The 246,851-nt window shown below is 46.8% G+C and overlaps 2 protein-coding genes and 1 long non-coding RNA gene across 7 annotated transcripts; 2 read left to right on the plus strand and 1 right to left on the minus strand.

The window, feature by feature from the left end:
• The first annotated feature begins 486 nt into the window (after nucleotides 1-486).
• MMP17 (matrix metallopeptidase 17) lies at nucleotides 487-123,874 on the plus strand. Of its 2 annotated transcripts, XM_014598423.3 has the most exons (10): nucleotides 508-700; nucleotides 81,823-81,955; nucleotides 85,777-85,903; nucleotides 96,128-96,411; nucleotides 101,650-101,826; nucleotides 101,980-102,079; nucleotides 107,662-107,744; nucleotides 114,059-114,211; nucleotides 117,335-117,592; nucleotides 121,304-123,874. In XM_014598423.3, exons 1-10 carry the CDS (start codon nucleotides 569-571, stop codon nucleotides 121,630-121,632), a joined length of 1,776 nt encoding a protein of 591 aa, XP_014453909.2. In that variant the 5' UTR covers nucleotides 508-568; the 3' UTR covers nucleotides 121,633-123,874. The 2 variants fall into 2 exon arrangements, with proteins under 2 accessions (XP_059569422.1, XP_014453909.2); XM_059713439.1 differs by lacking the exon at nucleotides 85,777-85,903 and having other exon boundaries at nucleotides 487-700.
• Nucleotides 123,875-144,477: 20,603 nt separating this feature from the next.
• On the minus strand, nucleotides 144,478-155,233 carry LOC109282965 (uncharacterized). The gene is made up of 2 exons (XR_002089985.2): nucleotides 155,156-155,233; nucleotides 144,478-148,944 (listed from the first exon to the last, which is right to left on the minus strand). It is a non-coding gene; the product is annotated as an uncharacterized LOC109282965 (long non-coding RNA).
• On the plus strand, nucleotides 154,579-244,818 carry ULK1 (unc-51 like autophagy activating kinase 1). Of its 4 annotated transcripts, none has more exons than XM_014598516.3 (28): nucleotides 154,583-155,206; nucleotides 155,768-155,860; nucleotides 155,967-156,008; nucleotides 173,651-173,683; nucleotides 174,290-174,326; nucleotides 181,347-181,520; nucleotides 183,244-183,317; nucleotides 186,753-186,854; nucleotides 195,493-195,551; nucleotides 199,823-199,905; nucleotides 204,578-204,628; nucleotides 212,494-212,582; nucleotides 214,581-214,743; nucleotides 216,058-216,118; nucleotides 217,566-217,655; nucleotides 222,242-222,367; nucleotides 225,558-225,709; nucleotides 226,174-226,257; nucleotides 226,890-227,152; nucleotides 227,611-227,795; nucleotides 228,510-228,625; nucleotides 229,175-229,318; nucleotides 232,476-232,663; nucleotides 235,938-236,116; nucleotides 236,329-236,447; nucleotides 239,357-239,514; nucleotides 239,944-240,079; nucleotides 241,616-244,818. In XM_014598516.3, the coding sequence occupies exons 1-28, from the start codon at nucleotides 155,117-155,119 to the stop codon at nucleotides 241,669-241,671; spliced, it is 3,147 nt and encodes a 1,048-aa protein (XP_014454002.1). In that variant the 5' UTR covers nucleotides 154,583-155,116; the 3' UTR covers nucleotides 241,672-244,818. The 4 variants fall into 4 exon arrangements, with proteins under 4 accessions (XP_014454004.1, XP_014454002.1, XP_014454003.1 ...); XM_014598517.3 differs by having other exon boundaries at nucleotides 154,584-155,206; nucleotides 214,584-214,743; XM_014598518.3 differs by lacking the exon at nucleotides 217,566-217,655 and having other exon boundaries at nucleotides 154,579-155,206.
• The last annotated feature ends 2,033 nt before the right edge of the window (nucleotides 244,819-246,851 follow it).

Below are 246,851 nucleotides of genomic sequence, written 5' to 3' on the forward strand. Positions count from 1 at the left end.
CTTATTTGCATGCTGGCCCCTCCCCTCTATTTTATGGGGGGTCATGGGAAGTGTCCCTTCCTAGCCCCGCCCCTCACCATCCTTATTTGCATGCTGGCCCCTCCCCTCTATTTTATGGGGGGTCATGGGAAGTGTCCCTTCCTAGCCCCGCCCCTCACCATCCTTATTTGCATGCCAGCCCCGCCCTCTGCACCTCAACCCTCGCTATCCCCGTCCCTCCCTTTCTCATTTGCATAACGGCTCCCCCCCTCCCCCTCATTGCAGGGTGTCCCTTCCTAGCCTCTCCCCTCACCCTCGTCATTTGCATGCTGGCCCCTCCCCTCCATTTTAGGGGTGGGGGTTAGCTTACTACCCCCGCCCCCTCCCTGCGTTATTTGCATGTCGGCCCCTCCCCTTCCCCTCATTGCAGGGTTTCCCCTCCTAGCCCCGCCCCTCCCTCCCTCATTTGCATGCCGGCCCCGCCCCGACGCGGTCCGTGCTGGCCGCGCGGGCTGGAGCAGGTCGTGGCGCGGTGCGGTGCGGTGCAGCGGGCGGGCGGGCGGGCGAGCGCGGATGCCGGCTCGGAGGGATGCTGCGGCCGGGCCCGCGGGAGATGCTGCCGCTGCTGCTGTGGCTGTGGCTGTGGCTGTCGGGGCGGGAAGCCGGCGCCGCTCCCGCCTCGCCGCATCCCCCTGCACCCGCAGACATCGCGCTTGGGGTGGTGAGTCGCGGGCCCCGGGGAGGGAGGGAGCCCCATCGGGTCGGGCTGGGCTGGGCTGGGCTGGGCTGGGGCTGCCCCGGGGGAGAGGGGGTGGGGCAGGGTCCCACCTGGCTGCTGAGCCCAGGCGCGCAGGTGTGGCAGCATCCCCGAGGTTGCCCAGGTGGCAGAGAGGACACGGCGGGGTCAGGCAGCGCCCTTGACCCCTGCACCCCCAGGCTCTGCGAGCGCCCGCTCCTGCCCCCGCGGCTGGATGTCACCCCGAGAGAGCGCCTGCGTCCGGCGGAGCGCACGGCCTGGGGTGATGGCTTGGAAACTTCTCTGAGGTCCCCACTTTGGCTGGTGCCAAGAGCCTCCGAAAGCGCCTCTGGGATCCCCAGTCTCCCCCCACACGGGACGTGGAAGCTCGACTCGGATGCCACCGCCTGACCTCGGGGACTGCCTGGTGGCACTGTCCTCGCCTGCACGGGGAGCCTACAAGTGACGCCAGCCTCCGCGCTTGGGACATAAAACCTTGAACGGGGCGCTTGGCGTAAAGAACAAGCTGTGTTTAAGGAGCATGGACGAGATGAGCTGCAATAAATCTCTCTCTCTCTGTGATTTCTCCCTTCCCGCGTGTGCACAGCTCCCTTAGTTGTGTGTGTGTGTGTGTGTGTGTGTGTGTGTGAACGTGTGAAGGGGGAGAGCAAAATAATTCCCTTTGGTTTTGACATCGCTGAGAGAATCGAAAAAGAATCTGAGTATAAAGGAGTCTTTGTTTGCTCCTCGTCATAAGCAGCAACAAGAGGCCAGTGCGAGGCATTTATTTCTACAGGGGTTTCTCAGGAAAATACCGGGGCGTGCAGCGGGTGCTTTGACATCCACTTCCTGAAGCAAATAAGAAATTAAAGATCTGTGATGCATTTCAATCAAGTATTTGAAAACTAGGAGGCTTGAAACCATGGTAATAGAAAGCTCTGCTAACCTTTGGAAAAATCAGATCCCTGCAACAATTCTCTGGAGTAAATGCAGCACGATGTCAACAGAGGTTTTGCATTCAAAAATGATTTTTACCCCTCTGTAAATTGTGGCTTTCCAAGTGGAAAAGGCAGGGAATTAAGGGTGCAGCGAGGTGGTACGCTCCTCTCCAGCACTGCTAGGGGGCTGTTTAAAATAAAACAGTGCTACCAGACCAAATTAAAGTTCAACAACACCAAAGAGGACTATAATTCAAAGGCAGGTTTTGGCAGAGTCCTGCCAGAGCAGTATAATATTGTACGATCCTCCAAATTTCATTACTGCTAAAATATCCTGCCCAGCTCATCAATCTAGGTTGATTACTAATGTTTTTATTATTCTCCATTAGCTCTCCTAGCAAAGGCAGCATAAAATACAGCAGATGGAATGAAATGTGACTTGAAATTGCCCTTGCGTGTGCATAGATTGTTGTTTGAAATTAACACTTATCATTTTGACCTGCCTCCCCCACACTTTTTTTTTTTTTTTTTAAGCTATAACATGCTAAAAGACTGTGTCGGATGTAGAGTCTAAAGCACCGTTTGTAGGCGTGTATAATAGTGTTTTCAAATTGCATCTTTTACGGTGGTGAGGCTCTGAGATTGTCTGGGAGCAGAAAAAAATAAAAAACTTTGTGTGATAGTAATAACCAGGGAGCAAGACTTCTGCTGGTTTCGACGAGCTTGAAATCAGGTTGCAAAGCAAGTCTGCCGTCCAGTCTTGTTGTCTGTGAAGGCCAGTTTGGTGGAATCTGTATGCCAAGGAAGTTGAGCTAGAGACTTTTTTGAAAACCTGCTGTTTTAAAAATTAGGAGCCTGCTGTTACAATCCAGCTACTGGTACTTGGGCTGTGTTATCATCTGCTACAGATGTAGGAAAGTCTTTGCTGAGGCTGTGCGCTGGGAAAAGCTGCGAGTTGAGTTAGGGCAAAAACACCCTTGCCTTTTCAGCCGCTTGGTGCCCAAAGGGTTCTCCTGTTGAGGGTATGCCATGCAGGGCAGCGCAGTGTCCAGACTGGCAGTGAGGGCTGCTGCAGCCACGCTGCTGTCACTGGTGTGCATGTAAGGGTTTTGCTCCAGGAAGTCAGAGAACGTGCGAGTCTTGGCAAAGTTTTGCACGAGGGTTGTGTCGGGAAAACAGCTCGGACTCTGGAGCCGTCTGATCACGTCCCAGAGGTTGCATCTAGGATGCTGGGTGCCTGCACCTGGGCCATTGTCCTAGGGAAAGAGTGTTCTCTCTTTGCTTTGTATTCACAGTGTCATCTCATGTTGTTTCCAGCGGATTTGTTCCAAGGGAACCAGAAGCATTTGCATTCATTGACCGAGGCTGTTGACCAAGCCTTTCTCCCCTTCTGCTCCCCCCTGCCCCAAAAGTGTCTTTGTTCCTATGGCAGGCAGGACCGCTACTGCCTTTGTCGCTGCTTCTCTGCTGAATGCAGGCAGCATTTGATAGAGCCCCTTAATGCTCTTCCATCCAGCCAGGCTCTAATGGGCAAATCGGGAGCAGACACGTAGGGCTTTCTTTGCTCGTGATCAAGCTGGTGGCGGGGAGGGGGGTAGGAGTTCCTATAGGGGAGAAGGCTAAGCAGCCTTCTGTGTGCTGCATTCTTCAGGCAGACAAGGTTCTTTGGGTAAATGCGATCTCTTTTATTAAACCGACTAAGTAGCTGGAAAAATGTGTTCTTTGCAAGCTTTCGGGTACAAACACCCTTTGCATTCCTCTGGCGCTCTCTCTTCAAAGTCAGGTGCACTTGAATGCCTGGGAAAGGGGCTGGAGGGTTTCGTCTCTGAAAGGACGACTGTCTGCGGAGCCGGTCAGGCAGACAGCACAGTGGCAGCGTTCCTGTTGCTGCCAATGTCAGACAGTCGCGTTCTGCCGCCGTACTCGTCCGCAGCCGCCGACGCTATTCAACCCTTCCTTTGCCGAGCTGCTCTGTCCCAGGCTGCCTCCCAGCCCAGACACGCTTTGCCATCCCGCTGCATTCAGATGCCTGTGATAGGCTGCCATGTCTCCATGGCACATTTGTTTTATGAGCCAAAGCTTGAGATAATTAGTCAATTCAAAGAGAAATCCAGCCCTGGATAGAAATAGGCTTTCGCTGCTATCAAAGGAACCCAGCATCCTCCTAACGTCTTGTTGCTGCTAATGGGGAAAGTAAAAATCAGTCACGTCAGCCAGAGCTCCGTTCTTGCAATGGCAAATCTTTGAGTCCTGAACAAACCCCAGAATAGATCCCAAGACAATAGTGCATTCAGCCTCACGGCACATAGATAAGGAGCTGAGCCCAGCCTCCCAACTATTCTAACTTCTGTTTCTCTTTTAATAAGGAATATTGGCTATTTTGGGTTTCAGGTATTTTTTCCAAGCGTGCTAAGTTCCTATGTAGAAATACATTGTTGGCTATATTTTAAGATACCTCTTGAAGACAAGGTACAATGCAACCTAAATTGCCTTGACAAGAGGCTGGCTGGAAGCCTTCAAACAGACAGGGCTCCTGTGAAAGCATTTAATCCGGTATTAAAACTCTGGCTGGTGAGAACTGCTACTTCCTTTTCAGATCTGAGAGCAGCAGGCCTCCTGATACAGTAATGCAATTTAGCCCTGTGCTCTGTTGCTATTGTGGGCCCAGGCATTTGAATTACTGGTGATAGTTAAGCTAAATTACTTGCTCTGATGAGACTCTGCTTTTAGGGATGGTTCTGAGCCAGGACATGAAGCTGTGATGATGGAAGTCTTCCAATATCTCTGGTGAAGGGATCCAAGGGGGTGTTTATTAGATGTAGCTTTCCCCTATCCTTGCCCTTCTTTATTGTTGGTGTTGAGCCAGGAGTGTGAAAGGCTAGGGGGCTACTTTTTCCAGGTGAGCAAGAAGTGGGATAAAGAGGGATAAACCCTTATAAAGCGGGGTTCAAGGCAGTCCCTGTTGGCATGACTTAAATGCAGAAGAGCAGTGGAAGAGGGCTGGATTAAGAAAAGGGGTAACCAGGAGGGTAAGAAGCTGTTTGCTAAAATAAGCCCATGACTCTTTTCAACCCACACTTTGCCATTAATTCATGCTCTGTTCTTCCCCTCTGTTCATCCCACGCTCATTTATGCGTGTGTCATTTGTACCGCTTTATGCCTCACTTCTGAATCTGTCCCTTGGGAGCCTTGGAACCACAGCTTTAACACCCTGACAGAGCTGATCTAGTGTTTTGTTTTGGGTTTTTATTTAACCGAGGCAGATAATTGAGCTCCATTCAGTTTTAAGTGCATGGCTCTTGGGTAAGCCTTTACAAAGCAACATGGGCTGGGATTTGTCTGGGCTTTGTTGGCCCAAAGTTTCCTTCCTTTTGCTGCTGCTGACTTCGTTATAGTTGGGCATAGATGGGTACTAACTTCTCCTCAAGAGAGTAGTGATAGTCCAGGATGGAAGTTGCTATACCCACATAGGCTGCTATTCTAATTAGAAAACCAGCTCCTTGTCATTTGCAGCCACTAAATTATACTTTCACTGGGGAGAGTGACTATATAAAATACAGCATCTTCTTACTCAGCAGATCCCCACCGCCTGTTGTCAGAGACAGATCTACTGACTTCGGTGCCCAGGATAAGATTTTACTGCAGAGCTATCGCAGCGCAGAGAGACTTCTGTAGCATCTTGCATAACATCCACAGAATGGCTCACATGGGTCCAGTTAATTACTGCTATACCAGCTCATTTAAGGACCCAAGTGTGACATGGGTGTCACTGAGGACAGTTGTAAAGCGATAGGGTTGTACAGGTGTGACTGATGCCCTAATTTGATATTCTGCAGATGTATTATTACAGGTGAAGATGCACAAGACATCGTGCATCATCAATAAGATTGCTTCCTCGTTCCCAACCCCTCTCACCAACCTGCTCCAGGGAATGGGGTTGCCCAGGTCTCATGAAGGGCAGAGTTGGACCCACAAAGCCTTCCCTACTTTTTGTGCTTTAAGAAATGGAAAAGACCCAGCATGGCTCTCAAATTCCCGATTGACTCCATAAGGCTGATTGTAGGGGGGTGGGAAATCTTCCTTGAAAATCAAGCACAGCTGGTGCATGAGACACAGCAAATCAGGGATGCCATGGTATCCTTTTTTTTTTTTTTTTTCAGATTAACATCCCTTTCTAGAGCAGATCTGTACTTGAGAGCAGAGGCATTGGAATAACAGAAAATAACCCGAGGTCTGACATGAGTTGTTTTCCTAGAAACACTTTCTTTAATCAAGATTACTTTAAATGGGTAGATTGCAGACTTTCAGCAGCTCTTCCTGACTTGCGCATGCGCATCTGCGAGCGTGTTCTTTGCCCCAGATTTTTATGAGGATTGTCTGTGATCTCTGGTTCCGAGAATTAAGAGATTTGATGTTACATAAAGAAAAACTCACATACAGGGCTGAGTAGAAGAAACCGTAGAGTCGAGCAGATTTGGAGAGTTGTAAAGGAAACCATGGGAAATTGCATGGGATGGCTTTCTGCTTAGGTAAAAGACCTCAGATGAAGCAAATACAGAGATTCACCAAAGAACAATGTCTTCATGTGAGACTCAGGCTGTTTGATTAGCCATCATGGTTTAGTGTAAAAGAACTGGATTGGATCTGAGGAATTCTCAAATTGGGATAAACTGAGTGTACAGAGAATAATTATTGTGGAAACTCCAGAGATGATCTATAGCTTGTGGTGAGAACAGCGGGTGGCAGTATATTTATTCCATGTTACTTTTAAGAGCGTTTCTGCTTGGTGGCTGCCCGTGGCAGGGCTGAGTACCTTAGATTGGATGACATACTATTTCATCCTGACAATATTGATCTTTCGGGTACACGAAAGCAATTTTGCGGATGTCACGGGCCTGCACTGGAAGGTGATGTACACGTTTGATTTGTATCATCTTGTCATGTAAACAAACCCAAAATGACATTTCCTTTTTGTATAACTCATCGCTGTTGGAGAACGCCCGACAGACCGCTCTGTCCATGACATTGCATGCTCAATTTTTTTACAGTTCAACAAGACCACCTACGTCTAGGAGTGAGAGAAACCAGTTGCCTTATGAAATGAGTTGTGGGTTGGGTTCATGTAGCTGGCTGGCAGTAGTAGCTTTCCTGGGAGGAGGTGAGTGAAGAGTTTCTGCTTTGTGGTCAGCAAAAAATCTCCTGGTTTTTACTGGTGGACAGAATCCTCTGCAGCTGGAATGAACTTCGTTCATGTGGGGGCCTGGCAAGCCAGAAAAGACTGGGCTGCCTGAGTGCCATTTGAACACCATTGCAGTGGTCTTCATTGCAAGAGAAATGAAGGGATACGCTTTCCTGCTCCATAAGAGTCGGGTACAAAGGAGCCAAAGCACACAACATAAGGAGGATAAAGGATCCTGGCTTGCCTCAATGTCAAGGGGAGTTGCATGTCCTGAGGCCCATCAGGATTTTCCCCATGCTGTGTTTGGAGTTGGGGGGCGAGTGGAGTTTAATCTCTCAAGGGCTGGCAGAGCACACCCTATGCGCAAATCGGGTAGCTGTGACTTCTTTCTATCAGTAAGAAGAGAAATGATTGCTTTCCAGCTAGTCTGTGTCAGGTGCTTGTATAGTGAGCCCTTGGGAAATTCGCTTATGTGGGGGAGAAGGCAGTATTCAGGACCTACTGCCAGCCTCTGAGATACTGACTGCATTTCGGGGAGGTTCAGGTCTGGTAGGAGAGCAGCATTTGGTCCAGATTGATCAGGTTCACTCGTTACTTGCTGGGCATTAAGTTGGGGACTCTGAATGGGATAAAGTGGGGGAGAAGAATTGGGGGGAGGAGGGGGGATGTGTAGGGTGCAGGGAACACATGAAACTTCTTTTAACAAAAGGTCCTACCTATTTTGATCTGATAAAGTTTGGCCCTGAATGGGCGGCTCCAGATCCCTCCAGACACCATCGCTCATAACGAATGGGGCTGTACCGCTTGCTCTCAGATTTGCAGGCAGGTCTGCCAGTGTACACATTTTTAAAGGCCTCTCTATCTAAGTGAGATACAAAACTGTGGCACTGCCTGTTTCTGGGGTTCCCTGATCTCTTTTAGTCTGGGCAGGGGTGTTGATGCCAGTGTCTTAGCTGGGCAACAATTTGGAAGATTCCAGTGTCACCCCAGAGCCTGGGACATTTGTCCTAAAGTGTTGCATGGGCTTCTGCACATGCTTAAACAGCTATCATCATGGATAGTGAGTTCCTGAACCTATCTAGTCATTGAGGAGCTTTGGGCTCCTTCAGGGGAAAGGAGTTATGGAGGTGTGTATTTTTGTTATGATTTGTTCCATTATCGCCCCTAGAAGCCCCAGTCGTGAGCCAGGATCCTACTGTACTAGGTCAAAGAGGTGATCAAAGATCATGATGAGGTATGGATCCCAGCCAAGATCTAAATACTGATGAGGCTTGGGGGCATTTGGATTATCATTTCATGGTTCAGGGCCATCTCTTGATTGTGACGTAACCATCAACCACAAATTGTAGCCCTTCCTGATGGCTGCAGCCCTAATGGTGTGTGTGACCCAACTTGAGTCCTTGAGTTGACTTCCTAGCACTTGTGGCAGCTGAGCACAATTTTTGGCTCTGCCCATGAGTGGCTCAGAAGTTGGTTGGACCCTGGTTTGAGCAGACTGGGGGTTGCTCCTGAGTGGTTAGTAAAGATAGTGATATGCTCCCCAGGGGCTGTGCCTTCTGTAAAGAGGCTGGGGCAAAGTTGCGTGCCCCTACTGCAGAGCAATAGGATTGTCATCCCCTTGTGATGTCTGTTTTTTTCCTTCTCCTTTCAGACTCTTTGCTTCCCTTCGGCACGGTAGCTTGCAGCATGGCATCCGACAGGGCCACCCAAGAAGCGCGCTTGCTTCTTTGATAAATTCCCGGCATTAAAATGGCTTTTATTTCATTTGTTTGTTCTCCGTTTTGCTGCCGTTCTGTGAATCCCCCGCTGCTCTGCATCATTCCGTACAGTCTAAACCATCGCAGCCTTCGTGTTGCTGATGCATTGGGCTTGTGAAAGGCAGCTCCCTAGTCAACTCGCAGATCTTTCTACAACTTGCTTTGTGTATAAACACAGCCAAAGAGGTTGGTGGGTTTGGCTTTTATTAATTGCCCAATATTCTCCTGTCAGGCCTCACTCTTGGTATTTCTAGAAAGCTAGAGGCTGACATCAGCCTAGCATTGCCATACCTGCACCAGAAGATGCAAGACCCCAGTTCTTCCTCTTGGTGTAGATGCATGTCACAGTTGTGCAGAAGAATGATTAACCTGGCTGCCAACATTTTTTCCCCCCAACTATTTAAGTTGGTCTAATAAAAGATATCAGATTCACCCAACGACCTTTGTCTGCCTGTGTCCTTAGACCGACACGGCTACAATCTACACCCCTGAAACACTGTTGAGGCATTTCTGGTATCGGTGTCACTTCCTTTGGCGTGTAAACTCCATTAATGTCCTACAGAGTCTAGGTGGTCTAAATAAACCGTATGGGAGTTCCCACACAATATTGGTAAAGAAGCGGCCTCATGGGAAGAACTGCTTTCTTTCCGACTGCCTCTGTTAAAGGAGTCCACACGTGGAAATCCAAAGCCTCATGCCTTTCCAAACCTGATATCCTGAGCAGCAAGATTGTGACCAACTAGGGTGCTCAAGAGAACAAGAAGAATGACTGAGTTGACAAATTGCACACCTCATTCGATATGAAGCCCAGGTTCTGAGTACATAACCGCATTTCCCAGCAGGTCTTAACGGCCTCGCAGTGAAGCGTGCCTGGTTCAGCGCACGGTTCATTTCGTCGTTAGACAGAAACGTCATCCCCAAAGCCCTAGCGTAACTGGACAGCATCACCAGCATTTGCACCCGTCAGCCACCCCCGTTTGGCTGGAAAGCTTTCAATATGCCTCATTCCCTTGACCCCAGTGAGAAGATCGTTACCGTTCATTGTGTATTTAGGCTATTAAAGGATCGCAACTAGGCAAAGTAAAGCCCCAGATGAGATGCTGTTACTGTACAAGCACTTTTCAGCATTATGTATCTGGGCAATTAAGACCCATTCTTGCCTGCCTTCAAAATCACAGCAGTGCCTAGCTTGCAGCTTGGAACAATGGTTTAGGTTTCTTTTTTTAAGTTGCTGTATAAGTGATACAAATCAGTGTGTGTTAGCTGGCTCCAGTTAAGAAGTCCATGCTTCTCTGAGGCAACCAGGCTGCCCTCGGTTCCTGAGTTTCTATGATTACAAGTGAAGTTAATGAGAATGATGGGCACTCAGTGTCTCTGGAAGTCAGGTCTCTTCCCCTCTTTACCTGTTAAGGAAAAATGTGCTCTGGGTTAGGACTTTATGCCAAGTTTATGTTGGGGGAGAACTTTCTTTTGCAGATGATTTCTAAACACCCAAGAAGAGGCATTAGAAATGGAAACAGTGACCTCACTGCAAAAGTGGTGGCAGGAATTATCCTGCTGCTGTGAGGAATATGCCACGGCCAATTCTTCTCACACAGCAACAAGGAAATGAGCAGGAAAAGAGGCTGCTTCAGCTGAACAGCTCCGGGTCCCTTCATCTCAAGTGAGCTCAAGAAACCAATATTATAAACGACATCACTTTTCACAGCACTGAGCCCTGCTCTCCATGGCGCCGTAACGGAGCAAAGCCGGTGATACGCTGTGAGCCGCGCGGGTCATTCCCACGGGAGGTTCCATCGTGTGTGTCGTCCCCTGGCTCCGTGTGTGTGTCGGTGTGTGTCCATGTGTGCCTTTCTGATAACTCCTGCCTTTTGTTGGCAGTGCCTTCAAGCTGAAGTGCTGGGAAACACTTGTCTACACCCTGGCATCTGTCACCTTTCGCACGTCGCACTGCAAGCGCTGTGCTTGAGCTGCCTGGCTTGGTGGCGGGGCTAGGAGGAGGGACCCCTTTGCGCTTTTGCCCTTCGGGCTGTGCAGAGGTGTGTGTCAAAGGTCAGTGGATTCGCATGTTCGTGAGTGAGGTGCCGTAGCTGGAAAGCTGAGCTTGCTGGCACACCCGGGCGGTGTGGGCTCTGCAGTAGGGCACTCTCCGAGGGCAGGGTAGGCCTTGTCTTTGAGAAGTTCACAGAAAGGGAGGCATGTAGCCTTGTGATATAGCAGCATCCCTATTGTATGGCACCGGTGAGCACCTGCATGCTATTGTCCAATTGATTATCGAGCGTGGACCAGGATTAAACCAGCTGTTTTTCCTCTCTGTGCATGAGAATGTGAGCCTTGTGTCAATCGGTGTGAGCCATTAGCATCCCTGTGGCACGTAAGCTGCCTCTGTCAGCAAGCCATCTCTTTTGTGCCCCCTCCACTGCTTGCCCATTATTTGTGGGCTGTGTCTCACCAGGCCCATATCTCTTCCTAGTCTCGCCTGCTCCAGAAGTCAGTGTTATAGTTATTGTCCCCTCTCGCCTTCCTCTTTCAGTGGCTGAGAATGCAGTAAATAAGCAGAGGCTGCGGGGCCACTTGTCTTCCCAGGCTTGGCCCGTCAACTTTGTCATAACTCTTTGCCAGGGGTGCAGAGGTTCTTCCTGGACCCGTCAGTCCATTGCAGAGGAAGCCGTTTCCCCAGAGGAGCCATTCTGCCTGCCTCTCTGCTTTGTATGGATGCTCTCGAAAATAGCATCTGGAACTGGCAAGAGTTTGTGCCTCGTGGCTGGACCACGCGCTGGGATTCTCTGCAAGGCGATATCGCAGAAGCTGCAATTTAACCTGGTAATCATGTTTTACACTTCTGCCTCTAATGCAGTAGCTCCCAGAGATTCAATCAAAGCTCAAGACTCCATTATACAAGGCCCTCTAAGTGCATACAAGGGAAAGGCTGTTCCTTTCTCAGAGAGCTTACCGTCTCTGCAGGGGAGAAACTGCCTGGCATACCTGTTCTGGAGTAAGGATTTAGTCTGGTTTAACTTCTCTGTACTGATACCCTTTTGCAGCATACAAGTTGTTTCCTGGTGGGATAATTAATGGCTTTGTGAGCAAAGTTAATTCTTTCAGAACAAAGTTTGTTTGTCCCCCCCTCCCCCCCCCACACACACACAATTGTGCCCACCCATTGAGTTGTTATGGAATAGCGATGCCAGGCAGTTTTTCTCTGTAGCTGAGGCCTTCACTTTAGGACCCTGTTTTAACCACAGCTTCTTCTTTCAAGCACATAAAGCCACAAATAGGAACCTGCTTATGTGCCTATTGCATTCATAACTCCAGGGCATTCCTTTCACTCACACACTGGTGCTGCTGTACCCTGCTACTCTATCATAGGTGTGCCTGGCTCTGTCTGTGATATTTTCATACCCAGGTTGTTCTCACTGCAGCTGTGTACACTTAGATTTCTCTTGGGGGAGCGAAGATTTGTCAAATAAGCAAAGCGACCACTCTAGCAGAGAATCCATTAAACTCCTCTGATGCCGTTTCATTTCTTTGTGCGCCTCTAAATTCCTGTGCACGTTTCTTGCGGAGATGGTGGAAGGATGGCCTGATGGGGTGGTGGTTGGGGACCGGGTGCAGTTCCCTGCTCTACCTCAAGTCTTGGGCCACTTAATTAGTACTTTTTTTTTTTTTTTTGTGCCTTTTGGTTCCCAAGTAGCAAAATGAGGACGATAGCATTTCCCTGCCTCGGAGGGGCTCGATGAGGCTGAACGCATCAGCGATTTGGAGGCACTGAGATGCAATGGTAGCAGGGCCAGACCTCCAGGGCTCGGCAATTGTTTTGTCCTCAGAGCTTGGTTCAGGCTGTGAGGAGAGACTTTCTGTTGATTCTCCTTTTTGGTCTTCCATTAGTGGGAGTTGCTGTGGGGAAGCATGCGTTCGTGCCTGGGGAGACAGAACGTGGTGTACCTTTTCCCGGGAGATAATTGCATTCTAATGCAGTGAATTGCTTTTAAAAGAAGCAGCACATTAACCCCCAAAATACAGGTATTAAGGAAGGAGGGTGATTTTTGATTCATTTAAAATGAATCTTGAATGGTTTTGCATCAGCCTCAAAGTATGTGTGTAAAGCAGGTGGGGGAGGGAACCTGATAATCTTCCTATCCTTAGGACCTGCGGATTGAATGTCTATTGATGTTATGATGGTGCCCTCTTGTGGAACTAGGACATCGGATAAGCTAATTCCTCATGTGTTGCTTCATTAATGATCTATAATCTCTGCCTCCAAGCCAGGAAGTTCGTTACTGTTTTATGTCGAAGAACCTGTCACTATAACTCAAGCGGGAGAAGCACTTTGGGTAATGAGAGTGCAGCCTCTGTTTACCGAATGCGAACAGTCTCCCCCTTTTGTTACTGGGCAGCCAGGGTGGGATGGGAAAATTGCATTCCTTCCCCTGCGCTCTGGTAGGTGTCCAGCGCTCCCATCTTGCAGCACCTCCAAATATAGCAAGACAATATTGTGTGTGCCGGTGGGAAGAACTGTCGGGGAGTGTAACGAGAGGCTGTGATGAGGACAGGGATGCTGCATTGTCCTTTTAAAGGCTAATTTTATCTACACCCTGGGAATGTTTTACCCAATTTGTTTTATGCAAGGTGAGAGAAAGGGGACGAGCAAGGATCTGGAGCTGGGGGGGGACGCTGTGTTCACATACCACCTCTGACACAGATGTTTTCTGTCACCTTGGGCAAGTCACTAAATCTCTCTTAAAAATGGATAGCAAACCTTAGCTGACGGGGGTTGTTCAGCCTAATTAGGTGATGTTTGTAAAAGGCTGGGTGAGGGCTAAGAATGGTTATTTATTGCTGTATGGTGATCCCAGAGGTAGCAAATCACTGCGGTAGCAGCAATCTTGGATCTGCTCTGTGGCTGTGTATCCTGGTGCCAGAGCTGCAGAGTTAGTAGCTCTACTCCACTGTCAGGGCTAATCATTTCCATGCAGACCCAATTATCTCTCCTCTGTAGTTCGGGGGCTCCGCCTGCCCTTCTGGGAAGTGCCAAGCCAACCTTTTGGCCTGCTCTTGAGAGCGCTGCCTGGAGTCATTGAGCCGGAGTAAGTGGTCAGCCCAGAGCAAGGTTCTTCCGATTCACCAGCATCTAGCCCCTGTTGTCACTCTGTGAAAGCTGCTGCAGTGCTTTTTGCAAGTGCAAAGCACTCTGATTAATAGCTGGTGTAGAAGGAAACCTTCTGGTGACAAGATAGCTTCTGACCCTGAAAACCAGCCGGCTTCAAATCCCAGGCAGATCTGGTGGGCAGAAATAGCGCAGTTCCTCAGGGGAAATGCTGCCCACGCTCCCAGCCACCCCCACAAGCCTCGTATCGTCTTTTTTCTTCCAAAGTCCCTCCTTCCCATTGGTACCTGAGGAAAACACCTCACCCTTAATCTGATCCTTTATCTCCCGCCTCTGCTTCAGCAGCATTCGGCTCCGGGAGTGTGCTAGCCTTGCTGTCTTCATAAACACCCATCCCCAGGAGTTGAATCCTGCCAGCATTAAAGGGCTGATGTCTCTTGTCTAGCAGGTCCCCTTGTACAGCTCCCATTTAATACGTGCATCTCTTCTTCCTAGAAAAAAATAGCACCGTGTTTCGGTCTTTATAGAGTTTTAGGTATTGGGTGAGTGTCTGCTTCTTCCTACAGATTCACCAGTGGCTCTTCCCAGTTCTCTTCTGGGAGGCGGGTATCATAAACCGAGGGTGAAGGGCTGTGTCCTTCTGGGTGGCAGCTTCGGGGACAACACAGCCATGTTGCTGAGAAGGAAAGGGTGGTTGGTGGGACTACAAAGTCCTGGCTTCAGTTTCTGGCACTGTGGGCTCCTATAGACGTGCAGCAAGGCTGCCCCAGCATGCTGTAAATCCAACGCGTTGGAGCAGACTCGGTTAATCACGGAAACGTGTATCAGCATCCCCCTGCTGAAAAATGGTGGCGGGGTGCTTTGAACTAAAGCTGGCTCGATGAGCTTTAGTTCAAAGCGGCGCGTCACTGGAAAATGCTGATACACTTGATGCTCAGGTGCTTTTAATTAGCTTGGCTCGCCAATTAAAGCACCACTGCCTCCCAGAGCATGTCTATAAATGCCCTGTGTGATTAGGGATGAGTTGCTGGCTCTCTTTCCATCTTAGATCTCCATCTCTAAAATGGGGCCTAATAGTATCTCCTGTATCCATGCTTTTCCATGGCAGGTCTGTAGTCTGTATGGCACTGTGCACCGTCAGGGTACCATCGGTACCCTGCTATCGCACTATCGGGCCGTTGGTACCAGGGCACCTCCTAATAACTCCGTGACATGGAAAAGAGCTGCTGTTGGTATCTGAAGCAGAGAACAATAAAGTGACTTGCCCAGTGTCACTCAGGGACTCTGTGTCGGAGCTGGGGTCTCCTGTGTCCCAGGGCCTAGCCACTAGGTCAACCTTCTTCCTTAAGAGGCCTGACCAGGGTTAAAGCTGTAGCAGAAACAATTTAATATTGTAAAGCCCTTTAAAATCCGGCTCGTGGTGAAATGACTCACTTGACTGCTCCAGCAGATAGGAGGTGGCACTCCATTGGGAGACTAAGCCTCATTGCACCAGCAGTTGCCAGGACAATAGGAAGAAATATATACTTAGTGCACTCTCCTCCAGTGGTAGCCTTGAAATCTTAAAGGAAAACTAATTTGCAGCGATGTCCTAGCAAATTGGGTGGGGAGGCAATGAGGAGCTGGAAGCAACTGGGCTGGCAGCTGGGGACAGGGAAGGAATGGTATACAATAGCCAGCAGGGAGTGCGAGGCTCAACCCTAGCCCATCTGTGTGACGGGAGGAGGTGCATCCATCGTGTGTGGGTGACACACCGGTCCCTTGGTCGGGACGTGAACTGAAGTGCAGGCAGAGAGTGGCACCGAGATGAGATCTGCTACGTTTGCAAAAAGTGGGCAACTTTATAATAAAGAAGAGTGACCAACTGCAGCCGTGCCTGTAAGACTGAAGTAATAATAACAGAGAGAGAGGCAGGTGGAGAGAAATGTGCCAGCAGTAGCACCTGGCCCTCCAAAGGGACAGGCAGGCAAAATGTAAGCAAGAGGATGGTACAGCTTGATTGAACTTAATGTAGCAATTGCAGTCCCTCAGCCTGTGGGCCACTTCTCCATGTCATCCTGAAGAAGGGACCTAATTCCCTGAAGATCACGTACACTTTAGGAACAAAATTGCTTCCTCTGTGACCTTATCATCAAGGATATGCTCCAGCTACCTGGAGAGGATGTTTTAAAAAAACAAAACAAAAAAATCCACAAAACAACCAAAAAAAACCCCTTTTCTGTTGGAACTGAGCAAAAGAGATGTCAGATTTATCGCTCCTTGCCCAGGCTTCATTTCCCTTGGGCTAGTGTTAGGCCAGGATCTGGCTGCTGGCTCCATATTTCACTAGCTACTTTCCAATGTGTAGTTTTTAGAGGGGCAGTGGAAAAACAGGACGATTGCCTTGGAGGTTGTTTCTTTCTGATCTTAGTGGGATCTCAAAGCAGTGCTTATTGTAGCTTGGCTCTGAGCCGCACCTCTTCAGGGGATGCCACGTGGTGGAAACAAAGGTGACTGTGATCTGTATCATTGGGGGCCAAGCTCTTTGGCAGGAGTACCATGAATTATCTCTGCACCCTCCCCAAGTGCCACTCCAATCTCCTTCTCTTACTCTGCTTTTTGTTTCCTGTCCTTGCTTCTACCCTGCTCTGCTTTCTGCTCCTTCCCCTCTGCCAGTGTGTTGCCTGTCCCCTCCCTGATCTGCCATGTGCCACACACAGAGGCTGCCCATGCTACTTGTGACACTTGTGCTGCAGGATGGTATCATGCAGAATCCCCCAGTGAGATCAGGAACTGGGTGTAGTGCAAACATAGCATGAGAGACGGCCCCTGACCCAAAGTGCTAACAGTCTAAACAGGTCAGATGGAGAAAGGTTGAGAGAAGCAACAGAGGCTACCTTTCAACTCCCTGGATCGCAGGAGTTCAAAGCAGCCCCAGGTACCATGCTTGTTTTACAGCAGCCTCCATAATTTCTCTGTGCAACCACCTCTGAACTGAACCTCAAAGGAAATGAGCTGGCTTATGTATCAAGTGGTAGATCATCGTCGGCTCCATGTACTCTTGGATCCACCATATAGTCTTGGATCCACCTGTGCTAGGGCACAGAGAATGGGTGGACCCAAGTGTCCGTAATGCCATAATGGTAAGACAAAAGGCAGTGCACAGGTGTGGACCAACTTTGGGCTCCAAATCCCTTATTAATGAGGAGGATGTAAGAGTCTTGAGGCAACCTCAACAGAAATGTGAATTCATTTTGTTAGAGAGTCTTCGGCATGGGCGACTGGAGGGAGTCTGGGGGGGCACCAGATTGCCAACAGGGGTCCCCCAGCGGCCGATCGCTGAGCCAGTGGCAAAACCAGAAGTGCAATTCTGGTTTCGCGGCTGGCGCTTCCAGGGGCTGCATGGCCGATCTTAGGGGATGCATGTGCACTCGTGTGCACCCCCTATGCATCGCCAATGGGCTTCGGGGACAGGAGAAGCTGATCTGCGGAGTTTTTTTTCTAGGTGTTAATAGTGGGTGGGATGGAGAGAAGTCAGCCTTGCATGTGCTCAAGTTTGTACAGCTGGCAGCCAGAAGAAAAAGCAGGGAGTTTTGCTTAGAAATGGAGCAGCTTTGATTTCAAGTTTTCTGCGAGCTGATACTTGCAGGATGCCTATAGCTGTTGTGTTGGAGTTGATACCTATGACTTGTATGATGGGCCAGGTCCAAAGTCTGTGGCAATTAAGAGAGACTCCCGTTGACTTTAGGGGCTTAGGTAGGAGTGCAAGTGTCAGTCTGAGTTCAAAGAACTAGGGTGAGGTGGAGGCTTGTCTAAAAATCACAGACTACATTCACCATTTCTGAGATCCAAGAGGCAAGAATAAGGGCTGTGCATCCAGGAGAAGGGAAATGCTGTTCTCTGCACATCCTTAGAGGCCACACAGCAAAGCCTGGCATAGTCTGCATGAATCCTCTTGGGTCACAAACCTACAGGGAAGGCTGGTCAGGAGTAAGAGGTATCTAGAAGAACAGAGACCGAGGCAGCTTCAAACAGCACCTTTAAGGGCTCCCCTGACATAAATAAACATGGAAAATAAATGATGTGCCAGGTACTCTGCCCTCGACTGATGAGAAACAAGCTACATTAACATTGTGGTTCAATAACCTGGAAGAACTTCAAAAGAGGATAGCTTGAAAGCCCCACAGAGCTAATGCATGCAGAGGAAAGAGGAAGCAACCGTCTGGAACAGCACAAAACAAGATTATAGAAGCTGACGGGGCACCAGAGTGGGAAAGTGCTCGAAAATCGAATTACGGCTCATCATATTTTTCGATCAGGAAGCACCAGGAGGAAAGGGAGGTCACTGTTTATTGTATAATGGATAGTGGATGTGCAGGCAGGGAGTACGAGTGGCTCGAGCAAGCAAACTTGGTGTTGCGGCTCCTCAGGTTTTGAAACGTTCCCTTTTTGAGAGGCCCTTCAAGCATCTATGTCTTCGAGCCCTCGGTTTTGCTGCTGACTTTACTCAGTGGCCTCGGGCAAGTCATTTAAACTCTATTCCTCCTTTACTCTGACACGAATAGTCCAAGAGCAGTAATACTTACCTGCTGTGGCCGTTCTTAGAGGATTACGACTGAGGGCCAACCAGGTACTTAAGCCCCCAAATGGCCTAAATGTCACCTGCAAAATAATTCCAGGTTGAAACCAAAAGGCCAGTATGTACAAAACCTGTGCTTTCTTCTTTGTATAGTACTCAAGTTTTCCAGCAAGCCTCAGTACCCTGCTGGGGCCAGATGGGTGAAATAAAAGTAAGTGCCCACAATAACCTGATTCAGGTTATTGTTGTAATATTTGGTGAGCTAAGGGAGGCGAATGGCTGAGGAACGGGTGCCCATTTGGGTGCAGATTCTCTCTAATACAGCTGTGGATCTTGGCAACAAGCTCTGCTTGTCCCCATCCTCTCTTCCCCAGTCAGAAAAGGTTAATTAAAGCCAAATTATTATTAGCGTCCCATGTGAGATGATCTCTGCTGTTGCAGAAGTGCAGGCGCTTTTACTGATTGGCACAAAAATTGTAGGTGTTTTATTTTTCAAAGCCAGAAATTTGCCCAGTGTTAGCACATAACTGGGCAAAATAAGGAATTTGCTTTTATTTTTAGAAAGTTTCTCAAGGTTTTGTCTCACTCCAGCTGTCCCCTGGAGCCACTGAGAGCAGAGAAGCCCCTTTTCATGCTGGCAAAAATGGGATCTGGCACTTATTGAGGGAAGAGGCATTTTTACTTGCAGGAAAAAAAAAAAACTCCCCGTCTCTCAGCATGCTAGAGACTGCGGAGGGGAAAAGCTGCAATTTAGCACGCACTGGCCACCCTGCCACGGGGGTGGTGGAAGGAGCACAGCATGGGACCAGCAGCCAGGAGACATAGTCTGCTGCTCTTAGCCATTCAGTCAGCCTCTTGCCTCCATTATCCCCTTTTACAGGTGCGGGGGAGAAATGCTACTTCTTTTCTGCTGGCAAGTCCTTTGAGCATTGTATTATTATTTATATTACAAGCTCCAAGAAGCGCCTCAGTTAAGATCAGGTGTCCACTGTGTTACACACAGTACAATAGAGGGAAGGCATGTTCTTTGTCCTATTCGGCTTTTCTTGCAGCAGACGTGTCCATCTGTTTATGTGACCTCTGTGCCGTGCTGAGAGAGGTCTTCCCACAGCTCCCCCGATGGAGCCCCCCTCCAGGGCCTGTCTCCTGACCTTGCATATTAGAGACAACCCTCAGCAGGTCGTCCTCTGGCTCCTGGAAGTGTTTTCCCTAACTCGGTCCCTCTTTCAGACACACATGTACTGCTAAAACTTTCTAGCTGGGAGGACAGGAAGGGAGAGTCCTTTGGAGAGAGAAACCTTGTTGGCGGATTCCCTTCTACAGCAAGCTTAGCCTAGAGCAGGAGACTGGCCAAGCTAGCAAAAAAAAAAAGAACAGAAAAGTAAAAGCAAAAAAAAGAAACGAAAAGTAAAGAAAGCATCTTTCTCTTGTGGTAGGAGAGAGCCCCAAGTTGCTATCAAACCAGCCTGCTCTTACTTTTTGCACCTTCCCCCATCTCTCCCTTTCTCTCTCAATTAAAGGGGCACCTGTGCCTTATGCAGGATGGTCTTACTCAGGCTTCTCGGTGGCAATGGATAGACTGTAGTTTCTCTGGATTGTTCCCCGTGACTTCCTCGGCTCCTCTAGAAAAATCTCTTTCTGCATGAAGTGACCTACCATTAAGTGACCTGGTCTCTTGCCAGCCCAGGCAGCCACCTTTGTTTAAAAACCACCTGCTATATTTCCCTGATGAATTGGCATCTAGGTGACCCTGACTGGACAGCTAGGACAAGAGAAAAAAAATCAGTCCAAGAGCTGAAAGGGTTTGCAGGGAAGCAAAGCAGTTCACAGGTTCTAGGAAGCAGTCGCAAGACTTTCTCAACAGCCTTAAGGCATCAAGTGTCTGCCCCCTTCTCTCTTACGGTTCATAGCAGTGCTGTCTCAGGCAGAGCCGGCCGTAGGGGTGGGTGATGTGGTCAGGGGGGTGCCACACACACGTGAGCAGCCCATGTGGGCAGCAGTGCTTTCCCCCTGCCCTGCTCCAGGCAGGAGGAACAGTGCCCATCCTAACCCAGCCCTGCCTCCAGACACTGCTCAGGAAGAGCTGGACTGGGCAGTGCAAGTGGCAGCAATGGTGCCCACCTGCCTGGCGCTCTGCTGCTCTGCTGCCCTTGCCTCTGCCCAGAGCAGTGCAGCTGACATTGGGAGGGGGCAAAATACAACTCCCAGGGTGTCATTTTCCCTAAGGCTGGCTGTGGTAGCATCTTAGCCAATTGTGCTGTGTAACTGTGAAGAAGAGATGAGGACTGACCACGCTTTGGGCCATGTCTGGCCAGGCTTGGGATGATGAGTGGCACTGAATATTCCCTATCCGTGGAGCACCTCAATTTCTTGGGGCATGTTTAAATGAAGGTTTGAGGGTCTCTCCTGGTCACTAGAGCACTGAGTGACTGAACCTGGGGTCTAAGGAGTGTGTTAACCCAGGGCACTCTTATCATCCTTGTCTCAGCATTTTACTGACCTGCTCTCCATCAGCAATCCGACGCTGCCTCTTAGGACTCCCCGCTGGACTCAGAACTACTCTGCATGCCTCGTTCACGAACGTGGCTGCCTTTGTCCTTACCTGCTGTGTCCTCCCACTACACTTAACCCCACTGTCATCTGCCTTCAAATCCTCCTTGCTTTTTGAAGACAGCAGCCTGGTCAGCTAGGAAGCTTCTGTTTGCAATAGCTTCTATTTGCTCTGCTGCTCACCTGCTTTCAGTGCCCTGAGGTCCCTTCACCCTGGGTCCCCTTTCATATGAGCACATTCCTTTCCCAACCTGTTGCCTGCAGTACCTCCTTTTCTGTAGACCTTCCTCCATATCTCACTCTCACTTTCTATGTAGGACAGGGCTCGGATGATGTGCAGCAATTAAGGTAGGTCTTTTTTCTGGTAAGACCTGTACTTACCAGCCTACTCAATGAGACTGTACACTCACCTATCTTTTTATTAGGCATTTGTATAGCAATTAGTACAATGGGGCCCTGGGCCCCACTTAAGAGCTGCAGGTACTCTGTAATTGAAATAATCCAAGTTTTGATTCCTTATAGCCCTCCTGGGCTATTTGCAGTCCCTTGTGTGGAAGGTTTTGCAGCACATATTTCAAAGCTGGGGTTTCACAGGTTGTTTCCAGTGTGAGAAGCTGGTGGTGGAGTCAGGTCTTTCCTGGTTGCAGTCTAATTCACAAACAAATGCCCTGTGTCCTGCTCTTGTGAGAGGGGAGGCATTCAACAGCTAGAGCCAGTTTCCAATCTCTTACTGCCAGCATTCCTGCCAGCATGGCGTGCTCTCTGTCTCTCTCTCCAGGCATTTTTTGGGATTACGCTGCTTGCTGCTTGTTCAAACCTAATCTTGCTTTCTGCTCTGTTTCTATGCATTTCTCTTCCGCCTGCTCCCCTACATCTCCCCTGGAAACAGCAGCTAGTAGGGCCTCCACTTGCATAGTCCTGATTTTTGTATGGCTTTGGATGCATCTTGGGTTTGGTCTGGATGCCCCTCTGACTTCAAATAGGAATTTAGAAAATGTTTTCTTACATCTGTTTGAAATGAAGGCCAATGGTTACACCCACTAGCTATCGTGAGCTCACAGCTCCTCTCTGTTTTCTGTTCCCTGCTACATGTGGAAAAGGCAGACCTCATTGAGGTTCCTGAGTTGCTATGAGCAAGTTATTCTAAAATGCAGAAGTAACTCAGTAGGAAGATTCAAAGGGACCACTCTGCAGGTCTGAGAGCTTGGCTGGTGAGTGTGTGGAGGATTCATTTTTCCTTAACTTTATTATGTGTTTCTTATATAAAACAACTAAGGTATTCTCCCCCACACCACACCATCATCCCATCTGTCCTCAGTATGTGAGCTGGCACAAAGCATAGAAGGAAGGGGGAGGCTTCAGGCTAAAGCCCCCAACAGTTTCTCTCTTTATTTATGATGATAAGAGAGTGCTATTTTCCTTTGGTGGATTTCTCTTCCCTTTTTCTCCCCCCTCCCTGTTTTTTTGAACCAAAAACTTCCAGATCAAAGAAATGCAATGAAATTGCTACAGACTCATCATAGTAATGGCCTGTGTTGACCTAGCAGCCACTAGCCCCAAAATTGTAATGTTCTGCCAGAAGGCACCGCTTTCACCCACCACTGAAATGCAACCTATTGGGTGCAGCTTTCCAGCCGAGCATAATCAGAGTCTAGGACAGGAAGCATCAGGCTGAAAAATAGGGAGGAATTTAAATTAGGGTGGTGGAGTCTTTATCCTCATTGGAATTTGACCAGAAAAGCAGGGCCATTACTCACAGTCTTGCTAGAGGATATTTATGACTGTAGATTCAAGGAGTCCGATTTAGGACTCACCTGCAAAACAGCTCCTTCAGTAGCCCTGTGCCCTCCGGCACCACACCGAGGTATTGATTGAGTACTGGCCTGGAATGAGCGTGCCACCTCAAGAATCGTCAGCACCACTCCAAGAAGTAGTCTCTTGATCAATCAAGCTCTAAATGTTTTTATATAGTGACTTTTAACATCCAGCTGCAGTTGAGAAAAAATTTTCTAGGCTGTTTGGAAGACAGGACTTTCCATTAAAGGAACACTCAATCAAGCCAGCTGACAGCCATTTGCTGTTGCAGAGGCAAAGCCCTTGTGCATTTGCTCACTCATGCACTTGGTGGAGGGCAGGTGCGGGGCTTTCTTCTATCCACTGAAAGCTCCTCTTGGAAGAGAGGCATGCATTGAGGCAGATGTTTCCTGCAACTCCATTGATATGTCTCGGCTGTAGGAGGCTCAGCCTATACCAAAAGAAATCACATTTTCATCTAATTACACCTTTTTATTCTTCTGTTGCTGGTCGGCCTCTTGCCTCCAGTATCCTCTTTTACAGGTGTGGGGGAGAAACGCTACTTCTTTTCTTCTGGAAAGTCCTGTGGGCCCTACAGCTAGAGAGCATTGTATTATTATTTATATTACAAGCTCCAAGAAGCGCCTCAGTTAAGATCAGGTGTCCACTGTGTTACACACAGTACAATAGAGGGAAGGCATGTTCTTTGTCCTATTCAGCTTTTCTTGCAGCAGACGTGTCCATCTGTTTATGTGACCACCGTGCCGTGCTGAGAGAGGTCTTCCCACAACTCCCCCGATGGAGCCCCCCTCCAGGGCCTGTCTCCTGACCTTGCATATTAGAGACAACCCTCAGCAGGTCGTCCTCTGGCTCCTGGAAGTGTTTTCCTAATTCAGTCCCTCTTTCAGACACGCATGTACTGCTAAAAATTTCTGGCTGGGAGGACGAGAAGGGAGAGTCCTCTGGAGACAGAGAGCTTGTTGCAAGCTTAGCCTAGAGCAGGAGTCTGGCCAAGCTAGCAAAAAAAGAGAAGAAAAGTAAAAGCAAAAAAAAAACAACAAAAAAAACAAAAGTAAAGAAAGTGTCTTTCTCTTGTGATAGGAGAGAGCCCCAAGTTGCTACCAAACCAGCCTGCTCTTACTTTTTGCACCTTCCCCCATCTCTCCCTTTCTCAATTAAAGGGGCACCTGTGCCTTATGCAGGATGGTCTTACTCAGGCTTCTCGGTGGCAATGGATAGACTGTAGTTTCTCTGGATTGTTCCCCGTGACTTCCTCGGCTCCTCTAGAAAAATCTCTTTCTGCATGAAGTGACCTACCATTAAGTGACCTGGTCTCTTGCCAGCCCAGGCAGCCACTTTTGTTTAAAAACCACCTGCTATATTTCCCTGATGAATTGTCAGCTAGGTGACCCCGACTGGACAGGTCGGACAAGAAAAAAGAAATTGGTTCAAGTGCTGGAAAGGCTTGCAGGGAAGCAAAGCAGTTCACAGGTTCTAGGTTGGTAGGAGAAGATGTCTTTTTAATGAGGAGGCAGGTGAGTCCTTTTATGGAACCATATATGAGCTCATCCTTCCTCTATCGGATTAAAGCATTGCTGTTGACAGATTAGGGACAGTAAGCAATTGTTTCCCTTTGCTGTTCTGTCAGCGATTCAGAGTAATGAGATGCTCCGTGTATGTTTCTGAGAGGCCTGTTGCTGACTCTCAGGAGCAAGGAATGCATTGTCCTGTGTGCGCCAGCTCCATATTGCCTGGATTAATTCAGAGGATCAATTGCTGAAGGCCAGGGAGGAAGTGACCAACTTGATGCTTGTGCTATGGAGGGATGAAGACCCCACAGTCCTTTCAGCTGGTTCTGAAAAAGACCATTTATGAGATCCAGATCTCATCGATGTTGGCTTCCTACCACACGAGTGGAAGACTGTAGCTATCTGGGGAATGTCTGTAGAGGTTACAAATTCCAGTTTGGGATTATGAGCTCTTTGTACATAGTTGGTAGGGTCGGAAGGGACCTGAGCAGATCATCAAGTCTGACCCCCTGCCATGGCAGGAAAAAGTACTGGGGTCAAACAACCCCAGCAAGGTGTTTGTCTAACCTCCTCTTAAAGACCCCCAGGGTAAGAGCCAGCACCACTTTGCTTGGAAGTTGGTTCCAGATCCTAGCCGCCCTGACTGTGAAGTAGTGCCTACGGATGTCTAATCTGAATCCACCCTCTGCTAGCTTGTGACCGTTATTTCTAGTCACTCCTGGTAGTGCTCGGGGGAACAGGGACTCCCCCAATGCCTGCTGGTCCCCTCTGACTAGTTTGTAACAGGCCACTAGATCCTCCCTCAGCCTTCTCTTGTGCAGGCTGAACATGTTCAGGTCCTGTAGCCTCTCCTTGTAGGGCCTGCCCTGCTGCCCCCAGATCATGTGGGTGGCCCTCCTCTGGATCCACTCCAAGTTGTCCACATCCCTCCTGACGTGCGGCGCCCAGAACTGGACTCAGTACTCCAATTGCGGCCTGACCAGTGTTGCATAGAGGGGGAGGATCACCTCCTTGGACCTGCTCGAGATGAATCTGTGGATGCATGACACGGTGTGGCTGACCTTCCTGACGGCATCCCCACACTGCCAGCCCATGTTCATTTTGGCATCAATAATGATTCCAAGATCCTTTTCTGCCTCTGCACCCACAAGAAGGGAGTTCCCCAGCCTGTATGTATGCTGCTAGTTCTTCCTCCCCAGGTGCAGTACCTTGCACTTGTCAGTGTTGAAACCCATCCTGTTCTCATCCACTTACCCCTGTAACCCGTCTAGGTCCGATTCCAGCCTATTCCTCCCTGGTTGAATGTAGTATCATGTAGAATGTAGTATCAAACATGGTTGAATGTAGTATCAAACATAACTGATTTAGGTCAAACTGGTTTATGAAAGTCTTGTCCCAAACTTCTTCCTGGTTCACGTTAAATCAGAGTGTCTGTATTTAGCCAGGGAGGCAAGAGTTGTACCAAGCAGGGCAAGCTTGGCCACAAAGGGTTGTGCACAGCTGCTTAAAGGCAGGTTGTGCTACAGTCTTCCTGAAGAACACAGACTGCAATGATCCAGGGTTGGAGGGATAAGCTATGGAAAAAGAATTAAAAAGGGAAACACGCACAAGTTTGCCAACTTACTGGGAGAAGTCTGTTAACTTTCTAGGAGTGATTAATTTTTTTTAATTGCCTGGTGGGAAATTAATTGCGTAGGGTGGTTGAGCTAGGAGTGATAACATTAAATTAACCAAATGATCACTTGTGCTTTGTGTTAGCAGAGTATGTGTAGGGGGTTGGGGGGGTGCTTTGTTTTGTTTTTAAGTAAATGGTATCAGGCTAGAATGGTCTTATAGAATCATAGAAAATTAGGGTTAGAAGGGACTTCAGGAGGTCATATAGTCCAACCTCCTGCTCAAAGCACAACCATCCCCAAGTAGATCATCGCAGGCAAAGCTTTGTCTAGCCAGGTTTTGAAAACCTCCGAGGGTGGAGCTTCCACCAACTCTCTGGGTAACCTGTTCCAGTGCACAGTACTCCAGATGTGGCCTCACCAGTGCTGAATTTAGGGGCATGATCGCTTCCCTAGATCTGCTGGCAACATACCTACCAATGCAGCCAAGTATGCCATTAACCTTCTCGGCACCAAGGGCACATGGCTGGCTCAAATTCAGCTTTTTGTCCACTGTAACCCCCAGGTCCTTTTCTGCAGAGCTGCTACCCAGCCACTGAGCCCCCAGCCTGTACTGGTGCATGGAATTATTCTGTCCTAAGTGCAGGACTTTGCCCTTGTCCTTGTTGAACCTCATGAGATTCCTTATGGCCCAATCCTCCAATTTATCTCTCTGAATCCTAGCCCTATGCTCCAGCATATCTACTACTCCCCGCAGCTTGGTGTCCTTTGCAAACTTGCTGAGGGTGCACTTCAAGCCATCTTCCAGGTCGTTGATGAATACAGTGAACAAAACTGGCCCCAGGACCAAGCCCTGGGGCACGCTATTTGATACCAGCAGCCAACTAGACATTGAGCCATTGATTACTACCCCATGAGCCCAATGCTCCAGCCAGTTTTCTATACACCTTACAGTTCATTCATCCAGCCCATACTTCCTTAGCTTGCCTGCGAGAATGTTGTTGGAGACCATATCAAAAGCCTTGATAAAATCAAGGTATACCACATCCACCCAATTCCTCGCATCCACAGAGCCAGTCACTTCATCATAGAAGGCAACCAGGTTGGTCAGGCATGACTTGCCCTTGGTGAAGCCATGCTGACTGTTCCTGATAGCTTCACAATTGGAGGAGAAAGTGATCTGCTGTCTCTTCCCCCCATCTTGGGGCGAAATGGAAGGTCACTGAGTATTGATAGTCTTCCATTCAAGCAGAAACACCCATGGACAAGGAAGGTGGCCAGATCAGAAAAAGCAGTCTGTCTAGATAGGTAAGTGACTGAACAGTGAATCACCTGAGGAGGCTGATCAGAAGGTCCCAAAATGGGCTGAGGCTTTGTAAAGGAAAGACAGTGGCCAGGTGCCGGTAGTATATTGCAAGGGCTGCGCGTTACAGACGTTCATTATTGTTTGTCGTAGAAGGGGTAACTGGTGCATTGGAGCTCCCGCAGGCTTAGAGTTCAAGGAAAGAGCATGCTTAAACTATTGGGGTGTCATGGGGGATATTCACAGGTCCCAGGCCCAGAGGCAGTGCATTGCTGGGTCTTTCTTCTCCAAAGGGATGACAGGCAGTGTGTCCACAGGAAGTGTGGCAGAGTGGCCAAACATGCTGGAGCCCACTAGGGCCAAGGGGAGCTTAGATGCACAGTATCATAGGTACTCTGAACCCCTAATGGCCTCTGTAGTGCACTGCCTCCAGCCTCAGACTTCCAGCTGTCACCTTGCTTGGGGCAAAATGTCCTGTGTGCCTCCCTCCAGACCAGGGTTTTAAGGCTGAGGTCTCCTTGGCTAGGGACAGAAATTGCACACAAACCAGTATAAGTGATCAGAAACTGGTTCAAATCTATAACACAACAGAAGTTCAGTGCACACAAACTGTTTTCAAAATGGCTTAAACCGGTTTAAGATAAACCTGGATGGATGTAGTATCAGACTTAACTGATTTAAGTTAAATCAGTTTATTGAACTTCTGTCCCAGATCCCCTCCAGATTCAAGTTAACTCACAGTCCCCCAGCTTCCCCAGATGCTTTGCACTACTCCCACCCCCTCACCCCCTCACAGGGTGGGTGGGCTAGCCTTGGCCCAACCTGTCTGCTCTGGTTGAGCAGGGAGGCATGCTGTAGCATCCCCTGGCTTCTGGTTTGGGCCACTGCAGGCATGTGGCTGCATTTCTGGAATCAAAAGTGGATGTCTGTTCACTTGCTTATCGGTTCAATCTACACAGCTTAGACAAACCTGAAAAGATTGAATCGATTCAGCCTCAGGCTTTTTGACTGTCTGTACTTAGCCCTTGTGTTTAATTGTGGGTATCCTCAGCAAGCCTGACCCTAGTTCATGACCTACTGTCCATTTTTGCTCGGAGACGGTGGAGTCAACCAGCGACCAGCGGGCTTTTGCAAAGTGCGGTACCTTAGCTATTCGGAGCATACAGCGAAAACGAATAAAGCAACAAATGCCTCACATGCAGACTAAACCTACCAGGTATCACACATTGTCTGTACGGGGCCTGGCAACTCCAGTTGCTTGTTGGTAATGTGTTGGTTCTGTATTCCTGTTGGTTCGGTACCAAGTGCATAAATCCCTTTAACCTAAGATCAGAGTTTTCTCTTCTGGCCTGTTACTGCTTCTTGTCAGGATGTGCTGACCAGGATATGCTGTTCCCTTTAGGGGAGGCAGAGCTTCTCAGACTTGTCTGTCTGCCTCCTGACTTGCATGAATTGCCCTTCAGTGAGCCATAAATACAGTGACTTATAACATGTCTAGCACGGATAAGTCTTTCTCAAAACTGCACGTGATCTTGTGTCTACTGTGTCTATCTGTCTCACTCTTGTAGCAGTGATTGAAGCATGGAGCTACCCTTAAGCTAGTATTGGTAGCAGGCTAGTCACACCAGCATGCTTTCTGGGTGGGTTTTGCAGCCTACGCTAATTGCTACTTGTACCTGGATCATGTAGTCGACAGCTAGCTCAGGTGTTTCCCATACACAGACAAAACTCATTGGGTAGAGGTGACATCTTTTATTACACCAACTAAATAGTTGCAAAAAAATTTTTCTTGCAAGATTCTGGGCCCGCATCCCTTTCATCAGGCAAATAAGAAAATGTAGCTGTTATGATTTCTCCAAGGCGGAAAAGAAGCCAGTTATTTAAAAAAAGCTGTTCTCTGAGAACGCAAATACCAAATCGTTTCGGAGACAAAAGCTGGTGACAAGCAGGCTGGTTACCTGGGGTTATCAGATGGCAAGCAGGATATAGAGTGCCATAAATCCGACGTTAATATTTTTAGTTCAGGCTTGTAAAATATATGTTGCTGTTGAGTTTGGTTTGCTAATTGTTCACGTTGTGAAGTTTGCATTTCAAATGGCAAAATACAATATCTTCCGTGTTTCAGGATTGTTGGTTGGTCTAAGGATGCATATGTCCTCTACTATACATGGCACTTGCTGAACAAGCATAGCCTAGGCTGGGTCTGTCGGCTGGGGACTGCTAAGGCCCCACCTTTAGGTTTGGGTCAGTGTCTGGCTTAGGCCTGTCTGTCATAGAGTCAGCTTTATCAGCTTTATTCAATTTACAGGACAAAATTGTATCTTCCTCCTCCTGCAGGTGAGTCTGGCCTCTTTGAACTGCTGCCTTTCCTTCTGTAGTACTCGAGCTCCCTTCTGGGGAGCCAGGGGGCAAATAACATTTTACTGCCGGGTGATGGGGTCACTTAATTTTAATTCTTTGTCTCCGTCATCCTAAGCCTGCTTTGGGTCAAAGACCTCTCATTACAGTTCCTGGCTGTACTGGGGTTAGATTTTGCTATGTCAGTCTCCCTGCTGCTGATCTGACTGCTTATTCTGAAACCTCCCAATACTCTTGGGGCTGCTTTCCAAAATAATTGCCAGGTTTTTTACTACTGACTTCCTAATGAGTTGTACCTCCTAATGCAAGTGTATTCAGCCAGCACTCAGTAATGTGCTCTGCCTTTCCATGGGGACCTCTAAGGTATTAATTGTGACCTGTAAGGTCCTAAATGCTTTACAGCGCACCTACCTAAGAGGCTGCTGCTTTCTGCAGGCCATAGCATCACAGTTCAAATCAACGTAAGAATAGGGGGTGATGGTCAGATCGGGCATTTACTGTGTAGGGTTAGGAATCCTCTCCCCATCGTAGCCACTGACTGAGTCTGCCTACCACTGAATTAATCTTGTTTCCCAGGCCTTTGAAAATGGGAGTGGGGGAAAGGGAAACAATGGTATGCAGTTGTTGAAGAGGGAGATGTTTTTCAGCTGCTAGTGGAGACTGTCCTGTTCCACTGAGTGATGTTGGGCTCTTATTTATGACGTATCAAATCATGTTAACAGTGCCTAAAGTGTAGTGATGGATGCTGGTTCTGAAATGTTTGTATGCATTTATCTATGTAACCATCTCATAGGGGTCAGGGGTCCTTCAGCCCCGCTGCTTCCATCCCATGAACCCGTGGCAGTGGGAATACTTTCCAGCTTTCAGACGTTCCTGGTTGTTTGGTGCTAACCTGGGTAATACGTGTCTGTGATGGGAAGCGACACGTTTTTGGAGCAGAAGGGTGGAAGCGAGTTTTCTACCTTGAAAAAAAAACCTCATAAAGATGTACCAGCCTGTAAACAAAATCTGTTGGCCTTCCCTTCTCCAGTGTGGTTGGTGACCAGCATTTTGCACATTTTGCATGGGAGGCAAATGAAATTTTTTTCAAGGCACTTCGTGACACGTCCCTGACTTGTCCTCTGACTTGCCTCATCTGTCACCCGCTAAAGTAATTTGCAGTGATTCTGCTAACTTGAATGGGCCCTGGAATAGGCCCTTCCCCGCTCACAGGTTTCGCCTCCCCATCATGACAAGGAAGCTGCGATGCTCTTCCATTCCTAATTAAAATGCTTGGAGATCCTCAGATGAAAGGGCCTATGAAAAAGTAGTCTTGATTATTTTTTGCCTCTACTGGATATTTGTCCAACATACTCCAGTGCTTTGCAATGAGCTTGTACTTCAGTAAATGAAGGAGTAAAGAGGACGTAAAAGCCATTAGTATTGTATGGTTTTGCTATGCCAGCATTTCTGGAGACCCTCCTTTTGCTAAAACAGTAGCCGTGTATGATGACGAACTACTCGTACGGTGATGTGGTGGCTGTGATGCCTCACTGGAGCTGTGCTGGATTGCCTGAGAGCTTCCCTTATGAGAAGCAATTATTTTTCCTTCGCTAAGACATAACCTTGGCACTGAGTTGCTATGGTGATGGGCACCGTATACCTACAGGGCCAGATTCTTTGTTGGTGTCAATGGAGATGACTCCTTTGAAGTCAAGGAAGTTGAACCTCTTTGCAAATGCTAAGAATGCAGCCGATAATTTTAGCAACTGCGTGCTTTAAATCTCCAGTGCTGCAAATTAGCATTTTTTTTATGGTATTTGTTCAGGAAGGCAAGATAATCCAGTACTTCATCCTGTAAGGTCACATGAGCCCGGAAGGTAAATAATAGCCTGCGTGAGGGCTGTAGAGGTGGTCAACTGGAGTGTGTTCGATGCAAGAATACTGCAGGAGAATGACTGCAAAATTAGGAGGCTCCTTGAAAAAAGGGAAACAGTCAAGGTGAAGCCGAGTTACCGAGGGGCTCACAATTTCTATTTCTGTTGAGTACCTAGGTGCTCGATAATGCCTCCCACAATGAGGGTTGTTATTGAGGAGAACGTGGCAACTGCTAACGTTTCTTTTGGCTTCTTAGCGTGGGCAGTAAGAATGTGTCTCTGTACCGATGATGAGGCATAGGTGGAGAAAATCTGACTCTTGCCATCCAAGGCTCTGTCTGTCTGCAGCACTTCCCAGTTGGGCAGTGGATTTTTCTTTCTGTTTGAGCCATGGTTTCCTAAAGCTGAGCCGACGCGGCGAAAGAAGCTAATTGATATGGATCTCCTGTCTTGGTCTGAGCCGCTGCAGGCCACAGGAAGGTGGGCATTATCCAGGAGATGCCTGGAAGAGGTCATGTTGTCACAAGCATGCTATTCTTTCCCCATTAAGTCCCTCTTTTTCTGCTTTTCCCTTTGATTGGGCCCATTTTGCACCTCTTGCATCCCAGGGAGCTTTCCTAACCAGCTGAATTTCAGCCCCAATGACATGAATCGTAGCACTAATGTACTGGTCCCTCATGCTTTTGCTTTTTGACTTCTTCCGCAGAAACCCCTCTCCAAGGGCAACAGTAGGCCTGAACTCGGCAGGCGTTACCTTCAAGGCCTTCACTATTTAAAGGCGAACTGTTGCCATTTATTGCAGGTTCTTGGCATGTAAAGCAGGTTTAGAGGTCTCTTTGATCTTTCTTGTTGTGTTTACCGTCAAAATCCATCTTGGCTTCTCTGGCCCTGCTAGAAGACAAGAGAGGCAGTAGGATCGCAGCTTCGTGTTAGCCTGATCTTTTTAGCTGTGGTGCATCTTTCCCAGGTTTCAGTTGCAAAGGGAATATTGAATCGGGCGCTTTGAACACTCGCTTTGTTTTCATCGTTGTTGAAATTCCTGTTTTAACACCAACAAGCAGCGGAGAGAGATGCTCCGCGGGAGTGATTCCACTCCCCAGCCTACTGCAGCTGATGGTTGGCATAACAATAACTCTGGGTTCAGCCTGTTGTTGGGTCCCTGTGCAACCATCCTTTTAAAGACTTCTCCACCAAAAATGGGTTGGCTATTTGTAGGATACGAAATGGGGGAAGCTTTGGGGCAACAATTTTGAGATTTGTTGTTGTAGGAGTAATGTCTCCCTTTCCACCCTTTGGAGTTCAGCTCTGGAAGGGGGCACCAAATCAGTGCCGACTGGCTGTAGTTTCTCACCAGCAGCCGTGATTCACCAGGATGAAGCTCTCTATCCCGGATCCACCTTGTCCAAGCACTCTTCACCCCTGCTTAGATCTCAGTGGCTTGGCACTAGCTGCCCGTGAGTGGTGCTAGGAGTGATGGGAAGGCAGCAAGGATCTGGTCCAGCCCCTTAAGCCCTTGTAGTGCTGGGGTGCAGCAGAGCTCCTCAGTAGCATAATTAGGGGTGACAAGCAGGGTAACCCACACCCCCTACATGCACACGCACACACACCTCTCCCTGCTTCTGCCCTGGCCAGGGAACCAGCACAGTTAGTTATGCCTCTGACAGCCCCTTCCCCATAGGGGTGCCAAGTTCCCCATCATGTCTAACTAGTTTGTGCCCTATGTTCTCCCCATCCCCTGGCAAGCACAGCTCTGAGGATCAAACAGGCCTCCGTTCCCTGTGCTGTCAATCCCGCACTTTCCACAACACACCTATGATTATTGTTTAGGCTCTTTGCCTTTTTTTCTTTCCCTTGTTGCTGTAAATTTGTGTGTTCCAATTTCCGCCATTGCTTTCCCGACTCCCATCAATCACCGCAGAGTTGAATTATTTACAAAATAGCTGCCTGTCTTCTTGTTGTCCCCGACGCACGCGGAGCTGCTCGCGCAGTCCGTGACGGGGGAGGGTGCCTGGGCACGGATTTATTTCTATGCTGGGCTGGCAGGAAATTGAACATCCTGGGAGACTGGTTACAGCAGCCCGTGGCAAAGAGAGATTGCGAGCTATTTGCCTGGTTCGATGCTTAAGGCAGGAAGGGAGGTAACATATTAGCAGCTCGTGGAGGGATTCAGCTTGCAGGATAAAAAGCACAAGATAGAAATAGCTCTTTGAAGAAAGAAAAAGGGAAACCCAGGATTTGCAATGGCCTAGCCCACTTATTCCCAACCAGGGTGCTAGGAGATGCTTTGAATGGTGTTGCAGGAAGTATAAGTTGATAAGCCCATAAGGGCAGGTGTATCCTCTGGTCCCTCTGCGGAGGGGAGCAGTATAATAAATGAGCTTTTGAAATTGGGGTGCTGCTCAGTGCACAAAATGATGCCTTCACTCTGCTATGGGGTGCCTCATGTCTAAAAAGTTGAGAATCGCTGGCCACTCTTGTAAGAGAAGCCCGGACTGCAGAGTCTGAGATTATAGTACTGGCACTGGAGTATCTCTTCAGCTAGCAGTTGTCTGGGGAGATCGGCACTCGTGTTAGCCAGGTCAGCCACAGGCAGTCCCATAGGAAAGCCCTATTTCAGTCATGTTAAGTCATACAGGGCTATGACAGTACCAGTAGTTTGTCATACAATACTGTAAAAAGCAGCGCTAGAGTGGAAAAGCAATGCAATGGGGTATGCAATGCAATGTTACATTCCTGACACAGGCTTTCACAAGTCTATGCAAATATTTCTACAACCCCAATCTTTTTGGAAGCTCAGATTGGCAGAAAAGTTTGAGCGCATTTGGGCGTGTGGTTGCAAATGTTGAGGTTTGGCACAAAGCAGATGACAGCAAAACTTGGAGTTTCAAACCAGCTGCCATTGTCACCCCTGCACTGCAGAAAGCAGAATACGCTTCCAACGTCACGGCTGGGTTTTCACCTGTGCTGTCTGTCCCATTGTGCCAGGCAGATGGGGAACAAAATATGTGCCTACATCTTGTTTAAAGCAGCCAGGCCTATTGCACGATGGTGTTTAAACAGAAAATTAGTTTTCCAAGCACTCCTGGTAAGAATAAATAGTCTGTCACTACGTATTTGCTGGTCGTTTGAACCTGATTGAATGCGACAGCTGAGCAATCTGTATGAACTGCAAATCCGGAGCCGGAGAGCAGCCCCCTTTCCAAAAACCACACAACAAAACTTTGTTTACTCTGCTGCTCATTCCCTTCCCGAGACAGCATTCCCACCGGGGCCAGCCGGGCCAGAGGAGAGCCGGAGCCGCAAGCTGGCTGGAAGAGGCGTTTGCTCCATAGTTATGTGTCTGCATATCTCAGAAATAACCCAGCACATGACATTGGAAGCACATTTAGTAACGGATTGAAACCCTGGCAAACTCAAGCCCGATTTTTGGCCTAATTCAATATCCATTTAAAATAATTCTAAATCATCACCTCTTTAAAAAAAACAAAACCAAACCCAGATAAAAACAAAATCTCGTGCTGTTTTTAATGAGGAATGATGTATTCCAGTCCCCTCTGGCCTTCTTTACAACCCTATTTTTTCCCCCTTTGCCTCACTTCCCACAAGGGAGGTCTTAACCTAGTTCCAGTGTCTCCTTGATACAAGTTAAGTTAGATTTATTAGGCAGCTGCGGATATCTTCTGTTTCCAAAATGATGTTTTTATTTAGAAAGATGCAAGGAAAAGAAATGAAGAATCAAAAGGCAGCCTGGACGTGTTGAAAGGAGCTTTGGAGGAAGATGAGGATCTGGGCAGGGATGGGAGGTATCGGCAAAGGTTTCGGGGAAGTAGTAGAGGTGCATAGTAAGATGGGGAAGGGCAGAGTCCTGGAGTCACAGCATAATAGAGCTGGAAGGGACCTCAGGAAGTCCCATGGCCAAAGCAGGAACATGCCTGTGTAAATGATCCTGGGTAAATGTTTGTCCCCCCTGCACTCAGAAACCTCCAGTGACAACCCCACTAGGTAGCCAAAGAGTCTGGGAGAGAAAGAGGGAAGCAGCAAAGAGCTCTTGAGAGGACATTTGGAAGTGATGGGGGACACGAGGGTCACAGATCCCAAAGTCCCCACACCTAGCAGAGTAGTCAGCAGCGGCTCTAAGCCTCATGATGACCTCAGGGGGATTGTTCTGATCTTCAGCATGAAGATCTCTTAAGTACCTAAGACATTCATCTTTTTGATCCTACTGCTCGGGGCAACATGGCACAATGGTGCCAGGAGCCATCAGAGAAAAGAAGGGCCCAGAAATGGGCCCTGTAAATAGCTGGCCAAACCAACTTCAGAGAGGTTTGGCAGGAGCAGAAAAACAGGCTTTTTTTTCCTTTTGGTGTTATCCGATTTTTGTACTTTTTTGTCTAGACAGATCCCAAGGGCTGGTCTGTGTTGCATGTTTCGTAAGCTTCATTTCAGATTAATCCAAACTGCATTTGCTTAGTTCAGCTGCATGTTAAAACTATATGAGATGGGCCAATTTTCTTGAGGTTTAAAGTAGATTGTGTCCAGCTCCTACCATCAGGCTTTCTCATAACCCCTTGGTGGATTCTGAAAATGTTTAAAGAAAGGGGATAACATGTTTACTGCCAAACAGAAAGTGTAGACAAGAAGCAGGTGCATCTTCAGTGTGACCTCAGATGAAGAAACAGGTGCTAAAAAAGAGCCAGTATTGAGAGAGATAAGAGCCAATTTGGTTTCTGTTCATATGCATAGCGAGATTGGACTTGCTTTTTAATCTCTGACTAGTTTTCACGGTGGAAGATCCTACATGTTGATAACTGCTGCAAAAGACGTATGCCAGTTCAAGGTTTAATGCTAAGTAGTGAGCATCTTTCCCAGTGAAGGAAACTTAAATGTTTTGCCTTTGACACCTCAGTCACCTCTCACCAGAATGATGAGAAAAGTGAAGAGCGGGTCAATGAGATGCTGGCATCAAAAAGGCATTGAACAATGCTCTCTCGCGCTGTCTCTCTCTCTCTATCCATCCTCTGTAAAGGCCAGCAGTTGTGTGTCTGAACACCCAAGTGTCTCTTTCTTTGACTTTCCATTCCTTTGGGGACTCCTGATAATTGGCATTTTCAGATTGGAGTGAAAAGTGTATTTCTCTCTCTCTCTGTTCATAATGTTAATAGTTTTAAAATCAACTTAAGGAAAGGCTACAAGACACAGGCAGGAAACAAGCTGAGCATAGGAGGGAAAGGCAGGCAAGGAGAGGCAAAGCAGGAGAGGTGCAAGAGCCATAGGGCAATATTGATACTCGTGGGTCTGCCATATACTACATGTTTGCAGCTACGTGCAACGCGGGCTGGCCCAACATGGATGCCCAAAGGCAGGGCTGGGGAGAAAGCACCAGGAGCAGCCTTAGTGGCCTTGCACTTTACTGCATCCAGCAGGTGTGGCTTATGTGGGCAGGGTTTTATTAGGCCCACCCTGTTCCCCTTGTAGAGGGCAGCTGAGCTTGACCTGAGGCTCACGCCAGTCTGATGCAGGCGCCAGGCTCCTTCTACCAACTCCAACTGGGGCCAGTGGAGCAGGACAGGTTTTAAAGGCATAAGCTGTCCCTTTTTCTTGAACAACAAGAGCATGCTCGTGTGTGTGTGTGTGTGTGTGTGTGTGTGTGTGTGTGTGTGTGTGTGTACAAGCATATGTTTATGTATGTGAGTATATGTATATACGCTTGTGTTATATGCTTAATGCATAAATAATATAAATTAAATATTATAATGTACATATATAAACAATGTCATACACACACATATATACACACACATATGTATACACAAACATATTTATATACACATACATACACACGTGTGTGTGTTTATGTGTATGTATATATATAGTGTGTGTATATAAATATATATTTGATACATAAATAAATTGTTTATATATGTACATTATATTACTTAATTATAACTGTACAAATTATATAAATAAATAATGCCCATTCCCCAGAGTCATCCTCTTCCTAAAGCCGTCACTGCACCGCCCTCATCGCAAAAAAGAAGGAAACCCCCCTGCTAATTGCTGCTGCTTTGATTTTGTTGGCAGCCTAGATTTTTTGCTTGTTGTTCCCTGAACTTTTAAGTTTCTGCAAGTAAAGATAAGTTCCTCTTTGCCAAGGCTGCTCATTCTCACGAGAGTTTAAGCTCTCCCCACTCCTCCTCCGCTCTGGGTCTCCTCGGTCCTCGCATGGGAGATGAAAGCAGTCAAGAGGAGTTAGAGGATAATGCTTGTCACTCCACCAGCACCTTTCATCCTGGGATCTCAAAGGGCTTTGTAAACATTAATTAATCTAGCCTGCCAACCACGGAGAGTTGGGTATTCCTCTAATCATAATACCTCTTAATGATGTGTAAAGTGTGTTGCCAAAATAATTAGTGGCTGCCAAAGCTCCCCCAGTGAGTCTGCCTGGGCCTGGGAGGAGGCAGGAACTTGGGTATGAGGCAGAGTAAAAAAGCCTAGAGAAGCAAGATTGGAAAGGAGTGTGGGCTTCCCACACTGTCCCAGGGCAGCTCAGCAAGCAGTAATCTAGTGCCACGGAGTGGTTTTTACTCTCTATTCTCTCCTGTCAGGTTGTTTTGTACCTCCAGGCTTTCATGTCACTCGCGTATCTCATATTTACTTTCCAAAGCAAATATATTTTCACTCCAGGATGATGTGTGCGAGTCGGTGCCGGTTCCTGATGGCGTAGTCAGGCGCGTTCTTAGGAAAGTGCTTCTTGTCTGTCTGGTTGCTTTAAATACCTTGTGGCTAAATGCTTTTAAAATTTCCAGCCCACCCAGCCCCTTTACCTCTGTATGAAATCCCCCGGGGCAACTTGGCCTTGGTCACTTCTAACACTGTGGTAGCTCCTCAGGCCACAGCTGGTCCACTTTGCGTTTGCATCCTGACCTCTCCATCCTTCTTGGCTAGATGGAGGGGAGCTGTAGCTATAATGAAGCAAGGCCCTTTTGTCCTTTTAAATATTTCATAAAGTAGAAGTTTATTAAAAAAAATTGAATCGAGCCCTTCAGGGAGCAATCAGTCTGCAAGCTGCCCAGTAAACTGGGAGCCGGACAGCATCTCGTTCAGAGGCTGCAGACAGCTGTCAGTGGAAGGGCAGTGCTGGCTTTTTCGGTCTGCTGCCACTCCACCCCCCCATCCCGGCCCCCGTGTGTTTGGGGAGACACTGAGCTCTGCCAGGCTGAGAGCGGACTGACTTCAGTCCATCCTCTCAGGCCTTCTGGCTGGGGGAATTTTGAAGGCATCATTGCCCTAGTTAGGCTTAAATTTCACAGCCCTTTTTTGGGTGGTTTTTTTTTTTTTTTAATAGATAAACTTTCATTTTAATGACTCCATAGATGAGGTTCTTGAAACAGAGGAGTCCAGGAGGCACTGTATCGAGCCCATTCTCTGGCTCAAGCACCGACCTCTTCCCATGAAATAGCATCCCCTTAGCTGGATGAGTCCCTGCGAGCTGGCCCACCACACACCTGTGCTTATAACCAAGGCTTTGTAGTTCCTTCCAATTGCACTGCTGGGATGATAGTTAAGGAATTGCTTCTTGGCTTGGGAAAGAGCTTGACCCTGATGAGAGAAGTCCTCAACACTGAAGGTTTCAGTAGAGGTGTCAAACACACAAGTTTCCTTGTTCTCCCCCATTAGCAGACATCCCCTTTTCCCTTGCAGGCCAAGGCTGTGTGCGCTGCCTATTGCTTTCACTTGGCTTGTCTACATTAACAAGCCTGTGCTGGCATCACCATGTGGAGAGGTGCCCTCTGCATGAAGCATTTTTTCCCCTCCAGTCTAGCTCTTCACCTGAAGGTACAAGCTAAGTTAGCAAAAGCCCTCTTCTGTCATTACAGCTGCCCCCGCAGCAAGGGAGTTGCCAGCTTAGCTGTGTTGGCTGTGGGGGCATGATCTTTCTGCAGCGCTTGGCCCTGGAGCTCTGCCAGCACGTCTCTTAGCTGCAGAGCAGACCAAAGACCCCACGTGAGGCATGGTGGCTGGGCCATCTCAGTGCACCTCTATGGAAGCTGCTGCCTGGGAGGTGAGCTGGGTTGCTAACTTCTGTTACCTAGCTCCTTGGCCCCTGTGGAGATGCTGTTTTGCAGAGGACAGGGCCTCTCCATACTCCCCAGTCCACCGATCTGAGACCAGCCTCTGACTGGGGAAGGAAATGTTGCTTTCCGAAGGCATGAGAAGGGTTGGTAGCCATCCCCCTACATGCCTGGCAGCTGCTGACTTGGCAGAACAAGAGGCTTATTTCAATGTGTAAGGAAAGCGGGTTATTGCTGAAGTGCTGCAATTCTGTCTTGCTTATTGCATTGGCTCTTCTGCGAGGAGCAAGCAGGGGTTCTGTTTATGTGAGATTTTCCTTCCCTCTATTAGAAATGTATTTGTGGTGTGGAAAGAAAGAGGCCCTTTGAAGGGGAAACTGGGATATATATGGGCATCTTTCCTTCCGGGCACACCAACCAATTAGAAGCACAAGTGCCTGGAAAAATATAATTGGGATGATAGACTGGATTTTAATGCATCGCGGAGTAAGCGAACTCTATCAGAGTGGCTGAGAGGTGACCCAGGGTCTCTTCTGCTTACTAACAGCTTGCAAAAGGGACGGATTGGCATGGGGCAGCTCATTCTGCCAAGCGTATAGATTATCTGACCAGTATTAAGTCCCCCCTTGAACTTGGTCTTGAAGCAGTCAGCTGTGAATAGATGCTTAGCCACTGTGTCACTGCGACAATTTAGATTGCTTTCGGCACTGGAAATCACTGCACATTTAATGCCAGCGATGATTTTAATGTATCTGTATCATAGGGCTGCTTATAAAAACAGAATGTATCTTGGCACCTGATATTATTTCATTCCCCACACCAGGTACAATAAAGATTATCCAGTAATTGCTGTGGCCAGCAGTGCAGCATAATCTGTTCTAGAGACAAGGAAGGAGTTGGGTCCCCTTTAAGTGTTATGCCATGTAGTGAGGCTGCTGTTCCATACTCTGAATTAGTGCATATAACCCTTTCCCTCAGCCTCCGCTTCTTGGCATGACTTTTTTCCATTTGCACATCCAGGTTTCTTGACCTTCTGGAGGTTTAAGTGACAAGGCCAGTGTGTTGGAGAGAAGTGTTTCAGGAACTGTATATTGCTGTGCTTTTGGAGATGCTGGACTAATTTTGTATGCAGTGAAAAGTCTTCAAGGCTGGTATTTTTTTTATTTTTTTTTTTTATGTGCTCTGTGCTGCAAGTCCTTCCACTTTCCAATTTCAGGTCAAAGTTCAGTTGTTTAAACAGAACTTTCCTAAATGAGTTGCAAGCCAATGGGTGAGGGATTCCGAGAGATTTTTCTTACAGGACAGTCTTCAGAAATGATCCCATTTGATAGCTTAAAGTCTCTGGTTCAGCCAAGTATGCATAACTTAAACTATCTGAACCAACCCATTTCAGTTCAGCCTTACACCCGTGCCCGGGTACTATCAACCCTCCACGGACTTAAGCACCAGTTTTAAGGGCCTATTGAATCAGAAACAAACTGGACGAGGAAGGAACACCCGTCTCACTGGGTGTATATAACTCATCACTTATTAATGCGGCCTCTTTTGATGCTGCGGGAACGGATGCACTAGATAAACAGCGAGTAAAATCCCTGCTGTTTCAACATCAGTGGTAAAACTCCCATTAATTTCATTAGAGTAAAGATTTTGCCCATGGATTTGCATTTAATTCAATTTTCTTGAAGAAAAAAAGGTGGACATGTACTTGAAAAATGAGGGTGCAGTGCTGCAGGCATTCAGGGTAATTAGGAAAACTGACAAACACCATTAGAAATCCTACTAATGAATTAAGCCTACATAGATCACAGGCTCGGAGGCCCATTGAGATTTTCTTCTTGGGATATCTGAGCCATGGGGATCACGCTTCAGATCATTTGGCAGCAAGTGCTCCCAGTTGGCTGGTACACTGTGCAGGTGGTGTCAGCCGGCACGGCTGTCCCTACTGCCCGTCTCCATCGTCCACTTGATCCCATCCGACAGAACCATTGTCCGTCAGTGCAGCAATGGCTCCGTTCCAAGTGGCAAGGGAAGGTGAGCTGCGGAGGGTCTTATTCTGACTAACTATGTCTACCATTAAAAGAGAGTGGGATGCATTTCCCTCTTGTGCTTGTTAAAAAAAAAAAAGTGCTACAACAACCACCTAAAATCCTGCAACTTCCACCCAGCCGCAGTAGTTTGTGAGGCTATTTTTGGAGGGTGCTGAGACACGTCAAGGAATAAAAAAAGGGGAGGGAGGTTGAACATTCATGCTGTTAGCCACGAGTGATGCACCAATTGCTGGAGCAGGAAGAGGGGTGGCTCCAGGCTTGTCTACGTGGGGCAGGTTGTCTGCCGTCAGTTGGGATGTGAATGTACAGCTCTTCTGTCCTGATTGCCCATGTGAACAGTCTTGGTGCCCACCATGAGAGCCTTTGTGCAAGGTGGGGCCAGCTGCCCCCTCCCTAGGGCTTGTCTGCATGGGGAGATTATTGTGCAGTAGAGCAGAGTGAAAATGTTATATTGTTCTGTCTACCTTCACTGATTCCTCACGGAGAAGCTCTTAAGCCTACAGCAGGCTCATCTACACAGGGAACTTACTGGGCAATTAGTCTGGGTGTAAATTAAAGCCCTGTTTGTGCACTTAGTGGTACATTTACATGTGCTATTACTACATAACAATAAATAAACTCTGGCATAGTCTGCACCAGAGTTTATTATTCCTAGGCATAGCATTTACACATGCGCCCAGGACAGCAGCATGTTGAGCCTGGCTCGATGAGGGCCCGGGGGATCAGTCTGCCAGCCCGGGACTGCTCTGCTCTCACTCAACATGCTGTGGAGCAGCATGAGGGTGCTACAGTGTGGGCTAGCAAGGAGGCAACCCTCACACTGTAATGCCCTCGTGCTCCAGCCAGCCCCGGTCACCATCTACGCGTGCGTTTTGGGGCACGTAACCACTCTGCTGTAGGATAGTATTTGTCCTGGACAGTACTACCCTACAGCGGAGTTAGTTAACTTACTGCTCCCTAATGCAGGTGCACATGCAGATGGTGACTTTTTACTGCAGAGCTAATTAGTCAGCGCCGCAGTAAAGCATATGTGTAGATGCACCCAGTGTCAGCAAGTTTGCTCTCCTTTCAAAGTGGAGCAAGCTCCCACATGCTATGAGTGTGCACATGGGGAGTTTATGAGGAACAGCTAGTGCACAGGAAGCTCACACCCTAACTTACCGCATGCCAAATTCCTTGTGTGGACAAGCCGTATAATGATTAGACTGCGCTTTTCCAGAAGAATAATGAGAGCAAACTAATCTTGTTAACCTGTCCCTCCCACGTGGGAGTCAGTTGACCAGTCCCTGGAGATTCCCAGACAAAATGCCACTGAAGCAGCTTGGCTAATGGCATAAATTAGTTCCTAATTTAATCAGAGACGCCCTCCAAATGTGTATTTCATCATTGCTTCTTCTAGCCCCAGCTGGAACCTGGAGACAAGGATTTGAGTGCATGAATAAAAATAAGTTTAATCTCCTGCAAACTTTTTGTTTCCCCTTGAAGCTACAAGCCCCTACAGTAGCCAGAGGCTCCATGGAGCCTTTGGTTCCAACTTCCATCGCCTTTAAGTGACATGAAAGATGTCACTTCTAAGCCTCCCAAGTTCTGAAGAAAATAAATTAAGCTTCTTTAACCTTTCCTCATAAGATCAGTTTCAAAAGGAAACCTTCCTGCCAAATCCATCCTTTAAAATATGCCTGCACACTTAGGGGTCTGGCTGTTGCTGATCAGAAGCCACCGGAGACCCATGCTTCAGATTGTCTGCTGTTATCCTGCTGCCTGCTTTTGCTCTCATTAGTCTTCGTTGTTTTTTTTTTTCCTTTCTATTGTGGCATTTCTTGCTTTCGCTCTGCCATGTCTGACTTTTCACAGGGGCCCGGAGTCATTAGAGTGACTGCGGTGGAGTGTGGACCTACCCAAAGTTTAAATTAGCTAACGTGGGTACTGTTAGAATGGGACTCAGCACGGGTTATAAACTTGCTTGGGAAGAAGGGTATATTGCCTTGAACTGAACTTTGTGCTGTTACAGCTAAGACTGGTACTGGTACTCGAGATAACTAGTTCAAGTAGTTAGTCATTGCAGACATATTGTAGAGTAACTTTGGGAACAGCAGAAACATGCTAAGGCAATTTCCCCTGCTGACTGCATATCTAACATGCAATTATATTTCTTCACAGTCTGTTAAAACTGCCTATATAAGTATCTTTTCTGTTTTGTTTTCTGTTAATTGCAGGGTAGCTGGTTTTTGTAAGTGGGACAGGTGGTTCGGTGGGAAGGATCTTATTGTTGGAAATGTGTCTGTGTCAAGTTGATCGGGATGGTGAAATTTGTGCTGTGCCCAGAGTTCAGCCCTGCTGTATAATGTGGTTGGAATCACTGCTATCATTTAGTAAGATGGGGTCTGAGGCCAGGCTAGATGTTTTCTATTATTTGGTGTTCGTGCTCTGGGAATTGGACATGTTACTTCAGCATTTCAAATGCATTGTGTTCTAACGAACCTCATTCCAATTAGCTTTGCTCCACCTCTTTTTTTTCTTTTCAATGTAAATAACTTCCCTAGTCTTGACTAGGTATTCCCAGTCCATCTGATCGGTAGTAACTGGCTTTGAGTAGGAGTGACTGGAGCTGTGTGGACTTCCACCAGAGCTAGGTGAGTTGTGTCTACAGTAGTTACAAACCCAAAGGTGAGCCCTTGTTCATCAAAACCTTTGTGAGCCTTCTGAGCTGGCCAGGACAGAGACTCGAGTGAAGGTCCAGTCGTTGTACCACAGGTTATGGGGTGGGATTTGTCGGGTTTAGTTGAAGCAGTGTCGAGCTCCGCATTTTTCCCTTCAATTATGACACTGCTTTTGCAGGGTACTCCCTCTGACTAAGCCTGACTTACCGTGAGACTGTCCTCAGGCTACAAGTATCTAGAAAATACTACCATTCTGGAGGCGAGGGGCAAGGGGGCAGAGATGTGCACTCTATTATTTATGGAGCACCCAAGGACTGGCTGTCCCACACAAGCCTTAAGCCCAGACTTTCTGTTGGTGACATCCTTTGGCTTCGGCAGAGTCTCATGAGCAGGGAATTCGGTCTCTGATTTCTCACGAGCCAGCATCCGTGTCTTTCATGACCTAGTGTCTTCATTCTAGTTCTAGGCATGTCCTAGTGAATTATGGAGCCAGACTTTCTCAAGAGTTCACTGCCAACACTCAGGGCTATATATACCTGGCTCTTTGCACTTTTTCTGGAAGGTTAGTTCTTTTCTTATAGTAGTTGCTTTTTTTTTTTTAACCTGTTTTTGCTTGAGAAATCCCAGGAATCCATCTCTCCATTTGCAATTTCCAATTTAGTGCATCATCCTTCGTCACGTTCTCTCACACCTCTTGCTTCTGCTCTCTGCTGCCACTCGGCCTCTCATAGATTTCATAGACATTAGGGCTGGAAGGGACCTCGGAAGATCATCGAGTCCAGCCCCCCGCCCAAAGGGCAGGACGTCAGCTGGGGTCATAGGATCCCAGCAAGATAAGCATCCAGTTTCATCTTGAAGGTGTTCAATGAAGGCGCTTGAACAACCTCCGGCGGCAGGCTGTTCCAGACCTTGGGGGCTCGGACAGTAAAGAAATTCTTCCTTATGTCCAGCCTGAAATGATCTTGTAGTAGTTTGTGACCATTCGTCCTCATCATCCCTTGGGGCGCTCTGGTGAACAAGTTCCCCTAGATACTGGTGATCACCCCTGATAAACTTGTAGGTGGCCATCAGATCACCCCTGAGCCTGCACTTTTCCAGGCTAAAGAGCCCCAGGGCTCTCAGCCTGTCATCGTAGGGTCTGCTTCCCTGACCTCTGATCATGCGCGTGGCTCTTCTCTGGACTCTCTCAAGCTTCTCCACATCCTTTTTGAATTGTGGAGCCCAAAACTGGATGCAGTACTCCAGCTGCGGCCTCACTAAGGCCGAGTACAGGGGGAGAATGACGTCCCGGGATTTGCTTGAGAAGCATCTATGGATGCAAGCCAGCGTTTTGGTCGCTTTACTAGCTGCAGCATCGCACTGCAGGCTCATGTTCATCTTGTGGTCAATGATGACCCCCAAGTCTCTTTCTTCCATAGTGCTAGCCAACAAAGCACTGCCGAGCCTATAAGGATGCTGCGGGTTTTTCTTCCCAAGGTGGAGAACCTTGCATTTATCAGCGTTGAACACCATCAGATTCTCATCCGCCCACTTGCTGAGCCTGTCCAGGTCAGCCTGGATCACCCGCCTGTCTTCTGGCGTGGATGCTTTGCCCCAAAATTTGGTGTCATCAGCGAACTTGGCCAGTCCGCTTCTGACTCCAGTGTCCACATCGTTAATGAAGATGTTGAACAGTATGGGTCCAAAGACAGAGCCCTGGGGGACCCCACTGGTCACCGGACACCACGATGAGTGACTTCCATCAATTACTACCCTCTGGGTCCGACCCCAGAGCCAATTTTCCAGCCAGTGGATCGTGGGGGACCCAAGGCGACAATTGGCCAGTTTCTCCAAGAGACGATCATGGGACACCAGATCGAAGGCTTTTTTGAAGTCAAGATATATGACATCAATCTCATCTCCCTTGTCCAGGTGATAGGTCACCTGGTCATAGAAGGAAATGAGATTGGTCAAGCAAGACCTACCTGCAACAAACCCGTGCTGGCTATCCCTTAAGATGTTGGCGTCAGCCAGTCCATTAAGGATGGCCTCCTTAATAAACTTTTCTAAGATCTTCCCCGGGATAGAAGTCAGGCTGATGGGCCTATAGTTAGCCGGATCCACTTTCCTCCCTTTCTTGAAGATAGGCACCACATTGGCCTTCTTCCAGTCTTCGGGCACTACACCAGAGCACCAAGAGTTTTCAAAGATCCGCGCTAGAGGCTGGGCTACGATGCTCGCCAGCTCCTTGAGTACCCTGGGGTGAAGATTGTCAGGGCCGGCTGACTTGAAGGTATCCAGCTTCTCAAGATGTTCCTTCACAAAGTCAGCATTAATGGAGGGCAGGGGATCACCCTCACCCGGACTTCCCGGCCCTGTAGCAGGCACGGGCGTCCCATGGGGCTGATGAAAGACCGATGCAAAGTACCCATTTAATAGGTTGGCTTTTTCCTGGGCGTCAGTTGTCAGTTGCCCCATCTGGTTCAGCAGGGGTCCAACGTTGCCCCTCCTTTTCCTCTGGCTCCCCACATATCTGAAAAAGGACTTTTTATTGTCCTTGATGCTCAAAGCTAGCTGGAGTTCAGCTGCAGCCTTGGCTTTCCTGGTCTGCTCCCTACAGGACCGGACCAGTGCAAAATAATCCTCCTTGGAGGTGACTCCCATCCTCCATCCTTTGTAGGCCTTTCTTTTTAGCCTCAGGAGGTCTGCTAGGTCCCTGGAGAGCCAGGGGAGCTGCTGTGCCCTCTTGCTGCCTTTCCTCCGAGATGGAATAGACTTAGTTTGTGCATTGAGGATCGCTCCCTTGAGGAGCAACCACTCTTCTTGAACTCCCCTCTCCCTGCGGTCACAGTCCCTTAGGGCCTCACTGGCAAGCCTCCTGAGCTTGTCAAAGTCGGCTTTCCTGAAGTCAAGGACTTGCGTGTTGCTGACCGACTTGCCAGCTTTTCGGAGGATGGTGAAGGTGATCAGCTCGTGGTCGCTGTCACCCAGCTTCCCATCGATCACTAGGTCGCCGACTAGGTCCTCCCCAGTAGCCAGCACCAGGTCGAGCAGCGCTTTGCCTCTCGTCGGCCCATAGACTTCTTGAGTCAGGTAGAGGTCATCCACGCACGAGAGGAAGCTCTGCGACCGCTCAGATTTTGCTGAGCGATCCTCCCACGAGATGTCTGGGTAATTGAAGTCACCCATGACAACCATGATCCTGGAGCAAGCTGCCTCAGCCAGTTCCTGGGCAAACTCCTGGTCTAGCTCAGGACTTTGGGTGGGAGGTCTGTAATAGACTCCCACCATTGTGTCCCCTGTGCCGTGTTCCCCATGGATTTTAACCCAGAGGGTCTCCAGCTGTCCACCCTGGTCGCCACCCTGGTCTCTTATCAAGCAGCCTGTCATGTGCCTTTTCAGTGCGTGGATGTTCACCCCTCTCTCTTCCTGTTCATCATCTTCCTTGCATGCAGCTTTCTGGCACATACCAGCTCTTTAAAGTTGCCTTCTGGAGCCTGCCCGCAGTAGCACCCCTGGTCCTGCGGGAACTTAGTTGTCACTCAAACTCTTTAAGCACCTACAAATGATTTAATCTCTCTCTACACTGAAACACGACTGTCTTCCATATAGTAACTTATCAGATAAAGTGAACAAAAGCCCATTAAAATAAGCCCTGCTGAGCTAGGTGGGCTGGTGTTACTGTGTGCCGCCAGCTGGTGCTTCCTTTTGTAGTTATTGCTTTTAGTCAGATTAAATCATGCCAAAACAACATGAATACATTTTGTTCTGTCCCTCCCTGTCTATCCATCCTTCAGAGAAGGATGAACCATTAGGTGATATGTTTATACTCCCAGCAAGCGCAAGTAGCTATGATTCAGCCCGTAGTTAGCTGCGTGCGGGCTGACGCGGAGCTGCAGAAACAGTTTGTCTCACTCTCTCTTCACTTGGAGCAGACTTTCTGGGAACAGAAGTCTGGTTCATTCAGATTCAAGGGGGGAAACCTAACCTCTGAGAGGTCTGCCGAGGTGTTGTTGGTGACTTTAGAGGTGCCACGGTGATGTACGTCATGTGTCTGCTTTGCAAGCAGATGGTTTGTTTGGGGTTTTTTACTCCAGTGTCTCCATAGAATCTGGAAATATCAGACGTATTCTTGGGGGAGAAAGGCACAGTTTACAGCCTCTGAAAAGAAAACAGAGCTATTCCTATGAGAACTCGGGGAAGGCTTATGCAGACAATACCCGGGGGTGCATGGGGGAGAAGCATACAGATGTCTGTAGAACAGCACTAAAACCATGGGCGTCTGTACAGGTGCTCCGGGGTGGAGGGAGGGACACTTTAATTAAGCACCCGCAGCGTCACGTGTTTTCAGCATCCCCCACTTCAAAATGGCAGTGGGGCGCTTTAACTAAAGCTTGTCCGACGGGCTTTATTTAAAGCACCCCTGCCACCATTTTGAAACGTGAGGACGCTGAATACACGTGACGTGGAGGCTGTTGAAGCACATTAATTAATGCGCTCTAGCACATAGTTTCTCAACCTGTGGTACGCGTACCCCTGGAGGTATGTGAGACACAGGGAGGGGGTACATGGGTACCCCAACACTCTCTCTCTCGCCCTCTTTTCCTCTTAAAACTATGGCAAAAAATTTGATGCACCGCGTATTGTGTGATGCTTTAAATTCCCCAGTAATAATTTGCCATGCTGCGCTTTGCATGGCAGTGGGTTCAGCCCTCCTAGCTTTGGCCTACATCACCTCTAGCCCAGGTACATACTTGAGTTGTGCACCCCTGGTGTAAAAGGTGGCAACCCTATCCACACCAGAGCAGACATCTGTCATATCACGGCCTTATATACACAGCCCTTCTTCCAGCATATGGTACACGTTAGTCTGTAAATGTAAAATCCCCTGGAAAATTGAGTGTTGAGGTACTTATTACAATTTTCAGAAGTTAGGGAGTACTTGCTACTTAAAAGGTTGAGAAACACTGCTCTAGCAGACTTGCAGCAGACTCGATTAATTGAGTCCACTCCGACGCATGCTAATAAGCACGTGTTAGAGCTTCGTCATGTGTATAAGTATGCATGAATCTGTTCCCTTGCCAAATTCGTCAGAGCCTCATTCCCTCTGGCCGCAGTAAATAGAAAAAAGGGAGTTTGTACTTTATACCCATCTTCCTTGGGCGGGCATGCACTTAACTGGGGCGGGACGTACATGGGTGCAGCTTCTGCATGTTAATAGAAGAAACGAAGGGATGTAGAACACCTCTGATGAATGGATGTTCAGAAATACAGTGCGCCAGGGGCCAGCAGTCTCTCTGCTCTCCAAATATTAATTGGTGTTAATTTGCGCTACCTCCGTTATTTAACTTGTCTGGAACAAGCAGTGCTGAGTCAGGGTCCCACAAGAAATGCTCTTCCCCTACGTGCTGTATTTAGAGTCTCACAAGGAGAAGTGGAGCTGCTTCTCTGCTTGCTTGGAAAGTCTTCAAAGGCACAGGGACAAGCCTCTTATTTTTGCCTGTGTTGTTGTGTTTATCTGGGAAGAACAAAATTTGATAGGATTTTGCCATAGAATATGTGCCAGTCTCCTCTTAGTCACAGTGAGGCAAATTCTGAGAAACTCCATTTGTAGCCGTGTAATTGAGAGCAAAATACAGTCTTTTAACTTTTACTTTCCTAACTGGTGCTGAAACGGTCTTTATCCTAGTTGTCAGCAGTAGTGAATATAATGGTGCTTCCTGCTCTGGGTTCTGAGATGCAGCCATTCTTATAATCTGATCTCTTTTCATTATATAACAGGTCCCCTGCTATAGTTGGCTGTAAATCACTTGGGATGGACCATTCCAGGAATGCAACAAGAGGGCACTTATTGCAGCCCTTTCAGGAAGCTCAATTAATCTAATATTTTTGACTCTGGCTTGAATCTTTAACCTCTCCACTCTATTACTTAACAATTTATTTTCTCTCTGTGGTGACTACACAGAACCTGTTTGCTTCCACATTTTTTTTTACTCGGTTCCTTTGCTGCTCTGACTTGGATCTCTACTGGAGCCAATCTACAGAGGAAGTAATCTCTGAGGAAGAGGAGGATCTCAAATGTGGATACCCTGCCTGCCTTACACCTGCTCAGGATGGGTATGCTGTGCAGCCTAGGCAGAAGTCCTGAATATGCTAATGCTTTAGAAGGGTCAGTTATAGGAAATAAGGACCTAATCATACCCTACAGATCCCAGGAGTGAAGGGACCATCATGGTGTCTGTGCTGAACTTTGTGCAATCCTGAAAGACCATGTGATGGGGAGAGAGCTGCATGCAACAACATTTGGGCATCAGCTTCCAAAGAACATGTACAGTGAGCCCTGAGCGCTCCTTCTCTTCCCAGAGTGTTGCTTTTCGTTTATCCTGCTTCATTGTATTTGAAAATTACAGCTGCATTACACTCAATGCTGCATAAATGTCCTCTTCCACCCAACATCCGTTGCTCAGCCAGGTGCCCCTGACTCACAGGCTTGGCATTGGAGAAAAGTGGCTTTCATTGGAAATATTCTCCCTCCTTCTGAGATTAAAGTTCATCTGTGGGTGAATTAAAATTCATCTCTCTGGAACCTGTTAAACTTGTGGTGTTGAGTCACTTTCAGCAGGTAAATCTTGCAGCTCCCACTTCAGATCTGTTACTAATCCTCCTTGTACTCAAAATGAGAAGAAATACAGCTGGATTGTCCTGTAGCAAAGCAGCCTGCCCTCTACTACTGTGTACACAGTGCCTAATTCTTTACCATTAAAATCAATAGCAGCATTATCACTGGGTTCCATAGATATTGGATCAACCACCAGAGAGAGCAGCCTGCACCCAGATAATTCAGCTTCTCACTCAGAAGGCCACTAGCAAGACCTACAGCCACATGCAGCCTTTGCAGCCAGTAAGAACAGAGTGGGCACGTCTACACATTCATTAATGTGCTTTAGGTAATGCGAATTAAACCTAGCATTGTGAGGTACTAGAAAAATGCACATTGGCCTATTTAAATACGCATCAACTAAAGAGCATTTTTTTTTGTGATGCTTTAATGTGCATTAAAATAAGCTAATGCACATTAAAGGGCACGTGTAGACGCGTCCACTGGACACATTTACTGTGCAGTAACCAAAATTACTGCATAGTATGGTCACATATCTGCACATGCATGCCCATACTGCACAGTAAATATGGTGACTTACACCAACTTGTGCATAAATTTGATACCTGCATCATGCAGGTATCAAATTTATGCCTGATTAGTTACTGTGCAGTAATGCACGTGTAGACACCTTGCTGTGCAGTAACACTGTGTGTGGGGACTGACTTGGGACTAGAGCACTCAGTGTTAATGTGCTTTAACGCCTGCGAGTGTAGATGCTGGCCTATTCCCGCTTACTGTGCAGTAATTTACTGCACAGTAAATTTAAGCTGGTGTAAATGCATGTGTAGGCATGTCCAGTGTGTACCAATTACCACAACTGCTGGCTCATTGATTCCAGTATCTTCCTCTGAAGTAGTCATGACCTGATGGTTCATATGGAAGTCAAACACATGTTTGTTTCCCCACATATAATGTATCTAGCTAATTATGAAAAGAAGTTTATAGAAGGGGAAATTCTTTCCTGGCCCCTCTCAGTGAGTAATTGCGGACTGATCTATGAAAGTTCATTTGATTTCTTTTTCTCTCATTCTATTTTCATGGTTTGTATAGGTTTAAATTGTCTTGATGGTCATAAAATTAGGCAGCCCTTTTAAAAAGTCAATACTGGCTGCTTAGTAAAACTATGAGCCTACAGGCAGGAAGAGAGATAATGCATTTTAGCTCAGGAGGGAAGCACTATCTCAGAGAACATACATAACTTTACTTTCCTGGCTTGCAAGATTTCTTCTTTCATCTATGAGAGAGAGTGTCTGGATTTAAAAAAAAAAAAAAAAAAAAAATTGACACATCATCTCTTATTGTTTCAAAGGCTCAGATTGATTTTTGGATTGTCCAAAACCCTTGCTTGGCCTTGACGTAAAGCAAAAAAAGGGAAATCAAAATTAAAAGGCTCTGCCTGTGAAAGATGACTGGCAATGTTATAGAGAGCTTTCCTCTACCAGGTTTTCTGTTCAAAGCCAGGCCAGCTCTGTAGTTCAGCAAATGGCTGTATGCAGGCTGTTTACTGGCCAGCGTGAAGTAGCTTTTGGTCTTGTTCCAACTCCAGTGGGTCAGTGTCCATCTCCTTATAAATTGTCACTACACCTGGCATTGATTAGCTGTCTCAGCAGAGCAGAGAGGGCTGCATGGCCCATGAAGCTTGACCTCCCTTCTCTTTACAGAACCAGGTCAAGGTTGCACTGTATCACGGGAAGGAAACTTGAACTGCCGCCACCGTGCCATACCTGCTCTGTGGCTAAATTAGAGGGTTTAATTCTCCCGGGTTGTCCATCTGGCTTCATTCATGAGCATTAAACCCACACATATGCTGCATTTAGGAACTCAATTAAGAAAAGATGAGCATGCACGCATACAAGGTCTGAGTTGGCAAGCCATCTTGGGAGCAGTGAAACGAACCGTCTGCCTGCAGCAGCAAAGCTGCTGAGCTGAGCTGGATTTTCCTGCTTCCTCATGTCCTGGGCAAGGCATTCAGCAGCAGGTGTTTCCTGAATCCTCCCCAAGTAGGTAAGAGTCTGCCGTCTGTCCCTGAGTTATCCAAAACGTGGGACTGGGATTTCGGCCATTTGGAAAATCAGCCCTGTCTGCCCCGTTCCCCGTCCCTGGAATTGGCTGAAGCCCTTTGGACTTTTTCCACTCTACTGAATTAGCACCGGGAACAGCGTCTATGCAACCAGCTATTGCATTACTGTGAGTGAAGAAGGAGAAGCCAGCAATCATAGGAGACGGATGTGTGTGGGGGTTTGCTTTTTTTTTTTATCTTAAGAGCAAAGGAGGAGAGCCATGAATTGCCTGACTTCCGGTGCGACAGCAAGTAATGCTCATCTTGCCAAGTGCCTATCACTAAGTGTCGTGCTACCATTCCGCATTAATTGTAACATGACTGAACACAATCAGTTCATGACACTGTCCCACGTACTTCCCCTCATGTTCCATTAGTGCAGTGGGAGGTAATGGATAGAGGGATACCCGATAAAATCATGGAAGTCACTGAGGGATTCATAACTGTAACTCCAAGCTTACTATTCCATCACGGCCATGCTTTTCCAACACAGCAGGGAGACTTTCTCCCTCCCCTTGCTGGAGGATAAAAAGTATGAAGGAGTAAGGAAATGAGAAGCATTAACGGTAAAGATAAAAGCTTTGAGTAAGTGCAGCCCTGCCTCAGGCTGTGACCATGCACCATGGTGCACAAATGAACCTGGGGTCACACCTGGCACGAGAGAGCCAAGATAAACTAAGGCGCTATTCAGAGTGGTAATTCAGTAGCTGGCACTGTTCCCTTAGTATGGTTATTGAGCCAAAGTCCTTCCTAGCAAAGGGGGTGCCAGGCTGCTCAAAGGTGCCGGTTTTTTTTAATGAAACTTGTAGGAAAGGGCCTGCCTTTTGACTATTAAAGAGCCCATGGCATGTTTTACAAGAATAAGGATGCTATGAGCGCTGATGTCCTGGCTGACTTCTATTTTGGCGAAGTAATGGAGCGAGTTGCAGAAATGGCAGAAGGCAGAAGTGGGGAGGGTATGAAAAAACATCATTTCTAGTTTTCAAGGAAACTTTGATTTTTTTTTTTGATTTTTTTTTTTTTTTTTGGTCAGAATTTTCCATCCAGTTTAATTGCATCCCCCCTGTCAAAACTCCTCTGCCGTTTCCACTGGCTGATTCATTCCCTTTCATGTCCTCTCTCTGTTTGCTTAGTAACATCGCTGTGAGTGAGTGAACCACATCCCACCCATTATTTTTTCCCTAAAAATTACCGTGAGGGGCATCTTAAAGCCAGCTCATAACAGGAAGGGGCAGCATGGTGAGAAGATGACAAAGGACATAAGAAGCACTTCAACTGTCGAGTAGCTGTGGAAAACCTGGGTGTCATCTGTATGCTGCCTCCCCAGAGGAGTGCAACGAGTATAGCACCAAGTAATGCTGGTGCATTGCAGAATATTGCAAGTCTTGTTGCATCAGGTATGACCGAGTGGGATTATTTAACCTGGATGAAAAATTGCCCTGCAAAATTTAAAGCATCCCTCGCTAAAGGAAACTACTAACATTTGAACCTTTCCGGACTGAGGCTGGGGTAGTGTGGGCTGTGCAAAGGTCAAGTGGGAAATGGGAAGATGGAGACCTTGGCTACCCAAGTTGATGACCCTAACTTTGTAATCTGTGAGAGGGAGGCCTCAGACTTCCTGGAGGCAAACAGATTTGCCTATTGCCAAGCTCCGTGGTGGTTTCACAGCAGAGGCAGGCAACAAAGTCACCCGTGACCCCTCCAGGCAAGACTAGAGCCTTTCCTTTCTCATCGGTTTGTTAAGTCTGTTGGACAGCGAAAAGGTTGGTATGTCAAACTCTTAATCCAGAAAGCAGCCAAGATGCCAGCTTGGGGAATGGCCTTGCCAGAGCTCATAAACGGCTCAGCCTCCAGCACCAGCCACTCTTTTTTGACTGCAAAATGTTATCACTGGGGGAGACTTATTGACGGTCCCTTTTTTCTCGCCATTGTCTATGTGAGCAAAGAGGAGACACTGTGAAGCTGGCCTCTGCACAGCCCTATCCCTTTCCTATTACGTGAGATTGATTATCTGGAGTTGAATTTTGTGTGCTCTCCTTGTTAAGCATCCCATTCATCACAAGTGGCAGGCAAACCTTGTTTCAGGTCCTAACTTAACCTGGTTCCTGTTAGAACCGATCCTCTGCAAGGCACTTGTATACAGAGGGGCTGTACACACAGTGGTGAAACCTAGGCCTCACAGAAGCAAAGTCGCACTGATTTCAGAAGCACCAGGATTTCGCCTCTGAGGTCTCCTTTTCTCAGAAGTACAAGCAAGAAAATATGTATTTGCCAATGTGTTTTCCAATGTTGGAAAGCAGACATGCATCAGTGGATTTTCTAAATATTAAGATTTTGATTTTATTTTTTTTTATCCAGACCTCTCAGAGGTGTGAGGAGTAAGCGTCATTATTCCCATTCTACTGATGTGGAAAACAGATGTGGGGAGGAGTGAAGTGAGCTCCCCAAGATGACCCAGCAGGTCAGTGGCAGAAAAGGAAGAGAAACCCCAGTGCCATGCTATCAGTCTGGCATATTTTTTTACTGGTGTGCATTTAAGAGGAGGAGGCAGCGTTTAAAGGGCACGCAGCAGAAATTGCAGTAATCCTTATGCAAGAACCAGAGCAAAGTGAGGGATCATCACTCCATTTCACGGAAGATGCCGAGATTTCCAGTTCTGGTTTCGGTCTGGGCTGGAATTCTCCGTGAAATACAAATCTGGGGGGAAGAAGTCTTCTTTCAGGTTGAGAACTGATTTCTTGAGAAATGTTTCCAATATTCCCTTAGGTACCTGGAGCTTCAGGTGCTCGTGGGGAGGGAATCGGGCTGCTTGGGGTGCCCGGAGAACCCCCCAGGACTTCTGGGCGTCTGAGGAGCTGGGAGCCTAGAAGCCCTGGTAGTCTGTCCTAGGCCCTAGAGCCAGGGGACTGAATTTTATCCAAATTGGCACCATCCTGCACAACACTTTGATTCTGAAACTGTTCCATCAACACTTCTCTGAACAGCTCTCAAGCGGATAGCACTTTGTCAAACAGTCTCATCTCACAGTTGCTCTGTGAGGCAAACCTGTGTTTCTCTGTCTACTGGTACCTGAGACCCCGAGAGTCGTTAATGTATTCGTCTTCATAGCACAGGAGGAAGTGCTATTTTCTCCTTTTACAGATAGGGGCCTGAGGCCCAGGGTGGCCAAGGGTCAGACTTTCAATGGTATTTAGGTACCCTAGGACGGTGATAGGGCTTTCAAAAGCACCTAATTGCCACAACAAATCAAAAGGATGCTATGCACCTTAGCGCTTTTGAAGATTCATTAAATCACCTGTCTATATCCCTAGGCTGCTCAAAAATCTTGCCCTCGGGACTGTATCCAGCAGCGGCTTATGTATCACAATAGGCTCCGAACGAGCATTTTAGGCACCTTGTAATTTCCAGCCCTGTGTAATTTATACTGAACGTTCGTTGGATAAAATACTGAGTCATTGGTGTAGGGACCGATGTCAGAATACTGATGTCACAATGAGATAATAGTTGGCATATTCTTTTTATTTGGAAGACCGCTTAATGGCAGCTGCGGTAGAGTACTGACTGAACCTCCTCCCTTCTTTTTGCAATCGGAGGGTCTCTCGTGCATTGTAATGGAACAGTTGAGCACTTCACACAACATGTTGCACCTCCCACGTGTCCCAGGCAGCTGTAAAACCCTCCCGTGCTGATTCAGAGGCATTTTGCACTCACTTTGCACCAAGGTGCCAGCGTCTGCTGGGTGCAACACTGCAGAGAATCGAGGCATCTAACAAGTTTTTCTCAAAGCAGAGGCAAGAATGGAAAGGTAATAAAAATCATTGAAAAAAATAGCCCTTTGCTAAATCCCTGCTGTCTTCCCACACAGCCAGCTTTGACAGCAACCTAATTAAATCCAGCGCTTCTCATGCATCTCTGCTCACAATTTAGCACACAAATGTACTTTCTTCCTAAAACTCACCGGACTCACACACACACAAGGCTGATGCTTCCAGTGGGTTTTTAAATGAAGATTTTAAATGTGAAAGGAAAGGGAAGCAAAACAAAACGATGTTCATTAAGGCAGCTTCATTAAACATCCACGCCCCATTCACTGCTGCGCTGACTCAGGTTGACGCCACTGTCGCTCCACTGGTTTCAGTGGTGATGCCCTGGTAACTGGACAGGGAATTGGGTTTCTCTTCTGTTTTTCGGTGTATACTGTACAGCATAAACTGCAACATAACTTTATCCGGAAAAAGAGTAGACAATAACGTGTAGCACATATTATTCTAAGATGCATTGAAATTTGGTGAGTGAGGGATGGGGCTAGGACTTGGGAGCATTCATTTCCCTGCTGTGTGATCAGTGATGCATCACTTCACCTTTCTGTTTCTCTTTTCTTCCCCCAACTTTTGCTTGTCCTGGTCTGCTTAGTGCCACCTTCCTGCAGCAGAGACTGTGCCTCACTGAACGCAGGGGAGCGCTTGAAGCACTAGGGTAATAGTCTGACTCGGGGCCTGCAGGTGCTCTCATTACTGAAAATGTATTGAAGATTACTTTTTAATATTTGAATTAAGTTGCTGTTAAATCCTTCGTTGGATCACTTCCAGCGCAAGTGATTTACCGAACAAGCAGGGCACAACACATGTGCAGGCTTCCAGTTGCATTTATGTAGGTTTCTAGGGCTTTGATTTCCTCCGTGTGTTTTAAAGAGACTAAAACATTTCCTGTGTTTAATAACTTGATCATTCAAATTGCCCTAATTATTGCACTTTGAAGTTGAGACCTCCTTGAGAAAAGGGAAATTTCCTACCTTTGCTTCTACCTAGTTTTGCTTGTGGGTAGCTGTCTGCAAAACTGGGTTAATTGTGCAGCCGTACATGTGTTTGCATTCTGACAAGGGCTGTCTTTGCTATATAAAATGAGGGGGTTGTCTACCCTGCCGAGTGCAGTGTCGTAGATAGATACCTAAGGGTACTGCAGTTAGCCTGCAGTCTGCGGTGTAGCTATGACCTAAAACTTATTTTTGAAAGGAAAAGCCTAGAATTTGCAGAAAATTGCCAGGTCTGACGCACACTGCAGAGAGGACGTGAAATGACAGGAGAGGCGTGTTTGTATTTGTTTTATGCCCCTCATTTTTGTCTTGCCTCTTTTATATTAAGACCTATTTTTTTTCATTGTATTGAGGTTTTTGTGGGTATTTAATATTCTCAACAGCAGCCTGAGACAGGACAGTAGCAGCCATATCCTTTCCGAGCAGGAAGAGTCTGAAATGAGGGAGCCTTGTTAAATTCTTCGTTAAAAAAAATCTCTGGTATCATAGGTGTAAGGTTGGCTCGGTGTATCTACTGTATTTCATGGTGTATAAGTCTACACTGTGTATAAGTCAGCCCCATATTTTTGATAAAAAGTTAGGATATTCGTAGATCCGGCGTATAAGTCAACCCACGTTTCATAACGACCCATCTGTAAAAAAATTGCATGTACGGTAAGTATTCTCTCATAGCGGGAAGAATTCAGAACAAGCAATCACCGCCATGATTGTTGCTGACGATGGCCAGGCTAACTACCACAAGCCATGGGTTACATACAATGAACAATTTCCCGAGCACAGTTTAAAATCCCTCAGTCGCCTTCATCATCAGATACGTCGGCCCCAAACAGCTCCATCTAATTATCCAAACGATGAATTTGATTGTCATAGGGATCCTCACCATCGGAAGTTTCAGTTGCAGTTCACATCAGGAGTTGCATGTCTTGCCTGCTTCAAAGACGAACGAACTTTGAAACGCAATATTTTTTTATTGCAAAGTATTGATACGCCTGATACGGTGTGCAAGTCGAGGTGGAAATTTACGGATAAATATTTTGGCTTCAAACTTCGACTTTATACACAGTCCTGACTGAGCCACAGTCGAGAGCTCCTGGCTCTCCTGCCCTCCAAGAACTTGCGTCTTTCTCGATTAATTCTCTGCTCACGTCCCAAACAGGCTCTGTTGGCTCTTCCCCCACAACAAGCTCAGTCTTAGCCTTGCGCTCTATACGTGCCCCTTTGTATTTCCGCAAGAGTGGGATTCTTCCAGTTTTTAGCAGGAAGCCACCTCTCCTCCTTCGTAGGAAGTGAGAGACTCCCATTTTTAGCATGCTGTGTCGGGCGAGATCTGGAAGCAGATTGCTGGCAGCTCACTGGGACCGGGTCAGCTGGCTTTCCTAGAGTTAACAAATTGGACATGATGTATATGCGTAGGGCTGAGGAGAATACCAGCTTGCTCAAAATACCGTGACGTGGCTCTGCTCCTGATTCAGAGCCTTTCCAGTGCTACAAGGAAAGTGACAGCTCGTCCTGACAAAATAGAGATGGTTACTTTGACATTTCCAATCAAAGGTGTTGGTAGTGCTTATGTCATGAAGCCAGGGGAGTAAAAATATATGGGCCTGTGTTTTTTGTTGCTGTTTTTTTTTAAGAACAACAGCAGCAGACATGATGTGAATTAAATGCATCCAATTTACCAGATGAATTTTCTTTTCCGCAGTCGAGGGTGGCCTGTTCTCAGCGTTCCTTGGCATTTTAAATCCTGTCCATTTAGGAATGTGAAATACCTCTCTGCTTAATGATAGTGATTTGTACGGCCAATTCCCATATAAATCTCAAACATGAGAGCAGCCTTCTTCAGTGGACACATGACCCCAGCTCTCAGTAATAGGAATTATTTTCCTTTTCCCCCTGCTGCCACTAAAATCCATAGTCCTTGCTGAGAAGGATACAGATGTTAAGATGATGATCGGAAGTGATAAAGATGTCCGTCTTTATTGCTTGCACTGTAAGGGTTGTAGACGGGGAAAAACAAATCGGAAGGGAATTGTGGCTGTGGGCTGGAGAAACCTTTGCAAGCTTAAATGATTAGAGTCATTCCTTTTAGCTCATTCGCAGTACGGGGCACTTGGATGGGAAACCGAAACTCCTTAATCTCAATATCTGCCTGTCACCGCAGAGATACTTAATAGGTATATAATGTCTGTCCACTTATGTGTGGAACGGTAAGGGAAGCTTCCCGCTGTGTCTCATTGTATCAACAGGGACTAGGTGCCAGGATCATTCCTCAGCAGAGCTTTTCAAATCTGTATTTCATAATCTCTTTATATCATCATTTGATAAGCAATGAGGGGGGGAAGGGAGGGAGATTACAGTCTCGCTGGTAAATTCTTAATCTCAGTCATGCGCTTAAATATACAGAATGGGCAGACTGCTGTGAAGGGTGGGGAAATGAGACGGTGTCCTCCAGATACAATAGCCCGACAGCCCTTCGCTCTGTAGAGTCGCACATGGGGATTAATTTTGATGTCACGCAAGCACCACTGATGAGCAGGACTGCAGTCAGTGGGGTGACACCGAGGTCAGGAAGATCAGAATCAGATTGAGGATTTCACAGGTGCGTGGCGATGGTGCAGACTGTAAAGACTTGATTTGTACTATTAGCCTCGCAGGTTTATTTTGCCGAAGGAATGGCCTGGTTTTTATGCATGGTACTGCATGCTGTACTGCTGCACAGGACAAGACGTTCCCTGCCGATCTGTAGTACCACGACAACAGACCTTTAGTCGTTTGGCCAATGTGGGCCCTCTTCATATAGATTATGTGACATTTCCTAATGCTTCCTAATTTGTACAGTAGCCTCATCAAGCGATGCCAAGCAGATCTAAAGGCTTTTTTTACTTCTTGCAGAAATGCTGTAGTGAACAAGCACCTACTCTGGACTCTTTTAAGAAACATTTGGACACGTATCTTGCTGGGATCCTTTGACCCTAGCTGACTTCCTGCCTCTGGGGCAGGGGGCTGGACTCGATGATCTTCCGAGGTCCCTTCCAGCCCTGATGTCTATGACATCTATGAGTCTACTTTTCATTTAGAGTTGCTGGACCTGCAGCAGAGTTCTCAAAAGCATGGAAAGGTCCCTTTCCTGTGATGGGACTCCAAAAACCCAGCACTGTGGGTGGACCAACATAGAAAGACACTCCAGTAAGTGCAGTATACATGCTCCCCTCTCCACCAGGTATCCCCTAGAAAATCTATGAGCGAGTTCATGAAGTCAAAACCATTCCCTGTTAGCCTGATCCCATCTCTGACTGTGACTTGGCGGTGCGTCGCTCCCACGGGTGAGACGCACAGCCCTTGTACAGAGCTGCACTTTTGGGAAGGGCCTCATCAAATAGGTATTTGAAGGACAGCTAGTACTTCAGCACCCAGATGCCGCTTCTGCCTGTAAGTTCAGAGACGTGAACCGCAACAGTATTTTGTACCCATGTTCTTCAAGGCAACGTTAAAACCCACCGAGATATAATTTATTATTTGCAGCCCAAGGCAGGCCGTGCATAAACCATTGCCGCCTCCTGGCTGAGTGACACCCTGCCTGAGCGAATGCCATTAGTCATTCTAGAAATTTAGTAGAATCCTTCCGAATTCTTTTCCGAGTGAGGAGCAAGGACGCCTTAATTAAGAATGCTGCCATTCACTTCTTGTAGTCAATCAAGCCCAGATGCAGCCTGCCCTTCCACAGATAGTCAGGACCACCTCTCTGTGCCAATATTACTTTATCTGGACATCTTGCTCAGCTGCTCTGCACACTTAAAGTGAAAAGAAATGTACTGTCACTGAATTTCCTACGTGCTCACAGGTGACAATGGTTCACTTCAAACTCTTATAAAAGCAAGGGCAGATTTGTCCTCACCCGGCCTTGTGTTCTCTTCAAATTGCCCTACTCCTACTATTTTCTTCAGGAATTTTGTCCCACCCCTGTAATAAATTCTGTCTCAAACTTTCCTCCTGGCTGCATAAGTTTTGCAAAATTGTGCTTCTTGGGGAAAGTCATTTTTCATAGTTCTTTTTTTATGATGAACCAGCAAAATATCATTTTTCATTTTTTTTTTTTTCAGTCAAGCTTTCCAATCCGTAGTCGGAAATAGGCCAGATTTGTTTATTTGCTGAGAATGCTGCAGAAGCCATCTGTCTGATGGGGGTTTTGGACAGCAATGAAGGTATACGCCTAGGTGATGATGACAAGGTGAGCAGGAACTCAGTAGGGTGGCTGGCTGGCTGGCTAAGTTCCTGCTGAATTACTCATCTAAATGTTGCTGAGATTTAACTCTAATTTCAATTTTCTATTAAAGTCCTTGGAGTCTTGAATAGGTGTCATTTTTAGTTGCTATTTCAATAAATACATATGTATTTTTTAAATCCAGTCACAGCCCAAATGGGGAATTCCTTGTGTGTCATAGATCCCAAGCAAGGGGCAGAGCAAGGGACTGTGAAATAGTGCAGGATCAATTTTGTTTTGTGCCGATAGCTCCAGGTTGCAATTCTCTAATGTGAACTTCCATGATTAGGAGTGAAGGAGGTGCCAAACTGGTGTGAAATTTAAAACAAGGGAACAAGCTGCAGCCAGATGAGAGACCAGTTGTGGTAGGCTGTACAGATGTTCATGTGTGCTCTTTGCATTTCTTGGGCTTGGATACCACCTCAGTGGGTGCATTGACACGTGCGCATTTACTGCACATTCACCAATATTACTGTGTAATACAGGTGTGTGTCTACATATGCATACCCATGCTGCGCAATAAATGTGGCAGCTTACGCCAACTTGAATGTAAATTTGATACCTGCATCATGCAGGTATCAAATTTATGCCTGATGACGTACTGCGCAGTAATGCACATGTAGATGCCTTATTGCGCAGTAACACCGTGTGTGTAGACTGACTTGGGACTAACTTTAGTCCCAAGTCAATCCACATACAGAGTTAATGCGCTTTAACACCTGCGCATGTAGCCTTCAGCCTATTCCCACTTACTGTGCAGTAAGCTTAAGCCAGCATAAATGCACGTGTAGACACACCCAGTGAAACCTAAGTATATCCTTGATTCTGCTGGAGCCCTCATGTTTTAGTTCCCCATGGTGAAGTTCATATAACTCACTGGGCTTTCTGAGCCTCGCTCCCATTTTTGGCCTCAGCTGTCCCTCTGGACTCTGCTTCTTCAGTTCAAAGCCCACTTGCTCAGAATGCCAAAGGAGCTGTCAGTCTCAGTAGACTGCAGACCTTCATTTATTGCCCTGTCTTTTCTCTTGGGTGAGATCTATGGTGTCGGAGCACAGCTGTTGGCTTCTCTGCACCAGCATTCGGTACCCACAAAGTAGTTCCAGCAAGTCCTTTTTATACCAACGAAGCTGCCCTTTTGCTGCTACAAGTTGTTCCCACCTGAGCGTATACAAGAAACGACGCTGATGAAAGTGCCGTTTTAGCAGTATAACAACGCCTATACGAGGGGCTTCTGCCCACGTGGTGATGTCAATCAGGAATCACATCTTTTCGCACCCCTGACTGTGACAAAACAATGCCAGAAAAAAATCAGAGTTGCAAGCTCACTGAAGTGTGGATGAGCAGTGAAAGGGAATACTTCATATGCCCGCCTGGCATAAAAATCATCATGCTATTTTTGTACAGCGCTCTTCATCAACTGGTCTTAAGGTGCTTTGCAAAGGAGGCCAGTACTGCTGTCCCTATCTTACAGAAATAAGCAAGCTGAGGCACAGAGTGGCTTGCTTAGAGGGCTGGTAGTTTAGCCAGGAAAAGGTCTCTTGATTTCTAGTCCAGTGCTCTATTCCCTGGACCATTTTACTTGGTTGGAATCACTCCACAACTAATAGGGGAAATGTGGGTAGACGTGGGTTTTGAAGCATTCAAGAATGGTTTCTCTCCTGGCAGTTTGTCAGCCTGTTCTGTTTTCCTCTCCCCACCCACATTTAAAATGTGACTGTTTTAATTAAAATGCCAGTGTCATCGCAATAATAATAGAAGCTTGTGGGTGCTAACAGTAAGAGATGCATCCTAGGTTCAGTCAGCCAAGGGCTGATGTGGAGGTGGCTGGAGGAAAATAAAGGCTTTCCTGTCCAAAAAAGAGAAAAAAAACAGGTATTTTGCTGACACCAAGGAGTAGTTCTTTAAAATATAAGTTTTTCCCTTTTGCTTCCCATTTCAGCTTCTTGCAGCTGGGGACCTCGGGCCAGGTCAGCTGTCATGAGCTGACTGACAGCTTACCAAATCAATAGTGAGTATTTCCCCCGGGGAGACAGAGTCCTGGCAGGGAAGAAAGAAAGGTAAATCTCACTTCTGGGAAAGAGAGAAGAAAGGGCTGAGTTAAACAGTAGCCTGTCTCCCAGCGATAGCAAGGAGGGTGGGAAAAAGTCCTTCCATGGTCCTTTTGGCAGCATGTGAGTTGGGGTGAGGCACATGGAGCTGCATTGGGGTGAGTAAAACAAATAAGGAGGGGTGATTATCATGAGGACTGTGGCAGGGCTCTCTCCCCTGTGTCCATCATATTTGGGACTCCAGGGGCACTGTTGGGCAGTGACATGGTTGGAGGCTCACCTTTGCACGGGCCCAGGCCGGGTCTGCCAGAGTGGGGCAGGGTTAAGGTGCAAGCAGCAGCATCACTAGCATGGTTTGCCCCTGGAGCGGACTGACCAAGCTGCCGTGCAGTGGAACAACATATCCCTAACTGAAATAGGGGCAAGTCTTGCTGGTGCAGACTGTTCCTCTTGGAGGTTTTGCTTGTACTGGTGCTGCAGCCCCAATGATGAAAATCTTGGTAATTCTCCAAAGCGGGCAAGGATGTCAGATCTTCTGAAACTCAAGGGTTGAATCGTAGGTACGTTTCACTGCTCAGATAGAGCACGTGGATTGCATGAATGACGCATGAAAAGCTTGCCCACCAGCTCTGCATGGACAGTCAACTTCCAGGGTACTTTTGGGCAGAGGAAAGGGATCGTGCCAGTCTCCATGGCTAACACATGGCGTGCTCTGTTGCTTTTTGTTAGCTCATTACTGCTTTTCAACCCCTTACAGTAATCTGGTATGTTCTTTGGTGGTGCTGCATACGTTTCTGTAGTTTGTAGAGTCCTGGGGGATCCCAGTGCCTGGATAAATGTACATTTATTATTATTTAAATTAGCAATTGGGGAAAAAAACAAAAGAAGTGCTGGTAAAAGCAAGTTTTGCCTTGCATGGTTCAGCTGTTTGCAGAAATCAGGGACCGTGTAATTTTAATCACTCATGGGGAAAATACAATCTGGATTTTTTGCTTTGTTCTGCGTACTTTCTAACACGCTGTTTCAAGTGAGAGTTAGGTTGCTCTCCGCACAAGTTTTCATCCAGAAGTGGAGTATTCCTCAAAGTTGCTGCCATGTTACTTAGAACAACTTAAATCATTCATTGCAGTTAGGTCTTTTGGGGTTTAACAAAAATAATTTACCCCTCCCCCATTGCTGTTTTGCAAATTGAGTTGAAGCAGGTCGTGATTCAAATGAGTGTATTTGCAGTTGTTCAATGGGTAATTTGTGCCAACTATGGATTGCTCATGAAGTGGCATTTTTTTTTTTTAAGAACAGTTGGTTCATTAAGTGTAAATTGTGCCTGATCCCCATAGTTTTCTTTTAGAGGAACAGGGCTTTGAAGAACGGGGGTGGAATACTGTGTGTCATGTACTGCAATATTAGTAAGGCTTTGGCACTATTTCTCACACACAAGTGAAGGAAATGGGCACAGATGAAACTGCTGTAAGGCGTACATTGCTAGCAGAAGATTCATGCTCAGCAAGTAAAGGTTCAATGTCATGTTGAGAACAGACAGCATGTGGGACTCTCGGGGATATGTCCTGGACCAACACTTTTCAATGTCTTCATTAATGACTCGTGTGATGGAATTGAGTGTTAAAATGACACCGGGATGGCTGGGGTCACAGGCACTTCAGAGGATGGGAAGGTTCAAAGTGACCTTGATAAACTGGGAAAATGTTCTGAAGTAAGTAGGATGCAATTCAGTAAAGACAACTGCAAAGTAGCGCGCTTAGGAAGAAACAGTCAAATGCACACAAATGAAACGGGGAATAGCTGGCTAGGCTGCCATGCTGCAGAGCGGGAACCGGGGATTTTAGTAGGTCACAAGTTCAATATGAATCAACTGTATAACATTGAAACAAGACAAGATGACCTCTTTGGACGTATTTTTTCTGTGATTCCATTGTCATTTGCACCATTACATTGGTCCACTGTGTCTCATGAGATATGATTGATTAACCCACCCAGGGGGTAACAGCACAGCTCTGCACCCAGGACGGTGCCGGCTCCTGCCACACCAATTGTGATGCTGAAATTAGCTGCCACTGCAGCAATGGCTACTTTTGTGCTCCCCGACAAAGGTGGCATCTGGGGCTGCTGCCTCAGTCCTGCTCCCTCCCCCCTACTATTATGCCATTGAACCTACTTGCTTACAAAGAGTTCCCTTTTTTATTTATCCACGGCATTGACGATCATTGATAATCTTGATAGCCAGGTTCAAAAAGGGACTGGATAAATTCATGGATGATAAATCCATTAATGACTTCTGGACAGAATGGTTGGAGATGTTTCCTCTGGCATCTCTGAACCAATAATAGTAGATGCCAGGGATGATAATGAATAGGGAATAGATTACTCCAGTAATATCCAATTCAGTGCTCTCCCTCTATGGCATCCATTTCTACCACTGTTGGAGACCAGAATGGGCTCAATGGACCATTGGTCTGAGCTTGTATTGCACTTACGTTCATTTAAAACTCTTGTGTAACTAAGGGGGAAAGCACATGAACAAAAATGACTTGTTGTAATGTTTGCTGTTTACAAGAGTTAGGAACCAGAAAATGCAGTGGTTTTTAGTCACAGGAGTGTTGATTCGCATACTTTTCTTGTAGCCACGCAGATTCAGAACCAGCAGTTATAACTGGAGTTGATTTTTTACCGAAGAGCTTGGTCTCTACTTCAATCCCTGGCAAAACTTCCAGTTTTTGTGCTCCTCCTTGGTACTGGCTTAGTAACTTAAAGGAGATGATGTAGGTCAGAAGCAGCAAGGGCCTGATCCAAAAACCATTGACAGCAGGGGGAGGACTCATCGCTTTGATCTGGGTTGTGGAGGGGGTTTTGAGCTTTTTGACTCTGTATTTATTGTAGGCAAGATGGTTCTCCGACTCCGAGTCAGTTGTGGCTCACTCTGAGTATGCTTGAATCAGCAGTCCATGCGCTGGGGTTGTCTTCAAAGCCATTTCTACTTAACTGCTACCATTAAGGGACAGAAAGATGACAGAGGGTTTTTGACCTTTGTCAAAAGGATGACTACAGCCTTTACCAAACTAAGGATCCAGTGACATCTGGACAAGCTATCAGAGGTAAAAATCTGAAGCCCATGAATCGGTGATTGAGACCCCTGAGATATGATAGTGAAAGGACAAAGGAAGCTTTCCTGTCGCAGACTGTGCCACGAGGAGGAAGGCAATAAAGAAACCCGGCTCCATCGCAGGGGAGACATTGACCCAATAACAGAACAAATCAGTGGAGTTATTGAGTGATTTGTTTTGGTGCAGAACAGTCAGGTCATTTAACTCCTAAAAGTGGTTTAATGACCGAAGTGGAAAGACTTGAAGCTTGGACTAGGATTAAATCAAATCAATACATTTGTTTTCCAGCTCTTCCCATTCATTGCAGACAAATTAGCATTTTGGGTCCAAATTAGGGCTGAGTGATCTAGCTTGAATAAAAGGAGACCCCCAAATGTCACCCAAAGTATGAACTCAATTTGTTTGCAGTCTGATAAGGTCCCGTTAGCATTTTTTTATTTCAAACAATGTCTTTTTGTGTCCACATCTCTTGGTTCCAGCCCAGCCAGGAGGGACAGCTTTTGGAAGCTCCCTAAAAAACCTGCTTTTGCAATTGCATTAGTCTAGTCCAATTTCAAACACTCCAGAGGTCTGGAGATTTAATTTAAACATCCAAACATCTGGTTGCCTAGATGAATCAGATCCCTGGAGATCCACTCCTACAAAGCACTCAACTGGGCACTGCTAAGTAAATCTGTATTTGAACTTGTTAACTCTCTGCAACGGGGGCACTCTCTCTGCCTCCCTGGCACCAAAATAATGGAATTGGGAGGCAGCTGCAACTCCCCAGACAGATGTTCCTAAAGAGAGGATCCCTGTGGCCCTAGAGATAGCATATCTATCTTCCCTGCTGCCTCCCGAGCCCCCAGCATTGATGGTGCATCCGGTCCAAGGAGAAGAGAAGTGGGATGTGGCTGGAGTATGCTGGGCCCCAGCTGCGTTTATCTGATGGATGTTTCCTGGGAAGCTGCTGGCTCAGTTGACAGCAGCCCCAGGATACTTTAAATTACACCAGAGCGGGTACAGTTTTGATCACAGAATCAGGGAGGCGCAACCAGTTTCCCTGGGCACTGACGTGCCTGAGCAGAACAAAAAACCTTGGTCGGAGTTTTTTTTTTTATAAGCAGTCTCCTCTCTCCAGGTGGACAAAGCCCTGGCCTTGATTACATACATGCACATAGATCCTGTTGACATCAGTGCAATGGTACCATCACTGCTCTGTGGGGGTAGTACTCTGCTGGGGTTTTATGCCACCTGCTGAAGCATCTGGTACTGGCCACTTTCAAAGATAACCTAATGCTCAGGATGGACCTGGGGTCCGATTTGAGTTAGCAGCTCCAATGCTCCTCTGTGAAGTTTTCACAGGAAGTTGAAACATGAAGGGGAGCTCTGTGTGCCAGAAAAGGAGTAGAGGGGAGATGCTATCTGAACAGGATGGAGAGAACTCGGTTCCAGCGTCCTTTGGTTGAATCGTATTCCATCTAGGGTCATTTATCACGCAGTGGCTTTGCTGTTGGCTCAATTAATCTGAAATAGTGCTGGAGTGTGTGTACATGGGAACTTGTTACCAATTTAAAAAAAAAACCCTGTTATTTGACTACAAAACTGTCAGATATAATGTAAAACATGTCTCTGGTCTATGTTCTCACATCAGGAAAGGAGCACAGGCATCAAGGAAAGAAAAAGAGGACAAATCCTGCGTCTTGCTTGTGCCAGCACTGGGCCCTAAGATCATCTTCAGTCACCAGATAGAGACCAGCATTGATACTGCCTCGTCGTTTCCAATCTGTTTATGATGGGAAGGAGCCTGTCTCTGTGGCAGCAGTTGTTACTGAAGTATTCCCTGTGCCCTGCCCTGCCCTTTCACTCCTCTGGCTTGCAGTACATCCAAAAGACGGCACTCCGCTTTGTTTGACACAAATGAGGTTTGAATGATCCAGGCAATTAACCTGGAATGTACAGCCCTCGGTGACAAAAATAATGACTTGTACCAATCAACACCGGGGCTGAGCCAGGTGTTCGGAGGTATTTTTGAGATCAGATCCAAACTCTTCTGCCACTGTTTATGTACCAGATGTTGCAATGGTAATTACTTACTTCTTTTTTTTTTCGAGTGTCACAATAAAGTGCTGTCTAACTCTTTGCCGATGACACTTGTGCAGGCTGGAGCTGCCAGGAGGCTTCATTGGTATAAGCACATCTTCATTTTTCATGCAAACTCAAGCCCTCTTTCTGCCTTCTTTGTACAAAGGCAAAACTTCTATGAACAATGGTAAAGCAAAGGTATTTTACAGCTGTAACTTCGAGGTTATAATATCTGACCTTTTTAAGGAGTGTGTAAGAGTGATGCTGCAGTGGTGGTGGTCCAGAAATTATGCGAGAGGCAAGGATTTGTGCCCTTGTTGTGAAGAAGGCTAACAGCATACTAGGATGTTTTAGTAAAAGTGTTGCCAGCAGATCAAGGAAAGTGATTCTTCCCCTCTATTTGGCACTGGCGAGGCCACATTTGGAGTACTGTGTCCAGTCTTAGGCCCCCCACTACAGAAAGGATGTGGATAAATTGGAGAGAGTCCAGCAGAAGGCAACAAAAATGGTGAGGGAGCCAGGGTACATGGCTTATGAGGAGAGGCTGAGGGAACTGGGCTGATCTAGTCTGGAAAAGAGAAGACTGAGGGGGGATTTAATAGCAGCCTTCCACTTGAAGGGTGGTTTTAAAGAGGGTGAAGCTGGACTGTTTTCAGTGGTGGGAGATGACAGAACAAGGAGCAATGGGCTCAAGCTGCAGCAAGGGAAGTTTAGGTTAGCTATTAGGAAAAACTTTCTCACGAGGAGGGTACTAAAGCAGTGGAACAGGTTACCCAGGGAAGTGGTAGAAGCTCCATCCTTGGAGGTTTTTAAGACCCATCTAGACAAAGCCTTGGCTGGGATGATCTAGTTGGGGCTGGTCCTACTTTGAGCATGGGGGTGGAGTAGATGTGACCTCCTGAGGTCCCTTCCAACCCTCATTTTCTATGATTTCTTAGGATGATACCTTTTATGGGACCGACTGTGTAGTTGAGATAGAGTTAGACCAGGTTTCAAATGCAAGACATGCTTCATCAGGCTTGATCACAAGGAGTGATGTCTTGCATTCAAAAGTTGGTCTAACTCTATTCCAGCTACATAGTTGGCCCAATAAAAGATATCGCCCTAAGAAATCTTGACCTTCTTAAGTCACAGGGCCAGATTCTCCACAGAACTCAGATTACTATTTTCAAATTGTGCTGTGACCTGAAGCCTCCACTGACCTCCAGCAGCTAGCAGTGGTCCTCAGGGGGATTGTCTACCAGCCAGTAGACAGCCAGAGCACAGCATGCCTTGCTATGCCTCCTTTGCAACCCTAACACAGCCCCTTTGCTGGGGGCTACAGGAATCATGGCATGGGAGCCAGTTCTGTATTGCAAAGATGCTGCCTCTTGGGAATGCCCTGAGGCTGCACTCTCACCCAAGAGGGACTGGCAGCAACCCCTCAAACCCGGCGCTGCCTGCTCCAGCTGCTGCAATACCTCTTTGGGCCAAGCCAGCCCCAGCACCATGAGCGGGAGGAAGAAGGATGCAGCGCGTCTGGCAGACGCTGCCCCACTGGAACCCGTCCCCCCAGGGTGAGCTGGGGAGGGCCCAGCACAGAGGAGCCTTCCAGGTCTGGCACAAGCACAGCGGGAGGCAGAGGGAGCTGGTTGCCCTGCCGTGGCCCTGCCACTGCAGGAGGGCCAGGCAGACCCACCATGGGCCAGGAGTCTCGCTGCACCCACCAGGTCGTTGTGCGGGGCTCGGCACCTCCTCCCCCAAGGCGGCGGGATCCAGGCACAGGAGAGGTCTGCAGCCCTGGCTATGTCTACAGCCTCTACCCATGGGGGTAAGGGAAAGCTACGGTTCTGCAGCTGGGCAGCACCCCTTAGTGGCCCAGCCATACCCTCTGGTTCCCGTGCCAATGGCCTGGGACCCACACAGTGCTGGGAGCACGGTGAAGACATAAGGGGCAAGGCTCGGTGCCATTCCTGCCAGAGGCTACTGAATGAGCTATGAGTTACCAGTTAACCATTTAACCGATATAATTAGAAGAGATGAAACGGATAATATTTTAAATGATATTTACATCCCTAGTTCTACCGTCTTTGGTTCAGTTGTGTTTTCCTTTAGTCTGGAGGGCAAATATGCTTCCTTGCACAACAATCCTCCTATGATTCGGTGTGATTATGCAGGGTTTTCACCATCTACCTACTCAGTGGTTTGATGCTTGTTTTTTTTTCCATCATCTTCCACCTTGTGTTGTCATTCAGAGCCTTGCAAAATAGGCATAGGACGCTACCAAGAAAGAATGATCTTGATTTTTATCCGCTTTCCCCTGGTGTTAATCTCTCTCTGAGGTCCAGGACAGTAGAGAGTCAGGTTGCAGGCACTGGCTCTGCTAGTGGCAGAATACAAGCGCTGATGGATGCAAACAAGATCTAATTGCATGCGACAAAACTTGCAATCCAGTAGCACTGCGCACAGCTGCTAGCGAACAAGTGAGCAGCATGTTAGTAGATGTATTCCCTTTGCCAGTTCTCTAGCGATGGCGAAGTACCATGTTCCATGACATCAAAGGCTTGTCGTGTCAGGCTGCAAACACTGCTGCCTTTGAGCGTTGTAGGTTGTGCCCTTCTGCATCACGGCTGTTGTTAACCTAATTGAACGTTTAAAGGAGAAAAAAAATTCATTAGCAGTTGTATTAACTTCTACACTGAATCCTGTTGGCTGTATTAGTTTGGATTAACTGGCTGTTTGGATTCAAGTGAACTCCTCCGGCATGAGCTAATGAAACCGTTCCTTCAGTTCATCAGTGGAAGCAGCCAAAATCCTGGTTCTAATCCAAACTGCGGTTTTCCTTCTAATGAATTAATCAGCTGATTATGTGCATACGATGGCTCATTAGAGAGGTGCATGACAACCTTTGGAGCAAAATTATTGGCTCTAGCATGGCCCAAAGAACATTACGTCGGAGAACACATCCCTTGGAGTAATGCAGCACCATATGTGGTGCTCTAATTAACGGGCATTGTTCCTAAGGTCATTCGGTCTCATGCAAATAATCACAAAAACTTGACTGCTGTAAACCTTGTGAAGAAAAATCCAAATAATCCAAAGCAATTTCCCTTAATTTATGTGTCTCTTTTTTGCTTGTTTCTACTCTGTTTACAAGCAGTATTGGAGGTGGAGAAAATCACATGTTGGGCATTTGTTCTGGACAGCTAGATTGTCGCTTTATTTTACTGATCTGGGTCATTAATCTTGGGAAAGCTGGTACTTGAATTTTTCTTTCTTCCATGTGTTTGAAGTGATAAGGCCGTGGCAATTTTCAGCAGCTCTGAAATCATTTGTTTTTTGCTTGGCTTGTTTGTCACCGCTTCCTTGTTGAACTTCTGCATTGCGGGAAGGGGCAGAGTTAAGGAGACAGAACAAGTTTTTTACGTTTTCTATTTCTTTTCCCGTTGTTCATGCTCGCTGTGGGCTCATTTGGAGGACGGCAGGATGGAAAGGGCTCAATTTACAAATGACTTAGTCTTCCCAGGCACATAGGAATACCATAAATACAACCCAAAAAAGGAGCACTGAAAAGTTTTATTAACTGGGTAACTGATGTTGAGCAGAGTAGAGGAGATGCATGAAGCAAAAACAGACTGTCCTTTCCTGCCAAATGTACTGTATTCTTGATATTATATTGATTTCACCTGAACATCATTTTAATGCACTGAGGTTTGCAGAACCAGTCATCTTGAATAAGCTTACTTGTTCAAGGTATCGGCATTGTCAGATTTTAAGAAGCTGGATCTCTGGCTTTCGGAAGCTTTGTGGAGATAACGGTGCTGTAAAGATAAGCATCCAAGGAGTGCTAAGAACAGATAAATCCAAGAACTGATATTGAGACTGGCCATCGATGCTTGCTAATCTAGATTGAACTTTGTTTGTGTCGCTCTGTATTGTACAGGAAGGATGCTTTTTTTTTTTTTTTTTTTGCATGGGATGATTTTGTTTCCTGAAAGGGAGCTCGGTTTCTCGTTCGACACCAGCCAGCAAGAATTTCTGGTAAATAAAGTGCAGATTCCCAGGAGCATGGTAAAACATGCGGCAGCAAAGGCATTTTTGAAAAGCCCTGTTCTCTTGAGTAGTGCTGTGCATCTGTCTGTCTCACGAGACAGTCGAATTACACAGAGTGAGACATCAGCTTGCTGAGCGTAATCCTCGCTTGAAAAATAAAGCGAAGCTAAAGTGACCTCTCCAGGGTGCAAGGCAGTGTATACGGAGACACGGAGCTGCCCGCACACCAGTGTCCCCCTCTCAGCCTTGTGGTTTAATACAAAGGGAAGTACATTCAGACCTAGTTCGGTGCCGGAGCAAAGGAGATTTGTCCGTCTGTCGGGACTCTGCTCCTAGACTGGCTGCTGACCAGGGTTAAAGAGTCCCGTCTCCCCTCTCGTGGAGTGGGCTTTAGTTCCACAACTTTCTGGTGGCACTTCGTCCACTGGGAGTAAGACTACTAGCCCCTTCTAAGGTGCAATTCTGCACAAAGCCTTTGGTACCTAGAGGTTGCCAGCTAATTTAACTGCGCTCTGCAATAACAGTTGCGGGTAGCTCTATCTACTCTTAAGTTGTGGTAGCAGGTGAACCTGACCTGCATTAGCACCGGTACAGTGCTCTTAATTCCCTGAGCGAGGCTTTGGTATGTACTTCATTATATGCGCGCATCCTTGCTGATGTCCTTATTGTTTTTGACATGTTCATACAGCAGCAACATGACTTGGTACTCTTAAGCTTTGCAGAGCTCTTCTTCAGTATTGCTGGCGTCCCTCCACATCCTGCTTTTTTTAATTCTCAAATTAAATTCATCATCGTAATGCCAGCTCTCAGCCTCATCAAGTTTCTGGAAACATACAAAAGAGTTGCCAGTATTGTAATAAGTTGCCCCAGCTAATTTCTACCTGCAATGAGAAAACCTTTGTTTTAGCGGCTCTGATAAATTTGCAAATACGTCTGATGTGTTCTCGGTTGAATTCATTGGGACTGGTGACATGTTTTCCCTAGCAGTGTTCCTTCTGCTTAAATACAAAAGACATAAATATAGGGTACAAAAATGAGATTTTGAGGGGCAACTAACATCTCTGAAAAGCCAGCAATTTGGCATTTGAGAAGGCATGGTTCGGTAATTTGATATAGAGCTAGACATGCGTATAGTTTTATTTCAGCTTGCTTAATGGCATCACCACTACAACATAACTCGTACGCTACCAACTCACTTAATGCCACGTTTAGAAATCTCTAGGGGAAAAAGCCGAGGATGAAATTGGACCAGAGCAACCCCACAAAAATAGCCCCCTACCCTCACACCTCACAATTGCGCGCTTGCTATGGAAGGAGAAGCCTGCCTTCTTCAAGACGGAGCAGAAAGCTTGTACAGTTCGCGTTCCTTCCTACGTACAAAGAATTGAGGAGGCAGGCCCAGCAGGGGGAAAGCAATTTATAGCTGCACATGCCAGCAAGCCAAAGCCCAGCCTGGGATGGGGTAAGGATTTAGCCTAACCACTTTGATGGAATCCTTTTTTAAATTAATAAAAACAACAGGTAGCTTGATTAATGTTTAAATGATCAGTGCAATAATTTATTAGAGGCACAGTTTGGTACAGCTTGACATAGAATATTAACAAAAATAATATTTCGGGTGGGGAGACCTGCCTCGGCTCAACCCAGCAGGAGCGGAAGTGACTTTTAATTTTCCCAAAAGGACATTTTACCACTGAAGATTACGTATGTAAATCAAAATACACAAGTGGCCTGTCTACTTGCATCATCACCTGACTTCTTTGCAAGCGATATGTCTACAAGCATCATTTTACACGCTTTTCCACAATCTTGCTTCAACTTAAGGACAGGAAGTAGAAAAGAATCTGGAGTCCAACTCAAACGGCAGGTAATCACTGCCGAGAGCCTTGAAGCAGAAAGTGGCAGGAGGTAGGAACATTTCTGGGTCCTTAAAGAAGCAGGGAATTCACTTCAAGCGAGCTTCCCCTTGCTCTATTTGCAACCGTGGCAGTGGGAAGATGGAGAGATGTTCATTCAGTCTCTGGCTTAGTTACAAATCCCTTATGTGAGCTATGTGAATTGTAAGCTGTTTGGGGTAGAGGACCAGCTTTTATCCTTGTGTGTTAGCCCAATCCATAGAATAACGGGGATCTGGCTTTCTCTGAGCCTTCGGGTTATAATGACTATGCTAACACACGAGGCTGCTAGAGAGTCGGCACAGAAAGAAGGTTGCATTCTTCAGCCTGAGGTCACACAAGTAGATGAGCGCTTCAGGGGAGTTTTTCAGTTTACTTTCCTGGATATGCTGAACTGTTTTATTTTCTTGTAAATGCCAACCTGTGACCCTTAAAAATAAATCACAAAGAAGAAAACTTGCTGACCAAGCCTTTTGTTGTCATCCCTAGCTGTCGAATGATCCAGCTTATAGCACCAAGACTTGTTAAAGGAAAACCCCCAAGTTCAGAAATCATCTATAAAAGAGGAACTAGAAATGCACCCATTTTCAACTGAAGCATTTAATTTTACTGGAGAGCAAAAGAGCAAAGGAAAAATAAAACTCAAGTGCGTGAGAAATGAGAGTGCTATTCCAATCTGAACATTGCATCAGGGATGACATGAAGGATTACCTTTCTGTTTGTGCTTGCTTGGTGTCTCACAATGGAAACCTGGAGCCTGCCTGGGACTACTAGTATTTTGTGCAATAAAAAGAAGAATGTCTTTCATCAGTTTACAGCTCCAACTAGTTTCTAAGCAAAAAGAGCTGAAAATCAAGCAGGATTTGTTTGTTTGATTGTTTTTTTTCTGACTTACACATCACCAAAAGAAGTAAGGTTCTGCAACTGAGGCTCAGTTCCCAATCTTTTAAGGCATAAACCAGGCTTTACTGCATCGTGCTCTTCCATAGTTTTGCAGGAGCCCCAACATGGGTAAAAAAGAAAAAAAACCAGCTTATTTTTCCATCACTGAAGTAAGTGCGCAACTCAGACTCTGTGTGCACCCAGAGAACAGCTTCTGTGGAGGGAAAAAAGGGCTGTAGTGACATAGTTAGCATAGTCACTTTTCAAAGTGAAGCTGCACTTAAAAGCAGCCATTTTAAAAACATCTTTCATAAACGTATTGGTCACCAACCACAGCAGGGTATGGAAAGGAAAAATACATTAAATCAAGCCATTTAAAAATTATAGCGTGCTCCTCCATACTCTCCCCCCTCCCCCAAAAGTACAAAGCCATTGGCCATAAAAGTGCTTTATTAAGCTGCATCCCAGCAGGCAATATTACAAAAGCTGCCAGTTTTAAAACAAAACCTAAAGTCCTGATGCTAATGAAGTCCCGCATGCTGTGGGGGAGGGGGAAATATTCCCCCTTAGAGAAGCAACGGATGGCAGACACAGGAGGGAAAAGGAGGAATTAAAATAAGTGCTCTGTCCTAATTGACCCTTTGCTAAAAAAGTTGCTGTCAAATATGTTTCTGATCATAATGCAGCCTCCCTCAAGCCTCTTCCTCTTTTTTTTTTTTTATAATGGATTTGTTAATTCCTTTACCAATTAATTTTGTCCTCGCTAATTAGACACAAGGACATTTTGTTCCTACCCATTGGTTCCCCGAGACAGTCGCAGTTGAATAGAGCGGGGTGTGACGGCCGTTGCGACAGTGACAGTGGGCTGTGCAGTGGGTCTGGATGGGAATACAGAGTAGGTTCGCTTCCCCCCATGAAATCTCCCAGGCAGCAAGCGTCTCACGATGGGGCTGTCCAGCACCTAGCATAAAAGGACCCCGACCATCGCTGGGTCTTCTAGATGGTACTGTAAAACAAATAAATACATGGTGGAGATAGAGGAGCTGTGCCTGGCGGGGTTAACCTTCCTGATGACTCCTTGATGCAACAGTCAGCTGCGTTCGCAGTGCAATCAGGATGATGGCTCTGTGTCCACTGGTTTCCGCCAAAATTTCCTTTTCTATTTTTTTACCAGTTAATATATAGCCCTTCCTTCTTCCTGCCAGGACTATTAATGCCCCTGTCTCGGGCAGTGAAAGTGTTTGGATATCCTACCTCCCCGCCTTAGACCCGTCGTGAATTCCAACAGAGCCTCCACTGGATGGAAAGTGATTCACAGCTCCATCGGGGAGATGCGTAGGTCGCCAGAATAATGTTTTATCAATAAACATAATGCCTCTGGTTTGAAGAGAAGTCTCTATGCCAATCACTTGCTTAGTGCTGAGCAGCAAGAAAGATCCTGCTTGCAGCTGTGTTTATCAACGGCAATAGAAAGGAGGCTTCAGACAAATGAAAGTGTCTCTGGATGCTACTGCCACGTAGGCACTTCTTACTTTTCTTTTTCTTTCCCTGTACATTTTTATTGCTCGGCAATGAAGCTGTATCATCTGGATTCTTTTTGAACTCTTCCCACCCACATCTTTCTGTCTGCCTTTGAAAGCCATCAGCACCCAAAGAAAGATTCTCCCTCCGATTGTGTCAGCAGTGAAAATGAATTGTGCACAGTATTATTTTGGTTGTTAATCCCTGTGAGCTAGTTGCTGCATTTTACATACAGTAAAAGACAGACCTCGCCTTGAAGTTCTTGCTATCTAAGTAGACAAAAGTTGAAAGAATGGGACATATTGTTATGCCCATGTTACAGATGAGAAACTGAGGCGCACAGCAAAATGGAGTGACTTTGCCAAGCTTTGGACCCAAGTCCAGCACTTCTGAGTCCAACCTCAGTATCTTTACCTTCGAGTTATCCTTCCTTTTGTTGCACAAGGATCATCTCTTAGACCAGATGACCCTTGAGGCCCCTTCCAACCTGATGACCCTGTGATAGATCTCAGCCATATTCTTATGTTCAATTTGGAGTTGGTGGTAGAGCAGCTGGAAAATTTTTGACCCAGCATGTTTCATCCAAAGAGGTCAGTTTGTTGAAGGTCAGTCTCAACAAACTTCTTGACTCTCTTTTTCTTTGCTTTTAAAGGGATTTTGACCCTTTCTATGCAACAAGTCCTGGGTTTCAAGTTCGTATAGAAGATACTTTCAGATTTTTAGCTTATGAGAATTTTTGAGAGTTTAATTTTTTTTTTAATCTAGATTCAGAATGGGGAAAAAAATGTTCAATATTTCAAATTTTCCCAGAAAGAGAAAACAGTTTCCTGGCAAATTGTAGTTAGTTGCTGTCTCCTCCAAATCCAATTGCTTTTCCCCTAGCTCGGGTAGCTGCATAGGATAGAGGAAAAAGCCTCACCCTCTCCTTAACTCTAAAGAGATGGTGGCATCCAGTGCCTCTGGCAAGGGTATCTCAAGTACAGACCATGGCAGGATGCCGTACTTGGTACAGAGCAGCTGGCGCCATGGAAGAGCAGCTATCTGGGATGGAGCAACCAGGAATCAGCATTGTGAATGTGCCCTAAGGCATTCATTGTATTGGTGGGTCTGTCACTTCTCAGGCTGTAAGGTAGCAATAAAGCTGCTTTTTTGCTCCAGGGAGCTTGGAGTCTTGTCCTAAAAGTTTTGAAGGACAAAAGGATTCTGTTAACTTATTTTTTCTTCTCTTTCTCTTTTAATAAAGATCAATGATTGTTGCAGCTGGATCAGTGAGAGCTTTTGTTGGACTGCATTCTTTCTCTGTCTCTCTCAGGCACATGCAGTTGCATTTCTTTTTCCTAGCCTTTGTCCTCCAGTACGTTCTCCAAGAGGGCTAGAGTAACGCTGAATGAGTTAGGTCTCCAGTGTACAAAAGGCTGTGCTACAATAAGGGATAAATGACACTGTCTCCATGGCTATGGAGGGAAACCAAATTAAACTCCACCATCCTTGGCAATTGATGGGCCGACGTAGGACGCCATGTCACAGACCATTTCTCATGAACAATCAGGTGCAAATTGTATATCTAATTTCTGTCACAAATGTTTTTACTATGCAAAGGGACAAATCATAGCAGCGAGAGCAAACACAGATGAGAGTTTTCGGTCTAGCCCTCAGACCGTGCTTGCTGTGAGACGAAATAACAGCGAGGTTATCTGACTGTGCTCTTTGGTGGCTAATGTATTCCTAGTGATGTGGCTGCTAATGGGATCTTGGAGTTGCATTTAAACAATAAGAAATAGCAGCATAAGCAGCTTTCTCTGTAATAATTTGTAACCCTGCAAAAACTACCCAGCCATGAAAAAGGGTGAAAAAAAGCCCTGAATAGTTAGGGAGAGACAAAACCAGAGATCTTTCTGTTTTAAAGAATGGTAATGTGGCTGTCACAATAGGCTTAAGAAAATCTACAGCAGAGCTCTGTATGTTTTCAGTTGCTTAATCTAACTCATTAAATAAACTTGGGAACACCACCATCTTGGTAGCCATATGGGTGTTGTTGGGATTTGAGACAAACCCCCGCATTAAGCAGCTTCTGACTTCCGGCATTAATCTTACTACAGCAAATTAATGGTATATTGACCAAGGTAAAAGTCTGGCTCAACAGTCATCCTTCGTGGCTCGATAGATCAATGCAGCTTTGATACAGATAAAGAAAACAGAAATCATGTCTTCACGGTGGTATAAATAACCTGCTTTGCTGAGACAGGAGGAAGTGGAAATGAAAGAATGAGAAAAATGACAAATGAGGCTGTTTAAAAGACTGCTGCAGCAAGATGTTTTACGCTATTTGTTTGATTATGTCATTAACGTGTTTGGCCTGATGAGAGAGAGCGAGAGAAAGATGTCTCCAGAACGGCATTGTTGCCAGCGCAGTTCAAAGAGTGATCGATTGCCAGTCAAGTAACACTCTTGGTTACAAGATCGCTAAGATCTCGATGCAAACTACTGAAATCGGTGAGAGACTGTCCATTCCCTGGCTTACGACTGCCCAACTCAGTTCACATAGACCACCAGAGACCGTCGGCTGTTGATCCGTTTTGATCAAGGGACAAATTGGTCAAATAAACTAAGCCAGGAAGACTCAATGGGATGATATTTTTAAACGGATGCTTTAAAAGTTCAGATGTATTTTTGCAGTGTACCAAAAGACAGCAGTCAGCAGGGAATGACTTCTTTTAAGGTAGATCACTTTTTTGGCTTCAAGATGTCGAACAGTTTATCTTTCTGCAGCCATTGATCCCTTACAGAAAACTTAAACCCTTTCTGATTAGTAAATCGCATCCCTCTTGTATTACTTGGGTAGCATTTCTGTTTCTGGAAGGAGAGATCCTTTCTTGAAAGTTCATGTTGCCTGACAGCTAATTGGGAGAGATCAAGAGAAGAACCTGCAGTGTGTACAAATAGGATGATTTCCCAGGAAACACATCATAATTTCATGTCTCCCTGAGTTTTCTCTGCAGGTTCAGGTTTTGTTTAAGCTTAGGGCTAATCAACGCTGGGTCTTGGACAATTGCAGCTGCCTGGAAATTTAGCTAATTGGTAACTATTTCAGAAGATGCCACCTGGTTCCTTTTTAAAGGGCCTAATTCAACCCCCACTGAAGTTAGAAGAAAGGCTCCTGCAGACTTCAGTGGGAACTTGCTTAGGCCCAGGGCTGGGTGGTGGTGAAGGCAGGCTATAAAACCATGCGAGACATCAGTTTTGCCTCTCCAGTGAAACCCATCAGCTTTGGTTTGCTTGCATCTCGGAGAGCCTCAGTTGTCAGTTTGCATCTCATTTTTAGGAACTATTTGCTTTGAGGTTCATTTGACACCAAAAAACTCATTTTGAAACTCAAAGCAAAGGCCTTTTTCCTCATTCTAGATTTTATGGAGTCCGGCTTTCTCTGTGTTTGGGGTAGTGGCCAAGCACTGTAAAGCTGTCATCCCACCTGTCCCCCAGATTTTTCCCTTGGATGAGCTGTCCCTCTGCTGCCTCTCCACCAACAATTTGTCTTTTATCCTTGTCTTAAGACACCCCAGAGTGCCTCCCGTCGGTTCCCTGGGCTGCCAGTAGTGCATTCGAGGATGTCTCGGGTGCAAAAATAAAATTAACCAGGAGAAGGCAAGGCAGTAGGAAGTCTCAGCAGAGTGACTGGGGGTCTGCAGCTAAAAGAGACCTGTATCAGCCCCTCCCCAGAAGATAACTTGAGATGGTAGAGACCAGGGGACTAACCTTACCCATTGGATCAGCACCCAACATGCAGGAGCAGGTCTACAAGGGGCATTTGCTCCCTAATGTGGAGAGAGTGAAATGTCTGAGGGACAGCCCCATTCTGCTACCCCCACCCCAAAGAGGCTGCTGTGCAAGCATGTACAGGTGTCTGCTGGTGGGAATGGGACGTGCTGAATATAGGAAGATCTTGGCCAAGCCAAGTCAAACAACTTCTAAAGTCCCTAAGCTTCTTTCAAAGCTTTGAATACAGTGGCTCTTCTTGTGAACTGCAGGAAGCCTTGAATCAGGTGAGTTTTACCTGGCTCGGGCCTCTCCAGTAAGCATCTTGTTCAGCTTCTGTCGTCCTCAGCCAGCGTCCCCTACACACAGTTCTCCACTAGCAACCAGGAGAGCCCAAGGGGAGCATAAAGGATGTCTGTGTAATCCCAAGTGTTATAACTCTGCTGTTGCCATTATCAAAGATAGTTTGCAGCCGGATGGGAAAATTAAATGTCAGCATTGGAATGCATGAAGGTCATTGGATTCCATTACTTAAGTAATGTCTACAGATCCGTTCTGACACACTCATTTGTTAACAGAGACTGTACAGCTCAGTGAGGAGCTGGGGTGTAAACATGTATTGGGAAAAGCATCTCCATGTGTAACCTCCCTGCCCATATCCTTCTACCCTCTCTCACTGTCTCTCTTTCCTTGCTTCACAGGACTGGCTGACAAGATTTGGCTACCTGCCTCCACCGGACCCTGTCACAGGACAACTGCAGACCCAGGAAGAGCTCACAAAAGCCATCACAGCCATGCAACAGTTTGGAGGTCTCGAAGCCACGGGGATACTAGGTCAGTTTGAAAACAGCGCTTCCTCCCTCTCTGACATTTGGCCAGCCAGAATCAGGTGCCTCCTTGTCGGAGCAGGCAGGGACCAGACTGCTGCCTCCAATCCTGCCGAGCTGCGCCCTTAGGATCTAATGTGTGCATGACATACGGCCCAGTTTGCTGTTGTAAGGAGTAATTACATGGCTCAGGTGCTTTCTTGCCTTGTGCTTTCAACAACTCGAAGCAGACAATTACTGCATCAGCCGAAGGCCCCTGGGGTTCTTACTGTGTTTAAAATAGCTCTTGATGTGCTTAAAAAAAAAAGAGAGAGAGAGGAAATGAAGACTGGGTTGTTTTCTTGTAAAGCATTAATTGCACCATCCAATTGTGGAAAAAATACCTATTTAACCTTCCAAATCTCTATGCTGAAGTATTGTTATTGCTGGTATCTTTTCGGATAAGATGCAGGTATGATGGATAACACTTCCGAAACTCCCACTCACTGCTGCTCCTGTTGCCTTTTTTTCCTGCCCTTATCCTTTTTTTGCAGTGAGATGGCTGGGAGCTGGATGAGATTTGCTGGCTCTCCTCTGTGATAGCAAAGCCAGAGGTGTGGTTAAGGTACTAGAAGGTGTTTAAAGCACTGGGCTTAAGGTGTTTGGTTTCTATCCTTGGCTGTGCCGTGGACTTTAACCTCTGTGCAATGGACATAACACTTTGTTAGGGGGCTGGAGGGACCATGAATTCACCCCTGCTTGTAAAATGCTAGGAGACACAAAACTGGAAAGGATAATGCTTGTGGTTGAGACACTGTGTTCCTGTCCCTCTTGATATCCAGCTTGTTTAAGGAAAGGAGTCCCTCTCTGAAAGCATAGCAAGTCAAGCCTTCTCTTCCTTTGTCTTCTACCCTGGAGCTGTGCAGGTTCTGACCATGTAGTTCAGTGCTTCTCAACCTGTGTGTTGTGACCCAAAAGTGGGTTGCAAGAATATATGGAAGGGTCATGGGCAAACTTTAAAAATCAATCAAAAAAACTTTAAAAATGGATTCTCCTTTAAAGGAGAAAAACATGGGAAACTGTGGCTTTTCCCTTGCAGGGCTGACAGAGATCCAGCCTGCAAGGGGCTGCATGGGGCCTCCTCTGCCCCACACACTGGGGGGCTGGGGCCTGGGAACAGCAGGTTGGGAGTGAGGGGCACTGGGTCGGGACTGGCCATCTCTGTGTACAAATGGGTCCTGGTACAAAAAAGGTTGAGACTCACTGATGTAGTTTACCAGTCAGAGCCCTGATAGTGGCTTCTCCCTGAGCTCCAGAGGACCAAATCCAGGAATCCACCAGGAATCCAGTTCGTTCACAATTGGCACTGGATTCAGGTCTTTCCTATCCAGGCTCCTCGCCAGCCCTAGAAGGGATTAGCAGTGCCTGAAGTTCAGAGATTACACTTGGTTGGACTAAGCACATACAAGTTTGGTGCTGTACAGAAGTCTGTTCCAATTGTATCAGAAGCTGCTTGCTCGGCTCCCACAGACTTCCTCAGTGGTTTCTGTTTTCAAGAGGAGAGGACAAAAGCATCATCCAGAGCTTTGTGAAGTCTCCCTCTCCACCTTCTATGGTGATAAATCTTTCCTCCTGTCCCTGTGAACTGCCTAGCATTGTGCATAGAAGCAACCTCCTTATAGGGTGAGCACTTTGCTTTCCCTGTCCTCTACTCAGGAGAGGGTTAGGAGGGAAGCTGAAAATTAGCAGGCTTTTCTCTTTTGCCAGATCCAGGATGTGCCTTGCCAACTCTCAGCAAGCTCTTCTCTGAGCAGCAGCTGTTTCTCGTGCCATTTAAACAGCCTTCAGTCAAGGTTTCCTAGCGGGCCATCACTGGGACCCTCGATTTCAATTCTTGATTAAATATGTGTAATTATTTTTTCCCTTTCCAACTTATCCAAAACTGCAGGAAGCCAGGAATAAAGGGTGTTTTTTGGTTCATCTGCATAGTTTGCAAATGGGCCTTGCAGTCTTCTCCTTGTAAATCATAGATTTGGGTTGTGTCTCTGTACTTAAGCGTTTCTTTTTAGTTTTAAATATAAGGCTTGATCTCTAACTTGGCACACGGACAGAGTGGTGCTGATTTATACCAGTTGAGGATCTAGTTTTTAAAAGCATAATCAATTTTTAATAAAGAAACTTAGCATAAAGAATATTAGCATCTTACCAATCAATTTCCCGTCTAACAAGGCCGCCCTGTGCCGAAAGGGGAATGATTGGCAATCTAGCTTAAAGACAAGAAATAATGAAAGGAGTGTTTATGTTTCAAATAAAATCAATGTGTGCCAGCTGGTGCGCTCTGCACTGGTTCCCCAGAGCACCTGAGTTTCTTGCACAAGGTAACAGGCCAAATTCTCCGCTGAAATCGATGGCATTCTTACATTTACACCAACCGAGCATAACGCAATGTGTTCATGAAAGAGCCGAGGATGGATGTGAGGAGCCAGGGCTTCCAGCCACGGCCTCGCTTTCCCTCACCCTCACCCACATAGGTCAATTCGTGCAGGTCGGTGATTCTCAATCCTTTCAAGGGTGCCACAAGGTGCTGTACAATGTTAGCACTGTTGGGTGTTTGCACACAATCCACAAGATACATCCACAGATTTCAAATGGGAATCCATAACGTTAAAAGCATTCTGTGCTCTTGTAGTCTTTTCAAGTTCTTTGCAACGGAAGAGTTGCTCTAGTATTTTTCCACAATCGAAAAATAAGTGAAAACTAGGAATTGATATTTTCCAAGTGCGTCCCTTGTGTCAAACAAGAACCACTGATATAGAGGAGCTAGGCATGGGGAAGATCAGCTTTACCCATGTCATCTGGAAGGGAGCAGCAGTGAGGACAAAGGTGCTTCCAGTTCCATATCTCTCTTTGAAGCTGTCCTAGATCTGTGGGTAACTCCTGCATTCAAACAGGCCAACAGGCCTCCTGCTTTCAGCATTTGCTCTTATACAGGGCTTCTGTCTAATGCCTTGCTGATAAATCGGTGCTCCTGTAGGCGATTTTTGAGAAAGGCCAACGATCGGCTCTATCATAGCCTGTTCCACTGACACAACTCTTCATGATTCCCTCTCCATGCTAATTTAGCCTGTAGCACTGTGCTCCCAACCCATGGTTGGGGACATTAATCGCCAGCAAATAGCACCATGTGTGAGCTGGGTGGGCCTGGGGCCTCAGCTGTCTCTTGCTCCTAATCAAATAGGAAGAGCCTTGTTCATAGCAGCAGCCCTCCTGTGAGACGCCTTCCCTTGCTATAGCCTCATCTGTGCAGACAAGTCCCATATGCCACTGGATCATTTAGATGCAGAGTAAAAAATGGGGCGTAGGGCTGTGTAGAATAATAAAAATTAACACGTGGTGCTGTTTGCGCTGTGTAGTTTCTGCCGGCGAAGCATTGCCAGTTCCCTGTGCTGGGCATGGCAATGGTGTTGAAAGCAGTCATTTCATCTTGGCAGATGTACAGATTTGAGAAGCGGGAACCATAAGAATCAGACGTTGGGTGAGTTGAGAGCAGTATTCCCTTCTAGATCAGGGTGACGGGGAAATGGCAATCAGCATGTTTTAAAGGGATCGTCACCCTGATAAGTGCAGTGCCTCACACAAAGCTCCTGCACCCATAGTATCCATCCCCTCCCTCTGCTAACACCTTGAGAGAAGGAAATTAATATTTTGAACCCACAGTTTCACTCACTGAAAGCAGAGACTTTCCATCCTATATCCAATTTCCATCCTATTATTTCAAGGCTTTCTCTCTCTCTCTCTCTTCCCCCTCCCTCTGTCCTTTTTTTTTTTACATTCTCCTTTGAAAACCAGATGAAGCCACGCTGGAATTAATGAAGACACCTCGTTGCTCTCTCCCTGATCTTGCTGAGTCAGAAGCCAGGCGAAAGCGGTACGCTCAGGCGGTGACGAAGTGGAACAAAAGGAACTTATCTTGGAGGTAGGCATTCATCTTTCACAGTTTCAGTGTCGCAATGAGGAGTCGATCATAAGCAGAGTGAGGTTAAATAAGGCTTGCAATGAGGCAGAGCGTGAGCGTGTTAAAGCGTGTTCTTTCATGCTTCTGGCACCTATACACATGCTCCAGAGTGCGGGGGGCACTTTAATTGGAGCAGCTCTGAGACCTGCTCTAATTAAAACACCTGTAGCATCACATGTATTCAGCATCCTGCGCTTCAAAATAGCGATGGGGGCACTTTAATAAAAGCTCATTCAGTGAGCTTTAGTTAAAGAGCGCCTACTGCCATTTTGAAATGTGGCGACACTGAATACACATGATGCAGAGGCTTCTGGAGCACACTAATTAGCACACTTCAGCAGACTCGATTAATCAAGTCTGCTGCGATGTGTGCTAATTAGCACATGTTGGTACAAAGGTCCATAACATGTATATAGGTGCCCTGTCAGGCCAGTTTTTACCCACTTTTATTGCTGATTCCCAGCCCTGCAGCCTGTCCTCCGTGCTGGATTAGCTTTGAGGTCTATCTGGGGGCATCTGATCTAGTAAACTGGATGAGTTTCTACAGCTGTGTTGCTGTCTTGAAGGCTTTGGGCTCCTGGCCTCCCTTTCCCATCCTCCAGCATCTGCCCTGCATGGGTTCTCTTTACCCCAGATGCAAATAGAGGGTTTATGAACTTTTTTTGGACCCATGGATGATCTCAACTCACTCCTTTCTCTCTCCTCCTTAAAGGCTGTGAATAACCCATGCTCACTCACAGTAGCTCTCTTCTTCCCCTTCTATGTCTATGTTGTAAATCTGCCCCTCCTGGCAGTGGTGCCCCAAGCACACTGCCCTGCTCCCGCTTCAGCTTCCTAACCCAAAAACAGATCAGCAGCGCTCATGTGGCTGCACAGGTGGCCCAGTTAGATTGGTTTATTGACACTGTTGCTTAGCTGGACTAATTAGACCAGGCAAGTGGATGCTGCTACCCTGGTTCTGGCTGAGGAAGCCCCCTGCCTGGAAGGGCATGGTGCACGGGAAGGGGCCATTGCTAGGGATGGGAAGTTTGCTGCACACACACAGCCAGTCATTTTCCTCAGGCAGTGGAGACTCATGCATTATGATCTGTCGGTCCCAGATGGGCCCCCTCAGAGCATGGAGTTACAGGCTTGCATTTCTCTCCCTCCCACCCCTGACAGAGAAGGGAAGCCTTCCGCTTCTTGGAACCGCGGATGATTTCTCTCTGTCTCTTTTTCTTTTCCTTTTCCCTCCTTCTCTTCTCTCCCTCCTTCAAAGACAATCTATCACACTGACTGTCCTTCACACCAGGCCTAAAGGAAGCTGGATGCAACTTTCCCTGCTCGTTGACTTGGCAATAAAGGGCTGCTGCAGAGCGAAATGATCTCAGAGCCGCAGGCTCTCTGCCTTTGGAAGACTCCATAAGGCCCAAGAGAAGAGGCACCAGACCAGCCCTATACGTGCTGCCAAAATGTGCCAGTGCGACCTCTGCAGCAAGCCCAGCCAGGAAGGGCAAACCTTGACTCTGCTGCTGCTGCAGACAGGAGTTGAGAGATGGTGACTTTAAGTGAGGAATTCATCCGCTTTCCAGTATATCCAGCAAGGAAGTTATGTGGAGGAATGACCTAAATGCATGTTATTCAGCCTTTAGCTTTCAGCTCATGAAGCTCATGAAGAGGTTCTTGTAATGGGGCCCTGAGGCGTTGACATTTTGCATGCCCTTCTGGCTCTGGTCAAGAAGAGTGGCCTGGACAGTGACCTCCGGGCAGTTACCAGCAATAGGAATTCCCTCTGGGGAATCAGTGGGCTAGCTGCCTCTGACATTGCTGCACTTCAGGGCCAGAGCCCTGACTGGCATCAGTCTACACCACTCTGGAGGTGAACCGTCTTCATTGAAGTCACTGCTGTGACTACACCATAGCACAGACATGCCTGAGTAGCTAGCTAGCTCCAAGGTGGTAGCTGGGGAGACACAGCTCAGCTTGGGCTAATACACTGGTATTTAGAAACTCAGGCAAAATGTATAGCCTGCAGCAAACTCCTAGCTGCTGGGCAGCTGCGGCTGCATTGCTAGCAATACAAGCAACTTGGGATGTAGCTGTGCTATGCTGCAGTCCCTGCAATTGGGATGCATCATTCGTTTGATTTTCATGTCATGTCCTGAGGCATCCTGGCATAATGAGTCACTAGCACAGGGTTAGAACGAGACATAAAAAAGGGGCATAGGATCGAAGCAAGCCATTCAGCAGACTTAGGCTGTTAGGTGCACGTCAGTATGAAATGCGTTAGGAGGTTCTTTGTTACTACAGGAAAAGTCCATACAGAGACAGTCCTTACACACGGGATAGGAAAACTCTGCCCCTGACAAAAGAGCTCAGCCTTTCTTTTCTCCTCTTCTCTCACTTGGGGGTTTCTACTCAAGGGGACAGTGTTATGTAGCTTCAAGTTTCCTAATTTTAGCCGAAGGTTGCAGTCCCACTGAAACTGTCTGCTGTTTACATCCAACACATAGCAGCAAAGCTGCCTTCCAGAACTGGCTGGAGAAGGAACCAACCCAGACCCACAATGTGTTTGTTTGCCTTCACTACAATGATTGAGGACAGAAGGGTGTGTTGCGGGGGGATGGCATAAACCCTACTGCATTATATTATGCTCTTCCATTTGCAGTTGAGGCCAGGATAAATAGGCCAGTGGAGCTGTCAAAAGGTGGTTTAAAGTGTACACCCAGCTGGCAGGATGTGTAGTGCATTTTGTGATGATGGAGGAGCAAAGGCCTCAAGGTAAAGGTGATTATGGTGTGGTTAGTCCAGCTTGTCTCCAACTGATTTCTTCTTTGGACTCTCCTAAGTACTATCCTTGCATTCAGCCCAGACCCAAACTGGTGTCATCTCCAGTGCATACAGCTGTAAGGCCATAGAGGTATCCCAAACAGTAAATTCCCAGCAAAATAAGGTGCTGAAGAATTGATTTTCAGAAAGGTTTTTGAGCAGAAATGTAGCTTTGCAGACTGGGATAAGTTTGGGATTTGTTTCTCATTTGTTCTGCAGAAACAACTTGAAAATCCGTATTAAGCGAAGCATGGCTCCCTGGGGGGTACCGTGCATGTTCTCTGTTCGGAGTCGTGGGTATCGTCTGCGTGGTCACAGTGCCCTCTGCTGGTGCTAGCAAGAGTGAACTCAACTAGCTGATGGTACAAGAGGGTATAATAATGATTCCTAAATCATAGAAATGAGAGATGGGAATGGCCTATTAGATCATCTGCTGCCACTTTCCCCACACAATATTTACCCAAGAATTTTCAACCTATTTTTCCCTTTGCTTAATTTCTTTTTATTACTTTTGGTTATACCTTGCTGGCGGGTAATTCATATATGATATTCCCGTAAGCAGCTCCTATTGTTGCACCCTTCCATTAATGCCTAATGCCTTTTCCATCAGTGCTGCATACTGAGTTAGTGATCAGTTCTGAGGGGGCCTTGGAAGTCTTTCGCACTGAAACTAATGTGTTGTGCTTCTACTGCATCTTCAGCTGTCTATTAATTACTCCTCTATTCCTATCCCTATTATGCAGATGGGGACCCTAAGTTTCAGGGAGGGAACTGGCGCTGTTGGTCAGAGAACCCAGGAGTCCCAGTCTGTGGTTTACCTGCTCCTCTTAAGACATTGCCTCCCTCTGCCTAGCTGTTCTGAAAAGCAGTGTGTAAATATCTAGGAAACCCTGATGCATGAACCTGACTTATATTCTCCTCTGCATATATAATTTCCACCTCTCTTCACAGACAGCTACCCCAGGCAGTGGTAATCTAAGGGAGTTTTGCACGTTGAGGACAATTAACATTACTTTGCCTTCAGCCTCCTATTCTACAATGACAGCCAGGGTGAGTGATCATCACCCAGAAATACACTGTCTGTCACATCCACCTCCTTAAGTAGAGGCCACCGTAAAGCAAAGCACAGCAGCCAATGCCCGGCTCTATAAATCTTACCAGCCTTTATCCTGCAGCAAGCGAAACCACACCCCCACGCCGAACTCATCCGAGTACCATCCATCTTCTGTTAAGGACAAGTCCCAGGCTCTGTATCATCAAAGCCAAGCAGTCTTTTAAACCAAAAAGCCTCTGCTTTAGGGTGCCTCTGAGCCAGAGCAATCACTTCTGCCGAGAAGCGAGGGATGCATCACAGCCAGGAGAGGGCTACAACCCAGTCTCTGCTGTGACTGCAGCTTGAGTAGACACCTCATACCTGAGCTAGCTGTAATGGTAATCGGTAGAAGCATGCCTGTGTTGTGTGAAGTCAGTGAGGCTTACCTACCCGAGTAATTTAGCTTGCTACTTGGGTGGGTAATCAGAGTAGACTTTGTACCCCTGGATACAAGCCTTGGAGGAGGGAACTGGCTTCTTCTCTGGTCACTGTCAGCACAAATAGGACCTGAAAGGTGGCTTTTGCCCTGCTCATCCTCTAGGAGAGATGGAAATGTTTTGAGGCCCTGCCTGGATCTAAGGCAGCTCGCTACACAAAGGCTGGGCCATCACCAGAAAGGAGGAGGAAGCAGGAGCTGGGGAGAAGAGAAGGTTGGACCTGTCCCCAGGCCACCAGCAAATTGATGCAGCAGAGAAATGAGTACTGGAAATAAGCCAGGCTTGGCTTCTGGTGCTTCCTGGCCTTTCTGTCTCAGAAGGGGTTATTGAGCCACCTTTGCCTATTGAATACACAAGGGTGAACTCGGTTCACACGTGTTCCAGCTGCCCCTCAGCTCCAATCACTCTACAGACATTAGCTGTTTCCTCTCCTCTTTCCTTTCTGAACTTACCAGTTTCTTTTCATTTTAAGTATCTCTGGCTCCTTGAATAATTCAGGCCTTCCTCTCTTCGCTGGGCCGTAGCATATGAAGTAGCAGAGCCAGAGGCACCATCAGAGGAGAGCTCTACCAGCCCAGCGGCGCAGTCCATTAACATGCTATTTGCTTTCCTGTATCTTCCTAGTTTTCCCCATCTGGGCTCTGCTGCCTGAGTTCAAAGCAAGCAGGGCCAAAGCGCCCAACAGCTACTTATCTCTCTGTGGCTGCTGTGGGGCCCTCCTTTGAGGGTCAGGCAAGGGAATGAGTCAAGGCAGCAGACACGAGGAGGTGAGGCAGGAGCAGGAGCGTCACTTCTCAGAGGCGGTGATGGTTTGTGGCTGTCATAACGCAGCATTCGAGGCAGCACGGGCAGCACTCAAGGAGCTGATCTCAGGTATGCATGAGTCCCCTGCATGAAACCGTGCGTCAGCGGAGCAGAGAGGAAGCACCTCAGGTTGATGGGACGTCTGCAACAGGTGTTGTAATTTGCAGAGAGAAAGGCCAGCCATGTCAGCCTTGCCACTGCTTGTCACTGCCCGGCCCCTGTGGCACGCTTGTCTTCTCGGTGATAAGACAGGGAGTGAATTCAGGGACAGGCTTTGCGAAGCGCTGCATCAACCTGCATTGCTCTTCATTTCTTCCAGCACAGCTGCTCTTTTCACAGCCTGGGAAACGGGCTGTGAAATTTGATTTCACCAGCATCTTCTCCCTGGAATCAATTATCTCCCGTGCCGCTGCTGCTCGTCCTGGAGCTGGAGGCTGCCTATTTGTATGAGAACCAATGAAAAAAGGACGTGGACAGGAGGGGAGCCTGAAGTCTTTGTAATCTGCCATGAGACTCTTGGGTAGGACACATCATGTTGAAGCCGAGAGCCCCGATAGCATCAGCTGGCTGCACCCGTGTTGAAATAGGCTCCTGTTGACTTTTTCTAGATAGAGATCCCAGCCTTTGGCATAGATGAGGCAGATAGTTGTCGGTGGTGAGTGCCAGAGTTGGTCTGGCATCGTACAGTCTACTGGACACGCCCCATGGCCCGCTAGGGAAGTGTCATTTGCTAAACCAAGGTGGCTAGCGTATACATTTTCAATTACGCAAAAAAAAAAAAAATCAATTTGGGGTTATCAGGCGATCCATAATCTGTTATGTTTGGTGGTCATCAGCATTTATTTTATTTCCCTCTAGTTTCAGGGTTGCACAGCATGAAGGAGTGTTTTCATTAAACAGGAATTGATTTCTCATACCACATTAATGCTTTTGCCTTTATGTGGTGGGGAGGAAAAAGAGCCTAGAAACCCAAATATAATCATTGGGATGGATGGCTTTCAATATTGGACAGAAATATGTCAATCAGGTATGGGCTTTGGGCATTAAGTGATTTAGGCAAGGGCTTACTAGGGGCTGGGGTGGCTCGGGGGTGGGTAACAGCCCATGCAGTTGTGCATCTCTTGGGTGCTGATACCATTGCTATGCTGCCAGCTCTCAAAATGCATTTGAATCTTAAGGCTATCTGGTGATGGTTGTGAAATGAGTTGCTGTGTGCACCGGTTTCCAGTGTTTCTGTGTAGGCGGCAGAAGCCACCTCACTTGATACTTGGGTATTAATACTCAGGCAACGTATCGAGTGGCACTTTTCTGGTATCTAAGCCTGCTTGGGTGCACTCTGCGCTGCACTCTCAGCAGCGGAAATGTGCTTCAAGTGTGGAGCATTGATCAGTCTGTTGACTACAGTCTGCTCTCCCCTCCGAGTGGTGGTGATGGGTGTTGCTGAACATGCTCACTGTAAACTGGCATGGGGCTGAGGCAGACCTTATGTAGGGTTGCATAATTAAGCAGAAGACTGATCTGTTGTGCCAATTGTGGTGGTAAAGGCAAGCCTTGCAAATGGAGAACAAAATGGACAGCAGCACTTCACCCGAATTAAGAGGCAAACACTTGCCACACAGAGCCCATTCTGAATGAATGAATCAAGCCACAACAAATGAATTTTTAAATTGGATCCTTTGTATTTAGTACAAATGGATAATCGCCGGCTCCAGAGATAAGGCACTCATGTGGGCTGCACAATTAAGCCGTGCAAAGGTTTGCTACAAAGTGTAGTCAGAGAGGCATAGGTTTTTTGGTGACAGCTTGTGGTGGACCAGCTGCATAGCTGTGGGAGAGTTTAGACTTTCAGGTGTCCTTAAGGTCTCAACAACCCTCTGCTTCTCATCTTTCTGCCACCAGTTTCCTCGTATGGTTCAGCAGGTCATATTTTCCCGAGGCCCGTATAGTCAGAGGTATTGATTTCTGCGGGAGTTGGGTGCCTAAGGTATTTGTACACATCTATGCACCATAGCGCCGAGCATTTTTAAAAGCTTCCGGCTCTGCGGCACATGCATTTGTATAAACAGCAAAATGTGCATCAGTGCTGAGAAACTGGTGGTGGCGCACTTTTAAACTAAAATATATCAAAAGTGCTTTAGTTCAAAAGCGCACCGCTGCTGTTTCCTGTGCGCTGGTGCGCATTTTGCCATTTATACAAATGCATGTGACGCGGCGCCGGGCACGTCAGCTGGCATGCTCTGCAGACTCCATTAATCAAGTCCGCTCTGAAGCGCTGGATTTCCGGCGCGTTGGAGCAGACAAAGGTACGTGTATAAATGCTTGCCTTAGGAGTTGGGCCTAAAGCACTTTTGACGATTGCAGGATCTAGTCTATCAAAATTAGAATTTCTTTGGCAGGGGACCTCAGGGACTTCTTATTGAGGCCCCCTGTTTTCCAGGGCTTGACTATTTTATGTTGCCACCATTTCAGTGGGGGGGGGAAGCAAGCAAGCTACCGGGGAGTGAGGGTTTTCTCCCCGATGACTTGGATCAGGCTGTAATTACAGAGTGGAGTGCCTGAGAGGAGTCCTTAAGAGGGATTACTGTCCTGCAGAAAAGATTAATATTGAGTTTATAAACCTATTGCATGTAGAACCCAGCACAACGGGGCCTGATCTCAGCCAGAGCCTTCAGACGCTGCTAAAATACAAATAGGAAAGGGTAGGAGGTAAATGATGTACTCTGTTGTGCACCTGAATCGTGTCCTGGCTACATTTTCTTCTCGCTGGATCTTGACAAAATACTGCTTTAGAACATCCCATTGATATTTTACAGCATCTTCCTCCTAATTGTGTTAAAACAATTAGCCCAACTTCTGCAACCACGTCATACACTGAATCAAAAATCCTGACAGCATGCTCCTGGGAAATAAAGGTGGCTGTGAATAAAGGGCCTGGGATTATTTGTTTATGCCTGCAGCATGATAATATACCGTGGGTCACTTCAAAGATTCTGGACCTTTCTGAACACAAAAAATAAATGCTGTGGCTGCCCTCTCCCTAAATTCATGCTTTTCGGCGTGTTTTTGGATTAGAGGATGGGATGAAAAATAATGATTTCTAGTTCTTCCATGGCCCTCATCTCTGATAGGCCTCAAGGCATATTTTCATGAGAGGTCAGAATCATTGTCCCCATTGTACAGCAGGAGAGACTGAGGCAGAGAAATGTACTGGGCTGAGGTCACCAGGAAGGCCAGTGGCAGAGCCAGGAGAAGAATGCAATAGTCCTCGGTCCTGGCCCAGTGTCCTAGCAACCAGGTCCTCCCTAGATATGGTATTTTAATCTCTGGAATAACTTGGGTATGTGCTAGATTTATATACAGTTATTCAGGTGCTACTGAGACTGAAGGGAGACTGATGACTAGGCCAATGGCCTGCTGCAGAAAGAAAGGTCTTAGGTACCCTTCACACGCAACGGAGAGAGAGTTGGATATTCATCCAGTTGCTTCTGTTGTGGAAGGTTTTGCTGATACACCTCAAGTTGGCATCCAAGATCAGAGGCTCCCCTGGGCGAGCATGGTAAAGACGCACCAGCTCCAGCAGCATGAAGGGGAGCGATGTGGCTAATATTCACCTCCAGCCAAGTTCAAGTCCCCAGGCTGAGTAACCGGGCACCCACATACGGCAGGAGCAGGTGGGGACAGCTCTTGGGATGGCTCTAAAGTGAAGCTCACTCCCATTCCTCTGGAGGTGTAGAAAGTCACCGTCACTCTGCTCTTCCCCCTGTTAAAAATTGTCTGTCCTGATGCTTATCCTAGGCCCTTAACGTGGTATCTTTCTTAGCGGTGTTTAGCTTATGATGTTACCCAGATGCATTCAGTGCCAAGCCTCTTCTCTGTCGGTCCCAGAAGCTGCTGATGCTATTTGCAGCTATGAGTTGATTCTGGTGGGATTGGGGGGCGATGGGGTTTGGTGTCCCACTAATTGCGTACAGGAGTAATCCACTTTGCCTGCCTGCCTGTCTCGAAGCATGTGAAACAGTAGGCAGGTGTCAGCAGCTCCGTCAAAGCCCTCCAGCTTTTTCCGGGGAGCCCGTCGTATTATCATGTGTTATTCTGTGGGATTTCTAACTACCCCGTAGGGAGATGATGGGTGAGTAAAGACATCCTTATCTGATGCCTGCAATTACCTGAGATGGTTTTAGTCACTTCCTGCAACGGGCTTGTTCTATGTAACCATTTAATTATGAGCAACGTTCTGTGGCCTGTTTTGCAGGAGTGGGGACTAGATGATCAGAGCGGTGCCAATGAATAGTAAATGTTTATTTGGTTTGTTCTCAACCTGCAGCTTGGTGGGTGTGCTGCTATTTGAGAGGGACGTGTCCATCATTACTAAATGGGAGAGCCACTTAGACTTTTTCTATCAAAAGCATTTTTTTTCTCTTTTGGCTAACACTGATTGGCAACCAGTGAAATGCTTTATGGACGGGTATTGATTTTTATCAACTTTTTAAATGCAGGGTTTGGAAACGTTTCCACAAGACCAACACATTTGGGTTCAGCTACACCCTTTGAACTTTCAGGTTAAATTGATTGTTAAAGATTTTTGTGGTATTTTTGTTTCACAGGAAATGATAAATTTTCATTCTGATTCAGGACCCAAAGTATTCTGAAAAGTCAGGATTTCTTGCAGGATGGAAACTTCTGAATTTCAACTAGCTCTACTTATGGGTGAGATGCAAAGCCCCAGGATGAATTCTTAGGCTTTTCTACTAGATGCATGCATGGCAGAGCAACTCTTCCACACACAGCTGGCCAAACCTGGCATTTTACCTGGCGATAGGCAGAGATGGAGGAAAGCAATGTAGGACTGGGTATATCAGTGGGCAGAGGGCCCTGGACAGGCCTATCTATAGAATAGTCTGCGGCTTTTAGACAAGGAAAATGAGATCAATCCATGATATGGCCTTTCTATTGGGAAGTGATCCGCAGAACAACACAGCTGAAGGAGACCCGCTGAGCCTGATTGTTTATAGCCATGTCTCTTGTTTCTGTTTCCGCTCCCAGAGTCCGTACCTTCCCCAAAGAATCGCAGCTGGGCCACGACACTGTCCGAGCCCTCATGTACTATGCCCTGAAAGTCTGGAGCGACATCACCCCACTGAATTTCCATGAAGTGGCAGGTAACAATGCCGACATACAGATAGACTTCTCCAAGGCAGACCACAATGACGGGTATCCCTTTGACGGGCCTGGCGGCACGGTAGCGCACGCTTTCTTCCCCGGTGATCATCACACCGCCGGAGATACTCACTTCGATGACGATGAATATTGGACTTTCCGATCATCAGGTATGTCAGGGTAAGAGAGTTGCAGCAAAACTCATCTTCTCCCAAACCCACTCTTTTTACGTTAATGATTTATGTATCCACTGTGCCAGCACTTGAGGTTTTGAAGCCCTGTGCAGTGTGCATATCCCCCCAAAGATGCATCCTCATGTCCCCAAATACCAGCACATTTTCTTCTGCCCAGAAATCCAATGCTGTCTCTTCACAGACATGGGAATGGAGTATTCCCATGTCTTCCATATCTTGCTGGTCCATCCCCAAACCTTCCACTCTCCTTGCCCTGTCCTCCCTACAGCTCTTAACTCCCTGCTTCTGGGTCTCTAGGCTAGGTAGTGAGGAGATCAGTGTGGCTGCCTTGGGGTTTACAGGGCAGAGCTTTTCTTGGTTGACAGATTTGTTAAGCACCTTGTGGCACCAGCACAGGCATACAGAGACCAGCTGTGGGGAAAGCAATGGCACATTGCTTCACACTGCAGCACTTCCCCTGTGGGATCAGGGTACGTTTCCCTTCACAGCCCATCAGCAGCACTGCACAGAGCTCTGCAGGGGGGAAGGATGACAGTGTCTGCACCCCTTATGCCATGGGACCCCTCCTAGAATAGCCTCTGCCCACCTTCCTGCCTCAGCTTCCTAGTCCTTGTTCCCCAGGCAGACTCAGCCTTCAGGTTCATGCCCTGCTCTTTCCCTACTTGTTGTCTGTGGGTTCGTGTGTAGTCAAGGTTGACTTGTGCATAAAAGGCTCCAGGGTCAGTGTGGTTGCATATCCACTCTTTTTCCGTAGGTGTCACTGAGACCACAGTAGATGAAGTAAAAGAGAACCAGCCTTTTGCTTATTCATTGGCACAGGGGGTCTGGCATTGCCCTAGTGTCCCCCCCAGCTGCAGAATGACCATGCAGCTTCTCCCACCCCCAGAGATCCCTGCTTGCTTGGGGAATGGAGGGACTGCTGTCAAGACAGGCCAAGCTGAAGGCTGCTATTTTCCCATGACAAATAACCAACTTTCTACCTCCCGGGGAAAGAGAACAGGGCAATACCAGTGACTTGGAAACAAGGGCTGGCCTCTCCCCTCCCCGCCACCCCCCCAAGGTGGGTAGAGCACTGGGTTAAGACTCAGAACATCCTTGGTTCTCTTCCTACACTCTGGCACTCACCAGCTTCATTGCCTTGTACCTCAGGTTCCCCATCTGTGAAATGGGGTTATTCCTGATTGCTTTAGAAAGGGGTGTGATGAAACGTGTTATCTAAAAGCTTAGTGGTATTACTGTTGTTGTTACTAACACTTCTTCCACCCAATTAAGACTCTCCTTTAAGGCAAGAAGAAGTTTCACTTAAAAAAAAATCTCCCTTTAATCTTTTTCCAGCCAACAGCACAGCTTTAATAAGTGAAGAGTCTTCTAAGCATGAGTGCGCCTCAGCTGTGCAGGCCATCTGTAGGTGATCAGATCTCCCACGCTTCATGTTGGCTGGAGTTTGACAGTGTTGCTGCTCCAGTCACCAGCTGCTAATTTACTTGTCACACCACCTCCTGTGCCAGTGTCCCAGTGGGCTTCTGCTGCCTGGGCTTAATGATTTCATTTAGACCTAATCTTCCTCCTTGAGCTTGACTAATATCATCTCTCTTTTTTTCTTTTCTCTGGTTAATTGGATTTTTCTGCTCCCCTCTGTCCCCTCCACCAGTTGGCTAGCAGAATATCCCCCAGGGTTCAAACAAGGTTAAAGGGAAGTGTATTCCCTTTGCACGCCACGCAGCAGGCTGCTAATGTTACTGTGGACAACCTGGCACCTTCAAAACCAAATCTGACAGACAGATGCCTTTTCCTTCCCTTCCTCACAACAGAAAACCTTGGCCTTTTGTTATTTTACCCATTAAGTACTTTCATCAAAACACTGTCCTGTTCATCTGGTTCTTCCTCTTGCTCCCAACAGACTCAGACATGGGTCATCCAGGGGGCCATGGAAGCATGTACATCCTCCTGTTCTGCTAATGATTCACCAGGCGTCTTAGGTCGTCCGGGAAAATTTCCTGGTCCTTGTGACTGTGCAGAGTTCAGTGGGGTTCTTGCTCTGTCTACTGCTTTGCTGCTTCTACTGAGCTGCCACCGCTTTTGCTGAGCAGTTCAGTATTGGATTGGAAACCGGTCGAAGGGAACCCCCGGTAGATGCTAACCAGGGCTTGTCCTGCTTGCACTGATGGACTAGGAACATCCCTGATGGGTTTAGAACAAGCTTGTCAAAGGTGACCTCTAATTCTGGGTGCTTCCCCTTTCAGGTGTCCAACTGGAAGTAGGCAGGTCTAATTTTCAAAGGGTGCTGGCACCACCACTCCCCAACTTCAGTGAGAGTTGGGAGGGCTAAATGCTCCTAATGACAAGCCCCTAAGTGGCTCACATTGGGCACCTACTGGCAACTGTTGAATGTTTGAACTTCAGCTAGTGCCCCCACCCCCCAAAAAAACCAAGCTAGTTAGCTCCTTACTTCTCTGGCACTAGGACCTGGTTTCTGTGTGCTGGCTTATCTTAGCAACCTGACTCCTGGACCCTAGGAAAAGGGAAGAGCATGCATTCATAAGACCAGGTGGTATTAGATAAGATTAACTGACAGAGGCAGACGCAGCTCCGCATGCCTATCTTCAGGGAGTGAATGCAGAGACCAGGGCAGGAGGAAACAGTCTCTGGAGGGTTATATCATCCAGAAGGTGCTGAGAGACAAGGGGATGAGATTTTCAGTGGTTCTTTTTAATGGCCCAGACTGTCTAAACTTCTTTTATTTATTTCACTTTCCCCAATGATTTAAAAAAATAACACCTTGGTAGGGGACATAAAAATATCCTCAAGGTTGTCAGAACGGCATAAAAACTTCCAAAAGCACATGTCTTATTCTCTCTATCCGCTGGTAAAAACAGCCCAGGTTATAAAAATCCAGGCTGTTTACAGACATTGTAAATAATAGTCATCAAAGAAAAGGGAAATTCAGCAAAGAAACCCAGAACAAAAAACACATTCTCTGGAGAGCTGCGGGGGCTGGGGGAGCGAAATAGTGCAAATCAGTCACTACTTTTAGTAGGAGCTCTCCCTTGTTCTTCAATAAGGCTCAGAAGGATGTTCCCAGAGCCATGCTTGGGTAGTGCTTCTACTTTATTGCAGTGCTCAGTGAGAGCGAACCATGCATTTGTCATGATTTAAAATCAGAGCAAGGCCCACTAAGGATCCCAACAGGGACCAGCATCCCAGAGGAGAACCTCTGCCCGCTAACTGAATCATAGCGGTGTTGCTCTGGACAGGACCAGCCATTCAAAGGAGACTCCTGTGGTAGACTTGATAGGAGGCACCAGAGTTCAGGCGGCAAAGGAGGAGATTTGCAAGCAGAAAGCGGGGTAGGGCTGCTGTGGTTTGTGAGAAGAGTGAGAAAGAAGAATGACCAATGCAGTGTTACCTGTATGATGAATGGGGAATCAATTTAGTGTTACCTGGATCTTCTCAGATGTTGCAGAAGCTATGGTGGGAGGAGCAGAATAGTTGAAGAAAGGAAGGAGGATTGTTCTCATAAGCACTTCCCTAGGGAGACAAATTTATGGAGACTAGCTTGGGAACACAGTTTTGCCCCATCTCCTTCTTAGGCTACAAGAGAAGAGGGCAGCTCAGTGGGAGCCAGTTTGAGCTCAGAAGCTCAGTTTTGTGAACCATGCACATCACAGACACGCTCTTTTCCTCTAGAGTTCAGACGGCATGGCCGTACTTAGTTCCTGCAGTTAGCAAGTGAGCAGTGTGAGACATCGGTGCACTCTCTGGCTGTGTTCCTAGCTAGTTATCCCCACCTGCTGCCCCACTCCCCAAAGCCCTTTGACAGAAAAGGCCAACCTAAGGCTTTGCCCAGTCCTTGCACAGAAACCACGGAGATCCTCCAGCTGATTGTTGTGCAGCACAGTGATGCTTCACAGCTGCACAGCAGTCGGGCCATACGTGACCTAATTTCTACACCCATGGGTTCCTGGGAATGCCTGGCTAGCTGTCTTGCAGTCTGATTTGTTTGCCCGATTCCTCTTACATGCTACCAGGTATTATAGCAATGGCCCATAACAGCAGAGCTGGCAGTGCTGACGCCGCAGTGTTTGGGGCAGCCGTGGTGGAGTGCAGTAGGACTCTTTTATAGGGCTTCATCTTAGAACGGCTCAGAAAGTTTCAAATAAAATGTCTTTTGTCAGAAAATGCTGATTTGTCAAAACTGAAACTTTTTGCAGGGAAGCGCGAGTCTCAGCCACTCTCTCGACTTGACAAAACATTGAAGACAAACGGTCTGAAATTGTTAAAAATGTCCTGTACCGTGGCAGTCTGCTCTTTAAGGATTAGTGGTGCTTGGGGTCAGCCTGTCCTGTTTCATGGCATGGAATTTAAAGGGTCAGTAACCAAAATGGGAGACTGGTGTTAAGCAAGGTGTCATCTCCTGAGCAAGATAAGGCCCAACTGTAAGGGCAAACAGTGTGGAAAGTGTGTGTCTGTGCATGTGTATCTGTATGTGTGTGGTGGGCCAGGGAAGGCTGCCTTTATCAGAATGCAACCTTAGGAAAGAGTAGGAACTGGGGGTGTTATATATACTCAATATACTAGACACTACAAAGGGGAATCTTTCTGGAAGTGCTTATGGGAAGGGCCCTGAGGAGGCTGAAGAGGAGTGCACGAGGGCCAGGCAGTGTCTAGAAGACTCCTAGGGTATGTCTACATCAGGGGTGGGCAAAATGCGGCCCGCCAGGCCATTCTATCCAGCCCATGGGGCCCTAAAAAATTTAGAAAATTAATATTTATCTGCCCTGGGCTGCCTGTCATGCAGCCCTCGATGGCTTGCCAAAACTCAGTAAGCGGCTCTCTGCAGCCCTCGATGGCTTGCCAAAACTCAGTAAGCGGCTCTCTGCCCAAAATAATTGCCCGCCCTGGTCTACATAGAGTCACGTAGAGAGACGTAGACTACTTTTAAAAAAGCTATCTAGGGACCAGAAGCGTCTGGTCTTGGCAGCAAAGACCTCCGTGTGGGGTGCTTTACCTGGTCAGAGCAAGAGCACAGAGGTCAGTGCAGTGCCACATAAATGTGTCTCTGGTGTCCTGTTCCAAAGATCAGATTGCACTCCTTCCCACTGATGTCGATGCAAAGCCCATAAGCACACAGATGCATGCTCCTCAGTCCACAGGCCCATGATTAGTGTGCAGCGTCCCTTATTTTGATGGTGCTGATGATGATTTTGTTTTCAGATGCTCATGGGATGGACCTGTTTGCTGTGGCAGTCCATGAGTTTGGCCATGCCATTGGGTTGACCCACATCTCTGCCATCGAGTCTATCATGAGACCATACTACCAAGGCCCAGTGGGGGATCCCCTGAAGTATGACCTGCCTTATGAAGACAAAGTCCGAATCTGGCAGCTGTATGGTTAGTGTGTCCCATTCTCATCCCCATGCCCACCTTTGGCATTTATGTCTCACTTCCATCCCCAGTGCCTCATAGAGACAGCTGTTCTCTAGAGCATGCAATACCCCTGGTGAGGAAGGCACTCCCTCTAACACTTCCTTGTCTTCCTGCCAGGAGTCAGGGAGTCTGTGTCCCCGACAGCCAAGCCAGAGGTCACCAGAGCCGATGACCACCCCATTCTGCCAGAGCTGCCAGAGAACCGCTCCAGTATCCCGTAAGCCGAGTTCCTTCATGTAGCATTGTCACTGATGTTTCCGTGAAGGATGCCAGTACTAAAGCATGAGTGTCTAGTCCAGTGCCTCTGGGCTGCATAGTTTCCTCTTGGTAGCTAGTTAAAGCCAGTGAAAGTGGGCAGGGGGTAACTCAAGGGGAAGTTAAAGCCAGGGGAAGTGGGCAGGGGGTGACCCAAGACACACTATTTCATCTCTTCCCCACAAAGCCATGACTAGTTCCCATCACAGGATTAGGAGAGAGGTGGAACCATGAGAACTGTCTCTAGACACGTGGGTTGCCCCTGCAAGGACTCACGAGGCTGCGGAGTGGTAATTCCCCTGCATTGACTACCCACGGTATACTTCCTATCTGCTCAGACAAGGCTCTATGGTATCTGGAGCCAAGTGGTGACTTGGCTCTTGAGGGAGTACTAATATCATAGGTGCAGCTGCTGTGGGGGTTGAGGAGGCAAAAGAGGAAAATGTATCCCCTAAATGTTAGTGACCTGCCTAACGTGGCTGTGGAATCCGCACCTTTTAATTCCTGGTCCCTCCCCTGCTCCCGCAGCCCGGTAAAGGTAGTCATAGCCCTGCTAGAGAGAGGAGATGGGATGCACTGGGAGCAGCTGGTCCCGTGGGACATCATGGCCACACCTTCACCTAGAGGCACCACCCTGAGAAGAGAAAGACACTCCACCTGAGTTCCCAACAGTCTTTCCACAGGAAGGGCGTGACTAGACCTCGAGTTTAATAAACTCCTTTCTTGTTGAATGTGTAATGGGCGGGACACAGCAGGGCCCACAGACAGCCAGTTCCAGCTAAGGGCTCTTGTCTAGAGGGCATTAAACCAGGCAGATAGCAGCAAAGAGAAGTGACCCTGGGAGAATCCTTCAGTGGTCATTAATGTCTTCACCTTATGCCCTTGCTGTTGGACATCCCCTTTCCTCTGCTCCTGGCAGCTGCATCACCATGCTAGGCCACTTCTAAGAACAGAAAGGTGGCAAAAGAGATGGAGTGAAACTGGAAAATAAAGGGGGAGGCAGCCTGAACTTCATGCTACAGACTCCCAAGGCCTCAGTGTCAGCCCTGCTTACTCCTTGATCTAGGTTTGTCTCAGCAGTGTGACCCTCAGCTGCAGGAGTCCTCGTCATCCAGCCCTTCCAAATGCATGCTTCTGGCCTTTGTTGCCTGTAGTTAAGATGTATCTTAAATCTCTGGTTTAAAATGCAAACCTCAGTGTTGCATCTCTCACATCTGTATCTGGAAGAAAAGTATCCCTTGAAATGCTTGACAGCAGTAATGGCAGACCCCCATCTTCCTGCAGCCCCTGGCTATTATCAGTCCTTCAAGGAGCACCATGAAGTCCAGAATCATCTTGGAACTCGCTGCTTTTCCCTAATATCCCAGCATCACTGAAGATTTGCTCAGCACTGTGGGAAATTTGTCCCCATCACCCTTTAGGCTAACTTATCCTAGATGAAATTTTAATCAGGCTTCTTCTGCAGTCTCATGGCTTGTGCACACACAGCTTAGGGTATCCTGTCCATATGAGCAACTGGCTAAGGTACTTCCAGGGGTGGATCAGGGATGAGCAGGGAGTGGCCTGGCTCCAGGACAGCTTCTTTTCAGGAGATGTTTGCTACGACCAAATGTGTTATCAAGCAGACAGGTCCCCTTCCCTTGTTTAGGGCTCTCAGACTAAGCAGACCTTGGCTTCTGGATCTAGCAGTCTTGAATGCATTAGGAAGCTTTAGGGATACCTGAACAACTTCTGGCCAGGAGCCTACAGGAGCAGAAGGGCTCTCTGAGCATGTGGAGGCCTAGAAGGGAGGCTTTCAGTGGAGCTGTTGTTACTTTGCACCGCTATAGCACTATGCTGGGAACTGTGCAAGCACATACTAGCAAGCTGTCTCTGTCTGATGAAGTTGCAGTCTGAACAGGATGGATGAGCATGAAAGGTGAAGGGATTTGCCTAAGGTCAGTGGCACATTCGGAAGTAGGTCAGGCTTCCTGTTTTCGAGGCTACACTAGCCAAGGATTTCATCCCCTTTGGTCTGGCTGCTTTCCTCTAGAGGCAAGACGGTCATGCTTTTACAGGGATTGGGATTCCCTCTGAGCTCTTCCAGGGCTCTAGCAGCAACTGCTTTACAACCATATTCTCTGCCTTAGCACACTCAAGGCATGTAAAAGCTTGGGTCTTGGCATGTGCTAGCCTGGGATTCAGTCCACCACTCTGCCACAGACCGTGTGAGTAACTGTGGGCAACTCAGTCTCTCAGTTCTCTGTCTGTAAAATGGGGATAACTATTCCTATAACCTACTACTAAGGAGATTATGAGAATAACTGCATTCAAGAAGGATTATCCAGTGCTTGTTTCTCTGGTATTGGAGCTAATATCAGTACCTAACATATGGAGAACAGTGGGGCAGAAGTAGGGTTGCCACTTTTCCATCTATTTCCCCTGCTCATTCCACTCGGTTCAACTGTCCAATGGTTTTTATGTCCTCCACCCTGAGGCATTCAGTATTTGCTTACCCAGGATAGAGACATGAATCTCTGAGACTTTTGAAAAGACCCTTTAAGGGGTCCTGAGTAGAGCTTTCCCCACCACATGCCATTCATTCTGCCCATCTAAGAGCCACCGAGGCAAGCTCATTCTGCACACAGGCACCATGTTTGCACACTTGGTTATTGTGAAGCTCTGGGTCATTTGGGCATGAAAGAGTTAAAAGCTACAGCCGCCCAAAGATAAAACCCAGTGTAGGGAAGTAGCTTTAATGAGGTGTAAAGTCAGGACTAGAACGTAAATAAGGAGCTCAGAGGGTGGTGAGGGATGTTATAGATAATAAGGAATAAGGGGATGATCACTCCTCCTCTGTGCTTGGGTTATTGTTTTATTTAGCATCCAATTCCCACCTACACATATGCGTGTGGGCATGTGCGTGATGTTCTTTTCCTTTAGGAAGAAAGTCCAAAATATCTTCTGGTTTTGGATCCATACCTTAACTTCCCCAAAAGAGGACATTGTAGATCCAGTCTTGTTATTTATTATATTTAATTTCCTAAAAGTTTTGCTAAAAGTTCGTCCTTGTGCAGGTCTTGTGTGTGTGTACATATTTTTTTCTATAGATACACTTGTACCTATAAATTATTAACATTTAGCAACTCTTTTTTTATCGTTTCTTAAGTGGTGGTATGTGTAGCACAGATGGAGGTGGAGTCAGCCTTTGTGTTACATCCTCATGGAGATTTTGGCCAGATTTTTCAAAGGGACCACTAATTTTGTGTGCATGATGAGGGACCTAGAAGGGGTCTAATTTTTGTAAAGTGCTGAGCATCTCCTATCTGACAATGGGGCTCCTTTAAGGCATCTCAAGCTTGTCACCCCAAAATGGCTAGTCACTCCTGAAACTCTTAGCTACCTGTATTGTGTGTGTCGCCAACAATAGCTGCTACAGGAAAAGTAAAGAAGTCCTCTTCCTGTGTCTTTACCCAGTCGTATTCTTTCTTGGTGAATCTCCGTGGACTTTGCTGGATTTCTCCTACAAGATGTTTCTCAGCTAGCTGGAACGCTGTTTCTATAATGGTGGTGTGCCTCGGAGATAAAAGAGCTCACTGAAATGACACGAGCTTTTTTTTTTCCTCCTGAGAAGGAGCACATGTCTTAAATGCTGGACATGATAAGTAGAACTGTCAAGCGGAGGGGATATTGGGAAAACATTTGATTTAGGATGTGCCCTGAAATGGGATGATTTCAAAGAAGCTTGAGATGGGCTCTTGCTAACATGCTCTTCCAGCTCCCCCAAGAGAGAGTGAAAAGTTTGAAAGCACATTAAGTTGAATGCAGAGAGTTTTCATCCTCCTACCTATGTTTGTGGTTTACGTACCATATTAGTCATGCTTAGTTAGACACCCGCTGTCAAGCTAGCTCCCTTGATAATGGTCTGGCCATTCTCCTCTCACCGCAAGGCAGCAAATCTCTGGCAACGCACTGGCCATATGCGGAAGCTTAATGCCACCAAGTGGTTGGGGCCTACTGCTGCTGCCAGTCAGGAGGGTGCGCCTTCATGCCAAGTGGTTTAGGAGCAGAAGGATAAGGGTACTAATCTCAACCTCTCTGGTGCTTTGATGTTGCTTAGGTAATTATGTTGTCAGAAGGCACGCAGTGTTACATCCTTAGCAGTACTGTCGTGTTTGTTGCTGGGATGCGTCTAAGCAAGGAGCTGGCCCTTCATGCTGCATCATATGCCCGGGGCTTATTTGAGCATTCAGATAGGGACATGTGCAGCATAGGAGCCTGGAGAGAAGAGCATATTCTCCCGCTGATCCTTCAGCACCCCACAACACACACTGCCGGCATGGAGAGCCATGTCCATTAACACATCATCTCTCCATCCCTCAGCCCTGGGAATCAATAGGAGAGTGAGCTTCCAAGCCAAACACGCAGCTGGCGTATAAGGTATGGAGATGTCTGGGAGGAGGTTGCTGGCAAGCTACCACACAGACCCTCTATTAGCAAATTAGATTCAGGCTTGCCCTTCACTCAGAGCAGCTTGTGTGTGCATGCTTCAGCTATCCTTTACTTCTCCATCAATCATCATTTCTACCAGGGCTTTCTTAACCATCCCCCTCCTTTCCCTCCCACCCGTGACAGCAGCTGGGTGTCCCTGCCAAGCTAATCACTCCCTGCCCTTTCGGCGCACACCCCTGACTCCCCTGCAGCTCCAGCTCCTGCTGCTTTGTTCTGCTAACTTCTCTGAGCTCTGGCTGTAAGCACTGATGTCCGGTGAGCTGAAGTCAGGCTGTTGTCAGCATGTGGGCATTTGGAGTCAGTAGGCGTCCTGCTGTTTCAGTGCAGCGGGTCAAACGGCGCTCTTAGTTGTACTGCTGTGAAGCTGGAGAGATGGCATTGCCTCTACGGGAGTTACTCTGCACTTACAGATGCACTGCTACAGCAAGAACCTGGCTCCCAGTCTCTCTTGTCCTCCGAAATGGTTTCATGTGGCTTGTGCCCAAAACCTATCCTGACCCTGAGGCCATGGGTAGATTCAGAACAGGGCTGATGGGGGATTGCAGTACAACAAACCCATGGAGCTTGTAACCACCTGTGGAATTACTGTATAGAGCAGGCAACCAGGGCTCGTAGTAGAGATGATATCTTTTATTAGACCAATGACAGTTTTGCAAAAAAAAAGTCTTTAATTGCAAGCTTTCTGGCACAAACCCCCTTCATCAGGCATTGGGGAAAAGATTGTAAAAGTTCTTCTGGGTAGAAATGAAAGTTCATATTTCATAGGATATTTCATAGGATTTCACAGAGGAGTCAATATAGAGCAGCACCTCATCAGACTCCGCAGTCTCTATAGCCCGGGGCTGCAGATTCTTTTCAGCCAGCTCAGGGGGGAGTTGTTTTCGACCCTGATCAAAAGAGACAGAGCAGCGGGTGGGAGACAAAATGAGGAAGACTGAATTGCCTGTGCTCCTGGCTCTGGGAAGAGGTGCCCAGGCAAGGGGAGATGGAGGGGGATTTTCTTCTTGCTGCAAAGGTAGGACTGCAGTTCATGTGAGCTCTGCCTTTCCACAGCCTCAGAAGAGACGTGCCCAACAGATGTAACACGCACTTCGACGCGGTGGCTCAGATCAGAGGCGAGGCTTTCTTTTTCAAAGGTAAGAAGCAACTTCTGCTGCTAATAGGCTCGATGGTCTTTGCCAGGCTGGATTCATACGTAGCTCTGCACCACACTGCGGGGTTGCATTTATACATGCTGTTTGGAGGGCAGCTTTGCCTGGACTTTGAGTATATGCAGTCAGAGTGTGTGCAGCTTACAAACAGGAGCGTTCTGTTAACTCCTGTACTAATGGCCAAATCCAGACATCTAAGGCCATTTGATCACATTTTGGCGGCATAAAGGGAGCTTAGACCTTTAAGGCCCCCTAACACCCAGTAAAATGTGAACCAAGCCACCCACTGCAGGCAGGGGCCTGCTGGGATGAACATGTTTCAAAGCATTGGGATAGGCCTAATTTTAGCAAAGGAGACTTAGAGAAGAAGCCTGGAGGTGGGCAATGGTAGTGATAACAGGCATGTCATAAGAGATTTCACATGAGATGACAGTGACTGGATTAAGCTTTGTGGAGGAGAACCAGGAGGGATGTGGCAAAAAGGTATCTAGACTATTGAGCAGTAAGCCAGGTGCTTCTCTTCAACCAAGAACAAGGGGAAACCCAGCGATAAAAAACAGTACAGGTTAAAAGAGTATTCTTTAGCAAGGCATGGGCATGAAACCATAGAGCTCTGTGCCTTGAAATGTTAATGGTTCCCTTTAATGAATTTAGTAGAGATTAGGATGAATGATTAGGGAAGTATGGAGAGCAGAAGAATCTCTGCCGATACGTTAATGAGGAAATGAGACTTCATGCTTTAGGTCACCAGCTAATCACTGGGGTTCAGGAGGAATTTTTTTCCATTCCTAACTCCCTGACAGGCATGTCCATGTCAGCCTATACTGTGGGTTTTACACCTCTGGAAACAGTATGTCACTGCCTTGACCCTGTATAGTACTTTTTGTTCTGCTCTTTGATTCATTGCACCATGCTGCCCAGAATTTCAAAGCAAAGGACTGATTTCAATATTGGCAATATCAAAGCAGAAATCTCAGTGACCCAGGGATGCGCAGAAAAGCAACAGCTCACACTCTGTCTCTCCCTTCCTCTCTCTCTGTCCCCTGCCTTTCCTCCCATGCAGTGCATTCACCACCATCCAAAGATAACACACACACGCAATTACAGAACCATCTGGTTCCATGTTATTGAACAGTTGCTGCCAGCGTATCTCCAGGAGGGCCCGACTGTCTAAGAGAAGCCCCTTGGTGCCTCCTGAGCTATACAGAACAGTTCCCTGCCCGCTCTCTACAGGGTTTCTTTGAAGTGCAGGAAGAGGGGTGTCTGGCTGATGCCACCATCTGATTTCCCCGTCTTGGGCAATTGTTTGTTCAAAACAACACCAACAAATCTCTGAAAGCAGTGGTTCCCAAATTAGGGGGCATGACCCCAAGTGGGAGAGGAATGGGGCTGTGAGCCCCATGGAAATGTAGTTATAATGCTCAGGCTTGGAAAAAACGTGGGAAACAATCCAACTGGAAGTGCGGCCCATGACGCACAAAGATTGGAAGCCACTGTCCAAGGCAGGGGGAAGAAAAGCATCCCTCGCTGAGGCTGTGAACCAGGAGAATGTGCTTCATCCAGGGCTGGATTTAACCTTTAGTAGGCCTTAGGCAAACAAATTTGTGGGCCCCAGGCAGGTTGAGACCCACCTCCCCACCCTCCTGCTGCCACCCATGGGAAATGGGGCTCAGTGCCACTGCTAAGAAGGGAAGGGAAGGGAAGGGAAGGGAAGGGAAGGGAAGGGAAGGGAAGGGGGGGCCATTTGCACCGCCGCCACAGAGAGAAGGACCAGAGCCCCTCGCAACTAAGGGCCCACGGCATGTGCCTAGTTTGCCTATACATTAATCCAGCCCTGATCTCATCTCCAGTATATCCTGCTGGATGGAAGTTGAGGCTTCCAGCAAAGAGACCAGAGCTTTTGAAGCCATCTGTGCTGCTGATGCAGCCCAAGTCAGAAGATGCTGTGAGGCACTCCCTCTGCAGCACTGTCTTAGTTACTTGCTGCCACCGGCAGAGTGGGATGTTGGCTCCAAAGACCAATAAGGTAGAAGGGGAACTAGAAGATGAGGACTGACACGTAAGAAATATCACTGAGCTTCTTCAAGGAAAAGACCCTTGAGAGTGAGACCTTATTTGAGTGAAACCCTACTCCAAGCTCACTGCTTGCATATATTTGACACTGGCATTATGTGCTATTTATGGAAAAGCCAAAATAGGGATATAGAGTCAGGTGTAAAGTGGCAGAGCTCCTCTGAATCCAGCTTACCCCAGATGAGGATCCAGCTCAAGAGCTCTGGGGTAAGCTGAATTCAGAGGAGCTCTCCCCTGAATTCAAGGGACTGAATGTTTAAGTCAGCAGGCCCGGATGAGCTCCATCCAAGGGTGTTGAAGGCACTGGCTGACGTCATTGCAGAGCCACTGGCGGGAATATTTGAACGCTCGTGGCACACGGGCCAAGTCCCGGAGGACTGGAAAAGGGCCAATGTGGTCCCCATTTTCAAGAAGGGGAGGAAGGAGGACCCGAGCAACTATAGGCCAGTCAGTCTCACCTCCATCCTACGCAAAGTCTTCAAAAAAATTATCAAGGCTCACATTTGCAAGAGCCCGGCAGGACAAATTATGCTGAGGGGAAACCAGCACGGGTTCGTAGCAGGTAGATCGTGCCTGACCAATCTAGTCTCTTTTTATGACCGGGTTACAAAACGCCTGGACGCAGGAGTAGGGGTTGATGTCGTATACCTAGACTTCAGGAAGGCCTTCGATATGGCATCCCACCCCATACTGGTGAACAAGTTAAGAGGCTGTGATGTGGATGACTACACAGCCCGGTGGGTGGCGAATTGGCTGGAGGGTCGCACCCAAAGAGTCGTGGTGGATGGGTCGGTTTCGACCTGGAAGGGTGTGGGCAGTGGGGTCCCGCAGGGCTCGGTCCTTGGACCGATACTCTTCAATGTCTTCATCAGTGACTTGGACGAGGGAGTGAAGTGTACTCTGTCCAAGTTTGCAGATGACACAAAACTGTGGGGAGAAGTGGACACGCTGGAGGGCAGGGAACAGCTACAAGCAGACCTGGACAGGTTGGACAAGTGGGCAGAAAACAACAGGATGCAGTTCAACAAGGAGAAATGCAAAGTGCTGCACCTAGGGAGGAAAAATGTCCAGCACACCTACAGCCTAGGGAATGACCTGCTGGGTGGCACGGAAGCGGAAAGGGATCTTGGAGTCCTAGTGGACTCCAAGATAGACATGAGTCGGCAGTGTGACGAAGCCATCAGAAAAGCTAATGGCACTTTATCGTGCATCAGCAGATGCATGATGAACAGATCCAAGGAGGTGATACTTCCCCTCTATCGGGCGTTGGTCAGACCGCAGTTGGAGTACTGCGTGCAATTCTGGGCACTGCGCTTAAAGAGGGATGTGGATAACCTGGAGAGGGTCCAGAGAAGGGCCACTCGTATGGTTAAGGGCTTGCAGGCCAAGCCCTATGAGGAGAGACTGGGGCACCTGGACCTCTTCAGCCTCTGCAAGAGAAGGTTGAGAGGCGACCTTGTGGCTGCCTATAAGTTCATCACGGGGGCACAGAAGGGAATTGGTGAGGCTTTATTCACCAAGGTGCCCTCAGGGTTACAAGAAATAATGGCCACAAGCTAGGGGAGAGCAGATTTAGACTGGACATTAGGAAGAACTTCTTCACAGTTCGAGTGGCCAAGGTCTGGAACGGGCTCCCAAGGGAGGTGGTGCTCTCCCCTACCCTGGGGGTCTTCAAGAGGAGGTTAGATAGGCATCTAGCTGGGGTCATCTAGACCTAGCACTCTTTCCTGCCTATGCAGGGGGTCGGACTCAATGATTTATTGAGGTCCCTTCTGACCCTAACATCTATGAATCGATGAATGTTTGGATGCTCGCTGCAAGGTGAAGCAATAAGTGATTTCAGTTCCCCTTACAAAGTGCTGCCTACCAGTGCTGTGAACCAGGAAAAACAACAGCAGGCTGGACCAGGCAGATTGTTCCACAAGCCCTCCCACTGGCACAGTTCAAAGAGAACATACATCTTTAGTTGCCCCGGAGGACTAAAACCTGCTGTTCCTCTTGACTGCAGCGGAGCTGTGCCGTCTCAACACTTCTGAAAGTCAGGAAGCTTTGATTTTAGGTGTCTCATGTCAGGCAGCCTAAATTATCAAACTTGGGCTCAGGCGTGCGTGTGCAGGGCTTGCAGTGGTCTTGCCAGGGGCACTTCAATCCGAAGAACGTTGCACAGCTGGAATCAAAACCACCATGCCACCAATATCACAAGTGGCATTAAGCCATCACCCATTTATAATGAAGGAGTGCAGGAAGGCAAGTCTTTTCATCACCAGGTTTGCCCCAGTTTTGCATCAAACTTTTTAACTTTAAATGAACGTGGCTTTATGTTGTAGAGTAATTACAGCTCTTACCCAAAAATCTGCACGTGGGTCAGTGGGTAGTCCAATAAATCCAGTACTTTGGCAGGCAGATTTGGCCGGAGTGCAATGACAGCATGCTTGTGGACCCCAGAGAGCCATTGGCTTCTGAATTCACTACTACCCCAATTGCTGTACGTCTGCTGTTGGCGATAGCCTGTCAAAGCAACGAGCCTATTCCTGACACTGAATTCAGTTTGAAAGCTAGTTGGTATACCTGCCGAGGAAAAAAGAGCAGCTAAATTGCAGAGTAACGGGGCGAATTAGCAATGAGTACTTTTAACATGAGATCCATATCCACTAAAGAAGCAATTCTGCCAAGCTGTATTTCTTCTGAATTTGATGGAAATCTGGTCTTTTCTCATGCAAGCCTCATCAGAAATGCAAAGAACATCTTTATTTAATTACATACGTTTCCATAAATGTACTGCGGTCTCACAATTAGAATGCAAGGAGATTGGTTTTTTTTAACGATCTTAAAAAGAATTGGTAATTATGGCAATTCCTCATGCGTTTGAATGTATTATTCATACATAGGTTTCAGTCAGATAGAGCAAATATGCAAAACGGAGCAGAAGAACAAGCGGATGATATAAATTCTTTTAATTGTAATACCCCCCCCCACACACACACATATATATACTCTGCAGATGTTTAAGTGCTGGAATTTTGCCTCCTGCATTATTAAGCCAACATCTAATTTCCATGAAATTTTGAAAGGTGGTGTCACAATCTGCCGGCTCCGTAGAAAAAGAGCTGAGCGTCTTGAATGCAAATCTGAAGAAGCATCTTGTGCTTTGGGTTGCTCACGCCTCTCCTGGGAGCTCAGCTTTGCAAAACCCAGTGTAAATAACCTCATAGTAATATCTGGCAGGCCCCGGGAACAGCAGAGATGAGAAGAACGTGAGAGAGGGTAGGCACTCGGGGTGCTCCCTCCTCTCCAGCTCGCACTCTGGAGAGAGACGTCAGTGGGGAAATGCAGTTGTGAAACGTGCTGCAGGACCACAGAAACTCCAGCTGGGAATCCCATGGCTGCTGTCTCCTAATTTCCCATCAAAATTCCTGGAGGGTCTTCTGAAAATCCTGGCCTTATGTTCATCCCCTCCCTCCGCTCAGCACAGCCAGCTTGCTTCTTTTTTAGTGAGGGTAAACACCTCCAAGCTAATTCTCCATGGGCGTAAATGAGTGGAGTTTCAGAGTTTGCTTGAGCTGTCCCCAAAAAATTTGGCCCATTGTAGCATTTGGGGGCTGCAGGAGGCCACCTTTTCTACAGGCCTTTGGACTGTACGCGATGCATCTCCACATTCCTCTTTGCTGCTTCCTTCTTCCCCGCTTGCTTCCCCTCTCCTGTTTTTCCCCTATGCTGTGGGCAGAGCAGAGATCTCCATGCACTTGGGAGTCCTCAGAGGGTTTTAACCTCCTTGCGTGCTTAGTCCATGGTCTGAGCTAGTCTGGCTTCAGCTTCTTTAGCAATCTCCGGTCTCCAGTAATATCTAGCAGGGACGGGAGTTGCAGGAGCAAGGTGACCGAGAGACAGTCATGCAAAGGCAGCGGGGAAGGAGAGAAAGTGTCTCCCGACAGAATGTTATTTCATTGATTCTTGGAGATGCTCTCAGCTGTACGAGCTTCATTCTTCAGTCAGAAGGACGGTGGCTGCAATGCAGAGCCCCGAAGCCTTCCAGGGAGTTGGAGCAGGTTTCTCCCTAGTGCTCTGCCAGGCTTATGAAGATGCATCTGACTGTTGGGTTCGTGGGGTTGGAAACTCAAGTGTTCTTGTTTGCCATCTCGGGTGTTTTGTTTTCCACTAATTCCTGACTCGGCCCACACCTTCATAATGAGGTGTCTGAGTCTTTCCTCCTGTCTGTGTTCATCTAGGCAAGTACTTCTGGAGACTGACTCGTAATAAGCACCTGGTCTCCCTCCAGCCAGCTCAGATCCACCGTTTCTGGCGGGGTTTGCCTCTCAATTTAGACAGCGTGGATGCCGTGTATGAGAGAACCAATGACCACAAAATTGTCTTCTTCAAAGGTAAGAGCTTGAATTGTTTTTGGAGCTGAAGAGCTGGTTTTTGGGTCCTGGCTCCTCGCTGTATGCAGGTTCATTGGGTAGCTGCATCACACTGATTCATGATGCTAACAGCACAGTTGCCTTCCACTCCATTGAATAACCATGCCATTTGAGTTTCTAAAAGATCACATATTTGAAGGAACAAATATATCCCAGTCCCATGGATTCCTGCTATCTGTCTGCTCTCAGTTGTTACTCTGACCATGGGAATTTAACCAACCACTCTCACTTCTGCTGTGTTTCATTGCAGCATGTCTACACCGTGATCCTCACTTTGCGTAGACGCACTTGAGCTGGCTCTAAGCTATCTATCAAGGTCCTGAGAGCGTTGCAGCCACTGACAACATGGGTTTCAGTGTGGCCTGCAAAACCCATCCAGGACCTTGGGATAAACGCTTGGGTGGACAGCCCAGGCTGAGCTCCATGTCGCTGCTATTTGCTAGTTCAAATCCAGCTCAAGTAAGTTTATGTGAGCTGCAGTCACACCTCTGAATTGCACTGCGAACAGCATGGTGTCATTTCCTGCAGCTAGCATTCAAACCAGGTCTGCTGCGGCTGATAAGAATCTGGTTGCGTTGAGCAACTCAAAGCAAAATCAGCTCTGCTAAGTTTGTTTCAGGTGAAAATTGATTTTTCTCTCTCTAACGTTCCTCTTTAAGTGTGTTGAGTTATTGATTTCGGGAATGCTGAATCATAAAGGTAAAGCAATGGAAATGGATTATGCCCCAGTCACGGATCCCACAAAGCATCTGTACCCACAGAAGCATTTCAGAACTCAAATTAACCTTTTATGGCCTCCCGCACGCCTGGGGAAAGTGTTATTTCCTCAAATGGAGGGAATCCAAAATGGCAGCCACGATGTGCTGGACTCCACAGACTGCCAAGACCATACCGCTATTCACAGCACGATGCCACGGGGGCATTATTCAGAGGCAAATGATCCATTGGTTTGTTATATGTCCTGGGCTCCCAGCGTGGACCACCTGTGCTCAGAGGAACAGCTGCTCTGAGTGGGTTCCCTGGGGGGAGAGCAGCTGTACAGCAAACCACGGCTTAGCAAAAATGCCATAGGAGCACACTTTGGCAGGACCAGGAGAGGAATTTTGCATTGCTCCAGCTCCCCCTGCATCTGTTCTGCGGAGAAACAAAAAAAAGGCTTCGGCTGGCACCCTGCAGGCAAAAGCTCTGCTGCACAGCACTGCCGGCCTGAGACATCCAGGCCCTGGACTGAGTGCTGCTGCTTATTCAGCTCCTGAGGAACAAATTGAGCTGACAGTATCACAGCAACATATTCATCCGCTAGTGCAGGGGTAGGCAACCCCCGGCACGGGTGCCAGAGAGTGGCATGCTACGGCATTTTGCTTGGCATCTCAGGGCAGATGGGGAAGAGGCCGGGGCTCTGCTGCCACAACAAGATCGGGCCCCTCGCATTCCCCCCCGCACCGTGCACCCCTGGCATGCCAACATCTTACAAGTCAAAGTTGTAGGTGTTTCTGGCGCTTTGCTGAGCCCTGTGCTAGTGCCTGCCCCTTCGGACCAGGTCGGAGGATTTCAGTTTCCAGACCTTTAAATTCCCAGTAGTAAAAACACCGAGAGCTAAACAGGGATGTGCATTAAGGGGTGGTGCACAGCTACCAGGAAGACGCAGGCCCCAGGAATGCCTCTGAACAGCGGTGTGGAGTCCCAAAGCCTTCCCTGCTCCTAGGAGAAGTATGTTGCAATGTCCCTTTTACAAGTAGCAGCTAATTCCTCTCCTTGCACTGGTGCAGCTCCAGTGACCATTTGTATTGTGGGGATGGGGCCACTGGCCCCTGCCCGCTTGCTCATTTGTGATGGAGGAGCCACCAGCAGGCCTGGATCCAAGAGTTAGCAAGGTCATAGGTCACGCTGGACAGGGGCGCAGACAAGATCCAAGCTAGTGAAAATTAGGGCTGCGTCTCAGCTGGATGCCAGTCCCAGGCTGGAAGCCTCAAGCGACGATGTGCTCATCTCTACACAAACACAAGGCACTTCAGCTCCTTGTGATGAATTAATGGTCCTGCCTGGCTTGTACAGCTGAATCCGAGACGCTCCTTCGGGCCTTAGGGTAATGCTTCTCTCTCCAACCACCATCACCAACATTCAGCTGGTTGCAGTGGCCTGTCTGTACGGGTGCGTGTGGGTGTGTGTGCAGGTGTGTGTACTCTTACAAAGATGCTAGAAACCCGGGGTGGGGCGGGGGAATGGTCTCCCCCCTACTTCCCTCCAAGTTCCTTGGCCCAGGTGGGCTGATGTATGAAAGATCACAATGGAGGTACTTCAGGGCACTTGGCTCTCTCAGACATTTCATGAAGCAGAAGCCTCATCCAATGGTTAAGACAAAAATCTGGCACTTGGAAGAAAACAGTTCAATTCCCTGTCCTGCCACAGACTCCCTATGTGACCTTGGGCAAGTCACTTAGTTGGTGCTTCATTTCCATCTGAGCAAATGGGGATGCTGACACTTCCCTACCTCACAGGTGCTGTGGAGGTACATGCACTGAGGGCTGTGAGATATTCAAATATTACTATTGCTCCAACACCCCGGTGGCCTGGTGCTCCCCAGTATAAGCAGATCTTTTAAATCCAACAGAACGAATAAGAAAAAACATGGGGTCTCCTTTTGCCAAGGTAGTGAGTGTTTTCTCTTTCAGAGTTGAACTACATGCACCACTTGCCCCATTTGCCCTCCAAACCTCTGTGTTAGGCCTTATTTCTAACAAGAAATCAACTGGGAAGGAAATGGAGCACCATAACCCAATGCAAGACTTAGAGGACCAGCCTAAGACTGTACAGCGTAATTGGTGTGTTCATGTTCATGTTCTGGAACCCTAATGCCTCCCACATTTGTATTCAAGTGGGAATCCGACACGCAAAAAGCAAATATCCGCTGGAAACTTATTTCCTGACAAGCTGTTGAGTTATCATTCCCTTTCCAGAGTGCTGTGAAATCAAAGCTAAGGATTGTCATAGCAGCGGGTCAGGAAGTGTAACCTTGTTCAACGAAACTTGACCTCTGCTGCAAAGCAAAAATGATCTTGCTACCTGCATGTTTCCTTTCCCCAGGAGACAGATACTGGGTGTTCAAAGACAATAACGTGGAGGAAGGATACCCTCGGCCAATTTCGGACTTTGGCTTGCCACCGGGAGGCATCGATGCTGCTTTTTCCTGGGCCCACAATGACAAGACTTATTTCTTTAAGGACAATCTCTACTGGCGTTACGATGACCATGAGCGGAGGATGGACCCCAGCTATCCATCAGAGACCGCTCTGTGGAAGGGGATCCCAAGCCCGTTAGACGATGCAATGAGATGGTCAGATGGTGAGTGTCTCCATGCTATTGATGGAGGGGAAATACCCTTCACATCTTAACTGTGCTTAAATCCTTTATTATTTTAACTATGGCAGCCTAGGTAAAGTGTTAATATAGACACCATTATGCCAGTACAGAAATGCTTATACTGAAGTAGCTTATTCCAAGTTGATTAATTGAACTAAGCTGTACAATTTTTCACACGTCACCCTGGTATAACTGCATCTACGTTAGGCTTTTCTGGCGTAGCCATATTGACAAAAAAGAAATCACATTAATGCCAGCAGTTTCATTAATGAGACTTCCTAAATGCAGACTAGGAATAAAAACACCATTCACAGCAGTGCTGCACCACAACTGCTGGAATTATCGTGAGAGCTTGTGTGCAGAGCTGTGACATTTCATTACAATGCAGTTTTATCCTGTGGTGAGGCTGTGACATGAGTCTTGCAAGCTGTTGGTCAGTAATTAGGAGTATTCTGCATCACTAAGTGACACATAGCTCATGGCTGCTACTTGTCACGTGTATGAAACCTTGTCCTCATTCTTGTGCCTAAAATATGTCTGACAGCATCCATAGCACTTCAGACCACGATTTGATGAATTAAACTAAACCGGGCCGGCTCATTTTTCAGGTGTGGGACCTAAAAGCTAAAACCCCAGGGAATCAGTAGGAGATGCTGATGGCTGGCTAGATATATAGGATGCACGTAACACATGCACCATGCACAGACACAGATGGACAGACGTTAGTATCAAGACTAATCGATGCCTCCACATTGTATTAAGATGGGGCACATGGATTCATAGATTGTAAGGCCCAAAGGGACCTCGGCAGATCGTCGGGTCCAGCCCCCTGCACCAAGCAAGAAAGATAACTGGGTGTCAAGTAACCCCAGCAAGGTGCCCGCCCAGTCTCCTCTTGAAGATTTCCAGGGTAGGTGACTGCACCACCTCTGGAGGGAGCTTATTCCTCAGTCTGGACATCCTGACTGTGAAGAATTTTTTTCTAATGTTAAGCCTGAAACCGTCTTCCAAGAGTTTGTGACCATTATTCCTCATTTTCCCCAAGGGTGCCCTGGTGAACAGTTGTTCACCAAGTCCTTGATGTATTCCCCTGATGTAGCAGTAAGCTGCTACCAAGTCCCCTCTCAGCCTTCTTTTTTTCAGGCTGAAGAGTCCCGGATCTCTCAACCTTTCCTCGTATGGCTTGCCGGGCAAGTCTCCGATCATACGAGTGGCCCTTTTCTGGATGCTCTCAAGCGTTACCACGTTCTTGTTAAAGTGCAGTGCTCCAGCTGCAGTCTCTCCAATGCCGAGGAGAGTGGGAGAATCACTTCTTTGGTTTTACTGGAGATGCATTGATTGATGCATGCCAGGGTATTGTTAGCCCTGCTGGCTACAGGGTCAGAGCTTCTGACAACAGTAACTCCCTGACTTCACTGAACACGTCATAGCACATGTTTGCAACAGCGGAGCATGGCCCTAGACAAACCCCAGTGTAGGTAACACCTCTCTGTTCTCATTCCTCTGATGCTTTTGGCAGATATGAGGTTGTTCTTCACTTGGGTCTCTACACAGCTACTGTAAGTCCCTTTATTGCTATGCACCACCATCTAATATGATTTTTATACAAAGCTTCCCTCATCCTTGCTAAGTGCAAAAAAGAGTGTTTGCAGTTCCTGGGAGATTGTCCTGCGCTGTTTGCATCATAGAAAGGGACCTCAGACATCCCTTTCTATGATGCCCATCATAGAAAGGGACCTTTAATCCTTGCTCAAGGCGGGACGATCCCTGTCTAAACCTTCCCAGACACATGTTTGTCCAACCTGTACTTAAAGACGTCCCATGACAGAGATTCCACATGCTCTTCAGGCAATCTATGCCAATGCTTCACCACCCTCGTAGCTGGAAAGTTCTTCCGAATAGCTAACCTAAATCTTCCTTGTTGCAAATTAAGTCTGTTACTTCTCGCCTTGTCCCGTGTGGACACAGAGGGCAATTGATCCCCATCCTTTTTCTAATAACCCTTTTTGTCTTTGATGACTCTTTATCAATTCCTGCCTTGCCCCTCTGATCTCTAGACTAAATATCCCAATTCTTCCAATCTTCTCATATGCCATGTTGAGAGGTAAAGAACTTGTATTTTTATAAGGTCATATTCAGAGCTGGCATCTACAGATGCAACTCCGTTCCGTCCCATGTTGGCACTGGCCTCAAGTCATCTCTTGCTTGCTATGGACATGCTTCTTTTCTTCAGAATGATTTTTCCAGCCCATCTCCTAGGCGCTCAGGAAACATGACACATGCAGCACTTCTGCCCAGTTATTTTGTTGCTTGGTTAAGAACAGGATCAGGGCCCTCCCACCCTGGGTGCTGCACAGACACTAAGTGAGAGGTAGTCACGAGCACAGTCACAGATCTCAGTCTTGCAAGTTGCTCCATGAAAGTCAGTGGACTTCCAGGTGCTGAGATTGTCCATTCAAAGCCCCATGTAAGATGGGACAGATGATACTTGATCCTTTTTCTTGACTGAGCCTGTTTGTAAGGCAGTTTGGGCATGTTGTCATTTGCCATATTTGTTGAAGTGTGTGTGGAGGGTTGTTCATATTTGTTGAAGTGTGTGTGGAGGGTTTTTTGCCAGAAAAAGGAGCATGTAAAAAAAAATGAAATAATCTTATGGTAGATATTTTGCCTGTCCGGATGTGCTTCTCAGGGATGAGAGTTATTAGACATGGCTTAGCTTCCCTGGGGAAACGGTGGAAATGCCGTTACTGGTGGGCGTTCGCTTCAGTGCAGAGAGTGCTTACAAGAGAGGGACACTTTCAGTTTGATTTATTGGCAAGGCTAAAAGCATAATAGCAACCTTTAAACCACCGCGAGAAGGGGAACATCACCAGGGGCTTATCACACTGAACCTAGGAAGCTGCTGAGCATGGCCCATCACTCACAGTGACAGGAGTCCTTCACAGGCAGGGAATATGTTTGGAGAAGTCAAAATGTGTCTACTTCTTAATGGATGTTGTCCTCTCCTGTGCCAGAGGTCTGTGCGGGGCCTGGTGAACCACCTCACCCTTTAGCATAAGCACAAAATGATGCATATGGCATTCTGCAAAGCTGCAGCACTGACGTGAAAGCTGAGGATGCCTGGCTTGGAGGAACAACGCACATAGATGAAGTTCGGCTCTTTCCCATGCCCCTCATATCCCTTGCTGTTTTTTGCCTCAATAATCGCTACATGTGAAGGCACCATCAGACCCTCAGAATACGTCCCTCTGGGCATATCAACATTCAAGCCCCTTTAGACAACTTAGGCAGCCAAGGCCATGCCCAGATTTCTCTTCCAGCCTTATTAAGCCTCTTGTACCACCAGTGGTGAGGGGCATATGTGAATGAGACCCCTACCTTAGCCATAAATACCGGATGGATTTAGAGACCAGAAGCATAAGCAAACACTAGGGGTTGTACTGTACCACTAGTGATTGTACCGCTGTGCCGTGCTGAGCGGGTGGAAGAGCACAAAATGTCCGTTCAGGTTGGGAGTCATTGTAACCCTGCCCAACAGGTGTTTTGGTCATTGGTGTGCCCTGCCTGCTGTGGTCATTTGGTGCCATAGAGGCCACTGCATGCTGTAGGTACAGGACAGGAGATGAGTGACAGAATGAGTGCCCCAGCGTGCCCCTGCTAATCCTGTCTGTCCTTTTTTTCCCACCCCCACAGGCGCAACCTACTTCTTCAGGGGCAAGGAGTACTGGAAGGTGCTGGACAGCGACATGGAGGCAGAGCCCGGGTACCCGCAGTCCATCGCAAAGGACTGGCTGGTCTGCAGCGACATGCAGTCCGACTCGCCAGAGGCAGCAGGGAGCAGCAGGACTGGGGCACGCTCCAGGCAAGGGCAGCACGACGAGAGCCGTTCGGAGAACGGCTACGAGGTCTGCTCCTGCACCTCCTCCTCGGATTCCCTCGCGTCTCGCCTAGGGCTCAGACTCTCAGCTGGCCTTGTGCTCACCAGCGTGTGGACAGCAGCGTTTGCCCATGCAGGGCTATGACATCTGGTGACACAGACCCAGAGACATTACCATGCTTCAGGGACCGGTGGCGATGGAAATCCCACGAGGTGACACTGGTGCAAGCAAAACACACATTCCTAGGACCATGGCGGCAAAGGTTTCAGATTCTCCATGAGAAGTGAACTGCACTTATTTGTGTCTGAGTTAAAGGTCTAATAACAGACTGTGGGTTCTGCTCCTTCTTGTTCCCCTGCCCCAGGCAAAGGGCGTCACATCACTTGGCAGTTAGAAACATTTCCTAGAGATGTCTCGCTATGGGTGTTTAAAACCTGCAGACTTAGGGAGGGGGTGGACAAACTGAGAGACAGCTTGGCCTCAATGGAAACAGAGTAGATAAAGGTGAGACCGAGCTGCCAGTGTTTCAGGAGGGAAAGAGTATGGGAAAGCTGCTGCAACAGTGCCGCTGTTTGGGGGTGTGATGTCTGCATCCTATTGGATGCATTAGCTAGAATTACCTCTGGGGTCCACTGATAGGTTGTGAAGGGGGATATTTTGCAACCAAATCGACCACATTAACTGATGTCAGATCAGAAACACTTTTGCCTTTATAAAGGACGCACAGGCCATCTGTGTTTCCAGATGTTTGAATTTAAGGGTTTATGTTGGCCACCTGCATCCACAAGCCATGGTCATCAGCAGTGATCAAATCTGATGCCTTCAGCACCAAAACCACAAGCCTTCACTGCTTGATTGAAGCAGCAGCTCTTTTAGCTCCAAGCAGGAAGCAGGCTCGTATAATCACTGAGTGCAGCCAATCACTTGAGATGCAATCACATGCAGGAAGCTACCATAATTCACGTACATCCACGTCCTCTGCTCCCCTAAATCCTATTCTAGGTTGTAGCTTCTGTTTGATCGATGTATACAAAAATCACCTTCCTTTACATTCACTTTTGATATAGCTGGTGATGTGCTGGGGTCCCAGGGGTAGTACAGGATCGAACGAGCCATGGTCATCTCCTTTGGTGTTTCAGCAAAGGGTGGGGAATGGCAGAAACCAGGTCAAGGGGCTGCCTCTGGTGACTGTTTTAGTTCCCAGCAATTTCATTGCTGCGGGCCCGTTTCCCTGGGTGTTAATTTGGTGCCTGAGGGCACTGCAGAGGACTGAATCAGGCACAGAGCGGAGAGGCAGTTTCCCACAGGGGCAGCTCTCCAAAAGGCAGCCGCTGCAATTCAGGAGTCATCAAAAGCCTTGAGAGGTGTGCAATGTGCTTTTTCTGTGCCCTGCTTATGAAGTGGTGTTATCAAAAATGCTACCACAAAATTACCCCTCCCCTCAATCCAGGTCTCTGGGTAATAGCGTGGCGATGGGACTCTGAAGCAGGCTGCACAGTCCTTTGCGGCATCACTTTGTCCTACTTGGCCTTTACAACGGTGCTGCTGGCTGGGCCATTTTTCAATTGAATGGGCACAGCAAAAAACCCTAAATAGGACAGTCTAGAACATGAGAGGCATTGAAAGCTGGAAATCATCCCTGATATGCTTTGGACGGTCTATGAGAGCTGCTGCTGCTTGAGACCAATCACACAAAAGCCTTTGAAGATGAGGCAGTAAAAGACAAGGCCCATTTCCTTTACGGCAGGAGACTCAGTTTGGCTCGCTGGAGCCGCAGTCCTGAAAGCACTTTGCTCTCTGTCTTGCTAGGCACCGATGAGCCATCGATTTCTAAATTACCAACTCCGTTTGTTTTTAAAGTGCCAGCCCCATTAAGTTGCACCTTCTGTGATTAGCTGATGGGTAGAGCTATGCACGGCTCACATGGCACCTAACTGCATAGAGCTGCCTGTGTTGCACCATCGGAAAGATTTCCTCTTTACTGGGAGGAGACCTGTTGGTTGACATCATTCCTGGACCTAGCACTGATCTCTCTCTCTCTGTCTTGTGGGGGCCTGAGACAAAGCCCAGTGAAAACTGATGGGAGTCTTCCCAGTGACTCCCAAGGGCTTTGATGGGGCTCTCAGAGAACAACTCTTGGGTGCCGGTGCCTTTATCTTACAGCGTGGGAGCAGGACCCAACTGCATCCTACCACGGGAAAAAAATAGCACAAGGGGTCACCTTGTGTTTGCCTGTCTAGCATTTGCATTTTTAAATATTCCCAGTGATTCGCAACATGCAGCTGTCTTTAGGACCAGGTCATATAGCATGATTTTGCAGGACACTGAATGTGAACACGTTTCTTGGAGACCTCCTGTTCAACCATTAAATATCCTTTTTTTTAAAGTGTCTCAGCTTCCTCCATGAGGTCAGGCTGCCTGCCAAGGGTCACTGCAGAAGTAACTCTTCCACTAGGTCTTCTACTAGGTCTGCAAAGGGCAGATGCCATACCCTCCCTTTCTCTGAGAGGCTGTGCAGCTGGCCCGCAGCCATTAAGTGCTGGGTGACCGTTACGGGAGATGGAGATTGCGTGGAACTCAATTTAACTTCTCTCCGCTCCTTGTCTCATGGCAATAGGCCAAGCTCTTCGCTCTGCCCTCAGCAGGTTATGAACTTGAGAAGTGGGAGCTTGGTGGGGGCCCTGCTTCAAGAGTCCAGTTCTGCTGGACAAGGCTGGACTCCAGGAAGCTCACGATGGGGTGAGGGCATGGATGAGGCAAGCAAGGGATGGATGCAGCTAGCTGGTCTGCTGTGGTAAGGGTTCACCAGCATTGTCTGCCATGCATGTTGGGACTATGCAGCCCTGCTTCAGCTGTGAGGGGATGCTGGCATCCCACTATAGAGACGGAGAGCTTTTCTCCACTTCCTGCATGGGTTGGGTCCCTCCCTGCCCCGTGGGCATCTTTCCAAGCTGGACAGTAAGCCAAAGGGTTGGAGGGTGGGGGGTATTCTCCACAGTGCAGTGCCATATGCATCCCACTTGAGTCGTGTGTTGGGGACAGTCGGGAAGTCTCTTTGACGATATTTTTTTATTCAACAAGCAAAAATGCACATCCAAGGATAAAGCACCCAATGAACCGCAGCGATCGCTCCCCAGCCACAGTGCACAGTCACCTCAGGGGATGAAGTTCACACCTGGGGATGGACCCAGCATAATAAACTGGCACTTTTTATGCATCAAAGGGGCTGGTGTGAGCCCACGGTGGCACATGGGGCCTGTAGGCATTTCCTGCTTCTAGGACACTTCCTGCCCCATTCCCCATTTGTCTTGGAAGAGATTTTTTTTTTGGAGAAGCTTAGAGAAGAAAGGTGACTGTTGTGTGCCTTGTTTTGAGTCTGGCAGGGTGAGGGTGGATTGTGATGCTCTGATGTGGCCCCTTGTCAGACCTAGTGGTTAACGAACATAGTCTGCCATGCTTGCTACTAGGGTTGTTGGTTGTAGCTGTGTTGGTCTAAGGACATAGGCAGACAAGGTTCTCTGGGTAAATGTGATCTCTTTTATTAGACCAACTAAATAGTTGGAAAACTGTTCTTTGCAAGCTTTTGGGTACAAACACCCTGCTTCAGACACAGGGAGGTCACCAGTTGCAGAAAGACATTATCCATATCCTTACCTGCTGATGGATGATGCAAATAAGGCATCATGGGAACACTTACTTGCTCAAACCCTAGTATTGCCAGGCACAATCTGTCCACGGTGGAGGGAGGTGTTGGAGCATCACGCTGTCCTCTAAAGTATGAACCTTAGCTAGTTACTCCCTTATGTTCCCATGTTTGAGAGCAAGTCCATATGCAATCAGGTGTGACTGCAGCTTGGGGGCCCCTGTGCGTGTATAAATATGTATCAATCAGAATGAAGCAGCACAGACTTCATTCTTCCCTATAATCACTTTGGGGCATATAGAGGTTGCAACAGTCAAAAGAATAAATCCCTGGCTCCTTCAGACTCAAGATGGGGTGCACAGAAGACCAAACTCCCATGCTTACACTGCTGCCAGTACCTGCGCTCAGCTTGCTAGGGTGCAACCCACCTGTGCTATGGTCACCCCTGTAACCAGAGGATAGATGTGCCCCAAGTCCATCAGGTAGCTCTAAATCTGGCTTAATTTTTGGTCAAATTACTTGTGTGTGTCATTTTTACAAGTGCATGTTCTCAGATGCTCTGACCACTCATCCCACTATTCTGCTAGGCCAGCAGATCTAACTAGTGGAGGATCTAAGAAAAATGTGGTTTTGTTCTGGAAAATGCAGGGAATCAATTGCTGAAAAGATGACTATTGAAAGAGGGGGGAAATCTTTCCCAGCAACACAAAATGAATGAAGGAGGCTGAGATTCATACAGCTCCTTTGGTGGTTTGCATAATGAATTGTTACCATTAAGTTAATGGGAACCTGGCATCTAACCCTTGCATGCAGATTTAACAGCAAAAGCCTTTGTGTTTAGAAAAGGTAGATAGCTTCTCTCTGAAGCCAAGGATGCTGCAATGCAATCACTCAGTGGTTCCCGGAGTTTGCATCTGGTTTTTCTGCTCTTGGAGCTGCAAATCTGTTCTGTTCAGATGCGCTAGGGCTCCCTTTATGGCAGTTTCTTATGGCTTTGCTGTTTTGGACCGGCGGCAGAATGGTTCCCATTTCAATCTGTCACAGATTTCTATTGCAATCTTCATACATAGCCCTAGGATTATTGCAGATCCCAGGGGACTGGTAACAGGGCATGGAGTCTTTCACTTCTAGGTCACTGGTTCAAATGCAGACTGGGTCAGCAGCGACTGAAAATCATTATCATCGGTCAGCAGTTCAGTAGCCCATGTGATTCGAGCCGGCGGTCACAGTCCAGTTCTCTGCGAGCAGATGTCTGCAGCAGAAAAACACTGTCATGATTAGCACCCTGGTTGGCAGGCAGAGCAACAGCTAGGAATTCACCCCTGAGCAAGCAGGGATGGGGGAAAGTCTTGCAGACAAGGGTTGGGAGAGCTGCACTGCCGTTGTGCTGCTTCATTTCAGACCTGGAGAATTTCAGACCTGGATACTGGCCCCTGATGTATCCCCTGTAAGAGCTCAGAGGCCTATGAGGCATGCCAGTGACTGCAGCATATCTAAGGAATACCAATTTCCCTCCCTCCAGCCCTTCCAAGTGCCCAGTGTAGGGATCGCAGGGCTGTTGGTTGGAGCCGTGTTCGTCTAAGGACATAGGTTCTTTGGGTAGATGTGATATCTTTTATTAGACCAGAGTCTCCCAATGCCTGAAGAAGGGTGTTTGGGCCCGAAAGCCTGGAAAGAACAATTTTTCCAACTATTTAGTTGGTCTCATAAAGATATCACATCTACCCAAAGAACTTGCCTGCCAGTGTAGGGATTGTGCTGGGAGCACGGCCACAGAGTGCTTAGCCCGGGGAGGCAGCCGTTCTCTGGAGGAGCTCTGCGTCCCGCTGTGGCTCCAGGCAGAGGCCCCGACTTCAGACCGACCCCAAGCGGCACGTGCCATTTCAGTTGTAGCCCTCTCGGGAAGGGAGCATGTAGTATCCAGCTCAGTCTGCAGCTGTCCCCTTCTCCCTGCCTCTGGTGACTGCCTGGGGCTCAGAGTCTGCTTTCCTCAAGCATTTGGTTTGGATCTGCACAGCATTTTTGAACTGCAACGCTCCTTGTTTTGGGGGCAGCTGAAAGCAGCCTCCGGGCTGACCCAATTTGGCAGGACAAGGCTTGAGCTTGGAGCTGGGCATGGTGCTCTATCCATAGGGAAAGTGCCCGCAACAATTCAGTGCAAGGCATAAAAGGAAGTCAGCTCTAGCCTGGGGAGCAGGGGATGTGCTCAGAGGAAAAAATAACTCGGAGGGCATTTTTTTTCTTTTGTACTTGGCGAGATTCACTTCTCCTGGGCCTTCTCAAGGGAGTGACGAGTGGGAGAAGGGGGGTTTTGAACAATCACCAGCTACATGTATGACCAGCAGTTCAACAGCACAATACCTGGGTTTTTATAGAAATCTACACATTTCCAAAAGGGATGAGTAGCATGCCGATCCTTTTACAGATGGGGAAACTGAGGCCCCTGGAGGGGCTTGTCTTACCCTGGGTCACACAGCAGACTAATCTCTTTGCTGATGTTAGAAGCCATGTTTCCGTAGTACCCCCCACCCAGGACCCCAACTTCTATGCCAGACTTCGACTCGATTCATCATTTCCCAGAAACGAGGCCTTCACCTGATTTAAATTAGACTTTGGCAAAAAAATCCCATCCACCACAAAGGTGCACCAGTGCCTCCTGCTTGGGCTGACAATGAGCTTGCTACGTGCTGACTGGCAACACGCTTGCAGCGCGCTGGATTGAAAAGCAGCTGGGAATCCTGCTCATTTCGGATACGGCCACACGAGGTCGGCAGAGACAGCTCTATGCAGGCTGCGGCTGTCACTGGTTTGGTATTCGGCCCCCGAGGGCTCGCAGCTGCAGGGTGCTCTCCGGGAAGCAATGGTGTCCCCGGAAGAGACAGCATTCCCATCTCATGATGGTTTTTAGTGACACTGTAATGCCACCTTCTTACGAAATCCTGGTGCTTTTGCTCTCTGAGCTTTTCTACTGCTCAGGCCCCCTGGCGCCATCCCCATGCCAGGAAGAACCAGTGGACTAAATGTTACGTTTGGTTTTTCCTCCGTCCAGTCGAGCTGTTTTAACTGCTTGCAGAAAAAGAAGTCTCTGAGAAACCTGTTGTGAATAATCTGTCTGCTCACCAAGCTATTGATGTCGTTGTCTGGAGACTTTAAACAAAAGTCTGTGCCTTTTAAATGAGCCTTTGAAAGTTATTGCCACGGTTTGGTGTAACGGGCCTATTGCGGGCTGAGGGGAGCGGGGCGGGGGCTCGGAGCTTTCTCAGGGACTCGGCTCTCTGCTTCCATGAATGCGGACTGGAAGCTGGGTATCCCAACCTCTCCTGCAGGCTGGAAGGGCTCAGCTGCTAATGGGCACAATTAGCACTAAAACAGGGCCAAGTGTGCCAGTCAGCCTTTTTGTGTCAACCCCACGAAACTCTCAGTGCCACCCAAAGAAAAGAAGGGACGAAAATCTGTGTTGATTTTTCACTCGCAATGAAAAAAACCAAGTCTTTCACAAAAAATAAATGCCTGGGTAAAAAGTCACTTCCATCTCATGCTGGGGCTGAAATGGGGGAGCCTGGAAATCCCAGTCAAGAGGCAGCACCCAAGAGAGCTGGGGAGGACTTTCCTTATTTGCTGGCTCAAGTCACACGACATGATACACAGGTACAAGAGGTTCATCCTCCTCCTTCCTCTGTCCAGGCTGGAGGGTTATGTCTGCTGCTTTTTAGTGCAGAGCGCTGGGCGGGAAGGATCTGAAGTGTGATACCAATTGACATACTTGGAAAAACTCTTTTTGAGTTGCAGAAAAGCCATTTTCCCCCAGATGTAAAAGAAACCTTCTCTTATGGAGCTGTGGATGCAAATAGCTGCTGCCAGGGGCTACAGCAGGCTGACATCCCCTCGGGCCTGTCTGTCCTCGCAGGTGGACGGTCCCAATTCAGGTCCTGTGTCTGCTGAATGAAATGGGCCACGTAAGCAAACAGCACGAAAGCTTCACATGAGCTGAAGGAGGTCCGTTTTTCCTGGTTTTCTAGCTTGTAGATGCAGAGCTGCTGTATGTGCAGTGCTGCGTACCAAAGCCAGCAGAGCTTGTTCTCAGGGCCAAGCGCTTCGGGCTGCCTCAGAGTTGAGGTTGCTGGAAGGCTCTTGCCCAGATCTGCCCTGCAAAGCTCACTGATGGGGTTTTTTGTTTTTTTGGGGGGTTGCCCACCGCTTTCCCTGAGTTTTCTCTCCTCTTTAAAGTCTACTGGTAGGAAGCAGCACACCACTTTCCTCCATGGGAGACCCCTCGGGCCCGGTTCCACACCCAGCGACCCTAAAGACAGGAGCCTTGCCTGTCTGAGGACAGCCAAAAGGTGGGCAGCCCAGGTGTTGCACCTTCCAGGATGCACCTTGCAAGGCAGACGAGGGCAGAAGGTGTCTTAGAGAGGCTTGATCTGTTATCTGCAATCCCCTGAGGCTGCCGGGTTGGGAAGGAGCTGGCCATGCCCTCGGGAAGATGCTGGACCAGAGAAGCAGGAGGGATTGCCCAACATGCAGAAGACTTCAGTGGTAAAAAGGTGTGGAAAATATTGCAGGTAGGGCTGGTGCATAAGAGGGGGAGTCTGTGGTGAGCATGACACTGGGCATTGATGCTGGTGAACCTTTCCTTGGGTCCCAATAGGATTTCCTTGGGTTGTAGCCATCTGAGCAGAGGCTGCCTCAGCTTCCTATTTGTATAGTACTGAGTACATCTGGTTCTCAGATGCTGCTATAATACTGTTCAAAGAGCCCAGCCAAAAACAAAACAACAGGCCCCTGATCCCCTTTTGTGACTCCCATTTTTCAAGGGTCAAACTGCAGGGTAGCTTTCTTTCTTCCATGTCAACACCGAACCCCTAGTCTCTGCAATAGATGACTTGCTTTCAAGTTTCATCACCTGGTTGTAATTCTGAGCAGTATAGGTACAAGGGTCTTCAAACCATGAACATGAGCTCCTCTGTTTTTAATGGGACTTGTGCTTCACTTCCTACAAATCTGTACAGAGGTGTTAGGAGCAATTTAGTGAATCTGGTGTGGTAAGAGCAGCATGTCGCCCACGGTGCTGCACCAGGAGAGGGCTTTGTTGTGGGCAGGAAGAGGAGTTTGCCAATTTTGCATGGAGTTGCGTCAGGCCCGGTAGGGCACACGGTGTGATGTGCGGTAACTTGCAGTCAGGTGCTAAGTGATGAAATGCAAACAATGAAGGAAGTCTGTTGTGCTTTGCATACATCCAGCCAAACACAGCTGAAAAAAGCAGGTGCCCGCTGCCTCCGGAGAACTTGACAATGAAAAGGTCTCTTGCTTTCAAATGAGTTTCAGACGTTTGGTGCATTACAATGTGCTGGAACAATAAGCAGTTGTGGAAAGGAAAATGAACATTGAGCCACGTTGCTGGCTTGCGTGCCTGACCACTCAGATGATTAAGTGAAAGCTTTCCAGTGAACTACAGTTGGGGAGTAGAAATGTAGTGAACAGTACCAGCCCTACAGTGGGCACCGTTGGGCGTGCTGTTATTCATAGTCCCGTGACCAAGGTAAAATTCAGCACATGATCCTCACTGTTACTCAACCATCCTGGTCTCATCCTGATCTGGAAGGAGCAAGGAGTATTTCAGGACCTGTGGCCGGTTCTGTCTTGATGGAGTCTTTCTCTGAAGGTTTTATGAAGCTGTGCCAGTTGGGTGTCCCTAGGGTTTGTGTCTATCCACTGGGAGCTGGGTTGGGACACTAAACTCATTTCACGCACAATAAGTAACCCAAGGGCATTTAATTGATGGTGGCTTTCAGTTGCTAATGATGCATGGCATACATGGTGTTCAGAAAGGGTAACTTTCTGGTGGGCCTGGATGATTCCTGAGGTTACCAGGCAGGGGGAAAGCTTGTTCTGATGGGAGGCTTGTAGCTTTATACCCGATGGCAGGAGTTTGGTGTGGGTGGATTTTCCATACCACTGGAGCCAGTGCTCTCGGTTTTTTGGTTGGGTGCTTGCATGTGGACACAGCGGAAATCTCTCATTATATTCACGTCTGGGGCTTCCAGTTCCTTTTAACCTAAAAGGTCCGGTATTCCCTCTCAATTGTCCAGCGCACCTGACTCCAGCCCTTGCCGCACTTGCCCCACATTCTGTACAGATGCCATCCAAAAAGATGGTCTAATTTACCAAAGCGCAGCCCAGATTTAAGTCAAATAAGATGTTCTCCAGAAAGAAAATGCTGAGATTCCTTAGGGACCCACGATAGCGAATTCCTCACACCTCCAGCCATTCTCCCCTTTTAGAAATACCCGCAAACACCACACTGCGCTGCGGCATCAGCGTCAATGATATGTGGATGAAAGATATGGAGACCTCACCTATGGAGACTTGTCCAATATTCTGACATTTTCAGAACAGAGACCGAAACGAGGATTGATCGGAGCCATTGTTGATATGGAAGTTGACAGCTATGTCTCTTGTGACCTTAAGTCTCCTGTTCTGATGTGCCCACGGCATAGTTCCCACCTGTAGAGACCATTCATTCAAAAGACATTTTGAAGAACAGCATAGCTATCAGGGACAGGCTATAGAGAATGAAGCCGGCTTTCTCTTTTCGAGTGCCCGTGTACCAGGGCTGATCTCTCTGTCTGATAGCGAGGAGCGGTTCAACTAGAAAACGAGGTAGGAGTGAGAATACAGGCCCATGATTAGAGCACCAACACCTGAGCTCCAGGTCTGACTTTACCGCTGACTTGCTTGGCAGCTTCTTTCATGTCACGTAACTGCCCTTTGCCTCAGTTCATTACCTGTAAAATGAGTTGTGTGATACGTGCTGGCCTCCCTGCCCATTTGAATCAGTCCTTGTGAGGTGGATGAAAGACAGTGTGAGTGCAAAGCATTGGGATTAGGCCTTTCAAAGGAGCTCTTCATTTCAAGAGAAATGAAATATGGACTTTTGTGGACATCATAGCCTAGATATTTAGACTCCAACACGTTCCCTTGGTATGTTGGGTAGGGTACTCTATTGCTCTGGGCATTGCCTAGAGTGGGTGAGGGCTGCCGTCTTGACTGCCCAGTGTGGAGGGAGACCTAGCTAATACCTTTTACCCATCCATGAAAGCATCAGACAGCTGTCCTAAAATCAACACCTGACCCTGAAAAACAAAAGAGTGTTTCCTTGGCTCTCAAAAAAAGACATGCCCCAGCCGAGTGGGATTTTGCAAAACTAATACACGTTGTATATCAAAAGATACATGCCAAACCCTGAAGCCTAGGAGCCATGTGATGTCCACCATGACTGGGAGACGGTGGTATTAATGGGAGCTTGACCGCTTCTTCTTGGAGCTCTCCCACCTCCCTTTCACCATCCCCGGGTACTTGCCAAGGAGGCAGGCTTATTGCTGCTCTAGGAAATCTGCCCTGAGATATTTTCAGGCCGGCAGCATGAGGCAGCAAAGCTTATATGTTATTCTTAACCCTTGGGTCGCCCAAGGTAGCGGTAACGCAATGGAAGAAGTCCTGCCGGCTGCAGGCTCGTACTGTTCGTCATTGCCAGGTATGAAATATGGCTCATCTGTCAGCTTCCCCGAGGCGAGCAGCTTTGCTTCGTTCGACGTGCTCGCCTTTGGTTTGCTGCCACAAAGGCTTTCTGGTTAGCTGATTGGCCTTTGGCAAGGTGAAGTTTTTTTGCTATAAATTATAAGCCTGGTCTGAATATCCAATCACCTGCCAGAAACGAGCGTCTTCGCTTCCTATATTACTGCACCTAGCCCCACCCTCCCAGTCACTTCGATGGGGACAAAATGAAGCAATTGCCACTGCACGGAGCGGCATGTTCACCACTGCAACACGAGGCCATCCAAGGATAACTCATCTCCTTCCATGAGACTCTGAAGAGTGAGTCTGATGGGGACTGACTTTTCAAGCTCCTGCCAGCAGATGTTTAAGGCTCTTAATCCATTAGTAATTCATGCCTCAGCAGGCTCAGGCATCGGGTTGCCAAGAGAGATGGACATGACAAATATCTGAAGGTGGCATCTTAGAGGGGTCTAATAAATTGCCCCATTTGTCATGCTCACGGCACGCAAGAGGAGATCACGGGAAGTTGCCAGCTCCCTGCTTCCACATTGGGTTTTGCAACTCTTTTTTTTGTTTCTTTGTTTGGCTGGTTATGTAACTCCAATCTCAGCCTGCCAGAACCACCAAGGGCATGCAAACAAATGCTTCCAAATGAAGGCAGGTCAGTGTATTTTTCTGGTTGTCCTTGTAGCATGCATACACACTCCTGTTTACACAAACACTATCTCAAAGTGTGTTTGGCTATGGCTGGAGGGACACTGTGCTATGCAGGTGTGTTAGGTTAGCGGATGTGCGTGTAGCCTTGATCTCCACACTGCAGGGAAAGTGCTGGTATCAGTTTTCCTGTTGGGATTGATAAAGAGCCTCAGCTGAAGCCAATTTATGAAGCATGCAAGCATGGTGGGGGGGGAATCAAAGAATCATAGAAAATGAGGCTGGGAAGGGACCTCGGGAGGTGACAACTAGTCTGACCCCCTGCTCAAAGCAGGACCAGCCCTAACTAGATCATCCCAGCCAAGGCTTTCTTGAGCCAGGCCTTAAAAACCTCCAAGGATGTGAAGAAGTACTCCAAGGAGAGCCCAGAGCCAGCAGAGGCCGTGTCTACCACCCTGCTCTGCCCACCTGCTCCGGCTCACATGTACCAAACCCAAAAAGCTGGTGGTGGAGCCACTCTGGGAGTGACCTCACACTGTTCCCAATGTCTTTAGTGGATGCAAGAGCGGCCGGGAGGGATGACCCCAGAATGGCTTTAATTGTCCCATGTGTGGGGTTAGCATGTGTGAGTGGGCATGGTGGGTTTGGGAGCACCCTCCTACCCTGGGCACACTGGAGGATGCGATGTGGACATATCTTAGAGCACTGGCACCATTCACATGAACTGTTCTGCAAAGGAGAAAGGCTCCCAGTAGCTTTAGTTGCTCTCCCCAGTGCACCCATGGGAGATCAGATGTTGGAGAGTGCCCATCCTCTCCAAGCATTACACTTACCTGTGCTCATCACAAAGGGGTATGCGCCTAAAACCAATGTCTCGACTACTTGTCAGGGGATCCAAATTTTTGCCACAGGCCCCAAAACATTAATCCTGGTGTGCTGACAAACATTTTTTTCGGGCCTTTGCATTCCAGCAACCTCTTTTTTTCCCCACCATTTCCATCAGATTTAGTCTTGTTTAATTTCTGCCTTAAACTCTTCTATGATGAAAGCACTTGCTGAGGGTGATGTGACCTCTTCTCCCTGTTGGAAGGTAAGGTGACCCTGAGCCAGAATTAGATCCAGTGCCAGACTTGGACTTGGAAGGGAAAGAGAGAGCGCAGTGTGGTGGGTGCTTAGACTCACCACTAGCTGTGTAAGGCATGGCAGCCAAGTCCCGCTCTGACTGGAGATAATAAAGTGCTTGCAGCTGGCACCAGGAAGTAAAGGTCAGGTTCTTAGTGATCTCCAAAGCACTTTAATTATATAAAAAGTACTAAAGAAAGCCAAGGTATTATTATTTCTGAAGGAAATGCATTTTATGCATGATACGTTCCACCTCAAAGAGAACTCAATTTGTTGCGCTGCCTTTTCTGCTATACAGCAGCTTTTCTTTTCTACCCAGGAACATCTATTGAATTCATAATTATCAGCACAGAAAATTATTTTAAGTACCCAAGCAAAACCCTACATTCAGCAGGCAAGAGAACAGTATGAACTGGTGCAGAATGAATAGGAGGAGGAGGAGGATTAGAAATTGACTCGGTAATCTTGTAATTTATGTAAATCATAATTTATGTAAATCTCATTAGTTCATGCTCCTCTTGTTATAATTGGAGTAGAAAGTAATTGAGGGCTCAGAAGCAAGATAGAAGAAGAACAACAACTTCTGATTATTAACCAAATTCAGCCCCATGAGCAGAAGAGCTGTTGTGGCAGCTGGCTGAGGAGTTGCTAAGTTCCTTCACCAGAGTCCTGGGAAGAGCTCGCAGAAGGGAGAGAAAACTCTGTGCCTTATAACCAGAGATCCTGGTTTTCTTTGATTAAAATAAATCCCCAATTTTCAGATTAAAACAGGTAACCCCAAATCCACATTTTTCCGTGATTAAAATGAAATGCCACTAATACATACATACATACATACATACACACACACACATATATATACATATATATATATATATATATGTATATATATGTATATATACATATATATATATACACACACACATATATAGACACATACACATACATATATATATATATATATAAACACACACACACACACGTATATATCTATATAGTAGTGTTTCATTTGGATGAAAACACCCCCAAAATCCCCAATTTTTGGATGAAGAAGTAACCCCGAATCCACATTTTTCCGTGATTAAAATGAAACGCCACTAATATATAGATATCTATATAGTGGTGTTTCATTTGGATGAAAACACCCCCCAAATCCCCAATGGTTGCACAAAAAAAGTAACCCCAAATCCACATTTTTCCGTGATTAAAATTAAACGCCACTATATATATATCGTATTAGTGGCATTTCATTTTAATCATGGGAAAATGTGGATTCAGGGTTACTTTTTTTAATCCAAAAATTGGGGATCTTTTTTAAATCGGAGAAAACCAGGATCCCTGCTTATAACTCTGGGGTTTTCCTTTGAATCTCAGAGCTGGACTGAGCTACTTGTGGCAGAAGCTCTGGCTTCTTTAGCTCTTTGGCCCTCTGCCCCTAGCAGGACTCATGGATAGCAGTGGAGGCCAGTTCTCCTTTTGGTTTGTTTCGGGGTAGGAAATGTCTGTCTTGGTTTGAAGCACGATGGAGTCTCCGTTCTTTGAGGTCACCGTAATATAACAATTTACTGAGGAGGATGTCAACCCCAGAAAATAGCTCCCTGAGTCGAAACCATGACAAAAGCCAGAAGTACAGAAGCTCTCCCACGAAGAGCAGGGTTTACTAAAGGCAGAGGGTGGATTTACAAAGATTCACAAGAACTGCAACTGCATCCCACACCCAGAGCTGTGCTAGGCAGATAAGACCCAGGACTTAGTGTCCTCAAATGCGGTCCTTTCTACCACAGATAACTGCATCATATAATCCCTTTCATAAACTGATCAAGCCCCCTGTTAATCAGAGATGTATCCTCAGATGTCCTTAAACCAACAGTGGCTGATATCAGGATGGATCACTCGAGACAGGCCCAGTTCATATCCTCTCCATCTAAAGCATCTACTGTCTGGCACTAACAGAGACAGAGTACTCTGGGCTAGATGGACCATTCGTTGATCAAGTGCTTTGCCATTGCTACTCCCACTGGAAGGCTGTTCCACAACCACCTTGTGCTGGTGCTCTATTAATACCAGTTACACCACTGGAAAGCTCTCCAAGGACAGTCCCTGACATCAACATGGTGTAAGTCCGTTCATTCCTGAAGTACTCACAAGAGAGCAAAGGCTTTGGGTTGCCTCTTCATGCCAGAGAAGTTATTCAGGAAGGTCAGCCCAGGGTTAATCAAGCTGCTTGCTCCCTGCCTTGCATTTTAGGCACTCTGCAAAGAATGCATGCAAGGTATGCGAGCTGTGACACTAAGTGAGGTCATGTCCTTGCAAGATAAGTGCTGCCTAGTGATTAGTGCTTCATGCCGGAGGTCTGGGGTGCTAGGCCTGTCTCTGCCATTGACTCACTATGTGACCTTTGTCAAGTCACTTCACCCCTTTTTGCTGCAGTTTCCCTGTCCATAAAATAGGTATAATAATATTTTCCCAGCTTACAGGGTTCTGGTGGAGTTTTATTAGTAATTTGTGTTGTGCCAATTAGTTTTGGCCCTCTGGCTCAGCAAACTGCGGATGTGGCTTTCAGCTGGATTGGGGTCTAAATGTTCCCTGACTTTTGTTTGTGTCCAGGGGCTTTTTTTTAGCTCCTTTCAGTTCAGCAAAGCACCTCTGACCTGCAGACTTTATCTGCTGGAGTTTCTCCGCTGGGAGTTTCTCTGCTGGGCTGTTTTCTGTGATAAATGGCCATGCTTGATCCATGTGCTGATAAGCATCTGGGAAGCTCTGGTAGTCAGCGAACTCAGCAACCAGGCAAAGCTTGATAAAACTAGTTGCTGGCATTTGAGCTCCGAGCTGGGGTGTGGGAGGCACTCAGGACATCTGCTTGTGCCGTGCATTGATTCCACCCGGTACGCGCCTGTCACTCCTCCGCCAGCCCAACCAACAACAAGTGCAAAGTGCTCACATGTGGGCCACCGGGACCCTGCCAGGAATAAAGGGGAGAGCAAATGTTCATGTTCACTGTTGCTCTTTCCATTCAGGCAATAAATGACGAGCTTAAGCAAAGTCTACTGGCACTACATGCAGGATTTCAATCACGCTAGTTTCCCCTTTTCAGCCCCTCAAGGCCGTTTAAAATGAACCGTGGGCTTTTAATTGAGAGAAACATGGCAGCGGGAAAGCACCGAGCAGAGACGGTGGAGTTAGACTCTTCGGAAAGTTTGCAGAAGAGATCATCATCAGAATTTCCCGACTTCCAGTTGTGGGTTTAATGGGAAGCTGCACGTTTCCGTCGTAAACCCCACGCCCAGCCACCGTTATTTGCTATGGTGTGGAGATGTGGAGTACAGATCATTGGCCTGGATGAAAATATTTCTGCTGCAAAAAGTAACAGCCTTGTGCTGTGCTGTGCCTTGCCTTTGATATTCCCAGCCGTCAGTGACTGAGCTCCCCAGCTCCAGCTGCATTTCAGTGGAATTTGGACACCTAATTCTCTGGGTCTGGAAACTCCCAAGGAGCTTAAGTGCTTTGTGAACATTAATTAATTGCTTTATGGTAGCTAAGCCGCATATTCGCTTGGGTGAGTGCTTACTCACACAAGTAGCCTCATTGGCGTTGATGGAACTGCTCATGTGATCGATGGGGATTATAACCTAGCCTTAAACCATTTGCTGTGGGTCAACTGGTGAGCTACTGATGGGGCCAAACATCAAACCCAAGAGTCTGGATTGACTAATTCCCGAACACAGAAACATTCAACCAGTCCAACTTGTTTTTAATAAAGCAGGACAAGTAAAAAAAGGTCAGGGCCATGATTTGGATTTTCACACCCTTTTGAGTTAAAACAAGCCATTAGATCTAAAAATATTCAGGTCCTTAAGGACGTCCCTGGACTCAGCCTGCTGTAGTTCCCTGCATGTCTGACCTTTTCTCATGATTTCTGTGGGAAAGCAGTCACATAATGTAAGTCAGCAAGGTGGTGTGCTGCTGTCGTGTAAGTTAAAGCGGACCCAAGGAGATTCGATAGTGAAGTAACAAACAGGGAAATTACCTGGATTTATTGCACGCTTCTCTATAACTAGAGATAACACCCACTGCAACCCACCAGTATTTATTGTGCTTCTATAGAGCCAGAGATAACACAAGTTGTAATCTCATAATATTTATTATGTGTTTCTGTCTAAGCGGAGATAACGCGAGCTGTAATCATGGCGGGACAGATTCTGTTCCTAGTCCTGTCAGCGAGAGTGGGCTCTGCCATGAATATATTCGGACAAAAGGGGCAACTTGCTTTTCTTCGGAAGAAAGAAAGCAGAAAAACCTCCATGGAAATTCAGTACCAACTAGTCCTTTCAGCCCCTCTCTTGAGCAGAGAGAATTCATAGCATCCCAGCCCGAGATCATGGGGCAGTGGGGCACTGCTCTTTCCTTGGTGCCATGCCCCTGTCTGCTGGGACAGCCACATCAAGAAGCGTGAGGTCTGCAATCAGCCCCTGAAGTGGCTCTGAACCCTCCTGGTGCTCTGGGCTTCCTCTCAACATAAAATTCCCGGCTTTCCACCAATGCAGTTAAAGTTGTTTGGAGATATTGGAGGAATTAGCCCTTCAGGTAGACATGGCTACTGAAGATGCCATGATAAAGATAGGGTACTTGATGGAGAGGGGGCCCAGGGCAACTGGGATCCAGTACAGCAGCAGCTCTGGGAGGGAATTCATGAGTCAAGAGTCTAACAGGTCCATTGGGATGGCAGGACCCAAGCCCCAGAGGAAGCAGTTTGCAAAGAAATCTGGACTTGTGGAGTTTCCTAATCTTCTTTATCAGTAATTGGATGAGGAAAGCAATGTATCTCTTGGTACTTCAGGTGGCTGAGGAACTTGATGAGGCCAGAGTACCAGTTGGCAGCCAGGCTGGGAGAGCAGTGATTGACAGGAGTTACCTGCAAACCGAGGAAAAATACCTGAAGATCTCAACTGCGTGTTTAGTGGATGTCCCTCTAGCTTGCAAGCCCCTGCAAAAGCCACATAATCTTCTGCCATTCTTGCAGCTTTTTTCAGCTATCAGGCTTGTCTTGTGGTGTTGTCCACAGCGTTAAACCCTCTTTGCTTGTCCCGGTGTTTCCAGAGAGGTTCCTCCCTGGTGGAGCTTTCAGCTTCCCCATTCTCCTGCCCAAAGCTCAATCCCTTCTACCCCTGGCGCTATGCGGTATTCAGAAATCACCCACCAGAGGCCTGCTTCGTCCCATGCTTGCATCCGGTTTGCTTTGATGCTGACAGACAAGAGTTTGCATCAAGCTGTCCCCATTCTTGACAGTTGCTGCTGGGAGGCCAAGCAAGGGATGCACAGGGAGACTCGCAAAGATCTTCTCACCATTAGCTGTGGTCCCTCCAGGTTAAGAAGAAACCACAGGGTAGAGGAAGGACCCTATCTCCCTGGACAGTGAGATAGGCAAGGCAGCATCTTTCACTTCTCATCAGAATAACTGCACAAGCGAAGCTTAGGCTGAAACCCCCAAAGCACTGTAGTGGCTTAAAAACAGTCAATAGCAGTTCTTGCAGTCGGCCCAAGGAGTGCAGCTGGAAACTTGCCTGGAAAACATATGTACAAAGCAAACCCATTACAACAAGCAGTGCCTGATAAGATGCATTACACTTTAATGAAGTTAGTATGTAAACATCAAGGAGGCCTTAGTGTCTTGGCTAACAGCAAATAAAGCCAGGATGATGTTAGCTGGCACTAATAGATCAAGCCATTGATTTTGCACAGGCACAGAGAAGGTGTTATACTGGCTTGAATCATCGCACATTGAGGATTCAAAGTTTGTCTGCGCGAGCTTTATTCTAATAACATTCCTCACCTTTGCTTCCCTAGTGCCTGCAATCATGGAGACCATGTGCTGTACTTGTAACCACCTTGATGGTCCCTTGTCTGCACTTACTATCACCAATGGGCCTCCAACCATCGGGTATTTAAGCAAAACCTGTCTAGTGTAGCTAAAGCTTGAGGCCAGAACAAGTGGATAGCTGGCAAGGACCTGCTAGAGAAATGCCATTGTTGCAAGCCTGGCTGCTGAATATTGCATGGCACCTTGTAAGCATTAGCAGAAATACTAAATAATTAACCACTTCTGCAGTACTCTGTAAAAGCCCTGCCTTGAAATGGATGATGTCATGCTGATTACATGAGGAAGGTTGGTATGCTTCCTGCGTGATGTAGGAAGCGTGCGTGTGCTTTGCGGCATGACATTATAGTACATTACAAAAGGCATCAGAATTCCTTTCCTATAAAGTCAGTGCGTGAAAGGCCTGATCTCAAAGTCATTCATGCTAGCCAGTGCTAAGTCAATGCAAATGTCTAAAACATGAGCCAGCAGTGAACTGCCTCAGCTGGTCTATGCTGTGCATGGAAATTGCAACTTAACTGGGCTCTGTGACTGGTGTAGTCCAAGTGCACTTATATTATTATAGCGCGGTGTAATTTGCTCAAGTCTCTGCATGTACTCAGCCTGCCAAACTGATTAATGTTAAACCACCCTGGCAGGTCCATCATGAATTCAGTTAGCGATGAATTTAATTGATGCTTCTGGGTGTGGTGTGTGTTGCAGATCTCAATTTGAATAGCAGAGCTGGTGTTAACCGAGTTGTTCTTTGTGTTGTTGATGGTGTCGTGGTGGTTGTAAGCGTAGTTCCCCCGTTTGTGTGGGTAGCCAGTGTTCAGTTATAAAAGGTACAAAACCCCCGTTGCAATGAAACGTACACCAAGCAAACCTCTGTGGGTGACTGAATAAATGAAAATGAAATGTCATCATTACAGGGACCTCGTCTCCCTCCTTCTCTCATTTATAGGCAATGACATGAATGAGAGGAGGGCACGAGAGACTGAGAGAAACCGAGCACGCATCTTGGAAGGGACATTTATCCTGATCCCAGGTAATGACTTGTTCCATGTAAGTTTCATAGGAATAAAATTTCTGGGCATTATGTAACGATACATCTTACCCAGCACAATTAGCCTTCTGCATTATGGCCTTATAAATCTGCCCGTGACATCTAACACAGAGAATACACAGGTAATCACTGTAGCATCCGTTTGAAGCCGGATCTCTAACCGAGGATAAGAGCTGTTGTCTAAACAGGTGTACGATCATGTGGCTAGGACCACTTATACCAGCTGAGATGAATACACTGCTCTGATGAATGAGCCGGGATGCAAATTCCTCAAACCGTTGTCCAGTGTTTTCTGGCTTCCTATGCTTGTGTTTATCTTTTGGGAAGGAAGGAGGAAAAAAATGATAGAGAAAAGGAAGTGCAGATTCGCCCATGCCCTCCAACATGCCCCTTCCAGCGATGGCTGACATGCCCCCTAATTAATGTTGCTAAGAGCAGTGTGGACATAGGTATTATGGCAGGAGCCTTCAGCATTTCATGTGGCCTGTGGGTGGCTAACCAGTGGGAGTATGGTTCAGGGGAGAGAGCGTGGGAGGACTGCGCAGTGAACTCCAAGCCCACCCCCCAAATCTGCCTCCATGAGCTCCTCAAGGGGAAGAAGCTCCATTGAATAAGCCTTGGAGGGCTATCTTGGCTTGTGTCTCCCTCCTGTATGGTTTCTACTCTATGCTAAGACCCCTTTGTTGTTGCCATTGTTTTAAAAAAGCACAGGACTAAGCCACAGGACTCTTGGGTTTGCTGCTTACCTTTGCCACGGATTCGCTTTGTGATTTCAGAACAGCTATCTACCCTCTCTGTCTTAATTTATCCATTGGCAAAAGAATAACCACATTTACCTCACAGGGTGTAATGTGAAGTTTGGGTTTTGTTTTTTTAATGTAAGGAATATGGTAAATTCTCTGTTATGTGGAGGTCTTGTAGAAAAAGCTCCAGTGTTGATTTAAAGCCAACATTATTGGGTGCAATGTGGTGTTACTGGGTAAAATGCCATGGCCTGTATTATACAGAAGGTCTCACGAGCCGATCAGAATAGCGCCTCCTCGTCATAATGAACTGATGATTGTAAAGTGTTTGGAGTCCTTTGAGTGGAAAATTGTATATTATTGTGGGAGGTTAAGATTGTAAAGATGGATCTAGTTTTTCTAACACAGGAGATGACAGTTCTATCGAGGCATCCCAACCCAATGAACTGCGTGCAAAGTTTATCATTTCAAAATCAAACCACACCAAACCCATCTCTCACAACCTCTTCAAATGGGTCATTTCAGTGTTTACTCCTCCATTTTCTGCAATTTTAGCTGTATCCCTTTGTGGTCATGTTTTTCTCATCTCACACCCAGCTTTCCAGAATATTTTTCCCTAATATTTTGTTGGATTTTAGTGGGTGTTCGTGGTCAGTTAAACAGAAAGGCATGTGATAGTCTGAATGGTAGGTATTAACACATAGCTGGTGTCTCTTGATCTGCAAAACGTTCAAACCAGGAGTTGGTGGCTGTGAAATACTGAAAACCAGAATGTTGCATAAAAGGGAGCAAAGCAGCTTCTCTCCTTTTATTCCCCCGTGGATGTCTGGGGTTGACTCGAATCTTAGCTGAGATCAAGGAGCATTCAAGAGTCAGCCGTTCATTGTAGGTGGCTGCAGTGTATCTCCTCACCACACCCCTTTGAGATAGGGCCACGGTATGATGTCTATTTTACAAGACAGCAAATTGCAAGACTAAAGGCTTGCCCACAGTAAGAATTATGCCAGCATAATTATACTGGAATAGTTACACTGGTCCCTTTCCCTGTGCTCTAAATTACCACCTGGGAAATCTGTAGCAGAGCATGGAATGGAATCCAGATTTCCTAAATCCCGGGCTGCTTCCCTAATCGCATTTCTGTCCAGTGCCCAGCACAAGGGCCTTTAACACTGCTTGGGGATGGAAAGTTAAACAGGTGCAAGGGGAGAGAGGGAAGGGGGGAGTTGTCTGCTTTTGTTTTTATTTTTGCAAAATCTGGGCCTAAAGTTGCAGCACTTTAGTACCCATTTCATGTAGGGCAGGACCCTGGAAACATTTTATGTCATGATTACTGTCACTCACTGGTCCGGTGAGTTTAGTTAAGCACGTGAGCATTTGTAAGGGATTTTTGGATCATCTGGCATGCAGATACATAAAAATGCCATAGCACTCAAGAGTTTTTGTTGTTGCTTTGGTTTTCTACTTTAAGGTTGTGTGTGTCTGCATATGTTTGCAATTAAGCTCTGAAGCAGGGGAAAAAAATGATCACATCTTAATTACGTAACCCCCATGCAAGGAGTAGGCAAGCATCTTCCCGTGAAATTCATCACCATGAAGGATGAGGATGCTGAAGTTCACTGTAACGGACCACGTTAATTTTAAACTGACCCTTGTGATTCGACATCAGCTAAATGAGGTTTTTTCCCCCCTCTGGTCTTTGTTAGTTTAGTTTAATGTGAGTCACAGAATGTTTGACTAAAACTTCAAGTGACTCATGGAAAATACCCACAGATCACAGAATCCAGAATGATCTTCCAAACCAGTTCTGCCAGTCCCGGTGTCTTCCAAATGTCTGGAAATCCATTAACTTGACTGCATCAAGTAAAGTTGTGCAGTGTCAATAAAAACAAAGTCCTCTGTTGGGAGACATTAGGGTTAACCTGTCTAATTAGCTGAACCATTAGTGCTGTTTGTACTGCCCCTTGAGAGCACCAGAACTGGCAGTAGCTACAGCAGCCCTGGGCAAACAATTCTTAACAAATACTGCGTGCAGTGAAAATAACCTCTTCTCTTCATTTCAAGGAGATTATTTTCTTAACCTTATTAGTGATTAGAGATCGTTTGCCAATAAATCTCAATCTGCAACTTGTTGCACTGGGAATTAAGGCCACATGTTATGGATATATAGGTCATGTGTCATGTTTCTGCCCCCTGATTCGAGGCGCATAACTCAGATTTGTCATGTGTACTATAGGACCATGTCAAAGTCAGGTCAAGAGCGGAGCCTCATTGTGCTGTGTGCTCTACACGTGTAGGTAAGAGATGCTCCATGTCTGGGGAACTTGCTGTATAAATGAGAGAAAAGGCAAAATCAGTGCAAGTTAAGCCCTTTAATACCTTTAAAAAGTCTGGCCTTATGTGACCTGCCCAAGGTAACATGGGGAGTCTGTGGCACAGATGTCCTGAGTCCCAGGACCCAGTGCCTTTCTCAAATTTCTTCTCTGGGCAAACAATCCCAGTAATAAATTCAATCCTGAATTTACAGCGACTAATCTCCACTAGTTATTTACAGCGTGTCGTGCGTGCCAGGGCGTTGTTTGCTAGACTATTCATGGGGCAACGAATATAAAGAGGGGAATTAATTCAAAAATTCAAACTGGACTCAATGGAGATTTTTTGGCAGCATTTCTTTGGCTTGAGAAGCGTGCTTGTCACAACAGGAAGGCCTGTGCAGTTGCTCCACGGGAACTGGGGAGCACATTTTATTTGTTCCTAGTAGATTGTCTTGCAGTAAGACTGTATTCTCGGGCTTCCACCCATGGAAGCTGTTCTGCTGCCTAGGAGGGCTCAGCCTCACAAAGCTTGTCCACAATAAATAACCCCTTTCTTGATGCTGTCCCCCCTCTTGCCAGCCTTCTTCGCCATGCTGACTGTTTTCCACCCTTCTTAGAAATTTGCTTGCATGAAAAGTGGGGATAGAGCTGACTTAGCGGCTCCCTGAAGGCAGCTGATGTATTTTGTAATAGTTGCCCCATCCCCAGCAAAACCACTACTCTGAATGGCAATGGTGGGGATGATTTACTGCAAATATCTTTGTGTTTTATTACAGTTTTATAAGGCATCCTCTCCTGGAGAGCTGCAAGGATAAGAGCTGGGGACCCAGGTCCATGATTAGGTCATTTGGGGACCTCATTTTGCAGAAGAATATCTACCTACAGCATCTCAGGATGAGCTTCAGATGCTCAGTATTTCTTAAAACTAGGCCCTTGGGATATATTGCGGATTCTTTTGATTTTTAGTATGGAAGGCTGTGGGAGCCCAATGAAGGAAAATCAAACTGGGACCACTGATGCTTAGGGTGAGGGAGGCTTTAGTATCATCCCAACAGCTTAAGCACACCTGGGAATTACTTCTAACAATTCCTTAACTCTACAAGGAAGGAGGCTCATGTCTGACAGGTCTCGCCTGGTGGGTTAGGGCACCACTCCGCATGAGGGCAGAACCTTTATTCCCATTGACATGGGGCGAGGCGACTTTGGTGAGTAACCACTCACCAGTGAGTGTAAGATGGTCTTGATCCCTGCCTCAAATAAATACGAGACAAAGTGTAGAAATCTCTGAGTGACTAGGCCAGGGTACGAGAGAAGTCCTGTGTTTTACTAGCTGGCATTTCCTGACACCTCTCTCTGCCCTTTCAAGCAAACAAGGGAGAAAAGCATGCAGCCAGCTAAGTATGTAGATGACCTTGAAAGCTGAAAAGAAAGCCAGCTGTCACTGTGCTCCTAAGCACCAAGAGTTGTCTGTGGCCACAGCTGTCCCTGCCTCCTTCCAGGGGCAAAGGCATTGCATTCATAATGCTCCTAATGGGCTTATCTGCTTAAAACATCTGTCTCAGGTATCTAACAGTCCTCTTTTTGAAAAAGGAGCAGGCCTCAGCTTTTCAGATGCTTACTGAACCTCTCCTCCATCTCCTCTAAACTGCATCATCCCATTTCTCACAATCGTTCCTCAATGTCATGCTTTCTGGGCATCTCATCCTTTTAGTTGCTCTTCTCTGAATGCTGTCCACTTGTCCAGATCTTCATTTAAGTTTGGTATGGAAAGCTGGATGCTTCTGCAGCATTTATGGAGGCATTGGCTGTCTCAAGGTCACTTTTCAGCAGCCACTGGAACTGCAGGAAAGAGATGTGGTTTCATGGCCCACCCAAACTCTTCTGCAAAGCGGTCCTGTGGGCTGAGGATCTGCTTTTGGCTGTGATCTGCCAGCGGTAGGGAATGATCATTAGACACAGTCTCTGGGAATGAATCACACCATTTCTCTCCACAGGGTTGGTTCTGCCCTGATCTGTGGGGTGAGTAGCCCTCCTCATGACCTCTTAGGTCTAGCATATGATGGTCCCTATGGAAAGTTGTCACCCTACCATGAGGCTGCCATGTATTTTTAGCTGGATGCAGCCCGTAACCACCCCTTCAAAAACACACAGGTCACAGGAAGAGCTGGATTGGGACTTTCTGTACCAAGAGTTTGATCCAAAGCTGTCTGGAATCAACAGAAAGTGTCCCATTGACTTCAGCGGGTTTAAATACAGGTGTCAGCCCCAGGATCTCTTGCAGTCCCCCTGCATTTACCCAGCAGCTTTGCTTGGGGAAAGGGGAGGGGAGAAAACCTGACCTCTTACTATGGACAGGGCTAAACTGTGCTGATTGGCCAGCAGTTTTGAGCATCCCTGTAACAAAGACAGGTGGCTGCTATTAAGGACAGGTGCGTTATCAAGATCTGATAGGGCAGGTGTGTTTGCCTCCCATTGGAAAGTCCACAGTGATGCCCAGTGATGTGAAGAGAAATAGCATTCATTTCAGCACCATTTTGCCTCAAATTAGCCAGAAAGTTCACTGCTTTGCAGCGTCTCTCCTGTTTATCAGTAAGACCTCATTTTAATATAATCAGCAGTGTGACAAGCATTTTAGTTAATGGCCCTTGATGCGAGCGTTGACTGTTCTGAACACCAAGCAAGGCTACAGTGCCTGGAGCCGGTCGTCAGCAGTTGGCATGCATCTGACATTAAAATGCAAGAGGAACTTCTGAATCCCCTTGCCAGGACACCTCACTGAGTACATAAAAGTGCTGCCTTCAATAATTCATAGGGTTTAAATCTACTCAATGGAGATGGGGGAAATCGTACATCTCGGGTCCACCCTGTAATTGATTTGCTGGTTAAATCTCCCAACAGCATTAATCAATAAAGAGCCCAACGACATAAATAAATCCACAGCATATTATGGCAGTGCAGTGGAAGCACACAGAAAGCACGTCCTTTTCTTTTGTATGTAAAGAGTACTATGGATTACACCTCCTTCACTGCTATTAGAGTAATCAGTACCTGGTAATTATCAGTTATTTGCATTGCTACAGCCATGATTCAAATACTCTGATCCTGGGTCCTGTTTATCCTAAGTTTCAAGTGAGATACTGCGGGGGAAGGACGTTTGGATTCAGTTACATGTGTCCTGACTGTGGGAAATTGTTTCCTGCTTTCCTGAGGTTCCTGGCACTACACGGGCCAAAAGCTGGTGGAGGATTGAGCCTGGTGTGTTTAAGATAAGTGCATTTTGCAGGAATTCTGCAGTGTTACGTACACAGGTCTCATGAACAAATACTGCAGAAACAGCGTATCTCACTGTAGTAAGCATTAGAATAACATGTTTCCTGGGGTAGGGGTGAAATTGCTGGTTCAAATTTTCCATGGAAAATGTAAAAGGCACTCTTCTGAGCATGGCTACCCTGACTGAAACCCAGTGTAATGTGACTGAAGTCTGGTTTTCACCTTGTAGTAACTTAGGATCAGAATCTAACCTGGTCACAGATGCCTACCATGGACAAGACTAGCAAATTTTGTTTTCAGGAAGCTGTCTGTTACATTCAGCCTTTTATCTCATAACTTCTAGTTAACACTTCCTTTCTACCTAATACATTCACTCCTTTTCCTCCTTGGTATTTACAGTATCCAGACATGTAGTCTTCCCACTGCTAACTAATGCTCTGCCAGCCTCTGCTTATTTGTCTGTTTGATTTACTCCTTATTAGTTTGTCCAACGTTCAGTCTTTGCACAGGTATTCATGCTGGGAAAGCTCAACGTCTAGGTTGTTTGTTGAAGGTGGGCCTGTAACGGTTTTAACGTGGTTGAATCTAAATTAGTTTTTGAATGAGTGTATATTCACACATACAGTGCCCGCTATTCATACTGCTGTAATCGTAAATCAAGCCACCCCATATCATTTTTGTTGCTTCTCCCTGACTTCTTTCCAGATCATCTGCATTTTCTGGTGGCAAGCCCTGAACAGAATTACGAATTCAAGTGGCTCAGGTGCCATAAATGAAACTCAAGGACCACCTTGCTCTCTGATGTGACATTTCTATGTACACAGTCTAATGCTGCACAAGCCATTTTCTTTGGACCTAATTGCTTTACACGCTCCTCTTCAATATTCTGTCCACTCTCAATGTCTTTAATTTATTCTTCCTTTTGACTGTGTTTTAGTGCAACTCTTCCCTTTTTCCACAAGGACTGATATTTTTTTTCCTTACAAGTTAAATCTTACTTTAAAAAACCTGTTTTTTAAAATAAAATAAATACATAAGTGTGTCCTTAGGACCTCTGCTCTGTCTCTCAGGATTCGATTTCAGAAGCAGAGCGCTCCGGTGGAAGAACCAAGGGTGCCCAACTTCTTTGAAAAGCGTTGTTGTCCTTCTCATTGATTCTTCAATGACAACGCACTGCAAAGCTTCAGATCTCCATTTGTGAACTGTTAAGCCCCTCTCGTATCATGTTGATGGAGCTAAAGAAAGTAAGCAAAAAGGTCTGGTTATAAGAAGCAATAGCCTTCTGCGCTTTACAGATTCTTACTGCTCATCATGGTAGTGTAGGCGCACCTTTCAGAGGTGTATTGAGGAATGGGTTTAAAATCAGTCTCATGCCCTCCCTTAGGGCAAAATGTGTATATATTTGGTAGAGAGTGGAAAGTCTGTTTGTTGCTATGCTCTGTGTTCATGCAAAAGAATGATCATAGTGTCACTAGAGTTGCTAGGTATGCTTCTCAGACATATTTTCCAGCTTTCATCCATTACATCACTCATTGATTTGTGAGCGTGCTTAACAAATGGAGGAATATCTGGTGCCTTTAGCCTAAAGCGTTCTGTGCCATTAGTTAAGGGTGAGATGTTCCGATCTCCGTGAATGGAAATGACCCAGTGCCATGTTAATGTATGCCTAATAAAAACTTGTATTCAGAAGAGAGAATAATTGGATGCAACATAAATTCCTGGAGTGCGAGGTATGGACTCTCCCTATCAGTGTAATGGTGTTTACTCTGGTATCTTGCAATCTGAACTGCTAGTGGAAAATAGTGGTATTAAAAGATTATTCCACTAAGGGGTCTCAGGGGACCTCTGTGTCCTGTGTGCATGCGTGATGCCATCAGAAAGCTCTGCCATGAGGCAGCAGAGGTTCCTTCATTTGTAAGCTTTTGTGCTGGTAACTTTGCTTTTTCTGCCCTTTCCTGAATGAGAATTGTGTATTAGCATATGCTTAGCAGGCCTTTTTCTTGCCAGTTTATATCACTTACTAACATGGAGACGGTGGGGTGAATTTTCAAATGCACTCCACGTTGGCCAAGCTCTGGTCCCACTACGATCTCTGCAGTAGCAGATCTGATAATACCCAGCTCTTACATGGTGGATTTCCACAGGAAACCAGTGCCGAGTGCTTTGGAAAAGCCCATCTTTAACTAACAAGTTCTTCCCCCTGCCCAGATCTCTAAGGGACGATTCTTTCCCAGCAGTCTGTCTCATAGAGATTTCACAATGTGTTAAACTGCTTTTATCATTACTTTTTGCTTAGCATCCTTGGGTCAGTTTTTAAGCAGGTTGCTTGCTCCTGTTTCTGAAGTAATCCTTAAGCAGGTCATTTTTAGCGGTGTCCTATAAGGGTGGCCAATCTGCTGCATGCCTGCTGCAAGTAGCATGGGTAGCTTCTTTGCATGGTATGCCCCAGAGTATGGAGGGCAGAAAGCAGAGCAGCAGATCAGGCATGCAGCAAATTGAGAAGGGAAGGGGATCAGAATTGGTATCCAGGAAGGGAGTGGGGCTTAATTTGTGGTACATCTGCTAAAAAGATTGGCCTGTGCTGTTAACACAGGTCTTGTCTCTGTTGTGTGCAGTGCCTGGCAAAACAGGACCCTAGTCCTTAGAAAGGCCTGTGAGGGTCACTGCAATTCAAATGCAACCCTGAAATCGCTACCATCTAAGAGGAAGCAGCCTAATGAATCTTAGTCTTTACATATTAGGACTGAAAGAGAGCTCAATTAAACTAAAATTTCTTTCAAAAGCACCAGCAAAGAAAGAAATGTAGTGGCATGCAACAGAGAAGAGAACATTTCACTCTGGCCACTGTTATATTTCATGTCAACTTTTATATAGCGCCGGTATAAACTTCCTCATTTTCTTTATAATGGAATTGCATATGTCTTTGTCATGAGACATAAAGCTGAAAGATCTAACCAACTGTGCTCACAGGGGATCCTACCACATTTCTTACCAGTGCAGACTTGTAAACCAGGATGTCCTGGCTAATTTCCAGTGTGGGCAATTATACTTTACCAACCTTCAAATTATCCAGGTAGTAGCTAACTGAGCATTTTTCTTTGCTCCCTATCTTATAATTTTGTACAGCGCTGCTGTGCAACAACTGCTTTGTTCTGTGTCCAAAGTACCTCTTTCAATGGTGGGTTTAAAAACGCCTCTCTGTACTGCTGGCCAAATCTCACCATTTTATTGTGAGCTGATTTTGTTAAAACCTAGCTGCTTGCCAACAAGAGGCTGCACGAGACTCTGAGGCTTTTAAAGTAAGTTTCTAGCCCTCACTGGTTGTAGGGAAAAGCTTGAAACTGTGAAGCAAGGGCACCTTGTAGAGTCCGAAACAAGACAGCAAATAAAAAGAACCCCAACTTTGTTATATTTAACCTAATCTCAGGATTATTTTTTTTTAATACTTTGGTTTGGCAACACAGACATCACCAGAGCTTGTTGGCATTATTCTGGCTGAGAGGGTTTACAGGGCGAATCATTCTCAAGCTTACGTTTAAAAGAGTATCCTGATCCGCCTTGTAATTTCCCATTAAACATTTAGTAACAATACTAGAAGTCACGAAATGCAAGTTATAATTTATGAGCAGCTTTTGCTTTTGTACCTGGCCTTGCCACATGCCTCTATTTTGCAGCAATGATTTTAACCACAAGGAGGGATCTGAGTTATCTCATGCAGTACAGCAGGAAGATAATGTCTCCTCACTTCAGGCCGCATGCTTTATCAAAGTCAGCTGCGTATAAAGAGTACCTTTGTGTCACACAAGGCCCAGTGCTGGGAGGTACTGCGTGTTCGCAACTTCTGCTGTATCCAGTGACTATCAATGATGATATTCAGCATCCTGGGGCTGAGAGCACTCAGTGACATGTCTGCCATTCACATGGCATCCTAAGAGCTGTGCTCACACGATTTCCCAATGCACCGTCACACCGCCATCTTGTCTCCAAAAAAAATGCTTAAATCTCAACCTCATGCCATTTTTTTACTTCATTGCTCCTAATGCAGTTCTTAATAATGTATTACTGCATCCCTTCGCACTAGCTCATCTTACAATGTCATATTGAAAGCAGTGCTTGCGGGATGTATACCTGGCACTCCAGAATGGCGTTCAGGACTCTGCAGTAGGATTGTGCTGGGAATACGTGTACGATGGTTAATGAAGGCATGATTATTCACATACTTCATTTGAGTGCACGGCTTTGGGACTGAAAAAGGGGTATGCACTTATCTGGACAGAATGCAAATAGCACCGATTTAAGCACATGGTGATGTCAGTGCTAGTCCTGATTAGCTCCCTCCCTTTTGAAGGCTTTTGGAGGGTTGCTATTAGAAGCCCTGAAGGATGAGGGGAGAGAGCGGAGGAGCTCGCTAGCTACCATCACTTTCAAGGAGCTCTGATAGCTGCTTGCTTTACTTCTGGCTCAGGTTGGGGTTACAGTAAGGTCCAAAACTGACTCTTCTGGTTAGGACACGGCTAAGCGGGATATGCTTCCATTACAAAGCAGGCATGGGTCTGAAGGAGGCAGTGCTGGAAAGCAGTTTAATGAAGATTTATGCCGTGTATGCAGGTGACCCATATTTGTTTCCAGGTAGGCGAAAACAGACAAGCAGTTGGGACTGGCAGTGTTGGAGGAAGTCGTGCCTTGAGCTGGTGAGCGGAGAAGCAGAGCGCCTGAACTCACCGCTGTTTCACAGGCAAGGAAGGACCCCAATCCTCCAGCTGAGTCCATTTGGGGAATCAATGTTCCCTTTCCCCTTGGAATTAGGCTGGTTTTTTACCAGTTTTCCTGGCTTCAGATGCTTTGAGAGGGGAAATTTTAAAAAAGCTCAAAATGGTTGGAAATTTTCCGCCTGCTTGGCAAGGGCTACTTACCCAGTTCCTGCTACCGAAACATAGAAAATGAGGATTGGAGGGGACCTCAGGGGGTCTGGTCCAGCCCCCTGCTCCAAGCAGGACCATCCCCAGCTAGATCATCGCAGACAAGGCTTTGTCTGCCAACAACATCCAAGGGTGGAGAGAGCCCACCACCTCTCTGGTAGCCCCTTCCAGCGCTTTACCACCCTCCTCCTGGGGGACTTTTCCTCATCTCTCACTAAAACTCCCACCCAGCCTTTGGGACAAGGGTATCTCTTTGGGTAAATCTGGGATGTATTTGGTTGCTGTGTTGGACTGAGACAAAAAGAAATGCAAAAGTCTACAACTCTTGGTTCAGAGATGATACCTGCTATTAGACCGACTAAGAAATCACAAACAAGAAACATCTTTTTCTGCAAGCTTTCAGGCTCCCGTGCCCTTCCTCAGCCTCAGGGAAAATTAAAGAAGGTTGAAAGTCCCTGTAGGTGGAAAATCAACTTCATTTTATAAACTTCATTTTATGTGTGCAAAAGTAAGGTAGAAAATAAACTTCATTTTCATAGATTGTAAGGCCGGAAGGGACCTCAGAAGATCATCGGGTCCTGCACCAAGCAGCAAAGACAACGGGGGGTCAGGTGACCCCAGCAAGGAGACTGTCTAGTCTTCTCTATAAACTTAATTTTATGTGTGCAAAAAGTGAGGTAGAAAATAAACTTCATTTTATAAACTTCATTTTAGAAATGCAAAAGTGAAGTTTATTTTCTACCTATGGGGACTTTTTAGCATCTTTAATTTTCCCTGAGCCTGAGGAAGGGCGCGTGAGCCAGAAATCTTGCCGAAAAAGGTCTTTTTTTTTTGGCGATGTCTTAGTTGGTCTAATAACAGGTATCATCTCTGAACCAAGAGTTCTAGACTTTCGCATTTCATCGATTCATATTCATAGATTGCGAGGCTGGAAGGGACCTCGGGAGATCATCGGGTCCAGCCCCCTGCACCAGGCAGGAAAGATTTCCTTTTGTCTCAACACGGCTACCAACTACACCCCACATATACCCAAAAAAGAGATCAGCTGTCCCGAAGGCTGGGTGGGAGTTTTAGTGAGAGATGAGGGGGAAATTCCCCAGGGGGAAGGGTGGTAAATAACCCAGGTTTACTTACTTTACTATAATAAATATCCCACATTTCCCCTCAAAAAGAGAGCAGATATCCCCAAAGCTGGGTGGGAGTTTTAGTGAGAGATGAGGGGAAAAATTCCTCAGGAGAGTGGTAAATATCCCAGATTTACATATGATATGATATGATATGATATGATATGATAAATCCCAGATTTCCCCCCAAAAAGAGATCAGCTGTCCCAAAGGCTGGATGGGAGTTTTAATGAGAGATGAGGGAAAGTCCCCCAGGAGGTGGGTGGTAAACATCCAGGATTTACATTACATGATATATGATATGATATGATAAATCCCAGATTTCCCCAAAAAAGAAATCAGCTGTCCTGAAGGCTAGGTGGGAGTTTTAGTGAGAGATGAGGGGAAAATTCCCCAGGAGGAGGGTGGTAAACATCCCAGATTTGCATACTATACTATACTATACATATATGTAGTATACATATAGTACTATACTATACTATACATCCCAGATTTCCCCCCAAAAAAGAGATCAGCTGTCCCGAAGGCTGGGTGGGAGTTTTAGTGAGAGATGAGGGAAGGAGGAGGGAGGTGACTATCCCAGACTTCCCCCCACACAGCTCCTTGGCCCCAAAGCCTGGCTGGGAGAGGAGCTGGGTGCTCAAGCGCTGGCCGAGCGAGGGGAGTGGTGTTGGCTCTCTCCCCCCTGCGAGGTTTTGGGCAAAGACGAAGCAAAAGCTTTGGGTGCGGGCACTGGCAGCGGGCACCCCTGGAGCAGGGTCGTGCGCGCCCCGGGAGGGGTGACTCAGAGCCGGCAGGGCTGCGCCTTTAAATGTGTCAGCTCGGCGCTGGGCTGGAGCCGCCTCCCAGCGCGCCTGCGCCAGCGCTCGCAGTCCTGCGCCGGGAGCCCGCAGAGCTTTGTGTGCGGCGCCGGCTCCCCGCATCGCATCGCCCCGCGCCCGCCCGCTCGCCCGCTCGCGCCCCCCGCGTTCCAGGGGCTTAAGGCGCCTCGGGCTTAAGGCGCCTTATTTAAGGTGGACTAGCGCTTAAGGTGGAATTAGTGTTTTTGTGGCCGGTGGACTCGCTGGGGGCGCGCAGGGAGCGCCCCAAAAGGATGGGGCAGGAGGCCTGTTAGCCAGGGAGCCGGCCCCTTCCCTGCTGAGGATGCCCGTGTCCCGCCCGTCCTCCAGGAAAAGGCAAGCGGAGCGGGTGGGAGCCTCCTGCCAGATGTGCACCGCCCGCCAGATGTGGAGCGGGCAGCTGTTCCAGCGGGGCTCCAGCTCCTGATCCCGCTCCAGGAGGGGGGCCGGGGTCTGCTCTGCGCCTGCCCCCCTACCCCTGCTGCGGGCCGCATCCTGCCGCCCACCCCCGCGCCGCACCCAGCCATGGAGACCGTGGGCAAGTTTGAGTTCAGCAGGAAGGACCTGGTGGGGCACGGCGCCTTCGCCGTGGTCTTCAAAGGCCGGCACAAGGAGGTGAGCCAGGTCCCGCGCCGGGGGCACGTCCCGGCGTCGCTCGCCCGACTCCCCGGAGAGTTGCGGAGCCGCCGGGATTTGTCCTGGGGTCCCCCCGGGGTCCCCCCGAGGAAAGCGGGGCTGCAGCGGTGACCCCCTTGTACGCCGGCGCCTGCCCTCCAGGCCGAAATCGGGCCTGGAGCCTCTTTGCTTCGAGACCGATGTCTTGCGAGGTCACCGGGTTTTTGTCTGGGGCTTTGCATAGGAGGGAGCTGGCCCCTCATTGGGCTCGTCCTCGTTAAAGCCCCGCTGCCCAGAAGGCCTTGATTTGCTCCCATAAGAGGATCGCTGTTGTGTAAAGTAATAACCCAAATCCAGACCTTGGGGGGTTTGGTTTTTATTTGTTTTGTTTGTCTTTTTGGAGCCGGCGAGCGTCATTCGGGACAGGGCAAGTCCGAACACGTCTAGGCGGTGGGTTGCGGATGCTGAATGTGCGCTGGGCGACCCTTTTGTTGGGAAAGGGACCGAAAAGTGAAATGTATGCTTTGTTTATTTGTTGTTGCGGAAATGTTTAACTTTCAGAAACCTGAGGTGGAAGTAGCCGTGAAGTGTATTAACAAGAAAAACCTTGCCAAGTCGCAAACTCTGTTGGGGAAGGAAATCAAAATCCTTAAGGTAAATGCGGCACGAAGTGTTTCATAACCTCCCTCCTCTGAATTTTTGCTAGGGATCCTGTCTTGTTCCTGGCTCATCATTTCCCCTCTTGTGTTTTATTCCCTAGGAACTGAAACATGAAAACATCGTTGCCTTGTATGACTTTCAGGTAATGCATCTAAATAGGGCTCATGGTTTTGAGTTGGGGCTGGGAGGTGGGCTAAAAAGGGTGGTGCTTGCACTTTTAACAGATGTTGTACTACATGGTTTTTGGAAAGAGTCGCCCTTTATATGCTAGAGGAATGTACGAGTATGTCTGAGCAAGACTTCTTGCATGTAATTGTATCCCAGCCTACAAAAACTCTCATGACTTCTGGGGGGGACTTTGCTTTGCTATCTCCCTTGGGTGCAGTGCAGTTGGTGGTGGCCGTATTGGTGTCTTGTAGCATTATCAGCGGTGATCAATAAAAGAGGAGTTGTGTACAATGCTAGTAGTTCAGGTTGGGATGCCTGCACGGATGCATTCCCTCCTCTTAATCGTACAATAGTTCATAGTTTACCTACCCCGGCTATAAAAAATACCTGACTTTTGTTACCTTCCACTCAGTGGAGATTCTTATTTACATTTTATCCGGGTCCCTGTGGCTTTCAATGTGTGGTAACCTGTTGCAACAGACCTGTATTTTTAGCTGGCTGTGGTTTTCCTGCAGGGGGGAGAGGGAGGAGGCAGGAGGTTGTGTTGTTTTTTTTTACAAGGTCAGTTTTAAAGATCCCCCTATAGCAAGGCAAGTTTTGATCCTAAGGGACTGTTTTCAGTTTTTATCCAGTGAAGTTTTGCATGGACTTTGCTATAAAGAGCCGCTCCGGTTGCCTAACTGCTCCCGGAGCAAGTTTTTGGGGGTTTTTTGCTTGTTCTACCAGTGGTGTTTTTGGTGGCAGTGAGTTCCCAGCTATAAAATGGCATCCTTTTGTGAGCCTAGTCAGTGTAGACATACCCCTGGCTTCTTCCAGAGGCCTGACAGCTTTGTGGGTTGCTGTCTGCCTTGTCATGCCACCTAACACCCCAGGGTTGTTTTTGTTTCTTATCTGCGTTTTACTGCCCTGTCTGTGGTATCACGTGGCCTCCAAGGCTCCTTGTTTGTTGACATTCCTCCTGCCCTCCCCGATTGGTTCAAGCAGCCCTTTGCGTCACGGGGGAAACGAGATCCCGGCTGGTCGGTACGGGCTGCCGGCAGTGCCTTCTGGGGGATGCAGTCCTGCATCCTGCACCCTCGCGCTAGCTCACCATTCCTGCTTTTTGCAGGCAGGACTACAGTACCCACCGGGCATCCCGTGGGTGCCGGGGCTGCATGCTGCGGAGGAGAGGGTTATTTTGGGTAAAGTAGTCAGGAAGCCAGGCTTTCTGTGCCAGGTTCTTTTTAAAGGCAGATGAGCATATTTTTTTTCTGACTTGGTGGGGGAGCTGGCAGGAGGGTTAGGCTGCAGATCTGTGCCTTGGGCCAGACACCACCTGTCTGGGTATAAACCTGGTTAAAGGATGTGGGGATGGGTGCAGAGAAATCTTGCAGAGCCATAGGGTTGCGTAGCCTCCCCTCGTCTCTCGAGACGCAGCTATGGGCATGTACAGAGCATGCTGTTCCCAAGAGGGACCATGTGTAGATGTACTCCCGGGTAGGCTTACTGCACAGTATTTTTTGCTGCACAGTAAGCTTACTTCAAATTAATAGCACATGTAGCAGCCTTTGTCTAAGGTAGTTCTCATCATCACGGCCTCACAGGAGAGCTGAGACTCCTTACCTGCTAAGAACTGCTGCCCAGAGGGCTTTTTCCATCTATTGACCCCTCTGTGAAAGCCTGTGAAATATGAACTTTCGTATCTACCCAGGAGAACTTTTACAGTCTTTTCTCTGATGCTTGATGAAGGGCATTTGTGCCCAAAAGCTTGCAATTTAAAGATTTTTTGCACCAAAAAAATCTTGTTGGTCTAATAAAAGGGATCACCTCTGTCCATGAGCCCTGATAGCATGTGTAGGTGCACCCTACCCCTTTGCAAGTGGGACTTGAGCTTGTGGGTTCTCTGCATTTTTGAAAGTCTTTGTTCTTCCTGCCCCTAAAGCACTTCCTCTGGAACATCTCATTCAGCAAAAGTGCATTTGCTTCCTACGCTCTGTACCTGTCAGCAGTTTCAAACTCTGGGTTTAGCATTGGTGTTTCTCCTCCCTGGCAGGGGTTTGAGAGAGGGGGTGGTTCAAAAGAAGTTTCTGCTAAAGGAAGAGTTTCATAATTGGCTTGGTTAATTTAATTAACTAAGCCACTTGGATCTTTCTTCAGGGTGATGACAGTTCAGCCCTGGTTTTAATAATACAATGTAAACTTGTACAGGTACAGCCACGAGGCATGGCAGAGCTCTTCAGAGACACTGCAGTGAACTCCCATTGCACTGGAGTGGAAGAGGAGTTGATAGATGCTGTGGCTAAAGTGTAGGACTTGAGTTAAGTCTGGATTCAGTGCTCTGCTTTGCCAAAGACTCTCCTTTGACCTGGGGTGGGGTGGCTAACCTCCTTAACTCAATTTGGAAGGATTGGCCTAGCTGGGAGCCATGCTGCAGGACTAACTAAGCATTTCAGTGCCTCTGATGGAGGGTACCCCATAGGCCAAAACCCTGACTTGTTGTGCACGCATCAGGTGTGTCCAAGTGCAGAATGTATGTAGGATTTGTTGAAGTAAAATAGGCTTGGAAAGAGACCATTAAAGAACTCAACCTACGTTTGAGTGGGAAGTACCCATTTCATTTCACTTTTTTTGGAACAGAGGATTTCCTTTTGGGCCTGTCTTTTCTAAGAGGAAACTGGGTTGCTTCACTTCTGTTTCCCCTTGAAAACAGCTAGTTGCAATCCGCTGGGCCTTTTATTTTCATGCCTCGTAAAACTGGCAAGACTTTGTCCTGAGTGTAGAATCTCATTGTTACTGTGATGCTATAAATAGTTTTAGCTTATCTTTGTGCTGCTTTGTGGGTTTAAAAAAAAATTAAGTTGCAGTGTGTGTTGTTTTCTCTTTGCCTCTTTTTTTTTACCTTCTTTCCTTTTAACACACAAGGAAATAGCTGACAGAACCAGTGTGGGTAAACCACTTAATGCACCCACAGCTGCTATTCTCTATATGTTGGGGTGGGTTTTTTCCACCCCCGTGAAGTTAAAGTCTGTGAAAACAAGGCCTGACATAATGCTTGATTCATTATGTAATAAAATGTTGAGTTATTCCAGCTGTGATATTTATGTGGCTTACTTCCTTTATTTACCCCAGAAAACTGCTGTGCTTGCTGTTGTTGCACAGAGCTCTGTGGTGCTGGGTCATCAAGAACGACAGAGTAGCAAGACCCTTAATACAATAATGCTGATGGGGCAGTGTCTGACCTTTTGAGGGGCTGGAGGGAAGTATCTAACAGCAGCTTCTGCCTCTGAACGGTCTCACAAATGCCCTGTTCCAGGCTCATGTATCCATGTTATCAGCATGGTGTCAGGCGTGCAATGGGGCACCTCCTACCTAAGAAGATGCAATCACGTTTTGCCTTAAACACACGAGTCTGCGAGCACATACAATGCAGAGTTGTGCTGCAGACTTATCCCCAGAGCGGCAAACAATTGATAGGTCAGTGGGGGGTTGTTTGCTGTATGGAGGTTGTCAGTGAGTAATCACAAATCCAGTGCTACCTTTTTAGAGAGAAACTGGTCAAGGGGGTAGGACACTAGCCCTTGGGTAATATGGTATTGGAGCCATGCAGGTCCATCAGGCAGTTCTTTTAGAAAGGACAGTGCATGGCCCTTTGTCTCCTTGATCTTTTGGAGTCGTATGGATTATTGTTGCTTTTTTTTTTTTTTTAAAGTCCTCTAGGAAAATTATCCTTAAATTCTCTGGCTCCGCTCTCACAAATACTACATGTTATTGGCTGCCATTCCCAGGCCCCCAGTCTCTTCCAGAAAACGTGCTTGTGTCACTCTGAGGCTGCATGCATACCTCTTGTACCGCTTTCTCTTTTGAACCAGTGCAGTTTAAAATAGCAATGGAGCATGGCACATCTGGTTTCTAGTGCACAGTGCCAATCTGCTCATTGTATTATGGAGGTCTTCCTTAAGAGTTACTCTGGGAAACAATGGTCTTGAGCATCTTTTGAAAGGGGGTTGGAGGGGTTGTCAGTTTAGGCCAGGAGGCAAGGTTCATCTAGAGAAGAGGTTCTTAAACTGGTCCACGGACCACCACTGGTCCGCGAGCCCCGTTCGGGTGGTCTGCAGAAAGGTGACCTAAGACTAAAGCTGACAAACATTACACCCGATTTCCCAGATCTGTGCTCAAAAAAACAGGTGCGTCCATCGCATTAGAAAGGTAAGACTACTGATATTAAAATATGAGTTGTGTACTTTGATTTGCAGAACAAAAAAACGTTTCGTAAGTGGTCTGCCGAGACCCTCAGCAATTTTCAAATGATCTGCAGGGAAGAAAAAATAAGTTTGAGAACGACTGATCTAGAGACAGGGATTTTAAGGTGTTTATGGGGTCCTGCTATTGCCCGGTGGTCTGAGACATGAACAGTTCACCGGTCCTTTTATAGGAAAGCATTTACTCTGCTTTGCCTACTCTTCTCCCTTTTTGTTGTGCATTGTAGTAAGACCTGGGTGGTGACCTTCTTGCCTGGAGCGTTGGGGTAGGGGGTATGTGTGCATCTTTTGCTCTTGACGTGCTGGGGTGTCCCTCAAGTTGGGACGTTTGAGCTATAGAAACACGGTGTGTTAGGCTCATGCAGGACACACACACACACACACACACACACACACACACACACACACACACACACACACACACACACACACACACACACACACAGAGTCATACTGTTACTCCACAGAGGGGACTGGCTTCAGCAAGGGTGAGTTGTTAAAATTTTCAGTGATCTGGTAAATCCATCACAGCAGCGCCAGGCACTTCACAGTAAAAACAGCCATCACTCTAACTCAGTTTGAGCAGAGACACTGCCTTATGTGATTTCCCTAGAGCTTGTCAAATGCATATTTGTTTGACTAGCTTCTGGGGAAGCAAGGACATGGCATCACTGGAGCTGATGGAAAGGTAACAAACTGCGCTTCATCAGCAGGCTGATGTCCCTGGAGTCCAGAGAGCCTTGCTTTCCCTTCAAGCATGTTTAACAGGGCGCAGAACAACAGAATGGCAAGCTATAAGAGAGGAGGTCCCGGGTCTGGTCGATCACTAACTGAATGCAGTATCTGAAGGAGCGGAGCCCATGAAGAGCTACCTCTTCTTCTGGAGTCCTCTTGCTAGGCAGAAACAACTCCTGACCAGTGGGATTAAAAGCCGTGAATCCAAGATCAGCACAGGAGCCTGAGGTTTGTGCTTTGCTGAGTGGAGGTGATCCAGTGAGCTACTGTGACTGGTTGCCTGCATCTGATGTATATTATCACCCCCTCTTTCTGCCCCCCACCTCCCCAACTTAAGGACTTCTGAAGCTTGTGTACTGTGATTGTCCTTGGGTTTGCCCTCTTGTTCCTGTTGCACTGCTTATGGGATCCTTCATGATGTTGGACAACTCTAACACCTGCTGTGGTGCCACCACTGTGCCTGGCAGCCTCATGTGTCAGTTAACACCAGGTCTCCTGCTCTGTGGGCATGACTTCTTGGCAGTTGTGTTTTCTGGAGACAGGACTCCAATATGGCATGTGAGATCACTAAGGAGACTGTCTGTGGTTGAGAGATGGCCCTCCTGAAGTCATTCAGGCTGCCACTTCAAATCCTCCTCTGATTCTTTTCCTAAGTGAAGTTGGCATATTGCCTTGTGAGCGGGCATCGTATTGCCTCTCTGAATTGCCAAGGAATATGCTTTATGCCTCTGCTAGGGCTCCTAACAGGGTAAATTCCTGATGTGTATATCAGCAGCTGTGCACTTGGTCACTAAAGATTTAATGCTGAAAAACTAGGTAAAGCTTCCATGGTGTTGTGGAACAAGACTGAGGCCATTACATTGTAATTACTCCTGTTACACGGCTATAGCGTGTGGATTGAGTTTTATCTCGTGAGGCCTGCAAACAATACTAGTTCTCTTAGTTAACTACACTCTCCTGAGGACCAAGAAGACATCTGGCCAATATGTCCACTAAAAATAGACCTCTGAATTGTGAAGTGATATTTTTAGGAGTGGCCTCCTCGCAATTCTAGTAGTGACCGCTCCTTTACTCACCATGTTCCTAGAGTCACGTTACGGGGCCTCGTACCTGCGTCCACATGACATGATTTCTACATTACAGAAGAGCTGCTGGAATGGAAAGTGCATCATCTCTGAAGCATCCACGTGAAAAAGGCAGTGGTATTCGGGCTATAATGGGAAAGATTAGGGGTTGTTTCCCAGGAGTAATCAGAAACTAGCACGTGGCTGTGTTTTGAATTGGACGGCAGAGCTCTAGTTACTGCAGAGGTGCTGCAGTTAAAATCTGTCAGCATTTTCATTATGAAAATTTCCACTGAGTTCCCTGTGGTTTGACTGTAAACACTTGGTCTTGGTGGGTAGGATAGGGCAATTGAGAGTTGGAGGGCAGACAGCTCTTTTTTGGTATAAATCTCGGGGCATATTGCTTAGTCCCCCTGTCCTTGTGGCAGTGGGGAAGCAACCTCTGATCTCCGGGGGCTCAGGTGCCTATTGTGGCTTGGAGGATAAGGAGACAGACCCCGAAGTAGAAGCTGCTGGATCTAGAATAAAAGTTGGTTAGAAATTTTTCATATCGTTTGACTTCAGCTTTTTGGTTTGGTGGAAGAGCCACCTCTCCAGCCCACCAAAAAAGCCTACTAGATAGTGAAGTGGAGGCAGTGGAGACATGAGAAGGGTGTCTTCTTGCTATTCACTAAAACCTGACTGCCAAAAGTAACTGGGTGAAATTGGATCTATGTTTATACTGATATAAGAAAATCTATAGATGCTGTATGGCTTCCTATAGCATAGTTATATTTTGATGGTCTAGTCAAAAACCCAGCCAAATCAGGGGGAAGATTCTTCTTTGTTCAATGGATTGGGTTGGACCCTATGACAGGAAAATGTAATGAGGAAAAAAAGCACTGCACAAGTGAATCTTAATACTCAGAGGAGCTGTATTCAGCAAAGCCCATGAGTGGGAAGGAAGCTGACTGGTTTCTGCCTCTTTCAACATGGACTAAAAAAGAGAAGAGCCTTTATCTTAAAGATGGAGCCTGTTTTTATTGTTGTTATCATCGTGTGCCACCCCCCTACCCCGAAAGGTGGGGTGTTGTTTTTTTTTTATAGAGTGTGTGTGTGTATCTCTATATATATATCTTTTCAAATAAAGTGGAAAATTAAAGAAGGAATATGAAAGTTGCAGTCTTCAAAAAGCAGCTTTTTGCGAGGTACTTGTGCATCATGGAATTAAACATAAGAGGCTGTGTGAAAAAACCCTTTTTTGAATACTCTACATTTTTTCCCCTGTTTAGGAACTCTTAATGATAAGACTATAAAACCAAATCCAAGTAAGAGTTTTCCCCAGAGAATTTGTGGGTGGTATTTAGGCTTGGAAAATGTTTTCACTGTGAGATGTCTCGAGGTACAATAGGCAGGCCTTGAGTACTGCCTTTAAGCTTAACACAATGACTTAAAATATACTAGATGGTTTCAGTGTCTTTCCCTGATTGTTTCATAATGAAAATGGCTTCAAGAGAGCTGATGAAAATGAATCAAATCCAGCATCATGAATATCTCTAGGCAGAAACATTTGGTCTGGATAGCTAGATCACCCAGCTGCCTTGAAGCCAGTTGGTGAGTTAACATCAGGACAAGAGGAATTGGGTCAGTTGAGCTAGTGTCCTACAGATCAACCAGACATTAAGCATCACTTGTAGGGAATGAAAGATGCTGTATTTAAAGTCAGGGGAGAATTTATTTAGCAAAGCATTTTACTGTGCCAGGGAAGAATGACCTTGCCAGCACACATCTGTTTCCATATACCCATGAGGTGCTGCGATGGGAAATCTGCACCATGCACAAACAAAAGGATGGAACATAAACTGTTTTCACAGTAGACTGTTTTCACAACTACTTACTAGCTACATTGCCAGCAACTTGGTTACTAATCTAACGGGAGGCTTTCAGGCTAACTTATGATTTTTGTTTTAAAATTTTAGTTGGCACATGATGACGCGGGTAGCAAAAATCAGCAATGACCTACTAAGAGCATGATCTCTTCCATCTCGTGCTTTGGTAAATGGTTGCAGATATAAGGTTATACCATCCTCTAGCTTCTGACAGCTCTCTTCTGTGAAGGTCCTGACTTCTTGTGAGAGTCTTATTTTGTTCTTTGCACCATCTAATACCCAGTATTTTCTATGACACTACATGAATTTGTTTTCTGCTTTTAAACCAAGTGTGGAGTAAAAAGGCATCAAAGATGAGATGCCAAGTAGTCACCCAGTCACTTCCCACGGACAATCCAATGAGTTGGGACATCCATCCTGTTTCCTGTAGAGCTTCCAAATTGGCTTCCGTAACAGAGCGGATTAAACTACTTAAGGCTTCAAGTTTGTGAGTCAAAAGCCTTACGGAGTGTTACTAATAAGGCTTTGTTTGTGATATGTAAAAACAGACCACCTGTGCACATGGCTTTGTTCACCTTTGACTATGCCCTTGTGTGTCTGCCAGTGAGCCATTTCGGTATGAAGGAAGGACAAGTGAGAGAAGCTGACCAATACTAGTGTCAGGCCACCTGGGTTTTCTACTACTGCTGTATCTTATGTAGCCATTTAGGTCAGTACAAAACTGGTCAGTCCCAGTCTGACCTGGTAGTGGTCTGCACCAATGTGAATGACTGTTCAGAGGTGTAGGGTAGCAGGTGCCAATCCCTTAATGTTCATCCTATAACTTGAGCAAAGTGGCATCAATAGAGAGAAGCAAATGGGCTCTTTTTTAGCTTCTGTCATCACAGAATTACCCTTTTAAGGAAGGACTTTCAGTCCAATTTTAAACGTGCTCTTGTCTGAGTGGCTGCAGAAGTTTCTGATATGTAATCCATGTTTACTAGCAAGCCAATAACTTCCCTTTTTGGCGTTAGGGGCAAGGTGCACCATGAAGCGGGGCATTGCTGCTTTTTCCCCCTAAATAAAATGTCCTGCCTTTTGCATGGCTGCTGTAATGACTCTACGGTGGGCTCTCAAATATGAATGCCTCTGGAATAACCAGCCAGCTTGGGGCACCATTTGGCACCGGTGGCATCTTAGTGCCTCCCAAGGTGATGCCTGGCTCTTACAAGAAACAACTTGCTTTCCCTTTCCCAGCAAGTGTGGGGCCTTCAGTTCTCTCTGGCCTATGTTTTCTCCTACACCCAGTTGCTCCATGTTTCCTCTGTCTCGGTGTGTCAAGACTTCATCTGTGGGCTCTCGTTGTGGTTCGTCTCCATAGAGGTGTCTCGGATGTAGCTTCCAGCATTAGCTTCCTTGAGGGTTTGTTCTGTGAAAGGCCCAGGCATGATCTAAGGGATTAGCATTATTTTTCTGCTAGGCTTCTGTGAATAGCTGTAACATTGACTGGAGCATCTTCCTGGGATCGTTTGATCCCAACAGGGTTTCCTGCCCATGTGCATGGGGGCTGGACCCCGATGACCTGGAAGGTCCCTTCCAGCCCCTAACAGCTATGAAACCATGTTATAAGGAAGTGTTGATTGTCAGGGGCTGACTGTAGTACTTTTTACTAATGGGTTAGACTGGATTTGTATGGGATGGTTTGGATAGGGATGATCCTGCCTGTGGTTGGGCGTGGACAAGATGACCTCTGAAGGTCCTTTCTAGGCCTACTTTTCTATGATTCTGTGAAATTTTGTCCAGCTGCTGAACAAGGCATGCATGGTGGTTGACAACTCAAGGGATTTGTTCAAGTGCTGTTTGGAAACCTGCCGCACGAGGAGTGGAGTATCTCCTCAATGGGGCTGTGGTACTTAAACAGGCTACCATGGTCTGGAGTTGTAAAGAAGGGAAGGGGAAACGCACTTTTTTTTTTTGAGCAGAGGCAGTTTTGAAAGACTAGTATTCGGTGGGAAATGACAGATGGTTTCCTTAAGGAGAACCTTAAGTGTCAGCCAGCTGGGGCAGCCCAGCAAGGCAGCAGCCTCTTGCTTTAATTTGGCTGTGCTGGCTATTATGCCGTCTTGCAAACAATAATTAAATGGGCATTAGTCTGCTTAGCCTGTTTTTGTGTGTTGTGTTTTTTCCAGCTGACGTGCAACCAGACACTTAGGACAGCTGCCTAGAGAGCTATTTATATGGAAGCACTTTCTCTTGCTTCACAAAATCCACTTAGAAATGAGTGCATTGTTTTCCCTGTTGGTTTTTTTTTTTTTTTTTTTTTTTTTTTTTTTTTTGGGTGGGGGGCTGTGCTGTCTTGCCCATTTCTGAAGCCGAACGTGTGGTGGGGGAGATCCTGGCTCTCCTGACCCTACAGTATTTTGTCAGGGGTTTGGTTGGAGGTAGAAGCACAGACTCTCCGTGGCGGTGGTTTGTGTCCCTGCAGGTGCCTCTCAGTCCTGACCCTGTCCCATCTGGCCCCAAGGAAGTGGGGTTAAAACTTGATTTTCTTGAAGAACCAAAGCCCTGGCTCCCAATATCTCTGAAGTTTGAGGTCTGGCTATGAGGAGATGGTTTCTATTCAGCCTTTAGTTAAAGGGGACATTTGGAGTGTGTTGGTTGTGCATCAGGGTAATGAACAGTGCCTGCTTCACCGTGCCAGCCGCTGCCTCCCTTCCACACTGCAGAATGCCTTGGAGCCCCTCCGAATGCACGAGCTGCATAGACACCAGCAGTGCACGCCACCTGGCTCTTGCTGCAACATGTGGCCTACGCCAGAAGAAGGTGGCAGCCACGCTACCTGCCTCATACGGACTTGATAGCACGTGGGAGCATTGCCAGCTGTGCGGCCAGTATCCCAAAAGTCCTTCCCACGGATGGTCCTTCATGCTACCCTTCCTTTAACCTCTCTCTGGGTGTGGCGGATCGTCTGTGGTACCCTCCCAGCAAATTAGCACGGTGTTTCCTGCCCCCTTCCCTGTTTCTTCTGTCTAAATGAATTTTTACCTTCCTACTCGGTACTATAATTTACTAAAAATATTCTGAAGTCCTTTGTTGCAAGGGTTCAGCAGGGGAAGGGTGAAGCTTGGGTGACGCGTGTTTTGGAAGAGAAGTAGAACTTGCTGTACGACTCATTAGGGCGGAAGTCATGTGAATACTTTTCCAGCTCTCTGCTTTATAGTGACTTGGGGGCAGGGGGGGTCATTGATAAGGACTCCCATTAGTCACGTTAATGCGTTTATTGTCTCTTATCTTGCTTCAATTCAAATAGTTGCGTGGGGTCAGAGTAATCTTGCATAAAACATGGGGTGTTGTGGGGGTTTTTTTGTTTTTGTTTTAAGAGCACAGGCCATTGAGTGCAAATTCTGAGGCTGGGAAAAATCAAGCTGAAGCAATCAAGCCATTTAGAAACATTTCTGTCTTGTTTAAAGGTATAACAGACATTGTTATCAGGCCCATCTCCTAAACACACTCGGTTGATTAAAAGGACCACTAAGTTAACTGCTTGTTTTTCAAGCAGCAAAAGGGCCAGCGGGTGGGAGCTTCCTTTCTTCCCCAGCATGATCTAGAAGTTGCTCCCACGTGTAGCTTGACCCCGAGCCAGGTTCTGGGAAGAGGTAGAGAGACAACCGGACCATATGTTCCCGAGGTGTTCAGGACACCAAGATTTGCCGACTTTTATACCAACAAAAGGAGAGAAAGCCAGGTGGTTCAGAAACCATCTGCAGGGTTGTTGCAGAGTGCTGGCAAGGTAACATTAAGTGGCTTTATTTATTTATTTATTTATTTTCCTTATTCTTCCAAGTTCAGCTGGTCTCTTGCCTCCATGCTCCTCATGTCCCTCTTGCAAGTCACAGCTTGCACGCGGAGTTATGTTGTGTGCTTCTCTCTTTGTTGGTGCAGCGAGTGGGGCCTGTATGCCGCTGACTGTCTTTTTTTACTCCGCTGCCATTTGATCAGTTTGAAAGGCTGGGTTAAAAAACGTTTTCTGGATCTGTTGTTTGAAGCATGAGAAGAGGGTCTCCCTGGCCTCAAAGGAGCTCCTTTTGTACTTCGGCTCTCTTTTTTTTTTTTTTTAGAGGTTGATTTTTGTGCCCATGTAATCCCTTTCTGCATGTGAGCAGGAGCATTGCATCTGGCCTCTGTCCACATCAAATGACTCTATCCATGGGAATAATGGGGTTGTTTGTAGGACTGATCACTGTTCACTCCAGCCAGGCTGGTGCAAAGTTGTTGTGAATAATATGAATGAAATAATTTTAGAGTCTGTGTAAACTAATGTCCACATTGACAAATCACCCTCATGCCAACTACGGGATGGCATAACCCCCACAAGTGGGTGAGAGTTACAGGTCCCCCTCCGTGCTTCATCTGCAGAGAATGTAAGCCTTAGCCGGTGAATTTAGACTCCTGAATTCAAGATGCAGCATCTCACAATCTTTAGCCCTGGAGGTCTTTGGTTCAGTTCCCAATCTGCTGACCAAGGTGGTGGTTGTCATGTTGGCATTTTGGAGGAGAGGCTTAGTAGGTGCCTGGCATGAAGCTCGTTAACTTGCTGGCAGGCTTTTCCCTCCCTTGATGTTGAGTTTGTGTTTGACAGTGCGGGAATTTTTAACAATAACAACAATACATTGCTTTCTGATGACTGGCACTGTCTGGATTGTGTAGCTGTCAAATATTTTGCATTCAGAAAATCAGCCAGCAAGCACATGGGCGTATGTGTCAGTGTTGCGGGGTTTTTGTTGTTTTTGTTTTTTCTTCTCCTGCTCTAAAAATGTATCGGGTTCTTTCTAGGAAAGGTAAGACAAGTTGGATTAATTTGATTATTTTTGTCAGCCTCCCTGTTTTCACAGTCCCATGCAAACTCATGCAAATGGTGCAGTATTGAATGTAGGTGTCACAGGTGCAAAAATAATGAAAACGTTTTCTGTTTTTGATTTTTCAGTATGGTATTCAGTTTGGCAGTAATCTGTCAGGGGGCCAAGACAGATTTTGTCTCTCAAAGATCCTCCTTCTGCTTCTTTCTCAAGCACTCGGATAAGAGGATGTGAGGAGAATTCACTCCTGATATGTCTGTTTCCATGCACGCACCCATACACTGTTTTAAGAGGAGGATTATACAACCTTCCAGTTTGGGTGAGAAGGGGATTAAGGAGACACAGGGTTATTAAGCCTCACTGGCTTTAACATATGCCATCCAATGTTGCTTTTAAAAAATTTCAACAGAAAGCTGTCCTACAATTTCTGTAGGATGAAAAAGTTTCCTTGCCTCTTCTGGAGCATGTGCACTGGTTTGTAGACAGTAAGGTCATCACCTTTTTTCCTTCTTTATTTTTATTTATTTATTTATTTATTTTACTAGTTAAAGAGCAACTTTGCTACTAAAGTCTGTACTGGGAGACCTAGACATTGGGCAACAATCCAGACTGATTAACTGTCAACCTAATGTCTTTGGCAGGAGTGTTATATATAATGCTTGTAAAGGAGTGGAGTAGGGCTACTACTGCATATATTGGGGAATGAAGAGATGAGGGTTTTATTTCTTTATGCAAGTTCCTTTTAGTAGAGTTAATTTGGTGATTAAAATATTAGCTGTGGCGGCCCTAAGTTATTAAACAAGAACAAGAGCCTGAAAGTGGTGCATCCTTAGCTCTTTTGGAAATGAGCCTCTGCAAAGGAAGAATGAAGGGAAATGGTATTTCGGGGACTGAACGTGAGCGGGTGAATTGGGCACATTTGCTTTCCTTTTGAGGATCCGAAAAGGTAGGGAGACCTAAAGTTTGACCTGCTATAGTGAAATGCACTGTGAAGGGATAAAAGGGAAAGGCAATGGAATTTCAGATCTGAATTTCCAAGGAGTGATGACAAATGAGTTTAGAAGGGGAAAATATCAGGAGTCTCTTTCAAGCTGTAAAATCTATTGTCATGATGGAGAGTAGGTTATCCTCGAGTGTATGACTAGTTTGGTTCTGGAGAACTTCAACAGGATACCCTGAATCTGCTGGTGTAGTTAGGGTTGGGTTAGGAAGCTAAGAGTGGGAAGAGAGGAAGATAAGAAACCGCTTTCTTCATTCTTGGTAACAAAGTTGTAACTGCAAAGCTGCTCTCAGACCCACTCACTTTATTGCATAACGCCACGCTTGGTGCAACTACAAAACAGCTGCTCTCCATAAATTCTTAAACATTTTTTCTGATTTTTGCACCTACATCTTTGGAGAGACCACTTCATATGCCACAGCAGCTGATGTTGTGTTGCACACAACCTTTGTGGGCTTTTCCATCAGAGCCGATCTATGGCAGAAGTGCCACGTTGCTTTCTAATGAGCTTTGAACTGACAACTGCTGGCTTAGAGGGGACTTACAGGGCTTTCTCTCTTGCCTCTTTGTTAGGCTGGCATGCTAAAAGCATAAAAATCACTTGGTTGTTAGAGAAGCTGAATGGTTTGTCTCTGTTCTCGCTATCCTGGTACTTATAGGGAACCAATCCCTGAAGCATTTGAGTAATTTGGAATTAAGTTGTATATGTTTGTCTTAAAAACCAAAAGCAAATGACCTCTTACTATATATTATATCCCATTTCTACAAGCCTCAACATAAATTAAGATGGAAAACCAGCTAAACTGTACAGTACCCGCTCGCTTGTTCCCGTCTTGCAGTGGTCTTATCTTAATTTGCATAAGATCAGTCCTCCAGTGGAAGAAGCTATTTCTGTAATAATGAATTCAGTCTCTCCAAACCCTGCTAACCATATGAGCACACACAGGCATGAAAACCGAGTGTCTATCTCCAATATATTCATTGCAGCTTGTCTAGACCTACCTAAACCTGCTTTAAACTGGCCAGTTTGGGCATTGCTAGCAGTGCAGCGGTGGCAGCCCTTGGATTGCTGTGGGCTGCAAAACCCACCTGTGAAGATAGGCACAAGAGGCTGCCTTCATTAAGCTTCCTGCTCCCACTCTGCACTGGTCATGGCAGGCCCAGAGCTAGCTCACGCATGTCTCCACGAGCAGCAATTGCTGTAGTGTTTGATGTACCACAAAGCTTAGAAAGGTTTGAAGGCCTTGTTATGTTTAGAAGGCCCGAGATCTTCCACTTTAAGTCAATTCAGTGGGAGTTGCTGGGTTTTCATAACCCTTGAAAATTGTCCCTGAATGTCTTGTCGCTAGTCACATACGCTGGGAATCGTTTCTCATCCCACCTGATTCGGAGCCCTGCACGTTGGGCTCAAACATTGCTTCTACTTCCTTTGAGCAGTGTGCGGAAGCGGGTTAGATCACACGTGCTTCTGTGAGATGCAGGAATTGAACCTAGCCTGATCTGTAGTTCTTACCATATGTGGAAATACAAGCTGCTTTGGTGCAAAGTATCACAGAAACCTGCTTGAGCTGGTAGCAGGAGCTGCCGTACGAGCCTCAAACTGCTGGCCCCTGGGCTTGGGGAGCACTTTGAACTAGGGAAATGATTTGCATGTAGGCTGTCAGGCCGTTGATCATTTGCATCACTTTTTAATGCACTGTTGTTACTTTGCATACATCAGCACCTTGGCTCCTTCAGCATGCCCGGTAGTTAAATATCAACAGAACTACATCTATATCTTGAAACCCTAAAGATATTCTCCACTACACGTCTCAACTGAACTAGCTGCAAGAACTGTTGGGTGGGGGTGAGCAAAGTATTGACAAAGGAGTTAATTTAACACAGACTTGGACAGGTTATAAAGTCCTTTTTGAGTAGGAAGGGCTAAAATGAGATCAGGCAAGAGACTGGGGCTGCTTTAGAGCTATCATTTTGGGGGTGTGGATTTGGTACCTTTTGGCCAGGTGCCCAGAGCTTGGAATAGAGCTGCTTTTGGAAACTGAAAACTATTGCCTACTCATTTTGGCAAACCCTCTCCTAGTTACCTTGCCTTAGTCCCAGCTGACTCTTGTTGCATCATAATCATAGACCATAAGCGCTGTAGAGAAGCCACCAGTCAGTTTTACCAGCTTGCCTGGCTTTTCACCTGGTAGAGCTGTGGTAAAGACCTTAAGCAGGGCCTTCAGTATCCTTGAAGGTGAGATGGCCCAGTCAGTCACTCATGTCAGCACAGAGTTGTTATTACAAAGGTGTCACCTTTAGTGGGATATCCTTCCTCTCCTGGAGGCCACATAACCCATTCTGTGACATCTGAACCTCTATGCTACACTAACGAGTGCAAATCTTGGATCAGAGCAACCTATGCTTCAATCAATACCAAATACTTGTTCTGTATAAGTATTAGTATTGGGGTTCTGCTCTGTCCTGTGCTTCCCCACACAGCTCTGGTCTGCCCATTGCTTTGGCAGGGAGGCCAGAAGATGGTACCATTGAGATGGTAAAGTTTCCATGCTGTTTGCCATGAGAAGCCGGTCTTGCAGAACTGTTGTGCGTATAACCTCTCCTTTCACGCTCCGCTGCACAGCCCTCCCCGTTCCTGGCACTGCTCCATGAGATGCTGTGCTTAATAGGCAGTATGTGAGGCTCAGCGCAGGATGGTCGCAGCTGGGGACCGTCAGACAGAGCAGAGCACAGGGCAGACGTGCAGAGAACGGCTCTTGGTGTGGGCTTGGGTACAAGAGCTGGCTGTTGAGAAGTGCCACATGTCAACAGCATGCTCTTGAATTTGTTTGGTGCTTAAAATATTTTATATTCCTAGTTGTTTAGAAATGGGGGATGGGGACTTAAGAAACCCTGGGAAACCAAGGCACAGAACTGAACGCTGCGGCTATATAAACACAGCAAGATGTGAAATCAGATGCATAGGTGCTTTATTTGTATACGAGACCTCAAAATAGAGGCTGAACGCCCTCAGTCTCCTGGGTTGTGCTGACTTCCTATATGCCCGTGCTTCCTGAGCTGCAGTATTGTTGGAATGAAGCACTGCTCAGCGTCCTGTCTGGATTGTAGCTACCTGCTATGGGACCGATTTCTTTAGCTGCTCATGGGACCCCTTGACTTTTTTTTTTCCCTTTTTTTAATTCCACGTAGTAGGATTGGAAATGTCTTCTCCAGTCAGAATCCCACAAGACTAATGTATATAACTAACACATCCAAATAACTTGGGCTTTGAGGGCAGTCTTGAGTCTCCTTAATGAGCTATCCCAAACTCCCCCCAACACACCACTGAGCAGGGGTGGTTTGGCATGCCGCCCCCAATGTTGTCTGTTGTCCCCGCACGTCTGATCCATGTATGTGCCGTATGTTCCTCCCCCCTCCTTTCACGCAGGTGCTGCTTTTACGGGCATAGCTATTCTCAAGCCTTTAGGGGCCGTGCTAATGTGGAAACGATTAGAAGTTCAAACTAGTGTCTGCCCTGCATACCACTAGTCATCTGCCAGAGCCCTAAAGTAATACAAAGACGTAAGCCGCAAGGAAAGAGTTAATTGCTTTGTTCAACAGGAGCGCTCTGGAATGGAAAACAGGCTCAACTTTGTATGAAATCCTTCACAAGTCCATAGCACTTCTTCAAAGCCCTTCACAAATTAATCCTTTTGACATCATTGCAAGAAATGATATTTTTCTCCTGCCTATTTTGAGAGCATTGTTGCAAGGATGTGGTTTTACCCCAATACAGGAAAAAAATGACCTCTCTTCTTTTCAGTTGCACAATGGAGTTTTTTTCTTTATTTTCTTCCCATGCTTAAATGTTCTTGTTTTTTCTCTCTCCTTTCCTAGGAACTGGCAAACTCTGTCTACTTGGTTATGGAGGTGAGTCATTGTAGTAAAGCAGATGAACTCTTTACTGAGGGAGGCCTTTCTGTTTTTGTGGAGACTAAAGGTAGGGGTGAAGACAGCTCAAAGAAGCTCACATGTTCAACTTTCTTCCATACCTCTATGTACTGTGAGCGGGTCTCTCTTAGCTCTCAGGGTTGACTGGGAAACTTGAAGGGCAGCGTATGATACCAGCTACTGTTCAGTTATAGTGTGTCATGTGGAAAGAACAACTTTTGCACACATCATAGCTGCGTGGCTGCCAAACCTTGTATATATTCTGCGCTCTCTTCAAACTGAGATCACATTTGCCTCTTCCCTAGCAATAGGAAACATTATACAGGGAGCTTTAAATATTTATCCATAGTCACTCCCAGCTGCTTTTCCTGGTTCCATACAATGCTGTTATTTCAAGCTCTGAATTTTTTTTTTTTTTTCAGAAACCTATAATTTTTGTTCCATTTTATTCGTATGTCTAGAATAGCAAAGGTGCATATTAAACTGTAAGCCTCCCTATGGGGTTCCATCTTATTTACTTGTGCCTGCTTGGTTTAATAACACTTTGTTTAGTCCACTATTCACTGTGTTTTCTTCTGTTGACAGTACTGCAATGGTGGGGACCTGGCTGACTACCTGCACAGTAAGTAGACCAATGGCAAGGGCATCATGTGAACCCGGAGGGAAATGTATAATACGTTTTTACCCAGTAGGGTTGGTAGTGGAAGATCTAAGGCAGTAGATCTGTGCCTCACCCCTCAACCAAAAAAACCAGCAGCATTGCTCCTCTTGCCACTTAGCCGGAGGTTTCTCCATTGATAACTCTTTGCAAATACTTAAGAGAACCTGCAGCTGTAAAAGCTAACCTGATCCCTGGAGTTTAGCCTAAAAATGACAGAGGGGATTGGCCTGCTGTCAGCAGTTGATATCTGCTTTAATTACCCTGATCTTGTAGATTTAGGCTGAATTTATCTGAATGTGGGTTTATCCATATTGATGTCTTGTGTGTTATGTAGCCTAAAAGATCTCAAAGGATGTTTGGCCCTTCTTTCCCCCGCCCCCTAAAACAAGATTAGGTAAAACACGGTTGCTTCTTAAGTGCAGCACTGAACCACTTCCTCTCCTCTAGCACCGGGTGGGAAGTTAAGAGCATTGTATGAAATCTTTACAGAGAGTCTTCACTGCTGAGGGATGGCGATAGCTGCAGCAGTTCAAAAACTGCTGTAAAATGCAGTTTGACAGTCAGGTGTTTGTGGCCTGTTTGTTAATTCGCTTTTGGAGAAGAGGCTTGTGAGTGTCCTCTTCTTTCGTGGGGTGACTTCGACAGGCAAATGGCTGATCAGGCATCTCGGCCTAACTTGGGATGCTGGGGCAAAGGAACTAGTCCTGCCTGCTGCCCTGTCGGTCCAAAGCCCGCAGACTGCAGGATCCAGGCCTGGATGAACTTGAGCCTCCTTCGGAGGCAGACACGTGATTCCTTAGAACGGTGAGAGCAGAGGAGGCAGACGCATGACTGCTCGGGGCGAGAAGGAGAAAGTATCATCCGGACTCTGGGCTGGCAGCTTTGCTGGACTCCTCCAGAACCCCTCTAAGATTTAAACCTTAGTTCTCATTGGTTGGTAGCTTTTTTTTTCCTGGTAAAGGAGCTAGTTTTTCTTTCTCATGCTAAGTAAAAGAGTACAAGTCTCATCTTATTTATTCATCTCCATTTCCTGTGTGGCTTGTGGACCATGATTTAATAAACTCAGCTAATCCAGGGAGTCTTTTGCATTTGTTGTTAGTATTGTGAGAGAAGATTTAAAAATATTCCAGTGGTTGGGTCTTATTTTAGTGAGACGGTGACTGGAAATTGCACGATTTTAAAGCAAAATTCACACTTGCCCTGGAGCTAATGTTACTATCCCAGGAATAATTAGTTCAGGATTGAGGCTAATACACTCCCCTCCATTCACATGAGATAAGAAATGGTATTTCACTGCACATCTTAGACTGTGGGAAGGGTTTGGATAGCTGGAGAAATTGGAAAGATCACGTTGCTTTTTCTGTATGCTTTGTAGAGATGTGTGAGTCAGAGCTGACCTAGATTTGCATTTTAACTCTTCTGCAGGCTTTATACTAGTTCTTTGATGGCACTTTTGCATCCATTAGGTAATGTTGGGCTCTTAATGGAACATGAATTTATAATTAATGTTTTGTGCTCGGAGTTTTTGTGTAATGACTCCAATTTGAAGTTTTAGTAATGAAGCACTATAGAAATAGCCATCATTAAGTTTCACTGAGGGCATTGCAACAGTTTAACAAGACAGACCATGGGTAACTATTTGAATGTGGGTAGTGGGAGGGCAGTTGAGAAAAGGCAGTGTGATTTTTATTTGTATTTATTTATTTTTTGGGGGGGGAGGAAAGGGCCTCCAAATCCATGAAAATGTTTGTCAAGGTGCAGTGCCAAGATTTGCTTGCCTGCAGAGCTGGAAGATGTTTTGCACACAGTTGCAAGCTTCTGCCCGTTTTGTTGGCCCCATCAAAGAGGCACGCTGGAAACCTCAGCTGGTGGGTAGGGATTTTTACAAGTGCTCAAGTATGCTAAGGCCAGCATTTCCCAAGCACCTTGGCTTAATTGGATGTGTGACCTTCAACAGCCTTGCAAATTGACTTAGCCAGCACAGAAAGGAGATGTAGAACAGTCATCTCTGGCTCAGTGATGCTGTGAATACTTCTTACGTGGATCCTGGCTGGACCTTCCTGTCTGGTTGTTGTTTTTGGTCAGCCAGGTGTCCCGGTCTTGCCTGGATGCAGCCACCTTTCCTTGCATGCAGGCTTTTTAGTGTCCTTTTGATGACACTTTGTCTTTAAAAGCTCATTTTATTAAGTCTATATTTCTTCCAGTGCATTTCACTAGGGTGCAAGATTCAAAGCCAGCCTCTGATCTGTAGCTTGAATTCCCTTGGACACCAAGGTGACACTTGGCTGTTTCACTTATTCTGATGGCTGCATTGCAGTCTTTAAGTGTAGCATTGACTTTCTCATCAATTCATGGGGACTTCAGGCAATTTCTTCTTAATGCCAGTATGAGTTAGACATGCAAATCTCATGCTTATCAAAGGCAGAACACTCTTAAGCCTCCTGATCCCATCTGCCTTGTAATTACAAGCGATAGATGATCTTCTAATTCTGCATTGAATCAAAAGAAATTCTTTGTCCATCCCATCGTGAAGTGGGAGACCAAGTGTTTCATCATAGCATGGGGGGTTTTGTTTTTCTTTTTCCTGTACATATTCAGCAGTATCTCTTGCATGTGGCTCCCCTTGGTGGCTATAGTTCCATGTAATTGGTACGATTTGCCGAATTGATCTTTCCTTTTGTTGAATGATTCTGCATTGCCTTCATCTTCGCTTGCAGTTCATCTCATGCCACACATTTGAACTGAGAGTAGGGCAGACCTTTGCCTTGTCTGGTGGGTTCATGGAGCAATGGGAAAGTGTCACACAAGTTATTGGCCTACTCTAAACAGGAATAGCAAGATGAAGTCCTGTGTCCTTTGTTCACGGAGCCAGAGTAGCTAATCAAAAATGGTCCCTTCCAGTTTTAAGCACTGCCATAGGCCTTTGGGCACAGTTTTTAAACTGCATTGTTTGGCTTTAAAAAGTTGCTTCTCAGAGTGGCTGCCATTGTGAAAAAAGTTTCTCATCAGATAATGTGTTCTTTGGATTGATTGACCATGGCATTTCTAGCCCTGTGGGTAAAATGAAATTGTAATAGCTCCCAGCAGTCAAGTGAATTCTCAGAAGTCAGAAAAGCAAGAAAGTGATTTCTGCGCTCTTGGGCACCCCTTTGCAAATGGACGTGAGCCTTTTCTGCACATTTTTCTTCCCCTGTGCCCTGTATCCAAAAATGCCCTTAATAGGATTCATTTCATATGTAGTACAAGTTTGGGGTGTACAAGGCCTGCATGTATAAAAAATCTTTTTATACTGGGCTTTGAAGAGGTTCTCAGCTGGAATTTAATGGTGTTATGGGGTCTGATCCACAGTCCACTGAGTCTTAACTTATGTTAGTGAGATTTGGGTCAGATGCTTATGGAGGGTAGACTCAGTTGACACTCATGGGTAAGATGAGATGTTGGGTTTTTTTTTTCCTCCATCCTTGTTGTCCTTTCCAAAATGTTGCCAAGTCACAGATCAGTTGGTCTGTACTCAAATATACTGACCCTCAGATCAGATCAGCTGATCCCAGCCCTATATGTGCAGCCTCTTGACAGGTAAAACATTCATCCCATGTCCCCATAATGCTGATCAGGCTGCTTTTTTGTCCCCCTTCCCCCTCCACACCTGGCCTTGAAGACCTCAAACTGTCCTGTCGTAAATATTTGCTCTGGTGTACTGGCCTGTCTAGCTGTCTCCGAGGCTGTAAGCAGAGTGCCTTGTCATTGAAGTAGAACCCATGAAAATAAACACAAGGATATAATTACTTCTTAGTAATGACTGAGTAAGGCTTGTGAAATCATGTTCTCTGCAAGCATGTGTCACTGGCTTCAGATGCTCAGGTGACAGGATGACCCACAGCCACTGTGAGTTTTTCATCTTGCTGGTTCTGCCATGGTGAAGATGAGCTACCTCCCTTTTTTATTTTATAAGGATGCTGGCATGAGGCTCATGCATCAGATGAGGCTAGAACAGCAGAGAAGCGGTACATTGGCTTATTCTACACGCTATGCCTGAGTGGCATACGAACTGAATGGTTCTGCTCTGCTGTATCCTATTCCTCCGGCCCTTTATAGTCTGCTCACCCATATACCTTTCACTGGCCAGCCTCAGGATATCGCTGTCTTTACAAACTCTTCTGAGATACCGACAGTCCTGCTTTTCCTGACTTAGTAGGCCAAGGCAAGAAAAGCTTGTTCAGCTACTACTGATATATGGACTAAACCTAGGAGCTTGATGTGCAGTCTGGGACTTGGACTGGCTGTTGTCACTGCTTGTGGTTTAATAGGGGTTTGGGCTATCTTTCTAGAAGGGGACACATGAGGGAGGGATGGAAAAAGGGCAAGAGGGACCTCTACTCCTCTACTCATCTCTCAGAGATGCCAGGCTTTGAGAGCCTGCTTTTTCAGGCTATTAGTACGATGGGGTTGAGTGATGAGACAGAGCAGAGCTTCTCCTGTGTTGGATATCTGTCTGTGGAGTGAGGAGAGGGACATAACTCCTCTTCTTGCTACTCCTAGCTTTCCCAAGTAACATCAGCTGTAGCATGAACCTCGCTTGATTATTGAGTTTTATAAGGGCTGCAAGAATAGCAGCATCTGTCCAGCATATCTCCATCTTGTATTCATTCTACCCTGTTGCAGCTTCATATCTTTGCTAAGCTACAGCAGACTTTGCATTGATTTGCGTTCTGTTCACGTTTGGAAGATGGTATCTTCTCAAGCATAAGGACTTGGCGCAGATATGAAACCTCAAATTCCCCTGAAATTAATGTCTTATGGCTGCAGTTCCTCAGTCCCTGCATCCATCTCTCTTGAGCATAAAGGAATAGAAGAGCTGCTTCAGGTTACAAATCCTTAATTTGTTAGGGAAAGTAGTGGTGAATGTGTTTGACACTTAATTGTATGGAAGTAGGGGAGAGAGGGTGATGCCTTGAAGATATTATATAAGGCAGGACCGAGCAAGACCTGAATGAAATGGTTTAACTGCTAGAGGCAATGTGTATTTAGCCAAAGGAATCTGCTGTTGCCAGCTAGCTAGGCAGCATAAGTACTGCCAAGCTTGGAGCCCTGCTTTTTTTTCATTTTGTTTGGGACATAATGAGACAGTGGACTCTACACTGAAAAAATATATATGAGATGTATATATGAGAGGGAGATCTTGGAGTGCCTGCTCTGTGTTCAGTGGGGCTAATCCTCTTTTAAAAAGTAAGTGAGAAATCTGCTCTGGAACTGTGCAATATAATTGGGGCCAGTGTTGCATGTTCAGATGATGTGGTGCTCTGGCTGGAGACGTGTTATCCAGGTATTCCAGTTTCACAAAGTGTACGGAAGAAAGAGTCCTGTTCCACCATGAACATGGTCTGTGACCATGGTTACATCATGTAGTCTTGGTGGGCCTCTTCATTTGTAAAACGAGGATAATTGCACTTTCTACCTTTTTGTTGCAAGAATGAATACAGTAGTTTCAGAGGCACTCAAATACTATGGGGATGGGAGTCCTAAAAACCCCTGATGTCGCCTTCAGGAGGAATGATTTAAGAGGAGAGCTTGACCAAGCCTTGACCCTTAGCTGATTATAGGAGAATGTTGTTGCGTTGAAGTGGAGAATCATTACCCTGATGCATCCTAGCAGCCCTTTAATAGGTCTGAGAGGCCTTGTTGAAGATGAGACCATGCTCTTTATGGAAGACGCTTCCAGGGGAGCGCCTGAATTGAAATGCCTTTTTTAAAGTGAGTCTATTGACCTTCACCAGCTCTCTCCTTCAAAAACAAGAGACTTGTAGTAGAGTTCCAGCTTGGCAGAAAAAGGCCCAGTGTGGGGAGGGAGTACAGAGGAAAAGGACTGTACGGGGGCATGCACTTGTCATGTGTATATATGGAAAAAGGATCTGCTGGTGTTTGACTGACCTTCTACCTCTGCTAGTCCTGGATGCCCCTTCTAAAAGGGTGGGATTTGGCAGTGACTGGAGCTTGTTTTCTGTACTCGGCACTGTTTAATCAACATGCATCTCTTACTATTTCCCATACGCATATTTTTTAAATTAAATCTTTAATTTCCTGTGTTATGCTAAAGCTGCCCATGACCTCGTCTGTGTTTTCATAAGGATTCCTCCCCTCTGGCTGACAAGGTAGAGCAGTATTTTGATGCTCCTGCCAGCATAGTTCAAGGCCTTTTTGTAGAGAACAGCTGGAACAACAAAGGCCCTAGTAATTACAGGGGCATGGAAGAGGGATATGGTTTTATTCAAGTGAAATGGATTTCTTTGAACCTCACTTGTCCATGAACATCAGTGTCCAGCCAAGCCAGAAACATTATTGATACTAGGGCTTGTTCTGAACTTGACAATTTATGCCTTACAGATGTGCTTCTGGGTGGGGGGAGGAGGGAGAGATGCACGCCGAATGAGTCTTAAAATAGATGGCGTGAATTTGTACCAACCTTGTTGCAGGTGGGGGCCTGTCAAACTTATTTGATTTGTACTTTCTTTGTTTTAACCTCAGAAGTTCTCAGAAAGCCAAGGCTGACTCCCCAGAGGATCCAGTTGGCAGTAGACCTGTCTACTGAATTTTATTTATTTTCCTTTTTTTAATCTTTGTTGACAAGGTCTATTTATTCCCTCTTGCCCTTCTTACTGTCAAGGAGCCAGACCTTCTTGTGGTGTAAATTGGCACTGTACTGCCTAAGCCCTTTGCATTGCTTTGGAAGTCAGTGATCCTATGTTGATTTCTCATCTGAGCGCTGGGCCTGCAGTGTTTTGCAACATCTTTGCTGTGGAGGAGCACACATCCGAGCTAGGGTGGTAGTTCAAGAGCTGCTCATCAAGTAGGTGAAGAAAAGCCACATCTGCTGGTGGAAGTGCAAGACCATGTGTTACTACTGTCAGGCTCGGTAGAGAAGCTGCCTTCTGGCTTCCTTAGTGACAGCTGGCATTACAGTTGTGCTTGTTTTATTCCTTCTAGCTATGCGGACGCTGAGCGAAGACACCATCAGACTCTTTCTCCAGCAGATAGCAGGTGCCATGAAAATGCTACACAGCAAAGGTATCATCCACCGGGACCTGAAGCCGCAGAATATTCTCCTTTCTTATGCTGGAGGCAGGAAGTCAAATCCAAACAACATTCGCATAAAGATTGGTAAGAGCCTTTCCTTGAGTCTTGCTTTAAAGAATGATTTTTGCTGGGGGATGATTGAGATCAGCTGTTTGCCATCCCAGGCTGTATTGCTGGAACTGGATAAGCAGCAACAAAAGGAGCAGGGAGCTTTGCTCCATTTGCTATCAAGAGAGATGTCAGAAATAACATGGTTGTAATTGGTATTTAATTTTAGCCCTTGCCAGGCTGGCAGTGATATGAGTTTGTCTTGCCTTCTAAAACTGAGCTGACACACTGGTAGGTGAGCTGGGACAGGTAGAGCATTTTGGTGTCCTATGACTGTCAGTGAACCCAGCGTGTTCCCCCAGGTCCCTTTTGAAGTAAGAGCTGTATAATCACTTCCTTTATTCGCGGGCATCTATCTCATTGGAGTACAGTTCACAAGCTGGCTCTGACACCAGTTAAACAATGCAGTTCTCGGTGGGGAATGTGTTTTGTGGTTTTTGGCTGAGAAACAAGGTTCAGGAGGAAAGCTTGTTTGATATTTTCCTGCTGTTCAGCTGTAGTGGAAGAATTCGGTGGTATTTGGTGGTGGACGGAAAGTGGAAGTGTCTAGTGCTCACCAGGGACAAAAAAAGGGAGGGCTGTCTGAAGAGGAGCTCTAGCTACACCCTACATACTTAACATGCTGTCTAACCACCCCTCCGCCTTCCCTAAGGATGGTGGATGGTCCAGGAGGAGGAACGGCTAACTATAATAATCTAATAATGACAGATGATGGCATAAACAGCAGTGTCAAATAACTGTCTTGCCTGAAATATCTGGTAACCTTGAGAGAACCTCTAAGTGTCATATGATCAGACACTGAGTAACCTGCAGATGTAATCCTTTCGGCATTCGTAGCCCCTGGCTTTTCTAGCAACCAGGTGAAGTTATGGCTCGGCTTTCTTTTTGGCATCAGTGATGATACTGTTGCAGCTGTTCTAACGAAACCGTTTGGATCAAGCATATTCCAGAAATGAGGATATGATGGGTGGAAGGTGTCTTTTGACGTTTGTAACACTGTGTGAGTGTAACTCTGGAGTGAATCATAGCTACGAGTTTGCCAAATTAGAAGTTGAGGAGGCAGTAGAAAACAAAAGAAAAGCTTTTGATCTCTGCTGAACCTTCCTGGGATTGGCAGCTCCAGTGTTATTCACAGCTAGCGTAGATTGGATAATATCCTTGAAGTCGGTAGAGCATCGCTAATTTCCACCCGCTGCGGATCTAGACCCTACCATCCTATCTTTCACTTGATAAAGGACTGAGGGTTGAATTATGGACATGAGACAAATGGAGACTGAAGATATCTCTGGATGAATTGGGATTGATTTCTTTTAATACAGATATTTTTATTTTTTTTTAGCTTTATATTATTGACTTACTTTCTTTGATTCAGGTCAGAAATAAAGGGCTAGACCAGGTCCCAAAGAGGCTATCAAGTCCTACCTCTTGGTTCAGGCAGGGTCGTCTCAGTCTAAATTTTACCAGCCCACTGTTTGGTCTGACTTGTACTTAGGATCTCTCAGTGGAAGTTTTTACAGCAAGTATTTAAGTAGCTGGGAGGTAGAGTTAAAGTTGTTGTTGTTTTTTTGTTCTTGAGATGAAGATGGGTTAAAATCTAATATTTGAGACAACAGACATCACTTTTGCTATAGGAAACATTATGGGTTCTCGATGGCTGCTGCCTGAACCTGAGCCACCTCTTTTTGTTTGTTACACGCAGCTGATTTTGGATTTGCCCGATACCTGCAGAATAACATGATGGCAGCAACTTTGTGCGGCTCACCTATGTACATGGTAAGTGTGCATGGGTAGGTAACTGCTTTGTCACAAGCTGGCAACAAGTAAGTTTTTATTTTTTTTTATTTTTCCCTCTGATGTGTGGGACTTGTGATACTTGCTTAGACGTTTACAACCTGCTGTTCTACACTGAAGCGTGCATGTTCAAAGTTTCACACAAACACACAGCCTGCTTCTTTTCCCTATGAAATACCTACTTTTCTTCCAGACATCCCTCCGGGATCTAGATTCTAGTTCATAATTCTCAAAAAGCTGCCATTGTACATAAAACCATGGAGATGGCTCAGTAATGATTCTTTGAGCAACCAGATGGCAGATACGTAACACGCTCTGCTCGAATCTGCCTTTCGGACAAGTTGTTGGTAAATTGTAGGAAACGAAAGAGAATGTTGCTTTCTACCCACTCGCAGAAGCTTTCCTCTTCCAGTGAAGGACGTGGATCCTTCAGATGCAGGCTGACTTGTAATAGTGCAAGGCTAAGCACAGGAGTGATGATGGTACATCCCTCAAGACTTTGCCTTTATAAAGTGCTTAGGGCAGGGAACTGTCCCCAAGATGAGGCGTTGTGGCCCTGCAGGTCCACTGTCTTCAGTTCCCTCTTGAGTGTAATTTAGGCAGGCCTCCTCACCATTTTTTTTTTTTTTTTTTCCCCAGCTATCTCCTTTTTTATTCACTTCCATTCTCCTGCTAACATCACCTCTGCCACAATGGAGGAGGAGGAGTATATGTTGCCATTCTTCCCAGAGCTTCTGCTGGTATTTGGGAGAGATGGGTTCTGCCTTGTCTGCCTATGCAAAAAGGGTCCTGGTGCTAGTCCTTAAGGCAAAAAGTAGTGCAGGGTTTTCCACAAGTGTTAACTAATCTTCCAACACCACTGCCAATCTGGGAGCTCTCACACCCCAGTTTCCTGGTACCTTTTAAAGGGCCCGTGCCATGGAGCAAGGGTTATCTAGTACTGGCATTTGCACTGCCTTTGAAAGACAGACCTCCCCTGTTACCAGGCCTCTTAAAGCATTTTCTATACTGTTTCCAGTTGTAGTGCTTTTTTAATGTAGCCCTGGCATGGCACACCCGCCCTATAGCTAGATCCGGACCGGATGGATCCATTCTCTCTGATGTGGTGTGTGTGTGATGTTCTTCTCTGCCTGTAAGAATAGTGTCTTCTTTGTGGGAGATAAAGCAAGGCTAATCAACCAGTTGCCCACAAATCTTGGGCAGAAATTTCTACTGCGTCAGATGCACTTAAGTAGTCAAGGTAGAAAGCAGCACCTGATCACAAACTATTGTGTGCTTAGGGCATGCTATTGAGGAAGATGTGGATTAACAACAAGAATCATGGCTGGTCGGGAATGAGAAGGGTTATATGAGAAGCTAGCGCAATGCTAGAAACTCTTTCGGCTTTCTGTATCATTCCCTTGTTGTCAGATACCCTGAAAATGGGAGAGACTTAGTGTTAAGAACATCTGGGTATCTTCCACCGTGGTCCTTCTTGTGGAAGGAGAAAGGAGTTCCCAGCCCAGTGCTGGGAGTGACTCTCTTAGAAGCAAGTTCAAATGCTGCAAAGTGCATTTTGCCACAGTACTGAATCCTAAAACAGCGGCTCATCAACTGTTCACCCTGTTCCTTCCGCTGTCCACTTCTACCCTTTCCCTTGGTTGCAAACAGAGCCAGCTGCCTGAAGGGTATTTGCTTAGATGGCAAAACAGAAAGACTTTAGAAATGAAACAAGCAAGCAAACCAAATTAACCCTCCAACAGGCTGAAATATGAGGTAGAAATCCCTTTCCCGTGTGTGTGCGCAATCACCTGATCCATCCCACCCCTCCCTCCAAAAGTCACTACAGGGCACCAGAAATAAATGGCAAAACCAGGTTTACCAGCCCCATGACCTGTCTCCAAGGTGCAGGTGCTTAACTTGTCCTAAGCCAGTACTTGATGCTCTCCCAAGTATGGTCACTTAGACTGAGATTTTCACCTCCCTGAATTCCAGTGAGCTAGAGGTGCCTAATGCCATTAAGCTTTATTGGCAACCCTGCAGCCTGAGCCTTCAGGCTAGCACTGAGCTAGGCTCTGCACCATGGTAGTTTAGCTCAGCAGTGTTTTAATATTCACTGTCTCTCGATGCAAACCAAACCAAGGCTGCCTTCACGCTGAAAAATAAATATACCGAGAGAGATGTTTATTTGTTCATATTCTGTATGAGGATGAAGTAACTACTTTTTCTTCCTTTTCCTGCTGAGAGAGAATGTCTTGAATTGTCTATTTTTACCCTTCTTTCTTTCATTCTTTCTTGGAAGTAGATCAAACATTAAGCTCCCATTAAAAAGGGTGGGGAAAGGAACTGTTGGATTTTTTTCTCTTTTTTTTTAAGGAACTGTGGAAATTGCTCTTGGACTGAAAATGTGCCCTGTTCTTAGTTTAATGGTGGACTTGGAGGGAGAGGAGGAGAGGGTTTGAGTCCTGATGCAAAGAGAGGCATATTGCTGGTGTCTAGTGCTGTGTATTGTGACCTCTAGGACAAAGCCTGCACTGCCCAGCTCCTGCCCCCTTGGTTTGTAGCCCCTCTTTTTTCCATTCCAACTGGAACAAGTCTTTGCCTCTGTTCATGGCTGGACTTGAATACTGATCTCCTGCTCCTGCAGGGTTTGGATGAAATCCAGTTTGGTAAACGTAGGGTTTAGCCATCCTGCCATTTGCTTCTGCTGCCGGTCCTGGGAGTACATTGCATTGGCAGCTTTTTTTGATCATTATGAATTCATGCTTTCTGTAGCTTCTGGAACAAGCCTGTGGCGAACTGCTGTAAACCTAGTGAGGAAAGCTCGAACTCTGACTGAAGCACAATTGGGGTGTGACCTCTTTTACTTAAAAACACAGACCTGCATTTGAACCCAAGCCATGTTTCTTGGCTCTGTGCTATCGGGCATACCTAATGTGCTGCCTGCTGGGTTAGACTGCTAAGAAACGCCAGAGGTGATTATGACCCAAGTTACCTGGACCAACGTGATCCTTTGTTTGCCTTGGTTGCAAGGGGTAAAGTTGCTATATGGACTTGAGTATCTGTGTGTTTGCCTTGGTTTTAAAAGGGCTGTCTGAGCTATTCTTAAGGGACTCCTTTGTGTGCAAGTTGATTCAACAGGAAATCTAATATCTGAGAAGGGAATGCACTGTTTTGCCTGCCCTACACCAGACAAAAGGGGTTGGAATTTCTTGCTACCTGAAATAAAACTCTGCCTCCGTTCCCCAGATTAGAGTTATGAAATCACCTCCCTGCTAATATTATCACAGCCTGGTAAATCTTTTTTAATCTCTCCTTTTGTCAAATCTTGGCCAGTGCTTTTAAAAAGTGGAGGCATATCAGGGGCTTCTGTTTCTCTTGTGGTTGCCAAGAGGAAGGCCAGGTCCTTATAAACAAAGCTCTTCTCTCCCAATGCAGGCACCTGAAGTCATTATGTCTCAACACTATGACGCCAAAGCTGACCTCTGGAGTATAGGAACCATCATTTACCAGTGTCTGACGGGAAAGGCCCCCTTCCAGGTGAGTTATTCCTGTTAATGCTTGGTGAGCCTCCTGCTGGTTTTCTCTGCTTCGCTGATTATAAGGTTTCTGTCATGTATAAAACTGAGTGCAAGGAGCCCAACTCCCAGGCAATCTGTTGCCCCATCCATCTGCCCATCGCACTAGAGAGAAGCTCATTAATTCCCACAACAGCAGGCTGCTCCATCCTTTATAGTGGTAGAGGCTGCTGCTTCTCCAGACTCACGGATGAGATAGCACGTTGTGTTCTTGCAAAAGGTCATTGTTTCAGAAGGTTGTGTTGGACCCTTGAAAGCAATGCAGTGTGCAGCCCCTCTTTCAAAACGGCTCCCTTTGGCTCTGCTGGCACACGATTAATTTTCTGTCAGGGAGGGGCAGGGTGTAAGGACAGTAAGGAAAATTGCATAGTTGTAAGGGAAATATGGATGATGTTTGATAGCGGTGTGAAATGGCATGCTGTAGCTGAGTAAGCTTGGCTTTGGCTAATGGTGATCTGATTCATCAAGGTTCATTAGAGAAGACGTTTGTGTAGATTTGTGGACATTTAAGGCTAGAGACCATTGTGAGCCCTTGTAACCCAGGCCGTAGAATTCCCCTCCTGGCTTTTATGTTCTTAACATCTGGTTGAATCGAAGCATATTGTTAAGGATGATGTCCTGTCTTGATGCTCTATCATTTGAAATCTTTACATCCACCATATCCAATGGCAGCTGGTCTCAGTGGTTCATCACGCTTGCAGTCTGCTTATTTGCAGTGTGAATTTAACTTCAGCTTCCAGTTTTTTCTCATCCAACCACCAGTTGGTTTTTTTTCTGTATGGTAAACTCTCATCCCCTTTTCTCCCTCTCCCATGCCCTGTGAATCCGAGAGCTCATCCACTTTCTTGTTAAACTCCCCAAATTACTCTTGTTTCTTAACTCGTTTTCTATGACATAAAAGCACATTTGAAACCCTTCTAGCATGATCATAACTGACTTTTCTGGTGGAAAAGGTTCATCTGTTCTGTAGTGGGTAGGTTGCTTCCTGTTTCATAGGGTTCCCAGTGTGTGAACACTATAGAGATCTCCTCTCCTGTAGTCCAGGGAGGGAGAAGGGTCAAACCACAGTTTCCTGCCTGCCAGTCAAGTGCTGAGTGGGGGTGCCAGACTTGGAAACTTCAGTTCTTCTGGCCAGAGTTTTTTTGGGCTGGTTTTTGAAGCTCTGGCGACTGTGTACTAAGTGACCATTACGACCAGATTTTTCTCAACCGCTGTAACAAGTGACTTGCTGAGAAATAAGATAACTGAAAGAAAAGTTGCTGATGTGATAAGCTCAGTTTTATGAGCTGCTGGATTTTCTGGGCTTTAGATCCAGAGCTTTCACAGTTTCAAGTGAGATCTTGGATGTTTATGAGGTTATGTAATCAGGATGGAGAAGGTGAATTATAAACCTGTCAGAAATCTTGCAGGGCAGAGTGGGCAAGCATGACGGTGAACAAAGTGTTTTATTTTGGTTTGGTCTCGGTGCTGGAACACGTCTTCCTTTCAAAGTGTCAGGGTTATTTCTCCTTCTCTGACAGTGCTTTCCATCCTGCCCCGTTCTGCATTTTAAAATAAGCTTTCTTCCTGTGTCTGTCTTTATTTTTCCTTTTGGTTTTACAAGATCTGTGAATGTTTCATAACTGCTGGCTCCTTTCTTCTGTGTTTTCCGGTCCCTGCATCCTGGCTTAATGGGGAGAGGTTATTGTGGAGGGGGCAAAATGTAACTTGGGGTATATGAAAATAAATAATTTTATATTTATTGACAGAAACCAGGGGAAGGCATTAATTCTGTATGTGTAGGGGACTGTCACTTCTCCTCTTGCAAGTAACTGAGCCCCTGCTTGCCATGAAGTCATCTCAAACCTCCACACAGACTAATTTAGATATCACTAGCCCAGTGAGCTTCTTCAGCCACAGCACCTATGCAGCCTTGGGACACCTCATTTATTTTTTAAAAGAGCTCTGTAAGAATAAGGTAGCATTCTTGTCTTTCAATGACATGCATTTCTGTTTACCTGAAAACTTTTGCAAGAAAATGTGTGTTCTTGTACAAAAACCTTAACGGGGAGATTTTCCCAGAGCTGTGTTATTTCTGTGTCCTCTCACTTGTACATTGGAGAATACAACCTTGTAGTTTATGATTTCCCTTCTCCTATGTGATCCCTGATCTGAGTAGTAAAATCAGGGGCAGCTGATATCTCCTTACCCCCGGCTGAGGGGACAGATTTCTCTGGCAGATGAGGGTAGACCCAGTTGAAAGGGTATTGACTGGCTAATAGCTCATTTGTCAAGTGGTAGGTGTTGCACATCTGTCTCTTTTCCTTGTTTCTCTCTTTTTGGGGGGGGTTGTTTTAAAACAGAGCACGGAGTCCAAATTCTTCCACCACTAACCACCAAATGGGTTTGATCAAGAAGAAAGCAAAGGGTCCTCCGTGTGCATGTGCATGTGCGTGGTGAGATCGTGTCTGCTGACACTGAAGGCAGAGGTCACAAACTGCTTTTTTTCTGGGGTGTGTCAGTTCCAGGTGAATGAAGCCCAACTGCTGCAAATGTTTGGAAAGCCAGTTAAACGTTAATGGGGTTTATTGCCTCATTCGCATAATTTGTCGGCTTGCTGCAACAGCTAAAGGCCATGGAGTTCATCATAATTGACTCTGCACCCAGCTCCAGGCAGGGACAGGGGACCCTCAGGGTGCACATATGTTGGTCTGTACTGACTGAGCAGAGCAGGGCCTTGGCTCGGTGCATCTAGGACAGGGGTGGCCAATTATTTTGGGTGGAGGGCCACTTGCTGAGTTTTGACAGGCCATTAAGGGCCACATGATGGGCCTTAAATTTTCTAAATTTTTTAGGGGCCCTGCGGGCCAGATAGAATGGCCTGGCTGGTCGTATCTGGCCCGTGGGCTGCATTTTGCCCACCCCTGATCTAGGAGGAGCCCAGAGCAGCAGGGTGGGGACATGGCTGACACTTCATGCAGTGCCACCAGCAGACCCTGTTGTACAAGGCAAAGGTGAAGGGGCAAATGTTATAAATCCTAAGGCCATGCCTAAAATAGCATCCTTCCCACACTCTCCAGCTGAGGCCTCCTGGTTCGTGTCTTGAGCATGAAATAACCCATGTACAAAGCAGGAGTAGACTGTCTGGATAAACCTGTTAGTCCCAAATCCATCCTGTGGAAGCCCCTCTTCATTCCCCAGCCCTGGCTGAGTCGAGCAGGCAAGAGAGGCTGCCTCTCCTTTTCCCTTGGCGGCTGTTGCTGGCTCAAAGGACTGGGTCCTGCTTAGCTTCACCCTTTGATCTGGAAGCCTGTTCTTCATACAAGGTTGCTTATTTTGCCAGTGTTTGCAGTGTTGCAAGCTCTGTTAGGACTTATTTTTAGCCTCTTGAGCAAAGCTATGAACTAGCCAATGGGTGTTTCCTTCTAGTGCAATGGGACACAGACTCCTTTATTTCAGCCAAGTCTTGCTTCATCTCGCCTGCCTCAAGCCCCGTCCCCAGGTGTGGGGAGGCTGTCACTGTGCTTTGTGCACAGGGAGCTCCAGCATTGTCCTCAGCGAGAAAAGGTCTCTAAAAATAAAAAATACTTGAAAGGCCTGGGGTGGGCGGGTAAAGGATCCAATGGATGTAGAAACCCTGGGCGCAGCTGTCAGTCAAGGGTAGGCCATAAATCAAGGCACGGGAGTGGTTGTGTGTCTTTTATAGCCAGATGGGGAAGTTTTAAAATTAACAGGGGTTGGGTCACCTGAGGTGACTTTGCTGTATCTGTTGTTCTCTTGCATTTTGCTATTCTTCCTCCTCCCTGTCCTCCGCTGCACCCCTCTGCTACAAGCGGCCTCTGCTTGTTGATCATGGCTAGCCAGTAGCATGATTGTCCTTGGTGCCTTACCAAAAAAAAACCCACAGAAAAACCTCATAAAATAAACTGCCAGAGATGAGATTAACAGGATTGGTAATCCCCATAAACAGATTGGCCAGGCACCCTCTTAATGGGTAATTGTTAATGCATGTTGCTTAAGAAAAGGAGAACGTGGTCCAAACTTGTGGCCCTTCTCCCTTGTATCCCTCAGTCTGACCTGGGAATTTACTGCTCTAGCAGTCTTATTTATGTGCCTCACAGAAACACCTTGACACCCTCTCAAAGCACAGAGGTATATTGTGCTTGCCCCTGGGCAAATAATGGGGAGATGTAGTCCCTGCTTTCAAGAGCTTACAAACATATAAAGTTTACAAAGAGGTAGGAGGGGGAAAGAAATGCCAGGAGAGAGGAGGGGAGGGGATGTCTTGCATGAGATGTCACAAAATAAGGCCTTGAACCAGTCTAGTTCTCTCAAAGTTTGTATTATGCTAAGAACTATTGGTTCATGGCTTTCATTTACAGACAAGACGTATACTCATTTTAGCTGTGATCTCCCACTGGAGAAGTGAGTACTATTGATATGGCAGGGGAGTCCCAGGTGCATAGCACCTTAAAGTCAGGGGGTTCTTGGATCTTAAGGTTTTTAAAGCTTAATGAATTGCTGAATTATTCTTTTTCAAGTATGCAGTAGCACAATCTGCATCTAGACATCTGATCCTGTTGGGCGTTCATTGCGGTAGCATTCATTGTGGCATCGCATATTGTGATGAATCCTCTGGCTGACAATGGAGTGCGTGTGTGACAGACAAATTGCACTCACTCAAACACTTCCGGGTTTTGCTGAGATGGATGAGACTTACCTGGCAGCTCTGAAAAAGTTAATCTGTGCCTGGGTATGCACTCATCCCAGCTAGCTACTAGATGAAAAATTTAATTTCCAAGCCTGCTGCACATTGCTTGATTCTCTCTCAGTTAATTCTTCCAAGATCAGTACTAGGTTCATGTACCATTTGCAACAACTGCAAAGAATTATTGTATTGAGGGCCCATTTCACAGTGCAGTCAATGAAGGAAGCTTCCTATACATGGAATTTAAACACTTTGCTGCGGAAGCAATCTGGTTTTGTGTGAACAAACTGAGTTAGCTGGAGTTGGCCCTGTATTGATGGGGGGTGAGATGCCTTTTGGAAGCTGGCTTGTATTTTTTTTGGAAGAATTTGAGGAAACTGAAGCTGATATACATATGCAAAAGCAGCAGGTTGCTCTAGTCGGTGAGCTGCTGCTTTTAGACCAGTGGTTATGAGTCTGTCAGATGTCAGTAAAAGAACACCACTTCAAAGGGAGTACAGGGTCTTGTGTACTTGTGCCTTGAGTGTCCCTAAGCCCATACCTTCAAAAAATCTTTTAAAATCAGGATTCAAAAACTGGAATTCCTCCCACCTACTTGCCTACCCCCTGGAAAAAAAACTCCAAGCCACACTTTCATGGTGCACTTCAGTCAAACTATTTTTTTTTTTCTCTGTAACCACAAGAGCTTGCAAGTTTTCTAATGGTACCTTAGTTTTTCCTCCATAATCTCATCATGTGTACCCAGAAGCTAGGGCCATAGCTAAGTGATGGTTTATTGAAGACCTTCAGTAGAAATGTTGATTGGCAGCACTGAGAGTGAGACTTTCAGATGCACTCAGTGCTGGTTGGTTGGTCATATTCTAATTGACTTCAGTGAGCAATGGCAAGCCTTCATGGGTTACTTCTGAAAATCCCCTCTTATGTGGATATGGGGCTATATTCAGCTCTCTCAGCTGGCAACCAGGAGTCCCCAAAAAGATATAGCATGGTTGTGCTCACTGTCCTAACGAAGCAAATTCATCCCCAGTGCTGCTTAGGCCAAGTCAGTGGAGTGACAGCTGGGATGACTGTGGCCCGTTGAGTTTGACCTAAGCCTGGTTGAACCTTGCAGCTGTTCAGGAGTCATAGAGAACTGTTCTGTGGGTGCTTCCCTGCTTCAATATGAATTGAATGGTCTAGTTGGGGTCCCTTCACCACATGTAGACAGTGCCCAGTTGATAGCAGTCTCATTTGAGGGGCGGCATGGGTCCTACTGGATTGTTGCTCCTCTGATTACCTGAGATGCAGGACTGTGTCTGGAAGAGGGTGCAGACAGTGGACTCTTGGGATCCCAGCAGTGAAAATCCAAAGAACAAATATAATCTAGTGTCTCTTCACCAGTAAATATTTCTGCTTACATGCAATGCAGGGTATCTGAGGAGAAGGCTAAGCAGGCTCAGGCTAATTAAATTTGCGTTAGCCACAGAAAAAGGGAAAACATGTCCGTCTGTCTGTCTGCCTGCCTGTCCTGTGAGTTTTTCTTGGGTGAGATGTTGGTTAAATTAACCTATAGGTGTAGAGGCAATTGGGAGTCAAAAAGACACAAGAGCTCCAAGTGCTCCTAACAGTGCAGACTTGATGTCTGCCTATATAGGCAGCGACTGCAGGCCTAGCGTGAACAGGAGTGGGAGTGGGTGGCTTATTTGATTAGTCACCAAGTAACATAAAGATGCAATCAGTCCTGCTGGGTCAATGGAGAAAGTATGCTGCAAGAGGATCCGTGAGTTGGTGGTCTTGGTTCGCTTCCCAAAAAGCCGATAGCCCCATCAAGGGCCAGCGTTGAAATTAGGGCAGTTTCTGCCACGAGAGCCTGGTTTTGATAAAGCCACCATCCCTACTGTAAGAGAGGTTGCAATTGAGGAAGGATTTGGATTATTTTTTGCAAACTTACCGGTCCAAAGTTTTTCATTCATTCATTTAAAAAATGGGAAATTTTGTTAAAGGATTTTTTTCCCCTCCCAATACAGGTGATTGCTTAGACTTGGGCTTCTCATTAGCTGGCAGTTTAAAGATGTGCTTCTTTAATGCACTGCGGCTGCTTGCTACTAGGAAAACTTCAGACAAAACAATGCTTGAAACCAACCCAAGCTTCATTATATTTCTGTGACAATTGAGTTGTCGAGGCCAGGAAATGAATAGAGAAAACAGCCGAGCTTTGTATTTCTCTCGGACATGAATAAGTGCTTCGCTTCATTGCTGTGGAACTGCGTTTCTACTTGTCCGTGGTATATTTAGCGAGGCATAGCATTGTTGCCAGGCTCTTCCATGTACTGCGTGTGCTCGCCTGCTTCAAATGTTCCAAGCCGTAAGCTTCAAATTACAAGGCAGGGGCCGGGAGAGGAAGGGCATAAAATGCAGAGCTGCATGGAAATAAATGGAGTTAGACGGCAGGGCTCGGACACGGGTTAATCTTCTGTGTCACGGGCTCCTTTGCTGAGCCAGGGTCACTTCATATTTTTGTGAAGAACAGCATGTTGCTGCACCCCCTGTCCTGCACTTTCCCTTCATGTGAGGGGCAGGTTATTGCAGAAAGAAAATCCTTTTTTCAGTAAAAGCAACTCATCTCCTGTTCTCTTTGGGTGGGGGGGTTAGTAGGATCAAGCCCTTGTAGCTGGGGTTGGCTGTGTGTTCACGCTCAGCACGATGGTGTGATCACTGCTTAAATTGGCAGCTTTCTCGGGGGATGTTAGCAAACCACTTGAAATAATGATTCCCCAGTCTCTCTGGCTCACACTTGTATACCCGCAGCTTGGGGTTTTGGAGCGTCTTTGCTGACCTCAAACGCTTCCAGTTGAGAAACGGACCTAGGTAGGAGGAAGGGCTCTGTCTTTTGGTAACTCTCTGCGGTTCCCCAAGGTCAGGAGAAGCTGCCTGTGACCTCCTCATCGGTCCCACCTTCTCCAACCACTGCGTTCGCAGGCGGCGATTGGTGGAGCGGGAATCGTTCCATTCTCTCCTTCCCCGTTCCCACTGCCTTCCCCGGCTGTGGTTTTGTAGCCCGTCCCGGCTGTCTTGCATTAGAGTTTTTTGGCCTAGGCTTGAAAGCTTCTGTACGCTGAGAACACTCTTGGGGCAGTTTGCTGGTCCTGTATTATTTAGTGTGTGTATCAAACAAACAAACAATGAGGACAACAGCTTTAGGAGGCTCTACTGAGTCCCTGATTATTTCCTGGAGATTTTATCTTTAACCCCAGCTGCTAACTTCTCCCAGCATGTATAATTTTTTTTTTTAACTCCTCATCTCCCAGAGTGTGCTATCTTTTTTTTTTTTTTTGTTTTGTTCCATCTGTGGTGATGGCTGGAGCTTGAGCTGTTCTGGCATATTGGAGTTAAGTAAAAGGCATTAGGATCTGGTTGCCTTGATTTTTTTTTGTTTGTTTGTTTGGGTTTTTTTATTCCTCCCTCTCCCCTCCCCATAGAGCTGAAGTTCCCCCACCACTTCTTTTTTCTGTCCCAGCCCCTGTTCTAAATTACCCTGAGGAATTTAATCCAGAATTGTGGGCAGGAGCTGCCATTCCTCGTTTGGGACTTGTCACGTCTGCAGTGATTTTAACCTCCGGAGAGAGGCTGTTAGGGCAGATTAGAGCGGAGTGGCAGGAGCCATTGAAATGAGCCTTCAGGAAGGGATGGGAAAAAGGAATCGGGTCAGGGATAAAAATCCAAGAGGCTGAAATGTGTGTGTTTAGTTTTATTTTCATTCCATGGTGCAGCCTGGGTATTGCAACCTAAAGGGGCTCCTGAAATAGAAGCATCTTTCGAGGCGAGTTCAGCAGTAGAAAAGCACTTCAGAATGACTGGGAAGCAGGATAAAAATCCTAATCCCCTTCCTTTATTGCAAGCAGCTTTACATCTTGTTTTTTTTTCTTCTCCATAGGCCAGCAGCCCTCAAGACCTTCGGCTCTTCTATGAGAAAAACAAGATGCTGATGCCTAAGTAAGCATTCTTCCAACGCTGCTATTTTTGGCCCGCTTGCTTACTCTGTCTGTATTTTACACCTGTCTTCTTGCACCATGGGCTCCTCATGTTGGGGATACGACTGAAATATTTGGCCCCCTGCCTCCCCATTCCTTAACCATTATGAATCCAGGAGCTGCCAGTGTCTCCCCCTCCCGTAGCACTGTGACTCCTCCCAGCATTTGCAGGTAGAGCAGGTTCCAGTTTTCTGTAAATCAGAAAAACAACTTCCTGTGCCCAGGTCACTAATGGAGCAAAATGCGAACACATCTGTGCCCTCTGCACATGGCAAGTTTGCAATTCCTGCCAGGATGGACAGATAAAGTAAGCACCATCTTTCCATTGTGGTGTGACCTGACTCCCTAAATAAGTAACTTGCCATATAGTGTTCTGGGTTTTGTTGTGTTGTGATGTTTTGTATTTTATTATGAGCTTTAATTTGATATTACTCTCTTAAATCAGAGCCTCCCCATCTTCTCTAGAGACTTTAATCTTTCTAGAGATGGGATTAAAGCATCAGATCCTCTTTGCATTAGAGAAAGGCTCTCCACTGGGAAGCTCAAACCAGTCACTGAATTGAACTGAGCTTAGCAGAGAAACAGACTGTTCTCTCAGTTTGCCACATCACCCGCTGCCGTGTTTGACTGGTGTGCGTGATGCTCGGTTTAGCTCAAAGCGGCAGGAAGTTCATCGAGCATCCTGCTTTTAGGTTTTGCTTGTTGACACCAGCGGCTGCCGGAGGTGGTGCAAAGAAATCCTGGTTTTGCAGGTCTGTGACAACGTGCAGCGTATTCTAGCTTTTTAGTTTTGCTTTCCCTGGCTGCTGCTTTAGTGATTGAAAATTACATTTTGATCAAAGTGTTAGACACTGAGCCTCCTGCTTTGCCTTGTTTTTGGTTGTAGCAGGGTTGATCTAATGCAACTTATTTCCATTCTCACTGACATCTTGTCACACTTCTTAGCTTCTCTTATTCCTTGGAGATCTCAGACCAGCAGAGACTCCCCATGCCTGAACAAGGGCGATTTGTGCCCGAAAGCTTGCAAAGAACTTTTTCCCAACTACTCACTGGTCTAATAAAAGATATCACATCTACCCAAAGAACCCTGCCTTGCCCTGGGCACTGACCCCATGGGTTTGATGGAGTCAGAAGAAGAAAGAGGAGCTGCTTTCCTCTTTCCCTCCCTGCACACCCCTAAAAATAAATCAGCACTCACCTAAGAGTCTGCATGCTTTAACAACATAGAAACACAATCTGTTCCTTTTTAAAGCCTTCTCCCACAGTAGCACTATTCTGCCCCAATGCCATTTTCAACTGTTGTGAGTTGCTGAGAGAGAGGCTGACTTAATTAGAAATGAAATTCAGCCATAAGAGAGAGAGAGTGGCCATTCTTATTTACTTAGTATTATTAATCAGCTTTAATTAACAAAGCATTCTTAAAAAAGCAGTCCCACAGGCCTCCCTTGGGCTACCATTAATCTGCAAACTAATGAACTTGGGTGATTTTTTCTTTGCGTGTTTTTTTTTTTTTAATGCAAACCACAATCTTTGCTGTTCCTTGAATAAACACAGATAGCTGCTGCCTCAGCTGTGCTGACGCAGGGCAAAACGAAAAACCACCCAAGAGCCCTCCATGTGCCCATCTAGTGCCAGGGTTTTGTTTTGTTCTCTGTGGGGCTACTCAGCATGTCCCACCTGTTGCCCAACCCAGCGGCCTGGTCCTGAAAGAAGACATGCTTTGTTTTGGGCCATAGGGGTGGAGCATTAAATTCTCTGCAGAAAGCTGACATGACTACTGGCAGAAAAAATGCCTTTTTGAGGTGGGGACCCCATGCTAGTGGTAGCAAGTGCAAAGGCTATTGTAAAAATGCTGGTCAAAATAACTAGTATTTATCCTCCTGATTTGCACGACAAGATGCTGTGGAAGATAAGGAGATGGTTGGTTGTTCACAGCTTGGCTTTGGAAAACACAGCTGAGGCACTCAGAGGTGCAAGGCAGAAACAGCCTGTTAATCCGGACTGTCTTTAGTCTCCTTTGTGACCTTAGGCGTAACTGTGAACCTCCCTGTTTGAGGCTGATTTAAAAACACACACAAGCTGAATCTGGCTGAAAAAACAGAGGCTAGCTTTGTGCTGAGTTATTTGTTTCCCACCTCTTCTGTGTGTGATGGCTAAGTACATTATGACCATGATCCTCAGAGGGTTGCATCCCTTAAGCACTAATGCATTTTTCAAGAAAGTTTGCAAACTGGGCATTTGTACACGTACCTTTGTCTGCTCCGACATGCTGGAAATCCAGCCTGTCAGAGCAGACTTGGTTAATCGAGTCTGTGGAGCATGCGAGCTGATGTGCGCGGTGCTGCAGCACGTGCATTTGTATAAATGGCAAAATGCGCGCCAACACGCAGAAAATGGCGGCAGCGTGCTTTTGAACTAAAACACCTTTGATGTGTTTTACTTCAAAAGTGCGCCACTGCTGTTTTTTTCTCAGCGCTGATGTGCATTTTGCCATTTGTATAAACGCATGCGACGCAGCCCCGTGGCATCCTGGGTCGCTGCTCTGCAGTATTTTGGTGCTTTTCTGTAGGCACCACTCTTTTGACTAGAGTGGCTGAGACCAAACCTAGTCTCTGCTTAATGCAAGAGAGACCCCCCTCTGGGGTTTGAGAGAGCCTTCCTAGCCCTAAATTTGGCAGACGTGTAGAAAAGTTTTTGTGAGAGGGAGTGGAAAACAACTTCTCCTGCTGCACGCGCAAGGCTGCTGGAGCGCCTGCAGCATCATTGTGTGTTCTAGGAATTGCCGGGTTCAAATTCCCACACAAGCAAGGCCCGGGACTTCATAGAAAAATAACTGGATCCTTTTAAAGCCTTTAAATATAGCCTCAGAGCTCCAGTTTCACTCTTGAACTGAGCAAGATCGTGCTAATGCTACTTAGCACTTTCTCCTCTGGCCCCATCTCCTTTTACTTTGTTTCAGTACGGGAGGTGGGGAGAAATGGGGGAAATAACGCAGACATCAGGTGCTTGCTCAGTCGAAGAGGGATGCTTGTTTTGGGGCCCATTAAGTCGGGGTGACCCAGAGAAGGAGAGCTGTCCCTGGACACGCAGCGTGCTCATGACGAGTAGGCAGTTGGCTTTGTACAGTTAACATCACTGCTCTTGCCATTACCTCGGCTGACCCCTGAGAGGGAGAAGCCTGGCAGACGGCAGAGACTGAGCTGGGCACAGCCACAATAAACAGCGCCAATGCCGTCAGGCTCTGGATCCACCCAGCGTTTAATTTGGAGAGCTCTCCTCTTGCTGGGAGCGGCACTCGGCTCGTCGTTGCCCAGAACAGCTCTTTCTAGACACTGAGTGAAGTCAACTTAGCCGTGTCTGCTTAGGCAGCAGTTGAAGCATGTTTTCCCTTCTTTAATACATGTGCTTATGCTACACTGCTCACGGTGCTTCTGCTCATCCAGGATTTGTCTCCATGTCTCTGCATTCACCTCATCTGCTCGGAGGGGAAGGGAGACCGTATGGATATTATTTTGCTTGCAGGCCCCGTGGCTGCCACTGAAAAGCAGATGCAGCCGTCATCCACATGGCATTCACATTTACCTGCTATGTCTCCTTCGTTCAGCATGGGGAGATATCACACCAGTCTTGTTCTAGGCAGCATAAGCCCAGATCTCAGTGGCACCCACCACAAGTACTGTTTAAGTGTGATCCCATAAAAAGTCAAATTAAGGTTTGATTCTGGTCTTCTGCAAACTTGGCTTAACACTTAAAGTGATTTAAAAATAGTAAGTTGGCAAAACTGATTACTAGGATGCCATGGGCGTTAACTGGTAGTTTCCTTCAGGTAACTGCTCGCTCTGTCTCTCAGCAATTGGCTCCTGTTGGCAGGGGGGAAGGATAGATGCTATTTATGTAGGGGATAGATGCTGTTTATCCTGTGACTTAATTTGGGCATTGAATAGGATGAGGTTGGAACAAGAGAGATGACTTTAGCATCAGCTTGGAAGTCGAGGATCTGCAGATGCTTTTGGAACAGGCCTTTAAAGAGATTACCCAGAGCATTAGTAATAACACTAGTGGTTTGGGAAGGCCACTAGGAGGAAAATAACTAAACCTGTTCAGTTCCTGAGCAGGGGACATCTTCTCTTTGTAGTCCAGCAGGTACAAAGTGGGACGGGGGGGTGGTTTGCTTTTTCTGATCTTGAGACACAGGTTTGCTGTAAATCTAATTTTGCTCTTCTACTCTTCCAGCATCCCCAGAGAGACATCAAGCCACTTGAGGCAGCTGCTGCTGGGACTTCTTCAGCGCAACCACAAAGACCGCATGGACTTTGGTAAGAGTTGCTGAGCCTAGAATCGATGACAAGTCTCCGTGAGCTGGCTTTGCCCCTTCATTGCGATTGCATTCTGCACAGGGGCATGCGTGATGCTTCAGTTGTCCTAGGGCCTGGGTTATATTAAAGCTGGGCCTTGGTACTGTAAAGGCTTGTATTGACCCCAGTGAAATTCCTCTGGTGCAGTATTGTGCCCTTAGGGATTAATATTAGGCTCCCATCATTGGTGCCCAGTGCTGATTATTTTTCCACATAAATTCTGGTTAGACAGGTACATCTATCCTTCCTTGGTCATGGACAGCCCTTGCAACCCACAGTTTCCTGGCACTTCTTAACCCTTTCAGGTATCTCTCCCAGGCATTCCCCCTAAGCCTCCATCGAGACCTTTTTTCTGAGTCCAGGTCCCTTCTCATCTGAGAGCAAGTGACCCCCTTTTAGCATGGGTACCAATTCCAGCCGGTCCTACTGCAGCCATGGCTTCTGCAGATCACATCTTTATTCTGGGCAGGATTTCATCTGGGGCCCCTTAGACCCACATTTCAGGGGAGAACCAGGCCAACTTACCTACTAACACATCTGTTTTGATCTTTTATTTTTACATGGAGCAAAGCTGGAGGCTAAACCCTTTTCAACTGGGTAGAAAGCAGAAGATGAGCAGCCTGTCTCGGAAGGGGATTTGGCTGTTGTTTAATTAATTCCACCGCGGGGCGAAGGGAAGGAATAACGCAAATTAAAAGCTTTGCTCCTGTTGTGTTAGTGCCACTGGCACAATGGATCCGTTTCATCCGTCAGCCTCTTAGTGTTTGAACAAGAGCTGGCACTGTCTGTGCAGGTCCATTTACTGAAATGAGACTAGTGGGAGAGAAGCCACGTTTCATCTTTGTGCTGAGTTTGCTGCGTGAGGCTCAGTGAATTCACCTTTGCCTGCAGTGCAGCCATTTTACCTCCGAACGCTGTGGAGGTACAACGTTGAACGCCTCTGCCTTACACAGTCATGTGTATTTGTAAATCAGGGCTTTTGGGTCCATGCTTGGTTTGTTCCTTTGGATTTGTTGCAAGGGTTGTTCATTGCTGGACAAGGCACTGTCAGTCTTGATTAATCAAATGTGCTTTGCAATCCCTTTGTTATTTTTTTGGATTGGAGCTATCAGTGAAACCTGCCATCTGGCAAACCGAGCACATGGATTTAACCAGGACTGAATGTAATTGTCCAGTGTTGGCTCCAAAGGTTTGGATATGTAGCAGGGCACGTGGATTAGAAAAAATGAGAGAGAGAAGAGTAGCATTTGATTTTTATAATAGGTTTGGGCCTGTTTATGTCTTTCCTCCTTTTCAACATCATCTGTAAATTGTCCACCCACAGTGAAACGTTTACTGCTTCTGTTCAGTTCTGTTTTGTTATAGCTAATTCTGTTCAACATGGATCACGCTTTTCCCCACTGTGACAATGTGATACAAAAAGAGAAAGAAATTAGCATCCCCAACCCCTTCTCTGTCTACCATAGAGGAGCTTAAACCCCAGCCCCGACACCCTCCCTCAGACCAGTTAATGAACCACCAGGGATACCCAACTCCCAGGCTGAGAATCTCAGAGCTAAAAAATTCTTCAATACAGAGAAACCTTGGAGTAATGTACTTAAATTTCATTGCGGTGCAAATTATTCTTGGTCCTTATTACTATATGATTCTTCTTGTGCAAGTGAAGATTCACCTTTTTTACCTTGGGGTGGAGTCGCCTATATCCTATATATGAGCCTTGGCCAAATCACCACTTTTAACTTCTCCCTTTATAATTATGGTTCACACACCTACATGCTTCTGGCTAAGAGAAGTCCTTGTTGCATCTAAATACCACCTGTCAATTGAGAAAAAACCTAGGCCCGTGCTAGATGCAGAACAAAGCCCTTACTCAAATACTTGTTTGGATTCCTTATCTCTCTCTTCCCACTGGAAGCTTTTGGGAGCGATCTCTCCTTGTGAGGATGCTACCCAGCAGTCCACTCTTTCCTTGTTCTGGTGTTGAATGCCAAGCCATGAACTTCCATTATCTCCTGTGGGCTTGGAAACTTCTTTATTTTTTGTCTAATACAGGCATGCTCACTGAGTCTGTTTTGTGTGTCTTTTTCCCCCCCCCCCACTTCTTTCTCTCTCGGCACCTATTATCCCCCTTCTTTGTTACAGGAGTGAGGGATGCAAAAGGGAAGGCTCCTGCATCTTCTCCCAAGATAGACACTCGGTTACGGAGTTCAGTGAAAATAATTGCCAATTGTCAAAATAATAGCAGTCCTTAGCCGACATAGAAAGATTTCTCATGCATTGTCAGATGGTATAAGCTGATGAAATTCAGTGTCATTGTCAATTTGCAGCAGCTGAAAATTTGGCCGTATTCCTATAATAGGTTACCCCTGTGGGTTAGTCCAGATAGAGCAGTGTCATTGTCCTGTTATCCATAGCCATAAGCAAAGCAAGCTTTTTGATGATCTCCAGACTATTTTCCCCTGCTCCGTTTGAAAGATCCGCCTCTGGCCTTTAGGTAGTCACAGTGTCTTTGAAAATGTTGCTTTTGCATGTAAAATATGGTCTAGTGTTTGTACATAGAATTAATTAGCCAAGAGCTTCTCTGTGAAGACTGAGGTAGATTAATTCCATTCACATCCTGGGTGTCTCTGTGCAGATGAGCTTGCTGATCTATTTTTCACGTGTCTTAAAGTGTAAGGATGGGCCTTGAAGGAGCTACAACAGGTTCCTAGAACAGCAGTGTGGGGTGCTTGCTAGGTAGAACATCAACCAAGAGGCTTAGAGCCTCGTCACCTCTTGATTTCATGATCATTTCACGGAAACTATGCAAGACTCGAAGTTGAGTGTTTCCCAGAGTGGCTGCCCTTTGATGATGATAATAATAAAAACAAAACAAAAAAACACTAAAGCTTATAAAAATCCTGGATGATGCAACAGGAAATCTTTGCTGGGAAAACAAGTCAAACCACCTATTGTTAGTCAGAAATCAGTACTGGTCAGTGACTAATGCTGAACGATGATAGTTGTTGGCCAAGATATGAGGGGGCGGCTCTGCATGGAACCAGAGTATGATTCAAGGAAGGAGGGCTGACAAAACATGCTGGAAAGTCTTTGAGGTAGGCCAGGAGCTCTGCAGGCCTTCCAAGGGTGACCTGCTGGCCTAAACCAGAAATGGGACTTCGATACCCGTCTGTGGTGTTAAGGAGAATCCAGAGCATTGTGCGTATGTCTTTTGGTGTCTGGAAAAATCAAGTGTTCCCCTTAGCTGTAGGACTGGTTTAGCCAGTGGTTCTCAACCTTTTTAGGCTCAAGGCATACCTCCTTAGATTCAAGGCACTCCTGGATTTGAGGCATCCCTTAGAAAATCCCAGCTCTTAATTTTTTTTTCCATTCAGTTCTTGACTACAGAAAAATAATAGAGCAATTCTTCTGTTGCAAAGAACTTGGAAAGACCACCCCAGGTCGGAACATTTTTAATAGCCTGAATCCCCTTTTAGAAACTTGGATCTATCTTGTGAATCATGTTGGCCTGGTTATGTGTGCAGACATTGTGTGGTACCTTTTGACACCCTTGAAAGGATCTCAAGACATCCTGGTTGAGAATCACTGGGTTTAACCATCCAGACAGTGGGGATCTCCTGAGGCTGCAGGTTTAATTGAGACATGGGAGTACTCCTCCATGAATATTTATAGTGCATTTATGAAAAGAGCATGGACTCGTGAGGCACAGATGCTGCTTTGTGCCAACATGGAGCTCTTAGATGATGCTAGTTTGCAATCCCCGAGTAATTAGGAGACCTGTCTTTTCCTTCCTGGGTTTTCCCCTTTATTTAATACAGTCCTCCACCATTTGTCCCCTAAATTCCAAACATGTGCAGATGCACACACGTCCCACTTTCTGATATGTGCACTGGTCTCCTCCATGGCACCCTTTAAAGGGATAATTCCCAGTCCCCAGCTGGCATTGCAGAAGAGTTTGCTGCATTGGGGGAAGCCATCTGGAACCTTGCAGCTGGAGGGTTGCGTTAGATTATAGGTTGTGCCCCCCAAATAAGCTCCTCTTCTTCTATTTTTTGCTGCAGACAGCAGGCTCTGATAGAGTGCTCCCAGGCATTGTAGCTCTGAGGCGTTCAGTGAAGTTGTCCGTCTCTCTCCTGTCCTGGAGAGATGGGAGAAAAACAGTCCATACTAATGGTCCTATTCCTTCAGTGCCTTGGAGAAAGAGTTGCCCTATGACAGCGAGCCACCAAAAGAATCAGGATAATTCTCCCTTTATCATGGATTTGGCAGGGGCATTTTCTCCCCTTGGTCCCCTGCTATCTCCTATGTTTCCTTCACAAAAGTGCCATTCTTGATGTTGGATAATACCCACCTGATCCTCCAGGAATCTGGTTTAGCCTAGGTGAATGGAGAAGACCATAGACATTGCAGACCCAGATAACTTCACAGCACTCAATAGATTGAACTGACCCTCAACCCAGGTCAGCTTCTTAAAACTCTATTAAATATGATTGCTGAACATGGACGTTCTCTGATCCAGGGAATTTGGCTATGGAAACTGCTCTAGAAACACTGAATAATTTGCACAGATTTCAAAATAGTTCGGACACATGATATTTTATTTTCATTGAACTTTTATTCCTCTCTTTTTCAGATGAGTTTTTCCATCACCCATTCTTGGATCCAAGTGCCTCAATGAAAAAATGTAAGTGGTGTGTTTTTTCTAAAAAAGTAATGTTCCATGATATACCTTTCCTTCACTGCTATTTTGGAAAAGAGAGGAGCGGGGAAAAAATGCTGTCTTTGTATTCCTTGTGATTACTTGGGCATCGACTCAAGATTCACTACACAGTTGTATCCAAAGTTTTCAGGTTTGCAGCTGAAATGTGTTGGACTTTGTTGAATTATCTTCAAAGGGTAGATTTTCTTGGCCCATTTAAGGGTCTAAAGCAGAAGCAAATAGCTTTTGTGTGTGTTCAGGTGGTGTCTTTCTCAGAAATAACTGATGATTACAATTGCTTGTAGGTGAAGAATAGGGTTATTTTGTAATCCTCTTTCTTACCTGCACGCACAAGACAGTTACTGGCCGAGATGTAAACTAACAAAGTTATAGTGAAAATGTCCTCAGTGGACTGTCCTCTCTCCATTTGCTATGCTGCAGTGAATGGCAAGCTCAGGAGAGCAGTGCTGTGTTGGACCAAATCCTGCTGCATTGCTTCAATCCAAATTCTTCCAAGCCCTTGTGTTTTAGAAGGGTTTATTTGAGGTTTTCTTGACCAAACCCAGTTCAAGTTGACAAACATTTAATGCTGAAAACGCTTCTTATCTTTTATGGTCAAAACCTCAGATATCAGTTATCCAACCCATTGTAGTGATGACTCAAGAGACTTCATTTACATTGAAACAGTGAAATTAGGCAATTGGAAGTGATGCTGTGGTCCAGCATCATTTCTAACCTACTGGGTATCTGCCTTCTGACCAGGATACAAAGTTTTGTGAGGGATCTGCCAAGTATATATGCCTTTTGCTTTGGTCAGCTGAACTTGTGCTAGGCCTGTCGTCTCCTGTTTTAAAAGTCAGAGCCAATATTTTCAGCAGCAACTGTTTTGGGGGAAGCGGGGCAGCTATTTCTGGGGTGTCTGACTTGAAACACCTTTAATGAGGTCTCACTTTCTTAGTTGTCAAGGTGTCCACCTCATAAACACTGAGAAGACCTAACGTTGCTTGTCACTCTTGACCATCCTGGCTTGGGTCTTCATGCTTCCAGAGCAGGGTTTAATGCTTATCCCTGATACAAATTTTAACTGTGTGCTTAGGTGATCCTGCGGTGAGCAGGAAAAGATTCTTCTGGTTTAGGGCTGCTAACAAGCCAGCCCGGTCTCTGCCTTCAGCTACACCGTCGCCATGGGGGGTGAGCCCTTTAAAACAAGGCCAGCCTACAGGCAAGAAAAGACAGTGTCTGCTTAGGGCTGCTCCCAAGCCAGCCCGACCCTCGGTGCCAGTCACATCACCGCAGTGGGGAATAAGCCCTTCAAAGTCTGACCCTCTGGCAGACAGGGAAGGATGCATTCAGCCCTGCCCTGCTTACTCACCAGCCCGGCACTCAGCTCCAGCTGCACCATCACTGCTCAGAGCCCATCCAGTACAGCAGGGAACCCCACGCAAGCAGGAACAGATGCTTCTGGTTTGGCCTCCGCTTCCAGCTTCTTCTCCACCTTCCTTGTGCGGCAGCCCAGGACACCGCCGCGAGCAGAAGAGGGTTGTCCCAGCTCAGCCTTTGCTGCCCGCAGCTCCCCGGCGCCTGCTGTTGGACACGGGCCCAGTAAGACGGGTACAGCCACGTGCAGGAAAAGACTCTCCTAACCAGAGACGAGTCTCCAAACCACCTGGACACCTCTGCCTCGGGACGCAGATGCACAGCGTGGGGTACTCTCCAGGTAGGAGAGACGGGTATTGGTGCTAAGGAAAAGGGAGGCATTTCTGCCATTGTCTCCAGAGATCTTGGACTATTTGTAAGAGATCTCTCATGTGCATAGATGACTCTCTTAGACTGCCATGGAGGTCTGAGCAGTTGGCCACAGCCCTTTGCAATGGAAGCCTTCAGCAGGCTCAGAAGAGCGTGGCTTCACCAGCCGACAGCCAGGACGAGGAGGGTTGATGCTAGCAATTGGAGTCCTTTTGTTCCTGGGCATAAGAGAGAGATGGGAAGATCCAGTTTATTGGGGCTAAGTCGGGCATGTGATATTCGATGTCGGTCTCAGCTGGAGCCCCACCTCCAGGAGAGATGCAAACCATGCCTTCTTCAGAAAGATCCCTGAAGACTCATACATTTGAATCTAAGGTCAGGGTCTAGTAGGGCTACACTAGGACTTATTCATTCCTGAGGTCTCCTGACTTTGTAGACAGAAGACGACAAACCGGGCAGGCTGCTGCTGTTGAAGGGCTATTGTTCGTCCATCTAGATGCTCAGTTCTGTGTCATGAGGATAGGAAGGAGTAAGGCGGTGTAGTGATCCAAGTAGTTGCATCCGAAGGGGAAGTATTCCTAAAGTGGGTTCATTAGAGAGGTCCCAGGGCAGGGTAATGATGAGTACAGACACTGCCCCATCACTTTGATACTCTGCAATGAAGTTACCACTGACTTCAGCAGAATCAGGACTGGGACGTAGTCCTTGTTTTGAAGCCCCTGGGATTTTGATAGCCGAGATGGGCAAAGAGGAGAACATCACCCAGGTCTCCTAACTCGGGGCCTAGTGTCCTGTCCAGAGCCGGTCAGAACCTGGAAATGCAGGTTTCCCTCACTTTATGCTGTACATGCATTCCTGGAAAACGGCACATAACTCAAATTCCCATAAAAGGAACCCACTTTTCAGTGTAACAAATAGGGATACTTCCCAAGACCTCAGCTGTACTGACCCCCAGACCCATTTCTACCACTTTTACAAGATAGTTTTGGTACTCACCAATGGCACACAAGCACAGGGTGGTGGTGAATGTTACCATAATGGGGACGGCAACTACAGAAATGTGTCGCTCCCTCACTCATTGTGTGCACAGATACACACAGGAGACTATATTTTGTGGTGCGCATCACTCCCACGATGCACTGCACAAAGCGCATGACTGCGGGCTGCCACTGCACCGGTCGCATAAAAGTGAATTTACTTTGCGTATAACAAATTTTTGGTATAAAAAGGGTCATTGCATAAGAGTGAATTAGCACATACAGAACCCACACAAAGCAAGGGAAACCTGTAAAAATAAAATGGATACAGTGGGCTGTTTCTGCTTAAGACATGTCTTAATATGCACTGCTGGCATGTCTTGGAGTGGCAGGGGAAACAAAAAAAGTAGTATAGCAATGGAAAAAAAAATCCCAATCGTGGAAGGCTCATCGTTCTGAAATGACAGAACTCCAGGCTTGAAACATTTCTTTTCAACAAGAATTTTTGTCAGACTTGACACACTTTTCTGAATGTTTCCATTTCAACAAGAGCCTTGTATTTATTTTTTAAAATGGAAAATGCTTTGGACCGAAACCACTTCCTCCATAATTTTTTTTTATCCTCTAACATCCTGAGGGATGCATCCAACCTGTAATCAGTCAAATCCTCCCCCTCCCCAGCCCTACCTGCTCCCCACAGCCTGTTGTAAGAGCTCTCTCTTTACCACAGGCCTTGCCACGAGGAGTGGGCTTCAAACCTTTTGTTAAGTCAAGTGGCACAAGTTCTTGGCTTTTTTTTTTGTTTGTTTGTTTTATTTATTTGTTAGTTTTTAAAATTAATATATGATATGTTTTGTTGTTTGTTTTCCTCTTTGTTTATTTATTTATGTCTTTATTTAATCTGTGGTGTTTTGCCTTTATGACTAAAGATGTATTTCAGAAGTGTAAAATTACATATATAAATAAAATCCTAATAATAGCTGGTTCTAGTTGGAATGTCATCTGTCTGCAGTGTTAGGGGCTGCAGGGGGCTGGCTAGTCAGCAGGTGGTATAGGTTGGCACACTGGTTCAGCCTCTGGCCTGCTGGGCTGTCATTTGGCCTGTGGGACTCCTGGCAGGTCCAGAAATTTGGTGGTGGGGGAGTGGTAGGAGCATTTAATTGCTGTGGCTAGTGCATGGGGGTTGCTCTGCAGCTGGATCCGGTGCACGGGGCAGGATTGGTGTGCAGGGTTGCACCCGCGGACTGATGCTGTGAACTGATTTCCACCCCCCCGCTCCCCTCAAACTGACCCAGTGTCACTCATCTGGCCTGTGGGACCAAAAAGTTGTGTACCTGTGGGTTAGAGTAACCACGCATGGGCTTGCATGATTAAAGTGGCTGTGCCAGTCTTGACCTAGTAAACAGTTACTTTAAGAGGAACCCATACATAATGTCGTCTTTCTGTTTGGTTTTTAATGACTGATACTTAACTTGCTGCTTCTGCCCTGGCTTGAAAAAAGAGAAACCACGCACCATGAATAATATGGTACATTAAGGTGATACGTTATACCGGTGCCATGGTTCAGTGTTTGGAACAGTACATTCAGTTTGGAGCGCTTGACCTGTTGCTCTGGTGCCGACTTGTGACTTCATTGCTCCTACGCACAAAGGCAGCAAAGATCAAAACAAAGCGAAAGCTATTGGTACATCATGCTTCCTGCACATTCAGTGACTTTCTGTTATGATTTCAAAGAGTTTATCTCTTTTTAACACATTAAAAGGAGAAATGAACAGAAATTTAACTTTAGTCTTCTGCACTTGGCAAATGCAAATGTTGCCTAATCAGAGCTTGCAGTTAAAGTAAAAAAATTAACAAGGGAGCGGGTGAAGAGGGTTGAATGCATCTAGACCTTTACAGAATTCTGTCCAGTCAGTCAGATGCGAAGCTGAGTCCTTCCAAAGTTCAAACCCCAAATGGCTTCTCAGGCCTCTGAGTGCAGCCAAAAGTACCTTTTTGTGCTGATTTAAGTCAGCCCTGCATATAAGTGACCTGTGGATTTCAGATAAAGACATTGAATTGCTGGTGCCCATATAGCATCTGACAGGAGAATTCAGTAACCAAGCGAACGGGTTCAGTGAACTACAAATATTCAATAAATTGCACTAAAAAGAATTTCTGATTTGGAATTTTTGTTGTGTGCACAAAAATACCACTAATACAGAAGTTGAACTAGCCCCGTGGCCTGATTACTATATGCTGATCCTGTGTATATTAAATCAAGGGATTTTTGGAGCTGGGGAAAGAGGTTGATTTATAATTGGAGCAGCATGGTGATAAAATGATCAAGGAAGCTGCATCTAAAGTAACACTGAGCTATTTTGGTGGCTATTATAGAATTTGACCATAACAGAAAAGCCAGCCTGCTTTCTTCCCTTTCTAGACTTTTTTTTGAAGTGTTTGTCCAGTACAAATAGATAAAAATAAGATGATGATGGAGTCTCAAATCCAGCCAGAAGTTTCAAATCAATGAGGCTGATGATGAACCCAAGGAAAAGTAAACAACAAGGTATACTCCACTGTCAGTGCCTGCAGGATAGGAAGGCTCAACTGTTCTGCATCAATTTGCAGGCAGAAATTGGGGAAGTCTTTCAGGCTTCTTCCTTTCTAAACGCACAGAAGAGGTAGTTGGACCTGACATGTCAGTCGTATGTGTTTTGTGCAAGGATCACATTGATTCTTCAAAGGAAGAGCTGTCTGCGCGGGCAGATCTCACAGGACTGTGCTCACCATTTACGTGTAGGTTCAGCCAGACCTGAGCCCGGGAGAGCAATGTGCAGCCTCTGCTGCAAGATTTGTGGGCTGGAAAAAGCATTCTGGGTATGCAATATGCAGCAAAGCATGCCAAGGCTCTGACTGCCCTTCCAGATATCCCATTTCTAGGATACCACGGCACATATAATTTCCTTCTCATCAGGAGACGGGGCAGCATGTTGTAAGAGTGGACTGCTGGGGGCATGGTGAGACCCGTGCTTGGAATAGACATTGTGGCCTAAAGAAAGAAAAGTTTTCTGTACAGCTTTGGAGGGAAGATCTCTCTTTCTAGTGGGCTCAACTCTTGGAACCTCAAGGATGAATGCAGACGAGCCTTGGGACTTGAACATGAGAAACCAGAGACAGGATAATTGATATCCTATCTCCATCCTCTGTTTTAATCTCATCTCTCACTTCTTGTAACTGGTTCCAGCTTGTGGTAGTTCCTCCTGCTGTATCTAGCTGCCATGGAAGCTTATGGAGCATACCCTTCAGTTCCTGCTCTCCCGGCATGTCGTCTTGAAGATCCTTTTTACTGGCATAAATGGGGGGAAGTTCCTAGACAAGTGAGGGACAGAAGTTCAGGACTTGGACAACTCGGACTTCTTCACCTATGTCCCAGAGAACATCAACTCAATGCTTCATGCTTCTGCCCTGGCAAATCTTCTATTCCGCTACCTGCACGTGAGCTTTCTCACTTTCCTGGATTCATAGATTATACGGCCAAAACAGAACCTCTGTTTTCATTTAGTGTGGCTCTAGCACAGGCCAGGGGACTTCCTTGAATTAGTTCTTGTTTGCACTGGAATGCATCTTTTAGGAATTTGTTTATTCCTAATTGCCAGTGCTGGGGAATCCCTGCAACACTTGGTAAGATGTTTCAGTGGTGGATTACCCTCACAGTTAAATATTTGCACTTGACACTTTGAGTTGGAATTTGTCCGACTTTTTTTTTCTTTCATAGTGCCTGTCCTAGGTTGAAGAGTCCATTATCCAACTTCTGTTTCATATCTAGGTGCATAGTGACTATGATCCGGTCCCCCACTTAACCTTCCCTTAGGTAAGCCAGCTAGCTAAGTTAATGGGCTTCTTACTCTAAGGCATGGTGTCCAATTATTTTAATCATTGAAATATTGTTCTAATGGTTAAAGAAATGAAGGTGTTTGCATATTATGTGGTTGTTTCATTGCAGTATCCTGCAATCGTTAGAAATTTTACTTTATGCAGGAAACTTTCTTTTCCATAAGCCTTGTCCTGCACCTGAAGTCAATACACCCAATCCTGCCCGGTGATCCTAGAAACATAGTGCTTTACTTCTCTGACTTCAGCTAAGGGGAGAAGAGAAGTGAAATGATCATCTTCTTGCATAGATCTTTGCTATTGGGCTCAGTCTAAACATTTCAAATGCCTGCCATCCTCTATAAACCCCAAGCTTTAGGTAGGGTGCAGTGAATTCAAATGTTGAACTGAATTTTTCCTGCTCTCTAGCTGAATTGAGCTCCTTAGTTACTTACTAAATGCCACTGAAGTGAATTGTTAGCCGTCCCCCCCCCCATGGTGCCTTGTTCGGCTTTTCTCCCCGCGGGCCATTGCTATCCAACAAGAGCTTCCAGCATGGGCTTAACACTAATACGCCAGTGATGGGAGCTGGTTGCATAATGCCTCTTCAATAACATGCCTTCCTACCTGGTAACTTGAGGTTAATGCTACTGCACTAATGTCTGATAAATGCACAGTGAAATGGTGCCCTGATTGTGTCAGTAACAATCTAGCCACAAAAAGAAGTAGCAGATAAGGAGTCGGATAGTTTGGAGGAGGTAAGTAGGCGTGTGTAGTAGGTGTGTTTTAATTTAGACTGGCTAAATGTCTGGAGAGGCTGTGTAGTTTGGGTACTAGATGGGAATACATGATATCCAGGTTCTGTTTCTGCCTCTGCCACTGACCTGTTCTTGGACCTTGGTCAAGTCACTTTGTTTCGCCATGCATCTGTTTCTCCTCTTCCCCAGGGACTAACTGTTAAGCTTTGCAGGGCCGGGGTGGTCTGTTATGTGTGCGTGCAGCTTCCAGCACTGTAGCTCCCCGACCTCAAGCCAGGCCTGTAGGAGCTATTACTGCTCTATTACAAATAGCAGCTGTGAAATGGTCATGTCAAAGCATGTGGTGGGAGGCAGATCCTTCCCATTTAAGCTGGGCAGAAGGTTGGCTTTCCCTCGGGGAAGTGGCATCATCTGGTCTATGAGGCAAATCTGATGGAAAAAGACGACTGCAACTGCCCTTTCAATCGCAGCACTGTTGGCGGGTCCGAGTCTGACGGTTTTTTCTTTCTCTTTCCAGCTGCTTCTGTGCCAATGCCTTCTTATCCAAGCTCTGGCTCGGGCAGCTCCTCCAGCAGCTCCTCTACTTCCCACCTGGCCTCGCCTCCGGTGAGTAGGACCCAGAAGGCTGCAATACTGTTTTGGTGGAAGATTCTGCCTGGCGTATGTTGTCTCCCGGCTGCTTTCTGCTTTTGTCGCCTCCCTGGATGGTTTGAAATGCCTCCTCCTTGCTTTTGTGGCTGTTGCCTAAAAAGCAAACACCTGGTAGTCCAGTCTGTGCTTGGTTTGAGCTGTGTGCTTGGATCCCCTGGTGAACTTATTTCTGGGAATGTTTCAGTGCTTTCCAGGCCTTGAGGGAAAGAGGCTTGCATTAATGATGCCAGCAGGTATCAACAGAGCTGTAAAACTCCTAGAGACCCAAATCGGTCATTAAATCAGTGTCTGGTGCTGACTCTTTGACTGCAAGCTCTTTGCTTTTTGGGCCAGTTCCCTGAGCCCCCCTCTCATGCAAAGTGAAGCCACTCAAAAGCACGTTCACCGAAAATGTCTGCTCAGACCCAGACCTGGCCCAGTCGAGTGGTCTTGAGTTTGCTGATCTGAATGGATGTCTCTTCCCCCTGATACCTGAATGATGAAAACTTTCCTGAAGGGCTGAATATTAACTCGCCACTAATGTGACATTCCTTCTGCTTGCTGAGCTGGAAGCTTATTTCAAAGGCTTTTGGTGAAAGCTGCCTTTTGAACTTCTCTGTGCTGAGGAATGCTGGAGCGACGGGGGCCGGGGGGCTGGTTTGACTACTTGGCAGTATTGCTGTCCTTATTTACTTAACGCCTGGTGTTCCTAGGGCAGCGGTTCTCAGCCTTGTCCTTGCATCCCTAGGGGAGCGTTCCCATCAGGTGGCCCAGTGTTATGACCATCTTATTCCTTGCACATTGCTACATGAGAAGGGTTTCATGGTGGGGGAGACTATTGCTGTCCTGGAAAAATGGCCCTGGAATGGGAAAGGCTTGGAAGTACTGCCCTAAGCCACCCTAGGAGCTTTGCTGGGTGGTCTGATTTGAAAGAAAGGGCTCTTTGCTCTCCAGCTCCTTTGAACAATATCGGAGATGATTTCTCCTCTCCCTGTAAGTCCCTGCTCTCAGATAGGAAGGGGCTTTGTGACTCTATTGGCTTTGTGGACTGTCCTCCAGGAACTGGTTAGAGCATCATTTTATAGCTGCCTCTTCTGCCTCTCAACATCAGAAGCTCGGAGGCTGCCCCTGGCATGGGCCAGACCACCGAGCTCATCCACTAAACGTACGGGTCTTCATCTAGATCCCCAAGTGGAAATTGCTTTTAATTTTAGCCTCATAGGGAGCCCTGTCAGTCTGAAACAGCACTAGGATGAAGAATAACTCTCACCCAAGACAGGGGTCAGAACAGTCCTTTTTAAACTCTCAATCCGTCTCCTCCATCCCCAAAGCCATAAAGTAGCGCTCTGTCAAGTCTTCCCTTTTGGTTGACGAGGGCAAGATGCAGCTTGTGCACTCTCTCGCCTGTCCTAGCAGATGGTCGCGTGTACAGACCAACCACTGCAAGCTGTTCTGTGTCATCACAGTCTCAGACAACACTGGCCATCATTGAAACAGGACAGCCACGGTTGTCTTGTTGAGGGTATAGCTAATAACCCTACATATGTATATTCCTGAGATCTTTTTACTGCAGTGGGATGAAAGGGTATCAATCATGGACGAGCAGAACAACCTAAAAGCTTCCCTCTGTTCGTAGTTCACGTTGAATTCCTTCTGTGGAAAAGAGTGGTTCCACCAAAAGAACCTAAGCAGAATGGTGCAATACCTCGAGGAAACTATTCTTATCTGGGATGCATTTGACATGCCAGTACCATGTTTGGGTGAACAAAAGATGCACTGTTCTGCCTTTTGGAGTTGGCTTTCAAAGGGCTGCTCTTTTTCACTCGGTAAAGAAAGCAGCTGTTTCTGGCAAGTCAGCAGCCTCTATTTTATCAGCAGAATCTTGTCTGAAGCCTTGTACAACTTAATTTAGGGACTCCGGCAGAACGATGAACTAGCTCCATTAAAGCCAGTGTTTGTTTCCTTTGCTTTAAGCAGTCCCTTGGAGAGATGCAGCAGCTGCAGGAGAAAACTCTGGCGTCCCCTACCCAGGATTCCCCTGGCTTTCTGCACGGATCTAAGGACTCTGCTGGAAGCAGCAGCAAGAATTCTTCCTGCGACACCGATGACTTTGTTATGGTCCCAGCACAATTCCCAAGTAAGCCAAGCTGTTTGAAGTGTGTTTAGGGACAGCACAGAAGTGGGGATTTGTATATATTGGCAACTATTTCTGGAAAGCCAAAATGCTGATAGATCTGTAAATTTTGACTGTGTAGTGGGAACATTTGGGTTCCCAAGCCTGAGGAAACATCTGGCTTGCTGATTTTGTCGTGATGCATTCTGTAATGAGCTTGCTTCAGAGAAGGGATTGGAGAACAAGGGATGTTTCGGGACTTAGATGCACACTGAGATTTGAATGGTGCAAATCCAGGTAGGCAGAGGAGAATGTAGGTTTACAGGTAAACTCTTTTGCTTATACAGAAACTATTCTCAGGCCATCAGTTTTCTAGTGTAGCACAGTCCAAGTCAGGATTTCGTCTGGATTTTGCTGGATATTTTTTTTTTTTTTAGTTTATATACCATGTTTGTGTTTGTTTAAAATGGGACTGCTCTTAAATTTGGTCCTGAGTTTGTTTTTTTTGTTTTGTTTTTTCTCTCAGTGGCACATGTATACACTTGGACCAGTGAGTGTGTTCATCTACACACAGGTGCATAGCAAATAGGCCCCCAATTTTGCCTTGCCTTTTAAGTGTGTGCTCAAGTCAACCCCTGCTTGGTGATGCTAGGAAGGCTGTTCTTTAAAGTTAAGATGCTTTGGTGAATATGTAAACTCTCTGGGCTCTGCCCCTCTCACGTCATTCCCATTAACGTGAACTTTCCCATGGACTAGGAAGGCAGGATGGGCTCCAAGGCATGTGTCTGAGCATGTTGTTTTGGTATGAAGCAAGAGCTCAGTGTTGCTTTGACTCTTCTCAGTAACAGTGTTAGGAGCCACGTGCTAACTTCTGACATTGGGTTTCCAGCATTTTGAGGGTTTGGCAAGGGCAGCTCTTTTGTGTATCCAGCTGCCAGCTCATGTGGTCATTCTGGCATTTTGCCACCAACGGCATATACGTGCCTGAGCATGACGTGCAAAACAGCACTGTGTTTACAAAATTCACTGCTTGCATCAAGGGGCATGTGCGTCTCCTCAAAAACACGGCATCGAGCTCTGCCTCTTTCCAGAAGTGCCTCGCTGTCAGGCCAGAGCCTGAGGGCATGTGGATCAGCAGTAGCAGTAACAGAATTAAACCAGCTGCTGTCTGCATAGGTTCAACAAAACAAGATTCTTTAACGCTTCCCAGTATCAAAGCGTCTCTTAGTCTTGGTGACTTGGGAGGCTCCGTTTTGAAATCCAAATGTTCTGAATGTATAAAGGCTCTTATAAATGTGACGTCAAACTAATCCACTTCTGCTCTTCCTTGATCTTCAGGTGATATAACTGCTGAGGCTGCTGGAGGGAAACCCATCCAAGACAGCCTGATGTACAGTGGGTAAGAGCTATTAAGGACTAGGTTGTCCTGTCTCTGCACTGCTTTCCATCGAGCACTGTTGGAGTTTGGTGGGTGGAAGGAGTATTCATATGAAGAGATGGCCTTGCACCTGAAAGATGGCCGCATTAGTGACCGAGTTGCAGCACATATCCAGTTCGCATTGTCCCGTCTCTGCCTAGAGAAAGGTTAAAGTCCTCATCTACACTGTGTTCAGGAAGCAGATCTGAACCAAGTCCTCACATCTAGTTGCATTTGGAGCATAGGAGAAACCCTTAAAATCTTCCTGGCTTTTGGGATGAAGCATTTCAGAGACCTGTAGAGAGCAAGTAGGAAGGGGCTGGCATCTGCAGTGTTCCAGCATCAGACTTGGAACCCAACCCAGCTTGCTGGTGAGCTGCTTTTTCCTCTGTCAAGTGAAGCTGTATCACTCCCCTTTCTCCCACCCACATCCAATGGCAACAGATGTCTTGTGGTGCATGACCAGTCCCCTTCCCTTTTGTTATTCCCCTGCCAGGGAGGGCTGGTTCTTTAGAGAAGCAGCGGGGGGCAAGGGAGAGTATCTTTACCTTAAGAAAACAATGGAGTGCATCTTTCCATGCAGCAACACCCCATTCTGCTTCCTCAGACATCTCTTGAGGACACCATATTTGGTCCTGCTTGCTCTACAGCCCTGAGTCTTAAGAAACCTAGATTCACTTCTAGGTTCTGTCACGGGGTCACTCTGGGCAAGTCCCTCAGTTTTCCTGTGCCTCAGTTGCTCAAGGTGTAAAATGGAGCAGTTGGTATCCACCCCTTTGCAAAGCCTTTCAAATCCTGATGTGAAAGATGCCAGGCAGGGCAAAGGCAGATAAGTACTGCTTTTGGGCAAGCGTGCAGCAGATACTGCTGTCCATTTTTGTTAGTCATTTTGTCCAGCCGCAGTCCACTCTCTTTCAGATGGGCTGACTGAGAAGCACTGGGGGGAAACTTGACAGTAAAGTTGCGCTGGGTTCCTCGGGGTAGGAAGAGTGGTTAAAAGCAGCCACCAGTTCCTCTGAAAATATATCATGCATGCATGCATGTATGTGGATGTATACATGATTCCTAGATCTGATGTTGGTTTTTAAAACCCTTTACAGTAGAGGTAAATTACAGTTTCACCCTCTTTAAGGTCCCTTTAAGGTCCCAGTGGTGTAAAGGGGGAATCGGGCACCTACCTGCCTGTGACTGGCTTAACCACCTGTATACAGCACTGTCAGCATGTGACACCTGAATGTTGAACCATAAGTTTTGCAGGGAGATGACCTTGACAGTACCACTGGCTGGGGGAAGGGACCTCTGCAGTTAACTTTATGCTCAGTCTTATGTGAGGGGAAAATAGTCTCCTGTAGGGCTGTGTACTAAGGGCCAGGGAAGTGCTGTTGCCTTCTAGGCTCTAACTGGATGGCCTCTTTCTCCCCTTTTCCAGGAGCTCCCTTGTGACTTCTGCAGGCTTGGAAAGTCAGGGAAGGACTCCATCTCCTTCACCCCCCTACAGCAGTTCTCCCAGCCCATCAGGGTAAGAAGGAAGATGAGGTGGGGATTGTTCAGCAGCTACCACACAGTTTTTAGGGCCTGATCCCAGTTCCCATTTGAATCAGTGAGAGTCTTTCAGTGGCTGATGATGGGTAAGGGATGGGGGTGCTCCTACTGAAATTCTCTTTAGTTCAAGCGTAGTGATTTTTAGGACAATAACTGGAAAAACTCCCCAACTTTGGGTTCAGCCAAGCTCTGGATGTAGAGCCCAAGGTCCCTTGAAGACTTTCCTCTGTCCTGGCTCCCAGGAAGGGCAAGGAGAAGAAGCTGAGCTGGAGTTGCCTTACTGGGGCTTGTGACTTGAGCAACTATAACCCTCTCGTGGGAGTATCTTGGCTACCCCGTGTCCCACGTACAGACACTATGAATATGATGCGAGTAGGCATGAGCTGAAGTATGAGGCTTTTAGTCCTGAGGAGGTCCAGCAGCTGTCATGTATAGTTGAAACTACTGGGAGTTTTCCAAGATCACCATGGTTTTTTGTGGCAGCAGCAGGTTACCCTGCTCCATGCTCACATTGTGCTTCTGAGATGGGTTTGGCAAAGGGGACAACTTCTGTTTGCCTTTTTGAGAAGAGGAAAGTGGTTTTTTTTGGCTGGGATGGAGGGTCCATGTCACTCGACAAGATGTTGAAAGCTACCATAGATGCTTTGTGACCTCAGCTTAATTTCTGAAACTTAAAAAATGCTGTGGCATCACATTTTGGAGCATAAGGGTAGAAGGCTCGACCTGAGAGGAAACGGCCTTTGTATTTGGAATCGAGGGTTTTTATGGTGATACCTTCTTTTATTGGACTACCTGGGACAGGCTTATAGGCAAGTCTTCATGCACAAAGTGCTCTTCCTCAGCAGCTGGGCTAGCGTACCTGTTTTGGAGCTTGCTTGAGTTCCTAGGGAGCTTTCTGCTGCTACACATGTGTATCAGCTGTCCTGCTAGGTAGATGTGTTCAGCTGTAGGGATGAGCGGCACCCTTATTACTGATTAAAGGTATAAACAGCCTTGGCCAAAGCAGGGGACAAACAGGGGCAGAACCTTTTGTCCCTCCATTGGGTCACAGATTCATTTCCAGCCAGGCCAGTAACAACTGCCACCATCTGCTGTGGCTCATAAAATGAGGTTAAGGTCTACCAGCCACATACCATAGTCCAGCACCATTAAGGACACCAGTTGACCCTGTTCATTCATGAAGACTTGAGTAGGCCAAGGAGACTTGATTTGATCAACTTGTTCTTCCAGACAGTCTCCTGACAGAGGAGGCTTGGCTCTTACCTGTTCACTGTCTCTTGGCTTTTGCATGTCCTCACCTCTTATAGGTAGAAAATTCACATGGGTAAAATCTTTTAAAAACAGAAAATGTCCCAGGCTTGTTTGTGAAAACATTCGTCTCCCAGACAGCCCAGAATGACAAGTCACTGCTTAAGCCCATATTAATACATGGAAAAAATAGAGCTTAAAGCCTTGCTGACATGATTGGACTAATTGGCGAGTGTTTTACCTCCCCGCAGAGTTGAGTTGCATAAGGTTTCTCATGCCATCATCTCCTAAGCTTTTTTTTTTTTTTCCAGCAGCTTATTCTTTAACTGATTCCTGTGCAGCTTGGGTGGGGATCAGTCTTCATTAAAAGATTTAGCTTTGCTCTAAAGGGCAATGGGTGGAAATACATGGACTTCAAATGCTGGCTACTCTTTTCTTGCCATGGTTCCCCTCTTCCACATATTATTGTGGCCAAGTCCTGTTGGAGTGGGACGTGGAAAATCCTTTCCAGGAAACCCTAAAGAGCTGCCCTGTCCAGAAAGGGCAGGATTGGAGCCGCCTCTCCAGTTTAGCAAGGTAGAGTGTGTGGGAGATCGGCCTACCCCTGAGGTGCCTTGCAGGCATCGCCACGTTGTTTTAGCTTGGATTTTATAGCCTTGGGCCAGCTGGATATCATGCAGGCCTCTAGTCTCAGCACTCTGCTGTACTTCTTTAGTGGTAGCAGGCGGCATCCTGCCTTTCTGTCCTGTTTTGGCTTTGCTTTCTCACAGGCCTGGAGTTCTCTCTTTGTCTCGCAAGCAGATCTTTCCCCTGCGGCACTGGCTGAAGCCCAACTGGGACAAATAGCAAAGGCTATTTTAGATTGGCCAGCAATGGCATTTGCCTCCAGATGTCAGCGTGCCCTCTAGCATCGTGCCCCTTGGCATCATCCAGCACATTCGAAAGGACCATAATTACAGTGCACTAACAGCTGGGCTTTTGTTTTTTCAGTCGTTTCCCTGTTGAAGATTCAGGATAAAATTGTTTAGACGTACCTCTTTGGCTGTATCCCAGCATGGTGAATTTACTGCCACCTTCAGAGCACTTTAAACTAAAAGCAAGTAAGGAAGGGGCTTCAGAGCTCTCTGGTTCTGAGAATTTCTGGACGGCTTGTAGCTTGAAAGGTTTCCAGATATGACCAGTCACTAATAAGCACCGACTTCCAATTTAGTTACCAGATACTTGCTGTTTAGACCAATTGGCAGGTTTCCTACTTGGTCCCTAATATGGACCTCTTCATTTCTTAACCAAAATCCAGTGTGGGAAGCTGGTTCATGCTAGGATTTGATGTACAGCAGCTGCCAGAGGATTCAACTATTTGACTTGGTAACTTTTTCTTCTGTGAAGAATGTGGGGCTGGTCTAACAGAAGTGTTGGAGGCTCAGTCAACTAAGGAATATGCATGATAGAGGTAGGTTTCTTCAGTTACTGCCTCCGGTAATTGCTCCCAGATTTCTCAGCCAAATAATGCTCAGTGCATATCAGTGACAACTCTTGTTACCTGCTTTTTTGCCTAATCCTCTGCATATTGTAGGAATGGAGCACTGTAGTGAAAGTGGTGACCCCAGAAATACAGGCCCCAGGAAAAATCTAAGGCATTTATTTCACTGTGTGGTGGTGGCATGTCAAAGACTCGGATAGTTCCTCCTAAAGACGGGCTAAACGGAGCATTTGTACAAATCCTGCCAGCTCCTCTTAGCAAGGTCTTACTGTTCTTAACAACTCCTTGATGGCTGTGACCTTCGTCACTGCTCCTCTCCTCATCTTGCATGAATGTGCACCAGCATGTCATTGTAGGGGTGAGTCACAGAACCATCAATTTTTTTTTCCAGATGTACCAAATAGTACTGACTCGATTTTGAAAACTTGGCATCTCAGAAAACTAGTCTGTAAAGCAGTTGGATCAGGGATCCTACGGTTACTCTGCGCATGGGCTGAAAAGGCTAAAAACATACTTAAGACTATCTAGTGCTGCAGAGGATTAGCAAACATGTTAAACCAGTGGAGGGGAAAACTGGCTCATTTTTTGGCCTTTCAGCCTTGACAGAGGATCTTTTTTCAGTAAATTGGAACTCTGTCAGGCACAAGTGATGTCTTCATGTGCTGTGGACCATGTCTTCGAGATCATGAGAATAAGCTGCAATGCAAGGGCGTTCCCCAGGATTGTTATCAACAACTGCACAACATATCTAGGCACTTTTTGTCATGGAAAGCTTTGAGCTGTTCTACTAGACACCACATCTTTTTCTCTGTTTTACTTCTAGGTGGGTTATTTCTTCCTTCCTTTTCTGCTCTGGGTTGTAGAATCGATAGCAGTATAGGCTTTCTCCTTTCTGCTCGAGGTGGACACACATTCAAATTCCCTAAACTCAGTGACTTCTGTATCTGACCTGGGCACCTTCGTCTCTAGTAAGACCTTTCTGTAATTTTGACAGCTCCACAGGTGGTCTTGTCTGTAATGAGTGAGACTGCCATGGCAGCTAATCCTGAAATGCCCAGAAGACCTAAGGATTTAAGGCGGCTACTTAGTTTATTCGCACATGTTTTGAAGAGTTCTTGTGCAGTCTTAGCTAAGCAGACTGAAAATAATGAAGATGACTGCCAGCTGAAGGGGCTAGCTATCGGTGCCAGGACTGAACATCCCCTGTTAGGAAGAAACAGGGAAGCAGTCTAGTTTGCAGAGTACATCTAAAAGATTTGGGGGCCTGTTCTGCTGCCTACCTGTGACTGTTGATCTCAAAAAAAAATGTTGAGAGATGGCATGCAAAGAATAGCCCCCCTGTGCTTTCTTCTCCCCTTGGCTTCACTTACTTGGCTGTTCTCTAATGGGCTAACACTAGCCCTGTAGTGACATGCTGAGATTCGTGGAGACCCGCCCCTTCAACAATAACTCTGTGAATCATAAGTAGCCCATGGCAAAGAGCGACTCCCAGCCTGTGTCCTTTATGAGCCATAGATGCGTACGGTGATGTGCTCTTTGGCTGTGGATCTGAGGCTGGTGGAAATAGCTGAGCACTGTTTTTCCTGGAGGGAGTGGTGCGTTGAGTGAATGTTTTTTACCTTGGTCTGTGGGTGGTAATCTTGCTGGGAAAGATGAGGTAAGTATTTCTTCGGAGGTGTGAGGTGCCAGTTCCTGTGAGATGATTTTGAACCTTGGGAGAGGACCCGAGGGTGGTCCCTTCCAGTGATAGAGGCACTTTTAGAAAGGTAATACGTCAAGTCACTGGATGCAAAGTCCTCCTCTCATGAGCCTTTGTTTCTTTTTCCATTCTACAGCCGGCCAGGCCAGTTTTCCAGCAGCAAATATGGGCATTCGGTCCCCATCCCAGTACCGACACAGGTCCATAACTACAGACGGATCGAGCAAAACCTGCAGTCTCCCAATCAGTACGCTTCCCCACGGTAAGTCCTGAGGTGTAGGAAAAAATGGGGTAATACCACCTCCTGCTCAAAGCATAAGACTTCTGTTCTACACTATAACAATGGGCAGGTTTTTCATTGCGGTCTGTAGACCGTCTTCGGTATTATGGGCCCTTTTCCTTGCCATAGGGAGGCAACCCAGTGTGTTGTGTGTGTGCTAACTTGTTTTTGGTATTTACTGTGCCAGTGAAATCGGAGTTGTTGTGCACGGCAAGTCTTTTCTTGCGTGTGCCTGTGTTTATCTTCAACCTGCCAGTTAGGTGCTCAGCTCCCATGAGCTTTCAGCCCTTTATGTCTTTAGCAATCTTCTGCCTGTTAGATCAGCCCCTGAAGGATTCTCCGAGAGGAAAGTTTCCCCTCTTTGATACGTGGCTAAAACCAGTCATTTGCCTGATTTTTATAAAAGCTTGTCAAGCCACATGATAGTTCCTTATTAATGTGAGTATGTAGCATGATGATTGCGTGAGCAATTCATGCCTGCAGGGCAGGATATGCATTTGGAAGGTAATGAGGATGAACCGGATGTCAGGCTTGAACTATGCGTCGGAATCCTTGCACACCATAGAGATAGATCACACTTCCGAGTGGCAGTTGGCTCACATCTGTCAATTGAGTCACGCACACCTTGGTGCTTAGTGTAAGAATATCCATGCAAGAGGTGCAATATCTTAAACATCTAAGAAATATGGGGCATCTATCTATACCTTAAACATAAAAGCATGGGACTGGAAGGGGTCTCCTAGGCCCCTTCCACTCCCCTGTGTTCACTCACAATCGTATACCCGAGGAATTCCCAGTTACCACTTAACCCCTACACACAACTACCAATCAGTACCTGAAACACCAGCACCCCCCTACAATGTGTCAGGGGTGCCAGCAGGGGAGACAAGGGCACTGCTAGTTCCCTACCACCTCAGCAACAGGGAAGTAGTTGGTTAATATATATGCTGAGAAGATAAGATCCCAAGAAAAGGATTACACCCCATGCTGCAGACAAGGGCAAACCTCCTAAAGCCTGTGCCAGTCTGATCTTAGGGTAAAATTTGTCTCCTGAACCCATATTCAGCAGAAAGAAATATCACATACCAAAGGTCAATGTTTCAGCACATTGCACAAGTCATGTAAACGGCAAGGAAACAACCAAGTCTTGTCAGGAGTGTAACTTACTGTCCACATGGTTGCTGTCACATTTGCCTTCGTTAGGGGTATAAAATCCCCTTTAACTTGGTCTTGAGCTTCAGCCATTCTTACATTGGGCCTCTCAGGTGGGTCACCTTGTAGAGACATTACAGCTGGTCTAATCAGAAAGCAGCAAAGAAATCATGCTGTGCCAGGACCACATGAATACATTCTTACCGTCTGGTACCCCATCCCTCTAAATATGAAGCTGAAGTCAAATTCATTGATAGACAGTTTTTCTACACTTAGATGCCCCATATTTCTTAAAGCAGAACTTGCTGCGGCTATTAGAGTTAGGTCTGAGCTGGGGGGAAATAGCCATTCCTCATAGTAGTCATTATTGTTCACATAGTCAAAGGAGACGGTAGAAGAGGTATGAAAAACAGGGCTGTGGCATGCAGGCTAGTGACTGGAATTGTTTAGCTCAGATTCATCATTACAAATCTGAGGTCAAATAGTTATTATGCCACTTTATTCTTTGGTGGTGTAGCAATAGGACTGTCACCTCTGTGAGGCTGCTCGTGGAACAAAGACACTCTAAAGCTGCCTGGTTTTTAGCATCTTCTAAAAATCCAGTAGTCTCATGCAGAGCCCCCTACATAGAGATCGCCGCTGTAAATATGACTCCATTTCCAAGCCACAGGTTTAGTAGGCATCTCTTCCAAGAATTCAAAGAGAACTTCATCAAGCTGAATTTTCACTCTCCTAAAGGATTTGCACTTCCTATCAAGGATCCTGAAAAGACTATTTAATCCACATAGCTGGTCTTCCATGCCCCAGGTCATTTTGAGTAAATGCCTCAAAGGTTTTTGGGACAAAGGCAAAAATGTGTCCTTTTAACCACATGCCTGAAGGCCACATGACAGACAAACTGAAATGTTGTTCTGTTGGCAAGACGGACACATTTGACAGTGTGACTAGACAGCATATGCGTGTAACTTGTTTATGGACAGATGTGTCATATGTTGCTGTGATATGCCAACACATCCTCTGCTTACTAATTCCATTTCCCTTGGGACTATGTGACATTCCAGCTCTCTGAGCAACTTTAGTCAGGTGCAAGTTCAGGGCAAGTAGTATTTAGTATTCCTGAAGGCTGCAGTTGGGCCATTCCCATGTAAAGCATATTGTGAAGTACCAAAAACTGCATTCCTGTGTCTTTAAATGGCCCAGATTTAATTGGGCACACTGTTCTTTTCCTTCTGTTTTCCCTTCTGTCTGTTTGGAGGATCTGGCTGACACCCAAGCTGTATATCAGCATGGATTAACGTAATTTTTGTTACTGAAGGGAGAGGCTTATCCCCCTCCTCCAAAGGCAATTAATTATGCAAGTTTAGGAGCTAGGGCTCTTGAAAATCCAAGTCTAAAACACCCCTCATGCCCCCTGTTCTTCCCTCCCCTATCCTGTCATGCCAGAACTGCTGACCACACACCACTGTTTTGCTTTGTATTTTCTTCTGACCAGTTCAAAGCTCTCAGAGGCAGTAACTCCCTTGGCACAGCTCACGTACTATGCAATGCAGTGAGTGCTTATGCAGCTATTTAATTAAAAGGCTACTCTAATGAAAGTGCAGACAGCTGAGCACTTGGGATCAACAGTAGAATAACAAACCATCAGGCGTGTTTGCTGGAGTTATTAAAATAAATCAAGGGGTAAAGAAGTTGGACTTCCATGGAGTTGGTAGGAATTCCTGTGTGCTGTGGAGCACTGCTAAAAATGAGGAGCAAGGCATTCATTCCCCTCATTTTAGTTGGTTTTGTTCTTTTTGCTTTGCAAGACTTTGCTTGGATTGTACAGCCTTTGGGTGGGAACCAGCTGCTTGTTCTGTGCTTGTACAGTGCCTGGTCCATGATTAGGCTCAATTTTTTTTTAAAAATTGTAACAAAGCTCTCATGAAGTAGCCTGAGATGTTGAAGCGGATGAGGATGGCCCCTTCCCTTGTGTCTCTTCAGTGCCTTCTGGCTTAACCTGTGCATTGCTGTTTCTGGTCAGGTCTGGTGCAGTCCGCAGAGCCAGCAGTACGAGCCCTCTGGGTTTTCCCAAAACTGGTGCTTCCCCTCCTTTCACTGGAGAGCACGGAGCTGCGTCCGCTCCCAGGAAGTTCTCCTTCGGCGGTGCCAAGCCTTACACACCATCTCCGCAAGGTAAGAGGCCGCCAGCTGATGTGTCTTCTGCCGCGACGCAATGAAATGTGCCCGGTGTAGGGAAACGGCACTGGCTGTGCTGTTGACTAGGTTTTCTCCCTGCCCTCTCCGCTGGCCGGCGGATGTGCCTTACTCTGTGCAGGGAGGGCCCCTGATTTTTACTAGATCTCTTACATCTCTGCCGTCTCTACCCCCATAAGATGGCACTGTTTTGGGTGGGGATCCACTGGTGTTCATATTTTCTTCCTCTGTTTTAACCCTAGTGCAATATGGGTTTCTGATGACATTTCCCAAGATCCTCCAGATTCTTCCTTGCTCTTGACTTGGAGCTGGGTTTTTTTTTTCTTTCCATGTAACACCTAAGGATGAGGTGGGGAAGCTCTGTGGGTCTGCTTGATGCTTTCTGTATGTGTTGTGTTACTGTTTAATACTGTATAAAGCTGTTGATTGTGTCCCCCTTAAAGTTGGAACAATCCCAGAGCAGCCTGGACAGACTGTTATCCCCTCCCCTCTTGGAGCAGAGATGAGAAGCAGGACCCCCATGCCTGGTATGTTAGTACTGTATTTATTTGTCTTCCTCCTGTTTAACTGTCCCCATGAAGCTGCAGTTTGATCTTCCAGAAGGCCCCAGGAAAGGGATTTTTTCCTTTCTTACCTTTCCAGATGTTTGGTTCAGACAGGAGATGTTTTGTGGTAAGAAGAAGATTCTTACCTCCTGCTGTTACTGCCCCTGTGTTTGCCCTGGTATTACCATGTTTAAAATGCCACAAGTTCCTGCTTGGATCATGGAAGTCAGTGGCTCGTGTGTTTGCTGCAGCCCAGTAAAACTGAATTCTCCTCTGCCCCCTGACTAAACGCTCCTCAGGAAATGCTCTGCCCAGGAGATTTCACAACATGCGGTTTCACAGCTGCCAAACCCAAGCAAGCACAGCCCCCTTTTTTCCAACCACTGCAGTATTGGAAAACATCATTCTGCGATGCTTGCCCTTTCCCCTTCATCACTTGAGTTTAGACCCTGAAAGCCCACAGCCTAATTCAGGCCTCATAGTTTTTTGTGGCTGAGAGTAGAGCACAGGCTTGGCCTATCGCAGGTTCCTTTAAGGCTGGCAATGCAGGTCCTGGGCTCAAACCTGCTCTTTGCAGAGAGGGCTCATGTGGTCTGTATGCTTGGACCCTCTAGGTGCGTCCATGCCCGAGCACTCTCCCCGAGGCATGGGCTCCCGACTGCACAGTGCCCCCAACCTGTCCGATTTGCATTCCTGCCGGCAGAAGATTACTAAGCAGCACTCGGACCCTCTGGTGGCTCACTTTGGCCCTGTCCCAGTCAGCCAGCCCCTGCAGATTCATGGTTTGCAGCATTGCCGGCAGTTGAGGTCCTCACCGAAGCTGTCTGAATTTATGCAGAGAAGCCCTTTACCAACTATCATGGGCTCCCCGACAAAGGTATCGTATGGACCCTGCTTTGGGGTCTCTTGCAGCTCACTCTGGTGGGTTGTTTTGGGGTAAATAACTCTAAATAGATAAAAATGTATTGTATTTGCTAATAGCTCTTAGTGGGTCCTTAAGGGCTGGTCAGTGGACAGCAGGGTTGATTTTCACAGAGGCTGGGATTTGCCTTGCAGGCCTCTCTCCTGGGGTGGCAGTGGAGATGGCAGCCCTGTTAAATCAGGGGCAGCTCGAATAGCTTCCTGCACGCTGCTGTCAGTGTGGCACAACCTGTGAGCAGCACTGCAAAGATCAAGCATTTTCGGGGGCTGCTTTTCCTCTAGGACTGGGGGAAAGCTCATGGTTTGTAAGCCATGTTTTTGTGGGATCTAATAGAGGGGAGCACCCCCACCCTTGACTTGATTTAAGAAAAAACAAAATAAACCAGTGAAATGCATCAAATCTTTTCTTTGTAGGCCATGCCCCCTTTTGAGTTCTCCAAAACCCCGAGCTCCCAAAACCTCCTCACACTCCTGGCCCACCAGGGAGTCATGGTAGCCCCAACGCGGAACAGGACTCTGCCGGATCTGAAGGAGATGGGTCACTTCCACTGCCAGCAGGCCGGCTTGGGCTTGAGACCTGTGGAAGAGATTAAGGGCAGGTGAGATGTGGTCATGATATTGTGTGTCGAAGAGTCAGTCGCACATGATCTGGAAGCCAGGCTTTTGGAGGTTGTCTCAGATCTTCCAACAACAAACTGGTATTAGCGGTGGGATAGCATCCACGGCTTCAGTCGCTGAGGATCTGGATTCAGTTGTTTATAGGAGGCTACTTAGATTGCGCGCACATCTGCTAATTTCTGCTGTGAGGGTGGAAGGGTTTCCCATCTAACAAGTGCCCAGAATGGAGATCCTTTTAGAGACCCATCATTGGGATTTTTCTTCTCGCTGGGATCATTTCAGGGCATGAAGCTGCTGTCACTTCTGTTAGTCTTCCCTCCTGACCCTGTTGTGGGTCCTCTCTCACATACTGATTCTGAACAGACCCACAGCATGCCAGGTGTTCCCGTTCTGTCTACCCACGTGGATGGGCTTTTGCTCCAATGGAAGGGATTTGCTTCAGCATCTCCTGAAATAGCAACGAGACCTGAAGGAAATCATTCCCCTATTGGAGCCACAGTTGTAAATGCTTACAGAAAGCAAAAGTAGATGGTAGAGCAAGTAGCTCCTGCCCCTAGCTGGTGGTATCCCGGGGCTTTGTCACCAAGCAGCAAGGAGTATGGGGCCAACATTAACCACTCTACGTCATTTTAGTGTGCAATGTAAACCCCACAACATCCCAAATGTTGCATCCTTGCCCTTCATTTCCTCTTTAGATCTCTGAGCACCGGCAGGCTCACTGACCTACTTCTCAAGGCTGCCTTTGGGGCACAGATCTCAGAAGCTGGCAGCAATGACAGCCTGAACAATGAGAAACCCATGGAGATAACAGGTAGGAGGGGAAAACAGGAAGCCCCGGCAGCTTGTTTTAGGTATGTACAGAGGCAACTTGTACCTTACATATACATATAGGAAACTGCCTAGCTTTGGCTCAGGAAAGGACTGCAGTATCTGCAAAGTGGGGTAATGGTGTTTGCCTCCTTCTGTTAAAGCTGTTTGTCTATGGCTGAAAAGCATAGGGGGATCATCATGGATACCCTTTTTTCCCCTTTTGTGAATCACAGGTGTACCATAAAGCACTAGATGCTTTCCCAAGTGGAGCTCAAACAGGTATATGGAGGCATGTCACTTGGTGCCTCTCCTGAGAACAGCTGCACTTGTCTGCAGTACCATGTTAGGACCAAACAGCACTGGCAGCACTGCCCTAGTGGTGCACCGTTTTGCCCTTATTTCTGGTCTCATTGGGAGTATTGGCATGCGCTGGCAACACAGAATCTATAGGAAATTGGTGGGAAAGTCATCAGGTGGTTTTGTGGACAGGAGACTGCTTTCTGAGTAACCCCGATTTAAAAAGCTACTCATTTTCACTTTATTTCTGTAGCTCCCTCTGGTGCTTACGGAGGAAACCTGTACTCTGGTGCTAGGGCTATGGGCTCTGTTAGCCCATCACCAGTTATCTTCACTGTTGGGTCCCCTCCAAGTGGGACAACACCACCGCAAACCACTAGGACCAGGATGTTTTCAGGTAATGGACCTTTCGGTCTTCTCTGCATCTGTCTGGGAGATGGTGATGGTTGGTTTTAGTGCTAGGGGGTCTGCTTCATGCTGATAGGATATTGGCAGCCTAAAAAGGTTTATCAGGATATATATTATATTGAACTTCATCTGGCATGAATGTTATTGAGGTCATAACTCTGACTAATGCTAGCACAGTGTAGCTGCTTTTATTGTTGCAAGAGGTCGTGTCCAATAGCTGTTTCCAGTGCTTCAGGAGAGCTGTGAACTATATATTTTTTTCCCCTTTTATTTCTGTCCCTCTTTAAGGAATAGCCCTGCAGCCTTTCCTAGGTGCATACACTGCTGATAGATTAGTGACTGGACTAGGTTATCTAGGAGAACCCATCCAGTCCTGTGTCCCAAATGCTAATAGGGAGACTTGTTATACACAAATCAGTGAAATCCCCTCTACTTTTTTTCCACAAAACACTACCTGTCTAGTACCCTTCTGTCCAAACAAATGTAGTGGTATAGTTCCTCATGTCTACTACTATTTGATACTATCCTTTTCAGAAAGAAATGAATATATATTTGATATTAAACTGGAGCAGTTGTTGCTGTTATCATTTAAGTCCATTTTACTCAGTCAAGACATTAGGTTTAATTAAGGACTCATTTTCATAATTGATTGTGGAGACCATCTCTCCCTCCCTGTAGTCCTCCTCCAGTTTTTTTTTTTTTTTTTTTGGGGGGGGGGGGGAGGGGTTGGCACAAATAACAAATGTCTCTCAGCTTACATGACAATTGATTACAAAGACCAGAGAATGTAAAGACTGATCTCTGCAGAGCTTTGTGCTGACGCATGCTTTAGATTGTAAATAGACTCTCCCTATTCAGCATCCTCTGGAGAGGATGCTAAGCCATCCCCAAGCCCTTTCAGTGCAGGCTGCATGATGAGTATTATGCCCAGTTCAGTGCTACAGCTATGTAAGGGTGGAGCTTCTGGAGCTGCTGGTTATTGTTATTAGGTCTGCTAAACCCATCATCTCTTCTGGTTGACATACAAAGAGGGTGTGTGAGCCTTCTTTGTATGTCAGCCAAAAGGAGGAAGGAGGCTCAGAGGTAAAGATGCCAGCTTAAGCTATACAGTCTAAATGTTTGAGGAGTTTGTTGTATAACCACCTCCATTAACAGCCACACCAGAGTGGTTGCCTGCATCCCATTAAAGAAGGGATGTCAAAGATGTGGCCTGCAGAGTCCTGTCCCCCAGCCCCCAGTGCTACCCCTGGGTCTCAGAGTTGGCCCGCACGCCAGACCACAGATGCTGCCTGCACCGACTGGCCCAGGACATGCGCTGCTCACAGCACCTACTTTATGACTGCTGCACGTCGTGCCCGTTTCATGAATGCACTGTGCCCGCTCAGGCTGACCTGGGACTGCACAGTGCACTGTGCCGCACATGGCACCCATGCCGCACACAGCACCCTACCTGGCCAGCTGAGGCAGGTGCCATGCACAGCACAGGTCCCAGACTGGCTGAAGCAGGCGTCACATGTGGTGCATGTCCCACCAGCCCCGCAGGAGCGCTGTGGACAGCAGCGTTCCCACTGGTCCAGGACTGATGCAGCATATGCTAGATCTGGCATGGTGTTGTGGGTGTTGGGTCCATGGGCCTGACTTGACCTGTGTACCAGTCCCACACCCCTTCTTCAATCTGTGGGGTCAGATGTTTGACACTGCTGCATTAAAGCGTCTGAAAAGCATCTCGCAATTATAAAAATATCTGAAACATGAGATACTTAGAGCTTGCCCATTTCTTTCCTTCCCCCTCAAAGAACTAGCAATACTCCTTTGATCCTTTCGGTCTTTGAAGCGTAGCACTCAAGCAGGGAAGCTTTAGAGGAAAAGAAACTGAGTATATTTCACATTAGTTACTCAGCTGTGAGTTACAAGTCCTGAGTCTTCTGAAGACAGAGCAGCAGATCCAGAAAGGAAAGGATGTGCCTTTATTACCCAAAAATTCAGTGACATTATTCAGTGCCCTGGCAGTATTACAGCCAGGTTTGGTACAAGATGCACTGCAGGGTTAATTCTCTCGTTATGACTTCATAAATATGGGCGCTCCTTTTATTAACATGAAGTCTTCAGACCAAACTTGATGGGGTTGGGGGGGCACTGTTTGGGCTGAAATGTTTGGCTGAAAGGATTGTGGATGATGGGAAAAGGATGGGTCACATGGGATGGGGTCACTGGATTTAGTTCCTGGCCCAGCCTCTGTAGATGACCTTGGGCAGGTCATTTAATCTTGTCTGTAGCCCTGTTCCCCATCTGCAGGTTGGAGATAATGGCAGCAGCGTGGTGCTCTGGCAGGAAAACCTGCCTTGTGTACAAGAGGTCGCCAGTTCCAAATCTGGGCAATCTCTCTTGTGCAACAGATGGTAACTACTGTAGTTTGAGTTAGTAACCTATGCTGAAGGCTTGGGAATCAAATCCTGCTTGACGGATGAATGATGGGGAAGCTGACATAATAGTGTATGATAGTGTTGGCTTTAGTCCGAGGCCAAGAATTTAGCAAAATGCCAAATGGGCTTGGACTTTTATCTGGACACAATGTCCCAAGCTGTTGTCATCATTAGTGACAAATGTTTTGGAAGAGATGTTAATCCACCTGCTTCAGAGCCTAGCTCATGGAGACCAGGATGAAATCTAACTTGACAGGGAGCCAGGCTGTCCCACATCTTTAACTGGGACTTTCTTGCACCTTCCTCTGAACCACCTTGAGCAAGCCAGGGTCAGAGAGTGGGTACTAACTAGATGGGCCCTGGTATGGCAATGCCCTCATCAAAGCAGATAAGGAGCATGATTTCACTCCTGTGAACAGAGCTTCAGCAAGGACAGTCTAGTGCCATAACTGCTAGATGGTAAATAAGGGACTCATGATTGTGACGATTGTGTGTGGGGCTTACTTTCTTCGTTTGCGTGTTTGTGGAAGCCCCACACACTCGCTACTTCAGGGTCTCTGTGGTGGAAGGGACAGTCTGTGGCTGTGGCCTAAGCCCAGGATGTCAAATTGGTTTGGGTCCCTGGGCCAGGGGTTTGACAGCCTTGGTCCAAGCAGTGGCTTGACTCCAGTTCTGGATCCAGGCTAATATCCAAGTCATTTCTATCTCTGCTTTTCCTTGCAGTGGGCTCTTCCAGCTCTCTGAGCTCCGGAGGCTCGTGCAGCGGCAGACACGTGATCATGGGAGCTGGTGGGGAAGCTTTGGAAGCACCGTCTAGTCTGCGGTACACTTTTGCCGATGCCATCACGGCTAACCTGGAAGGGGCAGTTACATTCGAGGCCCCGGAGCTGCCCGAGGAGACGCTCATGGAGGTGGGGGCATCCTGGGGACTTACTGGAGCGGGGTGGGGAAGCCCTTCAAAAGCAAGTCTAAAAGCTTAAGCCCTGGATGCTTGCAGCTTATGGTATCAGGTGCTGAGCATGCATTAACTGAGTTTCAGGAAAACTAGTTTACACCCTGTGGCCCATGAAGTACAATAAGTCAAAAATGAGTTTCACTGGAGTGGTCTGAAAGAGAGAGTGCGGCCTTTTAGGCCTTGAGACTGGTTATTGTTATGACTGAAAGTGTAATTTTACTGTTGCCAAGGCAGTGATATCAGAGGCTGGAAATGGCTCTCAAAATGTGCACGTTACGTTTCGACTGAAAATTGGCTGTTTGTGTGGAAACTTGTTAATCTGTTACTGATGTCTAGTCCAACTCCATCCAGCAAGCTACTGAGCATGTCTCATTACTGCCTTCTGCGTGCACTGGGGACTGGGTCGGCAACACAAACTTGGGCGAAAAAGCACCTAACAGGAAATGCACTTGGCCCCTAACAGGAAACTAAGTGCTGATGATGAGGGAGTGATTCTGACCTGGAAAGGGAGCTATTGAACCAGTTTTGTTGAGCTGAAAAGTCCCTACCTTTTCCCCCCACACCACCACAAACTGATCTGAAGGCATAACACATACTCCCATGGCCAAAACGCATTTGATCTGTACGTCAGGCTCTCCACTTCTGATAGAGCTGGAGGAGAGGCCTAAGACCGTCTCGTATCCATTGAAGATCCATTGCAGTTGTATGTCTAAGGCGGCTAACTCGTGATTCCAACATCAAAGACCCTTCTAGCTTCCTGTGGAGACCTATGTGCATTGGCTTGAGGTTTAAGGTTTGAATTTGAATTTAAAAAAGAATCAAAATCAAACATCAAATTTGGTCATCAAATTTGGGTGTGCACTGACTTGCATGCACTGGCTTAGCTTTCTTGCCAGGCCGTGGGGCTGAGACTAAGAATATCTGTGCCCCATTTTGGATGGGAGTTAACCAAACATCGAACCGCCTTTAAAAAAGAGCCCTAGAACGATGCAAGCACTTCTCCCCTTGAGGGTCTGCAGGGAGCCTACCTACGGAAATGTCAGCTTCATCTTATTAATGCTGTGCGGTTTGGCTTCAGATGTCTGCAGTGAGTCATTTCAGTTCAGACATCGTTTCTGCTGAGTGTAGGCTTTCATGATCCATTCGCATGTCGCAAACCCTTCCTGGCACCAAACCTTTTTGGCGTATTTGTAGCCCCTTGTGTGCCTTGCATATCTGTCCAGAACGCAAACCCGGCAAACTTTCCGCACAAGCACCTGCTGCTGGGGGCGTTTTGAGAGCGTTGAAATGTTCGCATTTTTTAAAGCTCATTCCTGATCCTTAGCCATGTTGTAAAATGTACATAAAAGGTTTTCTTTGAAAAAGTTCCAGCCGGTACAAACAAAATGAAGTCATACTTCTAGGAAGTTGACACGGTGCAGTGGTTTAAAAGAAAATACCCAGATGTATTAGTGCCCACAGTAGGAAAGGCTGAATGATGACTGATAGCAGGACTGGAAACTACAGTATAAAAAAAAACAAACTTCCTCTCTATGAGGAAGGATCCACCTGGTAGTGAAGGTGCTAGCTTAGAAGTCAGGAAGCTCCAGGTTCCCTGCTCCACCACAGATTGTGTACGTGATCTGGCACAAGGCACTTAATCTCACCATCTCGGTTCCCACTTTTACAGAGTTGGCATAATAGCACTTCCCTGCCTTCCAGGGCATTGAGAAGGTGTGGCAATGGAAGTTGCATGAAAATATAAGGGTGTCTATACATGTGATTAGAGGGCTCTGCTCCAACGCGTGCTAATTAGCACACTCCAGCAGCTTCTGCGTTGTGTGTATTCTGTGTCCTCGCAGTTCAAAATGGCAGTGGGGCATTTTAACTAAAGCTCATCAAACAAGCGCCCCCACTACCATTTTGAAGCGCGTGATACTGAATACACACGACACTGCAGGAGCTTTCATTAGAGTGGCTCTCAGAGCCACTCTAATTAAAGCGCCCTCCCCCTCCACCCCAGAGCATGTGTACAGATGCCCTGAGTGAGAGTGAGCATTAAACCAATCCTATTGCCCAGGATTACACCTGGTTACCAGGCTTGTGGGATGTATGTTTTCCTGTGAGGCCTGCCCCAAATCCATACAATAAAGGGTTTTAACTTCTGGCTTTGAGAGAAGAACTGACGCGCAGAATAAAACACAGGGCACCTGTTTGCTGTTTTTATATAACTTGGTCGAGAATATTCAAAACGGGCTTTCACAGGAAGTTCTAATAAGTTAGAACTTGTTTAAAAAAAGAAAAGACAAATCAAGAGGTTTCTACAGGTCCGTGTATAGCCAGTCTTCAGGCTAGTCTGTGTTTTTGTTCCACCTGTAAATAAGAAGAGCGGATTAAAATAACCTTTATTTGGTAAAAACGTCAACAACAAAACAAGTGGGAACATGTCCCTTTGGTCTGAGCCCGTTGCATAGAGAGCCTCTTTCCTCAGCAAAGGGAATTGTGCGGGATCTTAAATTTGAGGGCTTCAATGGCAAAGGCTCCCTCCCCTTTCCTCCCTGCCGGCCCAAACAGCCATACAAGCAGCCTCAGTGGAAGTCCACCTTCACTGCTCTGCTCATGGCACCTGTCCTGCTTTAGGAGTAGCAGGTGACCTTAGCTGAGGGACTTTGACCACCCAAATGGGAAGACCCCAGCATGTGCAATTTGAGAGTTGATGGCCTAGCATGAGACCACCAACTTGTTGTGTTTGTGTATTGTATCTGTGTAAGAGTTCAGGGTAGTGACTTCTCCCTGTTTTAAAAACCCACTGCCATGCCTTACACACCCTCTTGCCCTTGCCTCAGTGGCAGAGAGCAGAGCTGGCCCTATGGCGCACCGAACCTTTCCCTCCTCTTCGATGAATTCCCCCGGCAGTTGCACAGATTGGCGAAGGCCTGTTAATGTCTGCTAGCAGGGCTCACCAGCTTTTCTAGGAAATTGCTTTAAACTCTGGCCTGAGGCTCTCTCTGCTCCTGTAATGTGCAGGAGGACCTGGTGAGATCTGGGCTTTGATCTAAGCCTGCCCAGGACTACACTTCATTCCCAAACAGAGTAATAGCTCCCTATTAGAATGACAGCCTCAGCTTCTGCTGTGTCATGACCCCTGCGGTGATGAGCCCCTTAAGGCACGGACACCGCTGGCAACGTGCCTGCCCTCCTGTTGTACCAGGCTCTGCTTGTAACATCTGTGCTGGCGTTTCCTTCCGCAGCAAGAGCACACAGACATCCTGCGCAGCCTGCGCTTCACGCTGGCCTTTGTCCACTACGTGATGGAAATCGCTGCGCTCAAAGGCAGCACCAGCGAGATGAGCAGCTCGGTGGCTTCTGAGTACCAGCTGCAGGAGAGCGTGGTGGCAGACCAGATCAGCCTTCTCAGCAGGGAGTGGAGGTGAGGCCTGGGAAGAGAGCTCTTGGCTACCTTGACCTTTTGCTAAGGCCACCATAGCTATTATGGATTGATCGTTTTTCCTGCCTCCTTTCCCCCTGCTCCCGATAGGAGTGTGTGTGTGTGTGTGTGTTCTGGAAAGTGCTCTGGGACATATGTGCTATAAGTACACCAGCCCACTGATCTGTTTGCTCTGCAATGTGCTTTGTTCACAGCTATGCAGAGCAGCTGGTGCTCTACCTGAAAGTAGCAGAACTGCTGTCCTCTGGCCTGCAGACAGCCATTGAGCAGATCAAGGCAGGCAAGCTGTGCCTCTCATCCACTGTCAAGCAAGGTAAGAGCGCTGGGAGCCCAGGGCAAGGGATGACGCTGGTGTTTTTTCAAGCACCTGAACTGTGAAAAGTGCTTGGGTGAGGCTGCAGAGCCCCTTTGGCCATTCCTCAAGTTGTTTCAGCAGTAATAGTCCTGAGTGAGCAGGGATCTGGCCTTCACCTGTGCACATCCCTATTGCCCACGTTACCCCTCCACACTGTACACCCAGTGCTCCAAATAAACTTGGCTGGATAGTTGGCAGCCCTTGCAAAGATATAACCTGCTTCCATCATTGAAGGCTCTGGAAGAGTGCTGTTACACGTGCACACAGCCCTCTCCCCCCTCCCCAGGGACATTTACATGTCTTGTAGCCACAAACTCTGCCGGCAATTCATGATTTTTTTTTTTTCACGTGAAAGAAGCAAAAGACCAGGAAGAAAATACCTAATGGCAATGCAGCAAGTCTTTATTTGTTACCCTATTAGAGTGTTCCATTTAATTCTGACCTGTGTTTCTGTCCATCATAAAAGGTAACTGTAATTCAGCCACCAATAAAAAGCTAATGTGTCTTTTTACTGCTACTGGGACACAAGTGGAGAGTGTCTTCCAAAGGTACAAAGGACAATTAAATGCCAATGGCCTTCTGCATACACACATCTGTTCCCTGCAGGTTGCTTTCTTTGCCACCCCTTCATTCCATTAGTTCAGGGTTTGTTACCCTCTAGCCCATGGATCTGAGGCTGTGAGCTTGTGAACTGCCTAACATTTCTGTTAAGCATTTGGTGGCAGGGAGGGACATCCTTCCAGGCCTGACAGGAACAGAGCTAGGGCAGTACAGGGTTAATGCCTATTAGCCAGCAGTTTTACAGATTTCCTTTTGCAGCAGGCACCATGTAGGACAGAAATATTTGTGTTGGCTTCCAGTGCATGAAAAAACTGACGGGATCCTGGAATCGCATAGGATCCAGTTCTGCAAATCTTGACTCGGAACAAGTAACTCTCACGGGGTGAATCCCATTGTAAGGCTTGTCATCATTCACCTCAAGAGAAACTTCTCCCTGCAGATTCAGCTTGTCAGGTTCCAGTTGGTGCTGCCGCATGAATCCTCCCAGTTGCCCTTACCTGAGTCTTTGCATGTCTCTGTACCCAGCTGCTTAAGTATAAGTGCTGTGGGTTGCACACTGCGTGTACTCTTAACAGGGCTTGCTTAGCAGTTTGAGTCATCTGTTAGCAATGGTGGGTTTTTTTTCAAGTGAAAGAAGCAGGACCAGGAAGTAAAGTACCTAATGGCAATGTAGGAAGTAATTCATTTGTTGCCCTATTATGGCTTTCCATTTGATTCTGACTGTTTCTGTCCATCATGAAAGGCGACTGCAATTCAGTCACCAATAAAAAGGTTTTCTCTTGTACTGCTGTTGGGGAAACAAGTGGGGAGCACAAAGGACAACTAGATGCTCAGTTTCCATGGGTTCTTGATAGGCATTGATCACATAACTGTGATTGTGCCTTTGGGAAAGGTGGTGTGGATAATTATAAGAGCACTTACAGAACAGCCTGAAGCAGACATGAGCAAAATATGGCCCACCAGGTGACTGGATCTGACCTGTGGCGCTCCACATGGCGCTATGCCCTGCCTGCTTGTGCTGGGACAGCCTGCACCAGGCTCCCGCCAGTGCCTGCCAGCCCGGGCCCTGGCCAGTGCTCAGCTTGTGCTGGGGCTGTACCCAGTGTGGCTGCAGCTAGGTGCTGCTCTGCACCCCCTGCCTCTAGCTGTGGCTCCTGCTTTTGATCTTGCCCCTGCCACGTTGCACTGTGGTGGGCAAGCAATTTCAGCTGAGAAGCTCCTACCACAGTCTGAGGCTGTGGCTGCCTTCTGCTGGAAAGCAGCCAGGATCGGGAGCCGAAGCCGGAGGTCTGCTTGCTTCCTAGGAGCGGCTCCGCGTGGTGGGGCAGGAGCAAGAGGAAGAGATGCTGCTGGAGGCAGAGGGTGCAGAGCACTACCCAGCTGCAGCTGCACTGGGAACAGCCCCCTGGAAGCTGCTCCTGCCCCTGGTGTACTGCACTGTGCTGTGCCATGCCGTTCTGGGCAGGCAGGCAAGCGGCTTCAGCCAGGGGGCTCTTGCCTCAGCACCGGGGCTCCAGCTTCAGCTTCTGGCCACCTTCCCAGGATCTGGAGCCAGAGCCCCGTGTGCTGGAGCTGGAGCAGCTTCTAGTGAGCGGAAGTGGAGGTGCGGGGTGCAGAGCAGCACCCGATCAGCTGTGAGCACTGGCAGGAGCACAGCATGGGCTGTCCTGGTGTGAACAGGTGGGGTTCAGCCCCACGCGGAGCACCTTGGGGGCAGCGTGGACCACACTGCTCAGGGCAGCTGTGCTGCACATGCCCCCTGCCCCCTTCCTCCCCTCACCCACTGCAGGGTCCCGGGACCTAGCACACGGGCAGGCCCCCCTACATGCACATATGTGCCCACACACACCCAGAGGGCAAAGGCATGTGATCCCAGTCTCTCCCATCCCATTGCTGAACACTGCTCCCATCTACCCACAGCCCCATAGTGAATTTTGGTGAGTTGTTGGGAGGAGAGGGTGTGTGGTCGTGCTGACCTGGCTCGCAACACCTGATCAAAACTCCCTATGTAGCCCTCGGGCCGAAATAATTGTGCAACCCTGGCTTAAAGCCTTGTTGTGACTAGGGAAAATGAAACCAGCTCTGGAGCCAGGTTGCACTAAAGCCATGTGTTGGTGTTGTCATTTCTCATTGCCAAAGCCTGTATTGGTAATGCAGGCATTTCACAGCTTCTGTGTTGCCAAATAGCTGACTCTGCTTTAAGAGGAAACATAAGGTCTTTGCGGTGCTCTTCCAGGGCCCTGTGCACGGAGAGCAGGAGGGGAATGGGAAGTTGAAACAAGGCATTTGTTTTCCTTTCACCCTAGTTGTGAGGAAGCTGAACGAGCTGTATAAATCCAGCGTGTCCTCCTGCCATTGCCTGAACATGAGACTCCAGAGGTTCTTCTTGGATAAACAGAAGCTCATGGATCGAATCAACAGCATCACAGCAGAGAAGCTCATCTTCAGCTATGCCGTGCAGATGGTAAAGATCACGCAGCCCTTTGGAGTAAGGTCTAGATCGGGGTTGGCAAAATGCGGCCCAGGGGCCGGATGCGGCCTGCCAGGCCATTCCATCCGGCCCGCTGGTCCCCTAAAAAATTTAGAAAATTAATCTGCCCTGGGCTGCCTGTCATGTAGCCCTTGATGGCTTGCCGAAACTCAGTAAGCGGCCCTCTTCCCTAAATAATTGCCTGCCCCTGGAGATGGCTTTGTAGCTAAGGATGACTTGTTAATGGCTCGCAGTGAGGTGCTCGGGAGGACTGTTTAATGTCTGGCTTTTGGGTGTCCTTCACTGGGTGTGGAAAGGGCTGAGAAGGGTCATGTGCAGTCAGGTGAATGTGATGCAAGGGTGTCTGGCTTCTTTGCCAGTATTGCTCCCTGGCATAACCTCTTGGTGGGCTCTTGCCGGCAGGTGCAGTCCGCAGCCCTGGATGAGATGTTCCATCACAGAGAGGATTGTGCGCAGAGGTATCACAAGGCTCTGCTGCTGATGGAGGGGCTCCTGAACATCATCACCGAGCAGGGGGACATCGAAAACATTAATAAATGTGAGCAGCTATTCATTCAAGTTCCTTCCAGCGCGCAGATACTCTTCACACTCTGTGGGTCGAGGTCTCTGCTACACAGGGTCCTATGGCCAGGGGTTCATTCTTATGGATCCATCAGAGCACTCCTCCTTTGGCTCTTAATAGTCAGGTTGCAGCACAGCAGAACCCAGGTGTGCCGTTCCCTGCTCTGGGCTATCTTCTGAGAGCTGTCCTACAAAAAGACTGCCAGGGTTTGAGCACAACCCTTGGCTGTATGAAAGATCTTGCACAGGGAGATGCACTGGCAGCAACAAAGGCTTGGATTTGGTTTCTATCTGGGATCATTAATTTGATTACACAGGCTATTAGGGAAAGTGAAACAGCAGTGTGATGGGTGCACAGCCCAGTAAGAGCCCAGGCAGGTCTAGCTAGCATTTCAGTAGCCCTTTCCTCAGTTCCATCCCCTACCCTCAGGCACAGAGATCCTTGAGGTGGTGCCAGTCGATAGTTTTCATAAGCAGTTGACTTCTGTATCCATGCATCCTGATCTCTGCTCCCCTTCCTGCGCCACCCCCACCTCTCCCTCTGAGTCCTGGAGAAAACAAGTGGTCCCGTTAATTTTCCCATCCATGGCAAACAGTCCTTTCTGTGTTAGCAGTGCTGGGCATTCACTTTCTTAGCAGCTTCCCTCTGTTGAGAGCAGGCATCACCTCCCACTGCCTCTCCCGCAAGCTACATACAGTGACTTAGCGTTGTGTCTAAAGTGCTGATAGAGCACAGGTTGACATTGTGTTCTCCCTGCCCCCTTCCAGCTGGGATTTCGTTACCGTTGTCTGTGTTTTAAATTGCTGTAGAACAGTGATGACCAACCTTTTTACCCTGCAGGCCAGATGATCAATGCTAGGTTGGCCCGTGGGCCTGATCCCGATGCATGGCGCCTGAAATTTTGGTACCGGGGGAGCAGCAGCAGTGTTAATTGCCACTGCTCCCCTGCCACCAACGCTCCAGACCCGTGGGGCTTGAAATGGCTCCACACCTGAGGCTTGAGCACCCTTGCTGTAGACTTTTTAATCCACGATGCATGACTGCACTGTGCAAGGTGCTATACAGACGCAAGACAAAAATTGTCCCCACTCTACTGAAGACAAGAAGTGAGATGGGTGCAGACAGGGTATCCAAGGTGACAGTGAGATAATATTGATCAGCATAATACACAGGCCATGACCAGTGTGATTTTTGAGAGGAGAGCAATTTTACTATTGGCACAAGCCACTCCGACTTGCATAGCAGTCCATTGATTTTTTTTTTTTTTTTTAGTGGTGAACTTGGGTCCTTTCTGAGAGCTTGAAGCTGCTGTCAGGATCACTGCCCAAAGCTTTGTGCCCCAAAATCTAGTGATTCCTATTCTCAACTTCTCTCTTAAGGGAAGCTGTTAAGTCATCAGCTTAACAACCATCAGTTAGGGTTCTGATGCTTTGTCTCCTGCCAATCTTGTTGAAGCTGACCATTGCTGGGGGAACAAGAGGCTCATTTTCCCTTGGTGTCTCTCCCGCACAGGTAAATCGTGTATTGAACGCAGACTGTCTGCTCTGTTATCGGGGATCTGCGCCTGATTTCAACCCGGCTGCTCTCAACACGCCTCGCCCCAGCTGTTCACGTTCACGTTCCGCTCGTTCGCTGCAGCAATGGAGAAAGACCTTGGCTGTGGAAGACAAACTGCTTGATCCTCTTCTGTGTTGTTTTCAGGAAGGTTTTTCCCCAGACAGGATTTGGATTCCCTCTTAGGGAATTACAGCAGCATTAAGCGCAAACCGTTCCCCAACGAAAAGACTGGGTGAAGATGTAGCAGAGACACATTGGGAGGGATTTCCCCTCTCGTGGTGGAGGGGAACAAGGATAAAATTCCCCTTCTCCCTGCACTTTGAAGGACAAGGCTGCTGACTACCCTTCCCACTCAGAGCCGGGGTGTTCTGGTGCTTCTCCATTGCCGGCAGTGGAGGCACCCAAACCGCTAGCACTGGGAAATTTGAAGGTGGGATTCTTAAGCTAACTGAGGAGAAATCAAGGCCAGTTGCATACCTTCCCCACCCCTGCTGGAAGCCAGGCATTAAGAGCTTTCTGGTGATCCGAAGCTCCTCTCTTTTCTTCCCCATCCCCATCCAAGCCTTTTCCCCATGCTCTTCCTTGTGTACTGTTGCTGCCTCTGAGCACTTGTCATATGGCAGAGTCCCAACATGCAGGGAAGCTGGGTCCTTTGTTCCCCTGAGTGTTGCTGAGGCAGCTCCAGCCTTCCTACAGACTTCCTGAGCAGTGCTGGAAACGTGTCGCTCACGGGGAAGCTTGCCTGAGCCAAGCATGAGTGGGGACCTCGCTTCCTCCACCTTGATGGGGCACAATACAGGAAAAGGACTTAGCTATAAAGTTGAGGGGGAAATGATCCAAATGTAACATTCCTGCGTTGAAAGGAAGCCAAAATCTTTCCCCCTCCCCAGTGAGGTCGATTAGCTCGGACTCTTGGCTGTTCAGCTTGGCACATCAGTACATATCTAATGTAAGGAGGCGCTATGTTTAGTTGTTGGGTTAGCAACCCTCCGCTCTGCCCTTCCTTCCATCCCCTTACCCTAAGAAACACTAGCTTTGTGAATCAAAGGAGCACTTTACACACTATGGAAACTTTGAGAAGTTGACTTTGCGTCATGCGATGATCCAGGAACATCACGACTGTTAGGAATGCTGTTCTTTTATTCCTTTCCTCGTTTCCTGGTTGTTTTTATTGCACTACGTGTGTGTGTATATATCGATATGTATTCCCGGGGCGAATATATATCGATATATATTGTGTGTGTCATTGGATGTATTTAACTGTACTGTATCTTGCGCATGGGAGGCAAACGGCATCACCGTGTCCATGTGCTGTTTCTCCTCCGTGCCAAGCAAAACTGACTTGGAAACCTGCAGTACCAAGAGTTTCGTTTTGAGGTTGGTTGGTGGTGGTGGTTGGTTTTTTTTCTTTTTAATTATTTTTTATTTAAGTGTTCTCTTAAGGACAGTCAGTATAAAGCTCCAGGCTTTTGAAGAGCTCAAGAACAGATTGAGGTCTTTACACACTTACAACTGAAAATGCTTTTTTTTTTTTTTTTTTTTTAATTTTTATTTGCTGCTTCGTTTTTATAAAGAGCTCTGTTAGTGTTCTGTTGTACGTTTGGCAATTCTTTTTAAGAGACTGTGTAGCCAAAACAAGGCTGTGCGTGTGAGTGGCTGAAGTCCCGTGTGAGGCTTGGATGCATGTGAGGAAATACCTGGGTGTTGCCTTGTCGATTTGGTTGTGTGCGCGCACGCATATCTTTTTAATTTATCAGAGTTGTGGCAGTATTTTGTTAGCGCTGGGCAGAAAAGGAGCCTCAGTGGATGAAGCACGAATCGGGGGTGCATAGATTTGGGGGGTGGGAATAGGATCATAATTGGCACATGGGATGGAGGAATCCTTGTTACTCTCTCCATAATTTTTTTTTTGCACGTTTTTTGTGTGAATACTCTTTTCAGGGGGGGAACAAAGCTACAAAGAACAACCCTCTTGACTTCTGGGCTGGCTTCCTCAATAGCAGGGTGCTATCGGTGGTGCAGTGAAAATGCTTATCAGTCCATAGATGCTCTAATCCCACAGGGAGTTGGAGCTTGCGGTAGGTGGCTTACACCAGTGCTTCATTTTTTTTGGCTGCTGCATCATTTCCTTCACAGCCCACTTCTGCTGTGGCTGTGTATGACTCAAATCAAAGCGAACCTGCGGCCGGAGATGTTGAAAGGAGAAGCAGACCGCTTTGGAAAGGAGCACCGCCAGTTCCACGAGGGGCCACGATGCAAGCGTAAACCTGGATACAGCACGGAAACAGGAAGCCGGGACAAACCTGAAGTAGATCATAGACACCTACTAGTCACCTCCATGGACGCCCCACTCACAATAGCTTATTGCCAAGGATCAGTCACTTGCATCTCAAGATTCGTGTTTATGCCGCAGGTTTAATATCTGTGTACATGGCAGGCTCAGCGCTAACCTTCCAGCTGTACGTAATTACTTGAATGTATCAAAAATTGTCCACATCCAACATATATATAAATATATATTGCTCAAAAAAATTGTGGTTTACAGACCTTCAACCAATATATATTTTCTCAATACTTGAAACTTAGCCACTGGGCTTGGATTTAGAGAAGAGAGAAAAAAAAAAAAAGAATAAAAACAAGAAAAAAGAAAGCAACAAAAAAAAAAAGAAAAATGAAAAGAAATAACCTGACACATCATTTCTTTGGCCATCACTTCAGTGATTTTATTTTTTACCTAACCGCATGTAGCGTGAAACCAACTTTTTTTTGGTGGAAATAAGTATTTATTGCTTTGTAGACAATAAGGAATGCAAAACAAAAAAACAAAAAAAACAACAAAACCCCAAGTAAAAAGAAAGAAAAGAAAACCAACAATGAAGTTGCTAGTATAGTCCACTCACTATCGTTACGGATTTGTTACTGTTGCAGCGTTTGTATGTAGTGTCTTAAATAGATTTCAAGAAACCTCAGTCTAATAACACGTATCTTCAGGTTTGTGAGAAAGTGTATGATGTTATTCTTTATAAGGTAATGCTTGATTCTTTGTCAACATTTTGTTTGTTTTGTTTATTTGTGTTTTGTGTGATTTGTTATTTTTTTTGGGCTTTTAAATTGTATAACACCCGTTTAAGAAAATAAAATTGGTTTGAAATTTGTTAGTGATCTGTGTGTTTCAGTACTTACCTGCTGCTTGTTCGTGTAAGGGCAGAAGGCAACCCTGACTATATTTACTCTCCTAGCACGCTTCTGAATTAGAGGCGTTGTTCTCCCAACTTCACACCATCTCGCACCCTGGTAAAGGCCAGGAAGGCTAAGTGAGTTACCCATGACCACCCACGAGGTGGGAGGCAGCTTGAGGAATTCGGCCATCTCGGGCAATGGGCCAAAAGATTGCACCGACCTTACTCCTCAGGTGCTTGTATTCTCCAGTATCACTTGGCGTTCAGTGTTTTGTATCTGCATTGTCCTGCTGGCCCTTAAAAGGGATGCCCAGGCTTAGGTTAGCTGCAGGATCATAGTGCTGGAACTACCTGCTGTGGCCTCAGGCTATTGCTGAAGGGTCTTGGTGTAAAAAGCCTGGTTTAAATGGTAAAAGCCCATGATCAGGTGAAGCCCAAATACTAGTTTGTGTGGAGCGTGTGTTCCAAAGGCTTTTATAAGAGCAGTTAGAAACCTCTATTAGCTTGACAGATGGCATTTTTTCAGTGCAGTAATGTATTGCCATACCAGCCACGTGCTTGAGAATAGGTGTGGGTGGGTAGGGCGTTGTTTGAACTTGGGTTAAAAAGTCCCCTGCAGCAACTGATGTGACTTGAGTGCAAGAGCTGGCAAATGAATTGGATTTGTTATTGAACACTTGGGAGTCAACATGCAAAAAAAAAAAAAAAACACCCCAAAAACCTCCCCAACAAATAAAGGAAAGGTAAACCAGGTTCTTGAAACCAACCACACTTTTTTTTGTGTGGTCATCTTCATGGCTAGATCAAAATGATATTGTCACACGTAGGCTAGTAGCGCTACCAGTTGGTAAAAGTGCTTGATACCTCCTGGTATTGGGTCCTGGTTTTTCTTTGCTGATAACGCCACCAAACTGGAGACATTTGGAGTGAAATATTCCATGCCTGGTGTGTGTTTTAGGTTGAATTGATCGGAAAAATTTCAACCCCCAAATGATTCGGGTGTTTCTCAGAAGAAGCCTGCGGGGAGAAGTGGTGTTTTGTCCATGTGCAGAAACTCCAGTGACTTTCGTCAGAGAAACTCCGGCACCCTCCTGCCTTAAAACAGGGACTTGAAATTTGGAACGGAGGTGGTCGTTGTATCAAGGATTTGTCTCTTGCCATCCCCAGGAATACCCACTCAAAGTTGACTCTCAGCTTTTTTTAAATATCTCAGTTGACGCGTGTTCATTATTAGCAGCCTAAACTTGCTAAATGGACAGAGCAGGATCCCAGAGGCGTATGGCCACGTGGCAAAGAGCACCAGGACAGGGGCAGGTTGGAGAAGATAGGGTAGAGTATATCCTGCTGAGGAATGAGCAAGTCTTGTGTCCACTAGAGCAGACTTACCTCCCGAAGCCAAGATTGCTGAGTCTTGCTGTTTCCCCTCATGGCCAATACCTGAGAAACCTCCTGGGGCCAAGTCCCATTCCCTTCTCCATGCACAAAGGATAACAACTTACTACTGCTGTGAGATATTCAGCAGTGGTCAGCAAGGCAGACTTTAAGGCTCCAACCCCACTGTTGGCTTTTGCATAATGTCTTGTGACAAGATCATTCCCCCCCCCCTCCCATTTGTTTTCTATCAAATGTTGGAAATGACACGCAAGGAAATGCATTAAAAGAACACAGTTGAGGTTGCAGGAAAGGATACTCCAGCACCAGGAAATGCCAGAGCTGAGGTTACTTGTCATATTCATTCAGTCCCCTTGTGCATTACCATTATGAGAACGTTTTGAATTACACAACCACGGGCTATTCTTTCCACAGGAGCCTGCTTCATTTGGGCCCAGGATGGACCCCTTGATGAGGCTGTCTGGAAGACTCCCTGCCTCATTTGTTACAGCAGGTACATAAAAGGGAGAAGGGTAAATCATAAGAACGTAAGAATTGTATGGCTTTGTCAGCTGGACACTCCCTGGAAACTTTATTTTGTCTCTGTCACAGATTTCCTTTGTGGTGCTGGTTGAGTTGTA

This window comes from Alligator mississippiensis, chromosome 10, assembly GCF_030867095.1.
Source record: "Alligator mississippiensis isolate rAllMis1 chromosome 10, rAllMis1, whole genome shotgun sequence".
Lineage (NCBI taxonomy): Eukaryota > Metazoa > Chordata > Crocodylia > Alligatoridae > Alligator > Alligator mississippiensis.

Coding starts and splice junctions, on each gene's coding strand:
- MMP17 (XM_014598423.3), top strand. CDS start 569: ATGCTGCGGCCGGGCCCGCGGGAGATGCTGCCGCTGCTGCTGTGGCTG. Junction 96,412..101,649: donor TTGGACTTTCCGATCATCAG/GTATGTCAGGGT, acceptor TTTTGTTTTCAG/ATGCTCATGGGATGGACCTG. Junction 102,080..107,661: donor GAGAACCGCTCCAGTATCCC/GTAAGCCGAGTT, acceptor GCCTTTCCACAG/CCTCAGAAGAGACGTGCCCA.
- ULK1 (XM_014598516.3), top strand. CDS start 155,117: ATGGAGACCGTGGGCAAGTTTGAGTTCAGCAGGAAGGACCTGGTGGGG. Junction 226,258..226,889: donor AAGCAGGACCCCCATGCCTG/GTATGTTAGTAC, acceptor TGGACCCTCTAG/GTGCGTCCATGCCCGAGCAC. Junction 227,796..228,509: donor GTGGAAGAGATTAAGGGCAG/GTGAGATGTGGT, acceptor TTTCCTCTTTAG/ATCTCTGAGCACCGGCAGGC.